The sequence below is a fragment of the Tauraco erythrolophus genome, chromosome Z, assembly GCF_009769465.1.
Source record: "Tauraco erythrolophus isolate bTauEry1 chromosome Z, bTauEry1.pri, whole genome shotgun sequence".
Classification (NCBI taxonomy): Eukaryota; Metazoa; Chordata; class Aves; order Musophagiformes; family Musophagidae; genus Tauraco; species Tauraco erythrolophus.
The window spans coordinates 21,444,380-21,684,422 of record NC_141496.1 but is presented as its reverse complement, the minus strand read 5'-3'; the positions used below and the strand labels follow the sequence as shown (position 1 = coordinate 21,684,422).

At 41.4% G+C, this 240,043-nt stretch overlaps 7 protein-coding genes across 11 annotated transcripts; 5 read left to right on the top strand and 2 right to left on the bottom strand.

The window, feature by feature from the left end:
- Window positions 1–55,851: 55,851 nt before the first annotated feature.
- PLPP1 (phospholipid phosphatase 1) lies at window positions 55,852–97,085 on the top strand (the record flags this gene model as incomplete). Its single annotated transcript, XM_086629292.1, has 5 exons — window positions 55,852–56,007; window positions 59,312–59,592; window positions 81,097–81,154; window positions 94,516–94,692; window positions 96,956–97,085. Coding segments are annotated over 5 exons (798 nt in total), but the record flags the coding sequence as incomplete, so codon positions are not given.
- Window positions 97,086–97,479: 394 nt separating this feature from the next.
- Window positions 97,480–147,509, bottom strand: MTREX (Mtr4 exosome RNA helicase). Of its 2 annotated transcripts, XM_086628909.1 has the most exons (27): window positions 147,391–147,509; window positions 146,854–146,985; window positions 144,461–144,527; window positions 142,448–142,510; window positions 141,786–141,898; window positions 140,775–140,949; window positions 139,728–139,818; window positions 139,249–139,373; window positions 138,221–138,319; window positions 137,325–137,427; window positions 137,060–137,191; window positions 135,819–135,898; window positions 132,657–132,767; window positions 131,481–131,582; window positions 129,881–130,006; window positions 115,357–115,507; window positions 113,363–113,535; window positions 113,016–113,084; window positions 108,325–108,453; window positions 107,072–107,182; window positions 106,425–106,613; window positions 105,163–105,326; window positions 103,985–104,090; window positions 102,720–102,776; window positions 102,139–102,301; window positions 97,887–97,991; window positions 97,480–97,535 (listed from the first exon to the last, which is right to left on the bottom strand). In XM_086628909.1, exons 1-27 carry the CDS (start codon window positions 147,504–147,506, stop codon window positions 97,483–97,485), a joined length of 3,105 nt encoding a protein of 1,034 aa, XP_086485035.1. In that variant the 5' UTR covers window positions 147,507–147,509; the 3' UTR covers window positions 97,480–97,482. The 2 variants fall into 2 exon arrangements, with proteins under 2 accessions (XP_086485035.1, XP_086485036.1); XM_086628910.1 differs by lacking the exon at window positions 106,425–106,613.
- Window positions 147,510–147,954: 445 nt separating this feature from the next.
- DHX29 (DExH-box helicase 29) lies at window positions 147,955–174,560 on the top strand. The gene is made up of 27 exons (XM_086628791.1): window positions 147,955–148,132; window positions 150,975–151,048; window positions 151,840–151,953; window positions 152,512–152,641; window positions 153,030–153,172; window positions 153,799–153,924; window positions 154,325–154,451; window positions 154,740–154,901; window positions 155,505–155,670; window positions 156,582–156,705; window positions 157,067–157,663; window positions 158,388–158,531; window positions 158,625–158,801; window positions 159,411–159,551; window positions 161,334–161,478; window positions 161,697–161,817; window positions 163,037–163,121; window positions 163,732–163,820; window positions 164,413–164,541; window positions 165,478–165,553; window positions 166,226–166,450; window positions 167,348–167,484; window positions 168,142–168,235; window positions 168,965–169,267; window positions 171,185–171,316; window positions 171,706–171,802; window positions 172,558–174,560. The coding sequence occupies exons 1-27, from the start codon at window positions 147,955–147,957 to the stop codon at window positions 172,611–172,613; spliced, it is 4,092 nt and encodes a 1,363-aa protein (XP_086484917.1). The 3' UTR covers window positions 172,614–174,560.
- A 1,261-nt stretch (window positions 174,561–175,821) lies between these two features.
- Window positions 175,822–176,952, top strand: CCNO (cyclin O). Its single transcript, XM_086629835.1, has 3 exons — window positions 175,822–176,055; window positions 176,140–176,325; window positions 176,467–176,952. Exons 1-3 carry the CDS (start codon window positions 175,822–175,824, stop codon window positions 176,950–176,952), a joined length of 906 nt encoding a protein of 301 aa, XP_086485961.1.
- A 3,562-nt stretch (window positions 176,953–180,514) lies between these two features.
- MCIDAS (multiciliate differentiation and DNA synthesis associated cell cycle protein) lies at window positions 180,515–181,871 on the top strand. Its single transcript, XM_086628709.1, has 3 exons — window positions 180,515–180,715; window positions 180,872–180,982; window positions 181,395–181,871. The coding sequence occupies exons 1-3, from the start codon at window positions 180,515–180,517 to the stop codon at window positions 181,869–181,871; spliced, it is 789 nt and encodes a 262-aa protein (XP_086484835.1).
- Window positions 181,872–204,813: 22,942 nt separating this feature from the next.
- Window positions 204,814–208,632, bottom strand: GPX8 (glutathione peroxidase 8 (putative)). 4 transcript variants are annotated; one of them, XM_009990484.2, is made up of 3 exons: window positions 208,426–208,632; window positions 207,555–207,816; window positions 204,814–204,977 (listed from the first exon to the last, which is right to left on the bottom strand). In XM_009990484.2, the coding sequence occupies exons 1-3, from the start codon at window positions 208,630–208,632 to the stop codon at window positions 204,814–204,816; spliced, it is 633 nt and encodes a 210-aa protein (XP_009988786.1). The 4 variants fall into 4 exon arrangements, with proteins under 4 accessions (XP_009988786.1, XP_086485609.1, XP_086485610.1 ...); XM_086629483.1 differs by having other exon boundaries at window positions 208,579–208,632; XM_086629484.1 differs by having other exon boundaries at window positions 207,555–207,690; window positions 208,579–208,632.
- Window positions 208,633–211,404: 2,772 nt separating this feature from the next.
- Window positions 211,405–232,252, top strand: CDC20B (cell division cycle 20B). Its single transcript, XM_009990486.2, has 10 exons — window positions 211,405–211,693; window positions 213,320–213,441; window positions 217,665–217,764; window positions 220,449–220,559; window positions 222,201–222,397; window positions 223,269–223,363; window positions 226,272–226,500; window positions 227,621–227,746; window positions 228,475–228,592; window positions 232,092–232,252. Exons 1-10 carry the CDS (start codon window positions 211,405–211,407, stop codon window positions 232,250–232,252), a joined length of 1,548 nt encoding a protein of 515 aa, XP_009988788.2.
- The last annotated feature ends 7,791 nt before the right edge of the window (window positions 232,253–240,043 follow it).

Genomic DNA, 240,043 nt, shown 5'->3' with positions numbered 1-240,043 from the left:
AACCATCCCTAATCCCCATTAAACCATATCCCTAAGTAGATCATCCACCCTATTCTTAAACACATCCAGGGATGGGGACTCAACCACCTCCTTGGGCAGCCTATTCCAGTGGCTGACAACCCTTTCAGAGAAGAAATACTTCCTAACATCCAACCTGAATCTCCCCTGACTAAGCTTATGCCCATTTCCTCTTGTTCCAGTCTGTTCAAACCCCTCTGAAGGGCCTCCCTACCCTCGAGCAGATCGACACAGCCTCCCAGCTTGGTGTCGTCTGCAAATTTACTGAGGGTACATTCAATTCTCTCATCCAGGTCATTGATAAAGATGTTAAACAGAACTGGACCCAGCACTGAGCCCTGGGCGACCCCACCGGTGACCGGCCTCCGACAATAGGAGATAGGGAGTCAGTCCTCAGAAACATCTGGGGATGTGACTGAGATGTCAGAGGCATGTCAAAGTGCTGGAATACGGGAGCAGAGGTCTGAGCAACACAGAGCAGGAAAATTAAATGCCGATGAAGGAGCTAAAGGACAGCAAGGAACAGAAGTTGATGTTTAACAGCCGCAGATAGTCATTGTTCAGCCAGACTGTTCATTGGTCTGAGGGGGGAAAATGACAACTTCATCACAGGCTTGCTCCCTCCCTTGTAGGGTCTTATTCTAGCGGACTCTCACTATGCTTTTCCACTACATTACTCTAGACATTTTGGATGTAAGCAGACAAACAAAGCTAGTACTTTCTGAACTGGGGACTACATTGAATAATTTATGTTTTAGATAATTCCTAACAGAAGCTGGAAGAATCTGAGAAGGGTTTTCTTGCAGTTTTTTTTTTAACTTCTTGTTTACTAACTGAGAGAGTGTACATGCGTAACCACACGCACACCTTCCTTAACCTGCTGTCTGTGAGTCTGAGTCTTAACCCAAAACGTGCAATAATTAAGTTGCCAGACGCTAGTAGAATGTCATCTTTTGTGGCTGAAGAGAGTAAAAACTCCTCTTTGTACAGAATTTCAGTGTATTAGAATAATCAACAAATGTAGAATAATTTAAAGAGAACTCTGAGCAATGCTAAATTCCAAAGTAAGTAAAAGAGGAAAAAAGTTGGAGCGATGGAATGTTTGTGAAGTAGAAGTTGAGTTAGGAAAAATAATTACAGTGCAGGGTAAGAGTTTCTACTTTGATCAGAAAGGCAATGAAAAGCATAACCTAGATAAGCCAGCGTAGCTTGACTAAGGGCAAATCATGAGTGACAAATTTGATAGCTGCCTACAGTGGGGTTACAGTGGTGGTGAATAAGGGAAGAGCAACTTACCTTGTCTGCTTGGACTTGTGCAGAGCATTTGACACTGTCCCGCACAACATCCTTGTCTCTAAATTGGAGAGACATAGATTTGACAGGTCGACCACTCGGTGGATAAAGAATTGGTTGGATGATTGAACTCCAAGAGGTGCAGTCAACGACTCTCATCACTGGTGGAGACCAGTGACATTCTTCGGGGGTCAGTATTGGGACTGCTGCTGTTTAACATCTTTGTCAGCGACATGGACAGCAGGATCAAGTGCATCCTAACTGGTTTGCTGACAACACCAAGCTGTGTGGTGTTGTGGACACGCTGGAGGGAAGGGATGCCATCCAGAGGGACCTTGACAGGCTTGAGAGGTGGGCCCGCACAAACCTTCTGAAGTTCAACAAGGGCAAGTGCAAGGTCCTGCACATGGATTGGGGCAATCCCAAGCACAAATACAAGATAGGCGGAAAATGGATTGAGAGCAGCCCTGAGGAGAAGCACTGGGGGATGTTGATTGATGAGAAGCTCAACATGAGTCAGCAATGCGCACCTGCATCGCGGAAAGCCAACCATATCCTGGGCTGTATCCAAAGAAGTGTGGCCAGCAGGTCAAAGGAGGTGATTTTGCCCCTCTACTCTGCTCTCGTGAGACCCCACTTGGAATACCGCATTCAGCTCTGGAATCCCCAACACAAGAAGGACGTGGAGCTGTTGGAGCAGGTCCAGAGGAGGCCCATAAAGATGATCCAAGGGCTGGAGCACCTTCCTATGAAGACAGGCTGAAGGAGTTGGGGCTGTTCAGCCTGGAGGAAAGAGGGCCCTGGAGAGACCTTCTAGCAGCCTTCTAGTACTTAAAGGGGATTTACAAGAAAGCTGGAGAGTGGCGTTTGCAAGAGCATGTAGTGATAGGATGAGGGGTAATGGCTTTAAACTGAAAGAGGGTAGATTTAGATTAGATAGAAGGAAGAAATTCTTTGCTGTGAGGGTGGTGAGGCAGTGGAACAGTTTGCCCAGAGAAGTTGTGGATGCCCCATCCCTGGAAGTGTTCAAGGCCATGCTGGATGAGGCTTTGAGCAGCGTGATCTAGTGGAAGGTGTCTCTGCTCATGGCAGAGAAGTTGAAACTAGATGATCTTGAAGGTCCCTTCCAACCCAAACTGTTCTATAATTCTATGAATCTACCATGCTTCCCTGGGAAATGATGTGAATTTTTGAAGTAATGATGTAAATCCATTTGGTTGAGTGAGTTAGGCTCTTCAAACTGCGTAAAGGACACTGACTTGCATAAATGTCCTTTGATTTGTATAAGATAGGAGATCATATGGGTTTGGAATATTATGTGTAGAATATAGTAATTATTTCAGGTTTCAGTCTTTTTTTTCTTGTGAAACTTTCTGTGCCTTTAAATCAGAATTGGAGAATACATCCATCCTGTGTTCTGTATTAGAGAGAAGTATTTGCCCCATCCTGGTCATTTTACCTGTGTATACTATTACCTTCCGCTGTTTGGTTTCTGTATTCTCTAGGGCTTATCCATCCACCCTTTTCACTGCCTGACAGTGAGCATCTCTTGCAGTGCTGACACTGTTAGCACTGGCCAGCACATCTGCTTTTTAGGGACTGGGTCTTAACCTCTCCCATAAAATACATACTTGAATGTCTGGGTAGTCATCACTACATGTAACTTGATGGCTGCATTCCCTCAATGTTCTCAGCAGTGTATTTCACCAGTTAAACCTGTTGTGGTTTCTTTTCTCACTTTCCAAAAAAATTCCTTTTCTTTCCAACAAATTTGACAAAGGTACAGTTCCACAACTGTAGTATGTTGCTAAACCCTCTATTTGATGCAGAAATGCTTGAACACCAAAAGAAAGGATGAAAGATGCAGGATTTCAAGCATCATTGGCTCATTCACATTAAGCTCTTGTGCTTATTTATTACAGATTCAGTGCTTAATTTAGGTACAAATCCTGATGAGTGCAGGTAATTCAATTTGATTATGTCCTTCCATGTTCCATCTGGATATGATTCCGTGAGTTAAATCTTTGCCATTGAAGCAAATAGTAAAATGCCCATTGATTTTAGCAGAATTAAATTCTGTTAGGATCTACTAGTTCAACAGAAATTCCCAAGACAGAGTTCCCGGTGAAGCATCTTAATTACTACTGCTGTCTGTTTGTCTCTTTCCAGTTGTGCAATGTACAATTATTTCAGTTAATATTTAGAAGGAAATTATTCTGTATCTTTCTAAAAGCCTGTTTTAGCTATGGGTTACAGAGAGAGGTTCTTGCTGCACTGTTTGTTTATTACAGGCCTTTAACAGCTTTGATTTGAATTACAAATTGGTAAGTATTGAAGTGATAACAAATATGTCATTACACTGTCATCACCTGAAGTACATTTTCTTATGAGAAAGTATTTTTGAATTTTGCTATCTGCTGTTGAGATACAAGTGTCAGAAGTAAGTTAGGATTGTGTAAGTAGAGTGGTGTTTTCAGGGTTTTTTTTTTCTTTTGTCAGCAGTCAACATCCTAAGTTAAGTAATATTTTCAAATTTAATGGATACTTAAATGGTCCAAAAGACTAGAAGTCTCTCTTCTTGCAGTGTCTCTTTTCAAGCAAGCATAAATTGCAGTTCTTCACAAATGCAACTTCATCTTGCTTGCTCATGTGACCTGCAGTGATGGCCAGCTAATTCCAATTCCTTATGTTCTCTGTTCCAGCAAATCATCATGTGATATAGTGGAGCAAAAAAAGTAATATATGGACCGAATGGTGTATTGTGAAATGTCATTCATTACCTTCTCATAGAAGAAGAATAATTTCTGCAGGAGATACTCTATTCTGTCTTTACGTTTGAGTTTTGCTGGAGTAAGCTGTGAGGTGAGATACTGTCAGCTGTGGGCATTGCATAAGAGTCTAAGGTTTTCTTCATAACAGTACCAGGTTCTTTGTTTGGTACCATCTCTACCTCATTGCACTCTGAAAATCCAGCTCTCCAGATTATGTGGTAACTCTGTGATGCAAACTGAAGTTTTCATTGCATGAGGCTCAAGCAGCTGTAATCATCTCTTCTGATACCATCAGGCTAAAATCCAGATCTCAAGATACATTAAGGCATTAACCCAGCATGACCTTTAGACATTGCCAAAGCATCAGTAGCCAGGGGAATTCCCCGGAAGCTCCGAGAGCGGTTGTGGAGATACCTGTGTGGTGAGGTTGTGGACATGTCTGTAAATGATTACACACAGTCTGAGCACCGAGACCAAGGGAATAGATTTTCAGTGGGAGCTTTGTGATGAACAGAAGTAGCTATAATTTCTAAGGACAAGGACAGATGATGGGGATTTTATGTCTGCCTTCTGCCATGAGGAGAGAAAGAATTACCTTCTCCACATCCATGCTTGTACTAACCTCAGCACCTTCTCTATAGTGGCCTAGCATCATCTGTTTCAGTTTCTTAATATTACCGTGGCCTAGATTCTTCTTTTTAGCTTCAGCATCTCTCCTGTGCTTACTAGCTCTCAGTTTCCCCTTGCTCTTCCAGTCACTCACAGCTGCGTCTGTTCCTGCAAATCAATTTTTCCTGTTCTGTCTGGATTAATAATGTAATATTAATGTAGTAAGAGCTGTAGCTCAAATGACATGCGCAGCAAAAATGAACACTCAGGATTCAAACGTTGCATCATTTAAACAGAAGGGCTCAGGGAGGACATTTTATGTAACACTTACTTTTTTCTTGAAAGTTCAGCCTGTTGAACTCCACATACAAAAAATATGTAAAGATGATGGCATTCGGTTGCAATGCTGAATGCTTTGTCGAATTGACAGTTTCCCTGCCCAGCCTCCAGGCCACCCTCTCCTCCACCAGGTTTCTGCACAAAGGTTGGCTTTTGATTACATGATCATGTAACTTTTTTTCCATAGGCTGTCAGATTGAGAGTGCAAAATTTGCAAGAGCACTTGGTTCCCTGTCATTTCACAGACTTGGCATGTCCTAACTTTGAGTGCTGAACTTGGGGACAATGTTGGTTAACACGCAAGAACGTGCAGTCAGCCCTAAGGTTGCTTAAAACTCCTCGTGCCTGTGTCGGTGAATGTCCCTCCAGCATGGCATAATAGTGGAAAGCTGAGAGGCAGCAACAGCGTAACTGAATGCTGGACCTGCTATGGGAAGGAGCAGAGACTTCCTGGAGTAACTGAGACAGTGGAGTCTTTGATATGCAGTCTGCATTCTGGGTAGTCTCAGAAACTCCTGTAGGTCCAGCCAAACTGATGCTGCAACGGCCGTGTTCTGCAGCGAAACGGCAGTGATGGGGGTGAGAGATACGGTAGCCTCCGGAAAGCGTTTTTTTTGCCTTAGAGGATGTTTTGCTCCGAAGGACAACTGAGCTAAACATCTGTCATGATTATAATGGATATGAAGGCACCTGAGGAAAAGTAATAATGGGAAAAGGATTAGTGCTTGGTAATTGCTGGTACCAGCTGTACCAGCCAAACAGTGTCCCTCTTAACCTTCAGTCGGAAGCAGAAATTCATTTCCGTTGGCAGTTCATGATATTGGAGCGCTGTCTTCAGTAACGAAAATGCCATTTTAGCAGAGCTCTTGGTAACTTCCTAATAGGAAGTAAAATATTAATGATATGCAAAGCACTGATGTGTTTGTTTTAGCACATTGTACCGTGCTTGATGAGGGAGTACAGTGTAAGCTTTTCCCTCCGAGTAAGTATGCTGTGAGGTTGGAGTCACGATCAGCGTATTTAATTTCTTCTGCAGTTGAGAACACACATTAAACTTTTCTTGGAAAGGAACAGGACTCAACTTGCCAAATCCTTTCTACTTCTCACTCCTGTAATTTCAGATGGTGGAACCAGTGCTATGTAACTGTTGCTCCAGTTTGTATTTCCAAACACTGACTGATCTGAGTGGTGCAGGAAGGGTCTCAGGAAGGGTTTCTTTCTTTTTTCAAATTTACCTACTTATGACTTTTCCCATATACCACCTTTTTGTAATCCTGAAGTAGATTAAACAGTCCAGATGAAAAATGTGGCATTATATAAAACATTTTTTGGTCCCTTCTTAGTATGTTTATATTGCAGCTTGGCTAAAGCTCATTGAATTATTTCCAATAGCCCAAAGACTGTTTAAAAACTGCTGTCCATGTGTTTCTTTTCATCATTGTTTGAATGGTCTTTTTTCAATTCCGTGGACCTTGTTCACTTCTGACATTTCATTAAACTGTTAGAGGAAGTTGAGATTAGTCAGGTCATTTCAAATCAACACAGCAAAGTCATTCAGCTGCAATATGAGGGGAGGAGAAATGCCTACACATTGAGTTCCAGGCTAGATACTAAATGCCACACCAAACAGAGACATTGTCCCCACTGCCCAGCTGGCTTCATCTCTTGGAGCAAAAGGAGATTGTATTACGAAATTACCACAGGGCATTCAAATTACAAGCCGGTTATGGGAGAAGAGGGGAGGCTGTTTTGCGTTGAAGCTGGGTTTTTTATTTATCTACTCAGTGAATATCTAGGGTTTTTTCCATACTAATGTGTAATAAGAGCCCAGGTCAGGATACCAAGTTAGTGTAAGCAAACTCGGGGACATCCCTTCACCTTCCAGCATAAATGTTCAAGGGGTCTGGGCTGGTACAGGGCGGCAGAGGCAGTGAAGATTATTCCTGCTGATGCCTTGTGCTGGCTTTGTGGGTCTGGGATTTGGGAGAGCTCATGTTCACTCAGCATCTCTTGTGTAGAAGCAGGACACTCTACTAAGGAAAGGCTGAATGTCACCTGTCCTGTCTGCAGTCCTTCGGCTTTAGAGGAAGGATTTGCATAACTAAAGTTCTCTGTTATGGAAATATAGCTGCTATTTAGGGTGCAGCCAGATTGACAACAATGGGCAGAAGATCCTATCCTGCCTCTGTGAAAGCTACCTTGAGCAGTTTACTCTTGCCAGGGAAACTACTGTCTTCTTCCTGAGACTAGATTTATTCAGCCCTTGAAATCACATTTTCTTTATGGTGCCACCAACTCCCTAATTATTTTTACAGTGGTGATTCAGGTTTAAGTGGTATCTTGCCTCTCCTCTCTGTACACTGAAGGAGTGAGAAGTTAGGGGTAACCTCTGATATCCAAACTCCTGCTAGTTGTGATTTCTTCTCTGAATAATTAGTTGGGATATCAAAGGTGTAACAAAATTTGCTATTCTTAATGCTGCGGGGGAGGTTGGATTTTTTTCAACTAACCAAAGTCTGGCCTAAAACAATATTGGTCTTCTATAACAGTGAGTTGAGACTGCATATACTGTTCCGGCTCCTATTCCAACAGAGGAAAACAAGTTTAGTTAAAGAAAAACAGAAGATGACAGTCTTTGCATTCTGGGTGCACTTGTTTATACCACAGGCAGCACTCATTTTCTGCAGGCAGCCTGCTACCCCATCATAGCAATTGCAATAAGTGATGGGCCAGAGCTCCTCCAGAAATAAACTCTTACCTAAAGGTGTATCGTTTTTCATTCCTTTCCTGTCTGTTTCTGTAGATAACTCAAATGCCCTAATGAGCCCCTTTCAGACAGGTTCATTCACCTGACTTGCACCTTGGTAATAAATTGCCATTTAGTGGCATCAAAGCAGTATGTAGGTGACCACAGGCTCCCAGCCTTCCCTGGATGCTTACAAGACTGTCCCAGTTCTTTCCACAGGGAAATCTGCCCGCAATCCCCATCTGCACTGGAATGTCTATACTTACCTCCGAGGCCAAACTGCAAGTAAACTTCAACCATTGGGTAAACTTGTTAAAAACCTGCCTTCTATGGTTTTATTGTGAGGGCACCACACAGTTTTCTTTAGCACATGACTGAGTCTTTTGCCTTCATCTCATGTGTTTTTACAGGTAAAACCAGGCCATTGGAGAGCAGAATGTTTTAACATTGCATATGCTTCCCAGTGCACCCTGACTAAAGCAGGTGTCTTAAAAATTAATCTGATAAAATGACATTGTGTTGAACCAGGGATAGAAACACAGCAGCGCTGCTTTAGCCAGTATGTGAAGTCTCTGGAAAAAAAAATTCACTGAAAAGTAAGATCCATAAGAAAGACAACTACAAAAAAAGCAGCTTTAAAAGTCATCAAAAGGCACATAAACAAAATTTTCTGGCAAGGGCAGCCTAGACCTCTGGCTTACTTGGGCTGGCTGCCATCAATAGGAATCTTTGCCTTTGCATTCAGTGGGCACCGATTCAGGCCTTGGAGAAATTGCTCTTGAAAAGATATTTGCAGTTAGGGGAAGATTCCGTCAGAAACAGTGGGACTTGGCTTTCCGTGCAAGAAGCTGCATATACTTCAGCAGCTGTTATTCAGGTGCAGTCAGACCTGATATAGTTTACATGCTATATCTTTGAGTGTGATGTAACAGATTTACCTTTTAAAAACTCACTGAAAAGGTGAGTACCAAAGTAAAACACAGAATATAAGTGGGAAGCACAATCTGATTAAATGTGGTTTTTTGTGCAGTGATAACTCATGCAGGAAAAGACAGAGTATTTTCAAAGTAGGCTCAGCTGGCTATTTCATCCCAGGGTGGATGTTGCTTTTCTTTGACTCCTTGGGCAAAAATTTACAACCACTCTGGGATTTGTGTGTAGTTGCATTGTTGCTCCCCTACGTTCTTGTGCTTTGCTTGTTAGTTATTTGTCAGCAGTGTTTCTCTGTGGAGTATTTTATAGCACTTGAACCACACGGAAAGTATGCACCAAGCTTAACCCGCTAAATTTGGTGAATAATCCGTTGTGTGTAGACGCTGTCATGTATTTCTGAGGAAGAAAAAAAACACTAAGGGCACTCTATCCTCTTCAGAAACACTTGTAAGGAATGGTCCCAGATCTTAAAAAGATCCTCCCTTTTCTAAGTGCTGTGTGAATTTCCATGCAGTTCACTACCTTCATTACTGACTAGAGCCACAAACCTCAAGCCAGCGACAACTGGAGAGGAGCTGTGAACTTTTTTGACCACGTTTATTTTAAAATGTTAAGCCGAAGTATATATAAAGTCACGGAAGACTCAGAACTCAGTTTTCTGCCATGTGCGTCTCCATCAGCCCCACCACTTGTCCATTGTATCACACTGCTTTTTAGAGCAACTGATCCAATTTTGCATAAGCTAATTTTGCATAATCCAATTTTGCAGCCGCCCCTGTTCTGACACTCCCAATGACAGTTCTTCTTCAGCAGATGAATAAATAGTTGCATAGTCCATCGCGTATCTCTCTGTCAAGTTCTCCTCTGGTGACCTGTGCAACTCAAGTAGAAAGAATCTCTTTTGGGGATCTAGAGGCCTGAGCACTCACATTCTGGTGCTGACCTGTTTAGAGAGGGCACCGCTGGATATGCCTGACACACAAATAACGTCCATCTATCTGCTGTTGCTGGAACCCCTAAAGTACACATTGCACCCATCTGCCATGAAGTTTGCCCATGCTGGGCTGTGAACCATTGCATCATGCAGCCAGCTTGATAACCAGTTCACCAAAATGATGTATGTGTGTGACAGCAGTCGACAGCCTGGCTGTCAGGAACAATAAGAACATCATGGATCTAGCTCTTAAGGTTTTTGATCTCGTGTTGTGTATTAGCCATGATGGCATGAGGTAAGTTTCCCGCTGGCAGTAAAAGGGAGGGAGCAATCGCAGATGGGCTGGTACAATACAGGTACACACACCCGCAGCTGCTCCAGGCTACATCCAGTTTCCAGCCATTCACACCTGACAGGGGTGGGGGGGAGCCCTCCAGCTGGCAAATACGTCATCGCTGCTAAACTTGGTATAACTCTGCGCACTGCTTTACTGTTGTTACATCAGGAGCTTTTAAAGGGGATAAAACGATGCCTTACTGAGCACACCAAAGCTGGAGAAGAAATAGTAGGAAATAAATAGAAAAATGGCATGCAATGGCAAAAGCTACCTCAGGACATGTGGAGTTCCACCCAGAAACCTAGAGGTGCAGAGACAGAGGAAAGCATTGCGTCACTGTTTCCATCTTCTTAACACTCACAAGAGTATTAGTAAGATACTCCCGAGCTTCACTAAGCTCAAATATATTCAAAAGCAGTCAGCCAGATACCCCAAAGCACTACATGGTCCCGTGGAGCCAGGTTAGAACTGTAAAGCTGTAAGTGAATGACCTCAGCACAGGAGAGCTGAATTTCTTCAAAAAACTGTGCAAGTGGGGCAGTCAAACATGCAAATCCATCATCACGTGCTGCACTTATGTAGCTGATGCAAGAGCCTATGCAGCCTCTTAACATGCCATATTAGACTGTAAAACTTATGAGACAAATGGAGTACGTTTCTTACAAAGCTGTAGGCAATATGATATGAAAAATTCTCCTTAATAAATTATTTATATGCTTTTAAAGGTTTAGGTCCTTGACAACATATATTTTTGTTTGCTAATATTAAATTAATCCCTCTTGGAAGAGATGGATTCTGTTGCCTGGCCCTCCTCACAACTCTTAAGGCCAACATAACATTAAATAAACTGAAACAATTTGAACTTTGTAGACTTTTTCTGCTATAAAACAAGTATTACAGAAATGGCATTTAAGAGTGTGTCTTTTTTTGCCTTCAAGAGTTTTGGAGTAGTCCTCCTTTTTCAGTTTCAAGATGACCAAATAGTTCCAGTAATTTCTGATCTCCTTGCCAGTTTATTATTAGTGCAGCTGGCTACAAGCCAGCTGACTGATGTCAGTCTCATAATAAAGAATGACAAAGCTAGACAAGGGTCCCATGAGAAACTGAAGAAGGAAGATCAAATACAATTGTAAATCTGTGCAAGAGACTACAAGGTCTCTGGCAAAAATTTTGCTGCTTTTCATAGCACTACTTATTCAACAGGTTTTCTTTCTCTTCTGTTTCCTGTGTATTCCAGAATATTGCATTGTCCTCTGGTTTGTTGTTTGGTGTTTTTTTTAATATGTCATTTAATGGAGTACATTAGTATTCTTATTTAATGTGAGTGCATAACTCTTCATTTAATACGACTCATTAATATATCCCAAAGGTAGAGTATCCCTAATTACTTGCTGTGTTGCCAACTGCAGTTTTAAGTTTGTATTTTGCAGTTATATAAATGAATGATAGTTGTGAAGAAAACCCATGTTTTCCAAGGCTGCAATGGCAATTTTTCCAGCTATTGTGTGCACAGGAATGTGGCTTGCACACACCTCAAGATCTCCAGACATCAGTAAAGCTTGTGAATCCTGTCTGCAGAATCAGAAACTAAGTATAAAAGCCAACCATATCCGTCCCTCATCTTTCAGTAACTCTGTTCTCCACTTACCCTTGTCTGATTTTGTAAATAAATTTTCAAGAATGGTGTTGTAGAAAGGTCATTGAAAAAAAAAAAAAGGCAATTGCAAGAAGTCTGTCTGGATTATTTAGACAGACTAAAACAGATTATAATCTAGTTCTCCTGGACTTCCTAGCACTAGGTTAAAAAAGATGCCAGATATATTGTTGCTCTTCACTACTAGGTCTAATTTTTACTTCCCTGCCATTCAAGATAGATAGGTTCTTGGAAGGAGAATTATATCCCTAAGAGTAGGATTTGTGGAAACCATCATTGCTAAAAAGTGAATTGTGATCTAGCCAGGAAGAATGCTGTAGAGAAGCAAAGGCTGTAGGGCGTTATTCACCTAGTCTGAGCTGCAAGGACATAGCATGTCACTCTTCTCTTTATAGCCAAGAAAAGCTGTTGCGTTTTCCATATTTACATCTAAAATCTATTCAAGGATGAAGCTGAATTTATCTGAGCGCTCTCTGGCATCCAGCACAACAGACTCTGCTAATCAGTGCATCTCCACAAAAGCTATCCAGACTTCTGCATTCAAAAAAAAAAAGTTTTTAAGAAAATTTGACTCTCAACAACTGGTTTAATCTCATTTTCCATTGCCTGAACTGTATCTTTACTGTCATCTGTGCTACTTTGCTGGTGATAAAAAGTTTCCAACCTTCAGGCGATACGAATATGTAAAGCATTCCACCCGATTCAAATACCATCTTGCCTCAGTACAAATCTACAAAGGTGGTTTTCCACCACACATTAGGCAACACCTAACCATTGAAAAATTCACTCTATTTCAGCAGACAAGTAATGAATGTGCTCTGGGAAAATTCAAACTTGACTCCTTCAAGCCAGACTATCAATTCAATTAAATTGCCTTTAGGATACAATTTCGTATTCCAGATTTCCACGTGGTATGAAACAGTCACATTTACAGAGGGCAAAACGTTTTACTGGGAAGGCACATGGAGCCTCGTGATGTCTTTTGTTCAAGAAAACCGCCAATATATTAAAAGGAAAGGAAAAAAAAAAAAAGAGACTTTTGCTATTCTTTCTTCATATTTGTGACAGCATCTAATGATTAGAGAAAGCCCAGAATTTTTGATTACCGTCTGTTTTTTTACTTTTTGAAGTTTCAACAGATTTGGCTGTGATCGTTTCAGTCCAAGCCCAACGCTGCTTGTTTTTTGTTATCGCCCCTTCCTCTAGTTCGTTTACAAGCTGCAGTGAACGTCTCATAAACAGGTCAAGATTTCCCGAAACATGAAATGCCTCTCTTTAGCGGTGAGACCCAAGATAGAAAAAAAAAAACAAACCAGGAATTGAGAGAAATCCGCATGGAGGATTTCTCCAGGGCTTGTGGAATAGGCAAGTTATCTTGCTTCCTGGCATCAGTGAACCCTTTCATGTCTGTATGGGTAAGACCAGTACTTGTCCTTGTCTCCACTTTACCTTCTTCCTCACCTCTCCCAATGGTTTCCTGTGCCTCCAAGAGATTGTCAAACACGCATTGCAAGGAGGATACGCAGGAAAGGTCATGTAGCATTAAGACATAATATAAAGACATAAATCATTAAGACATAAGTACTGAAAGAAAGAGAAAACGTGTATAGAGTAATTCTCCATTTTAGCTTCCTATTCACTTTCCTTAGCTTAAGAGTCCAGCTCCTCAGAGCTAAATGTTAATCCAACTGAAAATTGTTGCAAGCAACTGGGAGGGCACAGAAATGTAGAAGGTAAGTGCCCATCTTTATACATGGTCATCAAGTGAGAGATTGAATTAGACTCTACCTTCTGTAAGAGGATACTGATGACTACAAGGAACTGGGATGTTTGTTTTACATCTGTTTGTAACGACAGAAGCTCCAGCAGCACAGTGGTCGCCTAACTCTGAATTGGGGCAGTGGTTCAATACTGACTCAGAGGGAAGGGTGCCAGCAGCACCACTGAATGTGCATTACGTATAATACAGCAGGAAATTTGGACAGCAACTTGTTATAACACTGTTTTGGAAATGCATGAGTCACTGTGTTTCTGGAATCTGAACCTTTCTCAGCATGTTTTTGTGCTAGATACCCTGTTATGTTGTTTGAGAAAGCCGGAAGGACCTATGCTAAGTTGGTTTATCCAGGATCCTCATACTGGAATACTCTCTGTCCATCTGGATTGGATCCGTCTCTCTCATCTTTCTTTCTGTTTCAAAAAAAACCTCAGAATGTTTTCTTCCATTGTGAAATATTATTTAAAACACTTTTGTAATTTACACTGATCTCCTCCTTTATTAGATCAACTCACTGAGCTTTTCACTTCAGCTGTTGCACTCATTGATTGCTCTGATGCTTTCAGATGAGGTTCCCCCACTTCTTACTCCTTTGCACCACCCTGCACACAGTACTCCTCCATTATTTTATTTCAGAATGTTTCTTGCAAGACTAAACACTAACAACACTGATAAAATCACTCATATGCACCCTGCATTAACTGAACGTGCCAGGGGATGCCTCTGCATTTCCTTTGCTTCCTTGCGCTTCTTCCCCTGCTGGCAGTTGTCTCTGTCTCCAGAGCTGCACCCTTGTCTCTGCAGGCTTAGTGCCACAGATCCTGGTGCCACTCTGAACTGCACTGAGGGCAGAAGGTCCCTCCCTCTAAAAAATGACATAATTTGTCTACAACACCTTGGCTTTTTTTCTGCTTCCTGCACTAAAATCTGACGCTGCTGAACTGAATTAAAATTATTAATTAAATTATTACATTATATAAATAAATGTATATTAAAATATACAATTAAAATAATTTTATTTAATCTGATAAATACAAGTATGCACGCATGTGCACAAGCACAAACACACATACACGCACACATATACACACACACACTTCTTCATGAGACATTTAAATACCGGTGTATTCCGAATTATCAAAGTGCAAGAAAAATCAACAACATGGTTGTGCTAAAAGCAGGCTGCAGAAGAAAGGGAAGCTTCCCATCTTGCGTACAGTTACATGTGTTGGATTGAGCATCTGAGCGAACAAGTCTCGGCAAAGATGAGTAAGATTAAAGAAATGCGCTGAGGAAGGGTCAGAGCTGAAGACTCACAGCTCTGTGACAGTGTCCATCCTGTGTCAGATTCACAACATCTTCAATGCTTTACAGGCTTTTTAGATATCAGCACTTAGGCATATTCACAATGTCTGTGACTCAACCCTGCAGGCATCTATAGGCATCCCTGGAGTATCAAGAGTGCTCAGAGCCTACCTCAAAGGTGAGAGCAAGGGAGAGGCAAAACACTGAGGTCCTCCAGTCTTTGTCACCTGCTGATCCTGGTCAAGCAGGAATAGCCAGAGCATGCCTAACTATCCCTTGAAACAGAGCCGGGAAGCAGATGGATTATGTCCTGCCCACTTCCAACAGTAAAAGCACTCAGCTGGGAGATGGGAGATTTGGAAAGCTGAGTTTCCCCTTGTTTTCCGTAACACATCTGGAGCCGACTTACAGTGAAAGCTACAATGTCACAGAGATCTTCCTCGTCACCAGCCTTACAGAACCATTTCTCTAAGTTGTCTTTAAATGTGATAAAGTCAAGCGGGTTCTTTGCCCTGTAGAGTTGATGGCTGATTTTTAAGCAGGTCTGGGTTTTTTTTCATTTTATAAAACTAGTTATTTTTTGAAAATAAGTATAGTACAAATGACTTGATAGAAAACAAAACTATACCGTGAACATACTTGGCAGATGTAATATTAAAATTGCATGGTGTCACACACGTCATCTTTTAACAGGGCCTAACGTTTTACAGACCTGCCTTTATCTGCCTCCACTATGTCCTTTCCCACTTCTGCTTGTAGCTTTCCTCTTAGCTTTCATTCTAGAAGCAGAGAAACACGGTGGTAAAATGCCATGCAGAATTTACATGTCACCTATATTGATTCAGTGTTAGAAAATTTTTTATAACTGCAGGTAACTGGGCCATAAAAAGTGTGTTCAGTCTTGGATACTTCTGCCAACCTGTCATGACTGCTCCAATGTAAGTTAATTTATCGCATGCTTCATGGGCTCCTAAGCAAAACAAAGATCAGGTTCATGATAAATGACTGCAGCGCATACCCTCGCCAACTGCTGAGTCTGGGATGGGATACTCCCTGTTTGCCTATTTTTAGCAACTGCATAGCCTTTTTATGCCTTTTAATTGCTTTAGTCGTACAAAGTACGTATGCAGTGAGCAGATTTTGCCTTACTGATTTCTGCAATTGTATTCATTTCCAGAAAACCAATACTGCACAAGATAGCTGTCACACTGGCCTTTTATGTGCACATGAATCTGCGTCATTTGTGTGTGTTCTATAAGATGCTGTTTATAGGAGGAACCATCCCAGCTGTTTATTGCTGATGTTGATATACTGGTACCTTAACGGATCTTATCTGAAGTAATGTGGGTTTGCATCTGAAAGCTAGCAACTGTGCTTATCCAAAGTATGGCTGAACAAAAACTTCTACTTAAGCCTGATGGTATTATTTGTGAATTTAATAAGAATAACAACAACAACAACAGCAACAACAACAGCAACAACAACAACATAAGGGAAAGGAACAAACTAAAAATGTGCCCTGAGCCTATATTCATGACAGAAGTATCTGAGTCCCTTGTCATTTCTGTGACATTTATCCTCACAGTCTCTACCTGCAGTACAGCAGCGCGACCTTCCCCACCTGGCAGAGGGAAAGGAACAGGGCACAGGGTGGTTAGCTCATGGTTTGCATTCCCATCCAAGCCCAAGCTCCTTGAAGGCCCACACCACCCGATTGTTGACTCACACTGTGACGTAAGCCTGTGTGTGCACCAGGAAGGGAAACTCAACAACACTGTAATGCCTTTTGTGCCTGAAAACGAACCCCTCCCTCACAGACACTTAACCCTATGGCACTGCGCGTTCAAGTCTTCACTCCTCCAACGTGGCTAAAAAAATTATGGACCTAGCTGGAGGAACATAAGCAATTCAGCCAGGGCTTCCTAGAAGTCTGGTGGAGCGCTCATACCTTAACAACTGCACACTTCTTCCTCACTGCTGGCTAATACGAAGCACAGTGAAGATCAGTATTATGTTATCCACTAGCCTTGTATTGGGAGGGTCATAATTTGGGGGCATCATCCCAATTCTTTTTTTTCACAACATCTGTAGGTATGAATTTCTTCAGTGTGTTTGTGTTCCCTTCTGAACACTTTCAAGACAGAAAAATTAAAATAACATAGGGTGGTTTTAGTGCAGTGCACCACACATTGTTTCTATCATGTGAGAATTGCTTAACTGCGGTACGCTTCAGCAGTACAATTTATTACAAACCTTGGAAGTCATTTCAGGAGCCCAAGGACCTCATGGACCTTGGACTAAGTTTCAGCAAACTGCTCAGATGTGCAGTCAGTCACTAGGCAGATGTCTGGAAACATGTGTTCTTACACATTTATCTGCTAATGCAAACATCGCAATGCAAGCATTAACACTCAAGAGCATTATGTGGATTTGAAACAATCCTTGGAAGAGCTGGGTCCCATAAAAATTATTCTGACAGATATAATCCTTCTCCAAACCTTTGCCAAGTGCTTGCTCTGACTGCAGGATCCAGAGCACATCAAGCAAGACTCTTGCCTGCTTCCACTGCTTCTGGGGCTCCAGACACCACAACATCCCTGCCCAGTGCTGACTTCACTCTTCTTTTTATTGTTATTCTTCTAGTGGGAAAGAAGCAGTGATGTTGAAGGGAAAGATAAAACAGGAGATAAGAGGATATTTTTGTGCTTTCATCTGTACACATGACTCATATGGGACAGGTTTATTCCTCGTCTCTCTCTGGATTAATGCCTCAAGGAGAACGGCAGTGAAATTAAGGCTCTTTTTGCTGCTGTGGAAAATAGTACTTTCTTTCTTTCACCCTGCTCTATGAGGTCTTGAGGCAACGGCTTTGAGTGTGCACAGCACATAGCACAATTGGCTTCAATCTTACTGGGGCCTCTCGGTATTCGTGTTATAAAAGTAAATAGCAAGTGGTCAGGGTTTAATTATAATCTGGACATTCTATGTTCTGGCAATAGATTACAGAAGCCGCTGACTTGTACCTTAAGGCACTGAATCTGCTGCTAGCACGAGGGTGAATCCCATGTAAAGGGACAAGACAGCAAAGTGAAATCCCACGTTTCCTCCTCAGCATGTAGGACACAAACTAAAAGGAACTGCGTTCAGTAACTGAATGCTCTGTATGTTGGAGCAGCTCCAGCTGTGTTTTTTTGTGTTCAACTCTGATGACTATTTTAAGGATTGATGTACTATTTTATAGAAGATGGAGAGGCAAAAGCTTTCATTAGATAATTATTGTATTAAGACCCAGATCCTCACATAATTCTTTGTAGAGGGATTCTAAGTAATTAATGTTGCAAGTATCTGTTGATTTATTCTTCTCCGCCCTTAATTTTGTTTTGAGCAGGAACTGACCCTGATCATGATCTGCAAAGAATAACTGATAGATGCAAGAAATTAATGTGTTCCACAACCAATATCGAAGTGAGCTTCTTTTTACCTTACTTGATTCTGCCAGCTTGACGGTTTTGGTGACATTTTGCCTATGGTTATTTCACTTTCAAAGCCACCTTGTGTTGGTTTTGGCTGCGAGAGTTAATTTTCTTCACAGTAGCTGGTATGGGACTATGTTGTGAATTTGTGCTGGAAACAGTGTAGATAATGTAGAGATGTTCTCCTTACTGCTGAGCAGTGCCTACCCAGAGCCAAGGCATTTTTTCTTTCTCATACCACCCTGGCAGTGAGTTGGCTGGGGGTGCACAAGAAGCTAGGAGAGGACACAGCTGGGACAGCTGACCCCAGCTGACCAAAGGGATATCCCATACCATGTGATGTCATGCTCAGCATATAAAGCTGGAGGAAGAAGGAGAAAGGCAGGGATGTTCAGAGTAATGGCATTTGTCTTCCTAAGTAGCTGTTGCGTGTGATGGAGCCCTGCTTTCCTGGAGATGGCTGAACACCTGCCTGCCAATAGGAAGTGAAGGAATTCCTTGTTTTGCTTTGCTTGCGTGCGCAGCTTTTGCTTTACCTATTAAACTGTCTGTATCTCAACCCACAAGTTGTCTCACTTTTACCCTACCAATTCTCTTCCCCATCCGACTGGGGTGAGTGAGCAAATGGCTGGCTGGGGCTTAGTTGCCAGCCGGGCTTAAACCATGACATGTAGTTGCAATTATTTACGTGCTAGGCTATTGTAACTGCATCCTGTCAGTGCAGGGAGATGTGTCCAAGGTTGCATTTTATCAATATTTATTATTTTATATTTTATTATCTCTATAATGTCTTAAGAAAACAACAACAAAATGCTATGAACTTGTGAATAAATTCCTTTGGATCTGTGGCACTGGAAAAAAACATCACAAATTTGTGGAGCTCAAACAAAAGCAACATTGACAACAGGAACGGTGTAATACCGTTACTAAAAGTGCTGCAAAAAAATAGACATATTTCCATAGCCATTCGGGTTATTTTAGCTTGGCCTTAGCTTCAGAGTGTAGTTTCGGATGAATATGAGTATTATAGTAAAGTTTGGAGACTCCACTCACTGTGTTAGGAAATGTACGTGGTAAGGGACCATTGATGTTCTGAAGACTTTGCAACATAAATGAGCGGGACATGTGGAACTGAAGGGGAAGCAGTCAGGCTGTTCATCCACCCAGCAGGAGCATAACAATCGGGCCAGGAAAAAGCCTCAGATTTACTTCTTGCCAGGTCTCTCTGCTTCTGTCTGTTCCCATGCTCTACTTCTGGTGGTACTTCTGCTGGTATCTAAGCCATCCTAAAGTGGTACAGGACTGGGAGCTGCTGCCTGGCAATGGTTTCAGTGTAGACGGCTGCCTGTTTAAAGCACAGGGTCATGAGAGGGATTGTTGCTGCCAAGCAGGGATATGTAGCAGGAGCAGACACCTCAGCTGCTGTACTCTGGATGCACAGCTTTGGTGGCCAGTGAAGCACATGGAGATGTACCTGGAAGAGGTGCAATGACACACATTTTCCTTTAAGCTTATCTTCTTTTATCTCTTGAAGTGGATACATGCATATCCAAACATAGACGGAACCAGGCACAGGGGGATGAGTTACTGTGTTAGATGTGTGATGGGTCAAAACTGGATGCCTGTGATACAACATTGGCAAATTCTTCACTGTACAACTCGTTTACCTTGTGAAGTTCGTCTCTTGAGATTCCTGCTGCTGCCAGAAATACCTCTATTGTGCTAGCTGGTTTAACTGGAAAGCATGACTGAGACTGGCAAGAGAGAGGGGAGATTGGAAGGCACAGGACATAAGTCCTGCAGCCCCTAAAATCACCCCGACTTAACAATAATCATAAGACTTTTTTAATAAAAGTTTTGCTCAGCCTTGTACATTTTGTGAGTGCCCTTGAGACATTCTTTCTTTCAGAATCTATTATTGCTTCAGAGCAATATCCGTAATTGAAACAAGTAATAAAATCCAACCAAGAGTGAACAGGGACAGTTTCTTAGCCTTAAGGCCAACTGGTAGAGCATAGCTGATGGCCACACAGCTGCATCTCCTTCCTGTCAAAATAACAAGGCTGCATGCAAAATTGCCATGGGGAAATGCTCCTTAGCCTGTGCTAGTTCATGCTGAACACCACCAATTGTGAGCTAACAAATCAGTAACACGGACAATCATGTGCCACTACCTGTCTTGTGTGTGCTGGCTCCACTTAATTAACTGGTGTAGGCATAGCCTGAAGTGTTTTTTCTAGAATATACTGTATGATCTTCTGAGACGATACACTACATGCTATTAAATATATATAAACAAAGCTATATACTTGGGCTTTAATGCATTTTAATTTATTACATGGACATTAATATTAAATTTATGTTAATATGCTGTGTGGTGATGTCTGCTTGATTCTTTATTTCTGTGGCTAATCTTTAGGAATAACCTCTCTTCTACTAGAACAGTCTCACTACTCTTGTGGAAATGTAACTTTGACCTAAAACTGGCGGGGAGCAGAACCCTGCATGGATCTGAACCTGCGCAGGAGTGAAGGTGTGGGGTGCCATCGGTGACAGTCTCAAGTCACCCTGATGGCAGGAGCTTTTTGGTGAATAGACAACACTGTTCAATAGAGATGTGGGGGTGAAGTACCCAAACAAGTATCCACTGTATTTAAAGGAAAAAGAATTAAAAGAGAGAAGATAAGAAACTCCTCAAGCTTTGTTTATTAGAAATGTAAATGTTCTTTATTGCTCACTGCTCTCTTATTAAAAACCTAACAAACATGAGACATAGGAGTAAAAGAAAGAAAACAACTAAATGGCCAGACCAAACAAAAGAAGAGATATGAGGCTAAGATATTTTTGTGGTATCTAAATTGTGCTTCCTGAAGCATTCTCTACAAGAAATGTCAACTGACTTGAGAGGTCTGGGTCTCAACACTACCTGTGTCATTTTTCAAGGAGCAAATCCTATGCCCTGGACAAATGATGTAAAGAAATTCAGGAGGTCCCTCTTGGCAGACTTTCCTCCTTGGTCCTCTTCTTTAGGTCTTACTGCATGAGTGGGATTTTGGCAGATAAATTATGAATTAGCACATGAAAGTATTGCAGAGTCTGAACCTGACAGAACATTACAAACAAGTCTGAACTATTTAATCTCTACTAATTATTACTAACGTATTTTGCAGTGTTACAGTGTGGCCATTGATTGGCTTGGAACATAAGAAGACCTGATTCAGATCAAGTCTATCCAGCCCAATACTGTGCAGCAGTGCCCAGCTGCAGATGTTCAGGAGGAGTTTAAGAAGCAGGCCCTGCGGAATGGCCCTTCCCCAGCAGACCTTTCTAAGTCTGGGAAATCAGCAGTTCTGGTTATTTCTTAAACTACCGGGATGCGCGGTTTAACAGTGGACCTAACCTCTATGAATTTAGCTAGTGCCTTTTGGTGCCTTTGTCATTTTGCACCACAGCCACCTGAGGCAATGAATTCCACAGTATTCTCATGTAAAAAGGGAGTCCTGTTGTCTGACACCTTAAATAGGTTCTGTCTAGTTCTTATCTGATACGAAATAGTGAATACTTGTTACACATTTAACCTCCACACGTTCATGATTTTATAGATCCCTACTTTGTAAAGCCTTTTCCTCTGCCATCATTCCCTTTCCATGTTGAAAAATCCCATTCTCCTTCTATTTATCTTGCATCGAAGCTGTTGTATACGAGTTCTAAAAATCCTTTTTGCCTTCCTTTGAGCTTTCTCTGCTTCTACTAATCCATTTTGATGTGGGATTGCCGGCGTTGAGGAATGTGTCATAATGATACTTGACGGATTGCTCTCTCTGTCTTTCCTAATAGCATTCCCAGCGCTCTGGGCGGGTGGTGATCTCTCCACCGAGCACCCAGAGGATGGCTTCCCAGAACTGTCCGCCGTGACCCTCTCATCCCTTTCCTGAGTGGTAACAGCTCATTCAGAGCTATTGACTCCCACCTCAGATCAAGCTACAGAGAAACAAGCCTGGGAAAGTCCCATCATTTACTAAAGATGCTGATCTACATGAATGTTAATTGCAGTTAAGAGTCCTCTTAGGTCAGTACTAATTAATTATCATACAAGTACCACTACAGACTAATGATAAACTTCCTGAGAGTTTAATCCTAGTACACACAAAACTTTTAAGGAGGATGGGCTAAACGCTGAAGATCACAATTTCTAGAAGAACCAAAAGAAAAGAAAGATAGGAACAGGGCTTTAACTTGGTCTTGGTGTTCTCTGCTGCTCACTGCTTTCAGTTAAACAAACAAAAAGCTACAATTTAAAAAAAAAAAACAACACAAAAACTAAATCATAGAATCATAGAATCATAGAATCATAGAATCATAGAATGGTTAGGGTTGGAAGGGACCTCAAAGATCATCTAGTTCCAGCCCCCCTGCCATGGGCAGGGAAAAACAACCATACCAAACAAGAGAGTTGGTGAGAGGGGAAGATACTAGACTATTTTAAAATGTAAATTTAATGAAGGGAGAAAATATAACTTATGAGCTTCGTCTATTGCCTTCATTTTACTTGGGTCCCAGTTCAAAAATGTTCTTTAGCACAGATCCAGCTAAGCATATGAGTGGGTCTGACTTGACATCACTGGGTCACTATTGGGGGTTAAGAGTGGTGGACATCTAAGCACCTTGCTGTGAGAGACAGATACCACACAAGGTCTAGGCAGGAAATATGCCACGAAGTCAGAAGATACTACAGTACTCTCAGAGTACTGGGAGAAAATGAAATTTAGAAGCTCTGATATTTGTGTTGTATACTTAAAAAAAACCCCGAACTTCCAACTGAAGCATAGAGGGATGTCTATTTGTGTGTATAACCAAACATCCTCCATCCCATTGGGAATGTGCTGCTCCAGAGGTCTCTGATCAAGCACCATCAGTTTGTCATTTCTGCTACCTTGGGTGTTGTTGCTGCCGCAGATACTGTAGTATTTGTTAAAGGTGCTTACGCATGCAGGTTTGGTGGTTATTATTTTTTTTTCTCTCTCTTCAGTTTTACACCATAACATCCTCTTTTTTTTTTTTTTTGTGAAATAACAACATTTCTGAAGATGCAGTACTTGCAGGAGCACAGCCTTGGAGTAATGTTGGGTTTTGCTAATCTGAGTAGTAATTCAGGCTGAAAGTGCTTGGGTTGGTGTGCTTCCACAGTTAATACTTGTCCACGTATGAAGGCCCAGAAAAGCCTTCTGAGGGCCTAAAACAGTGCAGTGCTAACCTAATCCCTCCGATTGTGCTCAGCCGGGGGTTTCCAAGACATAGCAAGCCTGGTGGTGGGAACAGGGTTGCAACAGCGAGGCTCACATCCCTTGTGCAATGGAAGGTTTGGAGAGGAACCGGGTGACTGCTATCTTTCCTGAATTCTGGCTGAAGATTGCAGAGATGCCTCTTCCCTCAGGCAAGCTACATCTCAAGGGTGAAGCAGAGATGTAGAAACTGCAAGACAATAAAGCGTGATTAATTTCTCTTGTTGGTGAATGCTATGCTGCTGCGGCTCAATTTCCAGGTGTTTTCAAGTGTAATCATTATCTTGCTTACATTCTTCTGGGAAGAGGTCCATGTAAATTAGCGCAATCTCTTCGGTCTCTAATTTACAGCATAGGGGTGTGGATCAGGAGCGCTGTTTGCTGCTTAGCCCGAACAAGATTAAAGTGATGCTTTTGGGTTGAAGAAAGCAATTACGGCAATTGTGCATGGAATGTTTGTATCACTCGTCTTCTGGTTTTTCTAACCATCTCACTATTTTTGGGATGTAATTTACTCCTGATTTAAGACCTTGTGAACAATACCCGGCTTTGTGAGGAGCAGAGCCGATTGCTCACTCTTCTTTCAGCAGCAGTTCTTACAGAGATAAGGCCGGTTTTCATCGCTGCCAGGTTCTGCTCCAATTTGTTCCATTACTTTCTGTGTTTTAAGACAACACTGGAGTTTCTACCTCCACGAGACCATCCTAGAATAAGTGCGTAGGAGAACATGCTCTGTTAGGAGAACACTACACTTAGAGAAATCAAAGGTAGTTCTAATCTATAGAACTGCCCATTTTGATTTGTAGCTGGGATGCTTCAGAGACGAAATCAGGAACTCCTGTATAGGCTGCTATGTAGAGCTTCTTTACATATTATATATGGAACTGCTTTATGTACCTTTTTAGGCAGCATGGTTGAATTGGAGACACAGCACATTTAGCAAGGCATTTCCACCTCAAGAACTTGTTTCCCTCGTTGATCTGCCAAACCTGTTATTCAGCCTTTAGGATATAATACAAAGTGAAGCTGTTTACAGAATTAGAGGGTGGAATACATGAGAAATCGCGGAGAAGTTTATGCCTGATGCTTTGAGTGTGGGAAGCATCGCTCATCCCACTTGCGATTACCTAGAACAAAACACAGATGTGCTCAGTGGTGCGAGTAATAGGTTTGTGCCCAACAGCACTAACAACGCTGGTGAATAAAGTCGTCTGTTTTGTGGTAAATACTGCTAAAATAAAAATGTAGTTGCGCAGAAAACATTTTCTTCGTGTTGGTCACTATTTTCTGTCCAAATAAACACGGAAAAAGATTGTTTTGGGTTGGGCTGAAACTCAGCTTCTCAGCTCTTTTTTTGCAGTTTTCCAACTCTCCCATAGGTTGAAAAGGAAAAAGGCTTCTTCCTTTTTTTTTTTTTAAAAAAAAAGAAAGCCCCCGTGTTTGCAGCAGAGGAGCCCCCCCAGCTCTGTAGCAGGCAGGCCAGGGCACCGCGGCGGCTACAGTCCCCGTGTCCCGCCGGGGTCGGGCGCCACCGACACCCCCTCGGGCGTTTGTCACCCCAGCAGCCCCTCGCGGGGCTGCGCTGCCGCGGCCCGCACCGCCGCCGGACGGAGCCGGGCGGGCAGGGAGGGGCGGGCCACCGCCGAGGAGCTCCCTCGGGCGGGGCGGGCCCCGCGGCAGCGCCGAGACCCCGGCGGGAGCCGCGCCGCGGGGCGGGCGAGGGGCGGGCGGGTGGCGCCCCCGGCACGGCGGGGCTCCCGCCGCAGGAGGGGCGGGGCGGGGGGGCGGGGCGCGCCGCCGGGGGCGGGGCGGGAGGCGGGGCGGGGGGCGATTGGCCGGCCCCGCCTGCCGTTGGAGCGCGGCCGCCGGGTGGGGCGTCTCGGCGGCGGGCGGGGGCGGGCGGAGGCGCCGCCGCCAGCCCGGCCTTCCCTGCCCCCCGCCCGCCTTAAAGCCCCGGTGGGCGCTGCGGTGGTGGCAGTAGCGCAGTGCGGGCGGTGGCGGTGGTTGCGGCTGTGCCGGGATCGCGGTGGGTGGGTGGGCGGGCGCCATCCGCTCGGAGCGCAGCGCCTCGCCGCGGCCCAGCCCAGCCCCTCCGTGCCATCTCCGCTCCCGCCCCTCGGGCCGAGGCTGTCACCGCGCCGCGCGGGGAGGCGCCGCCGCGCCTGACGCCGGGCGCCCGGCGCTGCCAGCATGTTTGACAGGACGCGGCTGCCCTTCGTGGCGCTGGACGTGGTCTGCGTGCTGCTGGGTAGGTCGGCGGGCCGCGGAGGGGGCGAGGGAAGGCGTCCCCGGGGCGCCGCGCTCCGCACCCTCCCCGCACGGCACCGGGCTAATCGCATGCTCGCCTCCCCCTCCCCGCGGCGCCAGGCACCACCGCGGAGCGGCTCCTCCAGCCTGCGCCTTCGCTGTGCCTGTCTGCCGCTCCCACCGCTGCCTGCCGTCCCTTCACCCTCCTCCCTCCCTCCCTCTCGCCTCCCTTCCCCTTCACCGCCGCCCGGGAGGAATCTGGTCACTGCCGCCCCCCCATCCGCCGGGACAGCGGGCTGGGAAGGGAAGAATCCTGAGGGAGGGAGCTGCTGCAGCTTATCTGCTGACATCTGGAACTCCCCCTTCTCTCTGATGTCCTCACTCTTCCTTCCGTAACCTCCTCTCTCGGCTGTGAACTGGTTGTGGCACAGGCCTGTGCTGGGAGGCGGGGGTCTGCATCCCGGGGCGCGCTCGTTCCCCGCGGTGGGTCGGCCGGCCGCCCGGAGAGGGGCTGGCACCGCGGCACACGCGCGGCGCCCCGGCGTGCGGCGGAGGAGGGAGGAGAGGTTCCCTCTGAGATGCCAGCCGTGTGCCGTCCCGGTGAAACGGAACGGGCGCTCCGGCCCGAAGGCGAAAGGGGGTGTTCATGAGAACGTGGTGCGCGCGTCCTCGCGTGCGTGTGCGGCAGCGAGGGACGCGCACGGGAGCGGGAGCGGCGCCGGGATGCGGCGCTGGCCGTGTGCGGGGCCGTAGGCGCCGCAGCGCGGCACATGCCTCTCTGGGATGGTCCGAGTGGTAGCACCGTCCTCGTGTTTCTTCCGTTTCAGTCTCTCGCTCTGTTGAAACGCCATCGTGGCCTGTCAGCTGGCGTTACCTTTCTCCTTTTACGTAATGACGCGGTGTAGATAAGTAAAGATGTAGTTATCGATCAGCGAAGGGGAGGTTTTGCTCTGTGGAGAGCTGTGACACCTCTGCGTGTTTAGAGCCTGGGGTGCGTCTTCAGTAGCTGAAGATATCCTTGGTCAGTCTTAGGAAGTGTTAGTAAGTTTTGAATGCTTGCTTCTTAATCAAATGAGAGCAGCCGTAAATCAGTAATTACTGAAAAATAGTAATGACTTCAATGATATTATTATATATAATAACTTCAGTAATAAATCTAAACACTTTCTTGTTGTGGCCAACAACACGTGGGTGTTGTTCAGTCAAACAGACCTGGCTCGTGAAATCCCTCTGGCTGAAGGTGTCTCTAGCATCAGTATGGACGTAAGGAGCAACACTTTATCTTGCTAGATGCCTCAGATAACAATGGCACCTGTAGCTCAGTGGCATTAAAGAACAAGATTATGGTGAATGATGCATTGCACTGAACAAATGTTATATGAGAGAGAGCTTTTGGAGAATGATAGTGGATCCATGTAGGCCAGTAGGAGCAATCTTTATTCAGATGGGAAATTTTACTAAGCTACGCTGTAGCAAAGCTTAATCTTCCATGCTATCTTTATGGCCAGTAAAGCAGTTTTGTCGGTTCTGGTAATTGTCATTACAAAATCTTTATAATCAGGCAAAAGCTTGCACTATGCATGTAATTTGGTCTGTCTGAGGCATATGTGCATATCCTGAGTAATTTTAAGTAATCAAGGAAAACAAAATAGATGAAGACTGTAGGAGGGATATGACTTGAAGGTTATCCAACTAAAAGAATGAGTGTTTCCCTCTGCTTCTGCCCCAAATTACTACCTGGGGGGTAGATTCTTGACCTTGCCCTGCAGTGTAATATCAATTTACACCTTTCCCTGCCCCCATGTAGCGTTTGGATCGCAGATGCCCTAATCTGCTGCCTCAATGTGCTACAGGGTTGACAGACTTTACTTTCCCTTGGGCTCATTTACTTCCTACTAGCAGGGGGAAGAATGCAGGCAGTGCATAACACAAAGTCTCTGGACACCTGCAACTTTAAACACATTGAGTTACAGGTTTCAGTGAAACTCTAGCTGAGACAAAAATATGTTAAGTGCGGGAATGGGAAAGATACTGGATGGAGGACCATTTATCTTCCTTTTTCTTCCTGGCTCCCATGTGATTGAGACAGGCCCTTAGAAGAACATTGGCCTGTGTGTCTAAAGGGAGAGTAAGTTTTAATTCTTTTGCTGGAAGAAGAATAGTTCCTGTTGATTGTGGACTTTTATTCTCTCACTTTTTCCCTGCCTTTCCCTCCCACACGGGCTTGATGTCTGCTCAAATGACCAAGGTAACTGCCCAGATAAAATGACTTGCAGGTATTGATAACCTGATACCTAGTATCTCTACTAAAGAGACCATGAAGCCTCCAAGAGAAAACTTTTTTAGCTGTGTCTTGCTGAAAGTTTACAACTGTCTGGACCAGCTTGACTTGAGAACTGTCAATCTTGTGGTAGCCCGTTCTACCACAAAAAGGGCTACCAGTAGCATACTAAACGATCCCCAGAGTAGCTCTTACTGTCACTTGATACAGAGCTTGCCTTTTTCTCCTCCCTCTTCTGCTTGCATCTTCCCTGTAGTAAGTGAAGATAGGGAAGAAAAATTAATTTCATTGTCTCAGCAATGTTGGGCAGAAAAATACTAAGGATACCACTTAAAGTTACAGTGACTTGACTTATCCATAAGCTCACCGCAGTGGAAGGACATGACTCTGACTGTGTATGTCTGTGACTTACTTGCTTCTGTTTTGGTCGAACCATTCTTTGTGTAGGTTCAACCCTCCCAACACAAGTTTTCCAAAAGGGCAGGAAGGGGAAAAAGAGCTTGACTGTGAATTTTTTTTTTTTAATGTGATTTAAATGGTTTTATTGAAAGGTCTGACAAGTGCCCAAGATGGAGTAGAGGTAAAAGACTAAGAAAGAGATCAAGAAAGAGCAGGCAGCACAGGAGGAAGCAACATCTCCCTCTTTGTGGCATTAAGCTGTTAGGTCAGTTTGGTTGCCTGAAACTTAAATCTAAGGTTGCTTTTAATTTGCCTTAAGAAAACTCCCTCCCTTATCCACCTTTCTACTCAGTAAGGGACAGAGAATTCAGAGAAAGCTGTATTTGGTAACCTGAGAAAATAAATAAAAACTCTTTTTTATTGGCATGATAATTCTTTCCTTCTAAATGATACTAGTGTTTCATCATTAAACTAGTTTCATATTCTGTCATCTAAAAAAAAGAGAAAGCTGCAGATTTCTGCAGTATCTGTTCTTAAATAGTGCGACAAGGCTGAATCTGCATTCTGTGTGTGTGCTGATCTGCAGTGCTGGGCGTGTGTGTGCTGCATGTCCGTACGCAGCTCTGCGGTGCTGCAGGCAACAGCTCCCGTATCTGCACAATCCAGTAGACAGTGGTCAACTTCTGTCACTAGAAAGCATGAATGGCCTGGACTGCAGGGTCTCCTTCTCCTGCATGCTTTTGTCCTTGTTTTTCTGATGAAGAGAGATTTTTATATAACATGACATAGATGTGTGAATGGAATGACATTTCTAGGCAATAGTAAAACTGTTTTTCACTGATGCTGAGGCTTGATTCTTAGCTTATTACGCTTCCAATTTGTCATGCAAAAAATAACAGCTTATTAGAATAAGTTAGTTAGCTTTTGACTGATGTCATCATTAGGCATTATACATGCACTCTGTGCCACTCTTACAGGTCTATTGTTTGACTGCAGCTCAGGTTCCTTCTTCATTAAGGCAAGTAAACAACACTTAAAGAATGAACTGGGAAGCCCGTGGTAATACTCCTGTAGTCAGTGGAAGCACCTTCAGACGAAACTCTCACTAAGACCAAGTCAGATTAATGTAAGTTTTGCAGAGATTACTGGAACGATAAGGAAGACGTTCTCTATGGTGCTGGACACTAGGACAGTTTGTATCTGGTCTGTGCTTGTTGCAATTCCTGCCTAACTTGAGTGCAGGGATGCAACGCAACAGAACTGTTTTTCATTAGTCCCTTGCCTGACTGTACAATCACTGACAGGCTATTGTAAGTAATTAGGGAGTGTACTTGTCAATATGTGATTGCTGGTGTAATGCAAGAACATGTACAACCTAAGATTAGAAAAATTGATATCTTCTGAAGAATTTGGCCCTTCATTTTTCTGATCCGCTTCTCTGCGGGATGCAGGAAATAGTAAAGAATTACTTAGTTCAATGAAAACTGCTGTAGAATCTAGTTATGTTAGATTTATGTGTAGGGACTTTTCTCCTCTCTATGTTGCATCCCATGCTGGTTCAAGAAGCCAACTGAAAACCTGCCTACTGCCCAGCTGTTCTCTAGCAGTGGGGCTATCTGCTACTTGGGTGTTGAGGCACCCAGAGCTGCAAGCAGTACCCATGGAAAAAAAGAGGTTGGTAGATGGCTGGTGGTGGTCAAGGTGAGACTTCGGCAGTCTTGTTTATCTTATCATCTTATCATAAAACTAATTCTGAGTAGGGAAGGAGGAGTTCTAGTCTTCCAAACAGAACAACGTGTGGACCAAACTCAGGAATACTAAATGCTTACATCACTCTTTTAAGCTTACTATATAAAGCCTACAGGAATGTTACGAGATACAAGTCAATATGCTGAACAGCAGATACATGTGTATAGGACAGATGAATTTGCTTTTCCAGTATGTGAGATGACTGGGACCACTCTGCACACCCTGTACCAAGTTTTTTCTTTAGGTGCTGTTCTTCCCTTCTGAGAGTGTTTACTCTCATTGTCACTTAAGGCAGCTGTCTCCTTGACGATTAAGGATTGCTGTTCAGTCAAGGAAGGCCTTCTTCTATGTGGGTTAGCACTTCCTGATTGCCCTAGTTCAAATAAAACTTCCTCCCCTATTACTTGTTGACTCACTAACATATGTGTCACCATCATTATTTTCCACATCATGTGGATGCTAAATATTTTTTCTAGTGCATGAGTACACTGTAAAGCTGTAACAGGTTCATGTGAAAGAGCAGCTTGTCTTCAAGTGGCACTGTCTACCAGGTAGCACAAGATGATACTTTAAGTTGACTCTCTGTTCATTGGAAACATGGCTGTCACCTAAAACAGGGAGTCTTCCCTTTCACGCTGTGCTTTCTCAAACATGTGAGACAGAATAATCTGGTTATGAGATTGTCCCCTGTTACTGTTCTTGCCAAGAGTCACTTTTTATTTTCCCCCACATAAAGAAAGATGTTCTACCCAGAGACTCTGTCTTGCTAGGAAGCCTACAGAAAAGCTTCAGGTTAGAACTCAACTAGTTAATGAACACTACTCAAAGTCAGCAACTGGGTTCTTGCTCTGCTAGATATTGCCGTTAGAGCATATCTTCTACTCTGGCTAACCCTTGTCTCAAAAAGAGAACTTTGTGCACTTGCTTTTTATAGTAGTAAGTCCTAAATCAGCTTCCAGTGCCTTCCTGAGAGCCAAATCTTGAACTCAGCACTATACTCTTTCCTCTTGGCATAATAGAGGAAGATGGTTGTCAGCAGTGAGATTCCTTACTAGCTGCTTCAGTGCTGGTGACTTTTTAGCCATAAACAGGCAGAATGGCTCTTGCAGCATGCTTATGTGAAGGTGGTGACCTTTGCTTAACGGAATGGGAGGGAAGGAACTTCTGATGTTTTCTGTAGAAAATTAAGTACCACACTAAAGCTAAATGATAAAATAGCTCATCCTTCATAGCTGACTAGGTCCTGCCTCGCCTTTGTAGCTGCTTAGTGCTTGTTGGAGCCTGTGCTGAGCTGATTCAATGCACTGACCTGGTTTTAAAGAGCTGGATAGCATGAACTCATATTGTCTAAAAGCAGCTTCGTTTGGAACCTGCTCAATTACATTACTGGTGTGAGAGGAGGTAAAAAAATTTGGCTGCTGGTTGCCTGTTACTGCTTAGTTTAATGTGAGAGCACTGTTGCACTGACCCAGATGCTGCTGGCAGGATAAAGCTGTGATAATCTTTTATATGTGAGTGTGTCTGGAGCCACAGAAGCAGGTAGCACAAAGAGGTGACCTAACTCTAGCAGGTACCCAATGATGCGGGATAGCTTGAGCTTTGGATGTAGCCTTCTGAGTGACTTGGATTTATCCTAGACAACTGATAATGCTCTTTCCAGAATTAGTCCAGGAGAATCAAAACAAACTCATCTTGGATGATGGGGAGGAAAACAGGTGCTGAATAGAATTGTGTAGAACCTTATAGTCAAAATATATTACTACCCACAGATGTATGGCTATGGAAAAAAAGTCTGCTTCATTGGTATGGGCTTGATTATTGCTGTGTCTGCTTAGAGGGGGGTGGTGGTGCTAGGGACTGGCTCTTTCTCTATCTCTTGTCCCCCAGAGGAAGCTCCTTCTTCGTAGCATCTATTCAAATAAAACAGTTGACTGAAGACAACTGAAAAACCCATGAACACTAGAAATTCAGATGATGAATGAGTAGCAAGTGACTAGTCTTAGCCTAGTTATATTACAGAAATCAAAACCGTTTAAGCTATCCTGAAGAAGCAAGCCTTCCTTAAGATACTTTTAGACTGTTTTGTTGGAACAGTATAGGGCCCAGTATGTCAGGAAATAATAATCACTTCAGCTGCAGCAATAGACCTCTCTGTCCCACCTGTGAGTAGACCCACAAGCAGTTTTCCAGCCAGAGTGGTGTAGTCTGGCAGTTTAAAAACTGGAATAAAACTATGCCACTTACATTAATGTGCTTCTGCACATCTCTTCTTGTTTAACGATCAGCTGCTAGTGAGTTGACCCACTTTCTAGGAGGAATTTTCCTTTCCAAGTTATGAGACTGATCTCAGAGGCACAGGACTAAAAACTGTCCATTGATCAACTACTTTTGCCAGATTCTCTCGTACACGAATCCTTCTAGCACAGTCAGGTCCAGCTTTTAAAATCAAGATGCTTGTTCATATAGAAGCCAAAAATAGACTCAAGTAGGCTTCTTTAGCAGAATATGATACAGAAAATCAATATTGAAACTGTCTGGTGCACATTGAACACTCTTTCTATTATCCATTTGAGTTAGAGGATTTGAAACAACCAGTACAAGAAGCATTAATAGGCTGGTCTTGCTCTGTTATAGACTTTTCTAATTCATCTTTAAAAAGCTGTAACCAAAACACAGTCTGACTCAGAAGTATATTAAGGTACTTCAGTTGTAGTTGTACTTCAACACAGTTTTGGCATCTCCTGTTTGTGTCACCTTGGTATCTGGTAACAGGCATATAAAGCTTTTTTTTTTGTATTTTCAATTAAAAAAGACAAGTGTGTCAGATCAGGACACCCATCTTGGAGCAGCTATAAACCCTGAACCTACTAAATGGAACCAAAGGTATGCCAGAGGTGTATCAATACGGCCTTATTTCTGTGGTGCTGCTATTGAAACAATGGATCTTGCTAGGCTGAGCCTAGATTTTTTAGTGCCTCCTCCCCTTGGTCTGCCACTGCTGTCATGGAGCTTTCAGAGAGGCCATATGAGGGTTGCTTGATCTCGTAAGGTAGCTTTGGGAGGTTAGCTAGCCATCCTTGGTACAGAAGGTTTCTGTTACAACACGATCCCTTTCCTAGGGAAGGAGAAAGCTGTACCAAACAAGAATTTTGCTCAGTTTTTGCCTTAAGTGTAGAAGGGATTGTGTATCAAATTTCATCATCTCAGGCAGCTTCTGCCTCTCTTAGATTAAGGTGGATTTTTTTTCCCCTCAAATTAACCTTAGTGCATTTTTGTCCCTTTAACCTTGTTACGTTATTGTGGATCTGCAGGTTACTGTAAGCCAGTTCTGACGAGACTTAAGTTTCAGTGACTCAATCATCTGACAGTAGGTGCAATATTCTCTGAAACCAGAGTACTGGGATGATAAGGAACACGTATATAAACTTATCTGCCTTATTTTAAGGTATCCAAAGAGCAACAGACTATGCCTACCTTAAGCTGAAGTGGCTGGTTTGGAAGCTAATGGTGGAATGACCTGAGAGAATAAATTAATTATAACCAGGGAACGTTCTGATGCACAGCAAGCTAATGGGGAGCATATAAGGCCCTGAAGGGGTCAAGAGGGCATTTAATGCTGAGATACAGAAGGGAAGTAGTGAGATTGAGCCTGCAAATAGCTCCAGTCAGGAACTCTTTCCAATTAAATTCCCAAAATCATCTTTTTAGCCAGTGTCTCCTTTTCTTGGTGTTTCTTGAGTGAGTTCTGTAGCTTTTTGCTGACTCAGGCAAATTAAGGCTTCAGTTTTGTTTCGTTAGGTGAGCCTATGCTACAGTACTAGTATTCAGCTAAAATACTCCAAGCCGGTATGGTGGCTGGGTCTAATGCTAATGGAGATCCTAGGAGTGGAAGCAGTCACTATTTCTGCTTGCAGAGTCAGCCTTTTGTCATTTTTCCCATCTCTTCTTGAATCTGAAGACTTGAGTCATCAACACTAGAAAACAAAATATCTAATTATTAATGTATAGAAACTAAGATAAAAAATCTGATGTTTATAATTTCTACTGAAACTGGAAAGCAACATCTGCTATCTGTTATGAGTACTGAAATATTTTCTGTGTTATGGCATTATTCAATATACTGAAGTATCAAGAGTAGTGTTGTATAAATATTTTTTTTTTACAAAATCTGGTTAAATGAACTTCTCAGGAAGTCTTCTGAATCAGTACAAAACAATTGCTCTGATAGCTCTAAAATTATATAGGATATTCTCATTTTTCCTTTGAAAATTCTGTTTAGATCTAGATTAATACAGAGCTTATGTTCTCAAATGTGCTGTTAGACACTACAAACTTCAGCCTACCCTGAAAAAATATGGTTCTTGTAACTAAAAATACTCCTTTTAAACAATGTGGCATGCAGCAGTGTGTACAGTATAAAATGATGTTCTGGTAGATGACAAGGTAGACAATCCTAATGAAGTTGAGTCACTGTGTAGCACTGCATTGTAAGGCCTGACTTTGTTCAAGACTTTAAATAAAATAAAGTTACACTTGTAAGACTCATTGGAAAAAGAGCATTTACACTCCTGACGACTTACTGCCTGTTATATTTCTAGAGACTGAATAGTATTTCAGGTTAGGATGTGTAGCTATATGTGCACTACTCTGAAAGCCTCTTGCTGTGCGCTCCCACAAAACAAAGATTAAAATGGAAAAATAATCATAACTTCTGGAGTTTAAAAGACCTCTGGTCTTAAACATTCAGGGTTGGTGTTACCTGCAGTAAAAAGAAAAAAACACAAACATAAATCTCTCCCTGCTTTGCCAACAGCTGACCCTAATAGTTCAGTTTCTTTTACTGTATTGTTTTCCCTGTCTGTAAACCCAATGCTGTAGGTAGGTTGTTTGCAGAAGATCTTGATCTTTGGAGGCATATACATGGTTTTGTGTCTGTGGGCTTTTTAATGCTCTAGACAACACAGTCAAAGCCTTTAACAGTGAACGTAATACTGAGCACATAATGCAAGCAGTGATTAAATATTTATTTTCCCCTAAACAGGAAAGGTTATAGTGGGAGAAGTCACTCTCACTCTGTGTGAAGCCAGTTAGATTCTCCTCCACCCCATGAGCTGCTGACCTCTCCCTCTCCATCCTCCCCCCCTCTGCCTCTAGTGCCTTTTACTTTTAGCTATTAGTCGGAGGGTCTTAAATCTCTCTGTCAGGTCTGTCAGTAATCAGGGCAATTGGCCTCTGCCCCACTGGGTGAACTGCTAATGAGTTCCAGGTGGTCATCGATCAGCAGGTCTAACTTCATCCTCCTCTGCCCCTTGACCAGAGCAGAGCCCAGGGCACAGCTTTCATTTGTGACCTGCAACTGGCTCTCTTGAGCCACATATTTCTCTCCGTATAAGTAGTAGAACAGGCTAGGATATCTTACTGTCTTGTCTCTCTGCATTTTTTTATTTTGTATTTTTAATTCTGTAAGTGGTCACAGGAGAGACAGCTGTGTGGTTTTTAGACTAACAGGTACTGAGTGCTTCCAAAAGTCCAGTTTTTTGATTGAAATGTAGATTGAAGGGAGAATACGCTTGTCTATGTGAATTATTTTTAAGCAAGTTGTGACTTGTTTTATTTAATGAGTTGGTAATAGATAACTAGTGCTCCCATGTAGTACTAAACTGTTGAACGCAGAAAAACTAGAATGTGCTGTGGTTTTCTGTTAGTAAATGACTGGACTAGAGATTGTACTCTTCTGTAGTGAGGCTGGTCCAGCTCAGGGGAAGGTTTCCTTTGCTTTCTGCCTCCACCACTCTTGCCTTTGCTCAACCAAAAGTGTAAGCCATGGTGAGGCAGTCGGTGAAAATGTCATCAGCTGGCCCAGGCTGCTGATCTGCCTTCTCTGCTAGCTAAATCATAGATTAGAAAACAAATAAAGATGTAAGTAGCGTGTAATTGCAAGTAGAAGAGTAGCAGAGATTAGAATGTAGTTCAGGCTTTTAAATATGTATATCCTGTTTACTAGAAGCCTAGAACAGCTTCTGGTGTTATCAGAACAATCAGTGTGCTGATATTAAGTATTTTGCATTCCTTGGGGTAGAAAAGTAAGATAAAAGATGGCAAAAACCCAGATGGCTAGGAGGTGAGTTGTGGGCTACCCACTCATCTCAACTACTGAAAATAAATAGCATATTGATAATTCTCTTGTACACCCCTCACCTCTAGGTGTCAAAATTCTAAATGCTTTCTTAATTTTTTTTTAATCTCTTCCTCTTAGTAGTTTTCTGTATTCCTAGAACCTCCTGTCTAAGAGGTGTTGATCCTATCACAACTGCTTTCTCTTAACTGCTCTTGGAAAAAAAATTTCAGCACATCTGCTTTTCTGCAAAGAACAGTCTCTTCCACAGATGCTTCCAAACTCTCTCCAGCAGTGTGAGGCTGACCTGTCTCGGTTTCTTTAAATCTCTTGCATACTTCCTTACCCCAGACTTCATATTGCAAAATGAGCTGAAAAGCAAACATGATTGTCCTGGCCAAAAATAAAAGCAAAAATACATGTCTAAAAGTGGGAGAACTTGAGTTCTCCCTTGCCCTCAGTAGCAATTACCAGCATATGGATTCAGCTCAGAATGATGGCATTTGTCTGTGGGGTTGCATAAGAGCATCACCTCTCTAATAAGAATGTAAACTATGAATAGTACCTTTTTCTTAAATGAGCAGCCTTTAGCTGAATAACTGATCTGTTTTGAGGTTGTTGTTTGCTGTGTTTTATGAAGATTATTTCTCTGATGCAGCCAGAATTCCTGCTTGACACCCCTCAACTTCACTGTAAACTGTGAATTTCTTTACAAAGCTGAAGTTGACTTTGTGTCAGCACATCAAGTGCAGAATGTACTGATCCTATTTTTCAAGTTAAGTGTAGAGCAACATAAATTTTTTTTTTCAGTCTTATGTTAGTTTAGTACAGTTTCTTTTAATTAGCACTTGTGAGTTCAGTACAGCATGAGGAAAAAATTTGGGTTAATAATCAAGCTAGAATATTCTCATTTGCCATGGTCTCCCTTAAGTGTCACTGCCTTTCTCACAGTTTCTAGATACTCATTTGTTTAAACGAGAAGAACTTACTGATTGAGGACTAGGTAGGAGTCTTGTGTGTCTTGAAGAACTTGAAACACCAATTCAGCACAAGTTTTTAACATGGCATGGAATCTCGAGCGAAGATTTGGTCCCATCTACAGATAAGGAGGCCAACTGGGTTAATTAAAGGTTGTTTAAAAAAAAAAAATACACTGCGTTCCTTCAAACTACTTAAAACTGTGGAGAGAAAGTGCCACTGACCAGGAAACAATTTCACAAGGTGTTTTTAAGCTGATCTGAGTCTACAGCCAGTCTGTCCTTGTTCTCCCTTCTTCCATGCTCTTGATTATATGTTCCTGTTCTGTCCTTTACACCAGCTCTAACAGCCATGCACTTGGCCAGATGAACAAGTGCTCCTGAAAAAGCTGTGTTGTGCAGGCATGGGCTTTTTCTGTTTTTGGACAGGTTGGTGTGAAAAGCTAATGCTGTGGCAAGGAAAGAGATAGCAGTGGATGGCCAGAGGTGGGAGAAAGGCAGGGCAATCTAGGTTGTCCTGAGTTGCTCTTGAAAGCATAGCCAGGCTTTGTGAGCACCATACTTGGTTCTGAACGAGATGGTACAGTATAACTGAAATGGTTAGAACCTTCAGGGGTCTCTTTCCTTTCAGGTATAAAACTGAAATAGTCTTAAAATGGAAGACCTACCTAAAACTGTGTCCATAGACTTAATTAGGAAAATGTTTCTAAATTTTGTGTAAAACACAGACAGTATTTTCAGGCCCTAAAGCTACCTCCTGCTACCACAATATTCTCTGCTGGTCTTAAATATTTATGGCAATTGCCAGCTGTAAAAGGGGCTAATTCAGCTATAAATGCTATTTTTTCCCTGTTTAGGGAAAAATATTCCATGCAGCTTGCTGGCAAAGCTAAATACCTGATGCCTGAGTATCAGAATCCAACTTCTTATGCCTCTAAACTTAAGCACCTAACTCTAAAGTTACAGGTATGATAAATGCCACAAATTAGAATAATAGTGCAGTGTTACACACATTGTAAAAAGATCATAATTTAGTATCCAGCACTTCAATTTGTAGGATAAATTGCAGAACTTAAAAATTATTTTTTCGTTTTCATCTTAAAAAATATTTAAAATATAAAAAATCAACATTTTTTTCATTAAACAGCCTGGGTTTTTGCCAAAGAAAGACTTCACCTCTCCCTTCCTTTGAGTATTGTTTTTTCTTGACATTCCCTTTCAGTGGGTGGAGAACCATTTTCTCAGTGACTTCCTCCCTAGTCTCCCACCCTCGACTTCCCTTCCTTCCTTGTAGACTTTTGTGTCAGGCCATGTTGTCCAGCCAGATGTGATTAATGCAAGTTCTCTGAAGGCTATCGTATTACTCTGAATTATTAGTAGGTTTTCAATGGAAACTACACTATAACTGGCTTGAACCTACAAGTTGGAGTTCGAACTCCTTGTGAACTCAGCATAGCCCTGTGTAACTATTACAGCTAGCTTAGCTTCACTCTGTACAAATGTGTGGTGCCCTGTTCTTATTGTTCTAGCCAAAAACTTGAGTGTTTCTTCCCTGTGACCCCTGCTCAGTAATTCAGATATCAGTCTTGCCTCTCTCCTCTCCATCCTGTGTGCTTTTATTCTTGTCCTTGAAGCTTTTTCCTTTCTTTCATAGGTAAAGACTTAAACCCCTGCAGTCTCTTTTCTTATTCAGCTTCCTTACTACTGCTCTAGCTTTCAGGGTTAGCCAGAGTCTGTTTGTGTGTTACAGGAGAAGTGCCTCCCAGTCTTTTAGAAGTCTTGGATGGGCCAATTCAGACCACTTGAGTGATCAGGTTGTTTTCCATATGTAATTAACGGGGAGAGAAACCAGATCAGAGGATTGCTGTCTGTTTCTTGCTACTACCTAGCAAAACAGCCTAGAACCTGATGGTCACAAAAATCTACTAGACAAATTTTAACAAAAAACTGAGAAGCTCCAATTCTGAGTCTGAAGCGTGGGCAACTTCAAGGAACAGGCTGTTTTTACAGCTGAAGGCCATGCTTTAGAGGATATGACTAACAACTGAGCCATTGTGGTCCCTAAAGGTATAAAATTACCTAGATCAGAAGAGCACCTTCAGAGGTGACTGCTGGTGCTGGCTAGGTAAAAAGGAAGAGGAAGTACATAGTGAAGAGGACAAGGCATGAGAGTTATCTACAAGAGGGCCTCTTAGACTTGTAATCTTTCACTAGATCTTGATCACCCTTTCCTCCAGTTTGTAGAACCTAATGAAACTGAACATACATGCATTCCTCAGAAGTTCAGTGTTCAGTCAGCTTGCCTAAAGGTCATGGAGATGCTTGGCACCTGTGATGGTAATACTGGCCTGTTAACGTACATTGGTTAACACTTGGAGCACCTTTCCTATGAGGACAGGCTGAAAGAGCTGGGGCTGTTCAGCCTGGAGAAGAGGAGACTCCGGGGTGACCTTATAGCGGTCTTCCAGTACCTCAAGGGGGCCTACAAGAAAGATGGGGAGAGGCTGTTCAGGAGGGCCTGTTGTGATAGGACAAGGGGTAATGGTTTTAAAATAGAGGGAGGTAGATTCAGATTGGATATTAGGAAAAAATTTTTTACCATGAGAGTGGTAGAACACTGGAACAGGTTGCCCAGAGAGGTGGTGGATGCTCCATCCCTGGAGACGTTCAAGGCCAGGTTGGATGAGGCCCTGAGCAACCTGATCTAGTTGGAGATATCCCTGTTGCTTGCAGGGGGCTTGGACTAGATGACCTTTGAAGGTCCCTTCCAGCCCTGACCATTCTATGATTCTATGATTAGTGTGCTTTTTCCTCTTACAGTGAAAACTTCAAGACTGTTTGCTTACATGTACTGAGTGTTGTCTTTTCTCCCTGCAAAATAAGCAATGGTAAAAATGCTGCTACTTGTTTGGGGTAGCTTAATGTTCTAATAAATACCATATCACAAAGCGTTGTACTCCACTGTTGGAAAGCAGTACATCCTTTAGATTGCAGTAGGAGTTTCAACAGTAAAGTAGAAAATGGAAATAGGCAGTTAGTGTAAGATGTGTAACTAACTTCCAGTTTCTTGTATTCTTTTATTGTGGACTATACAAATGAATTTTGTAGTCACTTTGAAACTGTCCTCATCTGACCCTTTTATTTGCTGCTTTTCCTTTTCCTCCCCTTCCCTGAATCTCAGGATTGGAAGTAAAAACATGTTTCTTAATTCCAACTCTACAGATTACACACTTTTAAAGTACTTTCTAAGTACTGTATAATGTAGCCAAATCAATCTGATTTAACAAAAAGATGCATCCTTTTCTTTCCATGAAACAGGTGTAAGAAGGAACAAAAATGTACGAATAAAGATTTAAATGTATAGACACTAGAAAAATTTTGATAACTGCTGGTTATGTAAAAGTTCTTACAAACTAGCTTTTATAAATAAATTTCACATAAAGAAGACTATTTTATGGGAATAAAAGAAAGCTTAAATTAAATCTTGAGTTCCCTTCCTCTTTGTTTAATAAAAACTGAGCATATACTCTCAGGAATTCTTCGTAATTAAAAAAAGAAAGCCCTCAAGCTTCTGTCTTAACTAGGTTGCAGTCCTGCTACAGTTACACAACCAAAAAAACCCCTTCATATTCAAACCGATTGTTTGTTTTGCTGTAGGCTTAAAACACTGCTTGTCAAACTTAGGATACTTTCTGTTTTTCATGTACGCTCATGTAATAGCTCTTTTCCAATTATTAAAGAAATCTTCCTTGGAAAAAACACATGACCCATGACTATAAACCTGTGTACTTTGGTGGCAAGAAAATTGGAATTTTTGAGCTAAGAACTCTGTCATGCTTGCAAGTGAATTGCTGGAATGTCTTCTAATTTCTGAACTGGAGCACTTAGAACATATTTCAGCAGCTGGTAAAAATGAAATGGCCTGTTCTAATAAAGTTAAACTCAGAAACAAAACCAAAGCAAAACACCTCAAAATCTTATTGTAAAAATTGAGCAATATTGGCTAAAAAAGCTTGAGCTGGGAGGCTGAAAATGTAATTGAACAAAACCAGAAAAATTCTTGGTGTTGAATTGTAACAGCTTTTATTGGAAAACAAGTATTTATGTCTGTTAAGTAGTCAACGTCTGCAAAACACAAGCTGCTGCTTAAATTAACCATGAGGATGTGATATTTCCGCATGTGAAAATCTGGTGGCCTGTTTGAGAAGATAGGATTGTATCAATTAGGTGATGGCTTTGCCACTCCATCATCCTGATGCTGGGTATACAACAGCAGAGAGAAACAGAGGAAACATGGGCTCTGACTTACGTTAGTGGAATCTTGCCATGGCCTTGAGTGGAGCTGAAAATTGGCTCCAGACATGTGAACATACAGCAATGTCCTTTGATCCAAGTGAACTTTGAGTTTTTCGGTGTGGCCCCCTTCATATTTGAAGGGCTGCAGTTCTGTTTTCGGTGCTCCTGCCACCTGCATTCTGTCAAGCTCTAGCTCTTTTCTCAATCGTTAAAGCAGAGGAAGGAGAGAGACATTTGAGATCCAGTTGATTCAAAGATGTGTCATCCTACTTAATGAAAAACTTTAAGTTTAATGTTGGACAAGCATAGTGCCATTTACATTTTTGTTCAGTTTTGCTCTACAGCATAGTAAGCATCTGCTTGCTGCATCAGCATCTCCAGTTGTTAAGGCTAAGAGTGGACAGTCCTTAGGATTTTGGATGTTTTGTGGAAAAAAAAATTCCTCTCTCTTCTATAGGAGGTTTTAAATTCTTGCCAAGCTGCCTTCAGTGACCATAGCAATTTTCTTAAAAGAAGAGTTGGGAGCTGGGATATTACCAAGCATGTACATACACAGTTTCAATATGCACTTCATGAGCTTTTGCTCTGTGACTTAGCAGCCTGAAGACGGGGCCAGCATTTATCACTCTGTTCCTACTGTTTCACTCTTGAGGTCTCTTCTTCTAATGAAGCATGTAGGAATAAGCTTATTTAAAACCCCTTGACGTGACTTATCTGATAGGTGTCTTGACATGTGTCACCAGAAATCAAAGCAGTCCCTCATCACGTGAACTTCTTTGAAATGTTTGTTGTTCTCGGTAAAGCAGTTTGTTTATATCATGAGTAGTTCATCAGAATTAGAATTCATCAGAATTGCGTATGACATGGATGTTGAGGAAAATGCAAAGTTTAATTTGTCCTTTTTGACCCTCTTTTAAACCAAGATCTACTTTTTGTTTGGGGATTTCGCAATTCTTATAGCACTACCTAATTTATCCACTGAGAAAGTAGAGTAAACTGATAGACTTGAGTTTCCTGAGGTCATTGCTTCTGCAAATGTTTGTTCCTTAGCTGATTGTTCTTGTCATAAGTAAGTTACAGACCTGAATGTAATTGTCAGGGGTCTTGATGGCTTCTTTGGCATGACTGCTGGTATAGTAGAAGTGGACTTGTAAGAGAGGGAATAGGTAGTGTGTCACACAGTGTAAGTTTGGAGAGCTATCATTTGTACCCGAGTCTCAGTTTCCATCTTAATACCTTAGTTGTTTTCATGCAGAAATCTTCTGAAGTGTACAAAACTGTAACTGCAACTGTTAAAGCATAAAACTCATTACCTTGAGATGTACTCCCTTCAAAGCGTCCATATTTTCCGTCGGTCTTTGTACAGTTTCTCTTGTTCACTCACCTTACCTGCATGAAAACTACTTGCATGAAATCCTTAACTCCCTAACTATGACAAAATCTGTATGTGTTTTGCCTCATTCTCTGTAAACACTGACCAGATTATAGTGTGTAGAAGAAGGCTGGTAATTCAGATCAAGCCAGTGTCCTGGGGTGGTGGCAAAGGAGGGGGCACAAAAAGCAGCCTGCCCTCAATAAGTATTCGGTCATGTGAGTGTCATGTGCTTTTCTTAAGCATAATCTTGGTTCAGTGTGGGCACCTTTCTGATGAAAGGACTTTGAACTCTGTATTTTCTTAAATTCTGTATCTGGTGGGCAGCTCAGTCTTTCTGACTTAGACTTCTAGAAGAGATAAACTTGTATAAACAGGATTTGGTAAGTGTGTACATTGCATGATACTTAGGAAATTTGAGTTTTGCATGCTTGGTAGCTTCCTCCATGCATGTGTAAAAATGATTTTTTTTTTTTTTGATTTAACCACATGTATTTCTTGTTTTTGTTTTTTTTTGTTTTCCTTCCCCCAACAGCTGGCTTACCCCTTGGTGTTCTAAACTTGGCCAAAATAAAGCCGTATCACAGAGGCTTTTTCTGTAATGATGACAGCATCAAGTATCCGTTCCATGACAGTACCATCACATCCACTGTCCTCTACACAGTGGGGTTCACCCTGCCCATTTTCTCTGTAAGTAGCTAATATATAGGGAGCTTTGGTGATGGGAGTAAAATGTATGCCTTCCAAGAGTTCAGCACTGTAACTGTGAGTTGAAGACAGTCTATATAGGCAAAATCCCATATATGTATAGTCATATGCTGTGAAAGGTGCCTTTGCTGCTTTGTTTGCACAGGAAATCTAGAACTGATCTCTATGGCTAATCTTGTTTATTTTAGGAGCAGAAAAAAACAGACATGAGGATTTAAACTGTATTAGTCTAGGCTTTTATCATTGGGGAGAAAAATGCTACTGGCTTCTGAAATGCTATGGAATAAATGTATCTCTTGTTTAGAATGGGTTAGTCTGATAACTTAAACCCTTGTCATGTTAAAACTTGCACTGTAGTGGAGTGCGCATACCTCTATGACTAGTAACTGTTGCTTCCATATACTTTATACAGAAATAAGTTTAACTTGCACTCAGTGGGTTTTCTTAGGTTTCAAAAAAAAAAAGTGATGACTCTTTAAACCCTTCAAAATGGGATACAGAAGCTGAAAATCTAGTTGCTTGTAGAAAAGAGGCTCAGTGTTTTCCAGACCACATGATTTTTGCAAAGAACAATTTAACTCTTCAGTAGGTTTTTCTACCAATATTTTAAGCCTGATTGTATCCAAGTTTTTTGTAAAGTTTGAGCTGGTTTAGAGAACCAAACTTTATAGCGCACCCCTCCCACCCCGGGCTATAAAGTAGTGGAGAAATATTTGACTTACAGCTAAGTTACTGAAAAATGTAAACATCTAAGGAGTGGTATGGACAGTTATTGTAACTTTAACTACCAAGGTATCTAAAATTATAACTTAGAATTAGACTGGTCAATGATTCCAGTCTATTCTGATATTTTACTTCTATGATACTTTTGTAGGATTCACGCAGTGAATTTTTATTGCCTGTCTTTGTACAGGGGATTGGGGTATGTAATTGGAACAATCACTTCTGGCCTCCATGCTGAGAGAGGTTTAAAAAAAAAAGACATTCTAAAGCACTTGTAGTTCTGTAGCAACAATACAGGCTAGCCAGGTCAGTTTTCTTCTTAAAGCAGCACAGGTTTTCTGGAATCTAGTGAGAAAGTAATCACAGTAGTGTGTATATTACTGCTTTGTGTAGTTAATATGTTGGCTAACTGGCTTTCTTAGTCTCAATTTTAGATTTAGGGAGTTCTTTAGGCTCATGCAAGAAGTGAAAAATCATTTATGGCTGCTGGAAACTTAGAGCTAGGGTGAGCTGTAGAGCTAGGGAGTGAGATCTGGGTTATTACAACTTACTGAGTTGAAAGTGGGTTCTAGTTGGAACGTTTTCTAGCTTCAAGCTTGCCTTTATTCAAAGTGGACGGGGAAAGTTGGTCAGTCTGGGAATAGGAGAATCTGACATTCATCCTGGTTTTTGTTTTGGACTGACTCAATGGAGGCTTGAGACTTTTTCCAAGGCAGCTTAAGTTTTTGGAAGTAGTATGTTCCAGAGTCAATATCCTCAGCACGGACATAGCTGGCTCATGAAAGCTTATTGGGCAGTAACACTGATTATCCCACATCTAGTAAAAAATGTTATCCTGACATGAGATTTTCCTGAAAGGAAGAGGCTTCTCAATGAAGGAATTGATGGTAAAAATTGGGTCTAATACTAAACAAATAAGAGTTGATGAATTGCACTTCTGTGCAAACTTCTTCCTTAATCAAAGACTACCTTGAAGAGAATACTTGTTGCTAAGTAGGACTTATGCCTTGGCTTTGTCACTTCACAAAATGGAAAGAAGAACTAGTGGTAGGAAGCTGAGGGAAGCAAAAGGAGTCACATCTGCAACATGGAAAAAAAAAGTTAGTTTAGTAGAGTGGTTATAGCCTTTCCTTTTAGCAGTCAACAATGTACAGGTATTGCTGATCCAGTTATTTAGTCCTTAGTCCCTAATGCCTCATGAAACCTAAGCAGAAATGCTCAAAATATTATGCATATGCCCTTTACTGCACTAACAGCTTGCTTGTCTTCAGAATGCAGCAAGAAATGGCCTAAACATCTTACTGTATAATAATAAAAGGTGTTGTCTGGTTCAGTTGTTGGGGTACGCCCATAGTGGAATATAACACAACTTCAAAGAAGAAAAACCCCGCAAAACTTGCAGTAATGAGTAAGGTGTAGATATTTAATTGTTAAAAAGTCTCTTTGTGCATAAAAGAAGCTAGGCTGCCTGAACATTGATTTATCTTCAGAATATTTTATGAAGATATACAAGATGTGTTAAAAACTCTCAGGGATCTTCTTTAAAAAAGGATAAATAATTAAAAGAATGCTCTTAGAATTCAAAATTCCATTTATAGCTCCAAACTCTTGCTGTTCCCATTGCCGCCTTTTATCAGGGAATGAAATGTCTGGGAAGGAAACGCATGTTTATTCTTTTCCGAATGCCACTTCAAAGTATGATACTTCTCAATTTTCCAAGTTGCTTTCTGTGTCTGGATGGGAAGCACAAGTTTTATATTAGAATTTTTGGAGACTTAGGGTCAAACAAACCTTGGTAGTGCTCTGGAAAAATTCAGTCTCTTTGGATGTCTAGGCCAGTGTCCAGAGCAACACGTATCCATGATGACTGACATTTCAAGAACCCCAGAAGATCTTTCCAATACTCCTACCTTCCCAAGTCTTTTTAGAGATGTTTAGAAAGTAATTCTGAATAGTCTAAAAGCCATTTCTAGTGAGGGAGTAGTGTCTATAGATTGCAACTCTAGGAATGTTTCAAAGTGAATCTCTAAGATGTACTTGGTCTAGCATTTTTGGTCTTTAGCTGTCTACATGAGATCAGCTCTTCCAAGTATATGTGACAAATTAATGTCAGTGTCTTTCTCTTGCAGCAAGGTTCAGCCATGCCTGTTTGCATGTGTTCTGTTCAGTTGGTCTTTTCTGGTGACTTCACCTCCAAATCAATTCTCTTTTCCTCTAGTCATCTTGCTTTTTACAGGTGCTGCCTTCAGTGACACTCATATAGCCTCTCTTAAATCTAAGGGTAGGTGCAATTGAGGGAAGGAGAAGCACAGAGCAAAGGAGGCCTCTCTGAAGTATTCTTCTCACTAAAGGAGCAGAAGAACAGCACAACTCAAGAGTTGCTGAGTTTCATCTGCTCCCCGTGCTAGGTTCTGAGCAGGGTTTCTGTAGTTCCCTGCCAAAGCTTTGCCTGACTGCTCTGTTCAGGAGCTGAAGGAACAAAAGCCACTGGTGAGTTTCCATATGATGGACTACTCCATCAGAGGGCTAAAGTTCAGTTCTCCTAACTGGGCCAAAGTGCGGCACTGAGTTTCTGGGAAACAAAGTAGTTCCTCACTACTTTGGGGAACTTTAGTAGAGTTTAGTTAGTAAAGTTTGCTACTTTATTAGCAACAGTAGCAACTGTTGCTACTGAAACAGGTAAAGCAAATGCTGAGGTTCTTAGCAGGGGAAGTGTTCCCTAGTAAACAGAGTTTTGAATAGTCACTTCTCTGGGATGAGCTCTGCTATTTGGGACTTCTGTGAGAGAAAGGAATGATATGGGCCTATAGGACTTAATTTCTCCACTTTGAACGCATTCGAAAGATATTTAGGTGGTCAGGTGACTTTACCTTCTCCTTCAGAAAACAAAACCAAAACACTCGTAGTTTGGTTTGTCAAAGGCTTGTGTCTTCAGTGTCATGATGCCTTCCCAAAAGGGACCTGTGTAGCTTTGCTCTTGTGCTAGCTTTAACCTGTTAGGCATTAGATTTAACATTTTCAGAAATGTCTACTTCTACAAAGCGTGTCAATGTTCCGACTGTAATTCTTCCTTCCTACAGATTAGGGCAATCATACTTTAGAGGCAATCTACTGATATATTTTCTGGCAAAAGAAACTAATCTTCTTTTATGCTCTGTGTGTGAAAGGGATGCGTTTTGCAGGGAAACTTTCATTGAAAGCACCTGTTTGATTAATAACATAAGCAGTTACTGAGCTAATTCATATGCTTCTTGAGGGACAAATATAGCTACTGCTGTGGCAGAGACTGATAAAGCAGGGGACTGTAATGAAACCTATTGAAAACTGTTAGATTAGTAGATGTGCACTTGATTTTTTGCAGCAGTGTCAAGACTTTATGGCCCATTGTTGGTAGTTTTGCAACTAATTGAAATTAAATCTGCTATTTGACTGGAGTGGACTTTTGCATCCTTCAACTTCACTTTCATGCTATGTATTAATAATTTTATTATGCACCAAACAAGACTTTGCTTCTTATCTGTTAAACTTTTTGAAAAAGAGAGTAATATTTTATCTTAAATGTTTTTTTGGTATATTCATGGCACTGGAAACCTTTTTGGGCAATACTGTTGAACTTCATAATCTGTCATGAGGTCTACTTGTTAATAACTGTTCATCTTGTAGTGCAGATGAGTATCAGTTCTGAACCAAAGCTTATGTTTGGGAATAAACTGCTAATTTGTGTTTGTTCAAATCTGTTTAAAGCCAACATAAGAATAATAGCCCATGTTTATACTATGTGAAAGGTTAATGAGCAGGGTGATGCCCTTTGGTTGAATTGGTGAGTGATTCCTGGGTGAGAGCAATGCTGTAAGGAACAGAGGCTGGGAAATGGCAGTTGCCAAATCCAGCTTTAGCCCTTCTTCTGCCCTGTCCATGGTGAGAGTGTTCTGGTGGGCTCAATTTGAAATCAAATGAGGGAAGATCTGAGGAGCACCACTTCCAGTTTGGTACTTGTACAAATCCCTCTTAACTGATGCAGTTCATTTTAAATAAATACATTGTAGTGACCTGCTTAAATCTGTGGACTTGATGTAGTACTTTTCTCAATCCTGCAAGTACGTTTGTTAATATAGTGATGAAGAAAGCACACGGTGTAGGAAACTGAGTAAAATGGTTGGCAGCCTGTCAATAGAAGGTGCTCCAGACAAGGGCTTTTAAAATGCCAAGTGAAGCCTGGCAGTCATAGTGGTTTGGAGTTGGTTTTGAAGGTATTAGACAGCAGAGTATACAAAAGGGTAAAATGGAACAGGGAGAAATGTAGGGAGAGGGAGCTGTAACTTAAACATTTAATTAAAAAAAAAAACCAGTCTGTGGCATAGGTTTTACATTGTCTCAGGTCTCATACCTAGTTACGAATAACTTGCTGTTGACGTTCAGGACTTGGACCAGAGACTTAAGGGGGTAGCAAAAAGGGAAGGGACTGTACCAGAAATCAAAGATGAGCAACAGGGAAATAAGTGAAAGAGGGGAAAGTTCCTTTTCATGCTGCCTCTTATGTTTCCCTTCCTCTGACTCACCACACTGTACCTCCTTCTCTTCTGCCTTGAGCATTAAAATGTTCATGCAGAGGTGTTTTTTACCCATCTCTTCTGGAGAAAGCAAAATAACAAAATGAAGCAATTGATCTTGGTGAACTGTGAAGTGATGGTATAAGCTTATTTCTTGCTAGATGCCCTCCTGAGCTCTGAAGTTCCTTTGAAGAAATGAAAAGTAGTATTGCTCTGGTACTGAGGAGAAGCCAAAGTCTTAATCTGCAAAGAGCTGTATGATACTGTAACCAACGCCCACAGAATGTGAGCAGTTATATAGAGTAATACGGAAGTCAAAAGTTTTAACTAAGCTTTCACAAAATGCGTATTTTTCCAGGCAGGGTTTTTGCTGATGCAATTAGTAATGAAATATCTACAGCATATTCAGGGGAAATGTTAACTTGTGCTTTCTATCTGAATTTCTTGTGTAAGGAGGCTTAAACCCCAACGTACTTACTTATGCTTTTTTTAATAAATCATCTAGATGTCACTTCTGGTTTAAAGCTACACTAATGAAGTTGGCATGAAAGTGGTGGCGGCTTTTCTTGGAAGTGCTGGGAGAAAAGACAGCAAAATGTTTTAAATGTGTTTTGTTTCTAAACTCTGGGGAAAGACTATTGCTACCCTGTGCTTAAGCACAGGTATTTAAAACTACTTAATCTGAAATATATCACTGTTTTCTAGTGTCAGTCGCATTTATTCTCTTCCTAATCCCTTTAATACAGCAGGAGGATGAAGTACTCAGGCTAAAGGCAGTATTAAGAAAAAATCTCATTATTTAGATCTATATATTCCAATGATTACTTCACCAAAATCTTAAACTAGGGAGTCATGGGATTAGATGAAGAATCCTTAAATGTATAAATAATTCGTTGAAATGTGAGAAGTGGACAGTAGGAGTACTGGCTTTTACAAGGGAGAAAGGCACCAAGTAGAGCTCTCCAGGAGTCTGCCCTGTTCAGCATAGTCATAAATCTCCTGGAGGAGAGTCTGCGCAGTGAGGCAGCAAAGCATGGTTCTTGGAGCAGTGAATACAAAAGGTGGCAATAATATGGCTGGTGAAATACAGCATGAATAAATGTCAAGTGTTGTCCTTCCTGTCCAAACTTGAAAGGACAGATACGCCTGTGTTGTTCAGGGTATTTATAGGGAAAAAACCCAACATGATCAGTCAGAAATCACTTCAGCTTGTGAGGAAATCTAATCCATTATACCATATGAGTCAGACTATTGGACAAGTGTACTATGATTGTTTAAAATATTTAGTCTTATCAGTCAAGCTACTCGTGTTTCTACCTCTTGTATTCTGACTGAAAGGCTGTTTCAGAGGCCTGTATATCTTCATCACTGTGAATATCTTCATTGCCAACTGTATTTGTAGCTCCTTAATTCTTGGTTGTTGTTGGATCAGTATTGCTCTGATATTTTTCTGATTTCTACTGCCTATGCAATTAGCTGGTTTGCAGCCCTTACATTCTGCTGAACTGTGCAAAACCCAACTTTTCTAGTTTTGAGATAATGAGGGACATACCTTAGCAGACCTTCTCTGTCTGCATTGAAGAAAGATAAATTAAAACCAAACATGTTTGCAAATTCTGGTTGAAGGCTTTTTCAGAAGAAATTATTGTCAGGTGGCTGAAAGTGTTAATGCATTTGGAAAGACTTGTCTAATGGTCACACTATTATATTGATGTACAACAGCTATAAGAAGCAGATATTAATTTTCCCTCATATCTTGAACTGATAAGCTCCCAACTCTTGAGTTGTTTAACCTCCAAGTGCATGACTTTGAACTCATTACTGCACAAAATCTGTTCTCTTGCTTCAGTCTTCAAGAGTTGTTTTGCAGGCAGAACTGGCTGACCTTGATCTTCCACTGTATCAAGGAATTGCCAGCTCTGTCAGCAGCACATCTACTAGTTATTCATTAATGATGCTTGCATATGCACTGCACAACACTAACTTGTTGGCTTTATCCTTGAGATTACCGTACTGGTAACCTCTTCCCAACCTTATAATTCCTCTGAACATACCTGTTGACATCTTCCCTATAGGCAATTTCTTCACTGTGTTACAATTGACTTGGAAAATGAAGTATACATCAGGAATGCTTTTTGGTGTTGTCATATGGGAAGTATTCAGTAGAGAGCCTTTAATGACCCTCTCTCCCTTCTCCACTCCTTTCTTAAAAGGAGTACTTAAACTCCCCAGTTTCTTCTGCTTTCATGTAAAACTGAACCCAGCTAATTTTTACTAATTCTCCTTTTTAATGTGCTAAACTCTGCCCTTAGAAATTGTAGCTTGTTTAGGGGAAAAATGAATGTTTGTGGAAAAAGCAGGGCCTTTCTTTTAACTTACTGTGGCAATGCGTGACTATGGCCTATGAGAAGGACTTCTTTTCCCAGTGGTCCCTTATTGAATCTTTGCTACTTTTCCTTGAGAAACTACTTTAGACTTGCATGGGGATAAATCTTCTGGTAAGGAAGTACACCACCTCCTATGCTACTATTAAAATTTGTTCCCCAGTTGTATCTGGGAAGTTAAAGACCTTGACACCAATGATAGTTGTACCATTATGAAGACAAATATCATTTGGTATCTTCAATCATATCCAGTCGTCCTGTGCCAGGAGATTTCACACTTAGGACACTGCTACCGTGATGCAAAAACTCATTCCTGTCTTCTGAAATTAAGATAGCTCTCAGGGTGAAAAAGTGACATGTCTATCACAAGTATAGGAAAACTCTACTGTTGTACTTGCTATAGTAAGAGGCTTTGCCTCTTTCATCACTTACGCCAGCTCGTCTACTTGATTGTCCTGCTTGTAGTATTCAAAAAGCCAGACTGTATTTTTCCCTGTCGTTACGTTGTCTTTGATGGAGAGAGACATGCACCGGAGAAAGAAAATACATAAGCTATGTATTTGAAATAACTTTTATTTGATTTTAGAAATTAAGTTGGTTTTTTTTCCTAAAAACCCCCTTAGAATCCTACAAAACCAGACTTTGCTGATTCATTTAAAACAAAACCAAACCCTCAGGTATGCTGAGAAGTGTGCCAGAACCAGTAGGATCTGTTGCCCCACTGGTGTGACTTCTACTTTTCTCCCCTTTCCCACCAGCTAATAATGAAACCAATCCATGTGTGTTTAAAAAGTAAATGTAACCTGCTGTATGAAGCGTGTTCTGAGGGATTAGATGCTGACATTGGAAAGTAAGTTAACTAAAAAGGTATCAAAATCTAGTATTAGCATGGGTTTTCAGGCTAATAACTGCCTTGGATTGAGCAAAAGGTGAATCACAAATGTTGCAGTTCTGTGACTTTAGTTTTGTCTTTATCAGCTTTAAAACAATCTGATCAATTTTACTGTAATCTGGCTTTTAGAAATTAGAACTTTTATCTCAAACTTTCATGGAGTGGGTCTCCTTTCAGCACTGAAATATGTGGAGAACAGCAATGTTGTGGTTTAACCCAGCCAGCAATTAAACACCTCGAAGCCACTCGTCACCCTCCCCCACCCACAGGGGATGGGGGAAGAGAATGGAAGGGGAAAAGGGAAGGAGGCTCGTGGGTTGAGATAAGAACAATTCAATAGTTATAAAAACATAAAATTAAAAGTAATAATGGCAAAAATTATAATAAAAGACAAATGACTGGTGTTATATAGTTGGGGGAAACTGAAGAAATACTTCATGAAGTTTACTATATAAGCTTCTTTAGCAGCATTCTATTTCAGTGCATAGTTCTTCCAATTAATAGTTACTTTAAACCAGGTAGATACCTAAAACTTCAAGACTCATACTGTATTACCTAAATTGTGCTGGTTATGACTTCAGGGAACTGTTCATAAAGCTTTCTTAATTAGCAATGTGGGATTGGTTTCAAATAGAGTAAAAGAGGTGGAAAGAAATTATGAAAGAGAAGGCATCTTAACTTATTTTAGCTAGCTCTTACTTGCTTAGAGTGAAACAAAACCAAACTTTTGAGTTTGGTATTTTGTTTGCATAGATTTGATACAGGAAGGCGCTGCAAGCAATTACAGATTAATTACATCATAATCTCAGTATTACTGAAGAGTGAGCACACATTTCAAGCAGCTTCTCTGTGCATGGAATCACTGCATGAGGGACTTCATTCCCATGATCCACATACCATTGCTTTCCATTTCTGACTTAGCAGCAGATAATTACATAAGTAAAGACTAAAAATCCCCCCAAAACCACCTGAATAAGCCCAGCACTATGAAAATTTTATCTCCTACCTGGAGAAGCTGAAACATTCAGGTGTAGGTAGGCGGAAGTGAGGAGTTAGCCACCACGACACCATTATCCGTAGAGCAGGTCTTTAAAAAGGATGATGCAGAGCTGGTGATGTCAGTGACACCACCTGACTGTGATTGCAAGTATTTGTGTGGCAGTGTGCTGAAGCTTTTTTAGTTTTTATGTTTTTCTAGCCTGAACTTAATTTTGTGAGCAACTGGTTTATCATGATAACTAAAACTACTTACTCTAGAGAAGTAAACCTATAAATAATGAAGAGACTCTTATTTGTGTATGCCTCGCTATCCAATACTGGAGATCTAAAATATACACTTTTTCTAGTATGCATGCAGGGCAAAGGATGAAGTTTTCATTCTGTGTGTACTGTATAGAATAGATGATATTGGAAACACACCATGTTGACAAGTTACCGTCCTTCGCTGTGACTGTGTGCTGCTTCTGCCTCCTCCATTGCACACGTTTGCTAAATACTAAACTGATGATATGTCATGATATGCTGTCACAATACCAAGACAAGGGGAGGGCAGAAATGAGGTCTAGGCTGCAGTGTTTTTCAAAACCCTGCTGTTCTTACTACTAGGAGAAAGGAGAGGGATTTCTTCCTGGTCAGAAAGGCTGTGGTTTTGTACTGTACTGCAGAGTCCAGCTCCAGGGCTCTGTGCTGCTTGGTGTCTGAATGGTTCAGTGTTTTGGTGAAGCGCTGGCTTGGCTCTTAGCCCATCCTGCTGTCCTTCTGCTTTGTTGGTGTGCTTGGACAGCTTCCAGAGCTAGGTCAGTTGTAGTCCTACTGGCATGGAACTGGAAACAACCCCTCTTGACAAGGACAGTGGTTTTATCTGCTACTTTCAGAGGGGAGGTTCTACATGCTGTTGATCTCATGACTGTAACAGCACAGAAGACATTGATTATTTGCAGTGGGCTTAGCTGGAATACATTGGCACTGTGATAAGCTCATAACTGCTTGGTCATGGAAAAAAGCTGTGTCATTCATCAAAGGTCACTTCAAAGAAATTTTCACCTTGTGAGCCATTAGTTTGCTATTTATTCTTCTGTGTCTGTTTTCAAACTGAAGAATTCTTTTAAGCAGTCATTTTATGGTGTGAAGAACAGAATGGATAGCAAATCATTGGTGAAACCACAGTATTGTCTCATTTGTGATGGGTCCGGGAGACAGGCTTAGTTTGGAGGGCTTCATGGTTGAAGGTTAAAGAGGGGAGAGGATTGAAAAGGATCCTAGGTATTTTTCTTTTTTTCCCTCTTGTTGATCCTGACTGAAGTGTTTCTCTTCTCTTCCCTAACAGTTCTCTTACTGCTTCGTTGGTATCTTTTATATCCTTTCTCTTTCTCCTGTTCATTCTGTGTTTACATTTGTTTGTTCGCACTTATTTGAGGGTAGCTGTGTATACGGAAAGGAAGAGGTGGACTGTGTACTGGGCTGTAGTCTCAGTTCTATCCTCGGTACCTCTGGTACTGAGGTACCACAGAGGTACTGAGGACAGAACTGAGACTACAGCAGCATCTTTCTCTGGCAGGAGGCTGTTTTTCATCCTTCTGATCCTTTACTACTGGTAGATTAGGAGTATCTCCTCCACAGATGATTTTTCTTATCTAAGTTAGTATGCATTTTATGTGCAATACTAGTGAATTTAGAGCACAAAATCAAGTGCTTTTAAGCACTTTAATGCCACTGGCTGTACATCTGTAAGTTAAAGAAGATTGCTTATTGTTATGTTGAACGTTCCTGGTAGTCTCTTACTACTTTTTTCCGAAGAGCCATTTATTTCTGAGGATATTCATCCCTGTACAGAAACAGATTGTGCAGACCCTGTGTATGTGTCAAGGATGGAGGATCACGGTTTAAAAATGTGATTCTGTTAGTTTGTTGTAATTTGTATGCTATTTTAGGCTTCTTTTTTGAAACTTTGCTGTTCAAATGACCAGTTTTGATTAGTGTTGTAGGTCTCTTGAGGTGCAATAGCACAAAGCATTGTGCACCTCAGTCTTGTGTTCTATTGTGTTTAGGATGAGCCAAAGGCTTTCTCTTTTGCAGAAGAGAGGGGAATAAAATCTACCTGCCCTGAGGTTGTTGGGCTTGTGCAGTGACCACATTTTTTCCAGGGAACTACCCAGTGTGTGTAGAAGTGAGGTGATTGCACGTGTGTGTAACTCTTCCTTTTTTTTCCCATATCTCTTCCTGAAAACTCCCTCTGCACTTGCACTCCCTGAGAAGCACCCCTTTTCTGCTTTCATGAAACGCAATTTGTGCTTTTTCTGACTTGTAAAGCTGTCCAGAGAAGATATAAAGGGGCAACTGTTGCTCACTGGAATGTAAAGGAATAGTCAATAATTGTGGCAGTAGCAGCAGATTGAGCAACTCTGTGGTTGTCACTGAACTGTTTACTCAGTCAGTGTTTTGGCAAGCTTCCACACTTGATGTGCCACAAATACAAAGGTGAGAGGAATCCTCTCCTGCTCTCCTTCCTTTAACAGTCCTTCCTGGGAGCTGCAAAGACAAGACAGTAGTCATCGGCCAAAGGAAGTGCATAACCTTCTAACTTGCTGCATGCCTGGTCCTCTTTATGCACTTCTCTTTGGAAATGCGGGGGTATAATCATCGCCAGAGTTTGTGTTGCTTTTGTAATGTGTTTTTTATTCCTTTTTGCTAGCTGGCTTGCCTTTTGCGATTCTCAATTCAAGACATATCCCCTTCCAGAGAGGAGTTTTCTGTAGTGATGAATCCATCCGGTATCCATACAAAGAGGACACCATTTCTTATAAGTTGTTAGCAGGAATAATTATTCCTTTCAGTATAATTGTTGTAAGTTAACCTTTTCTTCATTGCATTTGCTTCCAATGGGGGTGGGGAAGAGGGAGGAGGGGCAATCTGTTAATACAGACTTCTAAAACTATATTCTGTAAGATTTCTCGACTTCAAAATAATATCCCTAGACCAGGTGCTAAAGCTATAGAAATGGTATTCTGGCAAGTATAACTGAAAGGTTTTCTTTAATTGAGGTCAAACAGCTAGAATTATAGAACAGAAAAAGAACACCTTAGAAGTATGGTGGCTTAATTTGATAGCCTGAGAAACAAAAACTTCCTCCTTTAACATATCAGTTAAGAATAATATTGTATGTATTTTAAATTACTGTCTCAAGCTTTTCTATTTTGGGAGCTATGACCTATTAAGTTAGCATTTTTGTCTGCCACAGAGTCATTGGAAATACTTCTGTGTGCAGAAGTGTAACAAGAGATACTAAGTTCTTTAATAGAAAAATACCGTGGCTTCTAATCAGAACTTATCAAAAGCATAATTAGAATAAAAAGAATAAGTAGCCAGGGAATTTTTCCCTGGATATTTTCCCAAAGGTCAGGATAAAACACTGGGCTCACTTGTTTGAGTTAATGCTAGGGCTCACTTTCATGTCACACCTAACCTGGTTGAAAATGGGGTGCTGTTCTCCTTCCCACCTCTTCATGTCAGAGATTGCCTCTGCAACTGCCAGTTTGGGATCTCCCTCTTTGTCCGCAGCTCCGAGCTCAGGTGAACTGGCTCAAGCATATAGCGACTCTGTACATCTTTTAGATGTACTTGCACAATGTCAGCTGAGCTAACCTAGTAGCTTACTGTGGACAAAAGGTGAGGTCTGACTGTTACCCTGTCTTTTGCCATCTCTGGTGGCTTGTCTCAACCAGCATAAGCTAGTGAAATTCTTTAACCTGGGAGAAAACAGCAGCTTGCTTTGAGCTTAGTTGGGTGAAATGGCTCCTGGAAGAAGACAGCCTCAATGCTGGGGCAAAAAGTGGTGGGGGCATGTCCCAGGGGATGGGCAGAGGGGAGGGCTGGACCTCATCAGTTAACTATTTCATGTTGTAAGTCTCATGGAACTGCACTTTAGTTCCAACAATGGCCCTTCAATAGGGACTTAAGTATCCTTATCCAGATGTGCTAAAAAGCTTCAAACTCCACTCATGGCTCTGTGTTGGGTGACATCCAAGCTCATCAGAGCTACACTTTGAGCAGAGTTAAAACTCTTTTATGCCAAATAAGATTTGTAAGTGTTTCTCTGGGCTAATGGATTAAAATCAGGAGAGGTATTATGGCAATCTAACTCTCTCTTGTGTAAGGACTGTGTTGATTTTTATCTGGGTTCCAACATAAAAGTCAGCTTGTAGCTTATGTTTGCTCTTGGGTTAGATTTTTTTTTCATTACTGTAGAAACGTGGGGCTGGGAATAAAAACTACAACTTACCTACTTTTCTGAAAAAAACTAATTCAAAAATTTGCAGAAATACTTCTAGAACAGATAAAACTTTTTTTCCCCAGTTTTTGTCTGTGCTATTAACTGGCAACTGGTTTATGCTAAAAGATCTGCCTTCTAAGATAGGACTATTTTTTTTCACCCTGTTACTACTGTTGGTAGTTGATATTACTGAAGAGCAGCAGTATGTGGTCACAACTGAAGTCCATCTAGCTTGTTACCGCATTTCTAGCAGCAGTTAAAACAGATGAGTGGGGAAGAACAGAAGAATAGAGCAAGCAAAGATTGATATTTTGCCCACAATACTTTATTACCAGCCATTTACAGCTCAGGGACTTCCCGAGTCAGATAAGGCTTCAACGAATATAGTAATTTTTAACTGATGTATTTAATTTGAATTTAACCAATCTCTATATGAGTCTGCATGAATATTTAGCTAACAAAAGTTACCTCTGTAATATCAGGGACTGTCTTTTAGTTGTGAAATCAGGCTTTTCTGTCAAGATTGCTTTAATGTCAGATGGTAAAAGCAGATGTTGGTGTCCTTTACTCGATGCTCAGTCGGATTATTGAAGAGGAATATTCTTTGACGTCTGCCTCCAGTGAAGTAGCTGCATTTAAATCTCCTAATTTTTGTAAACTCAACTGAGATAAGTGACCTTCTTGCAGGTTTTGCAGCAGTGTTCTTTAAAAGGGATTCATTATTTACCAGTCATGGCTGTGATATTTCTGCTCAACTATCTTAATTAAAAGGTTACTCTCTGGGATAGGTAGACTGTATGTAAGAGCTTACCAACACCTACTTTACTGGAAACTTTCTCAGCTGTAGTCTATGTTCTAGTGTTCCTCTGCTTCAGTCCATGTTTCGGTATGCTGCAGAGTGTCAAACTTCAGTGTCATGCATCTGATGGGATTGCCTGTTTGCCTTCATGTGCAAAGCTGCTGACAACTACTTTATCTGCCCAGGTGTCAGAGTGTCTAGTAACACCTTCATTCACCAAAGGTCTGCTTTGCTGGGATCCTGGACTTGTCACTTTCAAGTGACAGACTGAGCCATCATTTAGTCTGTAGAGGATTTTTAAAGATGACTTTATGTATATGCATACAGTCCACCACTCATCTGATCCTTTGTATGAGTTGAGCCGTTCTGTACAAAATAGGACTGTCTGGTGCAGTATCCAACCTGTCTGGGGTGAAGTTTTGTGCTTGTTTTAAGAAAAACTTACTTTTTGCAAAAGATATAGTTACAGGAAAATAAAATTAAATCAGCTTTCCTGTCAGCACTTGATGCATATATCTTGGATGAAAGACGTCAGTAATGCTTCTCTTTCCTTACTCTCACTAGTTTTCTCCCTCAAAGATGTAATGTTCTTGAGGAATGGGAAATTTCTTAGCTTTTTTGTGAAGCCAGAGACTATTCTGAAGTATCTAGACTTCACTTCTGGATGTGAAAGGCCACTGATTTAAACAAACAACTTTATGATGAAATAGAAAAATTTTGCTCAGCAGAAGTTTAGCTGAAGAAGACTAAGTAGAATAAAATGTGATACTGGGGAAAATGTTTCTGGTTAGGGCTATGCCAAGTAATATGAGAAGGCTTTTTTTAATAAACATTCTGGAAATCAATATTAAGTTCAACATGAAGCAGGGTAAGGTAAAAGTTTTTGTTTTCTTCTAAATAAAAATGTTAAGTGTGGGCATGGTGACTGCTGACTCTTGGGAAGTTTAAATTTGCAGTTTAATGTTTATTAAATGTGTATTTCTGAAACTACATGTCTGAATATGAATATTAACGATAGAGTAATAGCTTGCTTTTAAGCAGTTGTCTTTCTTTAACTGTTGTCCTTATTTCTCTTTCAGATAATCCTAGGAGAGACTCTCTCTGTCTTTTATAATCATTTGCACTCAAATTCATTTGTCAGAAATAACTACATAGCCACTATTTACAAAGCCATTGGGACCTTCGTTTTTGGAGCAGCTGCTAGCCAGTCGTTGACAGACATTGCCAAGTACTCCATAGGTAGATTGCGTCCTCACTTCCTCGCTGTGTGCCAGCCCGACTGGACACGAATCAACTGCAGTCTAGGTTACATTGAGAACTTCTCTTGTCAAGGAGACAAAGCAAAAATCAATGAAGGAAGGTGAGTCTGACTAACCATGTATGTTTGGTTGTAAAACCTGTTTCTTCACTTGAGACGATGAGTTTGGTATTGCTACTGTATTTTTTGTGCTTCTCCTAGAATAAATTTCTGGTAATGAATTTTATACTCTGAGCCCTGTCTAGATATTGGGATTATTTTTTTAATTTGTGGAAACTTGTTTTATTAATATACAGAAGAATGCATGAATTATTGTGTATTCATTTCTGCTTTTTTACAAAATGTGGATGATGTTCAGTTTTGATTGGCTTCTGTTTATGTTTCTAAAATATCTGCGCATCCCAATGAAGAGAAGAATTTGAAATCTGCCTTCAAAATCAGATGTGGAATACACATCAGCAAGGAAAACAGTTCAGATTTAGAATGAATGCAAATAGAATCTGGATGTATTCATATAAAAATATGGAGAACGGTTAAGAGAATCACTCTACTCAGTTTTCTCGTTATCAGGCATTTCATTACCTGAAAATACTTACCTGCCAGTTCAACTGCAACAAGATAACAGGGAAACAAAAACGAAGCATCTGACCTGCTGGAGTTTTGTTACTGTGTTATAAACAACAGCATTTAAATGCTATTGAAAATGTTACCAGAAATTATTCTGAACGTACTTGTATTAGAGTTGCTTGAGCTCCCTGGAAACTGGCTTTAGAGAAACTCCTTGCCGTTCTTTTTCTGGAGGGCCCATGTATTCTCTTAGTTAGAATCTCTGTGTGTGGTTTTTAAATACGTATGTGTAGATTTTGCTTACTGTCCTCTGCGCTCATTTGCTCTTCTAGCATATGTCCCCTATGGATCTTCTAGTAACATGCATATTCCTCAGCAGTTGTGGGAAAATGCTGCCTATTGATTTGGTGGGGAACCAGATCCAGCTCCTAGTCATGCACAGCAGCTGTTCAAAGGTGCCAGGAGCAGTTTGTGTTTTGAATGGCTGTTCGTACTACAGGAGCAAGTGCATGAAGATAGATAGGCAGTAGAACGGATAATCCTAAAATGAGCAGAACTTCGTGCAGGTAGTAAACAGACAAATTGGAGTTTGTTCCTTGAGAGATTGAAGTAGAGGACTGTTTCATCTGCAGCTTTTTTTGTATTACTGATGCCCATACTTGTGCTTCAAAGACTTTTATTTACTTATTCTAAGCTCTTCTAGAAACTGATTATTGAAGGGACTTTCCTTGTCTATGAGTAGCCCTGTAGAGTCAGAATATCCAGTAGGAAGATGTAACTTTTATCTCTGTTCCAGGAAATACATGATGTACTTCTGAAGACTTGTAATGGTCACTTTCTATATGACTGTCAACTTCAGTTTGGAAAAAGGCAGAGTATACAAAGGATTTTCATGAAATGTAGCGAACAAAGAATTTCTGAAGAGCATGTCTGTCAGACTTTTAAATGTTACTGACTTTTCAAAGATCTGACTTGCAGCAGAACAACCTTAATAATGGAAATAAAGGAGATGCTACCACTCCCAAGATAACAGTGGGGTCGAAATTCAATTTGGGCATAGCTCTGAGTCTTCAGTTGAACTTCTGCAAGAGTCTAAAAATGCTTCTCAAATGTAAAGGGGGAAAAGGAGAAAACTTCAGTTAATTGTAATGACTAAAATGGTCCTGAAATAAAATTTTCCAGGTTTTGGGGATGCTGAAAACCAGAGTTAGCTTATCCTCAAACAAGGAAACAGGTTTCTTTTGTTGTTGTGTGAGAATAATATGGGGAAATGATGTGATGGCATGGTGATCACTTAGATTTTGTTCTTCCCTGTGCAACTAGTGCTTTGAAATCTGAGACTTCCATATTGGAAGCAAGATTTGTCTGTCTCTTAACAGATGAGTTGTTAGGTTTGTATTCCCAGCTACTGTTTTGTTCCCTTTTTCTGTTGTCCCTGTTGTTCCCTAGAAGATGATGTAAGGTGGATGTCCTCATTGGTCAATGCTTGCCTTGAAGTGATGTCTTCAGTGTGAGCTCACGTTGTGGTGCTTCTGCTCTCAGCTGAGGCTTTTCCATGCACAGGAAGCTGTAAACAAAAAGAAAGTTAGTGAGTGGTCAAGAAAGGTACATTAAAATGAGACATTGGCCTGTACAGGTGGATGTCATGGATGCAGTGACCCAGGAACTTGTTCTTGTTTTCTTACGGAAATCTGGCCCTGCATATAAAAAGGTAGTTTCAGTTGTTTTGGGTCATGTGCCTACATACCTTACAGTTAATTAGTCACTAAGAGGAGGGAATTTGATTGCAGTGAGTTTTGCAGGAAGTTGGAGGAGGTCAGTAGGCTCTCAAACTGTAACCCAGTGGTCAATTTCTGGATCAGTTATATAAGGTTATTGGAGTCAAGCTTATTACTGTATGCCCTCATTTGCATAAAATAACTATGCAGGTAGATATTCCAAGAAAGAGTGAAGACAGGACAATCATAATGTTGCCTACAAAGTCATGTGTTCTGAATTGAACCTGTTACTCTTGTTTAGTAATAGAACTTGAGATTGTTTTTGAATAGTTTTGGAGATTCGTGCTGAGTTACACAGTCAAAAAGACAACTCTAATCTTTATTGACTATTTCTTAATTCATAGCAGGAAGACAATGCTTCCAGTGTAAAAATCTGTTGTGTGCTTCTGCTGTGTGTATTGTAGAAGCAATACTTCTATTTGTTCTCTTCTCCCTTCTCATCCCTGAACTCAAAGTATAAAATACTTTTGGTATGAAGCATTCCTGAGTAAATCAGACCACTTGGCCTGAAATAGAGCAAGTGGGTGTGTATTAAGAGATGGGTGTGAGATGGAAGTCTCTAAAGGATAATTTAGCAGTGGTACAGAAGTTAGTAATAAACAGTCATTCCCACTTCCTCATAATAGTAAAACTGGAAGGAGAAACATTTGAAGTAGTTTCTTATTTTTATTTTTTTCCCATATGAAGATTAAGAAGGTAAAGTAAGCTGTGGAACTCTTTGCAGTGCAGGGATATGTAAATTTATAGGTGGGTTCAAAAAATCATTTGAACAAACTTCTAGAGGAATAAAACCGAGAAAACACCTGTGTTTACAGGAGCCTCTAAGTGTTATGGTCATAGGCTGAGAGTGTTTTGGGCAAGCATCGTTCGGTGTTTATCCCAGTACTGTTTTATGCAGATCTGATGTTTGCAACTCTGCGTATGTGTGCTATGTTATAACATGGGGGCATGGGGGAAAAGAGTCATTAGTCCTTATTGTTAATCAGTAACAGTGGGATTAAAATACATGCTAAAATACATATATGCTTTTGCATGAATACAAAACAATGGATTTATGCTTGGTTGTCTAGATTAATAAAGTTCCTGTGAGTTTTGGTTAGTTTCAGTAAGGTTTTACTTTTTAGCCTGAGCTTGATGAGCTAATTCTTGTTGACTTAAGTATCTTGTTTGCTCTCTATTAGGCTGAAAACAGAATCCTCTTCAGTTTAAAATGGTTTTAGCTTCTCCTCAACAACTTTTATAGTGTGTTTGCGCTTCCAGTAGTTAAACTAAGCTGAGGATCACAATCACAGTTGTGTGCTCAGTAAGTCTCATTTATATTTGAAAGATGCTTAGCCTGTGAAGGTGAGTTTTCTTTTGAGTATCGAAATAGCAAACTTCTCCTTAAAGAACATAACACAGTTTAGTAAGGTACATGATTTTTTTTTTTTAAAACGTAGTTGCACTGAGCAGAAGAGTACAGAACTTCATATCATGGAGTTTCTTTACTGGGAGACAGTGGCTTGTTTTAGTGTTTTAGAAAAGTGAGTTTGATATATAAGCATAAGACTTAGTGTCTGTGAATAAAGAGACATCAAAGGCAAGGGGTGGGTCCTATCAGTAGTGCTGGCAATTAGCATGTCATTTTTAGTATACCAGCATGTACTGCAGTGCCGCTGGATTGCCTTTACGGTACGTTAGCTCCTATAAAGGTAATGACTTGCTAAAAGACTGTTTCTTTTTTTCAAATTGGCCAAGTAGAGTTCAGTAAAACAGGTAGGTGTGCTCAGCTATAACCATGATGGAGTGGGGATGTGAGTAAGTAGTATCTGCTAATCTCTAATCTCTCCAGTTGCAGCTACCATTCATGTTCAATTCTTCCTTCTCATTTGGTTTGCTATTACTTACCTTTGCCTACCTTGAGTTGGTTGGCAAGATACCCAGATTCCTCAAAGAGGAGTAGGCAGAGAGGACATGGAGTGGACAGATGACTTCTCTGTTCTTTATTGGTAGCTAAGGCATACTTCCCAAACGTGTCTGCTCCATCAAGCCCATGGCAGGTTGCTCATGCATCCTGTTTGTTAGCTTTCTTGCATCCAAAGGAGTTAATAGAAACCACAGATGTTCAGCAGCAGGAGCTGTGAATGAATATTTGACTGTTCCTCTGGTGAGTGTACTTTGCTGTGGTTGCCGATTGTCTGTCTGAAATGAGTTTGTGAACAGTGAAGCTTGAACTTCTAGTAGAATAACAAAGTAGAAGACCAAGAGCTTCTGAGTCTTCAACACCCTCGAAAAAGCCTTTGTTGTTAGTGTGTCTTAACACTTGATTGGTCTGGAAAGTTTCTTTTGAGGTTTCTAGTGGGAGGTAAAAAAGAAACTTTAAAAGCTATTGGTTTAGTTATCCTTAAATGGGTTGTACTTGAGGACATTAAGATGGTGTTGGGGATGGTTTCTAACTGTATTGTTAGACTGTACCACTACATCATGTGGTGATGTTAACTGGTTGCTCCTGACTCATTTTGGCAGTCAGGAGCTGCTAATTCCACCGTGATTGCCTTTATGCAGACAAGCATTCATGTTCCCTAGGAAGCAGGATCTGGAATCCATGAGACAAGCTTGAGTCAGGCCGGCCTGTATCTGGAAGAGGTCTATCTTAACTGTGTCTGTAAACTTGAAGCATCATCTTAAACAACGAATGGGTATTTCTTATTGGTTGTAAAATCCAATGCCAAAGACATTAAACGTGGCTTAAATAAAGGTCCTGTCAATATTTTTTTGAGGAGAATGGGAACTTAGTAATGACTGTAAGCTTTTCTCTCCAGTTTTATAAAACTCTTTCTACAAGCAGGTAAAAACTAAAACAAACAAAAAACCCCAAAACCCAAGCACCCCTCAAAAAAAACTCCAAAACCAAACAAAAGCTCCCTCAAAAGAACCATAAAAAAACCCCACAAACCAAGCTTCTAGTATTGAAGAGTTAGTTGTGTGTAATTGAAAGACCATTTGAATGAGTCTTTTTGAATTCTCAAACAATGTAGCAGGTGCTATATACAGATTACAGTATTTTTAGAATTTAATTTATGATTATTCTGTCACTTTCACATATATGTCTTGTTATAAATTTGGCAGCATAAACAGCACATTAAAGCCTTGTGTAAAGGTCAGATATATTTAATCTCGTACTATTTAAACTTACATTTTATCCACAAAATGTTAAAAATAAATGTTGTAGCATGAAATATGCAGTGTTATTACTCAATGTCTTCTGAATAATGTCACAGGGACAATAGTATACTAGGGTGGAAATAAGTGTTCTAGTTACTGCTAGGGGTGTAAGTGGTGCCTCCCTAGAACTTTAAAACTTTAAAGCATACTTCCTTAAACTTTCTGGTTTTAGAATCACTGCCTGCAGTAACGTAGGAAAAAAGGTTTAGAATATCAGTGCTCAATAAGGAAGGTGAAACACAACTGTTGATAATGCTGTGTTGAACTTCTAGCCTTTGAAAGCAAAAAGCTTTTAATTAAGGTCCTTCTCTTCTCACATGTTCAGAATATCTGATTTGCTTGTTTCGCAGACTTTTGTGACCACTTTGGCAAACAGAAACTAATTGGGACCAGTCAATTTAGTGGATAAAAGTTTAAGAATAGATTTAGATAAGTTCATAACCCAATTGCCAGGTATGCTTCATAGTTTTGGATTAACATAAATCTGTCTCTTTAATACTGTGTTTCAGGATATTACTGCAGATGATGGTGGAAACTATTTTTAAAGTATTTTTTTCCTAAAATTTCACCAAAAAAGGTATTAAAACATTTCAGAAAATAAACACGCTGACTTCTCTTGAGTAAATTCTAGACAGATCTTAAAATTCTGTGAATCTTTGTCTTCTGAAATTTTCATTAAACCTTTTCTTGGTACTGAATTGATTTCTTCCCCCCACCCAGTATTGTTAATGGTCACATCTTGGAGACTGTGGAGACTCTGTTACAATGTCTAGCAAGAATGGCTTAAATACTTCTGCTATGTGGCTGAATGCTTGGGAAGTCTTTGTGTAGATACAAGAGGGAGCCTCTAGAAGTCATCTAGTGTAACCTCCAGTTTAAAGCAGGGGTAACAGTAGAGTTCTGACAAGCCCTGCACATCGTGATTTGTTGAAGAGCTCTGGAGGTGGAGATTCCACCACCTGTTAGGAAAAATCTGTTCCTTCAGTCCATCTTGCCCTTTTTCTAATCATCAGGGGGAACCTCTGCCTCTGAATGGCCTCATCATGGCATGATTTACCTTCTTCAGCACCACTGGATGCAAGTGATCTGGTCTCAGGGACTTGCAACTCCAGCTTTAAGTAATCATGGTTAGATCTTCCTTGATTAGATAATTCCTCTCTCCTCTAAAGTTTACTACTAGGCATGAAGACATGGGAGGCTGAAAAGGTCGTATTGGAAAAGACTTCAAAACCTGAGGCCTAGAAGGCATCAAGACCTTTAGCTTTTCTATGCCCCTTATTGCAGCATAGCTCACCCTGTGCAGTGATGGGCCCGTGTTATCTTTGTCTTTTCGTTTTGCTGTTGCAGTTGAACACCTTCCCACTGTCCTCTCTATCCCTCATGAGCTCCAGCCTTGGTCTTCCTAATTCCTTCTCTGCATACTTGGGTGATACTTTGGTACGTGTCCTTGGTAGGCAGTCTTTTCTACCTGTCATGGGTTTTTGTATATGAGCTCAGTCAGATACTTCTCAGTGAATTGAGGTGTCCTCTTGTTATTCCTGCTTGTTTCCTTCCACAAGGAGATGGAGTGTCCTTGTACTTATAGGAGGTTCTCATGAAATCCTACCATCTCATGTTTGCTACAACCAAGGGTGCTGCTGAAATGTCCAACATGCTGAAATGTCCATCCTTGCTCCTGAGTAACAGATTAGCAGAGAGCACTTTTCATGTTAGGCCTGTCCAACAGCAGTGTCAAAAGAAAGCTGTTGAATTGCTTGTGCTGTGCCATGTTGCCCTTCTGGCAGATTTTGAGGCAGCTGGATTTCCCTAGGAGAAGCCTTTCTAAATATGAGATGCCTTGAGTTCCTGTGCCTTGAGTCTCCAGAAATTTTAACCTGTACTTTAGTGTTAGAGATGTACCTTATGGTGAGTTAAAAGGGGAAGGGTCAACATATAGTTAATTTCTTGAACTCTTCAATTCACTAACTTTTACTCTGGAGCTTTTATTTAAGGTGCAGATTTGGAGATGTTGCAGTCTTCCTGTCTCTTAAAAAATCTACTGTTCAGGTAGTGTTGGCTTGTTTCTCTTCTTCTATTGAGATATAGGTATCAGGGTTTTTTGTCTTGTTTGTATATAATTTCATATTTCATAGATTTCTAGGTTGGAAAAGACGTTGGAGATCATCGAGTCCAACTGTCCCTAATCTCCCATTAAACCATATCCCTAAGTAGTTCATCCACCCTTTTCTTAAACACACCCAGGGATGGGGACTCAACCACCTCCCTGGGCAGCCTATTCCAGTGGCTGACAACCCTTTCAGAGAAGAAATTCTTTCTAACATCCAATCTGAACCTCCCCTGACTAAGCTTATACCCATTTCCTCTTGTCCTATCACCCATCACTAGTGTAAAGAGCCCTTCCCCCACCTCCCCACCATCCCTTCTCAAGTATTTGTAGGCTGTAATCAGGTCTCCCCTCAGCCTCCTCTTCTCCAGGCTAAACAGCCCCAACTCCCTCAGCCGCTCCTCATAAGTTTTATTTTCCAGCCCCTTGACCAGTTTAGTCGCCCTTCTTTGGACTCGCTCCAGGAGCTCAATATCTCTCTTAAAGCGAGGGGCCCAAAACTGGACACAATATTCCAGGTGCGGCCTCACCAGTGCCGAGTACAGGGGCAGGATCACTTCCCTGTTCCTGCTGGTCACACTATTCTTGATACACGCCAGTATCCCATTGGCCTTTTTGGCCACCTGGGCACACTGCTGGCTCATATCAAGCCGGTAGTCAACCAACACCCCCAGGTCCTTCTCTGCCAGGCAGCTCTCCAGCCACTCTTCCCCGAGCCTGTAGCGATGCTTGGGGTTTTTGTATCCCAAGTGAAGGACTCTGCACTTGGCCTTATTAAAGCTCATGCCATTGGCCTCAGCCCAACGATCCAGTCTGTTCCAATCCCTCTGAAGGGCCTCCCTACCCTCGAGCAGATCGACACAGCCTCCCAGCTTGGTGTCATCCGCAAATTTACTGAGGGTACATTCAATCCCCTCATCCAGGTCATTGATAAAGATGTTAAACAGAACTGGACCCAGCACTGAGCCCTGGGGAACCCCACTGGTGACCGGCCTCCAGCCGGATTTAGCCCCATTTACCACCACTCTTTGGGCCCGGCCATCCAGCCAGTTTGTAACCCAAAGGAGGGTGTGCCTATCCGGGCCAGCGGTTATCAGTTTCTCAACCAGAACACTGAGAAACTGTATCAAAGGCTTTACTGAGGTCAAGGAAAACTTTTAAGTTTTCAAATAAGATTTGCTTCAAACTGGATTTCATAATTACCAGATATGTCCCTGTGATCGAATTTTGTTGTCCTTTTGGACTGCAACTAAAAAATCTGGATTGAATTTCAAATCTGGGTAATTGTTGGGTCCAGCTTTTTTTTACATAAATTTATAAGTCTTCCTGAATGCATTTCAAAACTTTCCCATTTTTGAAGCTGAAATATTGCCACTAGTTCCATAAAAAAGTGTTTTCAGTGCTGTACAAGGAGACAGTTCAGGTTTCTACTCCAGAAAGTGGAGGACGCAATATCCATTGGAGGAAAAAAATGCGTATAGCAAACATCTGGTCCCCCACTTTCCATCCTCTTTAAAATGGAGAAAGCGGAGGTATTACACATAGGTAGCAATGTTCTATAATCTTGGGGTAAACCAAGCAGCTTTTTCATTCCAGGGATGTAAAGTGCTTAATGATTATGCTGCTGGTATGAGACATGGGACAGTTACTTCCATTTTGCAAATGGGAAGGCATAAGCATAACGTGTTCTTCCTTGATGAACATACTGCAAAGTTGGGAGTACAAAATAGGTGTTCAGATTTTCTTCACAGAAGAATGTGAGAAAGTGATTCTAAAGTCTTTAGACAGATCAGACCTTTAAGCAAACAATTTTAGCTATGATAGCAATTTTCTAACCAATTAAGAGTTTATGTGTATTATGCATGTGCATATGTGTGATGTCTTGGATAACCTCTGTTTCTAAGCAACTAGCACGTGATGCAGGTGATCTGCAAATGAGTACCAACAGCAGATGTACTTAAAGTGGTGGTTGCCTTAACTCTCTTCTATAGTATATGCTATGTATATATAGTATATCTTTTCTGCTATGAAGACAGGCTGAGAGAGTTGGGGCTGTTCAGCCTGGAGAGGAGAAGGCTCCGGGGTGATCTTATAGCAGCTTTCCAGTACCTAAAGGGGGCCTACAGGAAAGCTGGAGAGGGACTTTTTACAAGGGCGTGTAGTGATAGGACAAGGGCCAATGGATTCAAACTGAAAGAGGGCAGATTTAGGTTAGATATAAGAAAGAAATTCTTTACATTGAGGGTGGTGAGGTTCTGGAACAGGTTGCCCAGAGAAGTTGTGGATGCCCCATCCCTGGAGGTGTTCAAGGCCAGGTTGGATGAGGCTTTGGGCAACTTGGTGTAGTGGAGGGTTTCCCTGCCCGTGGCAGGGGTGTTGGAACTAGATGATCTTTGAGGTCCCTTCCAACCCTAACCATTCTATGATTCTATATATTAGAAGGAATTTGCTGTTAAAACTTGTAGCTGAAACTTACATCACATTGTAAATCAGTTCTGAGGACATGCTTTCATTTTTTTAGAGCTTTGGAATCAAATTTTTTATTAATTGTTCCCAAAAATCTATGTTCTCCCTTAAAAGGGTAGTTGAATATAAAGAGGGAGGAACGGAGCAGTGGGTAATCAGAAGATGAACTGCTGTTTGTTTAGGCTGCTAATGCTGTTCTCTTGTAATTATGCTGAATTTGGTTGCAATATGCAGTACAGTTTGCAGATTTATCCTGTTGTCTTAACACTGGTTAAACCATTCCCCATCTGCACTCATTATTTTACTGTGTGAAGTTTGTTTTTTATTTTTTTCCCTCATGTTTAATAGTTCTGGATGTGTGCTAAAGGGCTCTTAATCTACCTGCTTAGGCTTTCTGAGTTTAGTACAAATTTTTTTGGATGCAAAGTTTATTGCATTTTATCTGAGCAGTGCAGTTTTGTTACAGTAATGCAATCACTGACTTCTAAATGTTTCTGTTAGATATAACTTTTTAGCTTTTTTACTGAGTATGGATGTTGGGATGAGACCTGCAAGTTCAGAGTCCTGGATTTGGAGGAACACTGAAAATTTGATGACTAGGGAAATCCAAGAAGCTGTCCTTTCTGTTTTATTCATCAGCTCAGTAAGCACGTACACAAAAGTGAAACCTTTGAACCTGAAGTGGTAAACATAAAGCTATGTTGTACACGTCTAACTTGCACTCTGTGCAGCCTGAACTCTGTTAGGCTCCAAAGCAGACTTGTGCAACTAGCAGGGATGTGTGTGTGTGCAAAACACTTTCTCTGAAGTTGAGTTTAACTTTGACTTTGGACAGTTGAAGGTCTCTTATTTCAGTCTGTCATTTTATTCTACGGTGGTAACAGATAATGCAGCTGTTAAGTTTCATAATTTCATTGCTAATGCACACATTCATATCACAACTCAGAAGTCTCAAGGAAGAAACAGTTCCCTACTTCTTCTGATGTATTGCTGCCGTGCTGACCACACTCAAAACAAGCTGTATGTAGTCTGCCATTGCAAACTCAAAATGTAATCTTCAAAGAAGTCTTCAGGCAATTAGAGCTGACTGTTTTGACCTTGATAATTTATTTCAACACAATTGCCAAAGTGGTGCCCTTAACCAGTCATTTGCCAGGAATTTTACTTCAGCTTAATTTAGAGCTCTCTCGTACGTTGTGCTCATGCATGCCAGTGAGTGCAGTTAAATCACTTGGAGCCGTTCCCGGTAGCTAGGCACCTATGCAGGACAGCTGGTGTGGGACTAACCTGGATAACTTTGTTGTGAAGTTCAGCCAGACTTTGGAAAATCTTATATTGCCTGTTCTATGTACAGCTTCAAAATGGTAACTGTGTTTAAAAAATAAAACAAACCCAAACTTCCTGCATTACTTCCATTTTAATTCTTTTGTTTTCCCCTGTTTTGCTAGATAGCCTTTGCAATTGGTTTGCTTTAGAACTTTTAAACCTAAACCAAGAGACTGGACATTTGCTCCAAGTTAACCCATCTCTATTAACCAATCATTCTGTCTCTGCCTCTCCTTCCTCCTTTCCTTGCCTCTCCCGCCTGTCTCTCAGTACTGGGAGCATTTCTATGATGAAGCATTTTTTTGCATTAAAATAATTTAGCTTGTATGAAATGTTCCAGTATTTTGTTTTGAAACTTCTTAAAGCTTTGTCAAAAATCAAACTGCACTTAATCATTCAAGCATAACTAAATGGATTACTTATCTAATCTGGCAGTTTCTAACAGCATAATGAATCAGAAATTTCTCTAAAGCTGATACAGACTTACTAATTGCATGTTTGCTAGGGCATGTGGGTATGTTGTGGATAGCATTCTGATTTCTGTTACGGAGCTTTTAACCTATGAAGTACTCTGCAGTACTGAAACATATATTTAGGCATTTTCATCAGAGGCTAATTTAGTAGCTTTCACTTCTGAAAAGATCTAAGGAAAAAATTTTTCACTCTGAGTGGTGAGGCACTGGAACAGGTTGCTCAGAGAAGTTGTGGATGCCCCATCCCTGGAAGTGTTCAAAGCCAGGTTGGATGAGGCTTTGGACAACCTGGTGTAGTGGAGGGTGTCCCTACCCATGGCAGGGGGTTGCAACTAGATGATCTTTGAGGTCCCTTCCTACCCAAACCATTCTATGATTCTATATGCAAAAAAAAACCTCAAGGAGCTTGGATACTGCAGCAGATGAAAGGAATGAACGGAAGGTCGCATATGTACACCATTTTTCAGATGGTGTAGCTTTTGCCTTAAACACTACTTGTCATCCTTCTGTCATTACTGTTATTCAAGATGTAGCATGGCTAATTGGGGAACACTTCCAGTCCTGATGAAATTATTCACTACTTCTGAGAATTGGAGCCTAGTCAGGACACCTACACTTAATTTTACATGGGAAGAAAAAGCTGAAATATGGTAGTGAATAAGAGTCTTCAAATATTTAAACATTAGAAGCTTCTAGGCTACAGTGGTTGTTGAAATGGGGCTGTACTTGATCTAGGAGTAGAAAGAGCTGTCTTTGTGATAGAAATTAACTGGCGGTAGGGAGAACCACATCTGAAAGGTGAACATGCTGTAACCAACTGAGATGCAGTTCTGCAATCTGGATCGCATTTCTGATGTTACTTCTCCTTTGCCGTAATGTGAATTGGCCTTTCTCAGTGGTGATGGATGCCGTTTGTTTCCATAACTGAAAATAAAACCCTTCACCCATTAACAGTTTTCAGAAAAAGTTGTGCTTGCAGCCTGTCTGCTATTTCAGTAGTTTATCATGCTTAAGTTCCTTAGATATCAAAGTGTGTAACTTGTGTTGAGTAGTACACCCTGAAAATTATTTGGAAGTTAGCTATGGCTAGGTGCATGTCCTGATTTTGGCTGGGACGGAGTTAGTTTTTCTTTTTAGCAGCTAGAAGAGCTCTATGTTTTGATTTTGGTCTCAAGACTCCTTATGAGAAGAATGCTCACAGCACACTGATGTTTATAGTTGGTGCTGAGACCTCAAGGACTTTTCACCTTGCTGTGTTTTTGCTGGTGTGCAGGAGCACAACAGGGTGGGGTAGCATAGCTGGGAAGGGTCCACAACGCCCCTTGTGATTTGAATTTAGACTTGAGATTGAGGGCTAAATTGGCTGGTGAAGTATTCCATATTTTGCAACGTCATGCCCAGTATATAGATGAGCATTGACTGGAAAGAAGGGCCTTTGCTCTTCTGGGGCTCTCACCTTCGGATTCTCGGAGTGCGCACTCTCTCGCTCTCTCTCCCTGCCGCCCTCCCCCCCCCACCCCCCCCGGCTCTCGCTCTTCTGGGATTGCGGTGTCTAGACTTACCTGTTTTGGAATCATTTACCGGGACAGGACAGATGTTGATCACTAGGTGGTGAGCAATTATACAGTGCATCACTTGTCTGTATATATTATTAGTATATATTATTATCTATCCATGTATCTATAATTATATGTATATTCAAATATGTCATGGTTTGATGGGGGGGGGGGGGGGGGGGGGGGGGGGAGGTTCTGGTGGCAGGAGCTGCCCACCAGATCGGACTCCCATCCCCCTCGCAGTTTGAGCCAATCGGCGCCTCTGCGAATTGCCCTGTTTACGTCGGGACAAAGGAACCGGAAAGGTGTGTGCCTTTGCCCAGGAGCGAGGAGAAGGGAGGGGGTCACGGCCTCTGCTCCCCGGCTCCTGGCCAGGTGGCTGCCCGCGCTGGGCCGGTGCCACCTGCTGAGGATGGTGGCAGTGGAGCCACTTGGGGAACTCGGGGAGTGCCCTGCTCCCGGGGTGCCCGCTGGGCCGAGTTCACCCAGAGCGGACTGAGATCTGAGAGAAATGGCCACGCTGACACCAGGTCAGTGAAGATGGAATGGGACGAGATGTGCTGGTGCTCAGTTTCCCCTGCAACTGGTGGTGAGACGGCAAGCGGCCCCCTTGCGGCCATGGTGGTCCCAGTGGAGCAGAGACCCACTTGCAGCCCATGGAGAACCCACGTCAGAGAAGAGATGCCTGGGCCTGAGGACAGTGTGCATTTAGAGTCCATGGGATGACCCCGCCGGTGGGCAAGTGTTTTGTTTAGAGGAGATGCCTGAGCCTGAGGACAGTCGTGAAGCATGGGCACAGGCAGAGACGCATTTGCAGTCTGCATAGAGACGCATTTAAAGTCTATATGACGACCCACGCCAGAGCGAGTGGCAGCAACTCCCTAAGAATCCGAGACTGTGGTAAAGCCCACACCGGAGCAATCCGATGGGTAAGGATTGCATCCTCTGGGTAGGGCTCACGCTGGGGAAGTTTGTAGATTTTCCTCGTGAGTAGGGGATCCACTGGAGCAAGGGAAACCTATGCTGTGCCCCATGCCACTGCCCGAAACACTATCTTGGGCCTCGAAAAGCAAATCTTGTGGCGGCATGGCACCCCAGAAAGAATTGAGTCAGACAACGGGACTCATTTCCGTAATATCTTATAGACACTTGGCCAAAGAACATGGCATTGAGTGGGTATATCACATCCCCTGTCATGCACCAGCTTCTGGGAAGATTGAACGATATAATAGACTGCTAAAAACCACACTGAAAGCAATGAGTGGTGGAACTTTCAAACATTGGGATACACATTTAGCAGAAGCCACCTGATTAGTCAATACTAGAAGATGTGCTAATCGAGCTGGTCCTGCCCAATCAGAACTTTTACATACTGTAGAAGGGGATAAAGTCCCTGTAGTGCACATGAGGAATATACTGGGGAAGACAGTCTGGGTTATTCCTGCCTCGGGTAAAGGTATACCCATTCGTGGGATTGCGTTTGCCCTTCTGGGACTCTCACTTTCGGACTCTCTGAGTGCTTTCTCTCTGTCTCGGGGCCTCCCGTTCATCCGGGATTGCAGTATCGGGTTTTATCTGTTTCGGGATTGCAGCTTTGGGACGAGACGGGCCTCGGTCAAGGGGTGGTGAGCAATTACACCGTACATCTCTCGTTTGTATATATTTATCCTTGTACATATCTGTACATATATATTGGTAGCGGTAGTAGTAAATTGTTCTTATCTCAACTCACAGATCTCTTTTCTTTTTCTTCTTTGATTCTCTCCCTCATCCCTGGGGGTGGGGGAGTGAGCGACTGTGTAGGGTTTGGTTGCCAGAGCGGCCTAACCCACGACAAAATATATATTCACATATTATTATTATTGTTGTTATTAAATTGTTCTCGTCTCAACCCACGAGTCTCCTTCCCTTTTCCCCTTTAATTCTCTTTCCCCATCCCCTGGGGATAAACCAGGACAGCATCTTTTCATTCTTAACAGAATTTCACTGATTTGTAAAGCGTATGTGCAAGTTAATAAAGGGGAAAAGAAAAAACTTTGGACATGTGTATAACTGTGCATTGCTCAAACAGTACTGTAGGAACTGAAATCCCCTTCTTGGTAACAGTTCTTATGCTGCCTCCTTTCCCTTTTTTCCCCTTTGAAGATTACAAACATCTGTTGGGAGAAGGATTCTCTGCACACTTGCGAAGTGCTTCATGCCCAAAGCAGTTCCTTAAAGAGGGAGTAACAATCAAATCCCTGATTTAACCAGGATAATATTTTTTGTTCTTCTTCCCTTTATGTAAAATTATAACACTCGTGTGAGTTAGAACAGTATTATGTGGATAACTTGTGCAGACATGGTTAATAGAACAGAAGCTTGTAATCTGATGCATGCGAGAGCAAGCTATTAGTCTTTAGAAATGTTGGTTTGAGTCCCCCTTGCTGCTATTTTCACTTTTCTCTTTCCTGAGAGGGGATTACTAAGAAAGAGAAGTAAACACAGTCCTGATTTTTTTTTTTTTTTAATCCCTATTGGAAGAAGCTAGTGAGAAATATAGTGGAAGGTTAAATCTTATTTTTGTCTATTGAGTTAAATGGAGTGACAAAGTCAAAACTGACAAAAGAGAACTTGCTTTGTAGTGGTTTTGCAATGTGCATATGGAATGCCATTGCAACATGCCAGTTGGTTGGACTTTGTAGTATTGAGAGCTCAAAATATACAAGTTTGTATGTGCTACAAATGCCAGGAGCTGGTAACTTCTTGCTCACTAGATAAAATTTTGGAATATTTGAAAGTTCAAGATGCAAGCTATCTGCTGCTCAACTGAAAAGGAAAAAATAGTAGGGGGATGAAATTTTTCCTTACTGGTTATTTTACAGTGAAGTTTATTCCTCTAATAGCTGCTGGTACAAACCGCTGCTGACAGAGGCAGAATAGCTAGCTAACTAGTCATTGCCCAACTAGATTGTTCCATCAGTGCCTAATATTTCTGTTTAAATAAAATGTACATGGTAGCTGCATACTTGTATGTATTGTGAGATATTTCTTCAGTTCTCAGAGTGGGGAAAAAAACTCCCAACAATTTATGCCAGCAGAATTTTTCAACAGACTTCAAAATCTGGTCAACCTAGCAGTGAATACAAGCCTTGTGATACTCTTAACTGAGTTAAACCACTTCTTGTTGACCCTGAGCTTGGGAAAAGGTTACTTTATACCTGTTTCTTGCACTGTCTACAGGGATTGTTTCAAAAGGGTGATGGGGAACGCGGTTAGACATTAGAAAAAGACTGTTTATTTCTTCCTAGAACCTGTTAGATCTGTTTTGTGTCAGTAGGATAAGCAGACAACTTTCATTTGTGTAAGACAGGCATGTGGTAAGATGGCCTGTAAAAGGAAAAATGTGTAATTAACTGTCTGTAAAAAACTGGGCATAGTCTAATGTATTGTCAGCATTAGCACAGTTTTCTCACTATCTGCCAATACTTGAAGTAGAGCTGAGTGGATATACTCCTTACCCCAAATAGGATTAGGGGATTGTGCAAGACACTTATTTAGTAAGTGTCATGTCGAAACACCTTTGTTGATAAAATTGTCCAGATGAGGATTACTGAATTGGAAAGACTGGCAGCTTTTTCCTTTATGTGAGTGTAAGGCTTTGTACTTAAGTGTGGGTCTAACTACTGGCAGAGAAATTGGGAATATTGTCTTTTGAAAATGGTTTTCTGAATAGTTGCTGATATTCTTAAGTAAATGAACTAATTGTGCATTTACTTAAACATTTCTCTGCAGTAATCACAGAAGCGCTCAATTTCAGAGTCCTCAAAGTTTTCAGCTCCCACTGGTCTTGCAAGTTGTAGAACACTGGAACAGGTTGCCCAGAGAGGTGGTGGATGCTCCATCCCTGGAGACGTTCAAGGCCAGGTTGGACGAGGCCTTGAGCAACCTGATCTAGTTGGAGATATCCCTGTTCCTTGTAGGGGGGTTGGACTAGATGACCTTTGAAGGTCCCTTCTAGCCCTAACCATTCTATGATTCTATGATAAGTTGTATTCACGCGAGTCTAGCGCTTGAGAAGAGAGTGGGTGCTATGGAAACGTTCATTGCTGAATGCAGAGAAAATTGACTTTAAAGAATATGATGCTTCAGCTTAAGCATAGGACTAGTGCTTTATTAAACCATGTCCTCATAGCACTGAAATTCTAGGAATATTTCCCTGACAAGCACGTGGAGCTCTCTGGCTTAGTCTATGCAGACATGCTGAGCTGCAGCTCTGTCTGGCAGCTATTCCCCTCCAGATCAATGGAATGGGTAACACGGATGTCAGTGGAAACTTTGAGTGAGACTTGGAGAATCCAGAGAACTTGAGGATAGAAAGGACTTGCTGGCTAATCCAGTGGTGGTTTTACTTGCTTTGATGTGGGAGTGTGCATAATGTTTTGCTGGGCCTCCTGTTTTTCTTGAAGGGATCATTCCATAATTCAGTAGTTATATGGGGAAAATTCCCTTATCGTTCACCCTCTGCCAGGCTTATTGTGGCGCCATGAGATGCTCTTTCTTCTGGTTTATCCCCTTCTGCCGCCATTTCTAACACTTTAATTTCTACACGGTGTAATGCTCTGCTGTTCCATATGAACTTAGCTGTTTCCTAGTCTTGTGTTTCACTAAGGCTGTTCATTTCCCTGTCACACTCCTGCACTTTGCTTAAATATTTCTTAGTATTCATGTGTGTCCTTAAAAAGACCTTATATGGAGACCTGACATCAAGCTTGTTTACTGAGCTCCGGTGTTCAGTAATTCACTTATGACATCATGCACTTGACAAAATATTGCCAAGCAGAATTTACTATGTAAAACGTGCTCTCTCTTGCAAGTGACAGTGTAAGACAAATGATCCTTTTATTTACTGTGTGTTACGTTCCAGTTTTCTACGAATTGAAGAAACTGTACCTTCTATCAGGTGGGCTCTGCTTCCTAGGCTAAGTTGCCTTTGTGCAGGGAAAGGAATAGAGACACAAGGTGAAATGGTTGTTGGTGTCAAGTCCTGCAAGGCAATCTGTCCTAGACTTGCTGCTTGTCTGGGATTGGAAATCCTGGCTAAAAGTACTGAGTGGGTTCGCTTCCAATCATTTCTTGTAGGAATTGTTTGTACTTTGATTATTTTTCCAGGTAATATTAAAAAATGCAGACTTAGAGTAGCATGTTGTGATTAATTGTAATCAGTCTTATGGCAACTTTTTGAAGAAAGTACAGCATCTTTGCTTTCATCTTTATCATAAACCATGTGAAATTTTTGGCAAAACTAAATTTTAAGAAAGCTAAACAGCCCTTAAATTACCTTGTTTTAACACCTTTTAGAGATGTCCAGATGTTCTGTATGTGTTGGAAACTGACAGTAGAGTTTAGACCTCAGCTGAGACCTGAAACTGGTTTCATGTTACTGCTTAAGGCATTCTTCTGCTTGGTAGCAATATATTGCCCTGGTGGAAATAATTAAAGCTTATGCTTTTTCCTATTAAAATGAAGCCTCATTCCTCACGTCAGAAGTGATCTGTGAGGTAGGTATTGATGGAATGAAAGGCATGGATCTTTGCAAAGCTCTTCTTTTGATGTCAGACTGTCATTTTGGAAAGAATCAAAACAAGACTTTGCACTTATCAACTCTATTTCATGACACTACAGTTTCACTGGATACTATTCCTAATATTAATTTGAAAAATATGTCCTGATAGCCATTAGCTCCTGCTGGGATAATTTAGCCTTTCCTTCATTAGTGAAAGGAAGAGGTTTTGGGGGTTGTCTGTATTGTTTTATAAATGTATTTTCTTCTGATACTTCTGCATTCTTGGAACTAGTGAATACTGGTTTGTTTTTTTTTTTAATTCAAAATATATTTATTTCTGAAATGCTGGCTCATTTGATCCCAAAGAAGCCTTGGCTGTGCTGCTTGGCTGGTTTGATAGACAGGATGTCCTCCTGGCTTTAGGAAAACATTGTTTGCATGCTGAGGAATCATTGGGAAACATTTCCATTGTCAACTTGAGTGTTTGAATGGGTTTTAAGATATTTTCTTTTGATGTCTTTTTTTTTTTTTAAGTAGTCTAGAGACAGCAGTATTGCCAAAGAATTTTCACTGGGATTGCACAATGTTCAAGTTGGATCAATACTTTTGTCCCAGTTGTACTTCTGGCAATACTTCATGTGCTAAGCACAGCATTTTCAATCATGTACCGCATACTTATCTACGTCTGATGAAAATGCATTCAAATTTTGTAATCTTCAGCTTGGAACAAGGCATCTTAATGTTACTTTGGGCTAAAATTTTCCTAAAACCAAGAATGCCAGTAGTCAACAACACCTTTAAATGCTATAGCAATTCCAAAGTAAACTTAAAGAATTGTGTTTTTTCTTTCTCTCACTAATTAGGCTTCTGAATTCTTTCAGTTTGCAATAGGTTCCCTTCAGGTTATTGTAGGAAACATCATCTTACGGACAACCGGAATAGCCCCAAAGTCAGTGGATAAAATATTGGCATAGGAGCCAGGAATTCCTTATGCTGGATCTTGTGCTCTGTAGAACAGCGTGCTCTGTAGAACAGCATGCTCTGCTTTCAGGTCTCATGTGACATGTTTGTCTGACTGACACAGAGCTCTTCAAAATGCTTATTGAGTTGGCTCTTATAGCTAACTCTTGCCCAGAAGTTTTAACTGATGAAAATTCAGAGTGCTGAAGTGGAGAAGGGATGTCTAGCTAAAATGTAATCTTAATGTTTAGTGATTTTAAATATCTGAAGATAACACATTGTCAATATAGTTTTTTCTATTTAAGAACTGAATTGAAAAATATCTGTGTGTGTGTGAAAAGTCATCTTACTCTTTTCAAGACTGCTTATTTAGTATCTCTGAAAGCTATTGGTAGTGCTTTGAATCAACTATAAACCAAGAACTTTAAAACCTGCAGAGGAAACTTATCTGAGCTGCCTTCATGACTCGCAGTCTGAAGAGTAGAAATGTTTCTCCTGACCAGGAATTTCCCTGGCCTCAGGCTCTCTGCCTGACTGAGGCACCCAAACAGGGACGTGCTGGGTATGGTGAGCTATGAAACTCTCTATGAAGATGACCTCGTTTGTATATGGTCAAACTCTTTAGTGAGGAGTGCTGTGCTACGTAGCTAAATGGCACAGAAGCCTGGCTGATGGCCTGTGAAGCAGCACTGTTAATAGGCTTTGTGCATAAAATAGAAAAAATAGTTTAAGTACAGTTTCTTTCATCTCTCCACTTATGACTGAGTTAAAAATGTCTTTTTCATTTTGTCTTCTCCTCTTGATGAAGAGGTGGGTGGGGTTTGTTTCACACCTGTGATGGTTGGCTCCTCGCAGAATCCACCTGTGCTGAAGGCACCTGGACTGTCCCTTCAGTTTGGACCTGCCAGAAGCCTTTACAAGTCGAAGGCAATGTTGACAGTCTTTAAATGAGATAGCCAAGTATGAAGCTATTTCTACAAATATTAGATGAAGTGTCACCTTTTGCAGTTGGCTGGCTAATGAACTACCTTCCTCCCTTTCCCCCTACCCTTCAGTGATAGGTCATCATGGTCTGTATGAATCAATACACATAACAAACATATACATATGTATACGTGGTATAAACATCTAGATATGAGTTGCTAGCTACTGCCTTTTGATGATGATCAAATGCAACTAATTGGTTTGGGGTGATTTAATGTGTCATTTGTTCTCGTACACATACTATGTCTATCAGATAAGTAATTATAAAAACATAATATTTACAGTATTACAGTATTTATCAAGAATATGAAACAAGTATACTGCTTTAAAGGACAGCTGACTTACAGCTTTGAGGATGTGTTCTCTTCCTATTCAAACTTCAGTCAAAGGACTAGTAGTTACTCCCAGATGTGGGGATCAACTTAGTGCTGGAACAGGATAGCTGCTGAGTAGTGAAGCCTATTATGTTTGTCAAAAGTTGTTACACGAGTGATGGCTGTTGTGTCTAGATAGCCTCCTTGAAGAAAAAGTATGGGAATGTTTGCATTCTACCAGTTCAGTTGTGTAATATAAATTACTATCACTGAAGAACTGAGTGTTGGAAAAGAAAAAATAATGAGACGTCTGCTCTTTTCTCTTCTAGACTATCATTTTACTCTGGCCATTCTTCGTTCTCCATGTACTGCATGCTCTTCCTAGCAGTAAGTATGCTCTTTTCATCTAAATGGCAACAAAAAGCCTGCTATTTGCCTAGGACGAAATGGAAGTATTTATTTGGTGGCTTTGTGCAAGGGACACTGCTTTTGTAGGATGCTTGTAGACCTGAAAGTTTCTCAGTAGTTGTAAGGGAACACCACTGATACTGGAACAAGAAGTAGAATTGTGTTCAATATGCTTAAAAATACTTAATATGGTAGTTGGCTTGTGTGTCTTGTCTAAAATTAACCTGGTGACAGTGGGTTTGGAAAATACGCTGCTACTTAAATTTAATTATATTGAAAGTACTGCAAGCCATGTAAAAACATATAATAAGATATGTCTGCCTTACCAAACATGTAAAGTCTTTTTTTTTAAAAAAAAAAAAAAACAAACACAAAGAAAACCCTGAACTTAAACCCTGATCAAACCTGGGTGGGCCCTTAAGTATGAAACAGCAGATCAACTTGAATTTTTAAATTCCTTTTGATCTTTTGTCTTTTAGAGGCAGAGAGGGAGAGTGAAGGAAGCGAGGGGATAGATCTATCTATGGAAGTAAATACTGATGATAAGATCAGTTCACTAATGCTTCAGCTGGAGCCTAATATATTTCAGTTCAAATTGTTCTAAGTCAGCTAGGGCAAATTATCTTCACTCCTAGGATAAGCTTTGCAACGCCTGAAAGGTTGATTTGGTTGTTCTCCCCCTGCTAATTTGGAACACAGAAGGTATTAAACAATTTTCTGCAACTTTGTTGTTAATGTAGTTGTAAAATTAAACTCTAGTCATGGGTATAAATTGCTAACAATACATACATGCCAAGATCTTCACAGAGCTCAGATTCAGTTTGCCTTCTCTTCTTGGTTGCACTTTTAGTTTTTTCACTGTCTCTTGCCAATAGTGTAATATCCACAGTGAATGGATAGATTATTCAAAATAAACTAGAAACCCCACACCACATACAGGAAGGGATGGCTTTTCAGTATTACATAGGTCTTTTTTAGCTTTATTTTAAAATAAAACTTTATCAGAAGCTCAAGATACAGGTTGGATCTATGATTGCATTTTTTTATGGCTAAACCTGTTTAGTTCCTCTCCCCTCTCTTACTTGTCTTTATAGATAATGTGATTACAAAGAGTTTATTAAAGTCTTATGTCCTGAATTTGATTAGAATATAGTGCAACTTCCTATCTATCAGCTGTTCTGTCAGCTGCTAGGTTGTTGGTTTTTGTTTTTTAAATAATAAAGTGTCTTTACTTGATCATTATGACTGGCAGTCAGCAAAATTGTATAGGTCCACCTGTGATATGATTCCAAAACCAAAAGCGCTACTTCCATAGTACAGAGCAGCAATTACTGCTACATAGCAACCTGACACTGAGTTGCTCAGTTGTGTTCAGCCATACCTTTCTGGTCCAGCTTCTCCGTGCATGGTTTTGTTGAGCAACATGAGAATGTGATGCTGCCACCTCTCAGAAGCACAAACTTAGAGACAAGAGAAATCTTGCTAGGTGTGTGACAATGTTTACACTGACTGGATCACAGTAATTTGGCAGGGATCTAAATCTGTCTGAACTTTTACCTCTGTCGCATGTATGTGTAAGGAGAGTCCTGCTTACTGCAGCCTGGGGAAATGGTGGTGGTCAGGAGGATGTCTCAGCTGGTACAGACTGAGAGCAAGTTGCTGCTATTTTCTAACCTTACATCTGTCAATTAAAACCTGTTTGTGCCCAGGCTGCCTGCCTCTCCCTAACCCCCTGCTTGCTGTAATACTGAGGCTATCTTTAGTTGGATATGATATAATAGAGGATGTGCTGAACAGCTTGGACTTCAGACCTCATTTGTTTAACCTACTAGGATTCGAAAAAATGCAACCTTTGGCAAAAAGTCAAGAATTCTTTATTTTGAAAATAACTATCTTCATGAGGGTTGAATAATGCTTTCTGTAGTTGCCTGTGGCATGGCTTTTCAAATGTATGCAAAGGGGCTTGTTTAGAGAGTTGTGAACAGGCAGCTGTGGTCCTTATGTGTCCTGGGGCTTTGTGTGTGCACGACCTTCACTCTAGGCAACCCTCTGCATGAGGGAGAGGTGGGAGAGTGGAAGTCAAATCCATCCTGTGTATGCTACTTTGAAATGCTGTAAATCCAGAGCTTAGGTCAATCCTGGTTCAGCGATGAAATAAAACTGGCCGCGGCTGCTCATGCTGCTACAGAAACTGTCCTGTTCATTCAGTTCTGTCATAACTGCATGATGACATGGCTTCACTTGGCTCCCTTAAACTAGAAGGTACAAATATCTTTAACAAATATCATGTTCAGAAAGTTAGACAGTTAAGTGTTTTATTGGAGATCAATTTGTTATTTGGTAAACTTGTCAATGAGTAGCCAGAACCCTGTCTGGAGAAGAAAGCATTCTTATCTTTTCCTGCACTCCAGTTTCTTGTCTTGTCTCTGCCTGAACTATCACCCAGTACAAATAAGAGGCTTTGTAGAGATTAGGCTTCTACTTTCTTCTGTCCTGTAATAAGATTATTCATCCAGAAACTCTCTGGAGGCCTTCAAAGGGATGTCTGAAGGAGGTTAGTGACTCCTGTGCAAGATGTTTTTACCTTGCTAACACAGTTTTACTGCATACCAACTTATGCATTGAATGTGATCTTTTTATTTGAAAAAAAAGGGAGGTAAAAAAAAGATATGAATGCCTTCAAGCAAGACAGCTACTGCAGGAAGGTGAGAAAGACAGCTTGCCAGCCCTGCCCCTTGCCCTCGTGGCAAGGCAGAGTGCTGCTGCTGGCTCTGAACTGAGCCTGCCGCACTCGATAACCTGTTTGTTAACTGAACTCTGAATCTGGCTCCATCTGCTCTTTGCACACTTAGTCCAGCCGCGGACTGAGTCATGAGCAGGACAGAATTGTTAGCATGTGGCATTACTCACAGGCAGCATTAATCATAACCAGACGCTAGCAGGCTGGCTTCTGGAGAGCCTGGAGGGGTCTGCCATGTCTGCATACTGCAGAAAGCGTGCTCTCCCTGAACACGTGTGCTGTGTCAGGTTATGCATTCCAAAAATGAGGGAACAAATCAAAGGGGTAATGATCTCTGCCACAAACAGCACAAACACTGCAACTGTAAAATGAGAGGTGCTTTTGAAGTGTGTGGCCTAAATAAGGCCAGTTTGCAAAATAATGGGCAAAGTAGTGAAATACTTTTGCAGCTTCAGTTACTTAAAGCAGAATTACTGAATTACCAACTAGTTGAATTGTAGGTTTTTTCTGTTCTGTGCACTTGCGCATGACAGATTAAAAATGAAGACGAGGTAGTTCGCCAGCATGTTCAAATGTTTTAGATGGTTTAAACTTTGGGTGACACGAGAAATTCCACAAGTCTCCATGGGAGCTGTGGTATCTGAATTAGACTGCATGACTTTGCTGGTATCAGGAGAAAAAAAACTTCGATTTTGAACATAATCCTGCACTGTGTGTCCCACCTCATAGTGAAGGCAGTACACGGAAACAGCTGACAGCTCAGGTTTTGTATTTAATGTGAAGGAAGCTGTTGACCAAAACTGTAAGCTGTAGGTGCTGCTGGGTGTTAATGTTTTGTTTTGTTTTTTAAATGTTCATCTCTTAGCGATGTTGTGACTTTAATGTTTTCATATTCTGGAGGCTGCGTTATCCTGGAAGCAGGGATTTTGTCCAGATGTTCTCTCATTTTCTTGCTTCAGGACGACACAGAAGAAAATGTGTGATTTAGTTCAGAAGGAAGGATAGGAGCTGAAAAGCTTAAAATTCCAAATTGAAAACATGTAACTTGATTTTAAAAAGAACTGAAGAAAAATGAAAGAATGTCATGCTACAGCAACTGTTCAAACAGAACAGTCTAAGCAAGCACATGTGTGGGAATTTGGAGCATTTCTCCTTAGTTTGTCTGATGGTTTGTGCGACAGCATTGGAGAACAGAACTTGACTTTTAACTTCAGGAGTGGAAATACTTATTTGGTATGTAACTTGGGCTTATGTGTTTATGGGAGTACACAAATAACCTTTGTTCTCCAGTGTTTACAGTAACTTAACATTGTCTTTCTTGGGCTCCTTGCAGGAGCAGCATTCACCTTCCATGCCTGTGGCAGTCAAGCTTTTAAAGGTTATTTAAATAAAAGGAATGAGTCTATGATACCCTATTGACTTATATGCTTCCATAATTGGTAACAGCTTCATTAAGCTAGTCCCTGCTTAAAGCCTTTTATGGCAAACTGTAATGAATCCATGTTTTGTTACCACTTTTAAATTGTCAATTTGCTCATGTGCAAAATCTCTACTTGCTGCTGTGATTATCTGGCATTAAAAGAGAAGCAAGGGCAGTGCCTACTGCAAATCACTGTGGCCCCTGCCATTGAGAAAGGAGGTTTGCTCATCTGTAGAGTAAGGAGAAGAATGCGTTAATTCCGTTTCATGAAACACTTACCTAACAAGTTCTGAAAGAATGGTAATATAATAGAAATGTGTGGGTTTTGAATATCTTTAGGAAATGTTAAATAGTTTATATAACCTCCCTATTTAAATAAGCAGTAGTGTGTATCACTTAGAATTCCTACAGTATAGGGATCGCTGCTGCATTTTTATCTGGATGCTATGTTGCCATGTACCTGTGAAAAAGCTGTTGTGGCTAGCTGGACCAGTTTAAGGCCTGAGTTTTCAGCCTACTTCCAGGGTAGACTTAAGATTTCTTCTAGTTTCTAACTCATTGGTATATGGAATGAGTGAAATAACAGAAAAAAAAATCTGCTTGCAGACTGTCAGACCAGGAAGTCATGGTGGAGAATGTATTTTGAGATTCATTTGGCAGAGCTAGGTGGGTCAGTTTGGGTCTGGACAGAGCCATTACCTCTGGGATGCTATCGCCAACAACAGCTTTGTGTGGAAACTAGAGGGAGTTTGAGCCGCAACAGTACGTGGGAACCCAGTGACCTAATAACAGATGCTGCATCCCAAGTTGTCTGTCATGCCCTCCCACTGCTGCTCCCTTCCTTTCATCGTTAACAGCTGGCACCATCTCTGGTATCAACAAAACCGTTTTATCTTGGCTTGGAGAATGGAAGGGTGAGTATGGTTGAACACCTCTTCCAGCGATGTCCATGTGACCAAACTAGCACCCTTCCGCTGGAGGGGGGGATGCTGAAGTTCATCATTTTTGCTTCAACTTTTTTTTTTTCAAACTTATGTTTGAAAGCTAAATGCATGCTGTCTTCAGTAGCAAGAACGACCCCACTGCCACCGTTGCAGTTGGCAGAAATGAGCGCGGCCCTGAGGATCAGGTTGCTGTAATGGAGTTGGTCTTGGCTGTAGCTTGCCTGGGTGCTTCCCTGCCTACACCCAGCTGGGGACGAGGAACAGGGCTGCAGAGTCCCAGCCAAGCTGCCCTGCTATTCTGGGAACGGCAACGTGTTTGTGTTGCTTAGACTTGGGACGAAAGAGGACAATGAATCTTTGCACGATGTAACTTGAGCGGCTCTCAAGCTCTCCCACAGTTCATTGGGAAAGAACATCTTGTGTGTCCAAGCACACAGGGAATTATAGATGAGAACAGGCGGGCGAGTGGTATTTCAGTGACCTGGGCTGACAGCCTTTTGCAGGGAGATCATAGGCTAAACGGAAGCGAAAGCAGGGTTGAGGCTGCTTCTTGTACTCATGCTCCTAAATGTGCCAGTCGAGCTTCGCTCTTGAAATCTCTTGCTTTAATTGTTGATGTTGGGATTGGAGGTTGAGTGAAACGGTACCCAAATAAGAGCCTGGGAGCCTTTGACAGAGCATTTTGGGTCTGTCCGTTTGCATGGCAGTATTTCTTTACTTTCCCAAATGCTACTGACTAGAGCTACAGAACAGTCCTTAATGTGTTCCTGCCCACATGAAAATTGAGGACTCTCTAAGTCTTCAAAAATTAATGAAAAGACATTCGTTACTGAGAATATTTTGTTTGGCTGTTGATGTGGGTACGTAGTACCAAGAACCTTACTTGAAGCAGGGACGAAAAAATTAAGGATAACTCATCATGCTGTGAGACTAAAATAAGCAGATGCATGTGTGTTGTACGCTCTCCTAGTATTCTTTTAATGTTGGTATTTAGGCTGTTTAATAGTAAGCAAAGCAAAATGCCTTCTCCATAGTTTGTTCGGGAGTTATGGCTGTCAGTAGTGATGAGATTATTGTGAATTGACTCCTGTAGGACTGAGCTGAAAGCCTTGCAGTAGTCACGTTCTTCTAGCAAAGGCTTCTACAACTTGGTGGACACAACAGAAGAATACTTACTCCAAGTAGAAGGAACACATCTTGTTTGGTTTTTTTTTCTTATCAGAAGAGAGTTGGAATAAAGTGTTAGCAGTGGAATAAAATATTACTGTTTATCCTGCTTTATGGCAAAATGATGTCAATAAACAATAATTTCTGCAATGTGCAGCCAAATTGAGGCTGGAGGATTAAAATCACAAAAAAACCCGCATTACTTATCCAGTGGGGAATGTCTGCACAGAGTGGACTGATTGTACTTTTGATATCGAACTGAGAGTTGGGCTATTGCTAGTAACAGACAGGGCTTTTCCCCATTGCATACGAGGGAGCTCTTGCACATCAATTGCTTTTTGACAGCAGCATGCAGCTCTCTTAAAGAGGCCAGACTAGAATGCATTCTTCCTTTTCTCCATAGTCTTTTTTCCCCCCTAATCCACCTGTTCAGTGGATCAGTTTCCTGTACCAGCTCACCATAGGGGTATTCAAACATCAGAGCTGGCACAAGGAGGGAGTCAGCAGGAATAGATGGTTAGAGTAAAAGGGCTAGACCATCCCTTTGAACAGCAGCCCAGATGCACCTCCACCTTGAAATAACTGCAGATCTATATCCTTTTCCTTCACTGGAAGGGGAAAAATTAATTCTGAAATATTACTACTTTTTCCTTTGTTTTCTGCCCAACCAAAATAAAACTAAAGAACTGATAATATGGTAGATATACCAGGCATAAATATCTATTTGTTAAGAAAAGGGATCTCATTAAGAAGGCAAAATAAACTTTGAAGGCTAAATGTGGGGTTTTTAATGTTTTTTTGGGGGGGGGTTGTTTTGTTTTTTTTAAGAACCCCAGCCCATGAGAGACTCATGAGTTCTGCTGCATCTCTGTAGTGCTTTTATAATACGGTTTTCTGTTTCGATGTGAGCCTGTTGTGTTTAAAATTACATGAGAGAGGCGTTATCCGTATTAACATCAAGCTTCACATGAAACAAACTGCACACTGATTTCTGGTTTGCAGGCAGTGTCTTGCTGGTTGATGCCTAGAGCTCTGTGTTTATCCACAGATACAGTGCTTACAGGTGTAAAACAAGCTGTTCCACTTCTATGTAATATTTGCATAAACACAAGATTTTATATGACAGGTTATTTCTCAGCACATCTTGTGGCCCTTGGCCATTGTTTTGTGCTCAGAACTGCAATTTTTAAACTGTTTCCTAGATTTGTTACACTTCCTTGGATTCCAGAGTTTGTGCTAGCTGAAATATGATTAATAGCTTTTATACAAAGCTATTCAAATAATAGAATTTATACAAAGGAATCTCTACAGTTTCCTGTTACATGCAGAAAAGGAAGAGCTATTTTGCAGACCTTCACAGAAGAAGTAGAAAGATTAGAAGATCTCTGAGGGAGCTTTTTTTCTCTCTTGTTGCCTAGCCTGAGTGGGGCAGAGGTGTCTTTGTACTACTGGATTGCTGAGCAGGACTGGAACAGGGAGATGGCAGTTCATCCATCTGTCCAAATGTTCATTTTCTGTTGCTTTATAGCCTTATGCAGGAATCCAGTGTGACTGTTTCAGCTCTTTCATTCTCTTGGAGGATCTTGAGTAACTGCTTGTATCAAAGATGCTTGGGTGCAAACTGTGTGTTGTAGAAATGTGTAGGACTGTGGTTACTGGAGTCCTCCTCACAGAAGGGCAATGATGCTTATTTGCTGATGGAGTTGGAGATTGGATAGTTACTTTGGTGCTCTGTGCATCTACTCAGCTTCCTAATGGAAGACTTCACAGTCTTAGGAGCAGGGGGACTGTGTCTTGTAAGGATGTCCTTGGGATATCCATAGAAATGGAATTTTCCTGTCCTACAAATGTGCCTGGATCCTCAGCCTTTATTCCTAACCCCGGGTCTGCTGGAGAATTTTGCCCCATCTTTTATCATATTAGTTACTCTGAGGCTGTTTTTTTCTGAAGACTTAACACTGGTGTCTCCTGTGCTTTCCTTTCTTCCTTTCACGCCTGCCCTCTTAACAAAACCACCATAACACGGTTCTCCATATCCCTCATCCAAAACCCAACCTTATACATGTGTATGCACGCTTGAGGTGGCTTATGCATTAATGTTTCAGAGCTTCTTGGTTTGGGAAGAATCCTTAACAGTGGATTTCCACAGCACCAATTACTGTTTGTGGCTCTTGGAGTTTCTGGGTGAGAAGACTTGCTTCGAAGTGTGAGCTTTTCTAACTGCAGTCAGTAATGGATCCAAATACTAATGACTCCAGTAGGCTCTTAGCCTGTTAAGAGCAACACAGTACTACCATGGGGCTTCTTCTTAATGATCAGGCAGATGTCATGGAACTAAAGTTAGACATGACTCATGGTAAATCCTAAGTAAAGTAAATGCCATCTATTTGGTCTCTCCCAAAACTTGTATCGACTGCTATGGCCTGTCAAAGTAGGGCGTATTTCATAACTAAACGGACTTTCTGCACTTTTGTTTCTCCTCCAGATTCTTATTACTTGTACTCAGACAAACTGAGAAGGGTTCTCATTTCCCCATGTCACAGGGGAGTTTTCTTTCTAGGAAAACCATATTATCTCTCTGTTTTGCTATTAAGTTCATGATGCTGTGAGTGTATTGCGATTGAGGAGACAAAAATAGAAGGGAAAATAGATACATCTCCAAAGGGAAAATGTGTTTCTGTTCCTGAGGACAGAACAGGACACCTGTAGGAAATGAGATTACTAGGGCCTTCTGATATCAGGAAACATAAAATCGTATTGAAGAAAATCCATTTTCAAAAAGTGACAGAACAAATCAATTGATACAAGTAAAACTCTTCCTGGGTGAGGGAAAACCCCCCAAAACTGTATTCCTTTTGACTTCCATTCTTGAAGCAGGACTGAAAGTGCAACAGAATTTCCCGTACCGTAATAAGCAAAACGTTTTGCAGTATGGAACTTAATTTGAGTTAACAGTATTTTGGAAGAAAGCTGAGAGGGTATTGAATGAAAAATGACTGAGGAATTTAAAGTATTAAGACTAAATATCTGAAACATGACCTGGGTTAGTGGAGTGAGTAGGTTGTGGTAGATTTAAAAGAATTTTGTGCCCTTTAAGGGGATGTGAGATGTTAGCTGCTAGGGAATTTTCTTGTGAAGCTGCATGGTTACACCTAGTCCATCTAGGAAATAAAAGTCACCTGTAAGTACTTTAAAATTAGGTAGGCAAGTGTGTGTGTGTATATATATATAAAAATAGTGCTTTGGTGGAAAGACAAATACTTGAAAGTGATATTAGATATGTTAAGAGTAGCAAATAATTCTCCAGTTGCAGAGACCCTTTCGTTCATATCTGTGGCTTCTTGCAAGAAGCCACAAAGTGGCTGTGAGTTTCTCCTCTTTCCTGTGTATATTTTTAGAAATGAAGTACTAGACCATAGATTAAGAAGAAACTTGTGTTCAGGATGTGTGTGGTGTAGAGAACATATTTTCATTACAGAGTAAGCATTAGCTAGAAGGGAAAAAAAGTTGGAGATTATTTAATCCCATTACAAGAAAGTTTCTATGAAACCTATTTGTGCACTTCAAAAGAGGGAACAAAACTAACATGAGAAACAGCGGGATGGAGGAGTGAAGAGAAATAGGTCATAGCTGAGTGATATTACTGAACGATCGGACAGATGCTCAGAAACAGGACAGCATGGTCAAACAGCTGTCACTGATAGGAGCATGTTGCCACCAGGACAGCTGTGGATGCTCGTGCTCTTCATAGGCTCACAAATGTATTTCTCAGCAAGAACTGAAATGCTGGTAAGAGACATTACAGTAGTATTAACCTGATGACTTTTTCCTAAAGTTCCTGCTGCTTCCGTAGATTACCAGCTTTACTTGTAACACTTATTCCTTTCTAGAAAAGAGTCATGGGTGGGGAGTCGGGCAGGGATTTGCTTCCGTCTCCCTTTAAGCCTGCGTTGTAAACGACTTCAAAGAGGAGCACGAGAACCTGAGGCATGCTGTGCTTATCAGGAGGGGTTCTGTAAACAGTCTGAAGTCATTGCCTTCTGTTAGTCAACAGGGTCAAAATGGTACTAAGTGTTAAACACCAAGCCACCTCTGTGTTGTGCGTATAGTACTATGTAAGGTCTGATACTGTAGGAAGGACTCTTGGGCATACTCATGTCATCAACTTAGGTTTACGGAATTATATGGGATTTAATGGAATTGCAAGACAAAAACTCCTTCCTCTCTTTGGCTACTTTATTGTCCTGTGTGGTCCTACATCAGGAAGGTCCTGCATCCAGACATGTTGCTGTTCCTAAGAGTGAGTCATGTTAAGAGGAGGAATCTTTGTGGGGGAGCATGACTGCCTGAGCCTATTAGCAGCAGTGCCAACTTGAAGTTACCTGCTTAAAAATAACACGGAATTTGCCATTGCAGCAGCTGGTTAATAAGCAATTGCTCTCAACTGAACAAAAAAAAACAACCAAAAAAACAATTGTAAGAACAAGAACAGCTGCTACTTCCGAAATTAAATGCAGCAGAGATCAGTCACACTGGCACTTAGCTGTGGTATGATTTCTCACCCTTCTCACACCTAATTTTAGAACAATATAAATTCATCTGCTGGTGGAAGGTGCAAGAAGGGCTTTGGACACTTCCTGTGCAGCTACTGGAGTTGGTGGTGTGAGGAAGCACCTAGAATTGATCAAGTCTGTATCCAACTGCATGTATTCTGCAGGTGATAAAGCAGCTCCAGGTCTTCTCTATGAGGGAGATTACTCTCTTAGTATGGAAATTAAGTCTTCAGGTAGATGTTAAATCCAAGTTTCTTGTTTGATGCTTTATCAAGCAGAAAGAAAATCTGAATGGATGCTGTATAAGGGAGATTAAAAGACTATTTTATTTGTCATTCAGTGTTGTGGGCTGGCTTTTTGTGTGGCTTGCCTCATTTTCTTCCTCTGTTCAGAAGTAAACCTGGCTTCCTGCCTATCTGCAGTTGCATAACCTTTTTTTTCTCATATGACCATAAATCTTTCCCAACTACCAGAAATCTACCACTACACTACCACATAGTGATAGGACAAGGGGCAATAGCGTTAAACTGAAAGAGGGTACATTTCAATTAGACAGAAGGAAGAATTTTTTACAAGGGTGGTGAAAACACTGGAACAGGTTGCCCAGAGAAGCTGTGGCTGCCCCATCCCTGAAGCGTTCAAGGCCAGGTTGGATGGGACTTTGAGCAACCTAATCTAAGGGAAGGTGTCCCTGCCTGTGGCAGGGGAGTTGGAACTAGATGATTTTGAAGGCCCCTTCCAACCCAAACCATTCTATGATTCTGAATGCTTACATGGAAAAAAATTTATTTTAGCAAGGTATTTTTAAGCAGAATTTAGTGGGAATAAGGAAAGAGGAAAGAGCCAGTATTGAATGATCAGCCATCTCTTTTTAGGCTACGAGCATGTGCTCCTTGGACCTACCTCTGCTCCATTTGGCGCTCAGGTAGTGTTCTGGTCTGCTGTTGTAAATCCACTAGTAGTATTGATATAAGACCATTAAAACACCTTTCGTTAAAAGAACTGCGCGACAGCTAAGTTTTGAAGTGGCTAAACAGTATTTTCCCTAGTGGTGAAATTAAGGTCCGCAGGAATACGCAGTGTCCACCACCTGAGGGGGGGAAAATTGTTTTCCAGTTCAGGCTTAGCTGCAGCTTCTTCAGAGTCCAATTTCACCCTGACCTTGCTGTTAAAGAAAACCAGCTATGGATAGGGTTGATCTTTTTGATGCTCCATTTATAGCTGAAAAAGTCAGCATGCCAAAATTACGATGTAAGTTACTTGGAGAAACCAACCAACCATTCCCCAAATGTTTAACTTTGGAAAGTAGCACCTTTGCATCTACAGTGCATGCTCTATGCCTGTATTTACATTGTAAATGTACTGCTTCTGAAAGGTAGCCATAGCTTTTGAAGTTCGCAATGGGGGGATTTACCTGAAGTTTAGTGTGCTGTCCTAGTGCCTGAAGCCTGTATTTTATTTAGCTTCTAGGATTTCACAAGACTGTCAATTAAGGTTTTGTACTTGAGCTTAAGTTCCTAGATAGTACTGCAAAGATATTCTTGAAGTGTTAAATATAACTTCCAACTGTATTATTCTTCTCTGTAAATACAGTAACTATGGTGCCTTTTTTGTGACAGGATCCAGTTCCAGAATAAATTCAATGATGTTTACAGGGTGTATTTAGAGAAGCTCCTCTTATAGCTGAAATAAGAGGTCTCTGTCCTAGACAGACCAGAGGAGGAGACAAAAGCAAGGTCTTAGATTATTAGATGGGAAAGTAATATTTGAGATAACACATCAAAAGCATAAACAACATAAATATTGCTGAGGGGAGAGAAAAAGCATGGGAACTGCACATATCTGCTTGCTTACCAGAGTGGTAACACGGTTAATGTGCAGCTAAAAAGGACTTGGAACAGATGGAGCTCAGTGAAATACACCAGTGGCAGAGGAACGTGATCCTAGATGTCAACCAGTCATTGTATCAAGTTAGTTCTGACACGGGAATAGTATGCTAAAACTCCGTAATACTAAAGATGACGGGAAATGAAAATAAGAGTTAAAAACTTGTCAGCTCTGTGGTGTTCCTGCTCAGAGCAAGATGGGGCTCTCTATTTAGAGGACTGTAAATCTGGATTGGTTGCCACCTATTTTTTCTGTGTAAGACTTACCTGTAGTTAATGGAGGAGTAAAATACTGGTTTGACATCCACTGGATTCTTTCTAAGACTTAAGTGGCTCTGGTAGTACCAGTACCTTTATCCTGAAAAGAATCGATGGTCACATGGGTACAAATACAGCCAAGTATTTATATGATTGTGTAACGCAGTTTTACATAAAACATCACGACCAACACTGACTATGAAATTCTGCTTTAGTGTGCTTGTGAGAGCATAGCACTGCACACATTCGTGGGCAGTATCGTGTCTCTGGACATGAATTTCAAGTCAACTCTTTGAACAGACCCAACAATTTTATGTGATTACTGTTTCTGTATTTACTGCATTTTATAATGATTTTTTCTTTTCTTTTTAGCTTTACCTTCAGGCCAGAATGAAAGGAGACTGGGCAAGACTTGTACGTCCTACTGTACAATTTGGTCTTATTGCTGCATCTATCTATGTGGGTCTCTCACGTGTGTCTGATTACAAGCATCACTGGAGTGATGTTTTAACCGGACTCATTCAGGGAGCAGTGGTAGCTGTGCTCATTGTAAGTAATTCCTGAGGGGGGTGTGTGGGGGTGCGTGTGTAAACGCTGCTTTTCTAAACAGCGCCTTAGGCTGTGTTCAGAGGAAAGCAGACCTGTCTCCACAATTTGAAAATTGCTGGAGAGAGGGGAGACAGCTCCTTGAACTGGGTGTAGAAACAGTACTCCAGGGAGCGAGGCAGGCTCTGGGCCAGTGGTGAGATAAGAGGCTGTTTTAGCTGCTAGAGAAGGTGAAATTGTCCCTGACAAACAGGGACAATAACTTAGTTTTCAAATAACTAAGATGGAAACAGTCAACTGCAAAACTGTGTGGGCCTCTGGATAACCATACCTTTTGCTTCCAGCCAAATTCTAAATCTCAAGTACAACAGCAGAGAACTGTGTACGAGGTAAGCAGTGCAAAAAAAGGCCTTTGAGTATAGCGTGAAAGTGTCTGCCTCTGCCAGCTTATACAGGCTGTCTTCTCAGTCTCATGGGAACCTAAAACCCTTCACCGTGTCTTGTGTCCGTGTTCACAAGCATGCGAAGCTTAGCTGTACTGACAAGTGAAAAGCTATCCCAAGGAATGGAGAATCACCAGACTTGGAGCTGCAGGCCTGGTTGACTTAGTGGCAGCAGTTGTGTTGGCTGTCACCATAGTGCCATGGCTGATTCATCCAAGGGAAGGGACAGATCAGAGAGACTTCTGGTTTGGAGACATGAGCTAATTGAGGTGATACTGAAGGATTCAGTTAGCAAAAACTGAGGCTCACCTGGAATTACTACCTCCAAGATAAATGTTTTCTTAGCTGAAAGTCAGAAGTTCATTTCAAGACAAAGCTTTGTTTACTTGTTGCAATGAATCATCCAAGCAAATCTTGGAGGAGCTCTGGGAGTCCCTACATACTGCATTAGTCCCTACATACTGTTATTAAATGCCTCTATGTGGACTAAAACATAATCCTACCCCTGACTTTTGTACAATCTCATTCTCTAAGGAAGAGTGCAAGGAATGGGAAACTGATCAGGGATTGAAGAGCTGATTAGCAAAACAGTTATTAGCAAAACAAATTTAGTGAAGGGTGTTGGATGACTGAGAGGATATCTTAGTGATGTTTTGTTATACAAGAATGAGTAGAAGGTGGCATTACAGTGAACAGGGTTGAAAGGTGTGGAATTTTTTTTTAAAAATAAAATCCCCCAAACAAATCCCCTATCCGAAAGAACTGAAGAGTTTACCTCCAGGAACAGAAAGCTGAGGTAAGAGCGTGCTGGGGCAGCAACTGCAGTTGGAGCACTAAATCGAGTTGAGTGAATTCTGCATTAAGTGGAAGCTGAAACTCCTCTGGCATGCAGCCGAAGCAGCATACCGAGTCCTCAGCCAGCTCTCCCTGTGGAAGATGGTTTCTTCTGCTGCCCCAAACTGTGTTCTGCAGTTCTCAGGCTTGCAATGGGAGGGGAAGAGGTTATGTAGGAAGAGAAAGAGATCATGAGAGAAGGCTTTTCATTTATTGCACTTCATGCAGCGCTGTACCCAGCTTGTCTACTAGTACAGCTTGGTGAAGTGGGCAGCAGGAAGAGAGCAAGCTGCAGAATTGGATCAAGGCACCTGTCTTGTAGTCAGTATCTGTGAAGGAAGTGAGGTGCTATGTTCAAAGGAATGCAGGAAAGGATAATGTAGGTAGAGTTGGCCTTACAGCTGCTGGAGCTGTGGGTGAGATGTGTATTGGGGAGGGGGCTGCTGTGAACCTTGCCAAGGAAGGGCAAGTTTAACCAAGCTTAGTTTAACCAGCCTTTAAATAAATTCAAGTGAGAGTGACACTCCAGAGGATAACAGTTACCAACAACTACTGAACCCTCTTACTTAGCTGAAGGACAAGCTCTCCTATCCTGTTCTAAATAAATGACAGAATAAACTTAGCCATACAAGCGATGCGGGCCCTCAGCAAGCATGTTTTGCCTCTTCATTTAGAGCTGTTTAAGCTATGGCTAGTGTAATGAAGCAGATAAGGCAGTTAGCAGTTCATTACCACACAAGCCTTAAATTTGGCTTAAACCATCAGTGGCTAAGTGATCAACTTAGGGAGGCAGGTAATAGCTGGAGAAAAAGCTATTGGAAGAGTAGATGCCAGAATTTTATAGAAGACTTCCTAGCAATTATCTAATGTTTTAATTTGTTTAAACTTTTTATTAGTTTTGCTTGTGGAATTTACCTTCTGCAAAAGCATTTACCTGCTGTTTCAAAGACTTGCAAGTGCAGGAATTTAACACTAATTTGTTCACTTAGGTTGTGTATGTGTCTGACTTCTTCAAAGTGAGAGGATGTACATTTCAACCAAAAGAAGATTCCCATACAACCCTACATGAGACTCCAACAAATGGAAATCACTTTGGCAGCAATCATCAACCATGAAGAATGACACACCTCACCTGTCTTGCTCTCTGAAAACATTTTCACAAGTCTAACTATGTAATATAAGTAAATGCCTTTAAGGGACTGCTGCTGCTCTTGAATGCTCACTTTACCTGTATATAGTAACATCTACCACAGTTATTGTATATCTAAACTTCACATTTCTCTTGGTTCAAGCTCTTGCTTAAAAGAAAAAAAGCTATTCAAATTGTAAATTTTCATTGAAAACATGGTAACAGTTATATTACACTGCTGTTTATTTGTACATGCCTTGTTAAAACAACTGTGGTTTAAATACACACTATTAAAGGAAACAATGACTTGAGATGGACGTAGCATGTGAAGCTGATGAATGTGTTCCATAATGTGAATCTAGTACTGTTTCTAGAAGATATCTTCTGTTACAGGTAAAGGCTTGCAGCAAACACGATATCTCTCTTGATTTTTGTAATCCCTATTAAAAAGGAAAATGTTATTAATATCCAGCAATCACAACTGACACAATCACTGTTTCAAGTACAGTCACAGGCATGTAATACTTTGCAGTGGAGCAAGCGTTACAAATCTTAAACAGAAGTCTTTGTACTCCATTTGCAGTCACAAATTCACACTACCTCTTTAAGTCAAACTTTAAAACATAGATGTTATCTGGAAAGAGAGCAATGATGCTCTTTACCATGAAGTCAATACCAGAAGCTTTTATTACCAGATCATTCACCCATGAGCTGCCCTACCTGCCCCCCCCAACTTTACTTTCAAATGCTTGCTAGAATTAATTCTCATACTGAGGCAGTGAAATACATACCCTCTGCAAATTTATTTTCTAGCTCTGTGTTTCCAATGGCTTTTGCAGCCTGGCACATCTGCCGAAGCAATTCTTCTAGCCTTCTCATGCAACGAATTATGCTACCTGTATAAAAAGAGTGAGGGAAGACTTCGTATTCCCTGCCACATCATGTCACTGAACAGTACAGTTGCTTGAGCCCACTTTGGACCAAAGCAACCGTTCCTTCTCCAAGCTTGTTCCATTTGATCTAGAAGGCAAGGGTAAGAACAGCCATAAATCTTAAACAGAAACCAAGCTTAACAGTAAACTTTTCCATCAGGCATTTCCTTGAAGCTACCTCCAAATGCTTGGCCTGTTTCTTGTTTTCTTCTACTATCTTCACAGCATCTAATACCTAGTCAGAGGACTTTCTGAGCTGTTTAGTAGTTCCTAGTGGATTTTTCTTTCAAGTCCTTGTTAATTAAGACTTCCCTCAAAAACCATACATGTTTAGGGGATTCACAGGTTTGCTGCTTTAAGAATCACCACACATAGGTTTTGGGGTGGAAGTGTGCTTGTTTTTTTGACAGCCCTTAGCTCTTTAGTTGGCAGAGGCAGCGAGACAATAAGTGGTCTACCTTACTACTCCTGTGCCCCTCAAGTCTATGGGACCACTCCACCTCTCCATTGCATGCCTGCAGTAATGCATACACACTCAGTCTTGATCTAGCTTCTACGCTGCAACCCAATGCATTTGTCTTCTCTTTTAACTTGCTTCTAAGCTCAGGTCAGGTCTCTCTTAACAGGGACCTAATCCTTATGCTTATCTAGCAACATGCAAACAGTATGCTGATGGTCATTTCCTCCAGCATCATCTCACACAGACAGACAGTCAAAATTACTGTACGCTATATAACTGTCATAGGGTAAATATGGGATGAAGGGACTGAGAGCAGCCCTGTGGCGAAGGACTTGGGGGTATGGGTAGATCAAAAGCTAGACATGAGCCAGCAACAAGCACTTGCAACCCAGAAAGCCAACCGTATTCTGGGCTGCATTAAAAGAAGCATGGCCAGCAGGTTCAGGGAGGTCATTCTGTCCCTCTACTCTGCTCTTGTGAGACCCCACCTGGAATACTGCGTTCGGCTTTGGAGTCCCCAATACAGGAAAAACACAGACCACCTCCCCTGTGAGGACAAACTGAGAGAGCTGGATTTGTTCAGCCTGGAGAAGAGATGGCTCTTGGGAAACCTCATTGCAGCCTTTCAATACTTAAAGGGGGCTTATAAGAAAGATGGGGAGAGGCGTTTTAGCAGGGCCTGTTGCAACTGGACAAGGCGTAATGGTTTTAAACTAAAAGACAGTAGATTCAGACTAGATCTAAGGAAGAGATTTTTTTTATGATGAGGGTGGTGAAACACTGGAACAGGTTACCCAGAAAGGTGGTAGATGTCCCATCCCTGGAAACATTCAAGGTCAGCTTGGACAGGGAACAGGTTGGAGCAACCTGATCTAGTTGAAGATGTCCCTGCTTACTGCAGGGGTGTTGGACTTGATGACCTTTCTATGGTTCAATGAAATACTAGCTCTAGATAGGGCATAATATCTGGAGAAAAACTGTCCATATGAAAAGAACATTCTATGAAGTTAATGGGAAAGTGAGACATTAAGGAAAGTAAAATAACACTTCTCTTCTAAAAACATTCATATCATACCAGTAGGCCAGGTCAGCTTCTACAGTAAGAACAGTTTGTAAGAGGGCAGCAGTCTGTAAAACCTATTGCAATGACATGAGGTGAAAGAAAACCATACAAAAGCTATTGGACACAAAGCTCAAAGCTCCCCCACGCATGGCCACGCTGCGTTGTGGCAGGTCCCAGCTCAGCTCTCAAAGATCCTGCTCATCTCCATTTGCAAGGCCAACCCTGACAACCGCTCCAGGGAGTGCTCACTTACAGGCAGACATACACCACATTTTTGGAATAAATGACTATTGTCTATACTCGCTTCCACGGAACAAAACAGTCAATCTGCAATCGGCTAGTAGGATACTTAGCTCAGTTTACCATTCTTCTCTCCAGCTTTAAAAAGCTGCTCTAATTTCTGTGTCTTCCCAATACACACATTTCAGCTAAATGACAACTCATTTTCATTAGCCACTCAACACTGCTCCAATCTGTAGCGCTCACGCTTGCTCTTGGACACCTGGGCTTACGCTGCAACCTGAAGAGGCAGCCATGTACTTAGCACAGCTACAGGCTTTCACACTGCTCGTAACTGCACCCAAAAGGGGTTGCAGATACTTGACCATCAATACTAACAAAATCGCAGAACACCATCTGTCTTTAGGCTTGTGAGAGTGGAAGCATGCCATCAACTCAAGATTTCTGTCTATAAAAGTTCTACTAGTGCCTGTGAGCCTGGATGTCAGCACAAAACGACGTCACTCATGAAAAGCACAGTCTTTCAGAAAGCACTTTTTATAAAAGGGGAGTGGGGGGGAGGGGGCGGGAAGGGCAATGAAAAGCTTTTTAAAAAAAAGTTCAAAAAGAGCAGTGGCTTCCAATGTACTCTCTAATGGGTGGACAATTTTCTGCCTGCCTACTAAAACTGGTGCACCGCAGTGAAGTTGGGACTTCCTGTAATAGCAGCAACTCATTATTGCAAATTTCCACATTGTCCAAAAGGCAAAGAGGAAAATATACCTCCTTTCAGAGCTTTAATAAGCGATCATGCTGTGCGCCTCATGGTAACAACCTCTATGGAAATTAAAAGCACTAATACCTAACATGAAAATTTGCATTTAAGATCACAATAAGGATGCTGTGGGTTTTGGTTTGTGTTTCGTTGTTTGGTTTTGGGTTGTTTTTTTTGTATTCTGGTTTTTAATTTCTTTGAAATCATTACAGCAACTTGGCTAACCAGGGCAAACTCCCCTGAGATTTAGCAACACCACACTGCATTTAAGGTAAGCATAACTGACAGTGGAGGTCTGAAGTGCTTTCCTTCCATTTGGAGAATGCACAGAAAACCAGCCTATTAAAAGTTAAGAGAAGAATCACACATCAACCTCTGGCACAAGAGCTGAACTTCTCAAAGCAGGCCCGTAAGATCTAATTTTGAGAGATCTAGCACTGTTGACTAGGACAAGGCTGACCGACTAGCCTTAGCCCAGGTATGGTAAATAGAAAACATGACTGCCTTGTCTATTCTAAACAGTCCGGTGCCAACATAAAAAAAAAAAGCCAGCTACTGCTTCTCCTTTTGTATGCCTCCTACTCAGGGTGCCTCTACAGCAGATGTAAGGCTCAGACATTTATTGCAATAGGAAGAACCTGATGAATGCAGAATCAAAGACTGCTAAGACTCCTGTAAGGCAACCTGCTTTAGAAAGTTCCTGGGATGACAGAAGTGCATGAATTCTTTTGGTTTAAGGGCTCCCATTTGCAGCTGTGTACGTGCAAACAAGGAAACAGCATTTGAGAGAGGCAAGACAATGGTGACAGTAACAACGTCAAAAAGGACTTTCAAGTCTCAGTCATTACACACAGACTTGTAAGACTGGTGCACCCATCCTACTGTTCTTCACAACTTTCAACATAGCTGATGTAAGATTAATTTAGGTTTCTCATTCTGGTTTGACCTTCAGGTGGATGGTATCTTTCTCTTACAAATTATCTGGGCTTTAAGTCATCCTATTTTTAAAATAATGAAAACTAAGTATCCTTCCTCAAGGGGCAGTTTCCAGTAGTCCAGTTTTAGGAAACAAATTAACGCAGGTGACAGGTTACGTCAAGGCTTTTCAAACATCTGCATTACACTACTGTGATAAACCATCCAAAATAGAGACTTGATTACCACTTCTTACTTCTGTCACAATTAAGACAGCAGGAGGAACCTTCGATTCAGCAAGTCAGTGAAACATTTAACTGTAAGGAGGACAAGCACAAAAGCTGTCCTTCTCAATGGCAAGCATTTGGAACATTTTTCCCTTTAACTAGCAAAGGTATGTGTTACGTTTTGTTGCAATACTTAGGATTTCTTATAGAAAGTTCTTTAAATGTAGTGATATCCCTTTAAAAAAATCTTCTATATTTTCTTAATTATCAACAGTGTAACTACAAATTAACATATACAGTAACCAAATTTTTCCCCACTTAGTTTCACCTGTGCAGGTACTTGAATGCATCTGAGTTAATATGTTTTGTGATCTATTATGTTATTCAGAATTACCATTCCATGTTATGGAATTACTATCTCACACCTCCTGAGGAAGAAACGATTAACATACCTTCAAAGACATCAGTCATTTTACAGATGTGAGCAAAGTTAGCTCCGTTTGCCCATGTATACACAACATCCATTAGGTTGGGTCTGAAAGAATTTAAGTAATTTTCTTCATCAATTTCCAGTTTTGCTTCTGCCGACACCTTGGCGATTCTTTTTGCACACTCCTTTAAAATAAAGTATTTTAAATTTATAATACACTTAAACGGATCAAGTGTTTAAACAATAGAAAGGCTTGCATATTATTAAGTACTGCATACAGGGTGAGGTTTGTCTTTTAGTGTGAAATTATTCAGAATCAGAAAGTAAACCACTGTTTACATTAAGTCTGCCTGCACTAGCAGCTCACAATGTCATAAGCAGGCTTATAGAAGTCATTAAAGGCATGTTCTAAATTAGCATAAAGATTTCTTGCAAAAAAGATAATCCACCATTACACACTGCAAAACCAGATCCAGGGCCAGCCAAACCCAGTGATGATCCAAAAATCAAGTCTTCACCATGCATTTATTATACTTTACTCATACACTTTACCCATGTTAACACAGACACTGAGCTCAGACAGATTTGTAATGGACAGATTACCTGCATTTGACGAAGTGGCCCTGCCAACTGCTCTGTCAATTTTGGCATTTCGCTGGACTGAAAAAGAAGACATTAAGTAATCTCATGCACTCTCATACATTTGCTGTACATCAAATTAAATACAAAAATAGAGGTTCAATGTGTGCTAAATTATTCCAAGGACTTCTCAAAGCTGTTATCAAACACTAAAATTTACCAAATTCCCCAAGTACTTTTTCCTCAAACTAAATCAGAAAATGAAATCTTTCTGTACAGTATGCTAACAGTATGGAAAAAAATAACTTGCTTTCTGAACACTTTCTAAATTCCTGCTATTCAGCTGTTACATAGTTTTGAACTGCTGAACTTATGATCGTTCACTACTTTAACTCTCACAAGCTTTTCTTTAACAATATAAAAAGCAAATGCTTCTAGTAACTTAAACATCAGTGTTTACCTCTGAAAATTTGCCTATTCAAATACAGCAACATTTTTATGTCCTACCTATTTAGACCTAACCTAATATTCTAACTGACAATGGCTCATCCCTTCTACTGACAAAAGTAATTCAGTAGCATCTGCTGCTAATGTGCTTTCCACATTTAAAATCAATCAGAGTGATACATCTTCCTAGCTATCTGCAGTAATATTTCATATGGAAATTTATTTTTACCGTATTTTCCTAATGATGCTAAACACCTATACAGCTTGCAGGTGAGGAAAAAACAGCATCTGATATTAAATGCCCATGTTTTTGCTTTTAATAACATACAGTCTGTTTCTAACAGCTCTTCTGGTATCAGTTCCATGTGGTACTGCTATTTCTATCAAAAGGTCAAGGGTACTACCCAAATAACACGTCTCAGAATTAAAGATATCCTCACACCCTGCAGTGTAGGAGCATATATTGTTAAGCTTCTTTTTTGAAATAATCATTCTGCATTTTAAGTTACAAGCATGCGTGTGGACACATACATTAATACAAGCACATATGCTGACAACCTATTAATATTGCTTCATTGTATGAGGAAACAGTTTTGTAGATTCATTACAAGGACTGCAATTTCACACAACCTTTGGCAAGTCACTCATGAGTAAAGATACTTTACAACTGAAGCTGAAATGCTTTTGGAAAGTTCAGTGGGAGTTCATGTCAAACACCCTAGGAAAGCATCAAAAACATGCAATGGCTCCTACTGTTATGAACAATTTCTAGAACTAAATTATAAACAATACTTTTGGTAGACAGGAATGTCTAAAATTCATGACTTGAAGAAGTAACTCACGTTCTCTTGGAATACAAAGCAGCTTAGTAGTGCAGTTGCCTGTTCTGCAGATAAGTCATTGAAGAGACCATTGAACATCATTTCTGTCAGGAGTAGTTCATCAGCACTAAAATAAAGAGAAGGCAGCTTAGGGAAAAGGCTTACTGAAATGTATTAAATTAAGTACTATTAATCTGTTTTGTGAAGCAACTCAATATAGATAAGAAGCAATAGGGCCCTAATTTTTCTTACAGGAACACCAAATTCTAATATATTAGCTTTTTAAGGGGGATGCTAGTTAATAAGAGCATGAGACAGTATTTTAAAGAAACTAAAAGCTCTTACTGAACTACAAAAAAATCTCTCCTGATAGTTCATAAAAGTTAGTATTAGCAGTTGCTTTAGTCAGTTTTTATCAGACAGGACATCCAGAGAATGAAAAGAATCAGAGAGTTAGGCAACTCATGAAAACGACTAAAATTGGTACTACTGCTGCTCTAAAAAGATTCAACTGGTTACTTCCCAGATAATGAAACAAGGAGCAAACTTGCTTCAATTTACTTGTAGAATAAAGACTTAATCATGAATTATAAAATCAAGTGCATGATATGGATACAACATCCAAACATACTATTTGGATAAAACATCAAATAGATGTTTGTGTAAGACTACACCTTAAGTTTTCAAGTTTATCACACAATCTTTACAGTATGTTTCAATATGTATGTACCTGCTACATGTATTACAGTAAAATGCATCCCTTCCATAGATTTGTTCCAACAGCCCTATGGAAGCAATTAAGCTCTATTCCAAACTTGTCAGCGACTGGTAATTGCTGACAATTGCCTGTACACCTTGTCTGTGAGTGACTCTGTGCTAAGAGTCCTGGGAAATGGAACCACAGAAACTGAGACCATACTCTCAAGTAATGTACAATATTAAATGAAAATACACACTATTGCCTAAGCTGTGTAAGAAAATAGCCATCATTTTGGCATTTTCATGTCCACGTTTTAGTTTTAAAATCTATTGTATTTAGTCCTTAAGTTGCTATCTTTACTGCTTTAATCAGTATATTCCCTTTACGACATACATCAAATAATCTCTGAAGAATCTTTCTTCTAATGGTCTCAGAACTTTAAAATATAAATATGACATTCTAATTTCAGCAATAATCACTTTGCATAGAAACTAATTACCTGCTGATTTCACAAGCAACCCGTCCTTTCATCTCAATAACATCTGAAGACGTGGCAAACCCAAGTCTTCTCAAAACACGTTTGCGGCATTTGAGTTCATCCATTTGTAAGACAGTTCGGGCTTTTTTCAGTTCTCGCTTTGCTGCTTTAATATCTGCAGCAATCTGGGAGGTCACGAGAGAAATTACACGTTGCTGGTTTAACAGATGCTACTGCTTTAAAGACATAATTTAATTTACATGAAGGCTCAGAATGACGGTATGTGGACATACTAGTTGACACTGACTCATCTAACTTTACTAAGAGAAAGGTTGAAAACAAATTAAAAAAAAACCAAACTGGCTCCATTTACGCATAGGAAACTCTGGCAAGTTTGGGAAGTTAAGCTGTTTACCCAGAGCAGGGAAAAAACCCAACCAGCCCACACCAAAAAAAATCACAGTAGAAATCTTTGGTTGAGAAATGAGCACTCATCTTCTGAGACCTGTACTAATTCTCAGCTGACCAACTACTCAATCAAATGTAACCCACAGGCATTATTTCCTGCTATTAGAGCTTCTCCAGTGTCCTGTAGTTTATCACAGTCACCGTCAGCATCTTGACAGCGGGCGTACAGTGCAGACACCCTTGCACAACTCTGCTTGGTCCATCAAGTCTCACCACATATAATGTTGTGCTGCCCATTCCAGAACCACTTCACTTCTGTGAAGTGACTCCTGGAGAATCTGTTTTCTGGAGCAGCCGAGGAACACGAGAGCTGGTTTTGTGCACAACGAGGTTTGGTCTAGCAGGGTACGACTCCATACAAAATAAATAAGCGTATTGTTTCCAGCCTGGGAGCCAGCTCAGGAAGCAGCAGCACAATGATTTTTATGGTACACTCTGCAAGCTAACAGGACCCATCCATTCAACTAAGCTCTGCACAAGCATATTAAAAATTATCTCTTTCAATTATCTGTGAAGACTTTACCTACGTTGTATTATGCTATGCCTGTTCAGTGAAAAAAGCTCTAGTGACACCTCTGTAATCTTCTCATCCCTGATGACCTTTTCTGAAGTCTTCTATTCAGATTTACTTCCCATCTGTATCAATTAATGCATACCACGGACTGCCAGTTTGTGAGCGGGATTCAATAATATCAGTGTATTTAAAAAGGATTATTTGGGCCGTGCAAACAAAAAGAAAAGTAAGCAAGAAGGGAACTATCAGTGTCTCTCTCTTCAGCTAAATACAGATATCGTGTTTTGGTTTGTATTTTTACCTGTGTTTTTTTTTCACAAAGTTTGTATACCATTTCCAAGTTGGGATCATTGTGAAGAGCATGTGAATACATCCTGTGCTCAAACGCCTCTACTTTTTGGATTACTTTTTTAAGTCCTTGATCTTTGATGCCCATGTCATCAATAGGGTCTAGTAATGGTACTCCATCGGGAAAGCGCTTCTGTACTTCCTAAAATGGAAAAAATATTTTTTTTTTTCCCCCAAGAGTAGTAACAGTAAAATAAATAATTCTACAAATCTGCTGGCACAACCATAGGGACACAGAGGGCAGTAGCGTAAGTTTGTTATGTGATGTTTCAGCAGTTTTCAAAATCAGTTTAAAATGACTGTTGACAAGGAGAAACAACTGACATACATCATGGCTTCCAACCCCTTTTATGAATAAGGCTGAAAGATGCGACACAAATTTTAGACAAATTTCTTTAGAACAAGTTGTTGTGGGTTGAAGCGTGTCCCAGTTTTGACTGGGACAGAGTTAGTTTTTCCTTTTAGCAGTTTTAAGAGCTCAGTGTTTTGGTTTTAGACTGAGATCTGTTAAGAGAAGAAAGTTTACAGTTGGTGCTGAGACATCAAGGACTTCACCTCACTAATGAGAGCAGAGAGCTTACACAATCTAGTGTAACTTACTTGTATAGATTTTAACACGCTTTGCCTGTTGTCAATAGGCCTCAGGTCTTTTGGTATGTAAAGCCGGACACTGCTGATAGCCGAGAGAAGATGCACCAGAACAGGAACAACCTATCAAAGAGAGCGCAGTAACTGACAAATCAGTAAAAAATGTATTTATTATTACTGTTCCATAGCAAAACTTTACAAAGGAAAAGGAAAACTGAGTACGCAAGGACACAGCAGTAGGTAAAGGATCATCATGAAGCAGGAAAATGTGGATAATGAGATAAAGCATTAAAAAAGAAGAAAAGGAAGTTTGTCTGCATGGGAAAATTCTGTATTCGGTTAAATCTGGAAAGACTACAAGTGGAACATTTTTTTTTTGTTCAATTTTTCTATTACCTTGCCTCTTATCTACTGGAATACCTCTTATGATCCAAACCAGAAAAATTATTGTCATATTCTTAACTAGGAATGCTAACAATAGAGAGTTAGTAAGTATCGAAACCATGAAGACACCATAAAGAATCAATATGGTATCTCAAGCTTCATATGACCTTTGTGAAAAAAAAAAACATGCGGACAAATTAAACAACTGTCTCTGATCTGAAAATTGTAATTGTTTGTCTTGATACAGGGTTTCCAACCGAAAGTTTTAAATAATGCAAATGCTTTCACTAAAAATTTCAATTTACTTTCAGAATGAGAGAGTCTCGCAAAGCTGACGTGGTCTGAAAAAGAAATCAAAAAAAAAAAAATCTGTTCCCAGAGACAGAATCTACTGCTAAGAAAAGTACCTGCCAAACAGCATTGCTAAACTTTATTACTCACGGATTATAAAAATACTAACTAAATTCTCCAATCTAGTAGAACAAATGCACACAACCCACAAAATCCTGCAGAATTATCCAAGAAAAAAACAGCTGATAGACACTTATCTGCAGATTTTACCAAATACGTAGGTCATTTTCATAACTTTGTTTACATTACTGCTGTTGACTTTCATCTACCGATTTGAAATGCAACACAAAAGTAATTGAGTTTCTAAGCACTTCTTATATGGTAACAAATTCACTGAACTATTTTGTTCACACCTGAAATTTCAGTTTCACCTCTTCAGCAACTGTTTATGAAAGTAAAGTTAAGTGTACAGCTCCCTTCTCTTCCTTAATGCATCAATCTGTCTTCTACCACAGTTTGCAAATGCTCTGGAAATAGAATCTTTGAGAACATTTATAAGGAACTATTGAGAATAAACATATGCAACAAACCTGCATCTCTCCTTTCTCATCAGGTCTGGCTGGCTTTGCAGCCTCAGTAGCAGAATTTTTCAAACTCTCTTTGCTGCAGTGCAGTAGCACTTCAACTACGTATAACGGGTCCAATTCACCAGAATTTGGCTGTTGAGGGCACAGAAAAAACAGGTTCATAATAGTTACTTTAAAATATCAGCAAGAATGGAAGGAAAAAGCATGATTTTATTCAATATTTAAGGTATGAAATGAGCTCCTGCGCCTCACAGAGCATCAGCTCAGTGATGCAGTATGTTCTAAAAACTACTGAATCCATATTGATTGAAAGATCCCTCATATAGAAAAACACACTTGAAAAAATTACCCTTTCCCCATCCTCCCTCTCCAGCATAGCCTGAAGTCTACCTCCAGCATCTTGCAGGCCACATTGTTACACACCCCAAACTGCACACTTACCATCTGACACTCATTTAAAGAACACAAACATGCAGATATGGTGGTTAAAGACTGTTGTTCACAAAGCCGTAACCTTTATTATACACTGCTTTAAAAAACCCTGACGTTAGTTATTTGACTGGATCAATATGCACTAAGCTGCTTGAATACACTCCTACTATAAGCATATATTTTTATGACTTTGAACAGAACTAAATTATGGGCTTAACACTGAAGGCAGGCATCATCTTTTAAAATACTATGTGCAAGCTTCTCTGCTTCCAGGTACAGGAGAGAGAGACAGAGAGAATAGTCTTTTCAAAATTTTTTGTTAACTTAGTTCAGTTTTATTGGGCAATATTTTTTGTTACAAATGGAAAACATACTATTTTCTTTCACTGCATGCAAAGCAGGATGGAACCAACTAGAAATGATAAGAGATTCTCAGAAATACTACAAGAAACTGCCATAGTAAACTACACAGAAAGAAAAGAGTTACCCCGTTCCACAAGAGACGTAGTTTCTTCAAGAAACACAATTACTTGCTGCGGAAGAAACTGTTCCTTTGAATTCCATCCTACATTTGCAGAAAGCACTCACAGCAATGTACAAGACCCGTATTAATGCTGTTCCCTGAACTAGAATTTTAAAATAATATCCATATATACCAAAATCAGTATCCAGTCAAAACCATGGAAAACATAATGCTGACTTGAACGAAGAAGAGACTAAACTCATAGCTGCACATATATGCTATAGAATTGGAGATGTCTAGAAAATCATGAGAGAAAAAAGATTTCTATCAGTAACCGTATTGTAAACTGTCCTGGTTTTGACTGGCACAGAGCTAGTTTCTCTCTCGAGCATCTAGAAGGGCTCTGTGTTTTGGGTTTAGTCTGGGATGCACTCTAAGAAGAATGATGATTGTGCACTGATGTCTATAGTTGGCACTGAGACATCAAGGACCTCACAGCTTCTCATGTTCTGCCACTGTGTAGGAGCACAACAGGCTGGAGGGGGAGCATGGCTGGGACAGAGGGTCCACAACTCCCTTTAGGATGTGAACTTAGACTTAGCTGAATTGGCCACGTGGTTTCTGTGGTTGTCCTTCTGGTGGACGCAGTATTCAAGGTGGGGTCTCACAAGAGCAGAGTAGAGAGGGAGAATCACCTCTCCTGACCTGCTGACCACGCTTCTCTTGATACATCCCAGGATGTGGTTGGCCTTCTGGGCCGCATGAGCGCACTGCCGGCTCATGTTGAGCTTCTCATCTATAAACACCCCCAAATCCTTCTCTTCAGGGCTACTCTCAACCCACTCTGTGCCCAGTTTGTATTTGTGCCTAGGATTGGCCCGACCCAGGTGAAGGACCTGGCATTTTGACTTGTTGAATATTTCTCTCTATGGGTTTACATATACCAATGGCTTTTAGACAATGCTGACCAGACGTGACTTTAATCTAGAACTGCTTTTTGAATGTGTACTGTTTCCTTCAGTAGGTTTCCTACAACATTTTAGGTACTAAACCCTTGAACGGGAACAGGCATGGTTTTATATGCAAGAGTAAAAGGAGACTACCACACTCTGTAAAAATTTGTTAGTCACAGACACCTCTGTCATATCAAGTTCGAATGATCCTTTGATTCCTGCTGCATCAATTCACACACTTCAAGGATAAAATTCTGCACTCTTTGGCAGAACATCGCATGACTAGATCAATTCTAAGGATTTAAGATCTGCCCTGAAACATCTATATCTTCATGTGCCTGGAAACAAAACAAGGTAAGACAGCTGATTATATCTGCGAATAAAGAAATATGGCACAGATAACAAACTCAGATTCCCAGATTAATAACATCAGACTCACTGTAAATTCAATGACCATGACACAGCACTAAAACCAATGTTTATGAAGTAAACATTATAAACATGAACAGATAAGTACATAAATTTAAGTTTAATATATAAGGATTATAATAATCTAAATAAGGAAGACCAAATCACAGCATCTCAAATTTTAATATCGGTAACTGTTAAAAAATTTGATGTCTAAAGATCAGGGATCAGATGACAATATGGACTATAAACAGCAAAACAGTAAGACTAGCATACTGCTGGTATAATCTAGTGGAAATAAAATTTCTTACTCTAAAATATTTGGATTTTTTTTTTAATTAATTCCAAAACAAACAGTTACTTTGTTGCCTACTATACTGTACAATATACAGTAAGCACCACTGCTTGAAAGAAATTCTTCTGTCTACTGTAATTCAGGATGAAGTGCTACTTGCACTCTCAAATTGTGGAACACTGTGCTGTGAAATTATGCTGGAAAAACAACTAAATATAATTAACAATGAACATAACTGACAATGACGCATGCTTTTGCTTTCACATTGCTATGAACAAAGAGAATTACTCAGTGAAATACACAGTGTAACCCTAAATGTCAATCTTAATTACATAAAATTCCTCACCAGAAAAAGGAGTTAATAAGAAACTATGATACAGTGAAAAAAAATTTACAACTAAAGAAAGACTAGTAATATAGGCTGAATTCAACATTGCATCTGAAAGCAAATCCAACAAACTGTCACAGCTTAGAAGTGGATGAAGGTTTAAAGACACGGCATAACAGTGAGATAACACTAAGTAAGTATACTACTGCATTAAACAGTAATGGGGAAATGCATCTGTATCCCAGGATAAAAATGCATTCAACAGACACATTAAAATGGGTAAATAACAGCTTCTTTCAGTCATTTGTTTTGCCTCTGCTCATAGAAACCAGTCTTTCCATACCGATTTTAAAAGCTACATAGCTTTAAGTCTGTTTGGTAATTTTCAGCACCTTTTGTCATTCTTTCCACAGAACTCAGAAGGAAAAATTCAACCCAGCTGCTAGAATGACCTAATGAAAAAAGTGCTGACAGAGCCAGAGCCATCTCCTGAAGAACAGGCACTCATTTCAAAGCTAACCTTCAAATCTAAAGGCTCTGTACAACAGAAAGATAGGCCAGATAGGGAAGGCAAATATATCTACAGATAAAATATGACACGGATAGAGGAAATGCCTCCAGTGACACAGAAAATGGCAGTTTTACATACACGGCTAGGGTGAAGGGGAAATCTGTTTTACTGCTCATGTGGCTCTCTGAAAAACGGTCTAGAAGCAAAAGGTTAAGCAATAGCAGTTAACAGTCCAGTTTTCCAACTTGAAAAAGAAAGAAATGTGACTTTCAAAAGGAAGATGGAAAAACAAAACCAAGCCGCTTTTAATAAGTTCTGTATGCACACATCTTGAACTAGATGATCTTTGAGGTCCCTTTCAACTCTAACCATTTTATGATTCTATGATTTCCTCTTCAATGAATATACATTAGAAAAGCACCAAAAGGTGCCACTATGTACAGGCATCACCAGAACTTGATAAAGACAACTTCTCATTTAGACCTAGTAATTAATGCCGGTGCCTGCCAAAATTACAACAAAAATGATACCAAGAAAAACACACTTTAAACGTAGGTTTTAATTCAGCCAGCAGAGTAGCCTGTCGAAACATTTCTGAAAGGGAGACCAAAACATCATCTCTAGGGGTATGTGGAGAACAACTATAAAAATAGATTTGTGGAAGGAGGTACAAATCTGGTTTATATTGCATCACATCACTGCCCTCTGTATTTTCTTCCACATTTCCCCGAAACCATTTCTATTGTTTTGCTCTCTGTATTTTAACTTTCCAACCCTCAACTCTACAGGAATGTCTCAGGGGACAAGCAATCCCACATCTCATGCGCTAGCTTAGGACTCAAGACACAATTCCCCAGTTTAAGATAACCTTCTACACAGAGCCAAATGTCAGTCTCCCTATGCTCTCAACCCTTCTCTTACAGCTTCTATAGATTTTCTGAGTAGAGAAGATGGTCTCTTTTCCATGAACAGCTTAGCGCAGCACTGTTGGGGATGCCTCAGAAACAAACTAAATAGTTTGAAATATTTGTAGTGCCAAGTGCACTTTTGAACTACTTATCCCAGACACAAACAAGCATTTCCTCCATAAATATGCCAAAAGTTAAAAAATAAACACGGGACTTAGAGTTTGTCCCACCTTCCATATTTTTTTCTTTATACTTTCACTTCAGCTTTTTGCAAATTTGAGGTGAAAGGATAATTTTTTTCCCTTTGAAAACTAGAAAGAAAATAGGAGTTTTATCTTACTTTCAGAAAAAGCAGTAAGGTATATATTTTCCTAATGGAGATAATGTATATTTTACCTTAACATTTGATTTCTTAGAGAAATTAACAACCACTCCCCATCCAAAGTCGTCACCTTCATTCTTCACCTGAAAACATTAAAGATATTGTAATGTAACCCATGTATAATCACATCCTAGCAATCATATCTTTTTATATTTCTGATATTTACAACAGCACTCATGAACTATTATTCATCATGAAAACAGTATTTCTTTTATTCATCGTTAGAAGTTTAAGAAACATAATGGAAGTCAAATTGTTCCTTAGTGCGATGCATGCAATTTTTAAAGATGTTCAACTAGCAGAGACAAATTTTATGGATAGGTAGAGATTTGAAAACAAAACAAAAGAAAAATCAAATTACCTTTACCAGTCTTCCTGGCTGTAGAAAGGGCAGGCAATACTTTGGTTTGTGAACATATTCTTCAATCTCTTTACCCAGTTTTGCAAGCTGCTGTCGGATTTTGTAATATATGGTCACGTTTTCTTCATTGGGAATTGCTATTTTGTTGTACTGTGCTTCCAAATTATTCACTCCTATAATAAAATATAAAATCTCATGGAAATTAGTAACTTCACAGATTTAGAAATCAACGCTTCACTTTCAGATCTACATAACTAGTATTTTGTCACCATTTTTGGCATTAATTTCCTATTTACAATAATCCATTCTTGAGAAAGCTAGAAATCTATAAATGTATCAATTAAATTTTATTTATAGGAAATTAAAAATACTAAAAAATATTTTTAAAAAAATAAACAAGCTTGAGAAAACAAAGAAGGCTAGACCCACAACTGTCCAGGAATCACTAATTTAGGGTTACACAGAAGTCCCACAAAAACTTGCTGTGATTTCTAGGAGGGTGTTCACTGCCTACCAGTGATCTTCTACCTCCTCCTATGAAAATAAGATTCCTAAAAGATCTCTTCTAACAAGATGTCTTCCAACAAGAGGGAAGTTGTTAGATGTTCTTCCTAACCTGCTTTAGGCTCCAATTTCATCAGTTGGAAATCAGTATTTTCTTCCTCTGACATTTTTACACCTTATTATCAGGTGCTTTTATTGTAAGCAACATGCTTCAATCTGTCACAAGGGTAATACCACTAGTGAACATACACAAAGGATACATTATAAAGATCTCTTTTTTACCAACTCGCCCTCCTGCATGCTATTTGAACGCATACACGTGGACTCAGAAATCCCACTTCACTGGGACTTGAGGGACAGCTCAGAGAAGTGCTCTCTATTTTCAGCTGTCAATTTTTTAAGGAAAAAAGCTAGCAATCCATGCTCATGGCATAATTTCCTCCTTGACCTAAACAACTATTTCTCTCCTTTGTGTTTTTAACTGTGGCTGAAGCAATTACAAAATTCTAACGGCCAGTATGCTGCCTAAACAAAAAATGTCCAAAAAACATGAAAAATGTTCTCTGGCTCCATTTCTCAATTTAACAGCAATGCTGGAATGCCAGAATGAAGATCTAAGCATGCCAATGGAACAGGGAGGTTTTCAGGAAATACATACTGCATTTGACTGCTACTGTCTTAAATACTGCACCTAGAAACTAACAAAAATTCTGCAAAGGGAATTGAACCCCTCACCCTGTAAGCTACATGCAGACACATATCATCTCTCTTAATATTCAATTAACAAATGAACAGAAGAATTCCTCATTCATCAGTAGCAAAAGAAGTAGTTACCTCTCACGTTCTTAAGATTCTTCTGGGTTTAGTTTTGAAAGAGGCCTCACTCTCAAACACTGGCTGAGATCTTTGGAAATTGACTTTGGCTCATGAAAACAGACTATTTAAAGATCATGGCTCAAAATTTAGTTACTCAGTGGAGTGCAAATAATGTTTCAGTCCTCTGAATTTTGCTTTGTATTTTAATTAAGCATTTTTTTCTATATTACTCTGCATGCAGTGTGCCTGAACTCTTTTTAGAGATTATAATGAGATATTAAAATTACATGTCTTTTAGCTAACTTCTGCACATCAAAAATTATTAAGACGTTTCCTCTCTGCACCTCCAACAAGCCCCAAGAATTGGGTTTTTTTTTTTCCTTTTTCCTGTCCTACAGTTTAGCAGTGTGACAACCACTCTTGTTTAATTCAGAGAGGAAAGCTCTCTTTGTAGATTGACAGTGCATGTCCATACAGGTCCTAAGAAAAAGATGAAATTACTCTTCCTGAAACTATAACATAATAGCAAATGGTGCAGTGGCAACTGCTCGGAGGGAAGACAAGAACCACACACGTATAAACTCTTACAAGCGTAATGAAGTGTAACTACCGAGTCTCACAGTGCAGCATCTTTCATACTGACTCTTCTGAGTACAACATACAGTAATACTTACTTTCTACTATTTCTGGAATAGTTCTGTAATGTTGGAACTGATAGAAGGATTTTTCTAACATGTATTCAGGGTTAATCTCCTCTACTCGAAGCAAGTTCAATACCATGTTGTACGTCAGGTGGAATGCACTGTTTAAAGGATCAGCTGAACCCTGAAAAAGATCCAAGAACACTGTCCAGTTAAATATTAACTGCAGCATATAAGAACATAGCAACTAAATCATGATGTGGTGTTTTATATGAGGAGCTGCTTTGATTTGACAAGACAACTTGTCTTGAATTTACATTACGTGTCTCATCAAATCCTAGGCTATTTTATTATGCTGAACATGTGACAGTATTTATATGTCTCATTGTACCTATAATTATACTACAATAGTATAAATTAGATCTGAATGAAATGAAAAGTTCAGACAAAAAACTTACATGTTGCTTATAGCTTATTATTTGGATTCTATTATTTTAACACTCATGAAAAAACTTACTTGCACGCCTTTTTTGCTTTAAGACACTGATCACACCGGTGTCTTGGGAAGTCTGTCAAGAGGTAGTCTACAACTTCTTTAACTTAAGTAATGTCTGATTATAAAATTAATTTGCTTTGCAAGTTGCCTGAGAGCGGCTGTGGACTCTCCTCTTGTGGAGATACACAAAAGCCATCTGGGCAGGGTCCTGGGCAGCCTGCCCTCGATGACCCTGCTTCAGCAGGGAGCTTGGACAAGATGATCTCCAGAGGTCTCTTACAACTTCAACCATTCTGGGATTCTCTGAAGTTTGATTTTTTTACAAGGTGGTATTTACAGGTATTTTGAATAACCTAAGCAGAAAGGATGCTGGGAAAATATTGCAGGGAAACACCATATCTACTACTGTCCTCTGTCAAAAAAGGGTACTGGACTAGGTACATGCACCTGTGGCCTGATTCACTATGGTTGTTATTATGTTCTTACCCAAGAGGAAGACCTCATTATCATAGGAAGAGAAAACATTTCATAGATATACATTAAAACAACCCCTTATTCAAAGAACACACAGAACAGTTAAACAGCGTCCAAGGAAGATCCAGAAGACCTCAACGTTACAGCCTCTCTTAGCAAAGGGCAAGCTTGAGAAACTGTCTCTAGCTTAAGCGTCCGCCCAGAAGGCCATCCTGATAAATTGAGTAAGAAGTGGCTGCAACTAGATGACAGAAACCTAAAACTTCTGAAGTGTGAAACTGCCCAACTGCGGTGCATAAACTTTCATCTAAAGTAGCATGGTATCAAAGGAACAGGTGACCGACCGTTCTTCAGAAAGGATCCAAGAGAAATCTGGGAGTTATGAAGCAGAAAATTACAATTCCTGCAACAAAATGATTAGAAATCGGAAGCAGCAGTCAGCTGGATAGAATACAGCAGAATCGGACCATAAACAGACTTCTTGTAAAACCAAGTTAGATCTCACAAATCTTTCAGAGCCCTGTGAAGGCACTAACAAGTACGTGGATTATCATACCTTCTTGATTCCTGAAAAGCTTACGACAACACACTCGCTACCCTCACCAAACTAATGTAATTAAGGCTTATTATAAGGGATTAAAAAAAAACAAACTCTTGTGAACTACCAAACAGAAAAACAGTGTAATTTGGCCTTTTTTTCGAAACAAAATTTCCCAGTGGAGACTCAAAGAGGTCTGGACTTATAAGAAATCTAGAAAAGGCATAGATAGAAAAATAGCACGGTCCGCTAAAAATACTGCCAGATCACTGACGACACCAGCAATCCGCAGAGTTACATGATGAGGAATAAAATGGCAAGTGAAATTTATAAGAAGATGAAGTGCAACAGTTTACAACAGCTTAGTATTTACTGCTCATTAAAGAGTGACCTATACATAAAATAAAAGATTTACTAAACAGTGTTGTTATTTCAACAAGGCCTATGAGTAAATTCAGTCATGATTAAACACTTTAAATTAATAAGGAGAAAATGAGGATGTTTCCAGACACATTTTGCATGCAACTATATGACTGTTGAAAGTTCAATATATTCTATCATTTTAGAAGCTCAGAGAGGGCTGGCACTGGGAAACATGCTCCTCTGCACTTCCTTTTGAGCTCAAGATTTCCTTTACTTAAAACCAATCATACTGTATCCTCTTGCAACTCACTTCTTTGCCTTTTGCTATACAGTAAGGTATCTAGCAAAGACATTCCCTCATCATACATAATAAAAAAGCATAGGCTATTATAAAAACAACTGATTATTAGTTTATACATGCAAATGCTGAAATTCAGATCAAGAGCTCTCCTAGATCAAGCTGTCTAATGCATTTTAAGTGACGATACCACAACATACACATATTTCTTTCAATTTTAAATGTACAGTCAAGAATTCTGATACTACAGCCATTGACGCACTAACGTCAGATTTAATAAGACACAGTCTGAATCTAAAATTCCCTCACATGTAGGAGATGTACGAATACTGTAAACTGATTTGCTTTAAGTGAGATACAGAGCCTTATAAGACTACCTTACAAACGCCACAATCCTACTTACTGCATGATTATTTCATCTCAGAAAAAACTCCAGCTGTTGCAGAGAAGCCTTCAGCATGTGTTTACACTAAGAAAGTATCAACATGAATACATGTAAAACAAGTTTAAAATAAATCATACAGCCTAATGTTTTGCTTTCCATGGCCAGAGACTCAGTCAGTCATTCTAGCTTACATCTGTGAGTAGATCACAGACTGCATCCTGGGCTGCATCCAAAGAAGCGTGGCCAGCAGGTCGAGGGAGGTGATTCTGCCCCTCTACTCTGCTCTCAGGAGACCCCACCTGGAATACTGCATTCAGCTCTGGAGTCCCCAACACAAGAAGGACATGGAGCTGCTGGAGCGGGTCCAGACGAGGGCCACGGAGATGATCCGAGGGCTGGAGCACCTCTGCTATGAAGACAGGCTGAGAGAGCTGGGCTGTTCAGCCTGGAGAAGAGAAGACTCCGGGGTGATCTTATAGCAGCCTTCCAGTAGCTAAAGGGGGCCTACAGGAAAGCTAGAGAGGGATTTTTTTACAAGGGCATGTAGTGATTGGACAAGGAGTAATGGCTTTAAACTGAAAGAGGGTAGATTTCCATTAGATGTAAGGAGGAAATTTTTACAATGATGGTGGTGAGGCACTGGAAGAGGTTGCCCAGAGGAGCTGTGGATGCCCCATCCCTGCAAGTGTTCAAGGCCACATTGGATGAGGCTTTGAGCAACCTGATCTACGCAAAAGTGTCCCTGCCCATGGCAGAGGGGTTGGAACTAGATGATGTTCAAGGTCCCTTCCAACCCAAACCATTCTATGACTCTATGATCATAAATACACACGGAGGTTTTCACCTTAAACGACCACAGAACAGAAATACTTCTGAAATTAGGTCAGGAAATGTGTATTTAAAATAACACTGTCAGTTCTGAAATTACCACAAATGGGTTTCTACTAACAGAAATGCGTCAGTAAGTATGACATCAACAGCTGAGCAGCAGTGTGCAGAAGAAAGCTCAAGTTTCTACAGAAAGTTCAAGTTTCTATAGATGTCTCAGGTCTGATACACCAAACAAAGATGACAGAACTTTTGTTGCTGATTCTAACCAACATATAGCACAGCTTCTTACTTAGACCTGATAAAAGGATTATGTACCCAAGGTATTACATATTTTTCTAAATATACCAGTTCTTCTAGGACAGAAAAATTGCCACTCCCTAAAAAAGATTGCTTCTCTACAACAGAGAATGCCATGTGAGGAATGGCATTTACTAAAGAACAGCACAGCAATTATGCCAGTGTCAGCTAACAGTGGGTCAGATTCTTTCCTACAGCAAAGGCCACTGCTGTAGCCAGGCATGGCTAACTAAAGCAGCTGGAATACACCCACCAGCTGGCTATAGCCACCCACGTATCTACAGACCAGCAGAGATGTGGCAAAATGCTGCTGTGACCGCTCCGATCACGCTATGAACCCCTCTTTCCACTCCGCACAATGTTACACAGCTTTAAGGCGTAAGTTAGCTGTGTGCTTGCAAGATTATCAACTATTTTAAAGAATAAAATCATAAGTGTCACACTCTCACTTAAACGCTATCATAGTGAGAAAACAATGAACTTTATACAACTATAGTATATGCACAGAACATGCCAAGAAAGACCAAACGATTCCTGCAGATTCACTTTAAAGGCTTTTTTAAAATCAGCACAGTTCAACTGTGAAGAAGGAGTGATTTAAAAACAAACTAAAAAACTCAGCTATTTCAAAGATTATATAAAGCAGACTTATTTGAAAGGCAGCATTTGAGCCAGTTGCTGATGTGGCAATTTTTATTTTAAACATATGATCAGCATTTTACAATTTGAAAATAAGATCATTCTATTAAGACAAAGCAGTCAAAATACCAATGCTGTTTTGGCAAAAATTGTGAATTGTTCCTGTTCCTTCTTCTCATAAACACATCTTTCTCCAAGTTTCAGAAATTCCTGTTTTCTCGGTGTTGTTCTCCAGGCAGCACTACATTCCAAATAAAAGAGTTCTGAGAAGCTTATTTTTTCTGAAAACTGGAACTGTTTCTTCTCCAAATTAAATATAACTGTAGTAGCTTTACTGTATTACACCTCCAGCACTGCCAGTGAATTCTGCAGCATGCATTAGTCTCTACTGACTACCCCAGGCTATCAACAGACTCGCATCTAACAGGCAGCAATCACCTGGATGCCCTTGTTTCATTTATCTAGTAGCAACACACGGATTTTGCAGCCGCATTAGGAAACCTTATAGCAAAATATAGCTGTTGTTCTATACTAAGTACACACAAAACATGAGTAGACAATCAGCCTTTCCTGGTGAATTACAAAGACTGGCTGGCATGATTATTGAAGAGGCAATTAGTGGTTGCCTAAAGACACCTATCAGATACATATCGTGGAAGTAAGGGAAGAACAGGAGGTGAGGGAATATAGGATATATCACTGACTGGAAAACGGAAAAGGTGGCCTTTCCTTTCCTAACTCACTCTCGAAGAACCTACACAGTATAAAGTATTCAACTATCCTGGATTTTGCTTGCTGCTAAGATAAAACAAGAGGCAAATCAGTTTAACTTTAATTTTCTCCATGATGGTTTTCGCCTCTTGCAATTCCCTTCCCTGCTAAAGCCCTGTGCTACCAGCTCCCAGATCAATTACTGTTCTTCCTTTCTTAAAAATATTGTGAAGCATGAGATTTAGCTCACCCTCTACCATAGATCCTCCTGTCACAATTCATCAGCTTTCTCTTTGACAAGCTAGGGTATGCAGCCACTTGCCTCAAATTCTCTTAGTCTCTGAGGAAGCCTCTCCCTTGTCTCCAGAGAAAAACCTTCGTATCAGAGAAAAAGAACCACCAACCGCTCATGCAGAAGATCAGGCAAAAGCCTAACGGATCAGAGCTGCAGCATAAGTTGATGAGAAAGACTTCCTTGAATAGGAATCAAGAAGTCACTTTCAAACACACACTGTGTCCATGACTTTATTGTTGTTGGAGAACTACCATCCCAGTTCTCCAGCCTCATTTCTGCACATAATCCTCCTCCTCACTTCTTCAAAGAGGGCAGACCCTCACTCCAAATCTTCAACAGAGAATAGCAACAGATTTATTTCCGAATATTTTTTAAAAAATAGAACAATTTTGCAAGCTTTTTTTATCCCTCTGGATGAGAACTGCCTGGATGCATGAGAACAGCCTGCACATATCGAATAAAGTTCTCAGAAATTAATGACCTACTTTGTGTGCTTGCAACCACTTTACTTCTTGATAAATTTTAAGCTTTCAAGTCTTCCAAGATTAGGGTTGCAAAAGAATGATTGGTTTAAGCTTATAATGTTAAAAATCAACAACACGACCATAAACACAGAAATAATTTAGTCAAGAACTATCTGAAAATCTGAACTATCTGAAAATTATAGTTTAATTGTGCCCTGTTTAACTGCCAACAATTTCAGAACAGATTCTTTTCTTAACACAATCAAATCAGGCAACATGGCATTCAGCATTTACTAGTCCTACCATTTCTTGCCCACATAAACTAGAAAGATAGACAGACAGGGGGGAAGGAAGATTAGTGTCTGGAATTAATATTCACAGGGTTTTTTTCGCATTTTTTTTATTACTGTTGAGACTTGGAAGCCTTGTCTAACCAGAGATGTGAGAGCTGTCGTTTCTGCATTATGGCACGTAGTGTTGAGCAAGACGCGCATTTGCTAAGGGTTACTGTCTCTGTTCTCTCTTATAGTGGGAGCAAAATATTTACATTTTCAGAACTGTTCCCATGCAGAGAGAGAGAGGAACAAATTTTGCACATAAGTTTCTTGCTCTCCAGCCTCTCACAGAAAACATGTACAAAGCTTTCACAGAGAATATAAGACGGCAAATACTGTCTGAAACTAACTCAACGGGACATTACGAGCTAACAAAGATGAAAGAGGCAACTTGCAAAGCAACAATCAAGTATCTTTCATAATGACACAAATCAGGTACAGTTCAGGACATATTTTACGCCATTTGGTCCACTGACAGTTTAATTTGCTTATTAGTGTTTCCAGAAATCAGCTGAATGAGTTTCCAAAAAGGAAACAAAGAACCGCTTTACAAAAAGGGCCAAGAACAGAATACACTGATGATATTTAAAAGGTGTCTCATTTTTTTCCCCATAAGGGGGAAGTACGCCTAGCTGTCTGTGACAGTCACCATTATGAATTTCTATGAAAAATCTCATTAAATAAAAATACAAGTGACTGCTTTATATCTCTGCAAGACACAGAAATACCTTTAGTGAAATGTTAACAGCACACATTTTTCCATGTATCAATGACATAGTTACCACACAAATAATCAGATCTCTCTCAGAAATATCAGTAAAGACTCTGTAGTTACACTGATAACAGAACTGTCCTGAGCTACATTAGCATGACTGCAAAACCAATAAAAACCTCTCTGCAGGGTTATTTTTAACAGACAATAGGAAGAAGCTATTTTAAGTACAAATTTATTACCAAGCTGGCTCACTGCTTTGCCCCAAAACCGGTCGCACCAACACAAACAGAAGCCACTGTGGGTGGCAAAAGACTGCTTTAGCAGGCTTTGCCGATGAAAATAACCCCAGGCCAGCTTCCACAAATATGCCAGTTGTAATAAGAGACTTAAAAGGAAAAAAAATGTATCTCAGTATCTTTCGCAGGCAACTACCACCGTCTGAAGTTAGTTGTGAATTTACCAGCCATTTACCTGTGAATCTCAGTCATTTACCTTCTCTAATATAGTAGCTCCTACCACTGCAACTATCCTTAGTTTTACTTCAGGCTGGTAACTCCAAGTTCCGTTCTTCCCTAACCCTTTTTTCTTCTTTCTGAACTGAACACAGAAAAATCTACAAAAAATCCTACACACTTGTACCGAGGCATCCCACTTTAACACAGCAACATTTAAACTCTCAAATAAATATTTAAAACTACAAGTACTTTATACAACACAAATGTCACACTTTAAATTAACTTAAAAATGTTAAAACTGGCCCTCCCCAAACCAGGATCACAGCACCAGGATCACAGCATTACTACATGAATTGCTCTGCACAGAACACAAATGGACGAGGGGAAAGGTAATTTAACATGTGTTCAACACAGTTGCAATACTGTGCAATGATTCCTTTGGATCTGAGCTGGCCTGGTAACACCTAACTGTATTTCCATAACATTTGAGAGAATAATTTCTCTCCTTTTAAGTTGGGTGAACTCGAGGAAAGCTGAAACAGAAAAAAACAAATGGTATCTGTATCTTCACTCAGAAGCTAGCTGAGATCCTCAACACTCATTGGTTTCTACTACAGGTATCAGGTCAGTGATACGACAATTTACAGTTTCAGTAAACGTGCAGTATGTTTTAACTTAAAGGAAATGTTTGCTCTAGCAAAGACTATATACTTCTACAAAAAGTTAACATAAAAATAAATTGAAAAAAGAAACTTTGTCTTCTGTTCATCTCACATTTACCTTTTCTGTTTTAAGAATAAGAAGGCAAAGAAAAAAAATCTAACTTAGTTGGTCAAAACACAGTTACTTTTGTAGTGATGAGTTTACCAAAGTAAAAGAAAACTTCCCAAAAATATGTCAGTTGAGGGGAAACTGCTTTCCACAGACTGACCTAATAAAACTTCCAAGTAACTTGTGGTATTAACAAGCAGCAACCACAATTAATATATACGTTAGCTTAGTCCCACTGGCTCTGGAAAAGCCCGAGGCAAAGTGCAAGAGTGACTAACCATTTTACACACAATCTGATGCGCCCCAGCTTCCCACGCTTTGGTCGCAAACATCAGCAAGAACAACTATTTACAGTTCTATCTGCTGGTTTGTACAATTATCTACAAAACTGGGACCCCATTCATGATGGCATTTGAATATGTTTCTCTTAAAAGAGCTGAATTCTCTCCATGATTTCACGCTAAAATCTTGTTGACTTTAAGCAGATTTTAAATTAAGGTTAGAAGCACCTTCCCAAATTCAAGCCTGGAAAACTTCTTCAGTGCAAGCTTCATAGGAACATGAAAAATTTGGCAGTTTACAATAAAAATTTCACATTAAAATTATTTTAATATAAGTGTTGATAAAGTATCCAAAATGTTTGTTTCATTGTGATTCTCATCTATGTTACAACTTTAGATTAGAAAGAATACTATACTGTCCCCAAACCACTAGTGACAATCCATTTCCTTAGATTTTGCTACAGCTTTTCCAACAAGTGCTAGTGCCAACTTCCAGTTGAAGTCTTTCTCTCCCAAATTAAGCTTTGGAAAACTTCTCAAATCCTGAGGCTTTTTTTTTTCTTCTTCTTCTTTTTTTCCCAGATGAGTTAAACTTTAAGTCCAGCCAAAGTACAATAGTATAATTAGGCTGGCATGTTAAGCTGATGTTTGCAGAGGGACTGGATGCTGATGGAAGACAGTCTTAACTAGAAGGCTTCACCTGCTGTGATGTGCATAGTCCCAAATCAGAAGACGAAATGAAAAGCTGTTACTTACTACTTACTCTCAAGTTATGGGTTGATTATACCAGTTCGCTTCTCTAGAAACATTTTTAAAGCATTTAGGGAAAAGCAAATGGAAAATCCGCACACAGTAAAGTTTTATAAGGGATTTTGCGGAGACTTCATCATAAAGGTTAAATAGTGAGCCATATCATTCCACATCAATTTCAATACAGGCCATGTTTTGTGCAAGAAAACATTATTCATAGACACTGTATCAGGATCTCCACTTGCCAAAGAAGCTGCAATTTTGCCAAACGCTGCACCAAACAACTGCTATGTTCTAACCTGCATCTGACTGTACCTTCAGCTTCCTGACATTGTCAGCAGCTCCCTGTTCTTGCCTTGGGTGGCAGCCATGCATAGCTAAGAACCGCTGCTTCTTTACTTCAGAAAGTGCTAAGCACTTCATTTGCAAAAAGGACCTCTGTTGATGCTCTACTCCCTTACCTCATGCCTGATAATACAGTAAAAATTCAGTGCAGTTTGTAAGAGCAAAAAGAGAACTGAATGTAATAAAATAAGTCTTACCACCTGGAAAAAAAATTCCCAGTCACTGGAAGGGCTTTCTATGTATTAGACAAAGGAGATCATTTGAACAAAACCACAATAATCATTTCAAGAGTATGATGTTCATGTGTATGAGTATTTTAAAGAGTAACAGAGACTAACAAGTTTTGGAGTGTCCTAAATTTACCTAACAATAATAAAGCAGCACCCAAACACCCAACCACTCAAACAACAGAATCTATACTTTTACATTAGATAATTTTTTAAGTTTTACTACTTTTCAACCCAATTCAAGAGTATACACACCCATATTTATTTTAAAACACAGAAGGATCAATACAGGAGCAGACCTATGGTCATCAGTCAATATCCGACAGGCCAAAAGAAGGAACAAGCAACCTCACAGTCAAAGATTAAGTGAATTACTTCTGCAAAAAACAGTACTTCCTTCATACCCATTAACCATTGTTTTTCCTGAATTCTGATTTATCATTTTATAGTATTAGAAACAATGATGTTTCTCGTGACCCAGGCAAGAATTTTAGTTGCTTGTTACACTTTTTACATTAGAAATCCACACAAGGATAATTAATATAAGCCCAAGGCTTGTTATTAATTCCTTTTGCAGACAGGTAACTATGCTTATGCAAAAGTACTAACTTCCTGCAATTTTATCAGATAGCTCCTGTTGCAGAAAACTTAATTTTCTAACAACTGAATCTCCTTATCATCGCCTCATCATTTCCAATCTTACATTTATTCCCAATCAGCCCAAATTTATTTATTTTTATGTAAATACTGTTTTTCACTCTAAATACAATTTTATTTTTACTTGGGAGTCTCAAAGGCACAGCTACATCTGATACAATTATAAGGGAAAGATGATATGCCCTTTCAAAATTAAGAAACTTTCCAACAACTGCACAGTGGTCATACGAAAGAGCTGTGCAAACAGGCAGGAAGTTAAAGAGAAAAGTATTAAACTGACTGAATTGCTATTCTGTTCACTTGCCTAGCACAATAAAACAACTTAAGAGTCAAAATAAAATACAAAAAGACCAGACAGATTTCTAACAGCAGCATACAGGCTAAATAAGCACGGTATTGCCAACTCTATAAATAAAGGCCCTGCCAAGGAGCCAGATGTAGCTAGTGGAGTGTCTCCTACAGCTTGGCATCAGGGCACTTTATTTTCCATACGCAAATGACAAGGAAAGCATAATACTGTATATTTTATCTGGCTAGACGAATGTTTTCCTTCGATTTTTCAGCCCATTTAACTTCTCCTGTGAAGGAACAAGTAGATGCAAAGAACTGACACACTCAAATTCAAGGCTCAAAAACATACTTACATCAGCACGTTTTCTTTCATTATACAATCATTCATTTCCATAACATAATTAGCTTAAGATTTTTGTCTTTTAGAGACATAACAGATTACCGCTGTTTGGTAACTCAATTGTCTCTGTAGAAATGCATGCTTGTAACATGCCCAAATATCCAACCAAAGAGATGCTGCTCTGGTTTCAAAGGCCATCTAGTGTCAAGGCGAAGCTTTCCCCTTCCTACCTAACACACACAACGTAGCTAAAGATTTTAATTAAGGAGACAACAACAAAAAAATCCCATCAAATATTTCTTAGTATTATGCAAATGAAAAACTATAATTTACTGTCTTCAGAAAGCTATCCAACACTACTGTAAGCATTTAGTTTTACAGACTTGTGCAAGTCACCAGTTTACTAAATATTCAATGGTCAAAAAAACGCTAATGATAAACGAAAAATTCTAGTTAGGCTGCAGAAAACAAATGTGGGTTACCGAGTTTAAGAAATATTTACAAATATCCCTCACAAGAACTCCATCTAAGAACTGAACTTTGAACTTAAGTTTGAAGTACTGTAGACAATGTCGCAATGAACAGTGCCACAGCCAAAGGGCACAGCTGCAGCGATGCTGCTAGTACTGAAACACACTCGGAGCGCTCACCTCACCAATTGCAGTGTCAGGCAGCTGATAACGTTATTCCTAGAAGTTTTGCTCTAGTGTTCAGGAAATGGTCTGGATCAGACATGCATTAGGGTTGAAGAGCTACGTTAATAAAATGTCATATGTAAATGTCCTATTGTTCTCAAGTTTTCCCACTAAACTTTAGCTTATCCTGGAGCAAAGCCACAATACTCGATGTGGCAGCAAAATACTACCACAAGACATGATTGTGATCTTAACCACAAACACTGTCAGTCAGTAAGTAAAACATAATTCAGACATGCTTGACGATGAATACAAAATGTGAATATTGAAGAAATCTGAAGTCTGTATACATTCTTGGTCTGTTTTGACATGAAATTTCCTCTAAGTGTTTTGTATTTACAAAGGAACATAGCAAGTATCTTTTATGTCATACTGCTTATCTCATAGAAGATTGCTTTTACTGCCTTTTCAGCAATTGGCTGAATAGTTACAGAAGCCACAGAAGCATTGTTATATTCATTATAGCCTATTCTGATCTTTTTCAAAGAAATCTTACAATTCAGTCCTTGCTCATCAGTGAAGTAAGTGTGAAAAAATAATAAAATACATGAATTTCCTTAGATCAGTGAAGAACCAACAGATAATAAAGAAAGGAAAAAAGTTGCCATTATTTTTCCCTTTTGTTTCCTTGTAATTCAAAAGGGAGGAAAAAAGTCAAAGGGCTTATAGTTTCAATAAAGGAAATATTCTCTACCATTTCCTTAAAATCTAGACAAAAGAAAATAGAGATGGTATCTAAAAAATGTAAGTGATCTACTACTTCCTTTTTTCATTTCAGTTCATGCAGATTCAGTTCTATAGCTCTGAAACTACTAAACTTACAAACTTAATAAAAACACTTTCTGAATGGCAGAGCTTATAGAATAATCTCATAAAGTCTGAAGATAAATAATTGAAATATGAATTTTTTTTAAGCTTCTTACAATTATTTCGTATGGATTAACCTTTGAGGGATATTCTTTATAAAACACAGATTACAAGTATAAAAAAATCAATGTTATTTATAAGGAGTATTTTTCTTCTTCTCTCATGTTCTATCTCATGCTGTTTAATTTTTCAGATGTGGAAGTAAAAGGGCATAAAAGGGTATAAAGCCTTTATTTAAATATGTCACTATATTTTTTTCAATAGCCTAAAAGACTCATAAAAATCCAGTTAAAATACTTAGCCTTCATACATCTCAGAGAGGTACACGTTACGTGCGCATGTAAACAAATAAATATATATCCACTCCACTGTGAAAACACAAGTCTAATCAAGACTAAGAAATAATTCAAAACCTAATGCTACCATACATGAATCACAGAATCACAGAATGTTAGGGATTGGAAGGGACCTCGAAGGATCATCTAGTCCAATCCCCCTGCCGGAGCAGGACCACCTACATCAGATCACACAAGAACGCATCCAGGCGGGTTTTGAACATCTCCAGAGAAGGAGACTCCATAACCTCTCTGGGTAGCCTGTTCCAGTGTTCTGTTACCTTTAGTGGGAAGAAGTTCTTCCTCGTGTTTAAGTAGAACCTCCTATGTTCCAGCTTATATCCATCTCCCCTTGTCCTATCATTGGATGCCAGTGAGAAGAGCCTGGCTCCATCCTCATGACAGTCACCCTTTCCATATTTATAAACATTAATGAGGTCCCCCTTCAGTCTCCTCTTCTCCAAGCTAAAGAGACCCAGCTCTCTCAGCCTTTCTTCACAAGGGAGATGCTCCACTCCCTTAATCATCTTTGTGGCCCTGCGCTGGACTTTCTCAAGCAGTTCCTTGTCCTTCTTGAACTGAGGGGCCCAGAATAGGACACAATACTCCAGATGCGGCCTCACCAGGGCAGAGTAGAGGGGGAGGAGACCCTCTCTCGACCTGCTAACCACACCTCTTCTAATACACCCCAGGATGCCATTGGCCTTCTTGGCCACAAGGGCACATTGCTGGCTCATGGTCATCCGGCTGTCTACCAGGACCCCCGGGTCCCTTTCCTCTGTGCTGTTCCGCAACAGTTCAGTCCCCAACTTGTTACTGGTACATGGGGTTGTTCTTATCCAGATGCAAGACTGCATTGAATGAGTTCAAATATTTTTGAAATTTCTTACTTTAATAATTTCTGGTTAGTCAGCCATAACGTAGTATTTATGAAATTTCTGACTTTAAGAAGGTAAACACTATCTGTGTATAACAGTGATCTAATGTACAGATTTATCATGAATTAACAGACAGCACTGACAGAGCAAGATACACAACAAAGAATCCACATCTGTGTAACTAATGGCAGCCATGTAAGTATTTTTCCCCTTATTCTTCATTTGTCTGAACAAAATAGACTAATAATTGCATCTGATTTTTTTTGGCAACAAATAACACGCTTTTTATTAACATTTCCTGATGCTGACTTAAGCTGATTCCCACAACTTACACAAACTCTAATAATACTGTAAGTGCCATTTTAACACAAATGACCCGCTATTTGTACCCAGGCTACAAGCTCCTGAATAGTGTGCAGAGTAACCTCACACAGATGAGGACTGACTGGAAAGAAGGGCTTTTGCTCTTTCGGTGGCTCTCACTCTCCGAATGCTCTCTCTCATTCACTTTTCAAGCCTTTCACTTTTCCGTGATTTCAGTGTTGGGACTTATCTGTTTTGGGATCGTTTGCCAGGATGGGACAGGCGTTGGTCATTGGGAGGTGAGCAATTACACTGTGCATCACTTGTTTGTACATACTGTTATCATTATACATATATATATTCTATTGTTGTTGCTATCATTATAATATGTTCTTATCTCAACCTACAGTCTCCTTTCCTTTTCCCCTTTAATTCTCTTCCCCATCCCCTGGAGTAGAGGGAGGGTGAGTGGCTGTGTGGTGTTTAGTTGCTGGTCAGGCTAGACCACAACACTCTCCTACCTTCAAAAGCTGCTTGCCAATTGTTGGACTCATTTTTTCATCCACCATAAGAATTACTATTCCTCTGTCATCCATACCTCGGCGTCCTGCACGACCTGACATTTGAATGTATTCACCTGAGGATATCTAGGATAAAACGAGGAAAAGAAATAAACCCAAGCAAATACTAGAAAAATAGCAAGAACGTATAAAGTGCTATTTATAATTATACATTAAACAACCACGATGTATAAAAAGCAGCAAAGGACAGTTACCTAAGACATGAACATTTCACAGATTGAGTCCATTCCTCATAAGTGATCATTAAGCTACTGAGATACAAATCCAATGGGACTATGAATAACGTATGTCAGCAGCGTAAGTTAACTTATGCTCCCACAGCTACAGTGATTTCCATAACAGACAGCATCATTTTAATAAGCACAAAAAATATTTTACTAATGTCTTATGTGATGGAAGGTTGCTATGCACAGTGCAGATTATTAAAATATAACACATCTTCAACATAACTGATAACACATCTTCACCATCTTCAAATACTGTATCATTTCATTCAAATTATTCAAATGTAACATTAAAATACTGCTAACTAGCAAGAATAGTTATTCTATGCCTACTAACTGTGAGATTGAAGAGGTTATAAAGAATTGGGACGTGGACAAGAGCCAGTTATAACTGGTTCCCTATGTCTGTGTAAGTTATAAAACAGTAACTTGCATTCCCAACAACTTCCAGAGTTTCACTTCCAGTCAGATCTCAAGAACTACTAGAACTGTGCTAAATCATTTTAAAAGCAGGAGTTTCACATATCTCATACCTCAAAGGTAGCTAATTCTCACCTACATCCTAAAGACATGCAATTAGACTGAAAGAATCATGAAAATGAACAGCCCAAACTAAGATTCAAGAGATGTTTACTTTATAATGCACGTCAAGGCACTTATCTTGTTTACAATCTTCCCATCTCTTAAAGACGAATAATGACATGTATTTATGAAGTTTTGGTGTGATGACTTGTACACCATTACTATTATTTACAAGCGAATCACATACCTGGTTTTAATGTTTAAAACTTTCAAATTATTTGTTTTCCAGCTGTTTAAGAACCTATCTCTCCCTCTGCACATTTCAGTCTTTCAGTGGGCTACCCAAAATACTGTGCTAGAATAATCAATGCTCTCCTAAGGTAAATGATCTCCTTCCTTGAGCCTGTCAAAATGTAAATTTAGTGATCATTATGATATGATACGGAGCCCACTTATTCTCCACATTGCTCTGACATTGAAGAAAACACTTGGGTCTCAAGAGTTTTGGACAAGTTGTGCAGGAGTCTTAATCTAACCCAATGTCCACCACTAACCTATGTTTGATGCCCTTTTGCTGTATCTATTAAAATAAATAGTCTCATGCATAATCTGAGGAATCTTGTCTTCAGGAATTTGTACACTAACTAAAAATAGATTAATGAAGAAAAAAAGACTTTTGAAAGAAAAAAATATTTTGTACTACATTGAAGTGGAAATGTCAAGAGTAAATTTAATCCTAATTAAGGTTTAAATAATGCAATTCAGTTACTCTGCAGAACCTGTTTTTCACTTACCCATCGGAAATCTTTTCCATCAAATTTGCTGGCACTCGTAAATAGCACAGTCCTGGCTGGCATATTAATTCCCATAGCAAAAGTCTCTGTTGCAAATAAGGCCTAAATAAACAGACCAAAGTTAAGCAAGCAAAAACAAAGACTCTTAAACAAACATGCAAATAGTCAGAGATTGCTACACAAAACCTCTCCAGATTTTACTACTTATGTACAGTCAACACAGGCACATTAAGTATTTAAAAACTAGACTAAAGCATTCTTTCCTCCTTTCCTTGTTTTCTCTGGGAAAACATGAAAACCAGTTAAATGGGACCATGTGAAAGACCCCAAAAGAAAACACAAGGGGGTGCCAATTATACTAATGAAAAATAATAGTTAATTTTCACATTCAAAGTTTTCAAGAAGAAAATCACAATAAGCTACCCAAAAATCCCTCACAATTTTCACCTAAGATTAGAGCTTTCTGAATGTATGTCCCTTAGGGCAACCAACAGCTTGGTAAACGTCTACAGTCATTTATAGGAGCAAAATATATCACAAAACAGTTGAAGAAAATGTTAACGTTAGACAATCCAAGTTTAAATACTTTAAAATAAAATCTGGGACACTTAAAACTAGAGCTATAATTGTGCACTAACGTAAGACATCTAAGGCAAAGTATTGAAGACTACAAACTTTTGCTTATGGGGAGGAAATATAAGAAACTCAGCGTCAAGAACTGTTTTTTCAGATAAGGATGGAGGCATTTGTGCTAATATTTGCATTTCTCAATGAAAGGAGCTGCAACCAGTTACACCAATTAACCTGTGCCACTGGAACAGCTACAGGCTTCCAGAGGTGCTGTGTGCATTTGTAGTACCCAGTATGTAGATACCCAGAACAGAGCCTTTTCCTCCGTACATGTGTAGCTCTTTTTAAAACTGTCTACTTACTGGTCCATGTAATGTTCCAAAAAAAGTTTTGGGTAAATACTAAGTCTTATGCTTCATGCATAGAATCACATTCAAAACACAAAGCACTTTTCAGTTTGGCATATGCAATGAGCCCCTCAGCTTTTCCAATCAAGAGGCAGATGTCCACCATAATACTAGTGCAAGCTCTGAGCTAAGATACACTCCGCGTTTTTTCAGGATTACTGACTGTGTATTCACAAAAGAGAAAAATTTAAATATATACCTTTATTAGGCCCTCAGAGAAAAGAATTTCTATGGTTTCTTTTAAGATAGGAAGCAAACCGCCATGATGGATACCAATTCCTCGCTTCAGAAGAGGCAGTACATGCTCAACCTGGGAAAAGACATACAAAGACCAGAAAACAAATTTTAGTATTTGTTACTTAAAAAGAAAACCTGCATAGAAAACCTCAACACTGCCCTTAGCATTCATGTAATTTACTATTTCCTGATTTAAAATACAGTAAATACTCCTTCAAAATTTTTTTTCAGTTAGAACTAGGAATGACATGAAGGGTAAAGGAAGGGTAAAGCCAGAGGCCAATCTTTTGAGACTAGTCTTAAACTGGGTTAAGCCAAACTGTGAAGCTATGCCCTCATTTACACATGCAGTTAGCATTTAAATTTGCCTGTATTCAAAAACATTGCCTCATTTAAAATCATTTTTAGAAATAGTGATCCTGGTACGCATGAGATATTTTGTTTCAATTTTACTTGCAGTGATTTAATTTATTGCTATGTGCTGTAGAACTGTAAAGTCAGCACCTATGAGAGCCATTTCCATGAGGAAATCCAGGGTGTAAATGATTGAATTAGTCTCTTAAATCCTAAAAACATTATACTTCAAACAAATACATACATAAACTTACCTTTGTCTCTGCTTTTTAATTTGAAAACAAAGATTCTCATTAACAGTCTATTAATACGTGGTTATCAGCCCAAACATAATCCACAGAATCACAGAATGTCAGGGATTGGAAGGGACCTCAAAGGATCATCTAGTTCAATCCCCCTGCCGGAGCAGGACCACCTACATCAGATCACACAAGAACGCGTCCAGGCGGGTTTTGAACATCTCCAGAGAAGGAGACTCCACAACCTCTCTGGGCAGCCTGTTCCAGTATTCTGTTACCCTTACTGTGAATTCTGACAATATGCTTTTGAAATACCATTGTCCATAGAGACCAAAACAGATTACTTGGATACAATGCCACTGTTACAAGCTTACAAAAAAACCCAGCACATAACACCTTTATATATTGGATTCCTATTTTCCACTTTTCGCAAATCCACAAACAAAACAGGTATGTGGAATCCGAAGTAGGCATGACCAAAAATTAAGTGGTTGTTTTTTTCAAGGAGAAATTGCCATGCTCATAATAAAGATCACTACATGAAGAAATGATGGACACAAATAAATAAAGGGAAGAGGGGGCAGAAAAAAATTGTAGGTTTAGAGTTTGTTACAAAAGTATTGAATCCTGTAATACTTTGTTCATTTAGTCACTACGCTTAGTCATTACACAATAAATTAAAATGCAGATGCTTCAATTCAACTTTTTGAAAGGCTGAGCAGTCAATACCTGACAAAGTGCATACTACACTCATCTGAACTACTTCCAGATAGTTTTAACCCAGATATAGAATCATAGAATCATAGAATCGTTAGGGCTGGAAGGGACCTTCAAAGGTCATCTAGTCCAACCCCCCTGCAAGGAACAGGGATATCTCCAACTAGATCAGGTTGCTCAGGGCCTCATCCAACCGGGCCTTGAACGTCTCCAGGGATGGAGCATCCACCACCTCTCTGGGCAACCTGTTCCAGTGTTCTACAACTCTCATGGTAAAAAAATTTTTCCTAATATCCAACCTGAATCTACCTCCCTCTATTTTAAAACCATTACCCCTTGTCCTATCACAACTGGCCCTCTTGAACAGCCTCTCCCCATCTTTCTTGTAGGCCCCCTTGAGGTACTGGAAGACCGCTATAAGGTCACCCCGGAGCCTCCTCTTCTCCAGGCTGAACAGCCCCAACTCTTTCAGCCTGTCCTCATAGGAAAGGTGCTCCAGCCCTCTTATCATCTTCGTGGCCCTCCTCTGGACCCTCTCCAACTGGTCCATGTCCTTCTTATGTTGGGGGCTCCAGAACTGGACGCAATACTCCAAGTGAGGTCTCACGAGGGCAGAGTAGAGGGGGAGAATCACCTCCCTTGACCTGCTGGCCACGCTCCTCTTGATGCAGCCCAGGATGCGGTTGGCCTTCTGGGCCGCAAGAGCACATTGCCGGCTCATATTGAGCTTCTCGTCCACCAGCACTCCCAAGTCCTTCTCCTCAGGGCTGCTCACGATCCATTCTCCACCCAGTCTGTATTTGTGCCTGGGATTGCCATGACCCAGATGTAGGACCTTGCACTTGGCCTGGTTAAACTTCATGAGGTTGGTACGGGTCCACCTCTCCAGCCTGTCGAGGTCCCTCTGGATGGCATCCCTCCCTTCCAGCGTGTCGACGGCACCACACAGCTTGGTGTCATCGGCAAACTTGCTGAGGGTGCACTCCATGCCACTGTCCACGTCACCGACAAAGATGTTGAAGAGGGCCGGGCCCAACACGGACCCCTGAGGGACGCCACTCGTGACCGGTCTCCACATGGACATCGAGCCGTTGACCACTACTCTCTGAGTACGGCCATTGAGCCAATTCCTTATCCACCGAGTGGTCCATCCATCAAACCCATGCCTCTCTAGTTTAGAGAGAAGAATGTCGTGCGGGACAGTGTCAAAAGCTTTGCACAAGTCCAGGTAGATGACATCCGTTGGTCGACCCTTGTCCACCGATGTTGTCACCCCATCATAAAAGGCCACCAAGTTGGTCAGGCACGATCTGCCTTTGGTGAAGCCATGCTGGCTGTCACCCACCACCTCCTTGCTCTCCATGTGCCTTAGCATGGTTCCCAGGAGAATCTGCTCCATGACCTTGCCAGGCACAGAGGTGAGGCTGACCGGCCTGTAGTTGCCCGGGTCCTCCTTGTTCCCCTTTATATATTATATTATTATATATTATTATTATATCCCTTTATAAACCCTTAAGTTTACTTAAAAACATAATTAGAAAAAAAACCCACCAAAACCGAACATAGAATAGGAACTCCATGGTTAATTTTGGCATATGTCATTTGCGGGAATCACAACTGGAAGGAATCCTAATCACTGAGTCCTATTGTGCAATGCCAAGGAGTAACGCAAGAGATATTAAAACCCAGGGAGATGAATGAAAATATGCAGTTCATGACTTCTGTACCCACCACCTACTACTCCAAAGACCCACAACCTCCAAAGCTACAGAAAACAGGAGAGCAGCAGCTACCCCTATTCAAACTCCACTCACCTGAGGAAGCTTTTTGTCTTCATCTGACAGACAATCAATTGCATTGTTGAACACTTCTTCAACCATCTTTTTCTCTTCATCTAAGAACACAATTAGAAGTTTATACAAAATCTACAAGGCTAATTTTTTACCATATGTAAATAAAGCATTACCACATTCTAATATTTACAATAAAAATACCATGGAAGACTGTAAACACTACACAAAACCACCCTCATCAGGTCAGACGGTCAAGACTTTAATGTCAGCCTGAGGAAGCCTAACAGTAACCAGAAGTAGATGCTCAGGGAAAATGAAAATACAACAAACCTGGAAGAATAATTGAAACTTCAGCTATTTCCAAGCTTGGGAATTCTCAGTTTTATGTACTTTCTGCCTATATCATAAATCTTCCCGTTTCTCTTCTACCTACTGGTCCCTGTCTGAACGGACATAGAGGCTCTTCCTCTTCCTTGATACTTCTCAGAGTTTACACCTTTTCTACTTACATAGTACAAATATCAAGAATATATATTCAAAAGTATGACTGAAGAAAACATATAAAAATGCATCTCTGCACTTGTGCATATCTTAACATTTTCTGACAGAAACAGCTGCATTATTTTGCAAAACTGAACCAGAACACGCAAAGACTGGAGTAAATAAGCAAGAAAGAACCCTAACAGTTCACAAACGTGAAATGATACACTGATTTACAACAAATTCCTTATTTTTGTTACAACTCTTAACATTTCCAAGAAGCACTGAACTTAATCTCATTTTCCAAGCTTGGTCTTAGTCCAAAATGAAAACATCTTTGTTTACCATTAGAATTTTTCTTTGAGGAGAACGGGCAAGAAGGAAAGAAAGGAAACTGGATTGAATAGTTGAGAAAGGACAGTCTAGTGGTTTGTTATGCTGTTGTTTAGACTTTGACAGAATACTCACTTTTCTAATGGACATAACATGAAATTTTTGGGAAATACATTTGTTATGATCGGTCTTCTCCCATTACAGATAGAATTTTCTAAGAACTCTTTTTCTATTACGACAGTGAAGAGGACTTTTGAGAAAGAAATAATGTTTCAAACAGAGGAACAATTCAACATTGTTATGACCAAGTACTCATTCCACACTAACAGTTTCCCATTTTTCATTTGTTTTTACATGAAAAGTCCCAAAGGAAACAAAAATAACTAACCAGAGTAACATTCCACATCAAACTACATTTGTGAATAAAACTGTATCTTATTTATCTGTACCTGTGTTAAAATCTAACTTTGTCATCTGAAGTGCATAGGCTTCGCAGTCTTTCTTACTGAAGCTGAAAATAATCACAGGTTGGAAATTCCTTTCCATGATCATCTTCACAATCTTAAAAACATTTGAAGGACCTGCAGAGATTACATTAATTTACATGTAATTTTAGCAAAAGAGTATCTCATGGAATAATTGAGACCCAAGCACAACTTGCATACAACTTTATTGTGTTACACAAAGTTACTTCGGAACAGGATTCAAACTCACCTTTTGTTCCTCCTTTCCTGCCCTTCTGGTCCCCTTTTGCTAAGTCTCCTGCATCTCTAAGCACTTGCATTGCTGTATTAAAATTATCTTCTCTGAAATCACCCTAGGTATAAAACACAACCTTTTTAAATGACTACTTCTTAAGTAGCCCACACAAAATACTCAGTCAGTGCTTTGCAAAGCCAGTACCATTACCCCGTATTTACAGGCCAGTCAAAAACAATGCATAAGCTACCAAGTGAGTTGGCTGAGTGAGTATCAGTGGCACAGCTCAAAACTACATTAGTGTCTCTGAAGTCATTGCTCATTGTTCTATCTACCACACCATCAACCATGCTAGACCTGCCAAATGACACAATATGAAAACTGACATTTAGGAATGTCTGCATGAACCTACACTGCCCTATGAAGACCTGACTTCAAGCGCAGTACTACTGTTTACGGCATTAGCTACTACTGTGCAAGCTGATGATGAATTTTAAACAAGTTGTTACTTCAGAATCACCTAAAGACACAAAAACATTTTGCCCCCTCAACCAAAGTACAATTTAAATGCTACTACGTTTTCTTTTGAGCGAGAAACAGTACAAGAAACATCAGCTATTTTGCAGATTTACAGAAAGCAGCATGCACATTAGAGAATAAAGCAAGGATAAGGGCACTTAAGACATCTCAGCAAAGTATTACTCAGCTGACTACATGACATTAGAAAATAAACCAAATCTGTTCTAAAAGACTCCAAAAATCTAACAGCAATTCAGAGATCACTGTAATCCGTCTGTACTTCATTTTAACACCAATTTCCTTTGTATAGCAAATTCAAATTTTGCAAGAGATAAAGCACATGACTGATAGGCGAGGAAAAAAATCTTTCACACAAATCGAATATTCCTTACATTTTCATCAACCACCAGATGGAGTCCATCTCCTCCTGCTGGGAATATATAATGCTGCAGTGGAGTGGGTCGATAGTCAGTGTAAATCACATGGCAAGGCTATAAAGAAAGAACAGCATACACATAAATGTTTAAACAACAGGTAATATTTCCTTCTCTTTTATGACAGGACTCAAAGTCCTACCACCCTTTAAAACCATAGGAAAAATTGTTAATTTTTATTTAGTAAAAAAGCCTGCAGTATTTCTTACACTACCTAAAAAAGGCTCACAGTATTAAAAACATGTAATGTTTTAATGCATGGACAAAGCTTGTTTAGAAAAAGAGTAAATCAAACACTTGCTTTAAAACATCAATTATAATGTATATCCACTTAAAAAAACATAATCATAGTCTAGTGTTCCGCAAAACAAAGTCAAGTTTTTGTGCCAAGCCTAGACATCTCTTATAATTCACTCCTTTTATCACAAACAACATAAGTATCAGTCTCTGGGGTATTTTTATAATCGGATCACCCTCTTGTGGATATTAACTTCCCTAATTCTAATTCCTATATTCTTTGCTGCAGCAGTGTCTCTTACAAAATCAGAAAAAAATAAACCTAATGGTTACAGGACAGGACAGATTTCTTTCATTCCTCATTTTGTAATTTATTTGCATGCATATATATTATTTCCTATGGATTTAGGATTTACTTTTGACAACCTCTTGTCTATCAGCCCTCTGAAAATTATAGTACTTTCACTATGTTTCTAATTCAGAATGTTGAAATCAAGCTGGTGCCTAAGTAAGTGTGGAAAATAAACTTGAAAGAAAGAGCTTTAATGTTGCTATGTAGAACCAACAGCCAGTACAGCTGCCAAAGACAGGAGTACAACCAAGAAGCCAGGAGTGATCTCTACCATCATTTATAAGCAATAAGAAGATGACTAAAAAGGCACTCAACAGTTCAGTTGTCATCAACCACAGAGACAATATTATGCCACAAGACAACAAGGATGGAGGTATAGCACCTTCAGAAACATCACCTGTTTGTGAAGATGGCAGATCCACTCAGCAAACTGACGGGCATTTGGAATTGTTGCAGAAAGGAACACATAATGAACATTGTCAGGGAGCAAAATAATTGTCTCTTCCCAAACCACACCACGTTCTGAAAATGGAAGTGTAACATTGGAAATTTATGTGATTAAAGTCTACTTTCCAGCTCTGAAGTCAAAGAACAGTACACTTAAAGATAAAATAAAACAAAATCTGAAAGAAGTCTCCCCTATGACTATCAAATGCCCTCAAAGCGGCTTTTGCCTCGGAAAAGAAAATGCAGGCTGTGGCACACAGTATATTATACGTGTTCAGTAAGAAACAAATTCTGAATAACTTATACACAAAGACGACCGATTTTAAGAGAGAGAATAAAGATTTAATTCTTCAAAAGAAAAAAAAATTGTTCTTCAAAGAAAAAAAAAAAAAAGATTTATTGAAAAAAAAATTTGTACATATGGGATACCTGAATCTCTCATGTAGTGGATTTCATCAAAAATAACCCACGCAACTTCTCGCATAACCTCAGAACCTCTGTAGAGCATACTTCTCAAAATCTAGAAAAGGAGAAAAAACCAAATCGAGATCCATCACATGAAATAACAACAGTCACATGTTACAGAGATGTCAGTAAGAAACTGCTAGAATTTTTGGTTCCATTTACATGGCAATACGTAATCTTATTTTGCACAGAATCTAAAAGCATTTAAAGACAGGCTGTGAGATGCTTTCCAAGTTGATTCCAATCTAACAAATCTCTTACACGAGATTAACTGTTTTCCCTGCAAGAACGGTGAAGGAACATGAAACAAAAAGCATTATTTTTCTCCCAGCCTCTATGTGGCAGCATAGTTGTTACAGATTTACAGATGTACTTCTGCCAAGCCTTCTTAGTCCCTCATTCCAAATAGATCATCTCTCTGTGATTAAGAGGAAATCCTTTGTCAGAAATCAAGTCATCCTGTCTCTCCACTCCAATCTTTTCCCACCAGAGTTTTCTCCCTAAGAGTCTTTACTCCTTTGAGGTAAAGACAAAAAACAAGATTCCAACTCGTGGCTGGACAGATTTCTACAACAGAAATATGACGAAACTGCGCTACAAGTATTTTGTTAAGGGAAAAGCTGTATATTCCTGGAGTACTAACATCTATAGTGAACCACTCAACTATCACTCAGTGATATTTCTCTCCCCATTTTGTTTCCCTACAACAAAATACTGACCCTAGCGGATTCAGTAAGTCTGACAGACTTTCAGTACTTCACACCTATCCAAAGAAAACTCAGTGTCTTGAGCATTCAGGAAATTGAGTTCTGCCTTTCTCCATGTGAGAATGAAAGTTCCTGACTGATAGTCTGAAAGTCAAAACATTTAAGGGAGACACAATGAACTTTATAACATTTTACACCCTAATTTGGCTTATTATGGTAACTTCAATCTTTTAATATTAGACCTTCTCAATCAAAAGAGGTAGAAGGAAACGGAGACAGATCAAAAATTAATGTCTGATCTTACCTCAGTTGTCATTACCAGACAAGAAGCTGTAGGATTAATGGTGACATCCCCAGTCATCAAACCAACATCCTGAAACTCTTCATACATCTCACGGTACTTCTGATTACTCAAAGCTTTAATTGGACTTGTGAATATCACACGCTGTTTCTCCCTCAAAGCCAGAGCAATTGCATACCTGTATTCAAACATTGTACATATTAAAAGTTGTCAGGAAGACTTTCAGAGCGTATTACCTTCCTCTAATCTTCTGCTTAAAAAGGTAAAATAAAACATGCAATTCGGAACACCAGTAGAATCACATGAAGCATTTCTTATTTAGATTATTAAGTTCAATGCAATCCTAACACAACTATGCACGCCTCTTTGGAAAGCAACAAATCACTGAGAAGTTAAGTGATTTTTATGGATATCAGAGCACATCTAGTTTAATTTAAAAATCTAATTGTCACTGTCTCACAACAAACTATTACTATTTGAACCCATTCTCCAATATATCTATGTGTACATCTCACTTCTCAGCTCAGGGCAGCAAAGCCACCCCACTGTCAGACCAAACCCTGAAAAAAAACACACACTATCTTTTAAACATCTCTTGCCAGATAAACACCAAGTTGCAAATTAAATCAAACCAGTGCTTCTGACAAAGCAAAGCAAACACACAAGAAACTCCTTATTAGTTATAGCCAGGGCCAGAAAACAAAGGCTTTTTTTTCTAAATTCATGCAACCTGCATTGCAGAAACTTCCCTTTCCATCTATACAAAAACATCTCAACAAAATCAGACTGTTTAAAAATAAAAGCAAGTTTAAACAGGAATTAAGCCTTTCACTATCCACTAAAAAAGATTAAAGAAGTTATTTTTATGTTCAAATGTAGTCAATTCGATTCTAACACTGATAGTCCAAACTTTGTATGCAGAAACTGAGTCAAAACAGCTGCTGACGGTTCAACAAAATGACACGACAAACATCACACCGTTCTTTTACTAGAGCCTGTCAGAAAATTACTTACTCCGCACAAACGGTTTTACCAGCTGATGTATGAGCTGACACTAACACAGACTGGTTATTATCTACACAAAGAATAGCTTCCCTCTGAAAGGCATCAAGAATGAACGGATATTCCTAAAAGGAAAGAAAGCAAAAACATTACACATTTTTAACACAGACTGTTACTTATATCTAATTAATTTTGTAACTGATCTAGTCTGCAAATTACAGGCATAAATGAAATCCTGTAGACGTTTGTAACTTCAACTGATTTTAATCTAGTATTTTGTAATGACTTTGTATTTAAATAATTCTAGCTAATACCACACCTAAGATCTTTGTTTATGTCTTGTCCTATCAAGTGAAAATCTTGCCTCAATGACTGAATTTCCTCTAATTTATTCATTTAGAAAGAGAAACTACAGTGTACAACTCAAGTCACCGCCTAATCTTGCGGAACAGAGTTGAAATCACAACAGCCTATCCACCCCATTCAACTATGTTATTTTACTCAACCAAATTTAAAATACAGAAGCACCAATCTTACTCACAACAGGCCACCTTTTCAAGACACTATGTTCCAAGCCTTACTGACAAAGTACATCATTTTTCCCTCTATCCTCATCTACTGTCTAAAGCATGTGCGAAAATAAAAATAAACGCAATCTATCATCTATCACATACTTTTGCAGCTTTTCCAGTTCTTGGCTTCAGACCTGTGAAGACCTCATCTGCCGGAAGTGCGACCTATAAAACACATTTTAAATAAGAACAGTTGCAGAATTCTCAATGTCCACTCCAGTGACATAGCAAGCTATAAAGAGCTGGGGCAGGAGATGAATGACAAACCTCTACCAGAAATCTCAAGATAACAAAGATTGTACGGATGCATGGGCTTTAAAACCTGTATCGTTAATTGTATACACAGTTCTTTCATCACAAAGGACTAATCATACAGGGTCCTTGAATGTTACCCTAATTAACTTGAGCTAGTTCTGGAAGACAGCACAGAAAAGAAAATGAGCATAAAAGTACAAAGAAGTTAAAATTTGCATATTTAATTATCATAGAAACTCTTTCTGACAATCATCTTTGAATGAAGGACGATTAAAGAAAATAAATCAGCTTTAATACTTCTCATTTTTCATATTTTAAATTGTATTTATGTCTATTAACAGTTTGAAAATGGTTTTATTTTGCTTTTACATAAAGAGACTTGTTTCCTTTTTTACCAAAATGTAATTTTCAACAGCAATCAGCCTTACAAGACAGCCTTTCATTCTTGAACCAGAACAGCAAAATATTTCAACGCATTGGTGCACATTTAGATCACGCTATGAACTCAGACCTATTTTAACCACCAGGAGGTTTTTCTCCTCAACAACAGTACTGCGAATGTGCTTGGCACCTTTCTAATATGGAAACCTGTCAACGTTATCATTGAGTCTTTCACAATCACTCATTCTGCTGCAAGCATCATTCACATTGCTTCTGGTAAGATATCCTATAAATTTTTCAAATGCATTTTTTGCATGCTCAATGTCAGATACAGACCCCAAACTCTTTACAAGACTGTTCTACCTTAAATATATTATGAAACAGTATCTCTGATTAAGAGTAGGAAGGCTCTACAAAGGGATCTGAGGAGGGTGGATTGAGGGGCCGAGGCCAATTGTATGAGGTTCAACCAGGACAAGTGCCAGGTCCTGCACTTGGGTCCAAATAACCCCATGCAACACTACAGGCTTGGGGGAGAATGGCTGGAAAGCTGTCTGGTGGAAAAGGATGTAGGGGTATTGGTTGATAGCCAGCTGAGTATGAGCCAGCAGTGTGCCCAGGTGGCCAAGGAGACCAATAGCATCCTGGCTTGTATCAGAACTAGTGTGGCCAGCAGGACTAGGGAAGTGGTTGTCCTCCCGTACTTGGCACTGGTGAGATCACACCTCGAATAGTGTGTTCAGTTTTGGGCCCTTCACTACCACAAAGACACTGAGGTGCTGGAATGTGTCCAAAGAAGGGCAACAAAGCTGGTGAAAAGTCTAGAGCACAAGATTTATGAGGAGCAGCTGAAGGAACTGGGCTTGTTTTGGCTGGAGAAAAGGAGGCTGAGGGGAGACCTTATTGCTCTGTACAACAACTCGAAAGGAGGTTGTAGCGAGGTGAGTGTGGGTCTCTTCTCCCAAGTAGCAAGTGACAGGACGAGAGGAAACAGCCTCAAGTTGCACCAGAGGTTTAGATTGGATATTAGGAAACATGTATTCACCAAAATGGTTATCAACCACTGGAACAGGCTGCCAAGGGAGGAGGTTGAGGCACCATCCCTGGCGGTTTTTAAAAGGTGTGTGTAGATGTGGTGCTTAGGGACATGGTTTAGTGGGACTCGGTAGTGTTAGGTTTATAGTTGGACTCAATGATCTTAAGAGTCTTTTAGGGACATGGTTTAGTGGGACTCGGTAGTGTTAGGTTTATAGTTGGACTCAATGATCTTAAGAGTCTTTTAGGGACATGGTTTAGTGGGACTCGGTAGTGTTAGGTTTATAGTTGGACTCGATCTTAAGAGTCTTTTCCAACTGAAATGATTCTATGTTACTACGATATAACAAGTACAAGCACAACAAATAATACTATTATACTGGCAATAAGACACATAATTCTATGAAACGAGCCTATACTCTTCACACTTTTCACTGCACTCACCTCGTGTGTACAACCTTCAACAGTTTCCACAGCTTGCACTTTTACTTGAGGCATCAGGTCTGCCAGACTAAAAACATACGAGTTAGGATTGCCAGAAAGGTAATTAAAAATCCTGTTTTCTTTATAAATGTGAAAATGTTGAACTTCACCTCTACTTTAATTGCAACATTAAAAAAGGACGCAGAAACTCAAAACAGACAGTTCGCAGAGACTACTACTAGGACCAAGGATACCTGTAAGTGTTCAAATTTTGCTACTGTATAAATCTACTTCAGCTGCTGCTTTGGGATTTGTAACAGCTTAAAAACCTGCACCACAAAACAGCACTTGAATCACATTTGTTCACATGAAATTTTCTGATTGTGATTTTTTTTATGATATACAACAAAGCAAAATTCAAGACCTGTATTCCTGCTAATAGTCATGACACTGAATAACAGCAGCCTGAAGCATCCCCAGCAGCTGTGTGAAGACAAGACCCCTCTTTTCTTTACCAGTCTCACTGCATAAAACAGTGTGTTTTTTTCTGATAGTTTTGACATAGTTAGTAAGCTACTGTGGGCATGTCGTGGTTTGAGCCACTCCAGGAACTAAACTCCACACAGCCGCTCACTCACCCTCCCCCACTCCCCGGGGATAAGGAAGGGAATTAAAGAAGAAAAAGAAAAGAGACCCATGGGCTGAGATAAGAACAATTTAATACCACTACCAATAATATATAAATATAATAAATACATATGAATGAGTGATTTATGGTGTAATTGCTCACCACCCCTTGACCAAGACCCATCTCGTCCCAAACTAATGATCCCAAAAGAGATAAGTCCCGACACCACAATCCCAGATGAGCGAGAGGCACAAAAAAAGGAGAGAGAGCACTCCCAGAGTCCAAGAATGAGAGCCCTGGAAGAGCAAAGACCCTTCTTTCCGGCTGACCCTCACTTTTATCCTGGGCATGACACTGCATGATATGGAATACTTCACTGCCCAGTTTGGCCCTCAATCCTAAGTACAAATCATAAGGAGAGTCGTGGACCCACAGTCACGGCCATGCTCCCCCCCTATCCTGTTGTGCTCCTGCACACTGGCAAGAACACGGCAGCTGAAAAGTCCTTGAGACCTCAGTGCCAACTATAAACATCCGTGCACTATCGGCATTCTTCTCAGAGCGAGCCTCTGAGTAAAACCAAAACACAGGGCTCTTCTAGCTGCTGAAAGGAAGAGCTAACTCTGTCCCAGCTAAAACCAGCACAGGGTAAGTATACATTTTACTGAGACCACTATACACAGAAACTGACTTAAAATATTGACTGTGGTTCTGTTCTGCTTCTATCCAGGTACCCTTTGTTTACATTGTTCTGAGAATCCTTCTTATGACTTTCTCACAGAAAATATTACCTTGAACTTCAGAAAAATCATCATGCAAGACCAAATGACAATACAGACCAAAATTCTGTCTGACAGAGGGTAATAATACCTCACCTGGAGAAAAGTACAAGAACATAGCAAGCACATAATTTTTATTTCTGTAGTAGCGTTTTCTACATCTTCAGCTAGGAGGTATACATCTGCATTTGGCAGCTCTGGATGAATTTTCATTCCATGAACCATCCTCATCATTTTCCGAACCAACAATAACTTCCAAGTTCCCAACAATCTCTTAAGATACATTAAGGTGACAAAGTGCCTGCACTGTCCCTTCAATATGTTTTCAAAACCCCTCATAGTACCTGCCATGAAGTTCTGGAAAGAAAAGAGGGACAGACATACAGATCTTAAAGCATAGAAACGGCATTCTGGCTTCCCTTCAGCTGCCTATCTCCCCAGCTCTCGACACGCCCAAGTATACTCCTCTGCTCCATGTCATATACCTGCCATTTGTGCTCAATTTTGAAAGCACGTCTGTACTCAGGATTCCAAATATTTTCTGCAGTTACAATTTTACATCCCTCAAAAGCCTTGTTTCTGTCTCCTTGGTCAAATTTTTCTTCCTGTATCCCAAGTCAATTATCTTTTTCAGTGGTGTGGTACACAGGAGGCCTGACTCATCCCATCTGCCTCACAGCTCCTCTCCTGCTACATGCCCGAAATCAATACGATGGCTTTGACCAAGAACCACCAATCCATACGCAGTAAACACAAATACATGAACATTTCATACTGCACTTGCATATCTGTCTGCAAAATTATTTCAAATGTACCCAGTGCTCATGGCTGCTGAAGCTGTACTACCAGCACACCTTCACTTATACGGATAATGGAAAATCAACTTCACGTGAAAATTCACCTTCATATGGAAACATGGCAAACCTACTCACATTGACTATTCACAACTGGCATATAGCTAACTATGTCTTGCTGTGGTTTCCTTACACATTAAGGTGGGCACTTACTTAGCATCTTCTGATACAACATCCTCCAATTTTGGCTTCTTTCCCAAAACAGCACCTTCAGTATTATCGACCTCAACTTCCCTTTTGGGCTTTCCCGTTGCAGCTACTGAAGATTTTTCCTCTGATCGTCTTCTGCAACAAAGATAGAAAACAAGTTTAAAATGTGCCTTTCATTTACGTGTTTTCAGAAAAGAAATCGGGTGTTCTACGGGCAACAGTGCGCACACTGCATTCAGTGCACAACGCGGGAAACTCCACCCACGAAAACTGCCGTGGGTTTTCAAACCGCTTCCCGGGCGAGCTTCCACCCAGGTCGCCGCACTCCCCAGTCGCCCGCTACGCCCGGGCTGACAACGGCTTTGAGGCCAGGGATCCCAGGAAAACGTGTCCTTTCGGGCTGCACCGACACCCCGATCCCGAAGGGGCTGGCTCATCAGCTCGGACAGCTGGCAGGAGGCCAGCCCAGCAGCGCGGCCCGAGCCTCGGCCGCCGGAGCGTCCCTGGCCCTGCCTCCCCGCTCCCCCTCCGCGCCCTCACCCCGGTCTCCTGGCGCCCTCGGCGGCGCCCACTTTGTTCTTCTTGGTGCCGGAGGTGGCGGCGGCCGACTCCTCCTCAAACACGCTGAAGAGCTCGTCTCCGAACGCGTCCGCCATCTTCCCGACGGTCCCACAATGCCTCGCGCGGGACAGCGTCGTTCCACCTTCCGCCCCCCCCCCCTCCCCCCCGCGTTCTTTCTGCCCCTACGCTGGCGCTGCGCCTCGAGAGGAAACAACGCCCCTCGCCGCCCAGGGAGCCCCACGCACAGCCCGATCCGGGTCCCGATCCCGCCCCGCCAGCACCGGGGCACCGCGAGCCTCCCTTCCGCGAGCACGCGCCCCCGCGCAGCCCTTCCCACAACCCCCCGCGGCCCGTGCCCCGGAACCTGCTCTCCGCGAGGCCGGGGACGCCCGGCGGCGCGAGGCACGCTCCCTTAGACGCTGACCAATGGGAGGCGGAGGGCGGTGCCAAGAGGGTGGCACCGGCCAATGGGGCGCGGCGGGCGGTGCCGAGGCTGGTGCCCGGATTGAGGGGACGGCCGGTGTGGAGCGGGTCGGGGCTGCCATGGGTGGCCGCAACAAGAAGCAGCGGGCGGGCAGCGCGGCCCACACCGCCTCCGCCGCCACCGCCGCTGCGCGGGCGCGAGCTGCTGCCGAGGCCGGCGCTGCCGCCGCCGCTGAGGCGGGCAGCCGAGCGGCGCCGCGGCCGCCGCCCGCCTCCAAGGAGCCGCGTGTCAAGCAAGGTACCGGGCCCCGCGGCGTGAGGCGGGCCCCACCAGGGAGGCGCGGGGGCGGCTGCGCCCTGGGGAGGAGGGGTGCAGGGCCCCGGCGGCCGGAAGGTGCCCTGGCTGGGCAGGGGGCGCACGGCGGGGCAGCTTCCTTAGGGAGCCCCCGGGGGCGGGCCTGAGGGCCGCGGCGTCACGGGAAAAGGCCTACTGAAAGGCTTGGCGTTACTGAGCGTCGAGAGAGGTGCCTTAAGTCCTTCTGACGCGGGGCTGGTCGGGCCTGGCTTCAGCCCATGTCACTTCCTGGAGTGTCCTTGAGCAGATGAGCCTTGTTGGCATTGGTGTGTTCAGTTAGTTACAAAAGATCTGATTGTCGGCACTTCTTGTGGAGGATGTACTGGTGTGGCACTTTCCCAGCAACGAGCTTCTTTTTAAGCTGTTTGTTCCGTATGTACTCAAAGCCAATATAATGTGAGTTTGTGGGGTTTTGTGTTATTAAAAAAGTCTAGAGGCACTTCAGCAGTATTGGGTGAGCTGAAGGATGGCTGTTCTGGGTGCAGTCTGAAAAACTAGTATTCTGTAGCACTACAAGATGTCTGTTTTCAGTGTACCAGCTTTGCCAGATGTGGTTCAGATATAACGTCAACAGGACCTGGTGTGGCAGACGATAAGCAAATCATACAATGGCCAGGTCTTTTGTGGTTCCAACTTGTCCTGCAATCCATTAACATAAACTTCGTGATGTTGAAAGAGAAGCCACTACCCAAGCATTTGCACCACTCAAGACTTCATCTGCTAGGACCAGAGTCCTGTTGCAGTAGGTGACTCCAGTGAGCTGATACATGTCCCTTTTGACTCCTTCCTCTCAGGCAGTTTCTCATCCTTCAGGTTTTACCCTGGATTTCCCATAGCAGACTTTCAGGAATCAGGTTTTATTAAAATAAATAATTTAATAGGACAGTATAACAGTAGAGTCAGCTCAAGCTGGATGCCTCCGGGAGGGGACCCTGAACAAAGAAATCCCTGGACAATTATACCCTTACACCTATGCACCCACCCCTTATGTGCTGCTCCTCGTGCTCTTTTGGTCCAATGGTGAGTTCTGGTCTGGGATCTACTAACACTTTATTGGTTTATTGCGCTGTCTCAGGCAGGCTGTTTGCTGTTCTTGTGTTGCCAAGTCGCAGCTTCTGCTGACGATTATTCTGCTGACCTTCTTGTGTACCTGGCAGCAGCAGAATATCTAAAACACTGAAAAAGTCCTAAACTTAGGTTAAACACTATTTAGCAACAACCGAAACATCAGTGTTATTGACATTATTCTCACACTAAATCCAAAACACAGCACTGTATCAGCTGAAAGCATAGTTAAGTAAAAGTTCACAGCTTCGGATGTAAGGCTCCCGCAACTCTAGGTACTCATGCTAAGTTAGTAATGCTAAACACCCAGTATATCCTGTAATGTATACCCCGGCATCCTAATGCTAAATAATGGACTCTGAGCCATTCATTTTATTTAAAACTTGTTGATTTAAACTAGACAACTAGTATTTCTTAACGCTGAACGTAACACCAGTAATTCATTTACACTGCTTTTACAAATTTGGGCTCTGCTAAACATATTTCTTGTGTCTCCTACTCCTCCAACACCATGGTGCTCAGTCCTCTTCAGAAACTATCCTGCTTCTCTCCCAGGTTGTCTGCTGTGGTGAAAAATAAGTCAGTGTAAGTTAAAAGTTAGTGTAGTTTAAATACTGCATAGTTTCACAGCCTACCAGTAAATGACAGTGATTAGCTCGTGAGTGCTAACTGCTCTTTGTAGCTCCTGACCAGAGCTGACAGGGTTGGTGTTTTTTTTTTTTTCTGAAATACGATTACCTTTACCCAATCCTGCTCTAAAAGTGGACTCTCCTAGAGCCTCTCTGCAGGCAGCCCAGCACAGACAAGCTGTCCAACCTGCCTGCTGGCAGGCTGAGGAGCTGAGAGGTAGCTGTGCCTTTGGGGTGGCAGGCAGCCTCACAAGGTGGTAAAAGCTGTGAGTTTGCTCAGTTTCTTTATGCCTGTAAAGCACCAGTAGCAGTATGTGTGTGCTGAAAACAACGGAATCTAACAGTAAGCTGTGTGTTGTCCTTCTGGTGATGATAAATAGCTTTGTGAATTAGTATTTCTCTGACAGCTGCTAAATGAAAAGTATTTAAGGATAACCATAGCAGATCAGACCAAAGGCCTCTGTAACCTAGTGCCCTCTCCTAGATAGGGGCCAACAGCAGGTACCTAGGTAAGAATAGGTTGGACATGCAGTGGTACTGCTGTAGGGTACTCTTACATCCTCCACCAGTTGTGGCTTAGGGTCTGCGTGAGCCGTGTGCAGTGTTTTTTCAATGCCCTCCTAAATGGATTGATTTCTTTTCTACAAAGCTATCCTGTCTGCCCTTTGACCTTGGTAAACGTCCAATATCCACAGCTTTAGTGGCTGAGTTTTGTTGCATAGTTATGCACTTAGTAATTAAAAAAACCTCAACAGTCTTGCTTGTTTTGAACTCACCATTAGCTTACCTGTTTGGCAGTCCTTGTTCCAGTGTTGAGAGAGAGTGAGCAGTCAGTCCTGTTTCCTTTCATTGCGCAGCTTGGGATTTTACTTTTTGTCTCCGAAGAGTCATAACCTTCTTTGCTATTCCTTATTCAAAGGCCTTTCTGTGCCATTGATTATTCTTACTGTTGTCATGTACCTGTACGTTTCTGATGAATTAGTATAATATTTGTTTGAACTAACCTGTGTTATGTTGGGTCTGCTTTAGCTACTGTAAACAGTGTTCTCCATGTTCTGCTTATATAATCGATGGTTATTTGCAATTTGCAGGTCCAAAAACTTACAGTTTTAGTTCAACAACAGATTCCAGTGCTGCTGCAAATCTAGATAAATCTGTTCTTAAGGTGAGTATCTTCTTTAGGTAAAATGACTTTGGTTTTCATAGTACTCTTTAGCTGAGTAAATATTTCTTCAGTATCATGTTATGCAGGTAAACTACAATCATGTATTAGACATTGACTGTCTTGAACTTAGTATGTTCAGGATTTTGAGCGTGCTTTAAGAAATAGAGGTAAACTAACAGGACAGAAGAACATCTACATTTTTAAAGTAATAAACGGTACATTGCATGTAGGACTATTAAGAGTTATGTTTAGGCTTCTGCTGTGCATATGGATTCTTCTTTCTGTCAGAGGAAGAATATAACAACCTCAGTAGCAGCTGAAGCTTGGTTCATCTTTTAGAAGTGTTAAAATGCTAAAATTATTATTTTACCAAAACTGTCTTTTAAAGCTGGGTAGGAAAGAGAGTGCAAGATTGTGTCTTGATGATCAAATTACTTTATACCACTTCTTGTGAGCAGAGGAGAAAGGCCTTGTTCTTTCTGGTGTAATTTTTTTTTAATTTCCTCACAGTGTTTCCTTTGACATACTAAATTTCCTTGAAGATGTAAGTGGGCCTTCTCTGTAATAAAGAATGAACTCTTATGTTTCAAGTAAAAGCATATCGCTTGCAAAAGTAAATGGAAAAAAAGTGTCCCTTTCTTCAGAAGTGTTTACCGCACTTACAGAAAGCTGGAAAAGTTGGGCTTTGAATGGCAGAGAGACTTCTGCATTATTTCCTTAGCCATGAAGAGCATTGATGTCATAAAAATTTGTAATGTTTTGCTTTGTATCAACTGTTATTCTTTGTGCAGGTAATGATAAATGGTAATTTGGAGAAAAGGATTATTGATGTAATCAATGACCATAAAAACCAAAATGATGACAAAGGAATGATTTCCAAAAGACTTACTGCTAAGAAGCTACAGGTAGAGTTTAAAGTGTTCTCTGACCATTCTTTATTTAGACTAAGTGGTTTCTTCTTTGTCGTTTGTATGTTGTTGTATGACGCTTCCACATGCAGAAGAAGCCACTGCAGCGTGCTTTCCCGTAGTTACGTTACTGATTACTCAGTGGAATCAACAAGTGTGTTTATTAGGAAAGATATGTCTTTGTGCATTTGGTTACTCGAATCGGAGTCTTCAGAGAGGGTGGAGGAACAGAACTTAATCTGATTGTTTTATGTTTCCTACATTTTTCGTTCCATATAGCTGGAAAATTGTAGGTTTATTTTTTTAAGTAGAAAATACGTTCTGTACAGAGGCTGGAATATAGCTTTATTTAAACATATATGTACATATTTACAATAAAAATATTGTAAGCTCTGTATGCAAAACAGGATTTTCTACTCAGCCTTCTGGTATATTAATTTATGTTGTTTACCTCCATTTAATGCCAGTTATCTGATATGTGGCAAATAGGAGTTTACAAGCCTATATTAGATTGCTAGGTTAAATCCTAATATTTTCTGTCTGTTTTCTGAATAGGATGTATACATGGCTTTGCAAAGATTCACTTTTAAAACTGAGCACATTGAAGAAGCCATGAAGAATACACTTTTATATGGTGGTGATCTTCACTCTGCACTTGACTGGCTTTGTTTAAACCTTCCTGACGGTAAGTATGGTGACAGAGAATTGACTAGAGTTTTAACTGAAGAGTAGTAGGACCTGCTTTGACATGAGAATGCTTCATAGTACTAATTAAATACGTTGTTAATTCATTAAGAACGATAGTCATCACAGTGTTCCTTTCCTAGATGTGCTGCTGACTGGTTCTGGGATTTTTTTTAGTGTATAAAGTCTTGTAGACCTCTTATTCCCGCTCTTAGAATTTTATGGAAGTCCAACAAGCAGATGCTGGCTTATCTAAATGCTAAAGCCTAATTTTATTTCAGGCATGCTGGTTTTGTCTTATGTTCTTCTAGTTGGCTTCAAACACACTTTAAAAGATTTTCGGTAATTATTATTGACATGTTCTGTGACATGGGTTTTTTATTTTGAAGATGCCTTGCCTGAAGGTTTTAGCCAGCAGTTGGAAGAACAGCAGCAGAAACCTAGAGCAAAATTTTGTTCTCCTGTGTCACAACGTGAACCTCCACCTCGCTTAGCAGATAACAAAAAGAAAGAAAATGGCCCTGAAGCTAAGGTAATCTGAGAAATTAGTTTGTATTTACTGGGGAGAAGAGAGGATGAAGTTTTCTAAAATACAGAATTTGCACTGGCTTCCAACACTGATGTGAAAAACTTCTGAAAATATAGTACGTTTAAAAATTGTCACTCACATTATTTTAACGTCAGTGGGAAGATCGTTTGAAGGTAACATTTTTTTCATGCAAAGTCTAGAAGACTCTTCACCATTCATTTTTGTGGTAAAGCATAGCTTAATTCTCTCCTGGAATGGGTTTGATCTGTTTGTTTACAGATGGAACTCTTTACCTACTTGTGTCGGTTTAAGGTTGTCTGTGTACTGGCAGTGTCTTGATTTCTGTGGTTACTGCATCTTAAACCTAGAAATTGAAAAGAGATCTTGCAGAAGTGGTTTGTTTTCTTACAGCAGTTGTAATCATTCAAGTGTTAAGATCTATGTAAGTATATTGTAAGATGTTTACCCTGGTTGAAGAAGTTTGCTCCATGTTTCTTGAATTATTTCATGTCATATAACTTAGTTTATATATAAAATCTTAAGCAATAGTTCCCAAATACTGACAGAGAAAAGCATTGGTGATTTCACATACTGTTATAATTACTTTTAATTTTCGTTGCTCTTCCTAGGAGACAAATGTGGGGAAAGAGAGAGAAGTGAGCATGAAGGAATGGATTTTGCGGTACGCCGAGCAACAGAGTGATGAAGAAAAGAACGAGTCTGTGAAAGAGACAGATGAAGAAAAGTTTGATCCAGTAAGACAGAATAACACTTCATGGAAGTCTTTCAAAAACTGATGTGTGGTGCATCTGCAAGTGGTGGATCTGTGTGTTTTATCTATTTTTACATTTGCAGGCTACTGAAGGGGAAATGTGTTGAACCTTTTCCTTTCCTAAATTGTTTTTCCTTTCCTATTTTTTTGTACTGGGCTCAAAATACTGAATGCATTGTGCTGGAAAGGCAAAATTCTTGAAACACATCTCAGCAAGATTAGGAAGCAACGATCAGATTCTGAGAGGTTTTGACTGTTAGTTATGTAAAAACTAATTGTTCTTCCTTTGTCCTCTACACACCAAGGGTAAACTTGTTGTGAAGGACAAAAAAGTGACGAGCATACAGTATTCCACTTGTAATTAATGGTTCTGTTTGAAATAGAACGAGAGGTATGTACATCTGGCTGCCAAGCTTTCAGAAGCAAAAGAACAAGCAAGCATCTCCAAGCAAGACAAAGACAAGCAAGGCCAGAAGGTAGCACAGGAGAAAATAAGAAGAATTCAGCAAGGTAGAGCTGTGCAAATTACCTGCGTTTTATTTTCTGGCCTGCGTATGTGTTAGGCAAGTAAGCCTCTGAGTCAGGTTTAATTGATTTCATAATGTTTTACGCCGTTGTGTGAATTGCAGGCCTTGCTGAATCTATCCTTTCCACTTGGGTCAAATTTGAAAAAGACAGTAACGTTTCACTGCTTCTGTTTTTGAGTGCTCAGTGTGAATTAGTGTAATTGATTCTTTTGCTTTTAAAGAATAAATGCTCAGCAGTTGGTGGGTTTAAGTTGTATTCTCTCTCTGACAGAAATGGCAATACTTGAAGAACATCCAGTATTTAATCCAGCTATAAAGATTTCAAACCAACCACAAAGTGAAAAGAAAAAAACTCCCTCACCTCAGCCTCAAGAAACCACCTTGAATTTGAGCTTGCTTGAAAAACCCGATGGTGCTGCAAAGGAAGAAAAAGGTATGTTGGAAATGGCTCAGTACAAGCCTGAAGTATACCAGAAGTTTCCAGTATTAGTTGTCGTCTTTCTAGGTTGTATTGCGTTGCAGTGCAGAGTCATCAAGCTCTGACTGTGGGAAAGGCAGGTGTACTACCTCACTGACCAAGCTGACTTTAAGGGATCTGTATTCATTTTAGCAAATGACATGAAAGGCTTTTTTTTTTTGCCATCCTGTCATGTCTAAAATATTTTTTCCGTTTTTTTATGTTGTGAGGCTAGTTACCGTTTCTGTTGTCACCCTCTCATCTTTTTAAACTGTTTTCATTGTAAACTTTCAAACTGTTACATTATTTTCTAATAACCACACTTCAGTGAAAGTTCTTAAATTATTGGCCGACCAAAGATGGCAAACCAAATAATAGTAATTAATTTCCTGCTGGATAGTTTTGTGGGAAAAGCAGGAGTTTCTGTTGTGTATGAGTTTTGGTATTTCTGCAAAACATTTCAGAAAATACCGCTCTCTAGTAAAAATGCATTTCAAGAAAAGGTAAAAACATTCTTGACTGTCAAAGGAGCGTAAAATAAATTTAGGAGACTTAAAATGTGTCTTTCTGCTCTTCTAGTGAAAAAGAAAGAACCGCTAGATGTAAGAAATTTTGATTATAGTGCTCGAAGCTGGACTGGTAAATCTCCGAAACAATTTTTGATTGACTGGTGCAGGAAGAATTTTCCCAAGAGCCCAAATCCTGCTTTTGAAAAGATTCCAGTTGGAAAATATTGGAAATGTAGGTATGTATTTCCTGTAAACTTTACGTTTTCCTTTTGGTTTATTTAAAAATAAAACACTGTCTACTTCTGTCCTGTCACGTTGATCCAGATTCATATGAATATAGTGCGTTTAACCCAAACTCTCTTTTTCAGTCCACCAGGGCAGTATTTCACTCTGGATAGCTTGGCAAAACCAGTGCTTAGACTGGACACTATCGCAAAAATCGGATTCTGGTGAATCATCCTGTAAAGAAGGGATTAATTTTTAATTCTATACTGTTGAATGAAAGGTTCTTAAGCAAACCTATGAGATAAATTTGGACAATTAACTTCTGGTATTCTTGTTCAAAATAATATATTAAATCATTGGGTTTAAGCATGTGAATACCAAAAATTCTTTGGGGATTGTTTAAAATAAAGTGGAAGTTAAAAACTTGTATGAAAGCTACTGTAAGTTTGTAACTAAGCAAAGCTACTAATATACCGTCCCCTTAGGAATATGAGAAATTTGACTGCTGGTCTGACTGGCATACATTTGTTAAACAGATATTTACATCTCAGTAGATCGTTAACTGTCATCTCAATCTATGCTGAATAGTTACAAGCCCACAAACAAGTATTTAGTCCTTCTTGCAAAGCAACTAACCTTAATGGAGAGCTGTACATATATAAATACTTCTGTTTTGAAGAAAACGAAGGCATTTGTTAAGAGAAAAAAAAAAAACACCGAAAATCCACTGCTGGAATCTGCTGCTATTCAAACTTAATGGCTGTTTTCATTTACAAAACATTATTGAGTAATAGTAAGTTAGTTTAGCTTAGTTTCTCCAATTGAATTTCACCCTTACGTTTTAAACAAAAACATTAACAGGTGTACTATTTATATAGGTAAGAAAAATTAAGAGACATTCCTGTACGAATTTGTCTTTAAGGGTCAGGATTACCAAATCAGCAGATGATGTAATGGCAATGTGTCCTACAATCGTAACAGAAGATAGTATGCAAGCACAACATCTAGCTGCTACTTTGGCACTCTATCATTTAACCAAAGGACAAGTAAGATTTTTACCTATATTACTGTTTTTAACATGGAATCTGCCTCTATACTTGTTTTTTATAATATCTGTAGTTAAATTCTAAAAAGAGTTTAATGAAGTATTTCCCATTAAATTATTTGCTTGTATTGTGTATTGATTTGCTTTTGTCTACAGTCATGCATATATGTTGCAGCACACAGGGAGGATTTTTTTTTATAGAGAAACTGTTCTTTCAGTATTGTAAAGAATGCAAGCCAGTTGAAAATAAAGTGTACTGTTAACATTTATATTACAGTTTTCATAGTTTCTGTATTTAAAAATACAGTTACTACTGCTAAGTAGTACATAAAGTAATGTTTTTCTGCTTTTTCCACATGAAGTCAGTTCATCAGTTACTGCCTCCCACCTACCGAGATGTCTGGCTTGAATGGAGGGATATTGAAAAGAAAAAGGAAGAAGAAAACAAGATGGAAACTAACAAACCTCGTGATAACTTTATTGCTCGATTATTAAACAAACTCAAACAACAGCAACAGCTACAATCCGAAAACCAACCAAAAGTGTCTGAGGGTCCTGAAGATTCCTGGGAAAACTTAGTTTCTGATGAGGACTTCAGCAGTCTCTCGCTTGAGACCTCAGACACAGATAATTTGGAACCTTCAAGGATTTTGTTCAAAAAGCTGCAGAGTTCCTCCAGATACCAGAAGCTTCTGAAAGAGAGACAGGAGTTACCTGTGTTTAAGCACAGATACTCGATTGTAGAAACTCTTAAAAAACATCGAGTAGTTGTTGTGGCTGGTGAAACAGGCAGTGGGAAGAGTACCCAGGTGCCTCATTTCTTGTTAGAAGACTTGTTGCTGGATGAAGGATCAAAAAAATGTAATATTGTTTGCACACAACCCCGAAGAATCTCAGCAGTGAGTCTGGCAACCAGGGTTTGTGAAGAGCTGGGCTGTGAATCAGGACCAGGAGGAAAAGTAAGATGTGCCTGAATTCCTTTTTCTAGTCTTTGTCCGATACAGGAGGGCTCAATTGTTGGTATAAAGTGAAAACATTATTTCTTACACAACCAGATCGTTAGATGTTGCTTTCTCTTGAAAAGGACTTCTTGGTATGTCAGCTGTTTCTTTCCAAATTGTCACCTGTGAACCTCTGGATATCCATGTATGATTTCTAAAATCTTTAGAAGGTGATTAAGAGCAAGAGTGTTTCATAATGAGGATAGTCAAACTTTGGAGCAGATAGCCTGGAGACTGTGGCATCTCTGTCATTAGGGGTGGAGAAAACTCCCCTGAATAAGGGTCTGAGCAATCTAATCTGCCTTTGAGAGGCCTCTTCCAACGTAACTTACTCTGCTATTTGATGAACACCGAGGTCCCGTGTATTTTACAGTAGTGTCTTTGTGCAGAAGTATTTTTGTCTGGGGACTCTGAGGAACCTTGTAAAGAACAATGAGTTTACCAGCTCTTTGCTACTGTGGAGAAACTTAGTTGTAAACTTCAGTGCATTTTCCCTTTCTTAACAAGAAAAGGAAAGTGTGTGTATTAAAAACTGTGTGGCAGTCATTCACCATACTCTTTAATTAGCAACTTGTGCAGTGTCTAAATCTAACAGTCTTTAAATTTCACTTCGTTTTGAGTATCTCTAGCCTTTGTACTATTTTAAGTTACTCCTATAGTTTTGTTTTGTTTTTTTTTAAAGAATTCCCTGTGTGGGTATCAGATTCGTATGGAATCAAGAACAGGAGAAGCCACCAGACTGCTGTACTGTACAACAGGTGTCCTGCTTCGGAAACTTCAAGAAGATGGTCTTCTTTCAAGTATATCTCATGTTATTGTAGATGAGGTTATCAGCTCTTATTATTCTGCAGAAACTATAGTTATTTCAGGCCTTGACTTGTAATAAAGACTTGCTATAGATATGTTTTTCTAATTCTAGGTACATGAAAGAAGTGTCCAGTCTGATTTCTTGCTGGTTATTCTAAAGGAGATACTGCACAAGCGTTCAGACCTGCATCTCATTTTAATGAGTGCTACTGTAGACAGTGAAAAGTTTTCCAGCTATTTCTCACACTGCCCCATTTTAAGGATCTCAGGGAGGAGTTACCCTGTTGAGGTAGGTAAATGTTTCTTTGATTATACAAGACACTTTGTATGCAGGTGTAGTGTTGGCCTGGTTAGCATCTATAGGAAATACACCTATATCTCTTTTCTCATACTGAAAATATGTATCTTAAGCATGGGTTTCAAGGACTTGTAAACCTTTTCCTTTTTGCAAATATAAAATAGCTTTACTGCTTTGAAATACAGGATTGTACTATTTTTTCTGATGGATTTACTATTGATTAAGATCAGTCTTTCAGTGACAGTTTGATTTTTCTCTATTCAACCTAGGTAGAAAGGCAAGCATTAAAGAATTCTCCACACCCCCCATGCAACTTTGGTGTTACACTCTTATGTGTGTTTCTCTTGCGTGTTACGTAGGCTATAGTAAAGGTAATGTTAGCGATTATGTGGAGAGGCCCATTGGTAAACTCATTGTGGCTCTTAAGTTTAGGTTTTCAGAAATCATAAGAAAGACTAAGTTGAAATTTGCGAGATCTATTGCAACATTAAAAGAGAAAGGCATGCCCTGTTCAGCTTTGTATATAAATTTCAAAAAATGAAAAAGGTGCTGATTAGTTTTTGACATATCTTGTATTTCTTCTGTGAATTTTCACTAAAGATTTTCCATGTTGAAGATGTAATTGAAGCAACTGGCTATGTTCTGGAGAAAGACTCAGAATATTGTCAGAAGTTCTTGGAGGAGGAGGAGGAAGTAACAATAAATGTTACTAGCAAAGGAGGAGGTACTACAAAGTATCAGGTAAAATAGGCATTTCTAGTTTTGGCTTGGAATTTTTTTTTTTTTAAATTATTATTTTGTGATTTTAGTTCCTCTTATTAAATGTGATTGGAGTGTCTGATATGAAATACTCTTTCAGTTGATAAAAGACAGACACAATGGCAGTCCTACAGTGGAAATCAAATATTTGTTAACGCTGCACCGTTATGTTTGTCTCTCCAACTTCTTTATAGCTGCCTTGATTTTGCTATATTTGACATGGAGTTTTCTTGCACAGATTCCTAGCTCTAGATATCTAAGCAGCAGCAGAGGAAGACGTTTAAGTTTTTCCTCCCAAAGAATTCTCATAAGTAGTGAACCAAAGAACAGAAGAGGCAAGGTCATATTCTTCTTAGCTGAAAAATTCTTTAAGATCCTCCAACTTGGCATGCCAGATGAGATAATCTACACGAAATTATTGTATAGAGCTTTTTGGTTTAACAGGCTGTGGTTAATCCATCCTGTAGATACTCTGCAGTGGCAGCTGTATGTGCTTTTGGATCAAAATTCTTGAAGGGAAGAGTATATGAATGCTATCTGATTTTTTAGGCAGCTTAGGCTGTTCATCTGGACATATTCTGGGTAGATAACCTGTCCTGGCTTACTCTCTCAAAATCTCCACATGACCATTTAGCTTGGTGTGACTGAACACTGACGCATATGTTGAAAAATATGGTCTCGTGAGCTCTGCTGATTTTATTTTTATTTTTTTCCCCCCTGGAGTTGTACTTAAACCCTACATCACAACAGCATTCTTTAGTTGAAGCCCGAGTGCTCTCCTGAGTGCTCCTCTATCTTTGTGGTTTGTTTCTGTTGCACCTTCAGTACAGAAGGGTATGTGATGGCAAGCTTCTTTAAGTGTGTAGATTACCAATGAAATAACTGACAATGATGCCCACTTAACATAGCATCCTTATGCTAAGTACGTATCTGTATGATGTTTATGAACAGTTGAAACGTCTGTATGTTTTGTTAACTCTCCCTTCCTTCCACTTTCCTCCTGCTCCAGAGCACTGCAGGAGATGCCACCTAATTCACTCTTGGCTTTCATTGCAACCGTTAGTTGAGAAGGGAGAGGTGAGGCAGAGGAGAAACAGAAGACTGTTTTTTGTATACCCCAGACCAGGAGTTTTGAAAGAATAGTAGCCACCCTATTATCCTATTTTGAGTTGATACAAACTGGATGCCAGATATGGACCTGGGAACTTTTTTCATTTGTAAAACAGACTGTATAGTACTGCTTGCACAGACTTGAATTTTTACTTTTTTTTTTTTATATGGGATGTCATTTAACATTAGTAGATTCCTATACACAGGCTCTGCAGTTGACTGTGATTTAGTGTAACTTGCTTGTGGAGGAGTAAGGCACGGATCCTGCTGAGTGCTCCAGGTGAAAGCACAGGCAAAATCGTTTATTGAGCCAAGCTGGCAATCTTACATACATGTGACAAACGCCCCTCCCGCATTTGGTCCCAGTCCTTGTTTACCATAAGAACGTTTTCTGTTCTTCTTTCCAAGGCTGCTTTTCCAAGAACACTTTTCTCAATCCCGTGCCCTGCACATCTGTTCTGTTACACGTTGTTTACAGTTCTCACACACTTCTATTTTTGTGTCCCACGGTCTCAAGGAAATTCTGTCTCCCACACTTGCTGATTTTGGTGGAAAGTTAGTCAATTAAATGTCTCTTATCTCAATCTCTGTTTTAAGGAACTTAAATGAACAAAAACCACAGAATATGATTTTTTTCCTGCTCTTCCATTTTAGGAGTATGTCCCAATCCAGTCTGGATCTGGTATCGATTTGGCGCCTTACTATGCGAAGTATAGCAGTCGTACACAGCAGGCTGTCTTCTATATGAACCCTTACAAGATCAATCTTGAACTTATTTTGGAATTGCTTGCATACTTAGGTACAGTCTACTTCTTAAGAATTTTATATAGTTGAGGCTGTCCTTTGGACTTATTTTTCCAGTGCTTTCTACTGATAGGGAAGTACTTGACTTCATTCTTACATTAAACATTCTAAAAATCGTTTACCACAGGGCCCAGAATTAGTTCCTGTTCTCAAGTGAAACTATTTGCAAGTGCGTGTTTGTTTTTACTATGTGCCTGTACTGTAACTTTCCAGATAGAAGTCCCCAGTTCAAGAACATTGAGGGTGCTGTGCTGATCTTTTTACCAGGCCTTGCCCATATCCAACAGCTGTATGATCTCATTTCAACTGACAGGAGATTTAACTTACGTGACAGGTAATGCAGATGTTTTCTATACAGTTAATAGTTTAACTTAATGAATATTAAGTTAAATATGTTTGGGTTTTAAGGTCTGCTATTCTCGAAAAAGGAAACTGAGTTATACCTCTGGGCTGTTTGTGCGACAAATGTACTTTTATTATCTAAAAATGATACAAAAGTGACAGGTGCTTAGGATTGTTACTGTAATAACTTTTTTAATTTTTTAATTTTTTTTTTCAGCAAACTTACTTAATCACAAAGCACTTGAGTACTTCTTTTCCACTTCTCAGGGTATGGAAGCTGCCATATCTGGAATATTACTTTCTCTGGCTTACTGTTTACATGGAAGTAAGGACTACTTCCTGAGAAGAGATCCAGTAATCTAACAAGAAATGGCATATGGTTGTAGTGACAGATAGTTTTGAAATTTATTTGGTGGGTAGCTAAAAGTTAGCAACATGTTGGCATAAAAAGAACATTTGCAGTCAAATTCTAAAGATTCATAGAAGGAGTGAGTGTCAAGGTCTACAAGAGAAGTGATAGCATAAGGGGCAATGGCTTTAAACTGAGAGAGGGTAAATTCAGATTAGATCTAAGGGAGAAATTCTTCACTCTGAGGGTGGTGAGGCACTGGAACAGATTGTCCAGAGAAGTTGTGGATGCCCCATCCCTGGAAGTGTTCAAGACCAGGTTGGATGAGGCTTTGAGAGACCTGATCTAGGGGAAGATGTCCCTGGCCATGACGGGGCAGTTGGAACCAGGTGATATTTAAGGCCCCCTTCCAACCCAAACCATTCTATGAAACTTCAAATCTCTGTGGCTGTCTCATATCTGAAGGCTTTTGTTACTCAGGCTGAAAGTTGCATGTGTTTATAGTTCCGTGCCAAGTGTTCATAATAGCTTTTGTCTTGGAAGCACAATATGAAGAACTCTGGTTCATGGACACCTAGTTCTCTCTTTTGCTTGATGTAAATTTAGAATTCTACAGTAGTAGTTTTTTTCTTGTGTTACTACTAGAAAGAAGAACAGCCTGATGAACTAATGGTGTTATCTTTTCTTGACACTGTGATAAAACACTGAAGCAAACTTTCACACCTAATCATAGCAAAGTTTTACTCTTTTAAGTGTCCATTCTAGTTGCTTTCTCCAAACCGTTGTCATCATTATGGTCTCATTTTTTTACTGTATCTTCATTTGATAAGTGTATATTGATTAGTGTAATTTCTTGTTGTAGGCACAGGTTGATAGCTTTGCATTCTGTTCTTTCAACTCAAGATCAAGCAGCTGCATTTACAATACCTCCCCTTGGTATTAGAAAGGTACGATATGTTTAGAAAGGCAAAGTTCACCACTGAAAGCAGAAACTTTCCGTGAGTGCAACTCTGAATTGTTTTAAAATCAAGTCATACAGAATTATGCAACAACCAGTTGTTGCTGGAATTTTCTCACTGCAAAGAAACAATTCTTCTAATTTGATGCTCTGTAAAAGATAGAAACTAGCATGTTGTGAAAACCTTGACAGTAATCATATAAAAATTTTAACCTCGTATTTTTCTAAGATCTTCTGTAATTGTTAACCTTTCCTGTGTTTTAGCTATTGTTAATCAGTAACTATAGCTTTATCTAGGAAATAGTATTTTACTTAATGCTGAACTACTTAATTGAAAGCTGACCAATTTTGGCGGGTACTAGCCGGTAATTTTGATGGATTATAAAACAAAAAGTGAATGTGAAACTTTTGATTCCTCAGTAGTTGGGGAAGACTAAACCCTTTACCAAGTCTTGTAGCTTTTAATGCTTTATTTAAAGGAACATTTTTGGGTAAAAAAAATTGAACCAAACATATTCTATAATATTGATTAGAAGGATGAAAAGTGTTAGACAGACATTCCATAATTATGTTATTTATGTGATGTTAATTCTTTTCAGATTGTTTTGGCAACCAATATAGCAGAGACAGGTATTACAATACCGGACGTCGTCTTTGTAATTGATACTGGGAGAACAAAAGAAAATAGGTGAGAGTTTGATTTTCATCAATCATACTGTGATTACTGTAAATATTTGGAGGTTAGTACTGCAAGAATTTTGTAGTATCCTTATTAAACTACAGTTCTGGACCAAAAAATGTGCTGACCTCATTGAACAATTTGCAGTTTAGGTACAAGTTTGGGATGAATCTTTGGATTTTCAAATGGTGTGGAGAACAACAAGGGGAGTTGTTCATAGATATGGAGAATCATGATTAAGTACTGGTTCAAAAATAAAGTACATCTCTCTTACACTATCTCAGTTTTTAGAAGTTATTTTTTTGTCCGTTTTAAGTGTGAAAAGCCCTGCAGAGTGTGTTAGACCAGTTCTGAATTGCCAGGAAGATGAAATAACACAATAACTCTTTCTTTTTCCAATTTTTACACTTTCATTGGTGAGTTGTATCCAGAGTTCTATGATGTACATTTGCCGCAGGTATGCTTTGTTTTCAAAAGTAAATAAAATATTTTCAAATAAATACTATTTCGATATATTATCAATATGCTGGTATGTAAGTTAAGTATACATCAAAATTTTAATTCTGAGAGCTAAATACGCACTTGCTTTACCATTTTTAAGGTATCACGAAAGTAGTCAGATGAGTTCCCTGGAAGAGACATTTGTCAGTAGAGCTAGTGCTCTGCAGCGACAAGGAAGAGCTGGGCGTGTTAGGGATGGATTCTGCTTCCGAATGTACACAAGAGACAGGTACTGTAAACTTAGTTGGCAAGATTTTGTAAATCATGTAAATATCTCTGCCTTTTTTCCTGGGCGAAAATGAGAAATCTTGTTGAAATTCACTTTAATTACTGCAAGCTGGAAAGGTTAAACTGTAAAAAAATCCAGAATTCAAATATCATGTAAGTGTTGTAATAGACTTTTTGTTTCACAGTTTTTAAAAGAACATAATTTTATTCTTGATATCTCTATAATCTAAGTATTTTGAAAAAAAAAGTTCATTATTAAAGGAAAAGTGCAGTACCATAGAATTGTAGAAGATGATTTTGTTTTTATAACGTCTACCGCCCTCCATCAAATATATACAAACTTTACCTCTTGAACTTTGAATTTTTTGTCAGACAAATCCGTATGTTTGCCCATGGCAGGGGGGTTGGAACTAGATGATCTTTGAGGTCCCTTCCAACCCTAACCATTCTATGATTCTATGATTCTGAAGTGGTGTCTCTACGGATAAGAGATGGGGAAAACACCAGATTATACAGTACTGCAGAATTAGTTTCTGTTACTGCAGTGGAATAACCTTTTTCTTGTTTGTCTGAAAGTCTGAAGCAAGCTTCAACTGAGAAACAGTTAAGTTAAAAGTATATTGAAATAACTAATGAAGTGTGCATTTTAGACACATGCAAGACTTCCAGTTTGAGACCTACACATTTCAAGAGTTCATTTTGAAAATTGAGGTCTTACTGCCTTTCCCTCTCCTTCACTAAAACCGTTGCTTTCCAGGCTACCATACATGCCTTAATTCAGTTGAACAGTTTGCCCATGTATTAAAACACGTGCCACTCCCCCACCTTGCCCTCAAAAGAACACTTGCAAAGAATGAGCATGCGAAACCTTAGTTTACAAGTTGAATTGAAAGATTAAGTTGTATATCTGTGATTCTGTGTTTTTATGATGTTGCAGGTTTGAAAGTTTCATGGAATATTCTGTTCCAGAAATACTGCGTGTGCCTTTGGAGGAATTATGCCTTCATATTATGGTATGGTTTTGGTTTTAGAATTGCTGACCTTGTTAGCTAAAAATACTCCATGTGCCTTTGGAGAAATTACACCTTGACACTATTGTGTGGTTTTGGAATTACTGACCTTGTTAGCTAAAAACGTTTGCTAGGACAGCCCTAGTGAAGTGTAGTTAGTGGGCCTTCTCCCACCAGGGCAGGAGAGAACTCGATACTGTGTGTTGGAAAATCTAAAGTGTGCTGCTGCGTGAGAGTAGCATACTATACTATTCCAGTTTACCTCAGAGTGATGATTAAATAACCTTCAAACTGATTTCTGCTTAATGAAGCAATTCTATTCCCTCTCTCCCCATCCTGAGTGAGTAGGATATGCATGGGAAAACTAACAACCTACCAAATCAGTGCCAGGTTGAACTGCATCTCATCAGGTTTGAGAGTCTCCTGCTCATCTGTGACCATTGGTAATATGCTTCTCTGATCAGTGGTCGTGTCATATGAAGTCCTTCCAGACAATGAAGTTTTGTTAACCTAGTGTGAGGTGCATCCGCTTTCTGGGAACAAAGAGACTGGTTTAGAGGGCAGGGAATGTGGGCTTTTGATTGCAAGAACAGTTTTTCATTTTCCTTTGTAACTACTATAAAAGCTTGTTACAATAATTTTTTATCTTGCAATATATGCCTGTTTACTCCACAGAAGTGCAATCTTGGCTCTCCTGAAGATTTTCTTTCCAGAGCACTAGACCCACCCCAGCAGCAAGTAATTGGTAATGCAATGAACCTATTGAGGAAGATTGGGGCTTGTGTGTTAAATGAGTCCAAGCTGACTCCATTGGGCCAGCACCTTGCAGCCCTTCCTGTCAATGTAAAGATTGGCAAAATGCTTATATTTGGTGCTATATTTGGCTGCTTGGATCCTGTGGTAAGTAAAGGAAAAAAAAAAAATTCTAAAAAAATATATAGGAATGCTTAATTTGTTACAAATAACAGGATTTCTGCAACATGGTATTTTGAAAGGATTGATGCAAAAACTTAAAATGTTTATTTTAAAGTGGGGGCACCTGGACATCATGGAGAGGAACAATGTAAATGTTCTTTACAGTTGGACTCAATGATCTTAAAAGTCTTTTCCAACCTAAATGATTCTATGATTCTAAGCTGCTGGATACTATTCAAAAGGGGACAGTCGGGCTTGGTCTGCAGTTCTGTCTGTTAATGATCCCAGGGAGTATGACACTTAGAGAAAAAGCCCTCTTACATGTGGTTTAGACCAGTCTGGATTACCTCACAGTTCGTATGCCAAGAACATGGTGATGTACAGTTACTGAAAATTAATTGATGTAGTAACTTATTATGTGAAGATTTTTGCATAGTTTACACTTTCACCTAATCCATTTAATTTTCTGCAAATTAGAAGGAAGCATGGGTATGGTAGTTGCTGAAAACTGAGAGAACAAAGAATTTTAACTTTCAATATCTCCTGTTAATGTGGTATAATCAAAAGAAGTTGTTTCTTCTGACCTTCACTGTATTGTATTTGGTGTTGCTCTGTCATTTGACAAACCACTTAATGTGGATTTTGAGATTTAGTATTTTTTTATCAGTGTATATATGGCACTATGTAAGCAATATCTTTAATATAAGTAAGTGCTGAATTCTATGTAGGAAATTCGTATGGTGATAAGTTTTCCTTAAAGCTTGGCAGAAGGTAAACTATCATTAAGTATTACTGTAAAAGCAAATTTAAAGCTATTTGTATGATAAACCTGTAAACTTATAATAAAATACTCTTAAGCAACGCGTACTTTACTAATTGCAGGCGACTCTGGCTGCTGTTATGACAGAAAAATCCCCATTTACTACACCAATTGGTCGAAAAGATGAAGCAGATCTTGCAAAATCAACTCTAGCAATGGCCGTTTCAGACCATATAACAATCTATAACGCTTATCTGGGGTAAATGATCATTCTCCTGTACTTTCAGCTAGATGCAGATAAAACTTAACTAATGCAGTTCTGTAAAGAATCCTTAGTAAGTATCTTCTCTTGAATTGCTTGCACCTGAAGTTTTTCTCTTCAGATTGCCAAATACTGTAACACAAAAGGATAGCTTGCTTATTATCTCATCCTTTAACTGCTCTTAACTATGCTTGTTCACATACAGATGTGTACTGTGTCTCTTTATCCTGCTGTTTATCTAGTACTTGTTTGCTGTTTGTGATTTGCTGACCTTTAAGAAAGTACAAATGTATCTATTATAAAATGACAAACATAGTTTTTCTTTTTAGAATATTATCACTAAGTTTCAAAAACTGCACCAGAATTTTGTTTCAACTGTCAAGATAGACAGAAGTGTGTGATTTTTTTTTTTTTTGAGAGAGAGAAAATTACCTTGTATTTTTGTTAGTATCTGTTAAATTTATGTTACAGGCATGTTTTCTGGAATGCTTCTAGACCAGCAGCATTCATTTTCATTTATGCTGCCTAATTCTAGTTTTGAGTGGAGAATGCTGACCAAAACACAGTATTGCCTTTTAACTTATTACCACTTTAATATTGTTACATTCCTGATGTGATTCTTTTTGCTGTAATAAGAGGGGATTTCTTCCTTAGGTGGAAAAGGGCTCGACAAGAAGGGGGATATCGTGCTGAAATGACTTACTGCAGAAGGAATTTCCTCAATAGGACTTCACTGTTAACTCTGGAGGTAAACCAAATAATTATGCTCTGCACTCAAAAGTTATTTATTAAAATTTCCCTCTGAAAATGTCACGCCCTTTTTAAAGAGGTGATATATCACAATTACTGTTCAGACAAGACAAAAACAAGTGTAACACTAGTGAAATGCGCACCCTCAACTGAGGTAGCTGTACCTACATTTGAGTTTTGATACACACATTTTGTTGCTACACATCTTTGCAGTCGCTGCCATTGGAGAAGCTAGTCCTTACTTCCACCAGAGAATCAAAACTTAGGAATTAAAATACTTAGATTGTACCATTCTTTATATCGAAGAACAGATCTGTTTAACAGTTAGTTGGAAAGATGAGCCACAAACTTATGTAAATGGCCTTTTATTTTTGGTGGGAAAATGTTTTAATGGGTGTTTCCTATTTAATTTGAGTGGCTGAGCTCTCCTAAGCAGCAGTGGATCTTTGATGCAAATGTATCTTTTTATTTTAACTACAGGTGAGAGGTTTAGTATTTGCGGTATATATAGTACCATATATCTAATCCTATATTCCAGATAACGTTTTGCTCATAGAAGCAGCCAGTATTCCAAAGTGGTTGCAGGAAATACAAATATTTTTCTAGTAAAAGATTTTTCCCTTGGAGAGCATGAGTATTTGGGTTGGAGTGTCATTGCCCGCTGATGGAGTGGAGTACGTACCTTTTTAAAGATTTTAAAGTTTTACTAATACTTTACTAATTTCAGGATGTGAAGCAAGAGCTCATAAGGGTAGTCAGAGCAGCAGGGTTCACAGCACCTACAACGCAATGTGGATGGGATGGAAATGGAGCCACACAGTCCCTTTCTCTTCATGAAATAGCACTTCTTAAAGCTGTGTTGACTGCAGGGCTGTATGACAACATAGGAAAAATAATATATACAAAGTCTGTGGATGTTACAGAGAAGCTGGCTTGCATGGTAGAAACTGCTCAGGGTAAAGCACAAGTGCATCCCTCCTCTGTAAATCGAGACTTGCAGACGTATGGATGGCTCCTTTACCAAGAGAAGGTAAGTGGAAATAGTGAATGTAGCTGGTAGTTTGTGTAAGGGTGGAGTTATGCCTCTAATGTTAAATAATGTACACCAGTGTAAAGTTGTGCTGGTTTTGGCTGACATAGAGTTAATTTTCTTTGTGGTAGCTAGTATGGGGCTGTGTTTTGGATTTGTGCTGAAAACTGTTGATAGTGCAGAGATGTTTTCGTTATTACTGAGTGGTGAGTACACAGAGTCAGGGCCGTTTCTGCTCCTCACCCCACCCCACCAGCGAGGAGGCGGGGAGTGCACAAGAAGTTCGGAGGGGACAGAGCTGGGACAGCTGACCCCAACTGACCAAAGGGATATCCCATACCATGTGATGTCATGCTCAGTGTATAAAGCTGTGGGAAGGAGGAGAAAGGCGGGGATGTTCAGAGCGATGGCGTTTGTCTTCCTCAGCAGCCGTTGTGCGTGATGGAGCCCTGCTTTCCTGCAGACAGCTAAACACCTGCCTGCTGATGGGAAGTGGTGAATAAATTCCTTGGTTTGCTTTACTTGCGTGTACACAGCTTTTGCTTTACCTATTAAACTGACTTTATCTCAACCCATGATTTTTCTCACTTTTACTTTTCCCATTCTCTCTCCCCGCACTCACGAGCAGCTGTGTGGTGCTTAGTTGCCAGCTGGGGTTAAACCATAACAAAAATATCTTAAAAGTCTTCATCATCTAGTGATCCTAAAGACAATAAAAATGAGTCAACTGAGTGCTGAAGACAAAGAAGTTAAGGCTGAACATCATGAGCAAATCTGTTCATAGTGAAGCTGGTAGCTATAAATTGAAGTACCTTTCTGTGTGTCCTTAAACTCAATAGTATTATTGACTTTTTAAATACAATGCTGTTGATTTTAATGTGATCACTTTAAGCAGTAGTGAGTAGTAGAAACACTTCCAAGTGTGGTTCTTTTTTACTGTTCTAAGCAGACTCTACAGTTTTGAAACTTGGTACAGGCCTCACATATCCCTAGCAATAACTTAAAATGAAATAGCCAATTCTGTAATGGACTGTTGAACTTCCTAAGTGAATTGCATTTTTTTTTCTCCTGTCACTTTCTTCCCCCTCACAAGTGAAAATTTTGTCAGCTGTTTGCTATATTCAAGTGTTTATATTTAGTTACAGTTCTGGTACCACAAAACCTTGGCAGCAGTTGCTTAATGGCCAACTTTACTGTAGAGAAGTGTGAAATTACATTAGACATTGGTAGCAGTATTTTTTGGAGAGCTGAAAATACTTCCTGCCTCCAAGAACCTTGTAGTGTAAGGGCAAGACAGCAGCTAAGGTAGGTAAGTTATTCCATGAACAGTGGAACAAACAAAGCCTGCAATTCTGTGTGAAGGGTTTCCTTTCTTCCCACTACAGCTCCTTCCCATCCCATTCCATCTTTGTCTGTGAGAGGCTCCAGAGCCAGAAGTAGCATATGCTGAGCCCCTTAGTTTACTGTGTGTATGTGTCTACACATGTGCCCACATTTATGCATGTATGCCTGGGCATTTATGGATATAGATAGATTGACAAACCTGCTGCTGCTGAGAAGAATGTGTAATGAGATAGTTTTACCTGCCTTTTACTTCAGTAGGCTTATTAATTTTGATGTCTCTTCTCTAAACAGCACTAAGCTAACATCATCTTTATTTGAATTTTAACAAGAAAATTGTGGCTTCAGCTCATTTCCTGGTAGCATGTAAGCCTGTCTGTGATGTATTTTATGTAGTGTAGGGCAATCAAATTGCCATTGGTTGTTCTGTGTACAATGACTGGTTTTAATTGGCTTTTAAAAGGAAAAAAAGTGTTATTTTTTGCATTTAAAAGTAGCAATCAAATTTGATCTTACAGGTTTTATGTGGTTTGGGGTTTTCTGATATTGTTAATGCTTGTGTTTGTTTATATGCAGGTGAGGTACACCAAAGTGTATTTGAGAGAGACTACTTTAATATCCCCCTTTCCCATTTTGCTTTTTGGTGGGGATATAGAAGTCCAGCATCGGGAGCGTCTCCTGACAGTTGATGGCTGGATCCATTTTCAGGTGTGTTGGAGTGATAACTACCTTTTGTGGTTCTAATACCTTGGTAAAAAGCAATTAGAGTAAGTAGGATATCAGTAAATTAATAATTTCACCGTATGCTGATTGTTCATGGTATGTGTGGAAACAGAGTTACCGTTCTGAGCTACCCTTCTGAGCTGCTGTTCTTTAGGCTGTGATGGCACAAACAACAGGTGCCTGAAGATAAGAGGGCATAATGTAAGCCCAGTCTTTTAATGAGTACACCATCCATATGCTTAAAATTATCTATATGTGTCATGTTTGCAGAAATCTTGTTAGAAACTTCTATTTATATGTAAGGTAATCTTTTAATCTATATTTTGGTATAAAATGTTTGAGTAATACAGGTGTTTGTCTTCTGTTTTTTATAGGCTCCTGTAAAGATAGCAGTAATTTTCAAACAGCTGAGAGTTCTCATTGAGTCTGTTTTAAAGAAAAAGCTTGAAAATCCCAAAATGTCACTTGAAGGTAACTATATTACTGCATTGCTGACATTACTCTTTGTTAAATGGACCTTGTGTAAAATCTGAGGAAGCATTAGTACACTGCATCCTCACCCAATAGGATTAGTATGACTTGAAGATCGTTCCATTGTCTTGAGAGACATTCAGAAAGTCATTACTCATCCTACGTATATTACGTGGCTCACCTGAGGTGTATGAAGATCTGCACAACTTCTGTTTTAAAGATAACCTCTGATAACAACATTCAAGGTAGTGGTAGTAATGGTGAGGCTTGCGTCTCAAAACAAGGGGGAGATTGTGTGTGGTGAACCTCAGGCACAGGTGAATTTTAAGTGTACAAGGGCACTTTGTCTCACAATTTAGGTTAATGATGGGGAACGGTGTGTTGGCCCCCAAAGTAAGAGATAGAGGAGCACGATTTAAACTTTGAACACTGAAATGCTCAAAATCGTATTGTAAGTGTGGTGGAAGAAAGGGAGTTCCCATATGGTAATGTGTCTGTCGTTAAGCCATCATTTAGTCTCTTTTGTGAAATACTGAAATGGCTACAAGCAGCTCATTGAGTAATTTTATAAACTTTCTGATGACAAAATCAGAATTTGCAAATCGCAAATCACTTGTCTTGCTTCAGAGTCGGGCATAGCCTAAAACGTTAAGATTCTAAGTTGCTGAGAGCTAGACTTGTCTTCTGACTTTCTTGGGTTTTGAGAATCAATTTCTGAGCTCGCTCTTTTCCACTCACTGTGTTTTCTTTCCTAGATGACAAGGTCTTACACATCATCAAAGAACTGATAAAAACAGAGAACGGTAACTGAAAGGAGAAATCAGTAACAAACCAGAAGTTCAGTAATGGCAGGGGAAATACGCACTCCAACATTAACTGAAAGTATTTAAATGCTTAGCGTGGTTGGCTGATACCAGCCATGATGTGGAAAGCCTGCATGATTTTGCATAGAATTTACCTTTCTCATTATAATTTTTAAAGATGAACATTGAATATGTTTAGCCTTTACATACATTTGGTGCCATTTGCTGACTGTACGAATTATGGATGGAAGCAGGTTCTTTTCAACATAAGAATGACTGTGGCCAATTAAACTTTTTTTCAATGTAATGTACTCATCATACCGTCACTGGTGGTGCAGACTGTAGTAATGATTAAAGATTGGGTCCTGAATCTCAGTTTAGTAGAATTCCATTAGATGTGTGCAACGAGAAGACAATTATTTCTTAAGTTGGTTTCTTAAGTGATTTTGGGTTTTGATCTATGAATTTACAGTATTAAAGCAATACATCTTGTAGATGTCTTCATTTTTCTGTATAGTTTACATTAAGAAGATGCTTTATAAGAAGATAGTATGGACTGCTGTGAACAGGTGCTCAACTAGACAAGTGTACTGACCAGCAGCCCCATCCTCTGCCTCTTCTTACATTCGGTCCGCCCGATTCACCCTGATTCTTGTCTCTCCCTGCTGAAGTAGTAAGTTTTGCTGTCCCTTTTTTATGTAAAGTTTTGCACAGTGCTGCAAGCCCTCTCAGATAATGATTTTCCCCCTTGATTGATCAAAGTTCAGATTGACTCTCCTCAAGGCTATACCAGAGCAGTTCCTTTAATGGCTCATCAGTCAGTGGCTGAAGCCTTCTGGTCTTCATTATTCTCTCTTACTGGTTGCCCACAGTGTTTGTGTGTCTGTGTTCCTTTGTTTCCTACTTCTTTTATACTGAATATTCCTTAACCAGATAACTTAATGAACCAGATGCTCTTACATTCTACCTACCCACACCATTTACAATTATGAAGTGAGATTTTAGATCACCAACTCAGCTTTCAAGAATGAGGAATATTTGGGGGAGCAAGGGTTTGCCATTAAGCAATTGCAGTCAGAGGCATGGTGTAGAAGATAAGATTTTTTAATCTGAAAATTACATATTTCATGCAGCAGAGGTTAATAGTGTACAGAACGGGCACTGAGGAAAATACATGAAAATGTAAAATACGCAGATTTATCCAGTTAGGTTATCATAGCAGAGCTAGTACTGCTGTGCTGAGAGAGAAACATAAGCTGACAGTAAAACAGATTGTGCACGTTACCCTACACTCAATTCTGGAGGAGGCAAGTTCTCCTAGTAGTAGTTTGCTAAGAACTCTGAGGGGAAAGTGATTACATCTTTTATCCTTTTACGAATTGTGATAAATTGGTGGTGCTTTTTCAAATTTCAAAGTGTACAGCCTTTACATAGGAAGCATTTAAACAGTTAAAACTTGGTCTTGAAACCTTAATTTTGCACTGTGTGTTCCCATATACATTGTTCTTTCATGTCAAAGGCATAGAAATAGAAACCTGCATTCCTTGAAGATAAAAATTAAATCTGCACCCTGAACAGTTTCCTAGATTTTGTTCTTTGTACCCTTTGGAAACATGAGTTAGAAATACGTTTCAGTAACTCAACAACCAGCAAGCTCCTGTTTCTTTGACATTTGAATTTTTGCATATTAGTTGTTGGTTTTAAATGGCTAAATCCTAGTGAAAGTGTTAATTGCCCTTGAGTTCTTTTCCCTTCTTCAACTGTGATGAATAGGTTGAGTTTGTTCCATTTATGTATGGTAATGTTGAAATTCAGAGGCGTTCTTTGTGTTCCTCTAGCATGCCCTGCTTTGTGATCTTTTAAAGAAATTGCTTCTTTCAGCTGTTTATTAAGGGGATATATTGTAATAACTATGAAATTGCACACTCGCCTGATTGAGCAAGTTTTCTGCAAAACATGAAACAGGTCACACTGTGGTGTACAGATAAGCACAGTTATCTTAAAATTAAAAACAAACAAACAAAGACTATAATGGCTTTCTGCTTCTACAGTGTACGTGAGCAACTTTTGTGCCTGTGCTCTTTTGGGTGGATGAACTTCCTCTCTTGTTCCATTTATTTAATAAATACTTCTGTTAACACCTTTGTGTTACTTTTCTCGAAGCATTTGTCAGACACAAGACCGTACCAATGGGCCTTTCTTACCATAGTCACAACAGGGCTCTTCAGGGTGTACTTTTTTTTTTAAAAAAAAAAAAGGCAGTGTGTCCTACTGGTCTCTATCCTCTCCGTGGAGAGGATTTCCTGCTCCTGCCAGTCAAGCTGCAGAATTCCCACCTCCTCCTCTTTTGCTCTTTAGACTGCCTGAAGCTCTCTTTTCCTTTTCCCATGGGCGTCTTCCCTGTCACTTGACCCAGAAGAGGTTTTATTTTTCCTTCTACAAGTCTTTGCTCATCGATAGCAGACTTGATCAATGGATCATATAACCAAATCATACCTGATAAAATAATTGTGTCTGGCCTCAACTCTGCTTCTGTAAACTAGTGGTTAAAATACAGGAACACTTTGATTTCCCTCTACTTGGCCGTTTAAAGCAGTGCTCTGTCCGTAGCCCATGGGTGGAAGTGGAACTGAGACTCCAGCGTCCCATAGAACTGCAGCTTTCCCTGTTTCTCCCCTTTGTGCTGTATTTTCCAGTGACCTCAAATGAAAGAATTACTTATGCAGAGCAATCTGCAGCTGTTAAAGCTCACTGGGTTGTGAGTTAAAACGGCAGGAGCTGTAGAAACGTTTGTTTTAGTGGTGTTCCAGGTGGAAGATGCAGCAGTTTCAGCTGGCTCAGTCAGGCTCTGCCATGACTGGTTTTACGGCGGTTTGCCCGGTTTGCTCCCCGTGCCTCTTCCAGCCGCGGGGGACCGCTGCTCCAGCGCAGCCGTCTTACCCGGTGGAAGCGCTGGCCAACAGCCGGACGCGTCGGTGACTCGGCTCGGTCCCAGAACCGCGGAGCTCTCTTGCGGGTTTTGTTTTGGAGACCGCGCTCCCGGCGGCGCCGGGCCCGCGGCGGGCGGGGCGGTGCCCAGGGAGGCGGGACGCTGCCCGGGGGAGGCGGGCAGTGCCCGGGGGAGGCGGGCGGTGGTGGCCTCCGGGGCCGCCTCGCCGCTCAAATAGCCGCCGGCGCGGGCGGCAGCGGAGCCGGCCGGGCCGCCCGCTCCGCCGCATGGTGACGGCGGCGAGCGCGCGGCGCGGCGGCACCCCGCACAGGCGGGGCCCCGGCGGCTGCCCGGGCCGCTGGCCGGGGCGCCCGGCACGGCGGTGGAGAGCGGGGACGGCGGCGGTGGCGACTCCGCAGGAGCTGCAGGTTTTCCGCGACTACGGGGAGAGCTGGTACCGCTCTCTCAAGGGGCTGGAGGGCCGCTTCCAGCCGCGGGAGCCGCTCGCCCGCCAGCCGCAGGTGGGAGCAGCGGGAAGGGCGGCGGGAGGCGGGCGCGGAGAGGCCGGTGCCGGCCCCGCCCGACCTCCGCTCCTGGTGCCGCAGGTGACGGCAGAGGCGCGCTGCAAGCTGGTCAGCTGGCTCATCCTTGTGCACCGGCACTTGGACCTCTCCTTCGAGGCGCTCTGCCTGGCCGTCAACACCCTCGACCGCTTCCTCGCCACCACCCCCGTGGCCGTAGACTGCTTCCAGCTCCTGGGGGTGACGGCTCTGCTCATCGCCTGCAAGCAGGTAGGGCGACCCCGGAGCCCGGTCTCTGCAGCCCTCCTCGGCCATCCCACTTGGCTCCGGCGCCAGCTCAGCCCTAGCCGGTCCCGGCTCCGCACCCTTTCCCCACCGCGCTGCATCCCCGTCCTCTGTCCCCTCTCACAGGTGGAGGTGCACCCCCCCAGCGTGAAGGAGCTTCTCGCCCTCTGCTGCGGCGCCTTCGACCGCCAGCAGCTCCGCAACCTGGAGTGCATCGTCCTGTACCGCCTGAACTTCGATCTGGCGGCGCCCACCGTCAGCTTCTTCCTGGAACACTTCAGCCAGGTGCGGCTGGAGGCGCCGGGGGCTGACGCAGGGGAGGCGGCGGACGCCAGGAGCCTGGCGGGGGGCGTCGCGCAGCTCAGCCTGGCCGACTACACCTTCACCAAATATGCCCCCTCCCTGCTGGCTGCCGGCTGCCTGGGGCTGGCGGACCGGCTGCTGGGCCACCGCAGCCCCCTGGACCTGCGGGTCAGCGGCTACCCGGAGGGGCTCCTGCGGGACTGCGTGGACCAACTGCAGCTCCTGGTGTCTCTGAACGGGCAGTCTCTGCCTCTCCTCCTGCCCCCCGAGGTGGCCCAGAAGTGCCCCGGGCTGCGGGGCGGCCGCTGACCGCGGGGCGACGGCGGCGCCGCCGCCCGTGACTTGTGCCGGTAGCGACCGAGCGCGGCGTTTGCCTCGGCCGTGAGCCGAGCCGCCTCCGTGCGAGCTCGTCGGTTTTGCTCCGCCGAACTGACGCAGAGCCGAACCAACTAAGCGTTAGTGTCACTGCAGTTTGGAAAGTCGGATCACGTTTTGCGCGTGATGTTAACGGCACGTCAGTTGCACTGTCCCTCTGCTGGTTTTTTAAAATCCAGCGTGTAAATAATGTACACCATCTCAAGCGCTGTAGTATTTATTTGGAGGATGGTCCGTAAAGATAGCGGTGGAAGAACCAAATGAACGTGGAATAAACTCTTTGCTACTTGTCACCTGCCCTCGTTTATTTGCTGATGGTGTGCGTAACGCGTTGGCACAGAACGAGTTCACCCCAACGGTTAACTCCAGCCCCCACAAAACAGTTATGCCCGATGGTGGCGTTCCCATTTTCAAACTGACACGCGCTGTCTCGGTCATGGCTCAGGGAAAAAAAAAAAAAAAAAAAAAAAATAGATGCACTGACCTAAGGGTAGGAAAACAAAACATTAAATGATAAAACAGCTGGTTATTTTCAGCAGGTCTGTAATCCACGTGCAGACTCCTAACCAAGTTGGCACTGGAGCACGGGAAACATTCAAGGGAAGAAACCAATTATAATATTGTAAAATATTCTGTTTTCTTAATTTTGTTGCCTTTGTACCTGTACAAAGAAGTGACGTTGTCACCGAAAATCCGGACAGAACTCTATCACAAACTGTGGTGTTAGGAAGCAGGTATTACTTTATCGAGGCTCCGGGTGCATGAGGGATGAACCCCTCGCCCTGGACAGAAACTTAGTTATGCACTACAGTCATGCATGTTCATAACATATTTACATATTCATTGTTATTCTCTTAAACAATCAGTTAATTTTCTCTCGCTTTACATGTAAATTACTTCGCATGCTCGGTCCTCTTCCTGCGCCCTTTTCTTTTGGGACTGGGGTGTGTTTAGGGCAGGTGGTCCTTGAGTCGGTGGTCGCCGTCTCCCCCTGCCGGAATTACCTTTTCCTGAAGTCACTGCTGCGCATGTTCACAATTCAGAAAAACATGAGAACAAAGTTTCTACATTTTCTGGTATGTTCCCTTCAAGGACGGACAGTTCTGGATAAAGAGTCTCCCTTCTAATCACTTCTGGCAGCTTCAAGGACGGTCGTCTTGTTATGTTCTTTAGGTATGTGCAAACCGCCTACTAAATCCTTCAGGAAATTCTTACACAAAAATGGTGACGCCCTCACTGTTGGATAACAATGTTAAATGAGCATATAAACGTCTGTAGCTTGTACGGTTTATCAGTCGCCCTTGGGGGTGCCCTCTTTTCGGGGCAGAGGGAACGGGTGAACCGCACGGTCGGGCTGCGCTCCGAGCCCTGCCTGGCGTCAGGTGCTCAGGCAGAACGAGCAAAACTTGTCCGAACTGCTGCGGCAGAAAACGCCTACGAGCCCATCACAAGAGGCTAAGGGTCGGCTTATCCTCGGCCAGCCCCCTCGCTGATTTCAGCCGGGCTCGGCGTAGCAGCGGTGGGGGACCCTCTCCCAGTGCGGGGACCCTCTCCCGGTGCGGGGCTGAGCGAAGTCAAGATGCAGCGGGCTGGTTTCTTGTTTTTTGCCTGCCCCCCATCTTATGCTTTCAACGCTGACGGCCCCCAGCCCTATCATTTCACAAATATCCCTATAAAAAACAGCCCCTCCCGCAAGCTGATGTCCATACGCGGCCCGGCAGGGACCGGGGCCGGGAGTGGGCAGGGCGCACGGTAGGCTGGGGTGCTGGCGGAGGGCGGGGCGGAGGGGCTGGGCAGCGGAGGCAGCCGCGGCTTTCCTTGGGTTTCCCTCTAGGGCAGCCCCCTCGTCCCGCCCCGGCCCCGCGGGCGCGGGGAAGGGCTCCGCGGGCGCGGGAGCCGCCGGCGCGGCCCGGGGAGGCGGCGGGAGGTTTCCGCGGCCGGGCGGAGGGAAGGCAGGAGGGCAGCCCGCCGCATGGCTCCGGCCACCCGCTCCCCTGCCCGCACCCCTGCCTGCGGGGCGGCGCCGAGCGGGGCGCGGGGCGGAGGGCGCCCGCCGGAGCCGGGCCGGGGCCGCGGCGGCAGTATGGAGCAGGGCGGCCGCCGCCGGGCCTTCGGCAGCATCTGCCCCAACAGGGTCCCGGGTCCGCCCGTCCGCCTCGCCAAGAAGCCGGCCCGGCCCGGCGGGGGAACGGCGGAGACTCCCCCGAGCGCCCCGAGCCCCCGAGCGCCCCCGCCCCGCCCGCGCCGCAGCGGTGCCCCGCCGGCCCCCGCCGCACCCGCCCTCGGTGAGTCTGTCCGCGGCGGAGAGATCTGACCTACCCGGCCGTGTCCCCCTCCCCGTTCCTCCCGCCGCACCCCCCGGTGCTCCCCACCGTGCTCCTCAACTCTGCGTCCCCCGGCCGTGACACCCCTGCCGTGCCCTCCACCGTGTGCCCCCGGTCATGCCCCTCAGTCTCTGCCCGGCACTGTGCTGCTCAAGGTGCCCCTGTCCTTCTCGCCAGCCCTGCATCCCCCAGCTGTGTCCCTTGAGGATTGCCCCTAGCCACGCTTCCCACTTTGCCATGTCCCCCTGGTTACGCCCATCCCTGCCCGGGCTCCTCACTGCTGTCTCTTGCTGTCCCCAGCACTCACCACCATCGACTGGCAGGATTTGGCAGCCTGTACCCCCGTCCTTCCCACCACCCCAGCTGGCCCTGTGACCCTGCAGCAGGTAACCCCTTGGCTAGGGCAGGCTCGGCCGCCCCTGGCAGAGAGCACACACTGGGGTGGCCCCCTCAAGCTGATGGGTGCTGGCAGCTCCCTCTGCCTTAAGCTTCCCACCTGTGAAATGGGCACAGCGGAGGACGTTGTCTTGTCCTGTGCGTTAGAAGGGTTATTGGCAAGGGCAGGGCACGGGACAGGCATCTGGGGGTGCCGGGGCAGTGGGAAGGTACTGAGCAGAGGCAGCAATCGGTGTTGGAGCAGTATGGGCAGCATGGGCGGGTCTGAGCCCTGGACCCTGCTCACAGGCATGTTTCCTTCACCCCTCCCAGGGCTCCTGCTTCCAGGATGGACCAGAGTTTGATTTCCAGGAGTTCAGAGATGCTGTCGATGATTTTATTTCTGGCAAGTAGATATTTTTCCTTACCTGAGCCAAACACACCTGTGTGTGTGTGCACATCAGCAGTCATGCTGTGTTTGGTCTCCTCTTTTACTTTGTTTTTGGGTTTTGGATGCCCACTCACTGCACCCTGGGACAGTCTGTAAGGCAGCGTGTCCTTGCACACCTCCTCAGAGAGACCTGGGTTGGCACTGAGCTTTCCTCCATGAGAGACAGAAATTAAATCCAAACAGGTTTAGGGTGCACTGCTGCCACAGTCGAATAAAAGAATGTTGGGAAATACTGGAGGGATGCTCAGAACCAGGACGGTGTGCTGGTGTTCAGGGCAAGAGAGGACATGAAAACCTCCTCTGTCTTAATGCCTGTGGCTGTTTTTGTGCAGATGTATCCACCTCAATGCCACCGCCACTGGACTGCACCGACTTTGATTTCTCACTTGGCGAGGAGGTGGCCTTCAGCCCCTGCACCCCACAGCTGGAGAACAGCACACTGGCGCAGATGCCCCCGCAGACCTTGCCTTCCCCCAAACTGTGCTGGAGGGACCTGGCGGACCAGCACCAGAAAGCGCTGGGAGATGCCCTGGAGGCAAACAGCCAGGTGGGGACCCCCAAGCCCTCTCTCTCCAGCGGCCTGCGCTGGGTTTCTCCCCCTCGCATCCTGCTGAGGCAGCTGCGTGGCCCTGGTGTGCGGCATCCCCTGGCCCTTGGGTGGCTGGGCTGTCCCGACTGCCCTGTCCCCACTTGTCCTTCGCAGCTGCAGGAGACCCTCACACGGAGGCAGGAGGAGCTGGCAACGCTGCGAGAGAGCAACGTGCAGCTGAAGGAGCTGGCGAGCCAGGCCAGGCAGCTGGCCTCCGTCCTTGACGTGAGTGCTGCCACCCCACCTGGCACGGCTGCCCCACAGCCCCCCTGGTCCCTGGAGGACAGTGTGGTGGGGGGGTGCTCAGGGTGAGGCCGAGAAGCGCGGGGTGGGACAGGGCCATGTGGGGGCCGGGGTGAGGAGGTGTAGGGTGGGATGGGGTGGCACAGCGTGGGTCTGTGTGGTGCAGGACAGGGTGGTGTGGGATGGGGTGGGATGAGGTGGCGCACGGCAGTGTGGGTCGGGGTGGTGTGGGGTTAAGCAGTGCGGGATGGAGCAGGGCAGCGGGGGACAGCGTGGTACAGCTCGGGGCTGTGCGGTGTGGTGAAGAGCAGGGAGAGGCGGTGCGGGGCAGGGCGGCGCAGGGATGCGCGGTGCGGCGCAGCCCGCGGAAGTCGCGCTCTCTCCCCTCTGGCAGACGCTGATGCTCCCGCAGTGCGCCGACGGGGCGGCCCTTCCTCATCCTCCTACTCCTCTTCATCTTCCACCTCCTCCTCCCGCCGCCGCTGGCGCCGCGGCCGGGATTTGCAGCGGGCGCGGGCGGCGGGAACCGTGGGATGAGGCGGCCGGCGTGGACGCCATGCTGCGGGAGGTGTCGGAGAAGTGCCGCGCCGCCCTGCGCAGCCTGAGGGGCAGCCCGGGGAGCAGCCCGGGCAGCAGCCCCACGGCCAAGCGCCCGCGGCCGGCCCCGCGCCTGCACGGCGCCTTCCGCGGGCTGCGCACCGGGCGCGCCGCCCCGCGCCCGGGCGGCGGGGAGCTGGAGGGGGGCGGCAGCCTGCGGGCGGCCCTGGGCGGGGAGGCGGGCGGCATCCGCACCCTGGCCTTCCCGCAGGGCAACGCCTTCACCCTCCGCACCGCCGGCGGCGGGTACCGCTTCCGCTGGGTGCCGCGCTGAGACCCCACGGGCCCCCGCGACCCCGGCCACGCGTGCCCCGGGCAAGGCGGAGCGGGGCCTGCCGCAGCCTGAAGCTGGCGGGGCACCCCAGCCCCGCGGCACGCTCCCCTTTTTCTTTTGAAAACGGGTATTTGCGCTTTTTCCCCGTTGCTGGAGGCTGGAGAACAGACGGGACGAGCGCGGCCAAGGCGGCGGCATCGCAGCGCGAGCAGCGAGCCTCGGGCACGGCCGCTGCGGCGGTCGCCAGGGCTCGCACACAGCTGTGGCTTTCCGGCCGGCAACTCACCCTCGGTAGTTTGCTAATGAATGTAATGAAGATAGAGATTAAATGAAGATCTGCCCGTTGGTTTTTTTTTTTTTTTTTTTTTTTTCCCGGAGATTTTACTCAGTTGAGAAGAAAAATAAAACTTGCAGAAAAGTGACGGTGGTTGGCCGGCGTGGAACAGGACACACCATCTGTCCTGGTTTTGCTGGGATAGAATCATAGAATCAATTTTCTGTTCAGAAAAGCTGCATTTTCAAGAAGACTGCAGCACCCAGTTCGGGGAGAACAAACTTGGTGAGACACTTTTAGTTTGTAGCCAGACATGGTATGCAGGTATCCATAGTGATCAAAGACTTTTCAACCTGTTTTTGCTAACGACCCAGATGTCCAAGAACCTGGGGGGACCGTGGCCAGGGCAATCAACACCTGATTGGCAAATGGGTGTTCCATACAGTGTAATGTCATGCTCACTATAAATTGGGAAGTTTGTTGGGGATGGTCTCTCTTCCTCAATCATCTCTGTCTCTGAAGGGTCTTGCCTGTCATTCTGCTCCCGAGGCCTACTCTCTCTCTTCTAGGACTGTGGTTTCAGGATTTTCCTGCTCTGGGATCCCCAGCGAGGAACAGTCCGGACATTGGTCAAGGGGTGGGGAGCAATTGCACTGTACATCACTTGTCTGTATATATTATCATTATTTTTTTTTCATTTTATTTTATTTCAATTATTAAATAGTTTTTATCTCAACCCTCGTGTCTTCCTTCCTTTTCCCGTTTCTCCTTCTTGAGTGGGCAGGGGTCACTGGGTAATAGAACAGCTGGCTATGGTTTAGCCCCGGACACAGGCTAAAGGTAGACACCATCCCAAGTGGTTTGAACACGATGCACCTTCGCCGTCACAGAATTTTACATCCTCAGTGTCTGCAAATTGCACCTGTGTTGTCCGTGTGTGCAGCTGTAGGTATGTATTTGCACTTGGTGTGATGATTAAATAGAGCTTAAAATTGCCATTTATGTGTATTGATTTAATGTAAACACAGTGTTTTGCATCAGATATGCATATTTGCTTTCATTAAAGCAAAAGTTACAAAGCTGAGCATTTACACAAAGTTTATTTTGCTTGATGCGCTCAAGCAGAAAATTTTAGAATAAAACATGCTGCTGTTAATATTCAGTGATGTTATGTCAAGTAAAGAGAAGTGCGAATAAAGTTGAATAGCTCTGAATGGATACATTTCAGGATACATTTCAGGATACATTTCACTTGCAACCACTGGTTGGAAAGCTGAACCACTGACAGCACACGTGAAATGGGACCTGAAGTTTATTTTTCTGTGGCACTTAAGTGAATTAAGGTACTGTGCCCCCCCTAGGACAAAGATTTTTCTCTCTGTGAAGTTACCAATTTTTTTGCTTTTCAATACTCAGATTTTCCAGTATACTTGCATGGGTCCATGCACATTAACAGCAATCCAGGCTTGTGTGACAGTTAAGGTGACAGTACCATGATGTCATCTCAGTAGAGTTCTTAAGGGAGCTGCAACCCTACATGTAGCATTGTGCTTTTGGCAGGCAGAGCCTGTTTTAGGAAAGAGAATGGTTCTTGTTGCCAGCAGGACATGTAGTTATGCGGCTCCTAGGAGACTGCAAAAGTGATCCTTCAGTATCTGTGGTCCTTCGTGCCTGTGGCAGTGGCATTTAGTAGCACGGAGGTGCTGAAACCCTGTCTGGGAGGCCAAGGGTTCAGCCCTGAGATGACCCCAGAGCAGTTAGTATTTCCGGAGGAGATCACTGTCACCTTGGCCAAAATGTTGTGTGAGACCTCTGGTTCTGCAGTGGCCAGGAGAAACAAAACCTGCCTGGCTCCATTGAATTCAGCAGGGAATAAACTGAAAACATAAGGCAACTTGTATAGATATCTACAGTTCTTCTCCACGTTTTACGGTCTTAAACACAAAATGTATAGTATGTGCAACTTTATAATGCTCATAAGCATATTAATTCCTCAGAAATAAAGTGACACATGCAAACTGTAGATTTCTTGTAGCATGCAACAAAAAAGTAATCACTGTTGAATTGTCACGGGTGGTGTTCTTGCTGCTACTTCCTTTTCAGAATTACAAATACAAGTTTATCCATTTACTTTTGCAGTTAATCTGCGGTAGAGTTTCCACTGATTACTTTTACTCAGTGTTTCTGTGTTAAAAGTATTCTTGATTAATTTTGAGTAGTGATCTACAAGTAATAGCAAATGATCACAGAGGTATTTTAAAAATTTATTTAATTTTAATCCCTGTTAATTGGAAAGGCTGAAAATTGGATAATCAGGCCAAGATGCTTCTCATTGAGACTCACAGGAACATCATCAGACACACAGTCATGTACCTAGTAAAAGCAGAAGGTGTTTGGTATGCAACAGGGTATGTTTGTAGTTTTATGCTAGAAACATAATGACATAGTTACAGTGGTGCACTGCAAACATCTGCTTTAATCTCCAGACTTTGAATTCACACTTACCCATCCACTTCCATAGAGGAAGTTCAGAAAGGGTGGACCAATCTCTTGCACAGATTAAAGCAGCCCGACGACTGCCTTTGTCAACAGTAACTTAAAAGGGCTCTCAGTGCCCTTTGTCCTTCTGTCAGGCAGGAGCTGGTGGGTTCACAAGGGGACGAAGCCTGGCCCCTTAATGCATGCTAATTCTTCCTGGTTGTTCCATCAGAAGCTGACCTCTGGAGAAGCTGAAAGTCCACCACTAGGAGACTTCATGTCCAAACAGATCTGTCTTTATGATTAATGTCTGGGGCAGGATTGGTGCCTCAAGGCAGAGCTCCTGAGTGTGCAGGTGTGATGGAGTGATGAGCACATCAGTCTGTGGTTTACGTTCACCGTGATTTTCTTTCCCTGGTGGTACGTGGTCAGTGCAATAGGTGAAGGCAGCTGGCCAAGCCCCCAGCAGAAGTAAAATAAAGTAGACGAAAAGAAGTTTCATGAACCTTGTTCCTGTTCATAAGCAAGCCTTCTCCGTCTTTGCCTGCCCTGCTGGTGCTGGACCATGGGATGGGTGGCTGTGGATGTGAGGCTGTGGAGAACTGTGGACAACTGAGACACTGAAGGGAAACAGAAACATAGCTTTTAATTTGGGGGAGTGCCAGGGGAAGGGTTTAGTGATCATGTGTGATGGTTTGATGTGTGTGGGGGGGGGTTCTGGTGGCAGGAGGGGGGATTTGCTCCCTGTGACCTCCCTGGTTTTGGAACTGGGTCAGACCCAGTTCTGGCCACCAGATCGGACTCCCATCCCCCTCGGGGTTGAACCAATCAGTGCCTCTGTGGATTGCCCTCTTTAAGTTGGGACAAAGGAACCGGAAAAGGATACTTGGCCCAGGAGTGAGGACAGGGGAGGAGGGCACTGCCCCTGCTCCCCGGCTCCCAGCCGGGCGGCTGCCCGCGTCGGGCCGGCGCCACCTGCTAAGGATGGCAGCAGTGGAGCTGCTTGGGGAACTTGGGGAGCGCCCTGCTCCCGGGGTGCCTGCTGGGCTGAGTTCACCCAGAGAGGACTAAGATCTGAGAGAAATGGCCACACCGACACCAGGTCATTAAAGATGGAACGGGATGAGGTGTGCCGGAGCTGAGTTTCTCCTGCAACCAGTGGTGAGATGGCAGGCAGCCCGCCTGCAGCCAGGACAGACTTGGTGGAGCAGAGACCCGCTCGCAGCCTGTGGAGAAGCCCACATTGGAAAAGAGATGCCTGAGCCTGAGGACGGTCGTGAAGCATGGGCACAACAAGGTAGAGAGGCATCTAGAGTCCGTGGGACAACCCACGGTGGAGTGAGTGGCAACAACTCCCTAAGAATCCGAGACTGTGGTAAAGCCCGCACTGGAGCAATCCGATGGGGAAGGATTGCATCCTGCGAGTAGGACTCATGCTGGAGAAGTTTGTGGATTTTCCTCATGAGTAGGGGATCCACTGGAACAAGGGAAAATGGTGTAAGGACTCCTCTTCCTTTAAGAAAGGAGCAGCAGTAATAACATGGGATGAACTGACCTGCACTCCCCCATTCCCTGTCCCCTGCGCCGCTGGGGGGAGGTAGAGCCAGGAACAAAAGGAAAGGGGAGTGGGGAGGTGTTGTTTTTAAGATCTGGCTTTGTTTTCTCTTTATCCTCTCAAGTAACCAGTTTTGTTTCCCTTTGTCCTTTTTAAGTAACTGTTAATAAATTGTTTTGCTTTAAGAAAGTCGAGTCTGTTTTGCCCGGGACCATGGTTGTTGGGTGCTCCTTCTGTTCTTATCTCAACCCTCAGTCCTTTTATTACATTTTTCTCTTCTTCATTTTACTGGGGAAGGAGTGGGAGAGCAGCTGTGTGTTTGGTTGCCGGATCAGCCTAAACCGTGACATCACAGTTTGATGTCACTAGAGTACAATGGGACGAGGCCCTGGAGGGAAGAGGGGCACAAGAAAGCTGGTTAATATTCAAGGATCACCTCCTCCAAGCTCAGGAGCGGTGCATCCCAACAAAAAGAAAGTCAGGTAGGAACACCAGGAGGCCTGCGTGGATGAACAAGGAGCTCCTGGACCAACTCGGGCACAAAAAGAAGGCCTATAGAGGGTGGAAGCAAGGACAGGTAGCCTGGGAAGAATACAGAGCGATTGTCCGAGCAACAGGTTAGGAGATCAGGTTAGGAAAGCTAAAGCCCTGATACAGTTAAATCTGGCCAGGGACATCAAGGGCAACAAGAAAAACTTCTATAGATATGTCAGTGATAAAAAGAGATCTAGGGAAGATGTAGGCCCTCTCCGGAAGGAAACGGGGGACCTGGCTACCCGGGATATGGAGAAGGCTGAGGTTCTCAATTACTTCTTTGCCTCAGTCTTCACTGGCAAGAGCTCCAGCTGCACTGCCCAAGTCACAGAAGGCAAAGGCAGAGACTGGGAGAATGAAGAACCTCCCACTGCAGGAGAAGATCAGGTTCGAGACCATCTAAAGAACCTGAAGGTGGACAAGTCCATGGGACCAGACGAGGCGCATCCGTGGGTCCTGAGGGAACTGGCAGATGAAGTTGCTAAGCCACTATCCATTATATTTCAGAAGTCGTGGCAATCTGGTCAAGTTCCCAATGACTGGAAAAGGGGAAACATAGCCCCCATCTTTAAAAAGGGGAAAAAAGAAGACCCAGGGAATTACAGGCCAGTCAGTCTCACCTCTGTGCCCGGTAAGATCATGGAGCAGATCCTCCTGGCGACTATGCTAAGGCACACAGAAAATAAGGAGGTGATTGGTGACAGCCAACATGGCTTCACTAAGGGCAAATCATGCCTGAGTAATTTGGTGGCCTTCTGTGATGAGGTTACAGCATTGATGGATAGGGGAAGAGCAACTGACATCATCTACCTGGACTTATCCAAAGCATTTGATACTGTTCCACACGACATTCTTGTCTCTAAACTGGAAAGACATGGTTTTGATGGATGGACCACTCAGTGGATAAGGAATTGGCTGGATGGTCGCACTCAAAGAGTTGTGGCCAACGGTTCAATGTCCATGTGGAGGCCTGTGACGAGTGGTGTTCCTCGGGGGTCAGTACTGGGGCCAGTGCTATTTAACATCTTTGTTGGAGACATGGACAGTGGGATTGAGTGCACCCTGAGCAAGTTTGCAGATGACACCAAGTTGTGTGGTGTTGTGGGCACGCTGGAGGGAAGGGATGCCATCCAGAGGGACCTTGACAGGCTGGAGAGGTGGGCTTGTGAGAACCTCATGAAGTTCAACAAGGTCAAGTGCAAGGTCCTGCATGTGGGTCAGGGCAATCCCAAGCACAAGTACAGGCTGGGCGGAGAATGGATTGAGAGCAGCCCTGAGGAAAAGGACTTGGGAGTGCTGGTGGATGAGAAGCTCAACATGAGCCGGCAATGTGCTCTGGCAGCCCAGAAAGCAAATCGTATCCTGGGCTGTATCAAAAGAAGTGTGGCCAGCAGGTCGAGGGAGGTGATTCTGCCCCTCTACTCTGCTCTCGAGAGACCCCACCTGGAATACTGTGTTCAGCTCTGGAGTCCCCAGCACAAGAAGGACATGGAGCTGCTGGAGCTGGTCCAGAGGAGGGCCACAAAGATGTTCCGAGGGCTGGAGCACCTCTCCTACAAAGACAGGCTGAGAGAGTTGGGACTGTTCAGCCTGGAGAAGAGAAGGCTCCAGGGTGATCTTCTTGCAGCCTTCCAGTACTTAAAGGGGGCCTACAGGAAAGCTGGAGGGGGGTTTTTACAAGGGCGTGTAGTGATAGGACAAGGGGAAATGGATTTAAACTGAAAGAGGGCAGATTTAGATTAGACATAAGGAAGAAATTTTTTACATTGAGTGTGGTGAGGCAGTGGAACAGGTTGCCCAGAGAAGTTGTGGATGCCCCATCCCTGGAAGTGTTCAAGGCCAGGCTGGATGAGGCTTTGGGCAACCTGGTGTAGTGGAGGGTTTCCCTGCCCGTAGCAGGGGGGTTGGAACTAGATGATCTTTGAGGTCCCTTCCAACTCTAACTATTCTATGATTTAGTACAGACACCTGGGCTACGCTGCTTCTCAGTCAGTCTTCCCTCAGGCATGTACAGAGTGGACCCTACATCTTTACATCAGCTGTTTCACTGCCCAGATCCACTCATGCCACTCCTCACTCCTTACTACTGCAGACATAGGTAAGGCCAATCTATTCTACCTGGAGCATGCCCTGTAGAAGATGAGAGAATCTCATCTTACACATTGTGTGTGTAACTTCTACTAGTCGTAGTAGTACCGTTGTGACAGCAAAAAGAGATCTCAGCTGTTGCACTGGTGATATATCTCCCAGGACGGTGTCAAAAATATCAGAACAGCCAAGATGATGTTTTCAGTAATGAAACAGGTTGCCCAGAGAGGTGGTGGATGCTCCATCCCTGGAGACGTTCAAGGCCCGGTTGGATGAGGCCCTGAGCAACCTGATCTAGTTGGAGATATCCCTGTTCCTTGCAGGGGGGTTGGACTAGATGACCTTTGAAGGTCCCTTCCAGCCCTAACGATTCTATGATTCTATGATTCTATGAAAATAAGCAAATACATGAGTGACAGAACTCTGCAGTGCATGAAGCTGCAAGGAGCCAGAAAATGGAGATGCACCTCAGCCAGTCTGAACATTAGTGTAAACCTTCCTTCTCTTCTGCATACACACATCCCCCACCCCGTAACAAGCAAGCAAACACATTGGTCTGACTTACCTCAATAAAATAAACAAAGGCCAGCGAGCATATTTGAGACCTGAATTTTTGCTGATAACTAGGGGATCCATCTAGAGAGCAACTAGGAATGGGTTTTAGTCCTGAATTTTGTCTGCTTGTTGACCTAGGTCCTCACCCATCTGCTATTACAGAAGGAGCCTGTGAACTTGTGAAACTATATCAGCACCTGTGGAATTGCCTATTTTCTTCTTCCAGATTAACAAATCAGGTTTTCTGTTTCACAGGATGCTTCTTGTTCCAAGCCTTAAGCAATGTATGGAAAGAGTTAGTGAATCAAATGAGTATTAGAGGTGTCAGATGCTTTTGACAATTGTTCCATAATCTAATCAAATCACTTTGTTTAAACAAAATGCTTCCTAGTATGCTTTATCACAAAGTAAATATACCTGTGTAATCAAGGGGGCATTTTACTAGTATTCAGTACAATGCAAATTAGCAAGTAGGTCATAATTTCAAGATAATGAATGTTTGTGAATAATGTTTACATTTCAGTAAGTACACAAGAGGTAGATTTAGAAGTGATTTTGACAGCAAGGAAAAGTTCTTCAGTGAGACTCAAGAGTGAAACAAACTAGGATGCGGACAAAAGGACTGAGGAAGTTGCACTGGCTTTTAATGCTCATATTCAAGATTTTTCAGCAAGAAAATATTAAAATTGTGGAACAAAAAAAAAGTAGTAAAAGGAGAAGACAAACAAGCAAGAATATAGCAGTAGTCTTTACAGTAAAGGTATAAAAGGTGAAAGCAGAAGTTAGAGGTGAATGAGAAGGCAGTAAGTAGCACACAAGGTTTTATTTCCATTATAATAAACAGAAGCAGTAACTGCTCAGAATTGCTTTCATAAATCCACTGGAAAGAGACCTGATCATAGCAATCTATCCTCCAAAACACAACCACACACCTGACAACCAGTGTCCAAGTGTCAGCGTTCCATGTGGAGGTAACAACCCAGCAGGGTTTCAGTGCAACACCTCAGCTTAGGACGCAGGACTACTGCACCTAGAGCTTTGCAAGGAAGCGCTTTAACCATGAGGTTCCTGTCTAAAAGGCAAGTAGCAGAAAGCAGCATCAACCTTGGCTTTGCTGAAACAGGACATACCAAGCCTTTCTCAGCTTTTGCAAGGAACATTTGTAAGGGACCTCAGGGAAGGGTCTTGATCCTTCTTCGCCTTGTGTATTTAGAGGTGGCTGTTCCAAGGTGTGTGCTGGTGCTAGGGCAGCCCCCCTGTGTTTAATGAACTCCTCAGGCAGCTTAGTGTGGAGGTTCTCTTGGCGCTGTATCTACTCTGATGTTCCCTTTCTCCTTGCTCGGGCTCTGTGTAGGCAATGCAGCATGTAACCGTGTGTGTACTCAGCAAGGGACAGGAAGTGAGGCGCTGGCTCCATCTGTGCTCCGAGCTGGCAGGAGTGGTCTGTAGCTGTTCGGGTGTGTTGGTGTACGGCTGTTCAGCACTGGCAGGTCCTCCCAAGTTTGTGTCTCCTGGTGAAATTCTGAGTTCCGTTTGCCCCCTCAGTGGGCCTTTGAGTGGGCTCAGGGATCCAGTGGTTCCAAGATCTTTGCAGGACTGCAGAATCACACTGCCTCTGAGAGGCACTGGAATGGACTTTTACCTGCTGTGAGGGGAGAGAATTTCACCTGGTTTGGGTGGACAGAGAAGATTTGAGCTATATGTATACCCTGAATATCAAGAAAGGGTTTTAGAAGCTGAAAAAGGTGGCAAAGTTGACACAGATGAACATCTGTCATGGAATTAGGTACAAACTGCATATCTTCAACACAATAAGCATTTAAAGTGTTTTACTGTAAGAACACAGTCTCAGAATATGAATTGACATATGTAATCTAAAAACAGCATAACTGAAGCACTTGCTTGCTGAAATCAGTATCTCAACAGTAAGTGATATTATCCGATTGTAACTATTGACCTGTTTTCAAAGAGTGTAGTACCCAACGGAAAAAAAACCCTACCCAAAAGACATTTTAACTGAAAACTTAGCCTATAGGTTCAACTATATTGAAAATGTAGTCTGACCCGATTCCTTGAACAGTAGTTTTTAGAAGAGAAACCAGAGACTTGTTTTCACTGGAAATAGTTTGAAGATGCAACAGAATTTCAGGAACTCACAGCTGATGGACTTGAACCCATCAGCAAGTGCTTGATTGAAACATGTTTGGAAAGAGAGATGATAGTTGCTTTTTAAAGTATATATTTAATTGCCCTTATCCAGGAAAGTGTTAGAAACCTTGCCCTGTCTCTGAGACCACCTGAGAGGAATCACCTACAACAGGTATCTGAAGCCTTGGATGTAGCTACAATTCATAATTACTCAAAGCCATAATTACTTTTTGCATAACTTAATTTTACAATAACTTATAGCACTTTGGTACTAGTAATGTAGTAACAAGTACCGTGCTAACAATAAAAGTTGCTAGAGAAGCTTTGGAAAGTACCGCATCTCAGTGGCATTTTGGCAGTTTGTTAATCCAGACTCTCGGGATTCCAGGAGGAAATATTATTTAGGCACGCAGTTGGCAGCTGGCAATGAACCCAGAGGTTCTGTTATTGGGTTGGAGTTTAGCCAAGGTAAACAAAATGTAGTTGTATGTAGTGTGCAGTCTGCAAAGCCAGCACGGGATTCCAGCCTGTTGGAAGCCTTAACTGAGACAGCCTTTGTAGCAGTGGCATGTCGAAATGAATTTTTAATGTGCACAGAAAAAGGGAGTACACACTGAAGAGAGAAACTTAGTAGAAAGGGCTGGGATGGATGACCTAGTAGGACAGCTTTTGATCTGCCCACCGAACAGCAAAACCAGGCAATTACTATAGTGTGCTGCTGAAGAAATTGATTGTGGATTGTATTGTTTCATGAAAGCTAAAGGTCACATTAAAACTGACAATCCTGGGAGTCAACAGTACGTTACATGAAAAGTCATCTAATTCATTAAAAAGCACTTATCCCTTGGTACATTTGTTTTCTTGTTTGGGTTTCCCCCCTCCCCCCCTCTGTTTTTCAGCCAGTAAAAATCTTTTCCAAGTCAGAAACTGAGAGCTGACACAAAATTCTCCGTGAGCTTGAGATCCTTATTCTACTTATACATGCTTGCCAACCAGACTTGTCATTTTTGCTAAATTTCACATTGGAAACAGAAATGTAAGTACTGGGGAAGGTGTGGTACAAATGGACAAAAGCCAGAAAAATATAAAGATGGTAGTCTGTCTTTCAGGTGTCAGTCTATTCAGATAATGCAGCATATTTGCAGCAACATAAGAAACAGGTTCAGGATTTTCTTTATTTTCTTACTGGTTTGCATAGGAGACTTAATTTTCCTTAATGTCTGAGGTGTTGAGGTTCATCTGAGGAGGAACAGTGGACAGTGATTTCCAGAATTCACTCCCTACATGTTCACAAACACTTTTACTCTGCTGACAAAGATAAATGAAATGGGAGATATCCAATGAGCCAACTACCGGACTGAGATGTTGAGTGTGTGGCTTAAGGTAAACTCCACCAAAGAAGCAGGAACATTCTTTCCCCCCTCATCCTCTGAAGGATATCTTAATAACCCACGCTTTGTACAGCTAAAATGAAGCTGTGGTTTCATTGCCAGAATATAGCAGTTGCCTGGTCAACAATATTTCATACCAGAGTTCAAACAATGGTTGCTCGTTGCAGTGTGAAGTGATGTGAAGAGAACAGTCACGTGGACTGGGTCACGTCATTTTCCTGATTCATTTCTTCCTCATCTTTTCTCTGCTTTCCATCGCAGTTAGAAAAACTTGACGGTGAAAGCTCCCTTTTGTAAGTGGGAACCACTATCTCCTACTGTTGTCAGTCACTTAGGGAGGCCTCATGATTTGCCCTGTACCACTCTGAAAAATTCCTCTGACCCACTCAGAAGCATCTAAGTACTGATATGACTGAGCAGACAGGAAGATTGGGATCCTTCTGGGATACTGGCTGAAAAGCTATAGAGAACAGTGAAGAAACACAGGAAGAAAAACTAAGATTTTTTCCTACCCCAAGATCTCACCTAAGAAAGATGGGACATGATTTTCAATCTGGCAGGAGGTTAGAGGCCTCGGGTCCCAGAAACCGTTACTGGTTATATTACCATTGCAACTGCAAAATATGTTCAACGCTTTTTTCCCACTTATTTCAAACAGCAACTCAAAACTGTGGTAAATCTTATTCAGGTCCCTCACACTTCCAAAAGGATCTTTTTTTTTTTTTTTTTAAAAAAACTTAATTTGTTACGCCTTTCTTAGTTTTTTCAACTATGTACCACAGACATACATTACATCCTCTCTGGAAAACTAGTCTGGCCAGTATGCTCTCGATGCTAAGGTCTCATGCTCCTTAGCCAGGAAAGTTTCTCTAACTAGGCTTCTGGTTTAAACAAGAGTTTCCTATTGGTAATCTAAAAACTTACATAAAGAGCAGTTTTGCTTACCTCTCCTTTCACTGAAATGGAGACGACCTGTGATCTGTTGCTCTTAAGAGAACTTTCTATGACCAGATCTTGTATCTTGCTACGACCAGCTCTTGTATCTTTCTACTTACCAGAATTTGGTGTAAGTTAGCACCATCTCTTGTCAGCAATCATTTGGCAAGCAGCACCTCCATTATCATATCCTGAGATACCTGGGCCCAACAATTGTTAGTGGAGCTCGTTCGGCAGTCTGGATGTGATGAATCCAACTTTTCCTGAAATGTGTTATTTCACTCAGTGCTTAATTCTCTGATAACGTTGTGAGGCTTGCTATCAATGTCCAAATCTCATCTTCAAACTAAAACCTTGTATTTCATCTGAATAATTCTGAAGTCTGATGATGATGACAAACGAGTATGGAAAGAACTTAAGGATAAGAGGACACGTTGGAGGGAAGGGATGCCATCCAGAGGGACCTTGATGGGCTGGAGAGGTGGGCCTGTGAGAACCTCATGAAGTTCAACAAGGTCAAGTGCAAGGTCCTGCACGTGGGTTGGGGCAATCCCAAGCACAAGTACAGGCTGGGCGGAGAATGGATTGAGAGCAGCCCTGAGCAAATGGACTTGGGAGTGCTGGTGGATGAGAAGCTCAACATGAGCTGGCAATGTGCACTGACAGCCCAGAAAGCCAGCTGTATCCTGGGATGCATCTGAAGGACCGTGGCCAGCAGGTCGAGGGAGGTGATTCTGCCCCTCTACTCTGCTCTCGAGAGACCCCACCTGGAATACTGTGTTCAGCTCTGGAGTCCCCAGCACAAGAAGGACATGTTGCTGCTGGAGCTGGTCCAGAGGAGGGCCACGAAGATGATCCAAGGGCTGGAGCACCTCTGCTATGAAGACAGGCTGAGAGAGTTGGGACTGTTCAGCCTGGAGAAGAGAAGGCTCCAGAGTGATCTTATTGCAGCCTTCCAGTACTTAAAGGGGGCCTACAGGAAAGCTGGAGAGGGACTTTTTACAAGGGTGTGTAGTGATAGGACAAGGGGCAATGGATTTAAACTGAACGAGGGCAGATTTAGATTAGATATAAGGAAGAAACTTTTCACTTAGAGGGTGGTGAGACACTGGAACAGGTTGCCCAGAGAAGTTGTGGCTGCCCCATCCCTGGAAGTGTTCAAGGCCAGGTTGGATGAGGTTTTGAGCAACCTGGTGTAGTGGAGGGTTTCCCTGCCCATGGCAGGGGTGTTGGAACTAGATGATCTTTGAGGTCCCTTCCAACCCAAACCATTCTATGATTCTATGATAACTAATGAGAAAAAAAAAAAAAGAGCTACTATGGGATTGAGAACCTGCATACCAGCTTTCACGGACCTATCAAGCAACAACATATCAGCACCATCTGCTGCCAGCGAGGACAAACTACATGGTTTCTACACACTGGCATGGGACTGTTTTTACAGTGAGCAACGAAAATTCACCCACGTTTCTAGTACGTAAGTGAAATAATTGAACAATTGGCTGCATAGATTCCATAATGAGGTGCCTAAAACGAATCCACAGTGAGAAAGAAATGAAGACAACCAAGATGATCTTTTCATTTCACTTTGAAGATACATTAGTGAGATGCTGGAATCATTTCAGAAGTGATACACTTAGCCGTGGACAGCTTTTCTAAAACAAAACTTTGTTTAAAACTCATTTACAAGCTCTACGTGGCAACAGAGCTTTTATGTACCACATTATTTCGAAAATACCATGGACTTCAAGTGAATAAGTGAGTTTTAAGAATATCATAACTGCCTAACAATCCAACACATCCTTCTTAGCAAACACAAGGCAATTCAGACTTTCCCATGGCACGTCTGCTTATTTCTGGATTTTATTTACCACTGACTTCATTTCAAGATCTAATTCTTTTAAGGCTACTAGCAAACACAACATCTTGGCATGTTTTCCACTTACTATTCAGTGTTCAGAGGGAGCTTTTACAGAAAAACCTCCATGCATGTATGCAAGAGTTGAAAGTTCATGGTCTGGAATTGCTGCTTGTAACACCAACTGCAGTGGGTCATACTATTTGCTCTTTAATGATTTGCTCTGCACTAATTAATCGTAATTCTATTTCACTGAAACAAAACTTTGCTGACTTCGACTTTCGTCTTTTGTTCCATTTTACAGCCATATAGCTCTCAGACTGTGACCTCTTTGCTCCCACTATCAAACAAACTGCATCGTTACAGGTTTGCTCGTTGGAAAGAAACTTTTCAGAGCAAGCAAAAGCTTTGCTAGAGGCACAAACACTGCTCTGGTAGGTAACAGTTCAATACACTTTACCTGAGTGTTGCTGATTCATTGAGTATTGAAGTGAGCTGGCTCTGCAGCACATGCCAGCAGCTGCTGTTAGGCAGGGTAATGCTGCTTGGCCATGCTTGCTGAATGCTAGTCTTGTAGACTAGCATATTCTTGTAGACTAGCTCATATTCAGTTAAACGAACAACTGAAGCGTTGCAAACAATCCTTTGTGATGCTACTAGAGCAATGCCTTGTACATTGTTTGTTTTACAGAAAGCATTAAAATGGCATTGAGTGGCTCAGCCACTTTGTATCCTGAATGTACTTAGCTGTGTCCTTACCAATACAAAGTGAGATAATAAAATGGCACTTTTGAAAAGGTTTTCCTTTGGTTTGGCAACACAGTTCTATCATCTGATATTTAAGTATTGCCTATAACTCAGGTATCAGTAAAAATACTCTCCTCCATTGTCTTGCTTACTTGGTGTCTTTTTGCAAATGTGACGTGTACAGCTATAGAAACAGAATTGATCAGGAAATGGAACTTTACATGAGAAGATTTTTGCAGGAGGATTTTTTTTTTTTCACTCAAATAGTAGTTTTCCAACTGAAAATTTAGAAAAATCTTTCCTGGTTTGTTGGGGGAAAAAAGTGAAACTGTAAGAAAGTGAAGAAAACTTGGAGCACATTTTTAAAAGTGGTACTCTGTTTCTTACCCTTAGAAAATAACACTTTTAATGTCGATTCTCAGAGCTAAAAGCTAGAAAGAGGAAAAATGGGCTCTTTTACATGCTACGTGTCTCTCAGCTTTTGTTGCTTGAAAACGCAAGTGGCATCACTCCAGATTTTGAAACTACAACGAAGGCTGAGAAAGGACTATTCTCAACTTATTCTGAAAAAAAAAATACGGAAGGTATACGTAGCGGTAACTCTTCTTTTTCCTTTCTCTCTCTGGATTTAAACAAAACATATCTTCCAACAAAACCATGTTGAGTTCTTTCCTACCAAACCCGCACACAAGTTTCCTCAGATGAAGTGAGTGCCTAAGGGCACCTACAATCCCACTGTCACCTGCACTCCATGGAACACCTGCATACCCGTCTGCTAGGATAAAACGATTCTTCCCACTTCCTCCTACAACTTCTGCCTTTGCCTCTCGATGTTGATGCCTGCAGGTTATTTCTATGAGCCTGGTTGTTCGTGGCGGTGGTTAGATTTTGCTCGCTTTTGGTTTTGGGGACCGTGGCTGTAGGACGGGCCGCCACAGGCTGCAGAGCGATGCGGTGCCGTACGCTCGGTCTCCGCGCCAGCTCCCGGTGTGGGACAGCCGGGCTGAACGCCCCGGCGAGGTGCTGCTGTGCAGCACGGGTGTGCCCACTCCTCACGGCGGGCAAAAACCTCACAGCGAAACGAACCGACGTGAGGGCTTTTGCGTGCGGACCCCGCCGGAGCTGCCCTCACTCCATTCCCCAGGCGGGGGCCGAGGCGGCTGCGCCCCGAGAGCGCGGCACGGCCATGGCGGCAGCCCCGCTGGAGGTGACCCACCGGCCTCGGCGGGGGCGGACCGCGGCCGCCCGGGGTGACGGCCGCGCGGTCCGCCCGTCCCCGCGGACGAGCCAGGGCCGTTTGGCACCGGCCGCCGCAGCCCTCCCCTGCCTTCCCCCCCCCCCGCTCGGGCGGCGGGACCCGCCGCGCCGCGCTCCTTTGCCGCCAGCCGCCGCCCGCCGCCGCTCCTTGGCGCCGCCGCGCAGCCCGGGCGCGCTGCGTCCCGCCGGCGGGCCGGGCCGGGCCGGGCCGAGCCGCCCGCGGGTTCCCGCCTCGCCGGCCGCGCCTGCAGGCTGCTTAAAGAGCGCCGGCGGCCGCCGGGGAGCCGTGTGCGGCTGGCGGCGGAGGCGCCGGCACCGGCACCGCCTCCCGTGCAGCAGGAACCGGTGCCCCGAGGGCTGGCGAGGCTGTAGGCTGCCTCCCCCCTAGGCTGCCGTGCGTGCAGGCTGCCTGCCGCACACTCGCCCTGCCTTCAACCCCGTACGGGCCGTCTCGCCCGCAGGGACCCACGTCAGGTCACCTCAGCTGAGGCGGCGGCGGGCTCAGTCAGCCCCGGCGGAGATGGAGTGGAAATTAGAAAAACTCGCCCGGAGGACGAGCAGGAGGGATGAGGATTTGCTATGGGTAACGGCGCCCAGCGCGGGTGTGGGGGGCTGACGGTGCTTCGGGGAGGGCCGCGGCCGAGGAGCCGCCCTGGCCGGCGCCTTCGCGGCCTGGCAAGCGGCTCTGCCTCGTCCCGAGGGCCGTGGCTCCCAGCGAAGCCTTGCAAGCAGCGACGGGGAGTGGAGGGCGGTTTAGGGTGAAGAAACAGAACCACGCATTTGTCAAGTGTCGTGTCTCTTTCTTTCAAGGAGAAAGTGATGAGGACACTTGGAAAAGACCTGAGGCAGAGCGGAGAGGAAAGCCCGCGGAAGGCCGCCAAGGTAAGGGCAGGCACGGACAGTCACACTCCTCCATAGGCACTGCACTGGAGAGTTCCCCGCTTTACGTTTCTGGGGGAGGGAAAGGAGGAAACTATCGAAATAATCGATTTTGAAAAAAAACCCAACATTGTATTCTTTTTCCCTTTTTACTAATCCTGATGACACTTTCTTAACTGTAGCATCAGTGAAACATCAGAAAAACACAAGTGATGGTAAAGTGACATCTGTTGAGGGGAGGAATCAGAAACACCTGTGGGCTTCTCTCCTTTGGCACTAGAGGGACTGCTTGCTGTTTAAAAGCAAAAGTTACTTGATCTGATTGAAGGGGTTGTATGCATTTAGAGAGTTGTCTTTTTATTGGCACTGCGAGCTGACTTGCCCACATTTAGAGGGTGGTAAAGATAAAAGGGACAATGAAGAACTCACATATACAGTAGGAACATAAGTGGAAAACCTGTTAATCACTAACTGTGTGCTTGACAGTAAGCAAGAGGCAAAATACAGGCAGCTTGTGCCTTAAGGAGTTGACATAGACTCCAAAACCTGGTGAGACTGCAACATGGAAGCTGGTGGAGTGTGAGGTGAAGGGGTAAAAGGAATTGACCATACTGAATACTCTGAAGCAGATGAGCAGTGTGCCCTTACGTACAACAACTGTACAGAAATGTAGCCACCGGCATACTGAGAATGTTGCTCTAACACAAATATTTTATCTAAGTGACCCCATGGGAAAAGCCATGTTGTTAAAGTGAGCAATAACTGGGCTCTAGGAGAATAAAATTTGGGGGAGTGAGGGGGAGCTGTTGGCGAAAAGTGAACCGAATGTAACAGTCTGGCAGTGCATGTTAGCTGGCTGTTGTCTCTGATGTGTCAACAGCTGCTAACTGCACTCCATATTGTTGCATTCAAAAGCATCGTGGAAAACTCAGAGGTGGCCTCCTCTTGCTGTGGAACAAGCAGAAGTCAATTAGCCAATACTTTTCTGTGGCTGCTAACAGCAGCACTCAGGCAAGTAAATGTTTTAGTGGTTTGTTTTGACTTTTATTAGGAGTGATTTAAGACCAGTTTTTAAGAAGCAAAAGGAAGGCTTCAAATTTGGTATTCATTGATGTTCATATGAAGTGTCTAAACTCAGTGGCTGCTTTCCAGCATGGCTTCAAAAGGCTTTCCTTCAAAATGGACATTGTAGGTAAAATTTTACCTCCATCCAGCCTAAATCCCTACGTTTGAATCTTGGGATCTTTATGCATCCTCCATTACGTGGCTGTAAATGGAGGTACTGTGTGGCTCATCACCTAAAGTTAAGTTGCACTGTGGAGTAACCAATGATAATCCTAATTTCAAGGTAACCTAAAATTGACTATATGAGTTAGACTCTAGGCTCGTCCAGACTGAGGGCCAGGTGACCGTAAACAGATGCCCAAGGGACAAAAGGACTGAAGTAAGTGTGTATGATAATAACTTGTGGAGATAACATACTATACTTGTGCTTGTACAGCCGAGGCAAGAAACTGTTTGCAATGCTACCTAGTTCCTTTTGGACAGTCTGAAATCGATTCTAGTCATATTCCACGTAAGTTTTACACTAGTACTTTAATTCAGGTCTTGCTGAATCGGAAACTCATCTGTGCCATTTATTTCATGACAGTGTTTACTGCTTGAACTTGTATATATAGATATATATGATACATGAACTCAGGCGAGCAATGCTGAATTTAGGTAGAAAATAAGAGAAGTTTCCAGGCGTGTTATTTCATGAGACATCTCGTGCTGCACGGACTCTGTGTCTGGTAGGCAGTGTACTGCTAGCTGGCTGCTGTGTCTGAATGTAGCAGTCACTACTGCACTGTCACCTGCTGCAGGGCCAGCTCATTGCTCTTCAAAGGCAGTTCCTTTGGAAAGTGCTGGGGTTCTGATTTCCAGGAATGCACGTGGGGCATCTGTGTGTGATGGGATGGCAGTGTATGTTAGCTGGTTGAAATTCTGACATCAGCTAACATGCAGTTGCTATCCTTTTCCACATACCTTGATCATCAAAATGGAGAGCTACTACTTTCATGTAAGGAATCTTTTGGGTCCACCTGATTATTGCTTTTTTGACTGTCAGGCTCATTTTTGGTATTATAATGCTATCTTCTGTTTCCGTTATTGACTGTTATCCAAAGAATTGTGAGAATATTTGTTTGATTTAGATTCTGGTTTTCATCTGCTTATAGATACCAAGGTAACAGGAAGTTTATAAATACTTGAAACAGGTAAATAATTTAAACATTTCAACCAATGTTAAGCTCTGGAAGTTTTCTTAAAGCAAAAGAAGCACAGTTAAAAACGTCACATGGGTTTTAAAGTGTGATTTTAAATTTTTTCTAGTGATACTTGGCAAATCTAAGTTAGTTGGGTTTTTTTGGGGTGGTGTTTTTTTTTTGGGGTGGTGTTTTTTTTTTTTAACTGAGTAATTAGATGCTGGGAAGGCTTAAAATTGCTTTCACTAACTGCTTGAATGCTATATCTGAAAAATAATTACATTTCTATTTTATTAAAAAAAGAGAAGTCAACTTTAGAGATTTTCTTCTCCCCTCTCTTCTCAGAATAACTTAATTTGTGAACAACTGCACATTGTCTCACCAACCAGGAGACACAATTTTAATAGGACATAGTATTATACTTCAGAAGAATAAAGGCTGGAAGCACATTGATCCTTTTGATTCACAGTACACTGGAGGCTTCTATCAAACATAACTGCCACAGGCAACAGAGTATTACCTCTGTTCTCATCCTGGCACTTCAGACGCTTGGAGAATGCAGAGTAAACTCTTTGTTATTACTGGTTTTGTCTGGATACTGCTATATGTGCCTTGCAAAGTGAAGGTCTGGAAAGAGAAATAGCATCAACATCAGTGAGGGTCTGCAGGCTTGGTTGTGTGTGGTGATGAGGCAGTGTACTGTTAGTTAGCTGTCCTTCATACGCCAGCAACTGACTACACTGCCACATTAGCACATCACTGTTGAGATAAGGATGTAAACACTTGTTACAACTATCTCATTGGATCCTTAGCTGGTGTGGGGCACAATGCCTGCCTAGTTCCCCTGACTGAAAGGAGCTGTGCTGGGTTATGCAAACTGAGTGAATGTAGGGTATAAAAATAAGTGTAACGGTGTTTGACACATGTAGACAGCTAATCCATCTGGTTTCTAAAGAATTTGCTGAATTACGTCAGTATTAAGTAAGAGTTTCAGGTTTGGGTCCTGTGTTTCTCTCACACCACTAAATGTTTACTGGAGCACTGATGTGTGGGCTCAGCAAACAAGTATTTTCTGAAAATACTTAAATTAATAGGGACATGTCCAACTGGTGACTGAAATGGATTTAGAGTATTTGCACTCCCAGGAAATTTTTTTGGAAAGGGGACCTGACAGTTAAATGGTACCTATTGAAGATAATGAGGATATGTCAGACCTAAGGAGGGAGGGAAGCGTGAGATAGGAATGAAGGAAATGTTGGGATGAAGGATACAATAGGTTACGGTCAAATGAAGTTGAAGAAGCTTTAACAGTCATGGACTGAACTCTGTTAACTTTCTTAAGAGGGCAGTTTTATCTTGAATTGGTGGGATTATTTAAATATATTTGATATATATCCAATAAATAGGTTTTAATGTTTGTAGCATTTGTAGTATAGTATTTTTTTATATGCTATATCCTACATAAACTGTAAGTGGATATTTATACAAACATGTATTCATATTACTTTGTTGGCTTTTGACTATAGATAACTATTTGCTTGTATAACAGTGTTCTAACTTTCGTTTTACTTATTTGCCTTTCCCAGTCCGTGTAGATTTGGCAGTTAAAGATGCTTTATTTTTACCCTGGATAACTGGTAACTTGGTTTTAAGAAAGAAGTGATTAGTTTATCAGTGATCTGCCCTAAATATTACATTGGAAGAGCTGGTATATCTCATGAAGAATAAATAATACAAACATTACTGAGTTTTCAGAGGAATGTTAATTAACAGTAAACTTTGAAAAACTTAAACTCTGTGTAGATTCGGGACTGAATGGTATCTATATTCAAATTTCTACAGAAGATGGTTGTAATGGATTGTGACCAAACAGTGAAACAAGAAATTCAATTACTGTTTTCTCAGGCAAAACCTTTTTCTAGGGATCTAAAGTAAAAGTAATTCAGGCAGCAGTGAGTTAAACAATCCAGTCCACTCATTTGCTGATGTCCTGTGCCTCTTCTGAATACTGGGAAAGGTATTTGATCTTAATGCTGGCATTGAGTTATTTAAGATTACAGTGCATCCTGTGAAAAACAGAATAGGAGCTTTAGTGAGTGAATCACAAGCAAGGTGTCACACCCCCTTCCCTCCTGAGGGAACTAGAAGATGATACTGCACACTGTTCATCTTTCATAGAGTATTTAAAGAACTTGAGTGAAATTTCCCATATGCTGAGTAACTCTCAGGCAATACCAGGACTAAAATAGATTTTTTTCAGGTGTTCCACTAACAGCACTCAACATTTCTTTATACTTACCCTTTTTAATTCAGTGATAGGAAAAGCAGGGACCTGTAGCAGTGCACATGCACGGACATGCATGTCTTAGCCATGTACGTTTTCAAGTAAAGATGTCGTCCACCATTTATGGGAAAAACATTGTGTCTTGTGGCTTAATTCCATGGAATCTAGACTGCTCTCAGTGAGGGGAGAGGACCCATACGTCAGTTCCCTTTCTGCTCCATTAAAGCAGCAGGGACATGTGACAAAGAACACCTGACATGTTCTGCTAAAGGTTCCCAAGGTGGGAATGGTACATGCATGAGGAAACTGGCGTAAAACAAAGGACCTCAGCATAAGAACAGGAACTGTCTTAACAGACTGGATGTGGAATCTTGCGGGCTAAAGGCAAACGGCTCGGCTCGGAGGTTGGTCTAAACCTCCAGCAGTAGGCACATTTGGACTAACTAGACCCTAACACCGATCTCTGAAAGTTAGAGTGGCTGACATTGTTGTGCATAAGGTTTGACTTCCTTTCCAAAATGTTGGTTGTCATTATTGAGAGTGACTTTGTTTAATCCTCCACATCAGTATAATTACCCAATCTTTTAAAATCTTTTTATGTCCTTATCCTTCAGGGGTTTTCTGTAAAATTCCCAATGAATTCTACAGATGAATGAAAAAATACTTTTTTTAAAAAATTACTTTTGAATTTCTCACCTTTTTAATACAGTTTATTGGAAAATGTTTTGAAGTACTTCAGGTATTTTCAGTCACTGTTAGTCTAAAAAGAGAACAGCACTAATGCTACCAGTCCTTTTTCATATAGAAAACTCTTCTGAGGCACTGGTTTCTCTAGTTTATGTTCTCTCAGCCCTCCTTTAAGACTTGGACAACTGGAATGACGTTCCTTATTCCAGTTTACTGTCTCCCTTCATCAAATAGATATATCAAAACACTTGGCAGCTTGAAATAGAACAGTGGAGCAGGACTGGAAATGAGTTTGCAGTTATGTGCAGGACTGGGGAGATTATAAGGTGAGAACATTTTGTAAAACCACATAATGTGGTTTTACGTTTTACCACAGTAAAAATGTATGGAGAAGGCAAAAGAGGTTAAAGATGTTGCTGTAAAGGTGAAATGTAAAATTAATCGAAATACAAAGCCGGCAAGGAAACATTTTTGCAATGTTTTAATTTTCTTTTAATAATTTTATTTTTTATGTACAATTTTTTACAACTAAATTGACAACTTCACAATTCAGTAATCTTCCTTGAGAAGATACTGCAAAGCTGGTATCTTCAGTTGCATTCGTCTCTACAAGCCCTGGTATGATGCCTCTGGGCCCCACGTCTTTCTGTCAGGGCAATTATGTGTCAATGGAATATCAAAATCTATTTGTTACTGGTAGATGGGAAACAAACTCTTCTATCTCCCTGGTAGTCACAATTTTAATTAGCTGTTGTCAGCAGTTTAAAGAAATGTTCAGAAACTTTGTGCAAGTTGAAGGTCCATCCCTGCAAGGTAGAGTGCCCTGCCTGTTCTCAGTAACCTCAGTGGTTCTCAAGGCCATTGCAGGAGCCAATCCAACACTAATAGACATAGTGTAGCTAAAAATGCTAATGCCAAAGAGAAGTAAAATTACCTGATGGTTTAGCGTCTAGCAGCATTTCCCAGGAATGTAGTAAGTCTGTGTACCCATGCTGTTGAATGGATTCACAGCCTGAATGGCTTTTTCAGAGGTCCTCTCTTTTTTTCACAATAATCTGCCTGATTAATGATGCTACTTCTGGCTTGATACTTTCTATGGGCTCTTCAGGTCTCCAGAATTTCACAACTTTACCCTCTGGGTTGACAAGGTACTTCCAGAAATTCCATCGAGGCTCCTTCTTCGAAGAATCTGTAAGAATGGCATCAGACCATTTTAGTGACTTACACTTGTCATTGTTTCATTACCCTGCAGTGATTCTCCTACTATTTATGCTGAAGTAATCCCACTTTGTTCTTTGCTAGTAGTCTGGGCATAGATTTACTGGTTGGCGTTAATGATCTGAAAAGTGCCAAGTGAATGATACTTTCCTCTTCCTGTGAAACAGTTTAAGAGTTCCTACTTTTACTACACTCGGCTTCCTAGGGAGTAGGATATGAGGCTGCATACTCATTTGGGGAATCCCCAGTTTTATGCCAGTTTAGGGGAAGTGAAATGGGAGCAAGGAGTCATACTGGTGGTAGCTTAATTTCAACCCATGAGGCAAAACCTTCCCAGTGTCTTTGCTATCATGAGCACCTGGCAAGATAATTTCTGAGATAAGGGGCTATCAGGAAACTGTGGCTCCTAGAGGAGGCAGAAGCAGTTTCTTGACTCTGTCTTTGTCCTTGGAGCATCTCACAGATTTAGAGGGAAATCTCAGTTTGAGAGAAGAACTAGAAGAAAACTCGAGGAGATTTTGAGTGGGGAACAGGTGTCCAGTGGGGAACAGCGCTGAACCTTACACTGATTCTTGGAAGCAAGGGGTTGAATTTTGCCATTGGACTACATTTATAATGTCCTGAATGTAAGGGGACCCCATGGCAAGCAAACAGGTGTGATAAAGCTCATGTCATGGTGGCTCTGGCCCAGCTAGTAATTATATCTTTGCTGAGCTGTTGTATCTAGGATCAAACTTCAAGTAACATAGCCCCATCTCTGAATATTCTTCCAGTGTTCATTAATGCATAACTCATACAAAGTATGAACATGTAGGAAGCTGGGCATTATTTGAGGAAAGGTGAGGCCACAAACCTTGTGCTGGCCCAACAAAATGCTGTCCTGCTATGAAAGCAACAAGAAGCAGTTGCGTAAAGGCCTTGGCACCATGTTCGTGCTGCCAGTGGATTTTTTGCACTAGGCTATCTGACAGTGCTGGACAAATTGTAGCTAACAGTCACAGTCACAAGGGGGTGCAGCATGAAGATATTCAATGTTCTGATTGTCAGTACACCTAAACAAAGAAAACAGGTGCGTCTTTAATTGAAGACACACAGTAATTTCATATGAAGCAGAGGGATGCAGGAAAAAAAAGGCCTTATTTCAAAGTATTTAAGTACCAGAGGATCTTTCTGCCTCCTGTGGGTGAACAGCACGTCAAATAACAACCAACTGAGTGAATATGGCTGTTCTGCTTCTCTATAGGTATTAATGTCTGATACTGATTGCACTGGTAGTTAGAATCTGGATTCATCCCACCCAGCTGGTACCTACGTGCTCTAATCTCCTCTGCAATGAACTGAGAGGCACCTCCAGAGTGCATTCAATAATTCCACCGGACATTAGGCAACTCAGAGCAACAAGGCTTTACCTGAGGTTTTTGGTGTCATGCCTAAGAGGAGGTAGGAAGGAAACGCAGTTACAGTGACAATAGTGACCACTTAAATGACTCCTAAATGATAATAATTTTCAAGTACGTAAGAGGTATCACAGAGGATATGGCAAGAAGCAACAGACTTGAGTGGTGTAAGATGGATTTTGTTTAGGTGTTGAAACAGCCTTCTGAGAAGAGGAGCTGTGAAGAACTGGAATAGACCAGGATGTTTTGGAATCTCTCATGTAACTACTGTAATAGTCTGGAGAAGCACGTGTAGTACTGATTGGGGTAACTGTGATCCTGTCTTGGGGCAGGGAGATGGAATACAGATTTGGACCTTCTCCTACCTTATTTTCTAGTTAAAATGATGTGATAGAGAAGGATTATGTTCTAATTATCCTTTCTTTCATACATTAGCGTTCAGTGTGGGTCAGAGCTCAGAAAAATTCAGAGACACTTTTCATGTTGGCTTTGGGTCTATGAGCTATTTGGTCAACTGAAGAGAGTTTCATTTTGCTTGTGAGAGTATGAGGCTTTAAGTCAGTAAATGCTTACTATATCAGGAATGTTTGTGTGAGTGGGTTTTGCAGGCTGGGCCCTGAAGTTCACCAGCCACATTAATGCAAATCGGTGATTATATATAACTACAGAATATATCATTCTGCTTTACAATACAGTTTACATAAAGGTGGAAATATGACTCTGCTGAAAAAGCAATCTTCTTATCTGAATGTATTTATGGAAAATCTTCCAGTAATTTTATTTCCCCCCCCTAGTTACATTTTTGTCCATGAGAAAAGTTGTTTTTCAACAAAAGTGACACAATTTGAAATGGGATTTTGTAGGTGGGACTCTTTGCACTCAAGTTTATACATCTGTAAGATGGACGTTTCTAGCTGGGCTGGTCACAGCAGGCTGTTTTTATACTCGGAGAGGAGAAATGGATGCTTTCAGGGTACAACTCTTCTGATTGTATTTTTGAGAGTCACACTGAAACAAGATGAATTGTATGCTGAGTGCCTGTTTCTCTCCATAGACTATGAAGACTACGATGTTTCCTGACAAACTCAGACTGGAATTTAAGGTGTATACCATGGTTACAGGCAGCTTGATATATAACAGAAAACAGTTACCTGTTAGAAATTTAAAGGCGGGCTCTGCTTCTGATCCTAGGATCTTGATTTTGTGGAAAACAGGGAAGGTTACTCCATAATTTCCTTTGGCAAAAGATTCTATTTCCTGGCTTGAACTAGGCTCTGATTCTCCAAACTGATTGCAGGGAAAAGCCAGCACAGTGAAGTGGGAGGGACCAAACTCTCTGTGTAGTTCCTGTAGTGCGATGTAATTTTTGTCTGTGTGTTGGCAGTAACTGGCCACGTTTACAACCAAAGTTGCCTTCAGAGAAATAAAGTAATAATAGTAAGAAAAAAACCTAGAGATGGCATGGAGATTACAATTAAGTCTTAAAATGGCATCTCCCACTACCACAATCATTCCTGCCTAAATTTGATCTGTCTGATCATAATTTTATTAAACAGATAAGGATGATAGTAGCTTAAGACACTTACTTTCAGATAATCTGGTTTAAAAATTCAATAAATAGATAAACTTAAACTTACAGCTTTGTTTAAATATAAGTGTGTAAAAAAGCAGATATCTAGGTCAGATAAAAAAAATCGTATTTACTAGATCGACTTCCAGAATTCAACGTAACATGCTACCATTCTTAAGTAAGATTAAAATGCACAAATTGTATTGTTAGGCTATATTGATTTTCATATTGAATATGAAAAAACATTTTTGTTGATGTATTAGATCTAATACTTAATTGCTGGAGCAGGCCTAGATAAAAGAAATTTGTCTCCAGCTTACAGTTTGAAGAACAGGAATGTAGCACAAATCTCTGCTGAAAATTCCCATAGCAAACTTTTTGTAAACCTACAAATTAAGACCTTTTTTTTCAGAAAAGATTCAAGACAAAGATATAATGAAGTTGTAACTTACTTTCCCTCTGTACTTCTCCAAGGAAACGATTCTTCCTCGTGAATCCTTGACTTCGAAAGAATAAAAATCTTTTATTTTAGGTTTAAAAAATCTGAGTTGCAGCAGGCAGAGAATGGCGGTACATAAAACCATGGACAGAAAGACAACAAAGACCCTAGCTTTGGGCACTGAGTATTTCAGAGGATAAGTAGTTGTGAGAGGCTCCATTTTCAAAATCTTTGGAGAGGAGCCTGGGCAGGCCTGGAATGTGGAGGAGGAGCTGAAATATGAAACTCGCAACTTGGACTGGAGAGAACAAGCTGCTCATTTTGTCCCTGTTGCTGAAGTGGCTGTTTCATTTCACTGTGCTTCTGCTGGGCTTCAGAGCTCTTGGGTAAAGTACAGAAATCTCTCCACCTGAGGAAAAAAAAGAATGAAAAGTGTGTTCCCATCCCCTAAGGATGCTGATTGCTGTTTAATTGACCTGTGTGGGATAGTCCAGTGTTTGCACACTGTCTTGAGAGGGGCCTCTTTTGTGGGTCTGTAGAGCAGCTCTGACACATCCCCGTGGCCCTTCAGGTGTCCCTGGCAGGGTTGTTCAGCAGCAGGCACCTATGCTATCAGGCACACCTGGAGAAGCAGTCTGGGGCCAGCTGTTTAGGTAGCAGGAGGGCAATATGGCAGAAGCCACCTCTGTCCTGCTTCTCATCAGCTGCTGTGAAAATTTCTGTTTGTAAAATTTCTACAGTACATGGGACACAGAGAAGCTCCTTGTTTGTAGGCTGGCATAAGGGCAGAAATTTTAAAGGATGAAAATAGACGGAGACTTTCTGAACATGAAACCTAGAATCTAGGGGTCTGTTGCTTTTCAGTGACTGATATCACCTCAGCTATCCTTGATTTGTACAATAGCATAGTGTTATGTTCAACCATTTCTGTAATGTTCTCTAATATCTAAGGTTCACGTTAATTTAGTTTTAACAAGACTATATAGAGAGTTTCACACAGTTCTGTGTAACAGAGAGATGCTTGGGAAATACTGTGAGATTTCCGTATTTGGGTGTTTCCTGTGATCTGTGGATGTGTGAGGCTCGATCTCTGCCTGACAGTGAGGCCTGTGATCATGGTGTTTTAGTGATGGGGACAGAAAAGGCACAGACTTTTGTGCTGAAATGAACAAAGCTGTACTCAACAAGCAAGCACAGGTGACGAATGCTGAATTTAGAAGCAAGTTTGAATGTGTTGATTTCAGAAAATACATGCAAAATCCTGGCGTCTATGTTACATCTCAACAGCTTGTAATTTGCATCTAATATTATTTCAGAAATAAAAAAAATACAAGACTTAATAAGTTATAAATATTTACTGGAGTACCTAATGATGATTCAGAAGCCTATTATATTTGCTGTGCTTCCTTACTGTTTTTACTTTCACTGTTTTCCCTAAAACATTGCTTTAAAACTGTCTGAAAAACAAAATCTTGTGTTCAATATTATCTCGGCTCTTACATTTCAAATTTTGATACATTCTTACATTTTATGTTTTTTTTCCTGACACAAACTGGTCTATGAATGAGTTTGAAAGAAATATAAATCTGTTGTTTAATCTTTATTAGCTATGCCTTAATGTATTAAGAAGTGTAAGATAACATACAAAGTAAAACATAGAATCATAGAATCATAGAATGGTTAGGGTTGGAAGGGACCTCAAAGATCATCTAGTTCCAAACCCCCTGCCATGGGCAGGGACACCTCCACTACGCCAGGTTGCCCAAAGCCTCATCCAACCTGGCCTTGAACGCTTCCAGGGATGGGGCAGCCACAACTTCTCTGGGCAACCTGTTCCACTGCCTCACCACCCTCTGAGTGAAAAATTTCTTCCTTATATCTAATCTAAATCTGCCCTCTTTTAATTTAAATCCATTGCCCCTTGGCCTATCACTACATGCCCTTGTAAAAAGTCCCTCTCCAGCTTTCCTGTAGGCCCCCTTTAGGTACCGGAAAGCTGCTATAAGATCACCCCAGAGCCTTCTCTTCTCCAGGCTGAACAGCCCCAACTCTCTCAGCCTGTCTTCATAGAAGAGGTGTTCCAGCCCTCGGATCATTGTTGTGGCCCTCCTCTGGACCCGCTCCAGCAGCTCCATGTCCTTCTTGTGCTGGGGACTCCAGAGCTGAATGCAGTATTCCAGGTGGGGTCTCATGAGAGCAGAGTAGAGGGGCAGAATCACCTCTCTCGACCTGCTGGCCACGCTTCTTTTGATGCATCCCAGGATACGATTTGCTTTCTGGGCTGCCAGTGCACATTGCCAGCTCATGTTGAGCTTCTCATCCACCAGCACTCCCAAGTCCTTTTCCTCAGGGCTGCTCTCAATCCATTCTCCGCCCAGCCTGTACTTGTGCTTGGGATTGCCCTGACCCACATGCAGGACCTTGCATTTGGCCTTGTTGAACTTCATGAGGTTCTCACAGGCCCACCTCTCCAGCCTGTCAAGGTCCCTCTGGATGGCATCCCTTCCCTCCAGCGTGTCCACACCACCACACAACTTGGTGTCATCTGCAAAATGAGCAAGACACAGCAGTGGTGAGCAGATTCAGAAACGAGAAGTGAGGTAAGTTCTTTGGGTGTAGAACCAGCCTGGTTTCAGACTGCCAACACATGGGTCTGCCAGAACGCTCGTCTCAGGAGGGGCCAGGCCCAAGGTCCTGCACTAAATGGCTGGAGATGCTCTGGGTCTTTCAAAGGCCAGTGCTGAAGCTTAGTGCATAAATGACAAAAATTTAGTTTTCTTCTCTCTTACAAGCTTTCTGTGTGACAATTGATTCAAGGGTACTTATCTGACCAGAAACATTGGTTTCTTTCTGTTTTTTCCTCCCCTTCCGGCTTTCTCCATGCAGTGACTGGCTGCTGGAGCCATCCTCATCCCAACATCCATGTCCGTGGCCTGCGGACTCTGCGGTAGGCTGAGCCCACGCGGCACGGCAGAGGAAAACCTGAAACAGCATGAAGGGACTGCATGATACTAAGTCACGACTAATTGTAGTGTGTTGTCGCCTTTCCCCTGGGCAGGTCGCGGACTCGGAGAGCACCACGTACTCGTACTCGACGTTTGAGAGCGCCATTGAGCGGAGGCTGGCGGCCCGCGCTGCGGTGGCGAGCAGCCCCGTTGTCACAAGATGGCAGCAGCTGCGCGCGAGAGGCGGCCATGAGGAGCCGCGCCGGGCCCGCGGCGGGAGCGATCACCGTGCCTCTCCCCGGCCCCAGCTCATCGGCACGCCGGGGAAGGCTCCAGGTCTGAACCAAAGGAACATTTTCGTATAGAAGATGGCTTCGTGCAGGAAATTCTGAAATAACCTGGGGCGGGGAATTAGTGTAAGGAGTGGGCTGGTGTCCCCCTGTGCCCCAGTCGCCAGCGGTTCTGGCTATGGCGGTGCGCAGCAGCAGCAGCCTGTGCGCATCTTCACAGGCAGAGCAAGCTCAGGGCTGGCGTCCTCTCAGGAGCACGCAGCTGTCATGACAGGAAAGCTGAGCCCAGGGTTCTTGTTACTAGCGTGCTGGCAGTGTAGGACAGCAGGTCGTACAGATAGCTGCCATCAGTGGCAGGTGGGGTGGGGGTGCAGGTGAAGGGAAAGGAAAGGAAGGCTTATCTTCAGCCAAGCAATGCCTACCACAGGCCAGTCTTTTTACCTCAGTGGTGGGAGTTGTGTTGGACTAGGCTTAAGTTGCACTGGGCTGTAACAGTGCATGGAGTTTGTTGCTGCACTTTCATATCTGGAATAGTTAATTAACTGACAGAAAAGCGGGAGAATTCATATAGGCCTGTCTCCTTCCCTTCCTTGTGCTTCTCGTTTGCCTTACACACAGCTACTGCAGACCCGGCCATAACTGTAGAACTTGGACCAGTCTGCATGTGGTATAGTGTATGCTCACTGAAGGGAAAGCTTGCCCTGTATTATTGTCTCGCCTCTGGTGCGTAAGGCTTCAGGTATTGGGAAAGAGACAGCGGCTGAAGGACACTCAGTTCACCTTAGGGAGAGAATTCTCTGAGGGCCATTCAGAGCACAGATCAAACTTTCAGTACTCCAGACCTGGTCTGGAGAACTCACTCTAGAGGAGACTGTTTCTCTCCATCAACAACAAAGGGAGCTGAGGAAGGGTAAACAAAACCTTTGAACTCACTGACTGTTACTTCCAGCAGTGCTAGGGGAAAGTGGGGAATGGGTTTACATGCTGTATGTACAAGAAGAGCTTCCTGGAAGATATAGGGAACTAAACAAAGTTCATTTCTTGATTAATAATTAAAATCTTTAAAGAGTAAATAATAGTTCCTGTTTAGTGTTCAGGATGTCTTCCTATGATGCCATGGTTGTTGGTCAGAATGTGAAATTCTTGTCTTCTGCTAAGCAGGATACCAGAGCTGTTCAATAATACATGCCCGGCTCTAGGAAACTCAGGTTTTAAAACAAGGTGAAGTCTTCCCTACTTCAGGCTGTAGAACAAAAAGTCCTGTGTGCTGTCTCTACTAGCAGTCATGAAAGCCTATATAGTTCTGGGAAATCAGATACTGATTTCCTATGGGGTAGGATCCTCTGTAACTAGTCAATAAATCTAAGACTGGGTATGAGCTGCAGTAGTACACAGGCACTCTTTATAAAGGGAATGATCAATCTGACCTTTTCTAGACATCTCTTTTAGGATAAGATGAATAGTGCTGTAGAAATGTCTCTTTCTCTTCACTGACAAAAGGAAAGCAGGGTGACTGGTTCAAATGTTGGTATTTGCATTATCCCACTTAGTGTGTCAGATCTGCTTTTAGAGTACTACTACTACAAAATCAGTGCTATTCTGAAAAGTACTTGACAAATACACCTGTGTATGGTTTGTAATGGTATTTTTCCAATTAAAATTGTTTCTCCAGTGACACCTCAGGTGCCCAAGAAACTCTCCATCATGAAAACTGTTGTGACTCTACCTAGCAGTCGTGCTTCAGCAGGCTCGGGAGGAAGGAATAAGAGGAGAGCTGAAATAGAGAAGAAACAGGTGAGTAATGCAGTGTTCAAATGTACAAATAGAGTATTTACTTTCCTGATGTGCTTGTTTTCCTATCTTTGGCCTGAAATCTGTTATGCGGATACTGCCTTACTAACATAGAGATCATTAATAAGAAGAGGTCCATTTAGGAAATGTCTGCTAGAGAAATGTCGGGAGGAATCACTTCATCACTTATTTGATTCAGCTTCTCTTCCCTTCCTCAAGGCTATCGTCCTGCAAACTAAAATCGAAACCCAGTTAATGAAGCCCTCAAGAACGTGTGTTACCTCTGAGGGAAAGCATATATTGTAAAACATACACGTGAAATGCATGAATGACTCAGTTTTCCACTTGCTTTACTAACCACTATGTGTGAAGAAGATTATTTCTTCAGTTGTGCAGGATGTAGCTGTTCATTTCGTCACGTAAACAGAATGAAGTGCTATGAAACATTTACCAAAAAGTAGCTTCCTGAGAATAAATTTTTTTTCATGACAATAGAAGGTCAGATTCTTGGCCGAGTGAAAGAGCACATGGAATCCGCCTAACATGAGAAACAAGACTTAAGATCACTTCCCATTTAGATGCTGTTTTCTGTTACTGTACACGTTATCCCTTTGTTTTTCCTGGTAGACACTGACACATGATTTTTTTTTCTTTTTAGGCATAACCCATTGCTTTTTTGTCATCTTAAATAAACCTATGCTCCAGCCACCCCCCTGTTTAAGTTCACTAACTCCTTGAAAATTAATTTCTCATTTGAAGCACGGTGATACTTGTCTGTATTAGTAAAAGTTATTACCGTAACATTACATTCAAAACCACCTCTCTATTTTAGTGTTATCTAATTGTGACTGTTCATATATTAAGTTGTGAACTTTTAGTCTTTGACTACGTTATTTCTTGTGCTCTCCTTTCCTTGATTGCACCAGTTGCTTGGTCAGTACTGAGTATGCTGATAGCTGTTTTCACGTGATTACTTTTTTGACCATAACTATTGAGTAAGGTTGTTTCAGAGAGGCATACTCAATGTCCTTGCACATAGTGGTTTATAATCGTTAAATAATACTACTGATAAGTTTCTGTGAGGGTATCAAGCTCAGCTTCTAAGATAAGCAGGTAGTGTCAGGGCAGGTGGGCTAAGAGGCTTGTTGACTTGTAATAGTTGTACCCTTGAAGTACCTTGTAATAATGTACCCTTGAAGTACATTATTATTATTATTATTATTACCTTGTAATAATAGTACCTTGTAATAATTGTACCCTTGAAGGTCATTGGATGTTGGAAAAAGACCACGCTTTTTCAACATTCTGGGAAACCTGGTCCTGAGGACACTTTCCTTTCTAAATAAAGCAAAATAATCTGGAAAATCGTCCTTTCAACAGCAGTGCTTTCTTCCTTCCCACCCTCCTCCATGGTCTAATTGGAAAGTCTATGAATTTTGGAATTGTTAAAATACACAACTCAAAGGTTTTAGTAATCTTAGTTGAATCTACCCCACAGAGAAATTTAATAAAACATTTTTATGAGATGATAAGAACTTTCTATGAGGTGACGTGCGTATCACATTCTTCCTTCCTTAAAATGTAACGTCATTTAAAAGATCCATACATGTCATTATCTTCACTATTAGTTATAGAATCATAAAATGGTTTGGATTGGAAGGCACCTTTAAAGGTCATCTAGTCCAACCCCCCTGCAATAAGCAGGGACATCTTCAACTACATGAGCTTGCTCAAAGTCCCATCTTTCCAGGCATGGGGCATCAAACCTGTTCTAGTGTTTTACCACCCTCATTGTAAAAAAATTCTACCTTATATCTAGTTTGAATCTACCCTCTTTTAGTTTAAAACCATTACCCCTTGTGCTCTTGCAACAGAGCCTGCTAAAAAGTCTGTCCCTGTCTTTCTTATAAGCCCCCTCTAAGTACTGAAAGGCCGCAATAGGGTCTCCCTGGACCTTTCTCTTCTCCAGGCTGAACAAACTCCAGCTCTCTCAGCCTTTCCTCATAGAAAAGATGTTCAAGTCCTCTGATCATTTTTGTGGCCCTCCTCTGGACCCCTTCAAACAGGTCCATGTCTTTCCTGTGCTGATGACTCCAGAGCTGAAGGCAGTATTCCAGGTAGGGTCTCACGAGAGCAGAGTAGAGGGGCAGAATCACCTCCCTTGACCTGCTGGCCACGCTCCTTTTGTTGCAGCCCAGGATAGGGTTGGCTTTCTGGGCTGCCAGTGCACATTGCCCGTTCATGTCCAGCTTTTCATCCACTAGTACCCCCAAATCTTTCTCCTCAGGTCTACTCTCAATCCCTTCATCCCTCAGCCTGTATTGATACCAGGGCTTGCCCTGACTCAGTTGCGGGACCTTGTACTTGGCCTTGTTGAACCTCCTGAGGTTCACATGGGCCTGCTTCTCGAGCTGTCCAGGTTGCTCTGGATAGCATCCTGTCCCTCAGACGTGTCAACAGTACCACTCAGCTTGGTGCCATCTGCAAATTTGCTGAGGGTGGACTCAATCCCACTGTCTATGTCATTGATGAAGATATTAAACAGTACTGGTCCCATTGTGAGCTATGTGTCAGTCTTCCCTGGGTCCCAGTGCGAACTATGTGTCAGTCATTCATGTCTACATTGAAGTGACTTACCTAGAATTACACTGTAATTTATAAGCAGGAGTGGAGTTAGAACTAAGATATTCAGAGTTTTACATCAAGGACCACAACCATTTCCTACAAATGTGATGTGGGGGTCTTTGAGATAGCATCGTGAGATGACCAAAACCCAAGGTCTTCCTAAAACCATTTGGAAGTCAGTCATGGCTAAAACCATACAAAAATCTATTAATCTTATTAGATATAGTAATTAATGACTATTTAATTTGTGCTGCTTGGTAGCATAAAGGGATGGGATGCATTGAAAATAAAATCTTCTCACATTCCAGTGAATGTGTGTGGTCTCTTTGTGGGCCAAAAGATTACTTCCTTGTATACACAATTGATTTTCCACAGAAATGTCTGCACTTATTTTAGAGGGACACAGATCCAAGCAATCTGATTAGCTTTCTGCCAAGTTGTCTATAGGAATCTTACGGAAAGTGCTTCTCAAAGCTGAAGGCGTACTGTAGAACAGCTGGGATATATAAAGGAGAAACACTTTTTTTCCAGCTGTGTTTTTGTAAGACATTTCTTATCATGATTGCAACAGGGTTTTGAAGAAAAGTAGCACTGAGTGTGCTTGGAAGGATGGATTTCACAGACATTGGAGGAAGAACATACTAATCTTGAGTGGCTGGTAAATACATCAACTACATGTCCACCTGACTGTGAATAAAGAAGTACAGACCAAACAGACAACTGGCATCAGAACATTCAATTCAGTGAACATTGTGAAAAAATGCATATTAGTAGGGATTGGTGAAGCGTTTCGTATCCTGTGACCTGGTCTGAGCCTTTGCCTGAATCTTGGCTAAAGACCTAAGCTATTTTTTTTTGAAAGAAGAAAAAGTTCCAATAACATTTCAGATATCCCTTTTTCTTATCTTTGTCTACTGCATCATCTGTTTCTTTGACAGCCAAGGAGATGATAATGTAATCAAAAAAATCTTATTCCTCTGCAATACTTTGTGTATATATTCGGTTTAGTATTGTGATACTAGTTTAATGAATGGGATCATGAAATCCAGGCTCTGGGACCCTGATTTGAGGGAAGACTCTGTCACCCAGTAGGTCTCATGCTGGAATCAATGGCCCTGCAGTGTATGCACGGCAAAGCAGATCTTTCCTTATAGAGCAAGCCTGAGACATGAAACTTACTGTCTGCATGCAGAAAACACGGCATTGTATGCTGGTAGAATTAGCCCAAATGCCAATTGAGAAGAGGACAAGAGGGCACTAAGGTTTGACAGGTGGCCTGTGGTAGTACCTAAAGATGTACAGGGCCTGGGACCTCTTCCAGTAGTAAGATGGCCTTGTTCAAACGGCTTTGCTAAAGTTTGTGGGACCATTAGCAGTGAATTGGTGTTTTATGGAAGGAAAGATGGTGGCTTAAGTTAGAGCACGTGATTTAGACACTGATGTTCTGTGTTTGTTACTGAGTACCTATCCAAGAGACAAGCTGTTTTGAAGCCTTTATGTAACGAGCTGTGTTCGTGGGAGTTGTGTTATCCATGATGCTTAAATACGTTTTTTGACAGATTTCTTCATTCATTCATGTTTTCACTTCATTGTATTGGCAGAAATATCCTTCTCAGCTTCCAGTAGTCCAGGAGGTTGGATACAGCATTGCAGAAAGTGGTGACATGAAGGTCTGTGAAAATAGCAATTGCATCTGGAAAGGTATGTTCCAATATAGCAAGTATTCTTGTGCACGCTGAACAGTAAGATACAGCAGGCTGCATCTATACTGGAAAAGCAAGTGCATCTACCTGTTCCAGTAAGTGTTATAGAATAGTACAAAGTACCTTAGATCTGTGCTGCTTGGGGCTACTTCTAGAGTTCCCACCGCCTGTGAAGAGATAGTATTCCACCTCCTCCAGTGCAGTTAGTGCCTGGTATTTTACCTGTCTCTCTTTTGGGCCCCATCTGATGCATTGGTGGCTCTACAACTTTATTTCCTTTCCGCTTTTCAGTCTCAGAACCCTACAAATAATGTGGGGTTGTGCTACAGAATGGGTACAGGATATGTGTCATATGGACTCTTGGGTACGTGAGAGTGCAAGATATGCAGAGATGATGGGATCTTGTTCTCCTACCTGTAGGGAAAGGTAGATGGAGCAAACTGCCTCTGGTTTCATCTGTGGGGGAATTGGTTATTTTGCTCCAAAAGGTACCTTAGGAATGAATGAGCATAAGGGAGTGTGGATGATCAGGCAATTGGAAAACAGGTGGGATGTGAGGAGCTAACCTGTGAAATAATACAGATATTCCTAGAATTATTTGAGTGTGAGGCAGTTCATTAAATATCAAACTGATATTTTGTTGTGTTCTGTCTTGGACAGATGATTTGTTTTGGTGATCTGGCTATTTCTGTGTATGACAAGTTCTTGCGAGTCAAGGCCTGATTCATGCTGATGTAAAAACAGTGACAACAGCTTCTTTATGAATCTGGAGTTCAGCTCCTGTAGAAGAAGTTGGGGGCTATGTGATAGGTTTATATATTCTTTTGTTACTCTTCTCCATGCAAATAAGACTCATCTCAGAGCAGTCAATAACAACAGTATAGAGATTAGTCACAGTGTTTTTTTCTTGATGGCAAATGAATAAAGGTGTCAGGAATACCAGGTTTTATTCTACCCACCTGCGTGTTGATCAAGTGGTCTGGTGTGACAGCACTGACTACTTACCACTTCCTGAGTCTCGTTTTGAGAAGTGACACAAGCATGTGAGAGCCTAAATCCTATCAAAAGTCAGTGATACCTGCTAGTACCCAGGCAAAATAACACAAAATGGTATAATGAAGCCTAATTTCCACTAATTAAAAAGGCTGTTACGCACATTCTTGTGTCAATGAAGTACGCGAATAGAGCTGAAAGCGTGATTAGTATGAATTTGGGGTAGATGAATTACTCATAAGAGGAAAGAAATCTGAAATGAGTTACAGAAATTATTTCATCCTTTATATCTCACTGCTCAATACCAGCTACCAGTGTTAAAGAACAACATTTTCAGAGTGTTTCTGAAGTGTTGCCATTCATCCAACTGTTACAATTAAGTGCCTTTTCCTGAATTACCTTACTTGGCTGGGTTCAGAAAGGTTTGGAAAAGTTTTCAAAAAAACCCCTCAAAAATCTAGATACTAGAAATACAGATTTTTCTGTACAGAAACATCTCATTTCAGTGATATTAGACCTTTTTGAAGTTAAAATGCAGGGTTACATATCCCATTGGCCAGGTCTGAGATGGTTGTTCCTGCAAGACTGCTTGATTGTTTAATGCCACGAAGTTTTAGATACAGAAGAAAATCACTGTGGCCTGCTTCTTGCTCATCTTCAGTCTTTATTTGGAGAGAGGTGGGGTTCCGCAATTGAGAGGAGAAACACATTGTCTGACAGAAATCAGTTTTGGATTAGAGGAGAAGATTGAGGACAGAGTAGGGAAGGACTGTGTGAAATAAGTTCTCCATAATTTGTCATTGGACTTCCATATAGGATGTTTATGTGTGTATTTAAGTTACAGAGTACCAAAACTTTGTCAGTGTTTTTTTGAACACGGGTTAGTTGTAGAGATAAGTAATGTCTTCTGCCCTTGAAACTTTTGACATTCATTCTAAATACTCCTCTCTGGAGAATAATTCAGAAAGGAAGTCAAAACACAGAGAAAAGTGCAGAAATGTGCATCTCCAGCTTTCTGCTCTGCACGTTACAGCAAGATAATTTCTTACACATAAAAATCTAGCACTAAATAATTCATAGTGCTAATGATCTGGCTTTTTTTTCTGTGATATTTAGGAATCCTTGCAGCATAATGTAGACAATGACTACAAAGGATGACTCCTCTACTTGCTCATATTTGTATTTGCTTTTGTTTCTGGCTTAGTGTGCTGCGATCAAAGTGCATACGCTTTGAAAACCTTTTCCTGTGGTTAGGTATTGATGGGGGAGACTTTTTGGTGGGAAATTGCCACCAGAAAGCAAAAAAGTTAATTGTTGCACGAGGGGGTTTTGAAGTGGGAGAGCACATACAAAACATTCTGCTACTAACAACTTTGACAGAAAACTAAGGCAAAAGAGACAAAAATTCTGTGTTCTGTGTTGAGCTGTGGTACAATTTAAAATATAGTGGACCCTTATTCTCTGTTCTAGATGACTAAATCTGTGGAGGTTTCTAAGAGGTGGTAAAAGGTGGCTTTCACCTAGTTTAGTGTGTCTAGTATTTTGGGGTTACCCAGGATAAATTAGCCCTTCTGTCCTCCTCTGGACCATGGAGAGACAAATATAATGGGAATGTGAAAGGCTTAGGCCTGAGAATAACTGATGGTGTTTTGCATTACTGGTTTGTGTGTGATGAATCTTCACATACAGGATGCCAAGAGGGGACCCAGAATGAGTTTAGAGCGGTTACCATCATGAAGCCTTCCATACCCTTGGAACCAGAAGGGAGGCTTCATATTGCTGGCTTGCGCAATGATTACTGTAAGTTAATTTCTCCTGTGTGGTGGTATTTACGGAGATTGGGAATTCTTTTGTATGTTTCAAGAAAGATGGTGAAGGTGTGTCCCCTTCACATAAAATGAAACTCTGCAGGACATAAGCATGATGTCATTTTTCTTATAAGGATGCCTCTTTGAAAACTGCCTGTCCCAAAATGGAGGCAAACTCTAGAATCACTACTGCCTAACTCTTACACAGTTTACTTCAGCTATAGATCTCAGTACAACTTTCAAATCAAACCAATGTACTTACCTCCACTTAGTTAAGTTAAATGTTTCAGCTATCAGCCTTGGATATCTAGCAGCCAGTCAACACAGTGGCAACTTTATTGAACAGACTTTGAAATCTCTTATTTTGGGAGACATCAGTGACATTGTTTGTGGTTTGGATGATAGATACCTTCTGAACTAAATTCTCACATAGGTCTTTGCTGGTGCATAGTCAAAAATTAAACGTGCACAAGTTACACATGAATACACATGGATCTCTGGTCTACAGCAGCAAATACATGTTTTAACACTTCATAAGATCTAACAAACAACTCTGTATGTGCAAGTGTTTGTGATTGTCCCTGTGGAGATTTTTTCAACATATCCTTGCAAGTGTTCCTGTGTATCTAATAACAGGACAGAGGTTTGTTTATATGATTTACACTGATTATGCACAAGGAATGTCACAAGACTAACAGCACTAACAGAAGTCTTTGGAAGTGATTTCTTAATACTTATTTCTGCTTGCAACAACCAGGACTGTAGTCAAACAGCTGACTGATGGATTCAGCTGTTTGTCAGACTGATTTAAGTTACCGGAATATGATGTCAGACCTTGGTGTATGATAGCAGTTTTCTATGCTTCGGGGGTCAAGCAAAATTACTTTTAAGCTGCCCTAAATAGTCAGCTGAGGATTGCCCTTGACATGGAAGAATGTCCTGGGTTGGTATTATTAAATGTTTTATACCAACTTCTTCTGGCCTACCTGACATTGCAGGCTGTTCTGGGGCTAATTGCTGTAGTGACTTGCTTTGCCGGGATCTGCAAGTGCAATGCAAGCAGCATCAGGGGCGGTGGAAACTACATTTCCATCATACACTTGCTGAGTTAGGGGCAGATTTTCCTTAATTCCTTTATGCATTTTTTTTCCCTATCATGTGCATGGTAAATGTTAACATTAACCTGAGGATATAGGACAGACTGTAGCATATAGACTGTCTTGTATGTTTTCCTGAATAACAAGAATTACCTTGGAACATGGGTGGTTTTGGAATGACAGCTCTTGGTGAAGAAGCCTCATTTCTAGTGGCAGAAATTAGTGTGAGTGATGTAGTGATCCAAAATGCAGGGTGATAGATTAAAAAATTCTAGTGGGGAAGCTGTAAGTCAGATTCTGCTGTGCAGTCGTACCAGTTTGTGGCGATTAGCCCTATGAAGACATTGGCTTGTTAGAGATGAACTCCTTCAAGTGGGAGGAATACTTGATAGTACTGGTTTCATAGAGCATTCTCTTGAAGTTTTTCCATAGCTATTAAAAAACCCCCAGCCTTTCTAACCCAAACTATACTCCCCCTCGCCCTATCCTATTACCTACAATTTTTTTGGCAGTAATTTTTAGTAGCTTTCTTCTAGATCTAAACATACTGGACTGGAGCCTTGAAAATCTGATTGCTATTGCTGTAGGACCTGCTGCACACATCTGGACTGGAGGAACTCTTCAAGCCATTGAAAGCATTGATTTGAATTGCAATTCCAAATACATTTCATCTCTGGCTTGGATAAAGGAAGGAACTTGCCTTGCAATTGGCACCAGTGATGGAGAAGTGCAAGTACTAGATAATTTACTTTTTTAGTCTTTCTCCATTTTTAGCTAAAATGGCCTCAAGACAATTTGATACTGATTTTTTTTTAAGGAAACAAACGAAAAAGATTGGCTAAGCTACAGAACTCTGCTGGAGATGATATATAGCACTTCCCTGTATCATGCTGCACCTTACTGAACAGCTTAGTGACATCCAGTGTTATTTATATGTAATGGAGCCTCTGAAGCCACTAAAAAGCTGATGGCTAAATTAATGGTTGATTCAGTTGTCCATAGACAATCAGATTTTTTTTTTCACCAGTAAGAGGAACACTTTCATTAAATTACTTTACTAAGCACAGGATATTTTTTCTGGTATCTCTCTTGCTAAGATCACTCTAGTGATCAATGCCTTGAGAACTCAAGCCAAAACTCTCCTTATGGATTCACACATGAGAATTTGACTTCAGTCTGATTATGCACATGCACGTCAGCCTGCTGGTGTAGGACAGTCCTGTTATCAGAAGATTTTTGTGGGACTTTGGCTGAGATGCTAGATAATATGGTGACCTACCTGCTGCAGTCTTGAGTCAGCAATCTGAAACTACTGAAGGTCAGTGCTTTCAAGTATGGACTCCCAAATACTGACATGTAAATAAATAGTTTTAAACCCAGAGATGTGCATTGCCTTCAATCTTGTCTGACTTCAACATCACTGATACAGGTGCCAAAATTTGGAAATACTCCTTCATGTCTTACTTGTGAAATAAATGAACTTGAGGTTGTCCATATGTCAAGTCAGAACTGGGCAGTGGCTTCCTTGCAAACAAGTGAAAAAAGAAAGATCTTTTTTCTTTCTGTTGTTGAATTTGTATTTGTTGTTTGTTTTGGATTGACAGCTGTGGGACATTGAAACCAAAAAGAGGTTGAGAAATATGTTTGGTCACCTGTCTGTAGTTGGAGCTCTGAGCTGGAATCATTACATCCTAAGCAGGTGAGTGGTATAGAATATTCCCAGAAAGAGTCCTGCTGCTTTTACTTAGACAAATGTCCCATTCATTTGAGCTATTTTCACTGGCTTTGCTCAAAGGTGATTTATCCTGTCCCTCTACTTATCGGCCATCTCAGAAATCACATGTAGATATACTGTATGGCGGGAAACCAGCCAAAGGGAGATTTGGCCTGCCTCTTTAGTCTCTGTTTCTTACTCTCCTTCCAGAAAGCTGTCACCACTTGCAGAATTTCACTAGGATGTGGAGGCCGTGGCTCTGGTTTTATGCAAAGCCTGCGCTTGAGATTGCATTGTCTTCGGTGGGTCTGGACTCCAAAAATCATGGCCTGCCTGGTGCCGGGCAGAGGGCATGTAGTTTAGACTGCCCCTCCATTGATCTCAAGACTACATCTGTCTTTTCAGATGGACAATGAAACACAGCTGGTGCAGGTGCACACCTCTCTATCTGTGTATTTACAAGGGAAGGCCAGCTCATTGTTACCCACAACCCAAAGAGGACTGAAGTGGTTGACCTTTGCTTTGCCTAGGGTGAATTTTACACTAGGTGGTGAATATTTTGTATTTAAGAATCATTGCAATATGGAGACTCAGATGAGAAAGATCAAGTATACTCTTTTGTGGGTTTTTTCCTCCCACTTTCTGTTTCAGATCTTTGACTCAGACGTGAAGGGGCTGATAGGAGACTTATTTATGATGGATGTGATAGTCTTCTGTTTTACTTAAACGCAGAAATAATAGCAAGGGTGGACTGACTTTATTGTTAAACTCAGAATGAAACTAGTATCTCTGGATGGGAACATTAGAGGTAGTTTTATTTTGAATTCATAAGATGCACTGGGTTTTGACTGTATTAGGTCTTCTGAGTGGAGTGAGGTACAGAGATACCAGCTGCACAACGGGTTAATAAAATGCTGTTGCTGGAGTAGGTGTGCTGGGTGGGTTAAGTTACAAGGATGCAGCTAGAACGGCCTGCCAATGCCAAGGAGCATAACCTTATTGCAGCAAGCATTAGTTTCAGTTTGCATTTCAGCTTGGCCAAAGGAGTGAAAACAGCAGACTTATAGATCTTACTAAATTACAGATCTCTCTGAGTAGAAACTGATGATAAAATTCAGCATGAACCTGTGAACTACCGTTACAGTTGACAGATTAGGTTGAGATAACATTTATTTCTCTTTCTAGGTTTGAAACTAGCCATTTCATTCTAATATTAGGGCAGAGTTAAAATATCTGTGTGAGTAGAAAAAGAGGCGTGGAGTTGATATTCATTGTTACCAGAATAAGAGCAGCATTCTTACAGTGGACAATTGATACTTCGGGATTACATACTGATTTCTGTGGTTAAAAATAGTCCAACAACACACCGTCATGAACTTGTAAATAAATTTCAGTACCATAAATTAATGCTTCACAAAAATTTTGTTACCTCAGCTGTCATTAGCAAAACAGATGCTATCTTTCGTGTCAAAAGCAAATAATTCTGATTTCTTTTTATGCCAAGTGGAAAAACATCCTTTCCGCCAGGATTCTCAGGAGCCCAGTTCCTTCCCACTCATGCCACTGATATTACTTGAAAACTTTAATATGGCCTACACTGGTAATTCAATTCTATTTCTCTTGGTTAGGTTTTCTGCTTCTAATTAAGTAGGAAAAATCTATATAAATTTTCAAGAGACGAATGATGATGTTTTTTGCATATAATGCACATATTCCCATGTATCTTCATAGGTATTTTCCATAAAAATGTGCTTAATATTCAGTGGAGCACTGCTTGTTTGGAGTCTTTCGTGCTTTTGTGAACTTCAGGAGCTTGGCAAGTCCATAATACAAGCACAATAGAATGACATTTCTTGCAATCAGTCATTTTTGTGTGTGCATTTTTAGAGCTTCCAAATCACTCAACTTGCATCTGAAAAATCTTCGAGAGCCAGTATGGGAAAGTCTCCAGTCATTATTGCCTTAAATTAACCTATTGCAGTAATGTCAGATACCTGTTTCTCAGATACTCAGAAAGATGGTGTTGAACTTGCTGATTTTTTTCAGTGTCATCAGAATAGTTGGAAGCGTGAATTTCCAGCAGGAAGCTCTTATTTTTTGTCATAGGTTTAATGTAGATAATATCTTTAGGAAGGCAGGAAAAGAAAATGTGCTGCGAGATGTTTTCAGGTATTTTCAGTTCGACACTGCTATTGACGTGTAAAACCCATAACCAGGAGCTAAGCTGTAACAGTAACTGTGCTTCCAGTCAGGGTATTTCTTTCTTTGGCAGACTGACGGTACTGGCTGCAGAACCATGCATCCATTTCCTTACAGGCAATTAGTACAACCGTGTCAATATATGTGCAGGTTTCTTTTAAGCCTGGAAGTGGGAGGGAGAAAGGGGACAAGGGAAGGGATAGAACCAAAGAACACGCTGTTACTCTCCAGTAAGCCCTTTCCCAGAGCATGTAGTTTTACACTGCCTCTTTGTTAGGCATGGAGTAATATCTGGCCTTGGAGAAAATAATCTTGCAAAACTACTTTTCATGAAGAACAGGAAAGAGTTTACATTAAAGATATTTTATTAAATGGGCTGTCAGTTGAACAGGGTGCAGATCAGTGGCATAAAATGCGATATATCTTCAGGGAAATGAAAGCCATGAGAGAGAGAACAGGTATTCTGCCTGGCTTGAACCAAGCAGCTGCTTGGTTGCCTTTCTGTTGTCATCCACCTCTACAGCTAGGGCATGCTTTTGATGGTTGGTTTATGTTTCCTTTTACTGAATACTGTTCTGCAGACACGTTTCACTCTGATGTGGTTTGCTTCTGAAACCTCTGAAGAAACATCAGTGTGATGGATGTGGCTTGTCTTCTTTAACATTAAACCCATGCTGTATTTTTTCATCTACAGTGGTTCACGACTAGGATCTATTCATCACCATGATGTTCGGGTTGCTCAGCACCATGTTGGGACTCTTTGCCAAAACAAACAGAGCATTTGCAGCTTGAAATGGTCACTAACCAACCAGTTGCTGGCAAGTGGGTCTAGCGATGGTATACTGAATATCTGGCCTAGTGACCCTGGTGTGAGATTGCAGTCACAGCCACTGAAAACCATACCTCATTCCTCAGCAGTTAAGGTATATGGAGAAGGAATGTCTGCTTTTCTGTATTTGCTTTCATGAAATCACATTGTTGATGTGAACGATTAGGGAAGTTTTCAAATTATCTCACCGATTTCTATTAGTTTCTTCTCCCCTGACTGTGATGCTGATAATTTTAAGACCAGTTCTCCTCATTCCAAGTCACGGATAAATTAGCTAGGGCTTTGATGAGAAAACTTTACTGGTTTGGTAGGCCTTTGTAAATATAATGCCAAATAGAAATACAGTTTACAGCCTTCTCCTCTGTTTTGCATAGAAAACTTTGGTGGTGCAATACTTGCAAGCTAACAAATAAGATCTTTCAATTTTGAAGTTTTGGAAAATTCTCTCTGTTGAAATTATTTTAAATATGAGATTTCTTTTGCCTTCCTGCCCGTATTTTCACATCACTGCTGACGTGAAAGAAAGCTTTGAATCTAGCAAAGAATCTGAAGTAAGAAACTGGAAATGAGACAACTTAGATTCTTATCTTTATGAAATCTCAGTTTGTGTGGGAGAGAGGACAGTTATCAGCAATAAGAAGCAAGGGAGTCCAGCATTTCTAAGCTGTTTGTCCTCCCAGAAGAATCTGACGCTGGCCTGAAGCATCGGTGTTAAAGGGTTAGAGGACGTTATTGAAATAGGTCGAATTCAGTTCTTAGTAGCTTTTCTTCACGTAGGCCAGACCTTAGGCATATCCTGGCAATATCTCCGAAGGAACCAGGTCTCTTTTAAGCCCTGTAAGTCATGTTGCTTAGGCTTCTGTGATGGTTTGGCTCAGGCTGTAAGACTGTATCCTGCTGAGTTCTTCTGGTACTGAGGTGTAATCTGTGGCCTGTGAAGGGTAAGCACAGAACTTGGAGTTTTATGAGCATATGTGGGACAGTGTAGGCTACTGTGAAGCAGTGGCAAAGGAAGCAGCATCTGGAATTTTGGGATTCTACATTGCTCTGTGTGCGTGGAGGAAGAGCATGGTGTAGGGTGAAAAAAGCCAAAGATACATTCTGTGTGCTTGTTGTGGTTCATTTTTCCAAGTAAGCTTTTAAGCAAAATCTACTCTTTTTTTTCAGCTAACCTCCTAGTCTGTTCTGGCATCTGTTTTCTTTTTTTTTTTTAGGCTGTGAACTGGTGTCCTTGGCAGTCTGAAGTCCTTGCTACAGGGGGTGGAATGAAAGATGGGATTTTGCGTGTCTGGGACATAAATCGTGAGAAAATAATCCAAAGTGCAGCTACAGATTCTCAGGTGAAATGATGAAATGTCTGCATGCTTAGGCTATGCTCTTCTTGTATAGCTGTGCTCATCTGGCAAACTCACACTGACTTTGGGGGTGATTCTGTGATCAGAGGAACAGCAGGATTTTCTCTGGGCGTGCAATTGTGCTACGTTCGGCACTGCAGTGTGTGGTTGGACTCAGAAGCAGTTTGTTGTTTCTCATTCACCACTTCTGTCTCCACACAGAAGTGATTGAAGAGGAGGTGGTCTTGCGGCCAGACACTTCTCATCATCTTTTCCCTATCGGCAATAATAGTTCTGGCCAAAACTCTTGATGTGCAGAGAATGTTGGGGGGAAGGGAAAATTCCCAGAGTGCTGGGGTGAGAAGAGGTGTAAGAGTCAGAGGGCAAACATCTGTCTCTGGAGCTTGAATATTAGGAGACAGAGGAACAGATTCTCAGCTGGAGTAAAGCAGCATAGCTGTTGATTTTCCTGGAGCTATTACAGCTTAGCTGAGAATGCGTTTGAAGGGCTTTGGTTTTATACTGGTGGGCCATTATCTTGTTAAGATAGAACAATAATGCAACTGTAGTTTGAAGTGTTGCATGAAATGAAAAGATCCTTCTGTGTAAGTAAATATTCTGCAGGAACTATTTCTCAGTAGCTTGTTCAAACATTGTAGATGACATTTCAAATCTGCTGAATGGTGCATGTTGACCCTTTCTGAAAACTAAAGCAAAATTTTAAATTGCAGTAGATTTGTTCCTTGCTCTGGTTACCCAAAACCAGTGAACTGATGACTGGACAAGGCCTTCCTGGAAATCAGGTGAAAATATGGAAGTATCCTGTGCTTATCAATGCATCAGAACTCTATGGCAAGTATTTCACTTAATAGCTTGAACTATTTCAGTTGACTATGTCTAATCAGTGTGTTTTTGCAAGTATATACCTTATGCATTTACGTAAAATAGAGTTAAAAGATCAGTCATCTGCACATCCTTCCTCTGCCTACACACATGCATTCATGTGCACAATCTTGATGCATGGGATTGTAAATGTTGACTTACTAAGATAATAGTATAAGTTACTTCTGTAAACTTCCTTGGTTTTAATTCTCTCCTACGATTTCTAAGGCCATCCCAGGCGCAGGATGTGGATTTCCATTTCTTCCTAAGGCTTACTAGGCACGGACGGAATGTGCTAATGTCAGGTTGCTTCCAATATATCCTAGACTGATGGCCTTCTAGATAACTCCAACTAGATGTGGCTGTCCAGTTTCGCAGCTCATTGTAGAAGGATACTGAACCAGCTTCCTAATGACATTTGAAATAAATCTCCAGGTGTTATTTAGAGCTGTGCGGGTTTTCATGAGTGATTTTGACTGTGAAGCAATGCAGTGCAGTGTGTTTCACTTACATCATGTTGACAGCTAGAGGAAGTGGAGTTTCCTCAAAGCTCTCTGTTGGTCCATGGAGCTGTAGGGCCATGCTACACATAAAAGCTGTTCCTTGCTGTTAAGCCTTCTTGTTTCTGGTGCTTGCTGTCACTCCTATCCGTTAAGTTTTACGTGTTTCGTTGTTAACTGAAGTAATTCAATAGAAGCATCTGAAGTTAAAAGAACAAACAAATTATTTGCACACTGGCTGCATTTTCACAACTATGGTTGTTTTTTCACACTCATTGACAAGATATGGTCAAGGAAGCTTTGGATTTTTGACCTAACAGCTGATATTTATGAATATTTTTTGTATCCTATTGCTACATTTGAAGGCATTTTTCCTGATTATTAAATCCCAGCTATACTGGGATGCTGTCCTTGGATCCAGTGACTTGAGTGGAACCAGGGAGTTGACTTCAACACTAGCCTATAAGAGAAAAGAAAAGCACAGGAGAGTCAAAGCGAAGATGGATGGATGGAAGAGAGAGGGCAGTAGAGTCTGCTGCCTTAAGAGCTCGTAAGGTCATGTCCTGTGATGTTCTGAGAAATGATCTGGAAAGTGGCATGATCATTAGTCTTAACTACTGTTCGAGGTTTTTCAAATCTTTGTAAGTCTTGAAAATATTATTTGAAATGAAAATTAATTTACACCATATGCTATTCTCAAAGGTAAATTTAGTTTTCATTGACCATATAAGTCAAATGCATCGATGACTTGCTGAAGCTGGAAAGTTACTTATTGTCCTGTTTCCTGTTCAGTTTACTTGTCTGCAAGAGAAACTAATTTTCATGAACGAAAAGACAAGGCAATTGTTACACAGATATATTCCTGATTATGAAGACTCTTATTACCTTACTGTAAGCAGTTGAATGTTGGAAGAAATTGTCAAATGTATCAAAATGTGTTCAGAAACAATACTGTGATGGATGACTGTGAAATGGTTCCAAATCAGCCTCAGACACCCTTAACCACGAGTTGTACACCCAAAGCAACGAACAGATAAATTGTAACTGAATCTTGGTTGTTTAATCCTCCTGCAAAAGAGTGAAGACCTTCACTAACAAGGAAGCACTGTCAGTACTTTAGTAATTGAGATTGCCTGTTACTGGCCATACTCAGAACAGAATAACAGCTGAAAGGCAGTAACCTTTTTATAGCACTGAGTTAATTTTTCACATACTTCTGATAGAAGTATTAGAGTAATTTACTAGAAAAAAAAGATTGATTTTGGATATAAATGCCCTCCCCTTAGAAAAGTTGTTGTAGATCAAAGAAAACATGCAGGTAAACAAAATATGTAATTGCTTTGAAAAGTATCGGAATGTGATCTTGAAACAATGAAATAAAACCCTAGCCTTCTCCACTCAGAAAAGATGGAGATGAATAATTACAATTTTTCTAATTTCTGCCTGTCCCCATTCACGTCTTTTTGACTGAAACTATTAATCAGATTTTAGTCAGTGTTTTGGATAGTTTTGGGTGCCTCCTAAGTCTGCACCTCCAGCTCTTCCTTCAGAGTTGGTACAGACACTGAATGGAGACAGTGTAAAGAATTCGCTGAGTTGTAAACTCATGGTGTTAAATATTGACAAAGACCGTGTACACTTCAATGACTTGAGAAGGAGCAAAGCCTGAAAATTAAACTTAGCCAAAATAATTTAGTGGTGGTGTCAAAATTCTGGTCACCAGTTTTTGGTGGGACACACGTTACTCAGCACCAGGACAGCAGATACTTGCTTTTAGTCGCAATGGCTCCGGAGAACCAATGTAACAGCTTCACAAAGTTAGGACAGACTGTCCATCTACAACACTTCTATGGATTTTCATCAGGTACCATTGTGATAAATATCAGTTTCAGAGGGCTTTACAGTTCCTCACATGTTTATCTTCATAATATTATTTTGAGCTAAAGAAGTGATATCCCTATTGTGCTCATGGAGAGCTCAGGTACAGATGATGGGAGGACATAGGCCGCCTACGTTTGTTCAAGTTGGCCACTCACAACTGCCTTCATAACTTCACACTTCCTTTTAGGATGTGGTTCATCTGGTCTGTTTTAGATGAGATACACTGTGGCTGAGAAGTTCGTTTTTTTCCCCTTGGGTGACTAGCTCACCTACATGATTATCAGTAACTCGCCCAACTAGAGAAGTCAATGGCCAGTAAAAAGGCTGCTAATTTCTCAAGCCCCTGTATGCCTAAAAACCTCATGGGTTTGCTTAGTGTTGACAGTGTGGTAGATGAGACCGAAAAGCAGAGGTTAATGTAGGTCTCAACAGTCTCAGTTTAATACCGTGCTCTTTCTGCCTGCAGTTCCTTCTACTGAGGGAGATACTTGTATAACCAGATTAATGAGTTTTGTATGTTCTTTGTGCTCCTAGACTGGAGTAGCTTCTGGCCTTCAGTGTTGGGCTCCCCAAGTTTACTTCAACTACAAACTCAATATATGATTCCAATAAATTATTAAGTGGGATCACTGTTAGAAGATCTCTGTAACAGTAATAACTAAGCAGCTGGAAACACTATCTCATGATTGTTGGATCAGCTACAAACTGTCTGCAAGGCGTGTGCAGCCAGATGGGAAAGCTCAGCTGTGAGACACATCACCAAACACAGACGGAACTGCTGTTGTAAATGCAGTGGAGAATCAAGAGTTCAGGTTCAATGTTCTCCGTTGACAGAAATGTCTTCTTAATGCGGTGCAGTCCTGACAGTTAAAGCCTGGTCCCTGATAAGAAAATATTGCTTTCAGCTCTTTCTTAATGTGAAAATATTCTATAGATAATGCTAGCTCCCCACATCCAGCAGCATTTTGAGCTGCTACAGTAAAAGCGGAACAAGCCGTGCTGTGGGTGGGTTTGGTGAAAGTGACTGGTATAATCAGTGTAGAATTGTGATGTATCTTTCAATTTTTTGTACATATTTTATCTTGCAGGTCACAAAGGGAGAGTCTTGCATATAGCCCTGAGCCCAGATCAGAGCAGGCTCTTTTCTGTGGCGGCTGATGGGATAGCTTGTCTGTGGAAATGCCATGAGTCTGAGGAGAGCAAGCACAGCAGCAAGGCTTTTTCTAATAGTTATCTGAGTTCATTCTAGTGACTTCTTTTCCTTGAAAGCAAATGATTAAATGTACTTAGCCCATTTGATAATTCAAAATATGTGTGTTCCTTCCAATGGAAACATGGCAAAAGATAGTACAATTTTTTTCAAGAGAAAGTGATTTTCCCCATCAGTCCATCATGTGAAACGTTAGTAGCTTGTCTTACTTACCCTAAAGGAAAAATATTCTACCTCCGAAGAATAACACCATATTTATTTTCATTAAACTAGCAAACATGGATGGAATCCACCTTGTGTCAAGTGCCAGCGTAAAGTCTTAGGTCCTGCTTGTAGCTATGATTCTTATAAGTAATTTACATCATCTTAGCGTCTCCACTGGAAATCACATGCCAGTTCCTGTAAATCACTTTGAATTGTTCAAAGGCTAGGGTCAGCAGAGACCAGCCTAGGAGACTGTGTTGCTCTATATATCACATAGATCATGATGCAGAATCTGTCTGAATATTTCTAGAGATCTAGGTTAAATATATAACTGTTACTAAATATAAATTATTTCGTGGGAATTCTTTATTGCAGTGGTAATGATAACTAACTTAATTAGAAAACTATCTTTAATGGATTTTGAATTTTTTGCTTCAGCCCACCTACTATGTTTGACAATGATTGAAAATAAAAGTTACATAATCAACTGGTTAATAAGCTGGATGGACATAGTCAAAGAAGCGTGCTGTTTGGATCAAACACAACAGTTAGTCCATTCATTCCTTAAGGGTACCGCTTTAATTCTGAGTGTCAGCAAACCTGACATCTGTCACCCTCTTAGGAATTTAATTTAGTGCTCACAAGAACCAAACCTCTTGGACTTTAACAGAAGTTTGCCTGTGTAAGACTTGTACACTGTCAACGGCTAAGTAAGGATGTCGGGATTGGTCGTCAGATGCTATTCAGACGCAAGTCAGTAGTGCTATTCAAAAAGTGTTCTATCCACAGACATCTTCGGAGCTTGCTTTCATTATTACGAGTGAAGAGAGGCAGGGGGTAAGGATTCACTCTTGCTTTTGTATATTAAAAGCCCTGTGAGCTCAGGAAATTCATATTGTTTTTTTTGTTTGTTTTTTTGTTTTTTTTTTCTACTGGAAATTTATTTAAAATATTTCCTGTAGCTGGGAAAGAATGAGAGATTAGGAGAGTAGAGTGGTGTCAGCCTGTGAAAGATTAAGTTGTGATCAAATGCGCGAAAAGAGATAGGCAAATTTAACAGAGGTACAAGTTTCTCTGGAAGTGAATGTGAAACTGTCACGTCTTTAGTTCTCATCATTTTTGAAACCTCATCTGCTGTTTATAGATCACGTGGTTGCTAACTTTAGGTATGGAAGGTTGAGACCACTTACCTTTTTTACCTAGGAACATGTTAATTTACAATAAATCTGGTACTAAACTGCTCATTTCTGATGTCATCTCGTGTGGTCTTCTGGTTAGAAAATGGGAACGTTGACAATCAGTTGAGAAATGACTACCAAGAAGCTTACGTCTAAGAATGGGAAACAACTTGTGCTGTACCTGTCTTCTCATATGAACATGTTTGTTGCAGCAGATTTTATCAAACATTTAGAATCTGATTTAAATATTCACAATAGTATTTTAAAGAGTTTAAAAGTGTTTTTTTAAATGTTAAAAACCCCCATTTTTCTTTTTTTTGAATAGGAAAAAAGCAGTGGAATTAGTCTCTTTACTCATATATTTTTTGGATTCTCCCAGAAATTCTTTCTCTTTTGTTTGATAGTTGCTAAATGCTATTGGTTTGCCAAGTATAGGAAGAGATGAGTAACACAGGGTGGGAGAGCTGGAGTGGGAAAGGAGCTGGTCAATATTGAAGCTAAGCATGTTTTGTTTGATGTTGAGCTGTCAAAATGAGAAAATACATTTCTTTCAGACTGAGAAGTGCTAATTTCTTAGCTAATTATGCTTGTTCGTTATTGAGTGGTCAAGCTGTATTGCCCCAGAAGTATTTTAACATAATATCCAAAAGTGGGAGAAGTCACTGATGTCAGTAGAACTAACCCACAGCCCGTAAGTACGAGAGAATCTTGTATGTGTGACCTGTAGCTCTGTTTTGTGACTGTGTCTGCGAAAGCATTTAAGCATGCATTTGAATTCCATACTATGACTAATCTGGAGTGAAATTAAACATACACTGAAGTGTCTTTTCTGAATGTGCTTCTTTTCTAGCCAGGCTCCTTTACTGTCAGTTTCTTTCACATTGCAAATATCTATCTTTCTGTAATAAGAATCTGAGTACTTGAGTTGGCAGCATGATGCTGCTTCTCTAATCTTTTGCAGGTAATATTGCTGAATATTTCCAGGTATAGAGTGTGCAGTTGCAGAAAGTAGATCATTGTTCTTGCATAGCTGCCTCATTCTGCCAGTGCAGAGGTCTTAACATATGAAACCTTCTGCAAAACGTGAAATCCTGACTTCCTCCCTGTAGAATATGGCATATTTTTAGCTCATTGCCTGGTATATCATTCAGGCTCAGACTGAGGCAGAAATCAGAACCCGTTTTTAAGAGGTCAGCTTGTTTTGCATCTGAGATGCGTATACACTAAAGGCTGAGTCTCCAGAGGTGGCACAGAGGATTAAGTAAAATTTAAGTTGCCTAAACATAGGCTGTCATCCCCATGGTCCTGTCCAAGGTCGAGCACTGTACAAGACATGGAATCCAAAACTTAAAGAAAAAAATAATTTTTACAAGGGGAGAAACTTCATTGCCCAGAAAGGGCATGTGTCTTCCCAGGTATACTGATATGACAAAGTGATTGTCTGTCTGTGATGCAATGAAATGGATTAAAGAAACTCAGGCTAGGGAATTCTTTTGTTTCCACACATAAATGCACTAAATAGTCTCTGGCAGACAGTCCCCTGTTCTGCAGCCACTATATGATCTGACTTCATGCCACGTACATAAATATTGCATTAGTTTGTATAATGCCGTTTACACCTATTCATTTCCCCCATATATCTCATATACCCACAGTGAGAAGAAATCGTTACATTCCAGATGTCAAAATGACATCGAATGATCATAACATATTTCTTAGCTAGTACATAAACTTCCATGGGCTCCATCCCATCATGGTGGAGCTGTATTGGAAATGTGTTCATGCCTCTTGATCAGAGAAAGTCCCAGCCTAGACGAAAACTCAGTTCCATCTCCTTGCTTCTGCTTTTTTCCCCAGGTTTCCACTACTGGCAGTGGTGACAGAGGCTTAAATGTTTTGTTTAACATGTAAGTCCAGTTTCACCAGCTCATTTAACACAATTCACTAAATAACACTCGTGAAAAAAGGAGTTTTTAAAGTATTTTGGACTAGATCCTAAGTTGCAAGCTAGAGGAGGAAGGCTGTACATTTTTCCTTTTACATTTCTTCGTACATTGTAAAAGTCTCCTTGGTCAGAACCTCTTTGCTTCTGACCCCCTTGGGTAAAAACTGCTCTCTGAAAAATGGAGAAATACTGATTGATAGGCTTTGAGTGGGATTTTCCACTGGCAAGGATGCTGCCTGTGACTTTAAGGGAAAAGAAGAAGCAGACCAAAGACGAAGCAGTAACATGAAAAAAAGACTATACCAGGATGAAAGAGAGACAGTGAAAAAATGGGCAAAGAGGAAAGAAATGAAGTAAGGCTAATATATGGGAAGAGTGAAATAGCCCTAGTTGGTCAGTTGTCTTGAACATCAGCTACAGATTTTTCACTAGGTTGATAAAGATGTTTTTGTTTTCTGAAGGTTTTTAGAATCGGTTCTTTCGTAAGCAAAGGTTTGGTAGTTTGCAAGAATAGAAAAAGTCTGGGCTGGTCTTACTTATTTCCTGTGTGTTTAAAGAGAGAATCAAAGTCATTGCTTTGGGTGTTGATACCAGTCAGTGAGCCAAATTCTGCTCTCGGTTTCACTGGTGCAATCCTGCTTCACTGGGAATTTTCTCTCTGCTCCTGCTTTGGTTCTGTGTTTGTATGTACTTCTGTGTCTGTGTTTGTGTGTTCAGCCCAAAAATCAGAACAAACATTTTAGGAATAAGAATAAGGAATGTGAAAAGTTCTGACTGTGTAATGTTTGTCTTGGACAGAAAACGTAAAAGAAGATGTTCAGCATCAAAACTTTCTGTAAAGATCCTTGCAGTTTAGGCCTCCTTCCTTCACACTTCACTATTCCTCTATGACAAAAAACCTGTTTCTTCTCAACAAGATAAGGTGAAGACAGTTGTGTAAAAAAGTTTTAGGCTGTATTTTCCCTTATTGTGTTTATAAGTGATGTTTAATTGCTCATGATGAGCCAAGCAATCATTTTTTTTATTAAAATCCATAAAAGGTTTCTCCACCCTTTGAACGTCCTCTGCTTTCTCTTAGCTAATGCCTACTTCCACGTAAAACCACCAAAGCAACATGAAATAAAACCAAGCCGTTTTTGAGGTGTTCGTGGCATTGAGACTACCCAAGACTGTTAATACAGAGAAGCATTTTTTACAATAGGTCTGTTTGCTGTTTGACAAGTGGTTGTTGAAGCACTTAAAAATATTACTGCATATCTGAAACAGCACTAGTGGTGTAATAAAATGAAGATGGTTTTATGTTACGAGCAGCATTCTATCATTCTAATAATCCAGCTGAGACACGTTCTGTCATTTCTCTAGAGGATCATCATAGAATCATAGAATGGTTAGAGTTGGAAGGGACCTCAAAGATCATCTAGTTCCAACCCCCCTGCCATGGGCAGGGAAACCCTCCACTACACCAGGTTGCCCAAAGTCTCGTCAAACCTGGCCTTGAACACTTCCAGGGATGGGGCACCTACAACTTCTCTGGGCAACCTGTTCCAGTACCTCACCACCTTCTGAGTGAAAAATTTCTTCCTTATATCCAATCTAAATCTCCCCTCTTTCAGTTTAAAGCCATTATCCCTTCTCCTATCACTACACACCCTTGTAAAAAGTCCCTCTCCAGCTTTCCTGTAGGCCCCCTTTAAGTACTGGAAAGCTGCAATAAGATCACCCTGGAGCCTTCTCTTCTCCAGGCTGAACAGTCCCAGCTCTCTCAGCCTGTCTTCATAGGAGAGGTGCTCCAGCCCTCAGATCATCTTTGTGGCCCTCCTCTGGACTTGTTCCAGCAGCTCCATGTCCTTGTGCAGGGGACTCCAGAGCTGAACACAGTATTCGAGGTGGAGTCTCACGAGAGCAGAGTAGAGGGGCAGAATCACGTCCCTCGACCTGCTGGGCATGCTTCTTTTGATAAAGCCCAGGATACGGTTGGCTTTCTGGGCTGCCATTGCACATTGCCTGCTCATGTTGAGCTTCTCATTGACCAGCACTCCTGGGTCCTTTTCCCCAGTGCTGCTCTCAATCCATTCTCCGCCCAGCCTGTACTTGTGCTTCGGATTGCCCCAACCCGCATGCAGGACCTTGCACTTGGACTTGTTGAACTTCATGAGGTTCTCACAGGCCCGTCTCTCCGGCCTTGCAAGGTCTCTCTGGATGGCATCTCTTTCCTCCAGCGTGTCCACAACACCACACAACTTGGTGTCATCTGCAAACTTGCTGAGGGTGCACTTGATCCCACTGTCCATGTCACCAACAAAGATGTTAAATAGCACTGGCACCAGTACTGACCCCTGAGGAACACCACTCGTCACCGGCCTCCACGTGGACATTGAACCGTTGACCACAACTCTTTGAGTGCGACCATCCAGCCAATTCCTTATCCACCGAGTGGTCCATCCATCAAAACCATGTCTTTCCAGTTTAGAGACAAGGATGTCGTGTGGGACAGTATCAAATGCTTTGAATAAGTCCAGGTAGATGATGTCAGTTGCTCTTCCCCTATCCAATAATGCTGTAACCCCATCATAGAAGGCCACCAAATTAGTCAGGCAGGATTTGCCCTTAGTGAAGCCATGTTGGCTGTCACCAATCACCTCCTTATTTTCTATGTGCCTTAGCATAGTCGCCAGGAAGATCTGCTTCATGATCTTGCTGGGCACAGAGGTGAGACTGACTGGCCTGTAGTTCTCTGTGTCTTCATTTTTTCCCCTTTTTAAAGATGGGGGCTATGTTTCCCCTTTTCCAGTCATTGGGAACTTCACCAGATTGCCACAACTTCTGAAATATGATGGATAGTGGCTTAGCAACTTCATCTGCCAGTTCCCTCAGGACCCACGGATGAATCTCATCAGGTCCCATGGACTTGTCCACCTTCAGGTTCTTAAGATGGTCTCGAACCTGATCTTCTACAGTGGGCGGTTCTACATTCTCACAGTCCCTGCCTTTGCCTTCTGTGGCTTGGGCAGTGCAGCTGGAGCTCTTGCCAGTGAAGACTGAGGCAAAGAAGTCATTGAGAACCTCAGCCTTCTCCATATCCCGGGTAGCCAGGTCTCCTGTTTCCTTCCGGAGAGGGCCTGCATTTTCCCTAGATCTCTTTTTATCACTGACATAATCTATAGAAGTTCTTCTTGTTGCCCTTGATGTCCCTGGCCAGATTTAACTGTATCAGGGCTTTAGCTTTCCTAACCTGATCTCCTAACCTGTTGCTCGGACAATCGCTCTGTATTCTTCCCAGGCTACCTGTCCTTGCTTCCACCCTCTATAGGCCTTCTTTTTGTGCCCGAGTTGGTCCAGGAGCTCCTTGTTCATCCACGCAGGCCTCTTGGTGTTCCTACCTGACTTCCTCTTTGTTGGGATGCACCGCTCCTGAGCTTGGAGGAGGTGATCCTTAAATATTAACGAGCTTTCTTGTGCCTCTCTTCCCTTCAGGGCTTCATGCCATTGTACTCTAGCGAGGACATCCCTGAAGAGGCCGAAGTCTGCTCTCCTGAAATCCAGGGTAGTGAGCCTGCTGTGCATCCTCCTTGCTTCCCTAAGTATCTTGAATTCCACCATTTCATGATCACTGCAGCCAAGGCTGTCCTTGAGCGCTACGTTCCCTACCAGCCCTTCTTTGTTGGTGAGAACAAGGTCCAGCAAAGCACCTCTCCTTGTTGGTTCTTCTACCACTTGGAGAGGAAGTTGTCATCCATGCATTCCAGGAACCTCCTGGATTGCCTATGCCCTGCTGTGTTGTCCTTCCAACAGATATCGGGGTGGTTGAAGTCCCCCATGAGGACCAGAGCTCCTGATATTAGGCAGCTCCTGTCTGTCTGTAGAGGGCCTCATCCACCCAGTCCTCCTGGTCAGGTGGTCTGTAGCAGCCCCCTACTACTATGTCCCCTGTCCCTGCTCTGCCTTTAATCCTAACGTATAAACTCTCAGTTGCGACCTCATCCATCCCCAGGTGCAGCTCCATGCACTCTAGCTGGTCTTTGACATAGAGGGCAACCCCTCTTCCTCTTTTCCCCTGCCTATCCTTCCTAAAGAGCCTGTACCCTTCTATTCTGACACTCCAGTCATAGGATTCATCCCACCACGTTTCCGTGATGCCAATAAGATCATATCCCAGCAGGTGCGCCCACACTTCTGACTCCTCTTGCTTATTCCCCATGCTGATTTTTTAACATAATGTTGCTGATCTTGGTGCATTCTGCAACATTTTGCGCATCCAAAACATTATGCACGCGAACTATCTGTTTTGCAACAGACAGATTTCCACATAAATTGACGGCTGCAAGCAGTAGATTTTTATTGCTATTTCTTCATTAAATGCAAAGTACATAGAAGTTTCAAATGCAAGGCAGTTAGGACGTTCACACTTAGTATGTCCCACAATGAAATACAGTTGCCGAAACTTAATTTTCTAAAGCTTAGCAGTCCCCTACACCTGTGAAATCAGGAGCTCTACTGCGGAGA

Bases quoted from the DNA above. Each gene is read 5' to 3' on its own strand.
- MTREX (XM_086628909.1), bottom strand. From the start codon at position 147,506: ATGGCGGACGCGTTCGGAGACGAGCTCTTCAGCGTGTTTGAGGAGGAG. The intron at 108,454-113,015 runs GTAAAATATACA...TGCCCTCAACAG, and splicing joins CTAAGAAATCAAATGTTAAG to CCAAATTCTGGTGAATTGGA. The intron at 97,992-102,138 runs GTATGTTAATCG...CTTTTTATACAG, and splicing joins AATGACTGATGTCTTTGAAG to GTAGCATAATTCGTTGCATG.
- DHX29 (XM_086628791.1), top strand. From the start codon at position 147,955: ATGGGTGGCCGCAACAAGAAGCAGCGGGCGGGCAGCGCGGCCCACACC. The intron at 152,642-153,029 runs GTAAGTATGGTG...TTTATTTTGAAG, and splicing joins TTGTTTAAACCTTCCTGACG to ATGCCTTGCCTGAAGGTTTT. The intron at 158,532-158,624 runs GTTATCAGCTCT...TTCTAATTCTAG, and splicing joins CTCATGTTATTGTAGATGAG to GTACATGAAAGAAGTGTCCA.
- CCNO (XM_086629835.1), top strand. From the start codon at position 175,822: ATGGTGACGGCGGCGAGCGCGCGGCGCGGCGGCACCCCGCACAGGCGG. The intron at 176,056-176,139 runs GTGGGAGCAGCG...CTGGTGCCGCAG, and splicing joins CGCTCGCCCGCCAGCCGCAG to GTGACGGCAGAGGCGCGCTG. The intron at 176,326-176,466 runs GTAGGGCGACCC...CCCCTCTCACAG, and splicing joins TGCTCATCGCCTGCAAGCAG to GTGGAGGTGCACCCCCCCAG.
- MCIDAS (XM_086628709.1), top strand. From the start codon at position 180,515: ATGCCACCGCCACTGGACTGCACCGACTTTGATTTCTCACTTGGCGAG. The intron at 180,716-180,871 runs GTGGGGACCCCC...TGTCCTTCGCAG, and splicing joins CCCTGGAGGCAAACAGCCAG to CTGCAGGAGACCCTCACACG. The intron at 180,983-181,394 runs GTGAGTGCTGCC...CCCCTCTGGCAG, and splicing joins AGCTGGCCTCCGTCCTTGAC to ACGCTGATGCTCCCGCAGTG.
- GPX8 (XM_009990484.2), bottom strand. From the start codon at position 208,632: ATGGAGCCTCTCACAACTACTTATCCTCTGAAATACTCAGTGCCCAAA. The intron at 207,817-208,425 runs GTAAGTTACAAC...ATTTCTCTGAAG, and splicing joins TGGAGAAGTACAGAGGGAAA to GCAACTTTGGTTGTAAACGT. The intron at 204,978-207,554 runs GTAACTGTTTTC...CCATTCTTACAG, and splicing joins CGCCTTTAAATTTCTAACAG to ATTCTTCGAAGAAGGAGCCT.
- CDC20B (XM_009990486.2), top strand. From the start codon at position 211,405: ATGAAGGGACTGCATGATACTAAGTCACGACTAATTGTAGTGTGTTGT. The intron at 211,694-213,319 runs GTCTGAACCAAA...TTGTTTCTCCAG, and splicing joins CACGCCGGGGAAGGCTCCAG to TGACACCTCAGGTGCCCAAG. The intron at 228,593-232,091 runs GCAAGTATTTCA...TTTATCTTGCAG, and splicing joins CAATGCATCAGAACTCTATG to GTCACAAAGGGAGAGTCTTG.